Genomic DNA, 278,644 nt, shown 5'->3' with positions numbered 1-278,644 from the left:
TGTTGAGCACACCGCTGGGCACCCACAAACTGGGGCCCAAGTTGGCGCCTCTGCCTCAGAGATATTGTGGGTTCAGTTCCAGAGCACCACAACAAAGTGAGTGCTGTAATAAAGATAGTCACACTTTTTTTTGTTTCCCAGTGCATCCAAAAGTCATGTTTACACTATATATACAGTGGTACCTCTGATTAAGAATTTAATTTGTTCCGGAGGTCTGTTCTTAACCTGAAACTGTTCTTAACCTGAGGTACCACTTTAGCTAATGGGGCCTCTCACTGCCGCCGCACGATTTCTGTTCTCCAGCACCAACCCACTCCTCTCCTGTGGCCAAAAAAGGGGCAATGGTGGTGCAGAGTGGGGGGGGGGATTTCCTTACCTTGGACATGGCTGGGCTGCCTGCAGTTGCTCCCCCATCCTCGTAAGGAGCAATATCTGTGACGTGCAATACAACGAGGCATGCCTGTACTTTGGCAACCACTTAATTACCTGAGAAAAATTCATTTAAAGATGTTCAGAATAGATAAACTGAACTATGCATCTATGAAAATACCAGAAAACCTTTAAATGTATGGATATTTCATTGCAAAACGAGACAAGCAGGCTAGCAGGCGGCATTTTTTGTTTTTAAGGGTCTTGTCCCCCCACACTCATATTGCAACATTGGAGAAAGAGAAGAGCAAAGTGTTTTTCTGGTTCTGCTTAGATGGTGCTGGGGAGAGTGAAAACACAGCTATGTACCCCCCAAGATGAAGAAAGGTGCACATGGTTTTTAAAGTGAAACAGGACTTTAACATTGTACTCATCATCCCATACGATCAGCACCCCATGCTTCTCCCACCATTTCTTTAAGGTAGAGAGGTTCCTTTACAGCCTGATTCAGGGCACGTCCCTATATTCCAAAGCTCTCAGCAGCAGGTGGAGGGAGACTGACAGATCGCACAAGGTCCCAGAAACTCCACACAAGGCTTACACACATGGCAAAATGGAGCTTAGCCTGACTCAGAATGGAGACCTTGAAGATGCATTCCTATTGGTTAAGTGCCTTGTGGTGATCTCGTAGAGGGGTCATACCATGCGGCCGTAGAGGGTCCATGTGGCCTTTAAACTCTTCCCAGCGACAAAAGAACAGCTGTTTCTGGAGAGGATGGTTGGGATTAGAGAAATGGCTGAAGGGAGGCTTTGAAGAAACACACCCACAGTCCCCAAATTGGGATGGTCTAGACATGAGCTAGACAAACAGTTGATATGGAACAGCATGTTTTTGCCCTGGGTGACTGATGACAGGTTTCTCAACTTGCTTTTATCCAGCCCTTCATATTTACTGAATATAGTACAAAGCTGTTAAAATATAAGAATTTCCCAGATTCAGCAGAATGGATAATTTAGTTTCCGTGTTTAAAACAGTTTTTCCATTTCTATCATATGTAAAAGAAACTAAAAAAAACACACCAATGCCTGAGAAAATAAAATGCATATTAACATGGTACCTACAAAATAACAGTGCAGAAGGCCCCAGATAAACTTCCCTGGAGATGGAATTCTAGAAACAATATTGACTACAAATCAATAGGAAAAAATATACATGCAAATCTTTTAATAACCTACATGATTTAGAAGCAGCATTTGTGTTAGCAATTCTAGCCCTGTATAGTGGTACCTCAGGTTACATACGCTTCAGGTTACAGACTCCGCTAACCCAGAAATAGTGCTTCAGGTTAAGAACTTTGCTTCAGGATGAGAACAGAAATCGTGCTCCAGCGGCACGGCAGCAGGAGGCCCCATTAGCTAAATGGTGCTTCAGGTTAAAAACAGTTTCAGGTTAAGTACGGCCCTCCGGAACAAATTAAGTACTTAACCCGAGGTACCACTGTATTCAGAAACTCTATAAAACCCTAAACTATACTGATTATTTGGATACAGGGCAAATTAACTGTGTTGTGGAATAACCTGCCTCTTTCCATCCCATTCCCCTACCTGCATGTGCTCTTTGTAACATTGAAAAACTTAACAGCCATTGATCTGCAGAGTTTGCAGTTCTGTTGTGCAGCTCCTAACACAAACACTGCCTGATCCAGCAATATTGTCAACATCACTCATTCAACTTCAAAATTACACATACAGTGGTACTTCAGGTTACATACGCTTCAGGTTACATACGCTTCAGGTTACAGACTCTGCTAACCCAGAAATAGTACCTCGGGTTAAGAACTTTGCTTCAGGATGAGAACAGAAATCGCGCGGCGGCAGCGCGGCGGCAGCAGGAGGCCCCATTAGCTAAAGTGGTGCCTCAGGTTAAGAACAGTTTCAGGTTAAGAACGGACCTCCAGAACGAATTAAGTACTTAACCCGAGGTACCACTGTATTGAGATGCATTGTCTTCAGATTTCATTTGTATATGCAAATAATGAAGTACACATATAGAACGTTACTACACTTAAAGAGAATTATGGAGGGGAAACTAATCAAAGACACCAAAGTGCAGATCTAAGGGCATCTGAATCAGGTTCCTCAGCTGCACAGAATGCACATTAAATTTGACTTGCGAAAGTGACATATTTCATTTCATTCTTTACCTGCACATTTTCTCCTTCCACCAAGAAATACACAGTTAACATTCCAGCCTCCTAAACCAGGCAGGCAGGCTATGCAAAGAGAGAGTTGTTTTCTCAGGACTATCCAGTGAATAAATGGCCACGTAGGCATAGCCAAAGAAGAGAAAATGCACCAGAAGGTCAAAATAAGACACACAAAATTTGCACATGCTCATTTATATATATAGATATGCATTTAGAAATAAATGCAATTATTTAATGGGAAATATAATGCATTCCGAGGGACGCGGGTGGCGTTGTGGGTAAAACCTCAGTGCCTAGGACTTGCCGATTGTATGGTCGGCGGTTCGAATCCCCACGGCGGGGTGAGCTCCCGTCGTTCGGTCCCAGCTCCTGCCCACCTAGCAGTTCGAAAGCACCCCTAAGTGCAAGTAAATAAATAGGTACCACTTTATAGTGGGAAGGTAAACGGCGTTTCTGTGTGCGGCGCTGGTGCTGGCTCGCCAGCTGCAGCTTCGTCACGCTGGCCACATGACCCGGAAGTGTCTTCGGACAGCGCTGGCTCCCGGCCTCCTAAGTGAGATGAGCGCACAACCCTAGAGTCGGACACGACTGGCCCGTACGGGCAGGGGTACCTTTACCTTTACCTTATAATGCATTCCACCCTAGGGGTTAGACACTAACCAGGTGTTTGGTGTGCTTGCTCTACAAGTGCTGTGTGCTCGCAGTGTGCTCTAGTGGTTAAATTGTTGGACTAGGACCTGGGGGAGCTGGGTCAAAAAACCCCACTGAGCTATAAAGATCACTGTGTGATCTTGGGCCAGTCACTGTTTCTCAGCTTAACCTACCTCACAGGGTTGTTGTGAGAATAAATGCAGATGGGGAGAAACATGTGTGCTGTCTTGAGTTCCTTGGAGGAAAAAGGGGCTTTCCCAGCTGGATAAATGGCTCCTTACCATAATGTATTTTCTTTTGTGCTTTTAACTGGGTTTTTTAATGTGTAAATTGCCTTGAGATGGTGGTCTAGAAGGTGATTCATAAATTTATTGTAACAGCAGCAGCAGCAGCAGCAGCAGCAACAGCATAAAATAAATGGATAAGTAACTGTTGACAGGTGCTTCAAAACCCCTGCTTTCTCTTCTATGGCTTCCGTGGGTTTTATCTTTAAGCTGGGAAACCCTTCAAACAGCAGACTGTCCTCTGGCAGTCTTTCAAATAGAAGAATGGCAGTGCTACCAGAGAGTTCCATATGTCAGCAGGGATTTTCCACATTCAGATTAAACACTTCATAACACCATTTTTGCCCTCTTGCATTTTAAAACCCCATTTATATTCTGCACCTGAGTCCACAGGGAGATGCACTTGCCTTGGGTTGGGGGGGGGAGGGAAATCTGTCCTTATTTTGCAAGGAAATGCCTTACAGGGCATGCCACGGTGACCTACACATTATCTATTAATTTTACAATGTTTGAATTTCATTCCCTCCCCTCCCTCAAGAGACATCAGACCTCCCATCTTTTCTCTCCCTCAGGAAATAAGAAGAACAAGGTGAATAAGGTCATGTTTCCTCATTTGTCATTTTGTGGGCGGAGCAGGTCTTGCTACCAGGTGTGTGTGTGTGTACATATATATACCCGAGCTGTGCAGTCCAGGATCCCAAACAGCTTGCTGCTTATTGTAACCCATATTCAGAGCGTTCTTTGCCACCATGAAGCCAGTGCTTGTCCTTCTGCTCATCACCCTGGCATGTTGCTGTTCCTCTGGTAAGCATTACTAATGGCCTTCATTTCCTCAACAAACTGAAGGAGCAAAAATAGAACAATTCAGTGTAGTGTCTTCAGAAGCAACATTTGTAAACAAAGTGCCAGAGAGCCTCAGTGAAATGAACTCCAAAACCAGGACCCTTCAGGCATCGGGCTCTTCAGGCAAACGGTACCACCTGCCCAAAGGTAGGTACACAGGTGGCCAAATGCAAAGAGTTGTATTCAGCTGAGTTCTACACAGACCCACCGAAATTCAGGAACCTAAATTCATCCTATCCATTAACTTCAATGGTTCTACTTTGAGTAGAGCTAGTGCTGAAAACCACCTGATATGTGGAAAGGGGTCAATTATGGATACTGCTAGGAGCAAGTTTATGAGCCTGGATGGTTAGAGCGTGGGACAGCTGCATATTCCTGTATTGCAGGGGGTTGGACTAGATGATCCTCAGGTTCCCTTCCAATTCCTTGATTCTATGAAATTACTCGCTCTGACTGTGTTGATGCGGATTAGCAAGGATTGCTTGTGCATCTGGGAGAACAGTTGGGTTCAGAGGAGCTGTGACAGTGGAAGGACCGTGAAGGAAAGAAGTGTGTGGGTTCAGGGAGAAGAAAGAATAGTTTTTGAAAAAGGCTGGTTGTAGTATTCTAGCACTATGACCCACCTACTTACTTCAGGAAAATGGGGTGGTCCTCTCAGTGCCCAGAACAAGGAGACAAGGAGTTCACCTGGACTAACTGTTGAGAGGGCCCTGCACTCAAGCACAACCCAACCCAACCCAAGTTCTCTCAGGAGCAGATCCCACTGTGCTTCATGAGGCTTACTCCCTAGTAATTGTGTTTACTAATTGTGTTTAGTTGCTTTTATGTTACTGCCTGGCAGCTCACAGGACAGAGCTCAGAAAGATCTGTGCAGGTGACAGTCAGTGAGTTACATGAGGCACCGCCAGTTTATGTTGGCTCTAGTAGTAACATCTGCATTCTGTGGTGAGCTCCAGTGTCGTACTCAGTGGGATCCAGTTTAGAAGTTACTCAGCTCACAGGAAAGCTGGGCCAAAGTGTTTTTTGTGTTTTCTGGGGGGAGGCAGTGCTATGTAGAGGAAGCTTAATGTTTGACTGGTCCTTCCTGAATACACCACTTCCAGTGAGTGTGCCACCCTTTCATCATGGCTTCATGTCTCTGGCATGCAATCATAGCAATGAGCGAGTAAGCATTACACTCTTCCCTCATGTAGTGTCAGCAGAAGAAGTGTTTCTCCCACCACAAGTCTACAGAGTTATAATTGGTATCCAAATCATATCAGAGGTAGTGCATTCTCAGGTGAGCCACCACAAAGGGTTTAAATAAAGCATGCATTTTAAAAAAAATCTGTTTGGTTTTTATTTTATTTTTTTCTTCCTAGCTTCTTTTTATCAGTGTGCAGTTGTTCAAGATATTATGTCTCTAATGCTTCATGGATCAGAGTCCGATGTGAAGAGTGCTCTTGAAAAATACTCCGCTTCAAAGCTTGCAATAACTGCTGTAACCACGTTGAAACAGACCGTCGACAAATTGTCACAGGAGGAAAAAAATGGCTACAAGACACTGGTGGTAATTCTATCATTTTTTTCTTGCTTGTTTTTTCCCCAGTTGAAGATTACAAAAAAGGTTCAAAATTTTCAAACTTTATGTACAGTCTGTTTGTAATAAACATTATGGTAGAGATCAAAAGTCAAACAGCCCTCTCTATACACAAATTCCTATGCATAATCTCTCAATTTACACAGTATGCCTATAAAATTATGAGGAAAACCCACATCTGCCCACACTAAAGCTGGCCAGCTGTTCCAATAGTTCAGGCAGGTGTCCCAAGTCACAAAGAGAAGGCAAAGATATTAATTATTTCCACTTATCTGCCATGATGCAATCTCATACATTTGGGGAAGATTATTAATACTTTTGTTCATCAAAAAGTACTCTGTGCTTTTGCCTCCTGCTTCTTTTACACTTCAGCACCCTGTACTGACCTACATTTCATTTCAGGAAAAAGTGCTGGAAAAATGCTAAGCCTTCTAGGAATTATGATCTTTGCATGAGGCCCAGATAATTCTACATCCTGACTGCCAGCATCAGTTGCGGAGAAATACTCCTCATCAATCTATTCTTTTCTTCCTCCTCTCTTGTTTTGTCATTGATGAAGAAGTTTCATTTCCCCTGTGAGGCAATAATCATTATGCTACAGAAAACCTTGAGAATTTTTATGCCATGTTCTTGAATCTTTCATGCTCAAATCACTGCCTTGCATTCCTGTGCTCAGGATTCATTTATAAATTTGTATGATGAATGCATTTTGTCACAGACAGTGCTGGATTTATGTATAAGCTAAACAAGCTATGGCTTAAGAAGCTATACTTCTTCTTAATTGTATTTCACTATTAATATACTTCTTAATTGTATTTCAGTTCAACAATTACTTTGATAAAATACATATTTTGTTATGTGCAAATGGCTTTAGGTACCTATGAGGTCCATAAATTTCCATATAGCATATATTCAACACACAAAAAAAGCGACAATTTGTTGTTGACAAAGGACAGCTGGACATATAAAGGGCCCCATTACCTTCAGTAGCTTAGGGCCTCATCAAACCTTACATCAAACCCTGATTATGCTACAGAAAACCTTGAGAATTTTTATGCCATGTTCTTGAATCTTTCATGCGCGAATCACTGCCTTGCATTCCTGTGCTCAGGATTCATTTCTAAGTTTGTATGATGAATGCATTTTGTCACAGAGGCTACTTTTGGGGATCTGGAGAACAAATCTAGAAGGGCAACATTCCCTCCGTCCCTTAATAGTAAGTGACGATGGGTTCACATTGATATACTAAAGGACACAAGCCCAGCTCCAGAGTATTGGGTGCCCAGAGCAGACTGCCCTTGATAGATCCCACAGCAGCAATTGCTTCCTCAGTTCCCACCAGCATTTGGTGCTGTTGTGGGTGCAGCCACCAGCCTCTGCCTCCCCCTTGCATGCAAGCAGACACATGCACAGTGACAGTGTTGCTGTTATGTGCTGGGCAGCCCTGTAGCTCCCCCAGCCTCTGGAGGCAGCACAGCTCAAGCCAGGTAAACCCATTCCGGTGCTTTATGCATTTGCATGACAAAGACATGTGATGCAGCCCTGGTGGGAGGGTGCTATTCCTGCTTGGAGTTGGGCAGGAAAGTAGGAACATTAAAGCATTTTGCTTCCTCTGGTCAAGCAAAGGTTCTTCTTACAACGGTCTCCACAAGGTTTGGGTGATATCTACTCTAAGTGCAATACCTGAAGTTGCTACAGGATCCAGATGGTCACTAGGGAGCAAATAATAACTCCTCAAGTAACAATGACCATCTTCAATGATTCTTAGAGCTCCATCTCGTGGCTTGCCAAAGAGATGCACAAAAGAAAATAAGGGAATTAGGGAATAAGCCCCACGGAACACAACAGAACTCATAGCTGGGCAAATCTCCATCAGATTGTACTGTGCTTGAGTGCAGCTGCACACACACACTCTTATGGCAGGCATGTAAAAAGTCCGTTTCGGGCGCCTAATCTGGCCCGACGGTTGGTTTAATGAGGCCCCAGCGGCAGTTAATTTCCCAGGATAAAATCATAAAAAAAGCTCAACAACTCAATCCTAAAAAAAGGTTAACAACTTTGGTTGGCCCCTCATGACCCTTCACAAATCTGGCCCTCTTTGAAAAAAGGTTTGGACACCACTGCCTTATGGGGTATCCAAGAGCACTATTTCAGACAAGTGGCTCATATACTTAGGTATGTGTTTACCATGTACATTTATGAATGGAAAATCTCATTCACATATGGACTTCACCAGCAGGTTTGGGGCAAAAAAAATTACTCTTTATTTGCATAGCCTACTTCACAAGGTTATTGAGAAGCTGAGATGTGCCAGTTTTATGCAAATCAATGTTCTCTTTTGTCCTCATTTTTGGTAATGCATTTCCTCTAAGCAGTGATTTAATAAGGGCTGGATGTCAGGGTCAAAGTCCAGGTTCCTGCATCCCTAGGTAAAGGTAAAGGACCCCTGACAGTTAACTCCAGTCATGAACGACTCTGGGGTTGCAGCGCTCACTTTACTGGCCAAGAGAGCCCACTTTTGTCCGCAGACAGTTTTTCCGGGTCATGTGGCCAGCATGACTAAGCTGCTTCTGGCAAAACCAGAGCAGCGCACGGAAACGCCGTTTACCTTCTTGCCAGAGCAGTACCTATTTATCTACTTGCACTTTGATGTGCTTTCGAACTGCTAGGTTGGCAGGAGCAGGGACCGAGCAACAGGAACTCACCCCATTGCAGGGATTCAAACCGCCGACCTCCCAATTGGCAAGCCCTAGGCTCTGTGGTTTACACCACAGCGACAGTTCAGATGATACAAGGAGAGGCAATACAGGCCCTGCATCAGCACTTGGGTCAGCATGGACATGTTGGAGCCCACCAAGGCTAACATCTTTTCCTTCTTATTTTTAAATACATTCTATAGTTAGGGGACAGCCAGCCAACCAGGCATGTGCATGGCTACAGATGTTCATTTTTAACACCCGCCCCATAATCACGTTTTATTCTCTTTTTTTTTTTTTAGAACAAAATAGTGTTTATTCCCATTTATGTGTATTTAGCAGCAGGGCAACAGACTCCATTTCATTCTTGTAGGCATGGTAGTGCTATGATTTTAAAGTGTGAAATTTCAGGTGCTCATAGTTGTTTTTTCTTTTAAATCAGGGTTGACAAACAGTTTTTGTTTGTTTTTTCGCTTGCTTAAGTTTATCATGAATGTAGAAACAGTTTTAAATTGTGGAATTGGTGGTGGTGGAGGAGGAGATGGAAGAAATAAATGTTAACTGTGTGCTTCACAACTGAAGTAGTTCATGTGCTCATCGAAAGGGGGTGCTATCGGACCACTAAGTCCAAAGCCTAACATTACTTAACTGTACCACTTTGCCACTCAGAGAAAACAACCCTGCCTTTGCATAATCTACTTCATAGGGTTATGGTGAGGATGGAATGCTTAGAAACTCCTGCAAGTTTCTTAATGTATAAACCAAGCTATAACTGTCAGAAAAGCGACAATATGTCTACCTGAAATGTTTTTCATGTACATGGTTTGCAAGTGCTGAATCAGTTTCACATGCGCTCAGGCTTGCACGCCATGTCTCTGATTTCCTCCAAAACTCTGTTTAAAGAAAATAACTATCTGAATTTGTATTTGGTGGTATACAAACAAAATATGAGGACAATAGAAAATTAGGAATGAATGAACTTAAGTTAGTGTTGCTGGAAAGGTAGTGAGATCAGGGAGAGTTAGTGCTCATTAAGAACTGCAGAATAGGATGTATTGAAAAAAAAAATGTCCTGTAGCACCTTATAGACCAACTAAGTTTGTTCTGGTGCATGCACACGAAAGCTCATACCAAGAACAAACTTAGTTGGTCTCTAAGGTGCTACTGGACAATTTTTTATTTTTTTAATATATATTTCGACTGCGTCAGAATGCAGAATAGGATGGTAGATTTTGCAAAGATCAATAGCCATAAGGTTTTCATGGTTATGATGTGGCAGTGGTGATGATGATGATGATGATGATGATGGGGAACAGAAAAGAACAGGGGGCAGACAAGCCAGAGCCTACTAGTTTCCTTCTCCTGTGTTGGAGGTGACCACGCGTGAGTGGGAAAAAAACAAGCTTGAAGCCTAAGGTGGATAGGCTCAGAGGAAGGGCTTATCTGGACCCTCCAATATTTTATTCAAGTTGGCACCCCTGCCAAGATAACTAATGGGTATAAATAGCAAGGAAGCATTTGTGTTAAGAACTGGTGAACAGGGTCATGAGGTTTGCAAAGATCAGTGGCTGTAAGATTTTCACAGTTACAAGGAGCAAATGGTTGGAGACTGGGTAGGGGAAGAGGCAAAGGCAGATTATTCCATAGCAAGGTAAATAAAAAACGATCAACATAATCCTAGGCATTGTAAACCGTCACAAATGTCTTGACTTTGGCAAGAACTGATAGCACAACTGCTGCTTCTAAATTATTCAGGTCATTAAGCGATTACCTAAATTAAAGGATTAGTTTGTATACATGGACTTTTCTTCTTTGGGAATTGGTTTGGATGGAGGCATGTGTGCTTTCACTCATTTCTGCTTTATGGCCTTCACGGAAAATTAAACTGGTACTAGCTGCCTCCATTTTGTTCACTGTGTGTGTGTGTGTGTGTGTGTGTGTGTGTGAGAGAGAGAGAGAGAGAGAGAGGGAGGGAGAGAGAGGGAGGGAGGGAGGGAGAGATATTAAGGGCTTCAGACTGGGCACTTCAATGATGGAGTAGCATTTGAAGGAGGAGGGGAATTAAGAGGCAAATCTTCTCCATCAGTCATCTACCAATAGGACAGATGCAAACATTCTCGCCCCCCCCAACTAGGTGATCCTTCTGATGGGTGAGTCCAGCAACACTCTACACATCTTTTACTGTAGCAGGCAGGTAGCCAACAAGGTGGAGATGGAAAGAAATTTCTTTCCATGTTGGTGGAAATGCTGGAGAGAACAGCTCTCTCTCTCCTCTCTCTCTCTCTCTCTCTCTCTCTCTCTGTGTGTGTGTTAGTTACAGGCCATAAGAACACAATTACACCTATTTGCATATAGGATGTTGTTCACCTTTGTATCTCCCAATGCAAACTTTTATTTGAAATACTTAGAAATAAAAGCATTTGCAATGGTTGGAAAGCACTTACCTTAAAACACACCCCAAGCACCTAGGGTGAACAGCACAGGGCTCCTTTGCAGGAAGGGTGGAATACAATAGTAAATAACTAACTAACTAACTAACTAGTGGTGCGGTAGTTTGGCACAATTAGCAACTGAATTTCAAAACCAGGAATAAAAGTAAAGCATGCCTGTGGCCAAATTAACTGCTCCTTCAGAAAAGAAACCGCATGCCAATATCAAGAGAAGAAATGTCAATAGCTAAGGAAATCCCTTAATGATAGAAACAAATCCAAAACAAAATCTGTATTAGGGGGTCTTTCCATAAGCGTATTTTATTCCCTTAAGAACATTGATAACATCTTAGGTGGCAGTGGGGTCTGCTGGAGTCGTGGAACCGTTCTCCTGACACTGCTCAGAACCTGGATGGGGCAGCAGCAGGGCCATGGCAGCCCAATCACCTGCTGGGACCAGTGCCATCAACGTGTGTCCTGGATTTCAGACAGAAAGCTTTTGTTTAAAGGCACACTAATGTTTAAAAGCCTTGAGAGTGTTTTCTCTGTTCAGATTAGACAAGCTGCTTACTGTGATTGTATTTTATAGCACAAATTGTCACCAAAAAAGCCCAGGTCTGAAAAATAATAGGAGACCCCTGCAAAAAATATAAGAATGCAACGATCTGGCAACCGCTTTGTATGAATCCCCATAGAAAGTGAGTAAACAAATGATGGCAGTTCCAGGAAAAAGAACACAGAGGTGACAACTGTAGTGTCTGTCACAACAAATTTCCCATTGCATACAGATTAGGGGTGTAAAAACAAATTACTCGGTTCAGAACCCACTTTGGAGCCTCGGGCTGAAGCCTAGTAATGTCCTCAAACTTAATTTAAGATCTGAAGAGGAGCCTTGCTTCGGTGAGTTTTCCAAAGCTTCAGCTGTCTCCCCATCAACTATAATGGAGAGATCAGCAAATGGGTTTAATGTGTTAAAACTGGATGAAATTTGCAGGCATAGTAGTCTTCTGAGTGGATGAAGCCTACTAAGTGTCAGAGGAATGTGTGTTAGGTTTGGTATTGTCCTAGATGCCTTAAAGATGATTGGGTAAGAGAACTGATTTCTTCACCTCTGCCATTGCTTTCCCAATAAATTTTTTGAAATAAAACATTATCCTTTCTATGCTCCTGCTTTATTGTTGATAGAGTTAGTGAATGACATTTTATTGAAATATATCAGATACAAGGATTCTAGAGAAAACCCAACTCAGCAGATCTTGGTGTTATTTCTCTTGGGGGTCTTTGAAACAGCTCTTGTTGTTAAAATGGGCTTAGAAAAATTCCAACGCGTTCTATGCTGTGTGCAACTACGTCTGGTCATGGCTGTTGCCAGTGCAGATGGCAGTCCTTGTGGCTGATTGGTTTCCTCAAACTCTTCAATGTGTCATAGCTTCGGAGAACAGAACAGAGGCTTGCATATCTGAAACTGGCTGGAGGGCATATTTGCCTGTGCGTCCTTGCTAAGGAAATGTGCAAGGAAGACAAGAGCGAAGGAAATCTGGTGACCTGGCATGCTCTGTTGAGGGAGGAGTCAGTCTTGTAGCCTCTTATATATCTCCTTCTTTCTCGGCTGTGCGCCTTAGGTTCCAAAGGAAGTCACAAAGCATTTCGAATATTCCTAGGAAGCGGTCCTTGCTGCTATGAAGCCAACCCTTCTCTTTCTGCTCCTCATCCTGGCATGTAGCTGCAACTCTGGTAAGCGTTCGTAATGCCATGCACGACTCTCTGCCTGAAAACACTGTAGAACAGGGTTTCTCAGGCCTTCTACCCCTCAAGTCCCACCTGACATGGCTGAAAATTACTGTCACAAAGTGGTGGTGCAGGGACAGAACCAGTCGCAAAACGGTGGCAGGGAGACGCAGAGCTTAGCATAACCAACTGGCAATCATGGACACCATTCTCTACTGATATCTAATGGATGTTTGGACCTTGCTGCATTTGCATTACATGCTGAAGGTCTCAGTTTCAGTCTCCAGCACCTCTAAGGCAGGGCTGGCAAAGACTCCTAGCCTGAAATTCTGCGGAGCTACAGCCAGTCAGTGTAGACCGTGCTAAGTTAGTTAGTGGCTTGATTTGGTGTAACGCAGCTGTCTGTGTTCCTGCTGAGATATTGCAACTCAGCCTCTGCATTTTAGGCAGAATTTGCTTATTAGGAAGCTATAAGCGGAAAAGGTTTTTTCTTTTATATTTCTCTCTTCTCATTCCCCGTTCCTGATAATATTCTACAGCCTTTAAAATGTGTTTGTGGGAGGTTTTGTTGTTTCTGTGTTAACTATTTATTTGTGCTTTTATCTAGTGTTTTCATCTTGTGAACTGCCCTGAGATCTTTTGAAGGACGGTATATAAATCTAACAAGGAATAAATAAAAATAATCAAGCCATACACTCTTCCCAGCTACTATTGTCATTATACATTTAAAACTCCAAAGATCTGAAATAAAATGTATGTGAAAAGTTATTTCTTAAATCGCCAGCTATTTAGTGTTTTTGTTTTGTTTGTTTGTTTTGCTTTAATGCAGCTTTCTCCATCTGTGAGCCTGTCAAGTCTTTCGTAAAAACGGTGCTTTTTAAATCAGATGATGAAGTTGAGAAAGAAGTTTCTAAGCACACAGAGGACAGTGATGCCAAGAATGCTGTATTTAAACTGAAAGAATGTGTCGGCGAATTAAGCCTTATGCAAAAAGCAACTCTGCTTCCTGTGGTGGTAATTATATTTTGCTACAACTATCTAGAAAATTAAGCTAAGTCATTTGTGGAGAGTTGGGGAGAAGGAGAAATAGTTTTGTTCCCACTCTCTACCATGGGAAGCTGAGGTGGGGAGGGAGGCAGACGGACATATGAAGGAGGACGAGGAGTAGGAGAAAGGGAGGCACAGCAGACACACCCTAACCTTGATGTTCATGGGGGAAGTCAGCGGTGGGGGGTGAAAGGCAACAAAAAGCAAACCTTTTGAGTTCGTGGTTCATTTTCTCTCCTGGCTTCAGAGGCGCTGATGCATCTCCTTGCCAAAGGTGGAAGGGATTTGGTGGTGGGGATGGGGAGTCACCTATATAGCTCCTTGCCAAGGGTGCATGGGAGCCTAGGTACGCCTTTGCACGCATGCATGCAATCCGTTCACTTTTAAATTCACATTTCAACCTTCATATTTCAGGTGGTGGACTACTTGTACAGCATAATTGTGTATTTATGAGATAACTGGCTAAGTCAGAGGTTCCACTGTTGAATTAATTCAACTAAATAGTTTTAACTGGATTTTAATAATAATAATAATAATAATAATAATAATAATAATAATAATAATAATTTTAATTTATATCCTACTCATCTGGCTGTGTTTCCCCAGCCACTCTGGGTGGCTTGCAACATATAAAACACAACAAAATATCAAATGTTAAAAAACAACTAAACATTTAACCAACACCAACCCAACAAAAATGAAGCAGAGCAACCAAAATTAGAACCATTTAAAACATTTTAGCCAGTTGCCCCAACCCAAGAGTTGTTCCAGCAGTGTCCCAGTGGCCTCCTGGGAGCCTCTTTCAGCTGTTCAGGCTGAGTGTGGGCCCTGCCCCCTAGGCCAGGTGGAAATGGGCCTTTCAGCAGGGAGCAGTCTATTTTGAATAATTGTGCAATTAATTGTCACTGTCACTGTTTTGAATTTTATTGCATTCTTATCTTCCTTAGTGGGTTGTGCAAAGCAGTGTTCGGAATGATGCTTTTTATAGGGGATGCTGGGAATGAGTTCATGGGACCTGGGTGTGTGTGTGACCCAAAAGTTTGATAACCACTGAGCTAAACAAAGATACCAATATTGAATTAATTATGACTGAAGGTCCTACCTTCGTCTAATTCAGCGGACAAAGTGGTGCTCATGAGGTGTAACTAGGGTGGCCACCAGGTGAAAAACAGGGGAGTGGCTCCTGCTCCTATAATAATTGTTTAGATGAAGGAATTCCAGCAGTTGTCACTTGCTACACCTGCAGAAATTCTACTACACAACTGTTAAAGGTACAGGAGTCCCGTCCTCTTTCCCAACTGACCAGCCTATTGACTCCCTTGTTTTGTATAATGCCAGTGAATACCCATGAGTCTTTGGGTTGTATCCAAGCTGCTGTTCAGCCCATCCAGAAGATTTCCACTTGTGCAACAAAACTTCCCCCTTCCCTCCTCTCCCCTGTAGTCCACCACGCACATGCCTTCAAAATCTTCTCCAGAGGATTGGAGGATCCTTCAGAAGAGATTTTGAGAGTGGGCTGGGAGGGGGAGGGGAAGCCCTGCTGCACAAACAGAATTCCATTGAAAAGTAACAGGTGGATATCAGTGTGAGTAGTATTCTGGTTTAAAGTATTCTGGTATAAAGAAGAGGCACGGTGCTCCTATACCACTCAGATCAAGGCTAGCACCAGTATAGTAAGGATGTAAAAACTTTTATAAAAACGTAATCATCTTTCCAGACAATATATAGCCCATATTGTTAGGTTGGAATGACACTGGCACTTTATCCTGACCTTTCCTCTGTTCTTTCAATTTCAGAGGAATGTGATGAAGAACTGCGACTCAATCCAGTAGCTTCAGTTTTCAAAGGAAATCTACAGCAACCTACAGGTCAACAGCCAGATAAAGCCTACTGCAAGTTGCATCCCTTCCTTCTTGCTGATCAAGGAGCCCCATCTTTCCTTTAGAGTGCATCCATCATGATCTACAAAACTTGAAGAAACCTCCTATAATATTTCTAAATCACTCAAACTTCCTGTTTCATTAAACTCATTGCCTTGCATTCAAACTCTGCTTTGTGCATTCTTGATGACAAGTGCTCTTTGCTCACCAGCTGAACTGCTGGGAAGAGCACAAACGTTTTGGTTTGAAAGCTGACTTCGTAGCAGTCACTTGGGTGTTTGTAATATGCCACACTACGTGGCTGGTGATATTTCTAAGAGTTTCATCTTCAATCTGAAATAATTCTGCAGATCATTGGCCCAATGCAACGGGTTATACTAACTAACCCAACACAAAGAAGTCAAAATAGAACAGAATAGTTGCTGAACTTCCCTAATTTCAGGGGCAAGATCAATTGTGAGCTAAGCCTTCCATTCACTTACCACTGATTTTGCAATATGTGAAACAGCTTCACTTCATGTGTTGTAAAATGTAGAAGTAATCAGAAACACATGGAGATTATAATTTGTGATATGCTATAGTACAGAGTCAGAGGTTTCCGGTAAGAACAGACAGTATTGCTAATGGAACTTGTTATGTACTGAAGTTCTCACCCTTGGCCAGCAGGGGGAATACTGTAGATAGTTTTCACTCAGGTCCATATATGCAAATAAGGGATTGAAAGTGACATTCAGTGATTGGATAGTTACAGAAAGTGGTTACTGTTGCGTTCTAGTGGAGCTCTATATAAGCAGGCTGGCTGAACCCTGCAGTTCAGTTCTGTTCTGGCCTGTGAATAAACAAGAGCTGTTTGAAGAATCGCTGTGTTGTCTGATATGTTCACCCACAACTTAACAGAACTTAGCCACCTTAGATATAAAATACTGTTACACGCCACCCCAATCTCCACAGATTCCGGGATTCCAGGCACTTACCCAGGGTTGTGTTTGCATTGGGCAGATGAAGGCACAGAGGAGGCTAGTGTCTTTAACAAACATGGTTTAATAACACATATTTACAACCTGAGCCTAGGATGGAGGAGTACACAGCATTACATCTCCAGGGTGTCTCTCCTTGCTTCTCTCATAGCTTCAGCCATCTTGAGTCCAGAGCAGCCAGCCATCTTCCTCAGCCTCTGGGATGCAGCCTCTCCAGCCAGCAGCCAAGATAGTTCTGCCTTTCAGCTCCTACATGAAGTTCTGACCCCTCCTTTCTCACCCCCCCCCAGTCCCTGGAAACGCAGCCCCTCCCCTTCTGCCTCAGGCATTCCAAGGCCAGTTTTTAAAACCTGCCAATTCTCCTGTCTCTGTCCACTTCTCAGAGCCACGTGCTTCCCCAGGTGATTCCTGGCCAGGAAGCTGGTTTAGCCTGCATTTTTACACTGCATTTATACTATTATTAAAAACCTTAAAATAAATCAGAAAGTAAAAAAGCCAAATAAAAAAATAACTAACTTCAGCATAGAACACAACAACTAAAACAATTAAACCCGGCATAAAACTTGGCGAATCCAATAGGTCAGGAGTCGCCAGCATGGTGCCCTCCAGATGTGCCCTCCGAGACAATTTGCTGCCTGAGGTGAAGCAGAAAATGGCAGCTCCCTGGGAACTGTATTCTGTTAAGGGTGCTGGGTTATAGCACAGAGAGGGAATATTGGGCTCTGGGGACCAGATACAGCCATCCAAGCCTCTCTGTCGGGGCTCAGATCCCCCACCTCCAGAGTTGCTTTGCAGCCTCCTTGAGGTTTTTGGTTTTTTTACTGACTGAATGTGTCTTTGGATGGTGTCTTTGGATGGTGAGAAGGCAGGGTGATGGTGGGAGATGGTGTGCATCTTCCCTCTTTCCTCCCCCCCCCCAAACATGCTTCATCTTTCCGTTCCACAGAGTGGGCTGGACTAAGTTGTTTGCTATGCTCCCACTTGCTGTGCCAACCATGAACTGCACTGTAGAGGGTGCTGTTGCTTATGTAAGCAAACCAGAATGAATGCTTGATAAGCAGGTCATTTGCAAGATGCGTAAGTCTGAATATGGTTATAAACTGTATTAGAGTTGTGTACCACATTCAGACAGAATCCTTTGATACGGCAATGCTGGCCCTTTCCCATTTATTGTTTTTATTGTATTTTATCCTGTGAGGTCTCAGGAAAAGCCACAGAGGCCTGTTCTTGTCCTGTTTTTTGGTTAGCCTAACTGATGCCATTTTGCTTCTGTAAAGAAATTGTCTGCTTTAGAATTTCGGAGGGTGAGCCACAAATATAATAAAGACCAGATAATGTTGCTAGGTGATTTTCCGGAAAACACCCCCTCTGCCAGGAAGCTCTTCCCTTCAAGGTCTCCAGGCAGGGTGTCCCGTTTTGATCAGCACTAGGAACCTCGAAAGGGGGAAAGGCAGGGGGGATGCCTATAAAAAGTATGAACAAAGGCTATTTAGGCATGGCTTCACCATCACACTGGTGAGTGTGGCTCGCCTGCTCTGTTTTACTCAGCTGAATAAACGAGTAATTATGGGACTCTGTCTATGGCATTTATTGGCCTTTCAGTGACCAAGGCAGCTTGGGCCTGATTAGCGGACCCCAACAATCCTTTAGTGTCCTTTTATCATCTGACCCATCTACTGCAATTATTAAGTTTGCAGATGACACCACCATAATGGGTTTAATAACAGGTGGAGACGAATCAGCGTATAGAGGGGAGGTCCAAAAAATATCTACATGGTGCCTAGGGAACAACTTGCACCTTAATATCAGCAAGACAAAGGAGATAGTGTTGGACTTTCGGAGGAAGAGAGGAGAACTAGCCTCGCTGTACATCGAGGAGGGCTGTGTGGAGAGAGTCTCTTCCTTTAAATTCCTAGGAGTTTATCTCAGTGAAGAGAAGACCTTACTTGGAAAATCAATACAACCCAGGTGGTTAAGAAAGCCCAACAGAGACTCCATCTCCTCAGACTATTGTGAAAGAACAATGTCAATCAACATTTGATGACCTCCTTCTACCGGTCCACAATAGAAAGTGTCCTTTCATACTGCATCACGGTGTGGTACGCTGGTTTGACATCAACTGATAGGAAGTGCCTACAGAGGGTGGTGAATACAGCACAAGACATTATGGGCTGTCCTGTGAATCCGCTGGATGAAACAGCGGAAGAACGTTGCCTCAGGAGAGTAAGGAAAATTCTCAGGGATGATTCACACCCTGGCCTGTACTTTCTTGATCTCCTGCCCTCGGGCAGAAGATATAGAAGCATGATTAGTCACACCAACAGGGTAAAGAACAGCTTCTATCCATGGGCTGTTAGGCTGCTGAATGAAAAGATAACAACAGGGCAACTGACTTTTGGGTTTGGTGGGTGTGCATCAGTAAACGAGGGGAATTAAGACTAAGAGAGCTGAGTGGGGGGTGCTCGTGTAATCTCACTGTATACAAGTTGTACAAGTGACAATAAACTATTTCATTTCATTTCATTTTATCTTTTGCTCTACCCTGCTTTGAGTTGGCGGTATATAAATATTTTTATAAATAAATATCAACAAAAATTAAATTCCCTTTCTAGAATTGTTCTCTAGATCCTTCAAGTAGTCTCTGGATTAACTGTGACATTTATCATACACACTGAAAAATGAATCTTCAGCACAGAAATGCAAATCATGGGTTTTAATAATGATTCAAGTAGGAATGATTGAAGAAACTGGCAGGAGATTTCTCTAGCTTTTCTGCAGCATATGATTATTGCTTCAAAGGGAGGCAGGAGCTCCGACGTCAATGACAGGATCAAAGAAATAGAAGAATGGATCAATATTTTCCAGCAACCAATATCAGTAGTCAGCATGTGGAATTTGATTGACTTCTTCCATAGATCAAAATTACTCGTCGCTGCTGCATTTGTCAACCATCTTTTTCTGAAATGAAATGAAACAAATTAAGTACAGGCAATAAAGGAAATGAGGAAGGTTGGGGCTGGCTGGTTCTTGGCAGGCATTACTCAACAGCCTGCTTCCTGAACAGCAGAAGATCATGCCATGGTGAAAATGACTGAAAGTCAATAAAAGGCAACTTTGCCTTCTATCTGTGCCTCAATTCACTTGGCTCAACCATCAGAACAATTGGGCAGCTTTAGGGTTGGAAAACATGGGTCTTCCATATGATGGCACAGGCCTGCTGCATGCATATTAAACTAAAGTTATTACTGTATGACCTGAATTGGTCTCTGACATATGGAGAAGGCTCTGGTAATATAGATGGCAGGACAAAGAATTTAGATCCTTTTTAGATCATCAGATATTAACTTGTGGCCTTTGATATGCATGCTAAAATAATGTTTTTAAATAGCAGACTGCAAATAAAGTTTGTCGGGATGAAAGACAAGGTATAATAAATACCCAAACACAGGCAAGAAAAAAATGGCAAAATAGATAATTACCACAAGATCATATAACCCCTCTTTTTCCTTTTCTGTAAATTCATCCTGGGTACAACTTTGCACCTTCTGTGCATTGTTTATCCCATACTTTGAACGAGGTACGTGTTTTTTAAGCTCCTCTTTTAAGTCATCCGCTGTTCCAGAAAGGAATGCAGTCACTGAATTCTCGACAGAAGGACATAGCTCAGAATAAACTGGGAGGGGGGGAGGGGGGAGGAAACAAAACAAAAACAAAAACTGAATTTATAATACTTTATACATGTTTTATTTAAACTCTTTATTGTCATCTTAGAAAAAAGAAATAATCACCTGATAACTGGATGGAAATAATATGATTCAGCTGAGCTCCAGCTCCAGCTTGGATGCCCATTTCTCTGCAAGAAAGCTCCACGGGAAAAGCACTTTCTTGTGCTGACACCACATGAGGATGGGTTAAATCTTCTTTCCTTACCATGTTTGTATGTCAGGGACACACAGTCCTGACCAGAGGGTTTCCTGGGGTCCATAGATGCAGGGGGGGGGGGAAATACTATACTTCCTCTGTGTAGCACTAACCAAAACTGGCCTTTTCACAGCCGAGTAATTTCTAAATTGGAGGCCATAAATATGGCATCTTAATTTACCATAAAATGCACATATCACTAGATCAAACTGAGTCCTGTTGTAGCCTACTTAAACTCACTGACTATCATCTTCAGTGATTTTTAGGGTGCCCAGGTTCAAAAAAGGGGCAGGGCTCTTGCACCTTTTAACAGCTGTGTAAAAGAGATTTCTGCAGATGCACCTCCCATGCCAGACTATACCTGTTGTCCTTTTTCTTTTCTTTTTTTTGCATCTGGTTGCCATAATGATTTTTTAGAGTTCAGTACTGTCACTGTAAGAAAGCACCGTTTCTGTCAGAAACTATGTTACTCATCTCACTGTCCGATATGACAAATTTTACATAATTATGTAAATTATGTAATTACATTGCCATTGCATTATTCCACCTCATTCATTTCTATGCAGTGGAAACACGGGGCAAATGCAGGGGGGGGGGGCGGGCTCATCAATCATGTAACATTTCCAGACTGAAAGTGACAACAGCTTATACCAATTGCGTTCAATCAACTGATTTTCATTCCAGACGTGGAATGAATAAGTGAACAGTGGTGATTTCTGCTTCCATTTCCATCAGAATTCTCCAGTATCCCTAACTGTGGCCTGTGCAATCTTACAGAAAGCATACTGGGGAGAAAGCCCCATTGGGCACAACAGGACTTACTTTTGAGTAAGCCTGCTTTGCATTGTGCTGCACTTGAGTGGAGGCCCTGCAGAGCTGGTCCAGGATGTCTCATTGCCTAAAATGTCCAGCTCTTGAAGTTCATTTCACTGAGATTCTACTGTATTTCATTTACAAATGGCATCTCTGGAAATGTTATGCCATACTACTAAATGTTTGCTTCTTGAGTCTATTGAAACCGGGAGCCAGAAGTCTCAGTAGTGATGCTTACCTGTAGAGCAGTAGCATGCTAGGGCAATGAGCAGGATGAGTGTCAGCTTCATGATGGAGAAAAATTCTCAGACGGGTTGCAGCCCACAGCAAAACTATCTGGGATCCTGAGCTGCGCAGCTCAGGCATCTATATATATAGCTCTATGTGCCCACGAGCTGCTCCACCTACAACACAACACATGCCCTTATTCACATTGCTCTCCTCCTCATTTCTGATCAAATCCAAAGGAGACGGAGAGCTGCTGTGTGCATTTAAAATTCAGCGTGCACTGGGTTGGTTACTGCGGTGTGCCCTATTAGAGCGTTCCTTGAGGGGACAAAATCAAATTTTTGACTATTTGTCTGCACTGCAGATGGGGGAAAGAGCCAGTCTGTCAGCAAACTGATACAGAATATCATCTACCTGAATTTTTGTGGCAGCTTTTAAAAGAAGAAAAGAAAAATGCCGTGGAAATGGGGTGAACTAAGCTTAAGGTTGGCAAGATGGAGAGACCAAGATCAATTCCTACAGCACAAGGAGGCTCAGGTGTGGCTTCCTGTTGACCTATATGCAGAGTGTACGTAGGATTTAAGAAGACAAGAGAGCCAAGAAAGAGTTATGGCTGTACTCTTGAGTTTCGATGCATCAAATCCCTGCTCACATATGAAGCTCACTGGGTAGCCCTGGGAAAATCACTCTTTCTTGGTATAGCGTACTTCAAAGGGGTATTGTGAGGCTCGAGTGCCACACTGAGTTTCTGGGGACGAGAACGTAACAAAACAAAATCTCTCTCTCTCTCAAGTGTTATACTTAATAAACCCTGTATGCAGTTGCTAAATCAATTACAAATACACTCAGGTTTTCATTCTGTGTCTTTGATTTGATTCCCGCACCCCAACCACTTTATAAATATATAAATGTGCATTCAATTATATGCAAAGGAAATTTCAGGACAAAAGATCAGTGGCTGTAAGATTTTCAAGGTTATAGAGAGCAAATGGTTGATGGAGGCAAAAATGGAAAGGGCAGGTTGTTCCAGGGTAAGGTAAATGCAAATGATCCGTATAGCCTGAGGTTTTATAAACAGTCCAAACTATCTTGACTTTGCCAAGTATTGCTAATATGAATGTTGCTTTTAAATTCTTTAGGTCATTATGGGATTACCTAAATTGAAGAATGTGTATATATTGACATTTCTCCTTTGCGTATTGATTTGTGCCCAGGCCTGTGTGTTTTCTCTTATTCATGTCCTAATGGAACGGATTTAGGGGAGTGGCAATGCTGGGGACACCACAACTATGATTTAGAATGGAGCACGAAAGGCAGAGGGTGCTGAATTTTGAAGTTGCGCAGGGCTCCACTGAAATTTGAGGCCCCAAGCTCCGCCACTGATGGAACGACTTCATTGGATACCACCTATTGTCTTTGGGCTAGGCTAACTATGAATTCTGCTTTGAATTCTATGCACTCCCCCCAATTTTCCAGATCATCTTCATTCATTCATTTCATAAGCAGACAGTATAGACAATATTATCTTTACTAACCAGTTAGGTTTCTTCTGATATCCTTCTCCTTTTCTTTCCTTGTTATCTTTTCCTTGTGTGGAGGAATGTACTATAACTTTCTGTGGGCGAAAGGTCTGACACGGGCAGAAAGATTCCTTAGCTAAAAACAAAGTGAAAAGGGCCAAAGATTTTAAAAAATAATAATCACGAGACTTACCATGAAAAGAAATCTGACCCATTTTAAAAATGCTGTATACTATTATGAGAGATCAAGAGCAGCTCACCTGGTTGGGTGGAGCTGCAACAACAACATTTGACAGAGGTAGCATCACTTCTATGTACTGGAAGGGGCAGGTGGTGGTGAGGTCAGGGCTGTGCAGAGCCAATCTAGTGCTTACACTAATACGTCTGTGTGGCCTAGATGGAAAATGATCTGAACCTGTGCAAAGCAGCTTTGTGTGTTTGGTATTAAGTGTCTGAGGCAAATTTTGCACCTTCGTGTGCTGTAGAAGAGGCGTGCTCACAAGCATACTATCAGGTAGATTAATGGATTGATCAACCCTTAAAACCTTTTCAGGAGATCTTGTCAAGGATAAGGAACTTATGGCTCTCCAGATGTTTCTGGAATACAACATTCCTATCTCCTGTCTGTTGGTCATGCTTACTGAGTAGATTGGTAATATACAAGGAGGCTACAGCCACTTTACCCCAATGCTGCTGCTTGGAGGGTATTATGCCTCTCTGGGGATAGGCACTGCCTTTTTTATGTACTCTTATGAGAGACAGGCAGGCTGTTTGTACATCATCAAGAAGCTTCTGCATGGACAAGCCCTTTCTGACGAAGCTATTAGATTTATTTTGGAGTGTCAACAAGCATATAGATAGAACTGATCCAATGATGCAGTGTACCTTGGCTTTCAAAAACCTTTAACAGGGTACCTCATAAAAGTTTAGTAAGGTTAGCAGTCATGGAATAAGAGGAGAAGTCTTCTTGTGGGTCAGATATTGGTTAAGAAAACAGAGAACAGGAATCAATGGACAGTCCTCCAAATGGAGACATGTGGAAAGTGGAATCCCACAAGGATTGGTATTGGGACTTGTGATCTTTGGCTTGTTTGAAAGTGATCTAGAGTTAGGGGTAAGCAGTGAGGTAGCCAAGTTTGTGGAAGATAATAGATTGTTCAGAGTCATTAGCATGAAAAGATTTTGCAAAGGGCTCCAAAAAGGCCTCTCCAAATTGAGGGAATGGGCAGTAAATGGCAAATGCAATTCAGGGTAAACAAGTGTAAAGTGATGCATAATGCGGTGAAAAATAATCTTAATTTCACATATACACTCATAGGGTCTGAACTGGCAGTGACTGATCAGGAATGAGACTTTGGGGTAGTAGCTGAAGGAATATTTGACCCAGGGTGTAGCAGCTGTGGAAAGACAAATCCCATGCTGAAGATGTAAGAAAAACACTAGGGCCTAATTTGAATAGTAGAGTGCTAGGTATCTGGTGGGAGGGGCTTATGTGTTCTGCTCCAGAATCAGCCCCTCCCTTCAGTGTGTTCCCTTAAGTTTCAGTTAGGAGGGACCAACTGTCTCTTCTTGTTTCTTGCCTCAAACTTGCCTCATGTCGTCGTATTTAGTTTCTTTCATTATGTTATTTTGTTACAGTTTTCTTCATTATTAAAGCTGAGTTTACATATACCTGAGCTTTATTTTTCTCAGTGAACAAGAAACTCTGCTGAGGAAAGGTATGGAATGTCCAAAAATGCGTGAGTGAGGGGATATTCCCAGATATTGCCAGGAGGATTGATTTTGTTAATCACCCCCCACCTCCACAACAGAAGATCCCTAGAAAAGGAATTACAAATAAAACTGCTGATATCATAAAAACACCATTATACAAATGTTAGGGGTAAGCAGTGAGGTAGCCAAGTTTGTGGAAGATAATAGATTGTTCAGAGTCATTAGCATGAAAAGATTTTGCAAAGGGCTCCAAAAAGGTGGAGTATCAAGAAGGTGGAGTAATTTCTCTGTGAGGAAACGCTGCAGAATTTTTGACTTTTTAGTTCAGAGAAAAAAGGTGATGTGACAGAAATTATGCATAACATGGAGAAAGTGTTTTTCTGCTTCTTTCATAACATTAGAACTCATGGGCATCCAATGAAGCGGAATGCTGGAAGATTCAGGGCAGATAGTTAAACTGCAGAACTTGATCCCTCAAGAGGCTGTGATGGCCACCAACTTGTATGGCTTTCCAAAAGGATTAGACAAATTCATGGGGGATAAGACCATCAGTGGCTACTAGCAATGATGGCCTTGTCCTGCCTTGGGAGCCAGCATACATCTGAATCCCAGTTGCTGGGAGTTTCAGGTGAGCAGAGTGCTGTTGTCCAGCTCAAGTCCAACTTGCAGGCTTCCCATAGGCACCTGGTTGACCCCTGTGAGAATAGCAAGCTGGACTAGATGGGCCATTGGTCTGATACAGCAGGATCATCTTATATTCTTACGTTATGTTAAGAGTCCTACCAGGTTCAGAGAAGTGCAAGATGCTGCCGTAAGACTTCTTAAACAAGAGTGCAAGCCTTGTGGGACTAAAATGAATCCATTTTTCTGCAATATCCAATTACAGTGGTTTGGCAAGAAAGAAGGTCTAGAGATGGGGGGGGCTGCTTGGAGGAAGGAGTGCCCAGCACCTTAATAAAGTATATTTCCCAGAATTCTTTGGGAGAAGCCACAACGGTTAAAGTGTTATGATAGTGCTATAATTGTATTGTGCAGATGAGGCCACTGACTAGAGTCACATGATGCATTTGGCAGTCTTTGTTCCTTATTGAAATGTTTTGTTCATCATCCCTGGGCTAATCATATTGCCTGCAGAAAGGTCTTGTCTATTTTGAAAAAGTGGACAAATGAATGGTTTCCTCTAGCTTATCTTTGCTGCCTTCCTTTAACCTTGTAATATAAGCTCCTGACTGTCTAGCCCATGTCAGTATCATGAGCGTGCGAGCGCATTTACTCACATTTGTGTGTGGGGGGGGGTGTAGACATTTATTCACAGGTGAGCATATCAACTCTATCAGCTGCATTCCTGTTCCTGGGATCAAAGTTGGGGCCCATAAACTCTACCACCTGCTTCCATGACTTTCTGGAATCAGTGTATCTGACTGATCATTATGGCACTTTGTCCCTAGTACTAGCCACTCTCCCCACCCCCCACAAAAATGGTTTGGAAGTTAGGGAAGCACAACTGCCTGTCTCTCAAACTAGCAACACAAGGGCCCTCTCTAAGTTGTAGAGAAGAGCTGGGCCAGCAACTTGCTGTTCAGAATATTTCTTTTTCTTCTCTAACATAGTCTCTGGCTGGCTCTAGCAAATCTCAAGAGATCAGTGCAAATGGCACACATTTAACAGCTTACAGGAATGAAACTTGAGCAAAGGAATGCAAGGCAGTAAGTTTAATAAGATTTGAATATGACTGATTGCAGAACAGCACATGAGATTTATCTAGGTTTTCTGTCGCATAATGATTATTGCCCCACAGGGAGTTTCTTTCAACAAGGACAGTACAAGCGAAATCGAAGAATGGATCAATCATATGATATTTCAGGAATTGGTAGTCAGCTTGTGAAATCAGTGTAGCATCATCCAAAGATCAGTTCTTCCAGTCTTTTTTGCATTTGTGCATTAAGTTTTTCTGAAATTAAATGAAATCCGGGTGAGTACAGAGTGCTGAATGACAATGAAGAAAGAAATCACAGCTATGCAATGTAGCTCCAGTGACTTTATGTACATATTTTCATATACTCTTGTTCACCACTTAGATATTTTTTATTATACAGGAGGGAAAGAAAGAAAGAAAGAAAGAAAGAAAGAAAGAAAGAAAGAAAGAAAGAAAAGAAAAGAAACGAAACGAAACGAAACGAAACGAAACGAAACGAAACGAAACGAAACGAAACGAAACGAAACTAAACGAAACTAAACGAAACGAAACTGTAGTAGGGTTAATCTGAAGGACCACCAAGGGCCGTACCACTGCCTTTCTCCTTGTCAGCAGGGCCTGCTGGTGAAGAATGGCTGGGAGATTAGAAAGGTAATGTAAAGCTGGGAGAGGCACAGCTATTGGCCATGAGGCTTCAGGGATCCTTATGAATGAGGAGAAAGGGAAGGGGTGAGGTAGACAGGGCTTGAGGGAGTTCTAGTTGAGCCAACTCAAGGGTGTTGGAAGAAAAAGTATTTGTGTCTTGGAATTAATCATCAGCCTGCTTCTCAAACAGTAGGAGATTGCCTCATGGGATGGTATATTTGCCTCCTCTCTGTACCTTGGTTCGCATGTATGGCATAGGCAACCTGCGTAATGACCGCTCTCCCATCAACCGGAAGGCGCCCTTTGCATGGCCGCACGCAGTACCCTGATCCCTGAGACAATGGCAGAAGTTCCTGGTCCACCTCCCCACGTCACAGCTCTTTGAGGTTCCCACCAAACCTCAGTTCTAATAAACCTATCTGTGGTGGGGGGAGGCAGAGCTCTTTGCGTAGTTAAAAGGGGTGGAGCTTACCTGACAGCACACAGTCAGCTCCAGAGCTTCACCTTCACCTTCCCTACCCTCCCTTTGTTTAATGCTCTTTTATTACAGGTTAACTTCTTTTACAGGTATTCAGGTGCTGCTAAGGTCTTAGGATGGTTGCTGTTAAGGGACCGGGAAGGAATTTCCCTGCATTGGCAAGTTTCGCCTTCCCCGTAGCAGATGTCACAACTTTGGAGGTTTTAGGCCTTGGGTGGAATCCTTTAGTCTATCTTCCCTATATGGGGGGGTGTAGCGGTGATGCTCCCCCTCTGCGGCGGCGATCCCAGGGTTCCCCGTTAAAGGGCCATAAGCTGAAAAGTTGTCAGTGCACTCCCCAGTGTTGCGGTGAAATGGTGGTGGACACTGCGTAAACAAATGTCTTCCAGAGCCAGCCCACTTCCCAGACAGATCTGATTACCCGGATGTGCTCCAGATCCCCAGCTGGGGACTGGGAGGGATACATGCCCAATGCCTAAGCTAAGGTCTTCCTACATCTGAAAGTTTAAATAAAGTTGTGGTCAATTTAATCCCATAACACATCATGAGTCATTCATGAGTCATTCATGGCTCTTGGGGTCAGGGGTATCTGCCTGGGCATGCAAACATTTATCTGGGATGAAAAGAGAATACAGATACGTGTGCTGTGGATGTAAATTAGTATGTGGAGAGTGCTGAGGTCAGGCAATGTATTTAAAACCATTTTAGAGCATCAGATTTTGTCATATGACTTTCAATCTGCAGGGTAAAACACTCTCTTAAAACCAAAAGACTGTAATTTGTGGGATAGGTGAGAACATATACATCCCTGAGACAGAAGCCATTTGTAAACTACCTAAAAAAACATTGTAAAAATGTTAGAACTTTAGTCGGTTTGGAGTAAGCTCAGCAGTTATAGTTTATACTGGGAAGTATTTGAATGTTTAAATAGTTAGAAAAAATAGAATATGCAGCAGGAAAGGGAAACTTTAGGGAACCATGGAAGGATGGATGGGAAGTCGATGAAATAGAATTATGGATTGATGTAATGTATCTCCCCCCCCCCTTTCCCCCTTTCTTTTCTTTCACTTTTTTCTTTTATTTTTCAATTCTGTATTTTGTACTCTTATAAATTCATAAATAAAAATGAAATAAAAAAAATAGATTTGGGGGTGAACATATATATCCTGGGTTGGATTCAATTAACCCAGTTTGCTAGCAGAAGTCAGTGCACAGGCTCCCACTAGTGCAATATGACTCCCCTTTTACCCCCCCCCAATCCCTTTTGGGGCATCAGGAGAACCCCCAGAACAGCCTGCGGCAGGAGGAGAGAGGAGATCATTCTGTTTGGCAATCACATTCCTCCCCCTGTCTCTTGTTATGAGTTAGAAGCACAAAAAGCCAGCAAGAAAAAGGACAATGCTTAAAATTACCAGAAGTTTCAAGTATTCCGAACGTTTCTCATCTGAAAATGTTTCAATCAGCTCTTTTACTTCCATTGCAGCTTGGATACCATCTTCATTGTCAGAATAACGTTCAAGTTCTTTCATATACTCAGAATCTGTTCCGGAAAACTTTGCACCTAGAAATTTCTCCATAGGTTTGCATGTTTTGTGGGAATCTAGGAAGAAGGAAAATAAAAACCCAAACAGGCTGTTAAAAACACTTTAAATCCTCACACACACACACACACACACACACACACACACACTTCTTTAGTATTATCTTTAAAAAGTAAATAAAAACTAAGTGATAACTGGGGATTTGAACTGCCGACCTTCTGATCGGCAAGCCCTAGGCTCTGTGGTTTAGACCACAGCACCACCCGCGTCCCTGGTATTGTGCTGATATTCCATTTACCCAAATATACTATGTTCACTACAGACAGCATTAGGGGAGGGGGCTGCATTGGTGGAGGGTCCCCAAAGACCGTCTTTTATCCTGGGCCCCTGGTTGCCACTGCAGCTACCTCAGGAGAGTATGCCTGAAGTGTCAGGTACGGGCATTCATGATTTTGCTCCTGCATCTCCTGCATCTCATTTGTAGGTGCCATATCTGAAGACATTAGACTGGATTATTTTTGCTTCTTGAGGCAAAGAGCCATTAAGTGTGATAGTTACCGGAGGAGTGATGCTTACCATGGTGATGCGCGTCCAAGGAGCAGCATGCCAGGGCGAGGAGCAGAAGGACAAGTGTCAGCTTCATGGTGGAGAAGAAATCCCAGTATGGTTCCAATACGCAGCAAAACTGTTTGGGATGTGTGTTTATTTATACACACAGCGGAGGTAGCAAGAACTACTCCACCCACAACATGACACAGGAGCACACATGACCTTATTTACATTTCTCCTAGTATTTACTTACTTAAAATATTTACTGACGGGGCAACCTAACCATGTCCTCTCATAAGTAAGTCCTACTGAATTCAGTGGTGCTTACTCCCAAGTCCCAGGTAAGTGGAGTTAGCATTGCAGCCATCCTTGCACATTTCTATGCATAGCTGTCAACGTTTCCCCTTTCTAAAGGGAAATTCCCATATTCCGAATAGGATTCCTCACAAGAAAAGGGAAAAGTTGACAGCTATGTTTCTATACTGCCCATTAACCAAAGTTCTCTGAGCATTTTACATTAAAAATTATCTTCTGTGGGAGAGAAAATATAGACGAGAGAGGAATTCTCTTACTGATTAGTGTCTCTTGGAACATTTCAGTCCTAGAATCAGATCTGAAGGAGATGGAGAGTGGCTTCACATATTGCAAAATTAGTGGCCAGAGTATGGGCTGCTGTGATGTGCTCTATAAGGGACTTCCTTGCAAGACAGATTTTGACCACTTCTGTGAACTGCAGGGGCCTAGCCCAGGTCAGCTCCTTGTAGGCATATAGGCACACTGTATACAGACCCTCCAAGTGTCCCTACTTTCCAGGGGTGTCCCTGATTTAGAGAAGCAGACCCCGTTTCTGATTTGATCCCATAATGTCCCACTTTTCCTTAGGATGTCCTTATTTTCATTGGAGAAATGTTGGGGGGTATGGAGTTATTTGACTCCCGAGTCATCTGAAAGCAATCCTGTATAGGGATTTAAAAAAAATGTTTAATGTTTTATTTTGTTTTTATATATGTTGGAAGCTGCCCAGAGTGGCTGGGGCAACCCAGTAAGATGTGTGGGGTATAAAAAGTAAAATTATCATGGAATGGGACATTCCTGTTTTCATCGTATAAACGTTGGAGGATATGCTGTACATAAGAATTTTGAAAAAGTAAGGCAGCTGGAATATTGAGATTGGATATGCAAAATTGCTATTGACATATGAAGCTCGCAGGACAGTCCTGGGGAAATCACCCTTTTGGCATAGCTAACCTATTGTGAAGCTAGAAAGTGGCTCTGAGTTACTTGGGTGAAGGACAGGAGGCAAATGTGAAAAAACGCCTCACAACAGATCCCTCTCGGAAGTAATTCTTACATACAAGGTGTGTAGCTGCTAGCTCTGTTTCAGATGCCCTGAGACTTGCACTCAGTGCCTTTAAAAATATGTATTTATTTAAGCGACAAAATATAACACATTTCATTTTACCAGGAACCATAAATTGTATAATTTAGTTATCAGGAATCATATTTATCCATTCCAAAGAGTTCCTTGTTGAAATATTACTTAAAAGAGAAGGATCTACCACATTTATAGTTCTCTATAGTTATCGTTGCCTCACATTTCTGCTTACATTCTCAACATGCATTACCAGTATTATTGGACTGAGTTCACTGTTCCAGTATGAAATAAATTTATACCAGATTTTCAGTTGATCATATTTACTGTACCTTCCCACAATTATTCACAGGATATTTTGTTCCCTAGTATCCTCTGCCAGATTTTATGTGTGTGTGTGTTCCCACCTCCCATCCCAGTGCTTTGCTATTTATAATTGGTAAACTTTCCACTATTTTATAGCATGTTGGTATTATTATTATTTATTAAATTTCTATACCACCCTTCATCCTAAGATCACAGGGCAGTTTACAATATAAAATCATAAAAATACATACCAGAACAACAACAACAAAATAATTACCCTCGCACACACAGATTGTTTAATTAGCCAAAGGCCTGGGAAAAGAGGAATGTTTTTGCCTGGTGCCTCAAGATATGTAACAAAGCTGCCAGTTGAGTCTCCCTGAGGAGAGCATTCCACAAACAGGGAGCCAACACAGAAAAGGCCTCTTCTTGTGTTGCCGCTTTCTGGGCCACTCATGGAGAAGGTATGCAAAGGGCCTCAGATAATGACTGCAGGGTCTGGTCATATGTGGAGAGGAGGTCCTTGAGGTGGTACTACTTCTATGAAATTTCCTTTAAAAATGGGATTCAGATTGAAATTGTGGTTTGAAATTTCATCAAGGTTTCTTTTAATATCAATCCAGAACACCCGTAATTTTTTTTTCACTCTCCCACCCTCTCTTGGATTAGATTTTCTCCAAAACTGTCTCTAAAGATAGCAATGTTCCAAATGTATAATGGGTGATTGGGTGATATTGAAAATGACAGTTGAAGGCAATGGACATGCCTGAAAATAAACAAGTGGTGCGAAAAATCCTGCTGGATCAGGGAGCATTTTTTGTTAAGAATTGCAGGACACAATCATGGAATCTGCAAATATTAGTGACCAAAATATTTTCAAGGCATCCAAACAGCAGATGGTTGTTGTGCGGCAAGGAGGGGTGTAGGAAGGAAAAAGCAGGCTATTCCATAGCAGGCTAAATTCCAAATGACCAGGATAGCCTTGGGCTTTATTAACGGTCAAAAATGTCTTTGGCAGGGATCACTAATATAAATGCTACTTCTAAATAATTTAGGTCATTAAGGGATTACCTACCATATAGGATCTCTTTGTATCTATTGACTTTCATGATTTTGGGATTGATTTGGATTCAGGCATGTTTTCCCTTCTTCATGCTTGGATGGCATCCTTTGAAAACTAGTTGGCGATATCTCTGTGTTATTAAGGTTGTCAGTCGAATGAAGGACCTGTATTAGGAGTGGGCGGGGCGGGGGGATAAAGGGTTATATCCAACGTGACATGCATGAAGTTCTACTAGGGCTGCCAAATGTCCGGATTTCCCTGGACATTACTGGGATTTCAAAGGCGGAATTGACATCCAAAAGGTGGCACTTGGTCCTGGAGCTTAGGCAAGACAATTGAAAATTCGCAATTTTTCAGTGTTTATGTAAAAAAAAAAAAAAGTTCCTGGTTTTTCCTTTTGAAATATGGCAACCCAGGTTCTATTCACAGAGCAGGACTTCCCTTTCATTAACCTGTGCACCTTCAATATCTGCTCTAAAGGATCTTCCAACCCTCTGGAGCAGCTTATGATGGCGGTGGGCTGCAGGGGAGAGGAGAGGAAAGCTCTGCTGTGCTAGTGGAACAGCAGCATTGGATAGGGACCAAAGCCCCTTCCTCAGCTATCTAACAATATGGCACCCTCAAGTGACCATCCAGCGCCCTTTCTGCTTCTGAGGAGGCCTGTTGCCCATAGATGGCATTTTTTACCAAGTGACACACCATTGTCCCCATGTCTGGCACCACATTGTGGCTTGCTTCTTTCTTTCTTTATTAAATTTCTATACTACCCTTCAGGTGCCAGTTTACTCATTTCACTTAAGAATTGCTACCCATGAAACATAGGTAGTGATTTAACAATCAAAACATATAAGCTGTGGAAATCCCTGACCACAGAAGGGCGTCTGGCATCTTTGCTATACACGCAAAGGTTCTGCTATCCAAACACTTGTTATACGAAAATTCACTTATTCAAACATGAGTTGTTATTACCCAAACCTCGCTATAACACCACAGATTCAGATATCCCAACAGCCAGACCCTTGCGTAGTATTGTAAACAAAAAGAATTCTTAAGTTTTTTTGTATGTTGCAACTGTTTTGCCATAAACCATGGGGCGAGGGGCAGAGATTGGACAAATAAGAGAGCATGCATTCTTTCCTTGTTTGTCCAGAGGGTTTTCTTGTTTTTTCCCATCATTTTGGGGTCAAAATTCCATAGTCACAAATTTCCCTGTAGGAATAATTGGAAATCATTGACTTTTTAAGTGAAAGCTCACATAACAAATGACTTCCTAAGAACACTTTGTGTTTGGATAGTGGGACCTGCATGTACAATTTTTGGTGAATGCTAACAACACATCTCTTTACCCTTTTGACATTTGATATGTATGTTTTCTGGGCTCACCCTATTCCTGAGACTGTGGTTTGATTTTAACTGTTTTTAATTATGAATTCTTAATTGTTGTGATTTTCTTCCTGCAGATATGTGCCTAACACCTTCGTTGTGTAGTTTCAGTCATATGCTGAAGACACATCAGTTTTCCTGACCTTTGATACTACACACACACAGCTGGTTTTTGGTTTTTTTTGGTACTCACTGATATGGAGTACTGTCACCAATTTTTTGCTGTTCATGGCAGCCATTTTGTACTGCTACCCACAGCATCTCATTTGTTACAACACAAACACACACACACAAATTTATTATTTCACATGATTTAAATACGACTTGATTGTCATAAAACCAGAAAGTGTTTTTGACCCACACTATTGAAGCGAGATGAGCACCGCACCCCATAGTCGCCTTTGACGGGACTTAATCATACAGGGGTCTTTTATTTTTACTTTTATTCTTGTGACTATTTTTAAAAAACTGTGTTTAACATTATGTTTTTAGATTGTATCCTGGGACATTGTGATGAAGGGCTGGTAAGAAATCAAATAAATATGAATAACTACTACTTACTACTACTACTACTACTACTACTAAAATTTCAAATCCAATACAGATACAGATTGGGATAAAAAAATCTACTTCAGAGATTTAGGCTGGAACTACACTGATTTGTAAAAATGCTTTAAAAAACCCTCATAATATAGCTCTCAATGCAATTTTACATTGACAAAGGATCAGTGCTCTATGGTGCCCTCTGATGTCTCATTTTTATAATGCATTTTTAATGTTTTAACTGACCAGTGTATATTGGTCCTTATTAGAAAAGGAGGATCTTCAATCATCGCCAAAAAGACAGTAACTTAAATCTAAATTGTGGTTTCTGTGTGTGTGTGTTTTGTAATATTGAATTTATTCTGTGTTTGTTAAAAGGTTGGCTTCTGCCATTTTTGAATTTATGGACAGCTTATACTTTAATGTCTGTGTGGCTTGCTGAAATGGCCTCATGGCTCAAATGGGGAGACCTGGTGGGTATGCAGAAGCATACTGCCTCTGGTACAGAAGGTTGTGTTCAGCCAACATTAGTCACTATTGATTGCCTGCTGTCTAAATTAGTAACCGTCTCTGCTTCATTTTCATCAATGAATTCCATTCTGTGAAGCAGTAGTTCTTGTCTTTTCTGAATCTTCTACCATTCTGCTTCATTGGATGACCCTAGTTCCGAAGGTGGGGGCTCTTCTTGCAAAAGACAAAGCCAGAGTTTGGAGTAGAGTTTTCAGGGCTGTGTTGTGAGCAATGCAGCAAGCAGAGAGAGAGCGCCATGCCAGATCTCTGCTTCGATCCAAGGTTGTCGCTATGGGAGAAACAAGTCCCTTTTGGGGTATTGATGCTGCGAATGCCTCCATCATAGGATCAGGCTGTATGTATGTGTAAATAAACCTTATAGCCTAAAGACACCGCAGTCTCCACTGTGCCTCATTCCAAAAGGAAACATGAACCCTGGGTAAGTGCTTGGAACCCCTGGAATCTCGTACCGCTCGGAGATTGGGGTGGTGTGCAACAATATTCTCCTTTAACTCCAGTTCCCTGAACTGGACGCAGTATTCCAGGCTGAGGTCTGACCGAAGCAAAATGCAGTGGTACCATGATTTATTGCAATTGGACACTACACTTCTGTTGATGCAGCCTAGAAATTTCATTGGCTTTTTTTAGCTGCCATATCACACAGCTGACTCTTGTGGTCTGTTAAAACCCCAAAGTCCTTTTTCATATGTGCCTGAATGTTGCAGCAGACCGACTATTCAGAGTCTGCTCTGAATATTCAGAGAGGTATAATACAACTCCCCCACCTCTAACCAACATGGTATTCTTTAATATAGCAATGTTGAATCTTTAGTGATCCTTTATTGACAAAAGTTATGTCACCCTTCTAGAATTCTAGATCCCCAATGAAGTCTCTGGATTAACTGTGACAAAAGTTAATACACACTCAAAAATTAATCCTGAGCACAGAAATGCAAGGCAGAGAGTTTATTGATTATGAATGATTCAAGAACAACAGATGAGATTTCTCTAGGTTCTCGATAGTATTTGTTGAATACTATCCAGATTGAGAGAGAAATCTCAGGATGGAATAGTGACAGTACAGAAGAAGTAGAAGAATGGATCAATGAGTGTTGCTTTGCGGCAACTGAGGCTAGTAGTCAGCCTGTGGAATCAGCTTGGATTCATCCATGGATCAGTCCTCCTTCCAGCTTTCTTTGCATTTGGCCATTACATTTTTCTGAAATGAAATGAAATCCAGGTCAATACAGAGTGTGGCGGGACAAAGAAGCAGGGGATTATGGGTACACAGTGCAGCTCTGGTTACTTTTGGGTGATTCAGGTGTACTGGGAGCAGATGGCCCAATGGCATGTAAGCAATTGAACGGGAGAAAACTGGCTCATAGTTGAATTTAGGTCAGCTGACCTGACCTGACTAGCTTGCTTGCTTCAAATTTTATTTATATTGTAACCATATTCAGGTACAACACCATAACAATTGAGATACAGTTCTCTGTGAGGAAGAAGGCAGGACAAGGTTTATGAGTGCTTTTTGGACCAGGATATTATATCTTATGACCTTTGATCTGTGTGTTAATATAACTTTTTTAAACAGAGAGGAAAACAAAGATTGATTGCAAATCCTGAATCTGCTTGTTGGCTTGTGCTGCAAAAAGCAAGAAAAGAAAATGGCAAAACTGATAATTACCGCCACTTTAAAGTAAGCAGGATTTTGCTCGCTTGACAGTTTATCTGCACACTTTTTTAACTTCATTGAGGCTTCTACCCCATGGTCGTCCTCGGCATACTTTTCAGCTATCTCCTTAAATTCTTCATCTGATTTATTCAGCATTGCTTGCAGAAATTCGTCAACAGGATCACACATAGCAGCAGAAACTAGAAAAAAGCAAAACAAAAAATCAAAATGGATTTTTCAATAAATTAAATGAATTTTTAAAAACTCTTTACATAAAAAACCTTGTGTGATAGCTGGCTAGAAGGAAAAGGACTCACCTGAGAATGCACTAGCTCTGATCTAAACTGGATGCCATTTACTCAGACTATATAATCCTAAATATTTACAAGGCACCAGGCCCCACTTCCCAGTTGTGTGGAACTACCACCACAGACTTGGTCTGTTGTTGTTCATAATTCAAAAATATTAATAGTAACAATGTTGAAAGTTCTTCCCTTGAGATATTGTTGCATTGTTGTTTTTTAACCTGAGCTGGAGTGGTAAATGATACCTTCACAGACTCAAGGGTGGATGTTGTTCAAGGTTTGTTACATTATTTTGACCCATGAAGCAGGAAATCCCACAAGCACCTCTCCAGTGCTTCCTTGGAGCCTAACTGTTCTTCCAAGCAGCTAGCAAATACTGAGCAACCTTCGCAAGCTGTTGGGCATCAGCACTTTGACTTACTGAGACTTAGTCAACGAAGTGGTGAGTTTGCATCTCTGGGGATCAGTTTTCACCAAACATTTCCTTCAATACAGAAGCAATCCCTCACATTGACACAGCAAGTGAAGCCTACCTGAGGCTGGCAGTGACGGAGCCAGGAATTTCCACAATCACAGATGCTGGAAAATGTTCCACTGAAGTCACATTAACATCTGCCAGCTGTATCCACAATTGCCCCCCCCCCATCCACAATTGCCCCCTTTCCACATTTTACATTCAGCAACACGAGTACACACCTAAGTCAGATGCCTAAAGCCCATATTTTTTAGTTCTTTCCCCCTACTGTACTTCATTTGCAAATGCCATCTCTGAAAACACTGTGCTGAATGAGGTCATTTGTGCTTCTTCAGTGTGTTGAGGGAAAAAAGAGCATAACTGTTTGGTGATTTGTTTAAAAGCATTTCATACCGCTTTTCATTTAAAAACAAATCCCAAAGCAGATTACAACAATAAAAGTGCAACAATAGCAATGCTAATCATGAGTGATGCTTACCAGAGGAGCAGCAACATGCCAGGGTGATGAAGAGAACGACAAGTGCCAACTTCATGATTACGGAGAACACTCTGTGTATGGATTACCTTACCAGGGAAATTGTCTGTGATGGTGAGCTGCACAGCGCAGGTGTGCATGTATATATACAGGAGGTAGCAAGAGCAACACCACCCACAACAGGACATAGGAGGACACTTGACCTTCGTCATATTTGTTCTCTTCATTATACCCCGAGGGAGGAATTAGATGGATGAGAGAGGAATTGTCCTGTTGGTTTGCTTATCTTCAAAAATTGAATCTGAGGGAGACAAAGAGATGCTTCAAACATTCTCAAATTAGTTGGCACCAGGAGGGTCACTTTGGTTAGCTCTGTTAGTGATAAGCTTGAGTGAAAAATGCACTTTTAAAATCAATTTTAGGGTGACCGGCTGATTAGAGCTGGTGAGGCAGAATAATGGAGACTTTGGTGGATGGGTGAGATTTCCTCCACCCCATCAGCCATTTCTGAGGGTGCAGACATTCTCCCCTCTTCCCCATGCAAGTTAATGCAGTCTGTCACTTTGCCCCACAAAGACAAAGAAGGCGGACAGAGCCCTGTTCTCTTCCCTTCCACTACCACCTTTGCCTGCAGTGTGACTTGGGCCCACGGCTGCTGCCATTGGTCACCCACCTCCACAGCATCCTCACCAGAGGTGATGGCCTTCCTCATGGTGCCTAACAGGCAGCAGGATTGGCACCCGCTACATAGCTACTCTAAGTGACGTGGGTGGCACTGTGGGTTAAGCCACAGAGCCTAGGACTTGCCGATCAGAAGGTCGGCGGTTCGAATCCCTGTGACAGGGTGAGCGCCCGTTGCTCAGTCCCTGCTCCTGCCAACCTAGCAGTTTGAAAGCACGTCAAAGAGCAAGTAGATAAATAGGTAGTGCTCTGGCGGGAAGGTAAACAGCGTTTCCGTGTCCTGCTCTGGTTCGCCAGAAGCGGCTTAGTCATGCTAGCCACATGACCCGGAAGCTGTACGCCAGCTCCCTCAGCCAATAAAGTGAGATGAGTGCCACAACCCCAGAGTCGGTCACGACTGGACCTAATGGTCAGGGATCCCTTTACCTCTACATAGCTACTTTACAAAATGTGAAAGTTTACAATTGCTCCTATAGAAGGAACCTATATTCTCAAATGCATGTAGCTGCGATCAATATAAATTAGCTGGCACGTTTGAGAGGATGTTTTTAATTTCTGCATTCTCTGTGGTTTCTGTTCCTCTCACTTGGTTTTGGTTTTTTGGTTTTGCATGGCAAGAAATCTTTATTTCTCCGTCTAAATCTATAACTGAGGACCTATCTCCTCAGCCTCAAAGCATCTTGTGCATTCACCCACAGAGTCCCATACTGGCTCCCACAGACTCCTCTAACTCATCTCCTGTAACCCCTTCTCTCACCAGATCAGACTAACATCATCCCCCCCCCCCAGCTGCCGCTCCCATGTGTGCATGTCACACCCTGTGCATGAAGAAGCTGCGGCTAGCAGAGTCACTGATTGTGTGCAACCTTACCCTTTGGTGCACAGGCAGAGGGGGTGCCAGCAGAAAGGTGCTACATCAGGATTACTTGGAGGGTGTCTAGGGATGGAAGGTTAGAATGTGCATTAAAATGCATATTGCAAAAATAACATTAAAAATGCTCCAAAAACCATTTTACTGGGGTAGATCTACACACAGGAAAAAACCATGCTATAAATAAGTCAGAAATTAAATCATTATAACAAAAGGGGCTATGTAAAAATCACATAGAATTTTTTCTTGCTCTCTGACGCCACCTGATGCTGCATATTTATAACGCATTCAAATCGTCATTTTTTGACTAGTGTAGCTGAGTCCCCTGGACACATATTTTAACCAATTCCAATGAAAAACAGGGAGAACCTGAGCGTTCACAAGAATACGCTCACTGGAGGCAATTTCTATATGATTCACCTGGTGTGTGTGTGGCTCTGAAGGAGGATGAGCCGCAAGAAATTGCAGCAGCCCTGTTCTGTGCTGGCCAGAACCCACCCAGGAAAAGCAGATGAAGTAAATGACTATGTATATAGGCTGGGGGGTTGTTGAGAGAGCAGGGCATAGCTGTGACAGTGTTTGGTTGTGGAAAACCCTGAGCTAGAATGAGTTTAGCACGCTCCCCTTGCACAAAGGAGTAAGGGTCTACCATTTGTGCACATTGCAGGGATTTAAGAACAAACCTGGTTCCCTGTGGGCTTGTATGGACAATGCATGTGGATTTTTGCTTAAAGGTAAGAGAACAGATGGAATGCCATGGCTTGAGGACTGAGTTTGGACATGTAGAATGAATCCCTGGTTCCGCCCATATTAAGCTCCCTAGGTATCTCTGGAGAAACTGCACTCAGCACAGACCATCTCACACGATTATTGTGAGGCTAGAGTGTCACTATCAGTTTCTTGGGGAAGTAAAAGACAGGATACAAAACGTACAAAAAATAATAATGAAATATATCCATGTCATATGTTGTACACAGTAGTTTTTTCTGGGGGGATGCAGGGGTACTTATACCCCTAAACCTTTTGTGAATCTTTGTACTTTTGTCTGTTTACTGTATTTATTTTTCCATATTTGTACTATAAAATGGTGATTTTCTTGAGTCAAAATGAGAGTGCCCCTAAACATTTTCTTAAAGGAAGAAAGCACTGGTTGTACTTAATGCACATGATTTGTAGTTGATAAATCTACTACAGAATTGTATTTGCAATGACCACTGGCCATAAGTTTTTCAAGGCTACAAAGAAGAAAGGGCAGGTAATTCTAGGACAGGCTGAATTGCCTTTGTATCCAAATGATCAGTATGGCCGCAGGTTTTCTAAACAGAAAAAAATATCTGGCAAGAATAACTAATATGAATTCTGTTTCTAAGCCATTGTGGTTATTAAGGAATTGCCTAAATTAGGGGACTTGTTTTGTATATATTGACTTTTCTACTTTGGGTACTGATTCAGGCTCTGGCATGATCATTATTTGATGGTGTGCTTTGAAAACTAGTTAGTAATGTTTTATGCACACACTGCATGTTATTAAGGGATCAAACTCCAGTGCTTTAAAACAAATATTTGCCTATGAGCACTTTGATGAAGGGCTTGCATCTGAAGTGGGGGAGTGAAAATAGAGCCACCTTCCTCAGGCATTCTCTAGGGGATTATCCTGCCAAGGCAAACTCTCTGTGCTCTTCTGAGGACCATTGCCCTGAGCTGCTATTTCCTATGAAGTGATGCCGTGATCAGTGAGTCCAGCAGCACTTTGCCATTGGCGTGGAGGTGTGCATGCTGTCCAATATAACATCTTCACATCTCAATGTATTGGTTTCTTCCAATCAATCTCCCATCAATACACTGAAAATTCCAAATCAAGTGCTTACTCGTTACTCTTTTGTTTCCCGAAGCCTAGCCTAGAACTACCTCTGCTGTAGCTAAGGTGAATATGCAATGGTTGGCTCACCCATTAAGGCATCAGTGCCTGCATTCATCGGGGAAGGACCACAGCTCATCTACATTGCATGAAGAAGGTGCCAGGTTCAATCCCTGGTGTCTCTGGGTACAGCTGGCAAAAGCTCCTGCCTGAAACCATGGAGAGCAGCTTCATATATTCATTGCCCCATCCCTCATGGTACCACCTGAGGCAGGTCATCTGGCTACGAGGCAAGGCCAGTTCTGGCCAACCTGCTTAGCTTCAGCCAGGCACTGTCTCTGATTTAAACCATAGCTAAAATGAAAAGTTTTCTGCCATTCCTATGGTTATATTTCTGCTTGCTTTTGCCGCTTGTCTCATAAAATATCACATATTTCATATATTTTAACTATATTTTTGAAGGAAAGTAGAAAGAAAGGTGCTACTATTTCACTTGTGCCATCAAGGGTAATCCTTTGGCTCTGTCACAGAAAGGAGCAAGTAAGCTGTTGGTCCAGGCAGTGTGGTGTTTTTGAACTATCTGCCCAAGTTTTACTCCATTTTTTCTGTTATCGTTTTGGCAGTTTCACTCTCGTGTCCCTTTTCCTCTCTGATAGCATTTTGGTGTTTTGTAACAATAAACCAATTCAGCAATGCATTGGTGACTGCCCCAGAAACTATAGCACAATGCAACATCCCTGTGGCATATCACAACCCTGGGCCCATGATCTTGAAAATAACATGCATCCATGGTAATGTGTATTCATAAAGATTTAATGTGCCTGTAAAGTTCAAGTGTGACTAATGCATGATCTGGGCCATGTGTCGCCTTGGTAGCAATGGCTTGCAAGGATTGGCTGCACTTGGAAAGCATGAGAGGGAAGGATGGGTAGACATGGCAGGTTGCTGAATGAAAGGAAGGTGGATGGGGAATGGGGTTGGCTAAAGACAAGTTGGGAAAAAATTCACAAAATGATTTTCAGGCAAGAAAGGCTTTGTCTATTGGAGGGGGGCAACACAAAGCACAACGTATGAACCTAAACCATAAATTAGAAAATCAAAGTTATTAAACTTAATGAATTGTTAGCGTGCACTATGGATACAGACTGGGGTGGAAACCCTGGAAGAGATGAGCTGTTATCAGTTGTTTCTTTTTTTAAAAAAACACACTCCAAACTACGCCACTGGTATGCTTTTTGTTTATTAAGGAAAGAAGTGACTAGAAAGAAGCCTGTGAAGATGCCTGATCTTGAAGAGCGGGATCATTTGAGAAAAGAACGGCTTTGAAGCAAATATACGTTTCAGCAGGATGAAGATCGGCGAAAGGGAAACACAATCAACAGCTAGCATGATCATCATGGGTTCCTGTCCTGGCTGGGGCTGGTGGACCGGGAGAATTCCTCAAAGCTTCAGTTTTGCAGCAGTTGCGGCTTTTCACATTCATGCAGGATATTTAACTGGAACAAAGATTGTCAATAGAAAGGTATGCTGTAATTCACATGGAGAATAGGATAAAACCTAATCATATAATCATATCTGTCTCTGATATGGTAGGTCATGTCTAGGCTGTCCTAATCCAGGGTTAGCCAACATGGTGCCTGAGGGCACCAGTACCTCCTGTGCTGCCTGCAAAAGGTCTTAGTAAATAGCCCCTCAAAAATCTACAATGCATGAGAGACTGTTTGCTTTTCCTGCACAGTTCCTGTTTGCACTTACTCAACCTCTCCAAGATGGACCATGTGTGCCCCTTTAAACATGCTACATTTCAGTGAATGCCAGGATTAGACACACACCCTCCCATCTGTGCTGAACAGGAGAGAGGTGCAAAGAGCTTCTCTCTGTGAGCGAGTGCAGTAGGGGCGAATGTAGGTGATTTTTCCTCCTTCACTGGTGGAGATGGCTGATGGGGAGGAGGTCTGCACCATTTTGTGTCCTGTCTCGTTTTCTGCTCTTCTACATGTGGCAGCCATTTTATAACTAGAACCCTGTGCTTTCTCAAAATTCTGAATGTGTCCTCTAGCCCAGAAAGGTTGACAACTCCTGCCCTAATCTCAGAGATTGAATGTGCTTCTTTAATGTGGGAGCTTTTGCCCTTCACCACCAATCCCCAGGGGCTGGAAACCTTCTTTGGCATAGCTGTCAACTTTTCCCTTTACTTGTGAGGAATCCTATTCGGAATAAGGGAATTTCCCTTTTAAAAGGGGAAACGTTCACAGCTATGCTCATTGGTTGTAAAATATTCTTTCCTAGCAGAGATACACTTTTGGTGCCAATTTTCTAATTTTTAGGCAACAGATGAAGACAGTTTGAATCTTCTGAACTTTGCTTTAATTCTTGGTGTTTCTCTGCTTTTATTACAACCTTTTTGCTATCTAATTAAACTTTCTCTGTGTGGTTCTTTTTTATTATCTGACGTTAGTATTTATTATTGAACAATACAGTTAACTCACATAGACACCCAGCCAGCTTATGCTGGAGTCATGATGTGATAAACAGCCATATCTGAACAAGGCCTCAGAGCCTACTTCCACTGAAACATATTGTGTCTGTGGTGACTTGAGGCAATCTGTCATAGCAGTTTTAGTCCTCAAATAATGAATGTGCATTTGTGAATTTGCCCCAAACTGTGATTTAAGTGTTGGGTATATGTGTGTGAAAATAATTACCAGCACTTGGCTTTTTGCTATTAGAACGGATTCCGGAAGCCCGACTGCACATTGTTTAAGCACAGAAGCAGCTTTCTTCATTTCTTCGGTGGTGGCAAAGCGATCAATTGCTTTCATGTAGTCATCATGCGAGGCAAAAAGGAAGTTTGTGAGGGTATCAACAAGAACGGGGCAAGTTTTCATAGCAGTAGCTGGAAAGGAATGGAAAATGCTTGAAAATTAGATTTTGAGTGAGGAAATCTGAATTGTGATAAAAGTTAGCAGGCTTTGAACCAGTTAAACGTCACATGGCAAAACGCAGGTAGTGTAGTTTTGACTAGGGTATTCAAGTTAAGCAGAAACTATGAGTGCATGATAAAAACCAAATATATAACAGATAAAAATATTTTTAATTAATCTGTTACTTTTGTGAATCTGTCAGCTTTCTACTTTCTCACCTGCTAACTAGCTCCCTAGGGTAGTAAATGAAACAGCATGCCAGATTCCATGACCCTGAATGACAAGGATTTTATTATTTCAGTCATGTCCATAAAATGGAACTTGGAGTGGGAGGCAGGGTGTCCAGGACACATTTGATCTTCTATTCCAGAAATAGATCCAGAAATAGATCCAGGCACCAGTCTTCTTAACCTCCTCACCATACCACCAAAATCCTCTTGAAACTCTCACACAGAATTCGCCTATTCTTTTTTGGGTGTGCAAACATGGCATGATTATGTACATTCAGTGCTGGATACAGGTGCCATGTCATCCCTGTCCTAAATTATTCGTTGATCTAAAACACATTCTGCTGGAACAGTTGTAATCCGTTCTGCACCGATAATGCACTTCTCAAGCGCTTGCTGCCTATGTGCGTACACAGAGAGCACTTTCTCAGGTCTCCTCCTCCTATTGGGGAAGCCCTATGGACATTGCAGGGCTGTGCCACTGGCCCTCGTCATATTTAACTTGTCTTTGAATGAAATAGGCAAAATAAGAAAAAGTGCAGTCATTTAGCCTCCTCTGTATACTAGAATATATCCACAGCATATCAACACACCGGTTTCCATCCCTTCTTTTGAAAGGCTATTATGTGTATATTGTATATACTCGAGTATAAGCCGACTTTTTCAGCACATTTTTTATGCTGAAAAAGCCCCCCTCAGCCTATACTCGAGTGAAGGTCCTTTCAGGCTGCTCCTTCCTCCTCCGCCCTTGCTGCTGTCAGCGGTGGTGGGGAGGAACAAGCAGACGGGGAGGAACAAGCAGTGTTCCAACACTGAGTGAAATAGAGAATGTCATTGCACACAAGTTTCAAAACAAGCCCACCTGTGGGTATAGACAACAGGGGTAGTAGCTGCAGCTTTGTATGATGTTATTGCATTAAGGTATGTACAATTGCAAACTGCTATGTACAAAAAAGCCAACCCCTGTGTGGTTTCAAAGACTACATGTGCGCGCATCCTTATTCTTTCCCAACCCTATCTTTTGGGGTCACCCTTGGGGTAGGCAACTTCTAGCTTTCTCTCTCTCTCAGGTAGATTCACTGTAATGATAACAAAAGACTGGAGCTATTTACAGCTCTGCAAGACACTCTCTCTGTTTTGACCAAGTTGTCTTCTAAATAACTAAGCAGCTGGTGCAGGTTAGCCTTTGCATATAAACATAACAGTCTTACCCAGAATACCTGCGGGGTGAAATACTTTCCCCCCACATATGTCCAAAGAAAACTGTACGAGCAAAAATGAGCACATAAGCCCAGATCCATTTACTCACAACACCGGATGCTAATAAGCAATTGTGAATTGTGAGTGGGCAGAGCCATCCTCCTAACACTGGTGTCACTGCATTCTAGCTGGGCAAGGCTAGGATCAGGTAGAGTAGGGAGCGGCAAGGTCAGAGCCGCATGGGTATGCCAATGGAAGCTCTGGATTGGCTCTGCTGGTGCACCCATCCTACCACAGAGCTATCAGGGTAAGCTGCAGCAAAGCTGACTTTGGAGGGTGGCTCCATCCAACCATACGGACATCAGAGAGAGAGAGAGAGAGAGAGAGAGAGAGAGAGAGAGAGAGAGACTGACCCATGAAATGCATTGAGGGTAGTGTCAGAGACTGGACTGAGGAGGAATGGTGGGGACCACCCCACCCTCTTCCTGAACCTTCCCGAGAAGAGGAGGACAGTATAGATTTAGAATAGTGGTTTGCAGAAGGTCATAGTTCAGAGGCTGGAGAGGGGAGAAGTTGGGAAATATTGGGAGAGCAGCAGGAAGAAGAAGCACCAGGGGAGAGACAGCTGACAGACTCAGTGTCTTTAGACAGCATTCCTGACCCCTCCTCTCCCAGGTCCCGGCGTGCATTGAGATTAGGATAACAGAAAGCACAGAGGCAGAAAGCACAGATCAGCCAGCACAGGGATGATGTATAATAGGAGAGACGGAAGGGGTGGGACTTTACTCGGAGCAACACCATTATCTGAGAGGCGGTATCCTCCGTCTCTCTCTGTGAATATTGAATAAAATACCATGGTAAGAACTTCTTGTTTTCCCATTTCTGATTGCCAGCCAGGAGGGTGGGGGATCGGATTCCCTGAAGCCTGGCAGCTAGGCAGCTTTATACTGCTACTGAAAACTCATTTGAGCAGCAGGATAACAATGACTTACAAATTTTAGGTATTTAAGGAAATCTGTTTAGTATGAAATTGTCCAGTATGAAACTCTTTCCTATGGAAGCATCCATACTTACCCCAAAAGGTCCGTTGAGACAAAAATGTCTTGTTATAATGGGCTAAGCAACTCACCTGAATAACAGCAAACCAACAGAGTGCCCAGGACAAATACAGTTGTCAGCTTCATGGTGGAGATGGTTGTCTATTGCGTACCAGAAGGCAAAAGGCAATGGACTTCCTTTGGAAAGTTAAGGACCAAGCTTAAATATATATAGGAGACTGCTGGTTTTCCACCCAGCTGAATTTGTGCCAAATTACAGAAATAAATTCTTCAGAAATGTAATTCAAGCCATCTTTGTTCATGAAGTAGGTTCCCAGAGCAGGGGCAGGGGGAAAGTACAACTATAGCTCTTTGATCTTGTTCCCATGAGAATGAAGTGGCCCATAGAAGCCACTTGTTCCTGCTATGCACAAATGCAAAACGATAATGAATATTTCGCAAACAGGAGAAGTGAAGCATGTTGTTTCAAGAAGAATGAATTATGTAGGATCACATTAAAATGTAAAAGGAACTGAAAAGCTTATTAGTGCCAAAGAAGTTGATGTCCAGTTCAGGTATGACCAATAACGCAGAAACAAGCCTTAATCTCTGTTTTAGATAAAATTTGCCAGTAGTGACAGCTGAAGAACCTATAAAACAACAAAACTGGTTTGGGCAATTTTGGAGAAGCAGGTGACTTTCTATTAAATATATAAAAACCTTTAATTGTGGGTTTATCCATTAAAAGAATGACCCAGGGACAGACTCCAGCAGTCACTTTTGAATCAGCCAAAATGGTGAGCATTCCAGGGTACAATAATCACAGCTGTTATTAAAAAATTAGGCTAAGTTGTTAAAGTACTGACAGTTACTAGCCAGAAACGTTATTACTATTGTTAGGTTAAGCGAATCTAGAAATAACCCTTTGGGGTTATAAATTGACATTTCTAGCTCTGTCAAACTCAAATTTCTTCATTTGAAAGGTTACATTGTTCTTAATAGGAATTTGACCAGTTCATTTCTAACCAATAACTCATGTTTTCAGTAATTATGAAATTATTAATACTGTTCTAGTGGACCACTGCCCACCATTAAAGGGAAACTAAGATGACTTTAAACAAATAATTTATTGGCACTTGTTCAGTGCTAATTCCTAACGGTATAAGAGCTTAGCACTTAGTGACGGTGTTGGCAGCAAAATGACCTGCCCTTTTAACATTTGGTTTTGACTTCCCGCCAAATCATAAACAGTCTTGGTTCAATAACTTTCTGCAACATTTATCTTCTTATTTTAGCAAATATTGACAGGGAAATCTACTGACATGAACAATGGAGTAAACCTTTCCCCCTATAATGCAACAGTATCCACCTGAGAATTTGGAAGTATGCAGAAAAGATTTTATGGTCTGGTTCATGTACTTACCCAACCCACTCTTCCCTCAAGCAAAGATAGGCTGAGTAAATATACGAACTGGCCTCAAATGAACTGACAAGAGTCACCCAGTGCTGTGCTCATGGATGCACCCACAAAAGCCTTCATTGGTGCCCCCAAGCAGGGGCCTCAGACTGAGAGCTTTCAGTAAAAGTGTGTGGGGCAGCTTTACTTTTGCTGATAAGGTACCAGAAGAGAACCAGCTGTTCTGGGCTGAAAATAACTGGCATGCCTTCTACAAGGCTTGCAATATTCCTCTGATTTCAGGCAAAACTGCAGGCATGACTGAATGGAAGAAGGATCCTGTTGAGCGGCTGTACTATTCTGCTGACTTCAGAGTTGTGAAACCTGAGAGGTCCCCTCTGCCCATTTTCTAGAAATCTCTTCTTTTGCTGTTATTTAGGAGAGGAAAAGGGGTCATCAGTGACTAACCCAGGATGCTGCCTTGCCTTGGGTTTGCTATCAACCTCCCATGTGTGTGGAGGAGCTGAAATCCAGACCTCCACACATGGAGAGCCAGACGGCCGTTTGGAGAAGAACATAAGCAGTAAAGGCAAGAGGCAGGCAGCAATTTGGGGAGAGGGATTTGGAAACACACTTCCCCCTTTCCTGCCTTGTAGCCCAACAAGGACCAATTTGAGTTCGAGTTTTAATACAGCTGTTTTGCGCAACATCAGTTTGAGCTGGTAGAAACAAGATGGCTTGGTTGTGCCATTAGGTCCAGTCGTGGCCGACTCTGGGGTTGCGGTGCTCATCTCGCTTTATTGGCCGAGGGAGCCGGCGTACAGCTTCCGGGTCATGTGGCCAGCATGACTAAGCTGCTTCTGGCGAACCAGAGCAGCGCATGGAACGCCATTTACCTTCCCGCCGGAGCAGTACCTATTTATCTACTTGCACTTTGATGTGCTTTCGAACTGCCAGGTTGGCAGGAGCAGGGACCAAGCAATGGGAGCTCACCCCATTGCGGGGATTCAAACCTCCGACCTTCTGATCGGCAAGCCCTAAGCTCTGTGGTTTAACCCACAGCGCCACCCACATCCCTGGTTGTGCTTAGGTGACTAGCAAATAGAAGCACAGGTGCCACCCAGCAAAATGCCACTACACACATTAAAACAACCACCCCCCACCCGCAGAATGCAGTTCTTTGTGTGCACACTTGAGTAGCATGTGGTTTTATGCTGTTCTTTTCCTCTTAGGGTGTACACACATGGCAGTCCAAAGTGGATTTGATGCGTTTTGTGTGTGCGTGTTTGACATGTTGTAAACACAACATCGAGGTGGAAGCCTGAAATTTCTGCCTAATTAATTTGAATTTCCCAAATCCATGGATTATTTGATGGGGGGATCCCTGTGCTGCACGCATGGAGAATGGAAAAAGCATCTCCCCGTTTCTTTAGCCCCCCCCCCGCTCCTTTTTTGCCTAGGAAAGCTCTCCTGTCACGAGCAGCAGGACTTGCCTGATGATGTAAACAGTGAAGCAGTTAACAGCAACATGGCCAGAAAAGAACAGAGCTGGAAGAATTTAGTGGCTCTTGAAACTTCATTTGAAAGGTTACATTGTTCTTAATAGGAATTTGACCAGTTCATTTCTAACCAATAACTCATGTTTTCAGTAATTATGAAATTATTAATACTGTTCTAGTGGACCACTGCCCACCATTAAAGGGAAACTAAGATGACTTTAAACAAATAATTTATTGGCACTTGTTCAGTGCTAATTCCTAACGGTATAAGAGCTTAGCACTTAGTGACGGTGTTGGCAGCAAAATGACCTGCCCTTTTAACATTTGGTTTTGACTTCCCGCCAAATCATAAACAGTCTTGGTTCAATAACTTTCTGCAACATTTATATTCTTATTTTAGCAAATATTGACAGGGAAATCTACTGACATGAACAATGGAGTAAACCTTTCCCCCTATAATGCAACAGTATCCACCTGAGAATTTGGAAGTATGCAGAAAAGATTGAAATGATGTTCACAGTACTATCCAGTCCTTTCTTATTGTTTTTCCACATCTCTTGCTGTTATTTTCATATATTTTTCCTTTCTCTTTGTGACCTCTGATAGTCTCCACAAGCTGGTTAGAACAGTTTGTAATCCTGCGTGTATATTATTATTTTTATCCAGTAGCCATATCCAGACGTTTTCCATATAACATCACTTCCATACATCAAAACAGTCTTAGCGTCATTAATCTTCACCAATCTGCCTCCTTTCTCAAAACCTCTGAGGAGATTCACCAGGAATGCAGTCTGAAAGCAAGTCCGTTCTTCCTCCCGGCTATAAATCCTTTGGCAAGATGGCAACTCCGAATTAATTGCTGCGCCATTCCCAAAAGCTCTTATTGCTTCTCGATCTCCATAAAGCATACTTTTGGTTAAAGTTTATCTCCACACAGACCTTAATCATCCTGCTTGGGTCAGTTCAACCGACGATTCTAATGAGGAGGAGTTCTTGTAAATCACATAGAAGGAAAGTAAAAAAGGTTCTCCCCTCCCCCATTCAGTCCCGTTGTCAACATACCCAGCCTTGGTGTATCTTCATCGTAAAATATTCCTGTTTCTCCAACCCGTCGTCTTCTTTCGCAGAGGTCACTTAAATTAGCAGACTTCACTCCCCTTCTTCACTTGAAATATGTGCATTTGCTTCTTTTATAATTAATTATTTCAAATTGCTGCAGCTAGTGCGCGATCAGAGACAGCGTCCAGGAGAGCCGAGGTCCACACGGGGGCATTCTGCCTAGGGCCCTCACCCCCTTCTTTCGAATTAGGGGGTGATTTATGGGCACAGCAGGCAAGGGCAGTGTTCCCCATTTCCTTGGGGCAACAAGGGAGGCTGCCTACTCCCATAACAGCCTCTTAATTACCCCGTGTGGGTCGGAGAGATGGTATTGTCGGCCATCTTCCAATGCGCCCCTAGTGGCCCCCTTTTGTGGGACATTTTTGAAAGGTTCGCTTTTGTAAGATGTATTGCTGTGCCATTTCACAGACAAAACACATGCATCTGTGTGCATGCCCACAAAGGACCTCAGGTTCCTGGAACTTTCAGAAGCCAAGAGAGTAATAATTGAGGAGAGGACTTCCGGGTTGGCGCCATTGTTTAATGGCGGATTCCCTCCGAACTCCGGAGGGAATCGGCTCCGTAGCGTCTGGGTCTGGCCGCTGCGGCGAAGCGGGGACCCTTAAAATCACAGGCGCAGATGCCTGTGAACACAGAGACTCGGCGGGCACCATTTGCGCCCCCCCAATCCGCAACGGAGCCTTTTTAAAGGCTTCGGAACGGAGGCAGGGTGAGGCGTGGTGCTGAGAGTACTCCCTCGTCTACAGAGTGAAGCCGCAAGCCATTGACAGAGAGCGCCAACTTCTTCTTTTGATCGATTGGACTACAAACATCAACCCGTGAGTAATACGGAGATTGGAACTTTAAAAAATTTTTTCTATTCTGGATCTGGAACGAGCGGGAAGGGGCTAAAAAGGAAGTCCACCCCCCCCTCTTTGTAAACAACTTAAAGCAAAGGACCGAGTAGCTAAGGTCGAGAGAATCTGTTTAAAAAAGATCTTGACTTCACGGTTTTAACATTATAAGAAGACTTACCGGAGGATTAAAAGAATTTTTGGGAAACTGAAGTTTTACCCCCCCCCCTAGACCCGGGAACGTCCTAGGAGAAAGCCTGCTGTATTGAAGAGTTTGACAGCTGTCAAGTTAGCTGTTAGTCAACTAGCTGTCAGCTGGAAAAAGAGAACATTGTTTTTGCTGTTTCTGCTGGCTCATTCGGTATAACTTGTTGAAAATAAGGAGGGCTGATACAAAATAACTGGACTTTTGGTTTTGAGCTGAAAGGAATATCAAGGAACTAAAATCCCCCTAGAGGGGTAATAGGGACATTACATTACAAAAATGGCTGGAGCATGTAAATTTCAAGCAGAATTGGATAGAGCATTTGTTCTCTTGGGAAAGTTACAAGAGGAGTACAGTGCTTTGTCTACAGAGGTCTCAGCACTACATTTAACAGTAAACAACTGTCTTGAGCCTGATAAGGATTTGAAACAGGGAGCCCATTCTATTGAACAAATAAATGAAACTGAAAGTGTAGACATGATGGAACAACATGTTGCTTTTGAAGAAAATGAAGGAGGAGCTGGAATTCTGCACGAGTCAAAGGAGAGTGGTAATAGGAGGCCTGACATGATGACAAAAAAGGACAATAAAAATTGGATGTGGAAAGCCCGGTCTGAATGGGAGTCTGAAAAATGGAGAGATCCCCTTTGGAGGAGATCTGAAGACCTGAGGATCACAGAATTGTTGAAGGCGAAAGTTGGAGCTTCGGGGACATATGGATTTGTAAGAAATTTGAAGCAAGAGCTAGAATACCCCGTAGGCTTCGCTTTTAAGTGTGGAGGACGGGCTGGAAGTAACATGGATCTTGTCGGGCCGGAGCCTCTCCGAGACTTGGGGTTCAACATCAAGGACTATCAAAGAGGCCGGCAGAAAGGAACTGAGAGAGATATAAGGGCCTCGGACGTGAGATCTCCAGGCTAAAAGAACATAAAGACTGATGGGTTGGCTGGGGACTGGAACCGGGAAAAGGGTGGGTGGAGGTTGGGAATCCAAAGGGTATATAAGTATTCTTCTTCAGACTTCCGGGTTGGTGCCACTGTTTAATGGCGGATTCCCTCCGAGCTCCGGAGGGAATCGGCTCCGTAGCGTCTGGGTCTGGCCGCTGCGGCGAAGCGGGGACCCTTAAAATCACAGGCGCGGATGCCTGTGAACACAGAGACTCGGCGGGCACCATTTGCGCCCCCCCAATCCGCGACGGAGCCTCTTTAAAGGCTTCGGAACGGAGGCAGGGTAAGGCGTGGTGCTGAGAGTACTCCCTCGCCTACGGAGTGAAGCCGCAAGCCATTGACAGAGAGCGCCAACTTCTTCTAAGAGTGATTGGATCCTAAAACATCAACCCGTGAGTAATACGGAGATTGGAACTTTAAAAAATTTCTTATTCTGGATTTGGAACGAGCGGGAAGGGGCTAAAAAGGAAGTCCACCCCCCCCTCTTTGTAAACAACTTAAAGCAAAGGACTGGGCAGCTAAGGTCGAGAGAATCTGTTTTTTGCTTTTCTTAACAAAGATCCGGACCTCACGGTTTGGACATTATAAGAAGATATTCTGGAGGATAAAAAGAATTTTGGGAGCTGAAACTACACCCCCCCCTAGACCCGGGAACGTCCGATGAGAAAGCCTGTTGCATGGAAGATTTTGACAGCTGTCAAGTGAGCTGCTAGTCAGCTAGTTGTCAGCTGGAAAAAGAGAACATTGTTTCTGCTGTTTTTGCTGGTTTATTCGGGATAACTTGTTGAAAATAAGGTTGATACAAAATAACTGGACTTTTGGTTTTTGAGCCGAAAGGAAGATTAAGGAATTAAATCCCCCTAGAGGGGTAACAAGGATACTACATTACAAAATGGCTGGAGTGTCTAAATTCCAAGCAGAATTGGACAGAGCACTGGTTCTCTTGGGAAACTTACAAGATGAGTACGATGCTTTGTCTACAGAGGTATCGCTATTACATTGGACAGTAAACAACAGCTTGGAGTCTGATAAGGATTTGAAACAGGAAGCCTATTCAACTGAGCAAATAAATGAAACCGAAAGCGTAGACACGATGGAGCAATATGTTCTTTTTGAAGAAAACGAAGGAGGAGATGGAGGTTTGCAGGAGTCAAAGGAGAGCTACAATATGAGGCCTGACATGATGATAAAAAAGGACAATAAAAACTGGATGCGGAAAGCCTGGTTTGATTGGGAATTTGGAAAATGGAGAGATCCTCTTTTGAGGAGATCTGAAGACCTGAGGATTATAAATTTGTTGAAGGTGGAAGCTGGAGCTGTGGGGACATTTGGATTTGAAAGAAATTTGAAACAAGAGTTGGAATACCCCATAGGCTTTGCTTTTGCTTTTAAGTATGGAGGACTGGCTAGAAGTAACACCGATTCTGTTGGGCCGGAGCCCCTCCGAGACCTGGGGCTTAACATCAAGGTCTATCAAAGAGACCGGCAGAAAGGAACTGAGAGAGACATAAGGGCCTCGGACCTGAGATCTCCAGGCTAAATAAATAATATAAAGACTGATGGATATTGGTTGGGGACTGGAACCGGGAGAAGGGTGGGTGGAGGTTGGGAATCCAAAGGGTACATAAGGATAATTTGCATTGCTTTATTTGTTTTATATTTTGTTAGTGGTAAGGAAATTGGGTAAACCGTGGAAGGGAAATTTTGGTCGACCTTAGGAAAAAGGTTTAAGAATAAATTAATGAGGTATAAGTATTGATGAGTAATTTCAATAAGGTGAAACTGGTTTTTTTTTTCTTTTTTTAAAATTAAGTGAAAATAAGGCTGTTAAAAATAAATGGAGGAAATGGAAAAAAGAAATAAAGTAAAATAACAGTATGTTAGAATAAATGTTTAAGTTAAGGTGAAGAAATAAGTTAAGGACTTGCTGAATTGACAATTTAAATTGGAATACAAGAAGGGGAGGTGTGAGGAGGTCTGAGAAACAAGGTTGAGGAAAATAAGTATCAGAAACTGTATGTGTTTTTTCTATTTTTCTGTTTAGTTTTGAATATGCTTTTTTGTGTTGTTTTTATTTTGTTTATTTTTTTGTTTTTGTTTGTTGTGTGTTTTTTGAAAATACCAATAAATATTTAATAATATAAGTATTCTTCTTCTCTTGCTATATTTTTTGTTAGTTGTATGGAAATTGGGGAAACCGTGGAAGGGAAATTTTGGTCGACCTTAGGGAAAAGGGTTAAGAATAAGTAAGGAGGTATAAGTATTGATGTGTAATCTTGATAAGGTAAAATTGGTTTTTCCTCTCCTTTTTTTTTAAAAAAATTAAAAGGTTGGTAAAAATAAATTGAGGAAATGGAAAAAAGAAGCAAAGTAAAATAATAGCATGTTAGAATAAATGTTTAAGTTAGGGTGAAGAAATAAGTTAAGGACTTGCTGAATTGACAATTTAAATTGGAATACAAGAAGGGGAGGTGTGAGGAGGTCTGAGAAATAAGGTTGAGGGAAATAAGTATTTGAAACTTTATGTGTTTTTTCTATTTTTCTGTTAAGTTTGGATTTTATTGTTGTTTTTAATTTGTTTATTTTTGTGTTTGTGTTTTTGTTTGATATATGTCTCTTGAAAATACCAATAAATATTTAATCAAAAAAAAAAAAAAGAGAGTAATAATTGAGGAGACAACAGGCACCGTGGGAACACACTCCATTAAGCAATTGCTAAGTCGAAGAAGTAAAATTCACAGAATAGAGAAGTATTTTCTTTTTACTGAAACTGAGCACACACTGAAACAATGCTAAACAAGACACACATTCCCTTTTATATCAGACGGCATTTAGGGCAGTTCAGAAAACAGGAAAGATTTGGGTTTGACTGTTTTGCAACAATCAAGTATGATGTAAATGTTTCCTAGTTCCTCTTCAGGGGGTCTAAGGTAGGAATCTCCTCTGAATGCTCAGAAAGTGGATCCAAGTGAATCCAAGGCATAGCCAGATTTCTTACTCTCAGCATTATCCTTGCTAACTAATGGTAAGTACATAATTTTCTTTATTATCTTCCAGTATTTGCCGGTTTTAATCATAGTGTTGATGAAAGGCCAACTGTGATCTATGAAGTTTGCTATTTGGAAACTTCTTCACAAGCGCCTTAAGAATGACCTGTACCTATAACTTAATTCCAATATATTTCAATGGGGCTTTGCATATGAAGTCCTAACTCTGGTGAAAAGTTTTGCTGTTGTTTTGTTTTTAAATGGAACAGCTACTTTGGCGAAATATCCTGAATAGGACTGAACACTGATAAATGCCTATAGATTTAGATTTACAGATGTTCAAGGTTAAGTATTAGAGTTAAGTATCAATAAATATTCTATTGCCTCACATTGTCATTAGTTTTTGTCTAGGTGAGACAGTTTCTGGAAAAGTAAAGAACACAGATATAGTAGGCATAATGGAAACTTTGTGGAAGGAAGAGAACCAGTGGGACATGGTTATCTCTCTAAAGACAAACTCCACAGGAGGGACCGGAAAGGGCATACTGGGAGTGGTTTCACACTGTAGGTCAAAGACAACATAGAATCCACCATGTTAGAAATCCCAAAAGGGACAGATTTCCCCATGGAATCCTTGTGGGTGTTGACATCAGGCCACAAGGGTAATTTAGGACTGGGGGTGTACTATTGTCTGCCTGTCCAAAATCCCCAGGGTGATTGTGAGATGGAGAATGAAATTAGGAAGGCATCTAAAGGAGGAAGTGCTGTAGGCAGTGCTTTTTTTCTGGGGGTACGCAGGGGTATGCATACCCCTAAACATTTTGTGAATCTAAGTTTGGCCTCATTGAGGGGCAGTATTTCAACACGAGTAGGAAAATAAGAGTACCCCTAAACATTTTTTTTTGGGGGGGGAGCACTGGCTGTAGGAATGGGTGACTTCAGTTACTCCCACACAGACTGGGTAGGTGTGAGTTCCAGTAATGACAAAGATATAACATTTCTAGATATCAGAAATGACTGTGCCTTAGACCAGTGGTTCCCAATTAGCTAAGTACTGTGCCCCCCCATTTTTCAAAAGCCAAGCCATGGACCCCTTTTGAAAATTTTGATAACTCTATGGTAGTTTTTGCTATGTGGATGGTGCCACAGACCCCTTGGGTGGGTTACGCAATTGGGAACCGCTGCCCTAGACAATTGGTCATGAAACTGGCCAGAGGGGCAATGACTCTGGGCCCCAGTGGGGTAGCACCCAGGGCCTGATGCAAGACGTAAGTGTAACTGAACCAATTACTGGACAATTGATGAGGAAGTTGAAAGGCAAAGTGGGTCAAATCTCTCCAGAATACTTGGGAGCAGTGCTTTTCTTCTAGAAGAAAAGTTGCAGGCACTCATCATGTACAGTGGTACTTCAGGTTAAGAACTTAATTCGTTCTGGAGGTCCGTTCTTAACCTGAAACTGTTCTTAACCTGAGGTACCACTTTAGCTAATGGGACCTCCTGCTGCTGCCGCACGATTTCTGTTCTCATCCTGAAGCAAAATTCTTAACCTGAGGTACTATTTCTGGGTTAGCGGAGTCTGTAACCTGAAGCATCTGTAACCTGAAGCGTCTGTAACCTGAGGTACCACTGTAGCTGTTATAGTAAGTGCCACACTTTTAAACAGGCCCTGGACCTCTGTGCTGCCCTGAAAATACCACTGTCAGATGCCCCATCTTGAGTGAGTGAGGGCGCAGCTCAGATATGGCGAAAGTAGGCACTGAGCACATCAGTCATCTTAATGTTGTTTATAGTACCTAGCTCACCTTCCCATTGAGTTATGAGCCGCCCTACAGTGTTCTACAATGTTCTCATTATGTTTCATATACTTAACAGTCATGGCTCTTTATTTTTATGTTTCCATTGTTTAATTATACTTTGCTTTCAGCAGGGGGTTGTTGCTTGTCTCATTTTGTCTCTGCGTTGCGGACTCGTGTGCAGCAGGTTGGAGGCCACTGGGGAGTGAGGAGGGGGGTGGGAAGTATAAATGCAGTAAAGAAAGACACTGAATTAGGATTGAAATTGGCGGGCCAGGAGCGCCTCTTGATTAATGCCAGTTGTCCTAATTATAGAGGAACCAACCACAAGCCATGCCGAAGACGGAGGTTCATCCATGGCAGGGACACACTGCCAGGTCACACCTGCTCTGCCTTTCAAGTTGGCAGGAATGGGCTTACAGTGGGATGCAGTAAACTCCCCAGACCGCACTGGGGAACATTGCCAGCAGGGCTTATACCTCATAAATCCTGGTTTTCCCCTGCCTGAACCTCCTCGCAGCCCATGGAGGGCCACGAGGAGTGATCACCATTGACTCGTGATGTGAACTGAAACCTCTAACACCATTACTGACGTCAGCCAGCTGTGCAGCTGATCCTCAGCGCTGTGGCTCTCTGGTGGCCACAACTACCGCTACTGCTTGAAGACTGTAAGCAGTTTTTCTTGCATCACTGTCCTGCTGATGTTCTTAGTTAAAACATCTTCCTTTAAATTTCCTGTTTCTATCCTATTTTTAAACATTTTTAAAAACTACATTGTGTCAGAGTTGGGTAGAGCCTTCATAGTAGCCCCTTTCACTTCCTTGCAGTGTTTAACGCATTTTCAAACACCATAATCCTCAGTAGTTGTAGTATATATATAGATTTTATTGCATTAGCCGTGTGGCCATAGCATGATATACATAGAAATAATAACTATCGGTCATTCGATGTTTTAAATCCCCTGTTGTTTCTGTTATCTCCTTCCCCCCCCCTTTAAGTATTTGCCCAGGACGATATCTACCTTTACCTCCCCACCCCCATTTTATGTTATGCTGTAGTTGTAGTAGTAGCAGCGTTCAAGGCATAGGTATGCAATTTTGGAGCAGTTTGTGAGCACTGCATTTTATAAACTGATTCATATTAAAATAAACATTCCAAAAAATAACTCTGATGTCTCAAAACTAACAGAGACAGTGCACACATAGACAAGTATACATGCACACATTAGTATAGAGTGAGTTTCCCCAGTCTGAGAGTGTAGCACTGGATATGCAGCCATAGTTTGGGTTTAACACCTTAGCAAATCTGATTCACTTGAAAGTGTTTTGAGAGAGCTGCTGAATGCACATGATTTTGGGTGTTGGATCTGGGTGGTTGCTATTCCATTAAAGTGGTGAACATGGTCTTGCACAATATATATATACAGGGCAGCAGCACTCCTTTCTATGGAAATGATCTAGAGTCCTGTTTGCATATGGAGGGTAGAGTGCTGAGGCCTTCTTCCCTGTGTACAAGCAGCCCATAGAAATATAAGGGCAGGGCAGGCCTTCTCTGAACCAAAGCAAAAGCCCACCTAGTCCGGCAGTCCATTTCAATAATGGGTCACACCCTTGCCACACCTACATGCAGCCTCTCAGGACTTGCTTGCCTGCCACTGCAATCCAGGTAAACAAGGCATCTAACCCCACCTTCTAGGCCTGTACAGAGATTCCAGCCACAATAAGGTATTGGGGTTGGAGTGGAGAATCTGTAGCCCTCCAGATAATGGATCACAATTCCCATCATCCCTGACAATTAACTGTGCTGGCAACAGCATCAGGAAGGTAATATGTTGGCAATTCCTTTGTTAAGGCTTGAGCACTCAAGCGTCTTGGATCTGAGTCCAGTATCTAGCCCAGCATCCACGGGCCTCAGTAGGGTCCCAATTTGTTTTCTACCTGCCCCACACCTGAAATCATATGTGATGCCAGGTGTGGGACAGGCACAGATGAATAAACAAGAACTTAATATTCCTGAGTTGCTTCATTCCTGAGTAGCTGATCAGTGATTACAGGGAAGCTCTTCGAAATTGTTTTAATTCAAACCACTTCATCCAAATGGAGCATTTTACCTCTGTGGATGTCTGTGTCTGCGGGGGGGGGGGGAGTCCATTTGCGGGAAGCCCAAACCAAGATCAAAAGTCTGCTCCTGGGAACTATATCATTAAACGTTTCGTTTGCATTGTTTCATGTACTCTCCCCCAGTGCTTTCTTTCTTGTTATTAGATTACAGGATTAAATACAGGGAATATGTATGGGAAGAATATCAAGTAATTCAAGACAAAAATGCCCTTCTTGGTCAATGGGTGAACCTAAACAGAAGATACACCCAACTCTTGATCATTCAGAAACATTGCCTGCTGGAAGAGAAACAGCATGAAATTATGTCCACAGGAAGGAAACATGCCAACATGATGGGCAAGCAAGCCAGTCCAGGTAGTATTGCAGCTTTATTTGATCCCGACGATAACAGAGTGAACCCTAGAACTGTCGTGCTCCAAGGACCTGCTGGGATTGGAAAAACAATGACCGCGAGGAAGATTATGTTGGACTGGGCAGTTGGCAAACTCTACGAAGGCAAGTTTGATTATGCATTCTACATAAACTGCAGAGAAATTAACTTGATGACTGAACAGCAGAGTCTGATTGATTTAATCTTTTGGAACTGTCCTGAGAGAAATGCTCCCCTGGAAGATATTTTTGCAAACCCAGAGAGGCTCCTGTTCATAATCGATGGTCTTGATGAACTGAAATTTTTCTTAGAATCCGATGGGGAACATCTGTGTTTCGATCCTAGTCAAAAGAAGCCGGTGAAAGTTGTACTGAGAAGTTTAGTCGGGAAAAGCATTCTTCCCAAATCATATTTAATCATCACTACAAGGCCAATTGCTCTGGAGCAACTGCAGAAGTGTCTGAAGTATCCCCGCTACATAGAGATCCTGGGGTTTTCTGAGAAGGACAGGGAAGAGTATTTCCACAAGTATTTTGGGAATGAGAGGCAAGCGGTACAAGCTTTTGGGGTTGTGAAAGCAAATGAGATGCTCTTCACCATGTGCTTTGTCCCCATTGTGTGTTGGATCATCTGCACTGTGTTGAAGCAACAGATGGATAGAGGAGAAGATCTCGTGCAGACTTCAAAAACAACTACTTGTGTATACATGTTTTATTTAACTAGCTTACTCAGAGATCACAGTCCAGCATTGGAAAGAGGTAAACAGAAACATTTCCAAAACCTTTGTCTCTTAGCCAGAGAAGGAGTCTTGACAAGGAAAATACTCTTTGAAGATGATGACCTCCAAAAACATGGCTTAAATGAGGCTGACATCCGGTCACTCTTCCTTCACAAGAAACTTTTCCAGCAAGATATTGATTGCCAATCTGCCTACAGCTTCATCCACTTAAGTTTCCAAGAGTTTTTTGCAGCCTTGTCCTACGTGCTAGAGGAAATACCAGAAATGGCCGACAAATCAGATAGCTGTTATGACGACGTGAGAAAGTTGCTAAAAGATTTTGGAGAGGGTGGAAATGAGTACTTAGTGTTGACAGTCCGCTTTCTGTTTGGTCTTTTAAATGAGAAAAGTAGGAAAACCATAGAGAAAAGTTTAGGTTGCAAAATTTGTTCAGAAACAAAACAAGTGCTTTTGGACTGGATCGAAGCTGAGGTGGCATCAAAGAGCTGTCAAAAGCAATCTGAGATATTCTGTTGCTTATATGAAATTCAAGAAGAAGAGTTTGTGGGAAGAGCAATGGATTGTATCCCTGAGATTAAGCTGTATGATAACTGCCTAGGGAATGCATTCAACTCTCTGGTTATTTCATTTTGCCTGAGACACTGTCGTAAAGAACAGTCCTTCCATCTTGGATATCTACTTTTTTTGTCAAGGTATGTGAACCCATCAGAAGACACTGTTCAGATCAGTTCAGGGTTGTTGTTGTTTTGTTTTTTTTTTAGCTAAAGTGCAAACCAAAACTTTGGTCCATTTAATTATGCCCTTTCCTGGGATATTATGACCACTATGGCCCATGCAATGGCAACCTCATAGTTAGATTACTATAATGTGCTTTATATGGGGGTACCTTTGGGCTTGGTTTTAAGGCTGCAACTAGTGCAGAAGGCAGTGGTTAGGGTACTGAGTGGGGTATCTATCTATACACACATAACACCTGTGTCAGAGGAGCTGCACTAGCTTCCTTTTAGGTGCTAAGCCATGTTCAAGGTTCTGTTATAAACAAATATAGCCCTGAACAACTTGAGACCAGGTTGTCATGTCATGTTTTTCCCACAGTTGCATATACTCCCCTGTGCAATCTCAGAGGCATCAACTGAGATGCGTTTTTAAGAGGCGTCTAAAACAAATGTGTTTTTTCAGGAATTTCTTGAGTGTTCATTTTTAGATTGCTGTGCTGAGTGTTTTGTGTTAGAATTTTGATTCTGGGTTTTTATTGACAATATGTATTTTAATTTTATTTATATTCTGTATCTTACAATTGGTTGGGTTTTGTTTTGTATACCAAGTGGTCTATAAAATGATTAAATATATAGGTGTTTAAAAAAAAACAATTAAGAAAAGGTGTAATTCTCTGAAAGCCAAATAATGTTCCAGATTTAAGATTCTATGTTGTATGTAGGTATGTTCAAGGGAACTAGAGCATGGGTAGCAGTGAATCTAGGGCACAGATTTTTCCAAAGAGCCCATTTTGTTAAGCCAGGGCACAAAAAATTTTAGTTGCTAAAGCTCAAACTGAATGCAACAAACAGGTATTTGCAAACATTTATATTGTACATGTTCATTCATGGCCATCTCTCCCTTTTGAGCATATACTTGGTGGCAAACCCAGCTTTGCTGGTGCATACTTCATGAAAGAGTCCTAGTTTTGGTTATCAAGGGAAAGTTTCGCTCAATGTGAATTTGACTTTTCATATTCTAAAATGTGCCTTTCTGTTGCTTACGACTATGCCAACCTCTTTCAGAAGTGATTTCACCCAGACTGAGCACATATGTCAACATTTATCCTTGAGGGCTAAAAATAGCTCTTGATCAACAATCTTGTCTCTGTGCCCTGGAGGAGTTGTGTAAAACACACCCTACAACTTCACAGGTCATGATGCAACGTTGTCTGCTGCAGCTGTATGATCCAATTGCATAGCATATCCAACACAGTTTTCTATTTTGTTTAGCTTATATTTTAATGGAAGAGTGGATGAAAACCTGCCTCTCCTATTTGAAGGACTGAAGGATCCAAGGTGCAATGTAAGAGAGATCTGGTAGGTAGCTGGCAATGATACTTTTGTTCTTTCATGTCCTGTGCAACTCTGCCTTAGTTCATCTCACCCAGGGCCCAGATGCCCTCATCCCTGTCGGGGGCTCAGCTAAATGCCCGAGGGCACAAACTGGGTAGGGAATGGGAGGGCTGTGCACACTACTCCCACCCCAGCATCTCTCCACATGACTGTATGGAGATTCTAAGCCTGTTCAGCTGGAAGCCTCCTCAGGATCTGGAAGCTTATATTACTAGGGTTCCCACTCCCAGGAAGGCCTTTCAGTATGTTCTGGTGAATGCTATTTTACACCATTTGTTTAAGTATTTTAAAATTGCAAACTGCCTAGGGTGCCTTGACAGAAAGGCAGAAAATAAATGTAATTTTAAAAATAATATATATGAGACCATATAGAAGTCTAGGGTTGCTGTAGGCAACTGTTACCTTGGATATAAATAGTTTTTCTTAGGTTTGCAGCTTTAGGTTATTTAAAGTAGCATCCATTGTAAAGGACTTTTTGTTTGGAGATAGCAGCAGCCAACTTTTTGGACAAATGTGCAGCAAGTCAAATCTAGAGCACTGGAAGGTGTGACATTCTGGTATATGAAGGCAGTGGGAAGTTGGAGTAGAATAGTCTTTTGAGGAGGGAGGGGGAAAGCCAGCTCCCTGCCGCTGTTCCATCTCTGGCTAATGGATAGGGCTATGCAGCCTGGCCTTTTCCCTTGATGTGCAAGGAGATTCTGTTGATGATCACATGAATAGTTAAAGTCACTACTGAAGTGAGTAGACTGCATTTCCAAAGCTGATTTTAAAAAGGAGAAGTCTGTTATCAGGGACTGCCAATCCATGTCAATCTAGTTACAAGTCAAAAGTATAGGCGTGGGCCTTAGTATGATTCACTTCCTGTTGGCACCCATCTGTCTCGGGAGACAATGGAGGAGTGTACTTTTGGGGGTGAGGTCAAGCTGTTGGATGGTTGCAGTGCCTGCTGTGGCGATAGAGACCAATGCAGAAGAGACGTGCTTTGTTGCAGCAGATGAAGGCATCTGGTTGCGCTGCTGCAGATGCACCATGGTGTTTCTTCTCTTTGGCTCCTACAGTCTAAAAGCTTATCCCAAAGAAGTTGCAAAGAGTTGGGAAAGGGAAGACTGACTCCCTATTTCTTCCTCAGTTTTAAGCGATGTAATCTCAGAGCTGCTTCCTTTGAGATTCTTACCTCTGTCCTCACCATGAATCAACACATCAGAGAATTCAACTTACAGCAAAGCGACCTAGGAGAAGTGGGAGTTATCAAACTCTGTCAAGCACTCAAGCATCCCAGCTGCAAACTGCAGACACTGAGGTGAGTGCTCATAGGTGCCTTTTATCAAAATCGTAAGGGCAGAACCTGGGTTACACTTGTCAGGGTTGCTATCCAAAATGGCTGCCTTGTGCCAAAGGATACCCAGCCTGGTTGGAAGACATAATTGAAGTCTGTGATGCTCTGCCCCGAGTCCTGACACTGCAAATCTCCATGCCACTGAACTATATTTCTGAGTCACTGGAGGGTAAGTGGATAGTCAATGTGATGGCAAACTCAGTGGCTGGAATAAGAAATAAATTAAAACACATTAGTAAATATGTATACTGTTATATAAGTATTTGGCATAGCAACCACATCTAGAATATTGTTCACTGTGCTAGTCAGCCCATCTCTAATGCACTTTCTGAGGACAAAGGAAACAAAGCACTACGGATAAGGAAAATGCCAAAGATAATGGGACTTCTACTTTGTGTTTTTTTTAAAAAATGTGACCTACTTTTGAAACACAGTCAACTTACGGAATACATTGTCATCATTAATTCCTCTTGAACACTTAAACCTTTCAGATTACGTTGCTGTAACCTCAGCCCCAAGTCATGTGAGAAACTAGCCTCTATTGTTCCTAAAAACCAGAACCTGAGAATGCTTTATTTGGACTTTAACAATATAGGGGATGCTGGACTAATAGAGCTCTGCCAAATGTTGATGCATCCAGACTGCCAACTGCAGGTACTCAGGTAAGTGACCAATGGCTTATTGCAAGCATAGGCAAATTGTGGCTCTCCATGTACTGTTGGGCTTCAACTCCCATCAACACTGGCTAGCATGGCCAATGCCCAGGGATGTGGGAGTTGTAGTCCAACAGCTTCTGGAGGCCACAGCCCCCCACTGGCTTTTTTTTTTAACTTAGCACCATCTGAATTGCTTGGTTGGATATAGCTTTTTCTAAGCACAGTACACACTGCCCCTACTCAGTCTCTTGTCGTCTTCTTTAACATGAACTTCCTGTGGTGCATATACTCTATCAGTGAACTACGTAGTCTTTGCTTCCAACACTCTTTCTGCTCCATTCCACTTGGGGATTAAGCAAAAATCATTTGTCTTGCCTTGCCGATCCGAGCAAGGAAGAGTAATGCACTCAAGGCTACTGAGAGAAAACTAAAATGGATTCTGAGGATACTAAATTAAATGCCCAGCACAAATATCAGAGCTTATGTGGTCCAGTTGTGGCATATAAACTGATCAGCTATGACATGATTCCAAAAATAGCAAAAATTACTAAAGAAACTATTGTTTGTTGCCCGAAATTAATGCTACTGAAGATTCTTGATGATACACTGTAAATGTATTGTCAAAAGAATTGGTCTTATATATGATGGCAGCACGAAATAGTAATTGCAACTCAATGGAAAACAGCCCAACTCTTACACTGGACACTTGGTACTGCTCACTCTGGAATATAGCTGTAATAGAGAAAATCACACATCATTTGAGATTTTGTCAAAGACTAGGACCTCCAGACACTTGATTTGGCATTCCTAGGACATAATACAGCAGAACCATATAGAGACTATCTTGGCTGTCTCTTAGTGAAGACCCAAGTCAGCAAGCCTGAGCTTCCACAGCCACCACCTGCCCTCGCAGGATTGGCAGCAACAGGTATGTTCAATGCTTGAGATTTCATTCTCGTTAATTATGCTGTTTTAAATGTGCATTTTGTATTTGACTTCCTTTAGTTATGTTTTCTTTTGAAATGTTTAAGTTTTTGTTGGTTGTTTGTTACGTTAAATATGCATCCTTTTGTTGACCTTTGTAATGCTTTATTTTGACTTCTTTAGGTAATATTTTAGTATCCTGTTAATTATGTTGCTTTGAATGTATACTTTATATTTGACTTTCTCCAGTAATGCTTTATCTGATGTTTTAATGTGTTGCAAACCAGATTGTTTTCTTTCAAATATAAAGTGGTATAGAAATAAAATGAATAATTAACTGTCAGAGACAATACACCTCATCAGCAGGCTCAAATTTCTAAGCAGACTTGCTTTGCAGATGGCATAAATGCCATATTCCTTTATAACAAAGAGACAGCACATTGGGGGCAAGATTCTGCTACATTTCTTCTTCCTAACAGGCTAGTTGAGAAGGTGCAGGAGTAGTAGTTCTGTCACATGGGACCATTTAATCACGTAGCCTAGCGTAATCATGACTGTGGCAAAACCAGGGAGAGGTGCACATCTTGCAAGCAGAGACATTTCCATCATAAGCCACCACTGATAGGGAACGTCAGCCAAACTAGTCAGATTGGGAAATGGTTTGCAAAGTTTCAAATCTTGGGTGGGGGGTGTCCTCAATGAGTACATAAAGTGACTTTTCTTCTACAGGACTCATTTTATTTTCGTTGCAATAAGTTATAGACCCTGCAAAGGTAGATATTGTAAAAATATTCTGCCGCTGGACTTAAAGCCTGTTAAAGCTACTTCCATGTAAATAACTTTGTAATGGATTTTTCATCTCTTTGAACAGCTTGCTTGGTTGCAATCTCACTGCTGCTTGCTGTGTGAATCTTGCTTCCGTTCTCTGTAAAAACCAGTCCCTGCTAGAGCTGTCTCTAGGCCATAATGAAGAAATGGGAGAGGCTGGCGTGCAGCTCTTATGCAAAGGCCTTCAACATCCAAACTGCAAAATAGTTTCGCTAAGGTACTTGTTTCAAAGTATTTGAAATATCATAGGGATGTTAAAAGCAAATTGAACAGTGATGGGAACCTTTGACAAAGTGGTTCATAACTACCGTATTTTTCGCCCTATTGGACGCACCGGCCCATAGGACGTACCTAGTTTTCAGGGGGGGAAATCAAGGGGAAAAAAATGATTTCCCCCCCGCAGCTCTGGGAGCAGCGGACAGGCTGCACGCAGCCTGTGCGCTACTCCAAGACCTTCTCCCTGCTTTTGCGGGAGGTGGCGGAATTCCCCCACCTCCCGCAAAAGCCCACAGGAGCCGTGTGCGACTCCTACGGGCTTTTCGACCAGGAGGGAGAAGGGACTGAAACAGCCAGTCAGTCCCTTCTCCCTCCTCGGGGAAAAGCCCCCAAGAGCGGTGCGCTCTTCAAAGGGTGCTCTTCAAAGAATTCCCCCACCTCCTAGAAAAGCCAGCAGAAGCCGCGGAGACCCTTTAAAGAGCGCGCGGCTTTTGCGGGAGGTGGGGGAATTCCCCCATCTCCCGCAAAAGCCCACAGGAGGGAGAAGGGACGGACTCGGCCAGTCAGTCCCTTCTCCCTCCTCGGGGAAAAGCCCCCAAGAGCGGCGCCCTCTTTAAAGGCTGCGCGGCTCCTACGGGCTTTTCTACGAGGTGGGGAGCCAGCAGAAGCCGCGGAGCCCCTTTAAAGAGTGTGCGGCTTTTGCCTGCTTTTGCGGGAGGTGGGGGAATTCCCCCATCTCCCGCAAAAGCCCACAGGAGGGTTGGAGAGTAGCGGGAAGGCGTCGCTCGCCTTCCCGCTGCCCCCCAATCTCTGGGGCAGGCGATGGGGGAAGCGCTGCTTTCCCCACCGCCAGCCTCCAACCTGGGTTGGAGAGTAGCGGGAAGGCGTCGCTCGCCTTCCCGCTGCCCCCCAATCTCTGGGGCTGGCGATGGGGGAAGCGCTGCTTTCCCCACCGCCAGCCTCAAACCCGGATTGGAGAGTAGCGGGAAGGCGTCGCTCGCCTTCCCGCTGCCCCCCAATCTCTGGGGCAGGCGATGGGGGAAGCGCTGCTTTCCCCACCGCCAGCCTCAAAGCAGGGTCGGAGAGTAGCGGGAAGGCGTCGCGCGCCTTCCCGCTGCCCCCCATCCTCTGGGGCTGGCGATGGAGGAGCCGCTGCTTTCCCCCACCGCCAGCCTCAAAGAGCAGACTCTCCTGGCTTCAGCGGAAGCAATGCAAAGCCTCCGGAGCGCAGGCTTCGGAGGCTTCGCGTTGCTATCGCTGAAGCCAAGGAGCCTGCATTCGCCCCATAAGACGCACACACATTTTCCCTTCATTTTTGGAGGGGAAAAAGTGCGTCTTATAGGGCGAAAAATACGGTACATTGGGAATAAGATACTAATTATCAGCTGTACACAGAGTTTGGATAAGAATTGCTTCCAACAGATTTTAGGAGATTTGGGGCATGGTGCCATCAGTATGCTAAAGCACCCAGCTGTATTTGTCCATAGTATCAGGAGAACAATGCAGATCCTGGCCATACCTGGACACTGTGGTGGTCTGAATGGGAGAAAAGAAACCAAGCTTGAATGGAGGGGCTGTGGGTGAATGTCTGAAAACGTAGACCAATTGCCTTAGACAAAGCTGCACTCTCCATAAACGAGCAGATATAATCTGGTGTACTTCTGGATCAACATTTTTCATCAAACTGCAGTTAGCAATCATGCTATTATGCTTTTATATGTGTTGGCAACCTCCCAGGATGGCTGGGGCAACCCAGCCAGATGGGCAGGGTATAAATAATAAAATTACTACTACTACTGCATTCTGCACTAACGAGATTGACACCCTGTCATCATATTACATTTCTGTTTGGAGAGCTGCACTGGCTGCTACTTTATTACTGGGGCAGATTGTAAGTATATGAAGCCCTCAAGAACTCGGAACCATTTTCTTGAAGGATTTTAACATGTATTTTTATTGTTATTCCTTAACTGATTCTGTTATTGCATTTTATGTTCATTTGTTTTTAACACTTGATTTTTAAGTTTTCAAGGAAACCATTACAGTGGGAAGAGCGATCATCTTGGATATCTTTGCATTTTTTTGGGGGGGGGGAGGGTCTCACATTTAGATAGCAAAGGTGGACTAAAAACAATAGGCCAATAGCTTATGAGAAGCTTCCTTACAATAGAAGCAAATCAGTCAAAATTTCAGTTAGAAGAATGCAAAGTCATCTAGGACAACTGTCCTTCTGAGAGTTATTTGCAATAGATTTTGACCTTGGAGGTTTTCATTTACAGCAACCATTTCCTTATGAACTTTTATCTAGGTTGGATTCATGTGGACTGACAGAGGCATGTTGGGAAGCCTTTTTGGCAGCTCTCAAAACAAACCAGTCTCTGCGAGAGCTTGATCTACAAAATAACGATGATTTGAAGAGGTACCTGGAAGCTGATAAACGAAGCAGGATTAGAAAATTGAAGCAGCATAACTTTAGAATACAAATAAGGTTATAGGCCTACAACATGGGGAAGGTGGGTTTGCTTTTTTCTAATAACGTTAATTAGTGGTTGTCTAATCTGTTAAAATGGTAGTTTGATTATCTGTATTTGATTTAAATTTTGTTTAGAGATTTATGATTAGTATATGTGCACATGTTCACATTTCTTCAACCTTGTTTCCTAAAAGAAAAAAGCAGCTTTTTCATTGCTGCTGGTGACAAACAGAATTCTCCTTTCCAGTCTGTTGTCTTCTCCATCTTTAGCCTCATGCAGCAAGAAAATCTCAATTATCATTAAATACACAAGTGTGATCATATTTACAAAAAGGTGTAATTAAATTGTGACACAGGAAAGCTAAAAAGGAGTACGTCTAGAATTTACGTCAATTCCACATCAGTTTCTTCTGATAAGATAACCTGTTCTTCATTCCACCTTTTCAATTTTTTACTTTTTCAGGTTCTTTTAAAATAGTAACAAGGCCTTGCACAGAATGCAATAATGACTGTCAAAATTTGTCAAGTGGAACTTATGTAGATAATAATCTCCTTTGGGAAATGCCTCAGAGCATCATCTATCATGGTATCAGCAGCTTGATTCTATCTAGCTTGGGCCATTAGACTTAGGAGTTTCCTTAAAATTATAAACTGGCATTCAGAGATCTGAACCTATAATTCCTCACTCTCAGCATGACATATTAACTACTATACCACGTAGACTCTTCCTAGCAGTTCAGTAAGTTAAATATAGGCCAAATGATTTTCACTCATCCTTGCCAATTTCAGCTGGCAATCTGTACTCTCTTCTCCCCATCAGAGACAAAAACTGCCTTAGAAGTGCAACATTTATTAATATAAACAAGAAAAAAGGGACTCAACATTTAAAACAGAAATACATTTCTTGAACAAAAATACCACACATCCATGAGATCTAGAAAACATCATATCTTTAAAGCATATGGTACATTTCTGCCACCTGGGAATGGTGGAGAGTTCCACACTGCAGAACTGGTGCGTTTGAAGTAACGTGGCTTGCTCTTCTTGAATATTTCTTCTAGTTTAGGGCTCTTCACAACTCCAAAGAGGACAGTGGTGTCAACTGGTTTGTAATACTGATGTATAATTGCCTGGCTTAGTAGATTTCCTAAGGGAAAGAAGAGCAGCGTACAGTCAGTTGAAGCCAATTAACCAAGTTTTATGTGCCATTAATAATGCTCATGAAGAACTCAACTCAAAGATAGTAGGTTGCATCCAATGAACCTAAGAGCCTGCTGGATCAGGCTAATGGCCCATCTAGTCCAACATTTTGTTCTCACAGTGAACAGATGCCTATGGGAAACCAGCAAATAGGATTCAAGCACTATGGTTTCTCGCAACTGGGGACGTTCCACTGCTCTTGTGAAAGACTTTCCATTAGCACAGTCCATTTTTTAAAAAAAGGCCAGCATGGACTGAATAGTCTTTTTTAAAAAAAGAAAGGTGCCCTTTCATTATATCCCAGACTCAGCTTTACAGAACAGAAATACTGGGCATCAATACAGGGATGTAATTTTTATAATGTGTTCTACTTTTCTATACAGTAAGCCCACAACTTATGCAAGGGTTACATCCCTAAAGCCAAAATTGCATCTAGTCAAAACACATTGGGTTAAATGCCGGGTGGGATTGCCAATTTCATTTCCCTAGAACCCTGCCCCCTTTCTAATTTTTTTAAATTGTGATGTGTATAAAGCTGAATGCACTTAAGTTAAATGTGCATAAATAGTGAGCTTATTGTATTAATAAAAAGGTAGATAAATAAATAGATAGATAGATAGATAGATAAATAAATAAATAAATAAGATGATGATGTACTATATATTCTCAAACGACTTGGAAGTACCAACACCTGATTCCTAGCACTTTCCTAAGTTGCAGGCTGGAAGTTTGAAAAAAGTTATCCCCCCCCCCGAGAACAAAGAAGATATTAATAAACACTCAAGTACTTGAGCATAAACATTAAGTAGACAGCATTGCAAGCTTGGTCAGACTAAAGGTTCGTCTATCCCAGCATCCAGTGGCCAGCTAAATGCCTCTTCCTCCTTTAAACCTAGTATTCAGGGGCATGCTGCTTCTGAACACACAAGTTCCATTCAGCTATCATGACTAATAGCAGCAGATAGACAAATTCATGGAGGAAAAGCTAGTGGTCTTCGCACCTTCACCATCACACCTTGAAGCAGCCCATTCCATACAGTAATATAAGGAAAGATCAGCTATAAAGGATTCAAACTAACCAGTAGCCCAAGCAGGTATGGGTTTGCGGGGTTGACTCTCATCATCTGTTGAATCATCACTGTTCAAATCCATTCCGTAATTATTCACATCAATCTTGGGCTGTTTAGGGCCTTGTGGTGTCATCGGGTAGGAATTACAGCTAGTAGAGTTCTGGAAAGAAGATGAGGAGAGAACTAAGTCACTGGGTATAGAACCAGATTTTGCTGGCAAAGTTACAATCACGGAATTGTAGAGTTGGAAGGACCCACAAGGGTCATCTAGTCCAAACCCCTGCAATGCAGGAATCTTTTGCCCAACATGAAGCTTGAACCCACAACCTTGAGATTAAGAGTCTCATGCTTAGTGCTGTTGCACTGCGCTAGAATCTCAATACAGCCTTTTAGGAAAGAACTTATTCTATCAGAAGAGCATGATGAATCACCACCACCTGACAAACTACAAGTCAATATGGCTAGCTTCACCCAGCAGCATGCCCCCTCAATCAAAACACACTGCAACCAATCATGCCCTAGGCCCTCTGATCTCTCGCTCCACCAGCAACAAATCTCTTTTCAAAGTTAAAGAAGCACAACTTTTCTGACGATGGCCACATCATTATTCTTTAAAGGCCCCTTCTTTTATACAGTACAGCTTTCTCCGTTGAGATAACCAGCTGTCAACCAGCAAGAAGCTGACGCAAAAATTCCAAATTCCAGTTAGCGTTAACAGTTTATTTTCACACCAACTATAGCAAACCCCACTTGCCAACAGATCTGTACGTATTCTCGAATGTGTAACATGTGTCTAAATATTCTTCCTCATTCACAACTTTCTCCTTTTATTGGAGTGTGTGTTTTAAATTCTGCCACTGCACTTTCATGTTATGTCTCTGCCTACGAAATCCAAGGGGGTGAGGGAGAAGAGATGGTAAGATTCTCAAAATTATCACATGTATGCAGTAAGTTTACCAAGAAGGGGAAATAGGGTCAGCAACAAAAGAACCCCCCCACACACACAAAGTGGGGAGCAGCACCTCAATATTTTGCAATAAAATTTTACAGAAAAGTATATGATTTTGGCCTGCTGCCCTTTTCAGGGTTTAAGATATATTGCTCCATTTAATGTAGCTGTTCACATAAGAGCAGCCTTCCCCAATCTTGTGCCCTCCAGGTGTCTGGACTACAACTCCTATCATGGGAGCTGCAGTCAATCTAGTGCTCCAGGTTGCAGAAGGCAGATTTGGAAATAACTGGGTCAGAAAAACATATGTGGGACTTTACGTTCAAAGCCTTTATTAAGTGGCCTCAAGGCACACTGAAGGTAATGTACTTCTGTGGGTAGGCCTGTGCATTGCAGCACATGCTCTCTTATAGAGCAAGTGAACAGGGCCATCATTACTCCTTTCAATGCCTGATCTGTGGTTTGTAGCTCACCTCGATAACCACTGTTGTATTCAGTTGTTTGCTGGAAGCCTTGGCCTCAGCCTCAGAAGCTGCTTTCTCTCGCTTCTCTTCTTGTTGCCGCTGTTCCTGCTAAAACACAAAAAGGCCACACAGTGCTGTTGATAGGTCACTGCTCCCACCCTACACTTGATGACACAGTGCGCTCCAGGAAGAAGCATACAGGGTCTGCCAATTTAAATTTCCCCTAAAGCAACCGGACCCAGACTTGGGGAGCTGAAAACATACCTTTTAGTATAAGGAATATATTCATGTGAGAAACATGAGAACCACTTACCAATTTCCTCTCCTTTTCCTCTAACTCTTTTCTGAGTCGCTCCTTCTCTTTGGCTGCTGCTAAAACCTCTTTATGCAGCCGAGCAGCCTTCTCCTTCTCTTTCTGTTCATGCTCCCTTGCAGACAAAAGACACTTCATTACCATCCAAAGAAAGAAGGGGATCATGACCTGTACACCCAGCATTATCTTGGGCAGCACTCCCAACAGCCTGTGGCATACACCTTGGGGCTCAAATCATTCCCCCCTCACAGCTTCATCCATAGCCATATTTTTTAGATTGGTGAAAAGAACACCTACCCTTTCATGGGGTGGGCGACTGTTGCGGCCTGGCCCAGCTCCCTGGGGGTGGGAGAGCAGCCCCATCCTCCCTTTGGTGCTAGCTGCTGGCTTCAGCTATGACTGGCAGTGGGGGATGATGGGATCGTCTGCCATTTTTTAAAATTTAAACTGGCCAGTATTAGCCTTTGAAGGGGGCAGGGCATCAGCGGCAGACCGGGAGGAGCAAGTCTTCACTCTGCCCTATATGGACTGGCTGTGCTGAGTGACTGGAAGCCTTCTCAAGTGGGTTGCTCAGTCATTCTGTTCTTACCGCTGTGCTTGGAGCCTCTCCTGTTCTCGCCTCTTCTCTAGTTCTCTCTCAGCAAACAGCTTTTTCTCCCTTTCTAGTTCCAACTGATGCTGCTCTGCAATCTTTCTAGCCTTTTCTTGTTCCTCTTCTTCCCTTTTTTTCTGCATTTGCTCCTTGTGCCTTCGCTCTTCCTCCTGAAAAGATAAGCACAGCAGGCTAGTGCTATTGCACTCATGCCCTGCTTTGGGACTAATAATAATAATAATAATTAAAAAAAAAAAATATTTATACCCCGCCCATCTGGCTGGCCACTGGGATGAAAGGATACTGGATTAGACAGGCCTTTGATCTGACCCAGCAGGGCCCTCCTTATAAAACAAAAAACTTTTCCAACTCCTCTTAGTATAATGACCTAAAGAGCTGTAGTGAAGTCATATAGATTATGCATAAACATCTGCATGGCATGAATCAAATCCTCAACTCCACCTGGGACAACCACCCTGAAGTATTCAGTTGCTATTCACCTATGTTTCATAGGTGAATAGCAACTGTGAATACTTCAGGCAAGACAAACTTATGAACTAGACTTAGATTTCTAGTAAAGTTTCCCCTTCAAGTTGTCAACCTCTGAAGCTTGATGAAGAGGCAGACATTTGTTTATTTTTTTAAGATCCTTAACTGGAGCTATATACTATGCTAAAGTAGCAGTTACCTTAAAAATCACTACAGATTTGGTGACCATGAAAGACATAGAAATACTTGAAAGAGTAGCCTCTTCAAGTCCTGCAGCTACATGGCTTTGAATTTAGCCTCAACAGGGGTGTGCCTACTGTCCTACATGGCCAGCCATCCCCACACCCTGCCCTTACCAGCTGCAGAGCTCTTTTTTTACGGGCATCTTCTTCTTGTTTCCGCCGGGCTTCAAGTTCTTCCAACTTCTTGGCAGCTACCTTCTTCTTAACTTTGTCCTCTGCCAGTTTTTCCTCACGCACCTACAATAGGTTGTGTATATCATGTCATTATACAGGTCATGTTTCTTTTAAAAACAAGATAAGCCTAACACAGTAATGTAAGAGATATGTCCTTTATAACGTACCAAACACTCTAAGCCCTTCACTGTTTTCACAAGACAAACACACGGAGGTAGGGACTTGTTGGGTTGATAAGACTATCAGCACAATCCTAACCAGGTCTACTCAGAAACTAAGTCGTACTGAATACAATGGGGCATATTCCCCTGATGAGAGTGGTTAGGATTTCAAAATAGATAATTAAACTCTGAAGAACACACGTTTCCAAAATGCTCTCTGGCCATATTCATGTTCACCTTCTCATTTTTCTCCTCATGCTGAGCAAGCTTTTGCTCAAGCCGCCTTCTCTTCTCTTCTTCCATCTGCTCTACCCGTTCCCGAGCCTGCAACACCTTGCGAAGGCGATCTTCGCGCTTCCTGATGGCACACAGGAGTTCAGTTAGAAAAAGCTCCAAGGCAGAACTAGGAAAGGAGTAACTGGAAGGATGTCTATGGATGCATACCGCTTTATCTCCTCCAGCCGCTGCTTTTTCCCCTCCTCCAGTTTCTGCCTCCTTAGTTGTTCTGCTTCCTCCCTCTTTCTTTGAGACTCTAACCGTTCTCTTTCCTTTTGCTAGGTAGGAACGGAAGTTCATTAGCACACATGAATAGAATGATGTGTCTGTTAACAGTTACTGTAATATGGAAACCCACCCCCAGTAGAAGACAGGCAACAGAACTGGAAGGAACTATTCTCTCCACTGTGGCAAATGTTCCTAACAGTGAAAACATCCTTTGTAGTGAAAGTGTAGCAGCTACAAAAAGAGAGCACAAATTTAGCCACCAATTTTTCCAAAGAGCAAGATAGGCAAGAACTGCTCAATCCCTCACAATGCCTGTTCTACACTTCTTCCCTCACCCCCCCCAGCTAAATCACAGCAAACAGTTAGTGATTAGACAACACTCTCTATAGTACTTGAATGCATTGTTAGACCTAGAGCATGCATCTTTTACTTATTTCAGAAAGGCTTTGATGCACCTTATGGTGGATTGGGTAGGAAGAATCACATAGCAACAACACACTGGTAATTTCTGTCTACCTTCTTGAAGTATTGCACCCTACACTTCCTAATACACATGCAGTCTAGAAATGCCCAGACCTCAGACAAGCCATCAAGTGATTTGACAGGTAGATCCAGCACAAGACAGGGCTCCTTTGCCTTCAGTTACATAGAAGCAGATGCTATTTCCACTATCACCATCACACAATATTGACAGAAGCAACACACCTGCAAAAATTCTTTCATTTTGGGCACTTCTGTCAATATCCATGCATTAATAGAACTTGTAAGGAATATAAAAATGCAGCAGCCAATATGATTGGGCTAGCTCATGATTAAAAAAAAAAAAGTTTGATCTACTGCCTTAGATGAAAAAAACGAAGCTGATAGCTAACCTTAGCCTTTTAATCTGCCCAAATTAAGCTATGTAGTTACTTTCTAACAAACGTAAGGAAGGAGGAAAATAGGCATCCCTGTTTAGAAGGAAGTCTTCCTGAATTCAATGATCATACCATGTAAGTGTGCATAATGGAAGTGAAAAAGCTCTGGACCACCAGAGCCAAGGCCAAGTCCACCAATGAAAACTGAACCAAGATCTCAAGAATGCATCTAGTTTCTTTTTTGCACTTTATTCTAAACTTAAAATAATTAAACAGAAAAAATGTTAAGACATTCAAGAGAAGAAATGGCAGTTATTGATTATCGTGTTTTGAAATGGTTGTGGCTTTCTTACTACAGGGAACAAAATAGCACAGTGCTACTACCCATTATCTACTTTTTAGTAAGATTACCCTAATAAGCACTAAATAAAATGCTAGAATTCCACCTTAAAAAGAGGAAGCAATGTTAAGTCACTATGCAGGTTAAGAATGCCATTAGATAACACACCATGTTAATGATATACAAATACAGCTACTGTGAGACCAAATGTTGTTACTTACAACAAACCCCCGCTGTACGAAGAGAAGATTGAGAAATAATTAATGCCTTTGGAAGTTAGCACCCAAATTATCAGTATTTCATTGCCAACAATACAAAAGGACTAGACCACTAGTTGATATAGGATTTGCCCTATTCAACTCTCTTCACCAAATGACAGCAATCTGCCATGCTTCACCAGTCAAGCCCTGTTTAACCCAAGAAGAAGTAATGGATTTAACCAAATGGCATACAATAAACTTATGCTAAAAGATCACTGAAAAGCTAAGCTATGGAGTGGGGATGGAGTAATTCACAACCTGCAGTCAAAGACATAAGCTGGTTAGCTCAACGCAAAGGAGAAATGTTGCTCTCATCCAATCCAATGCCAGTCCTTTCAGTCTCTTAAGCCCTCTTACTCTTACAGCTCCTCCTTCCCTTAAGCCCATGTGAAGCTTTTGTACAATTTATTTCTTACATTTACATCCATCCTTTCATCCTAGGAACTCAAGGTGGTATACATGGATTTAAAAACAAAACAAAACAGGACTTCACTCTACCTGGGGAGTGGCCTGGATAGGAGTGTTTTGTTTGATGAATGATTTCATGGTTGCACTTCGACTCAAAGAGCCAGGGGTCATCATGAGCACTCGGTTCTTATGCACTGTATGCAAGAATGTCTTGAAAGGACGGACAACCTGAAAAATACAGGAAGTGATCAGTCCTTGGAAGGCAAATGATGGGACCTGGTTTACTCCCAAAGATGGAATTCTCGACTTACTTTGCTGGCAGGGCACTGAGGAGATACAGCCCTTTTCCTTGCAGGGGAGAAGTCCTCCTCTGAGTGCTGTCCTTCATCTTGCTCATAAACTGCTCTTTTATAGCTTGGCTTCCTCCTGTAAATATTAAATATTAATACAGGGCTCATTTCATAGGATGCACCAGCAGAGAAATCAACCACCTCCTTGTCTCAAAATTACCATGGGAAGTACAGGACTCTGGCTCCATTCTCTGTTGCTTAGGGTCCTTTGAGGCCAGAAGAAATATAGCTGCTCAGTTAAGTATTTTAATTAACTATCCTCTCACATAGGAGCTACCCATCAACCAGCCAATGGACCTGCTCTCCTATTCTCATGATGCTTACAGTCTTCTCTGAAAATCCTCTCTCTCCTCACAGGAGAAAAAAACTGTAAGAATACCCATCTTGTATCTTCCCTTCACTTCCTCTCCTTCCATTCTTCCACTGTTTTTAGATCCTAGCACCTTCAACCTGCATACAGGTGTCAACCAAACAGAACAATTAAGCACTTAATCCTCAGATATCATCATCTTGTTTTGCTCCATGGAGGTTTTGTCCGAATAAAACATACCTAGCACTCTGGGGCTGCTTTTGCACCTCATCAGTCCTTTCAGAACTTCCCCCTGCATACAGAGAAAGAGAGCTACAATTAGTGATGGTGAAAGTGTTTCATGTAGCAAAGGCCTGAAGCCAAAGTTGTTTAGTCAACAAATGGATGAATACTTATAATTGTCAGGGCAGAGTTATTATTAATTATTATGATTATTAGACCTATACCACAGATCTCAGGGCAGTTCACACCATAAAGTTACAATATAAAAAAGGCAAAATACATAATAAAAATAAGAACAGAAACAAACCAATAACCCCCCCTTTCCACAAAACATTTAAAAGGGAATCGGTGGTAATCAGCCAAAGGCCAGGTTAAGGAGAAACATTTTCGCCTGGCACCTAAAGGTGTATAATAAAGGTGCCAACTGTACCTCCTTGAGGAGAACATTTCACAAATGGGGAGTACAGTACTGTAGAAAAGGACCATTCTCATGTTGTAACCCTCTGGACCTCTTGTGGAGGCACATAAAGAAGGGCCTCAGAGGATGATCTCAGGGTCTAGGTAGGTTCATATGGAGACAGGCAGTCCTTGAGGTATTGCTGTTCTGAGCTGCTGAAGGCTTTATAGGTCAAAACCAGCACTTTGAATGGGGCCCAGAAACTAAATGGCAGCCAATGCCATTGAATTCTGCATTAGCTGAAGTTTCCGAACCATCTTCAGAGACAGTCCAGCACTGCAATAATCTAACCTAGAGGTTTACCAGAGCATAGACAACAGTAGTTAGGCAGTCCCTGTCCAGATAGGGGCACAGCTGGGCCACCAGCAGAAGCTTATGGAAGGCACTCCGCACAACTAAGGCTAACTGAGTCTCAAGAGATAGGAATGGATCCAGAAGCACCCTCAAGCTCCATACCCACTCCTTCAAAGGAAGTGTAACCCCATCAAGAGCAGGCAACATCCTAGTCATTTGGTCTAGGGAACTGCCCACTAACAGTGTCTCAGTCTTATTTGGATTGAGCTTCAGTTTGTTGCCTCTCATCTAGTCCATTACTAAGGCAAGACAACAGTCCAGCACATCCACTACCTCTCCTCCAGATGTAAAGGAGAAGTAGAGCTGTGTGTCACCAGGATATTGCTGACAATGTACTCCAACCCTCTGGATAACTCCACTCAGTGGTTTCATGTAGATGTTGAACAGCACAGGGGATAAAATCAAACCTTGAGAAGGCTCCCACACATTGAAGGCTCCATGGAACTGATGAACACTCCCAAAGCAACGCCCTCTGGGAACAACCATCCAAGTAGGACCAAAACCTCTGCAAAGTGGTGCCACCCACCCGTAGCTTGGGCAGCTGCACCAAAATGATACCATGGTTGATAGCATTGAAAGCCACTGAGAAGTCAAAGAAAATTAACAGGGACAACATTTCTCCTGACAGTGGTCCTCACACAGGGCAACCAAAGCAGTTTCTGTGCCAAAATTGGGCCTAAACCCCCAATAGATATAGAAAATCAGTTTCCTGCATAAGTGCCTGGATCTGATCCAGGAAAGAGACACAAACAACTGGTTGGTAGTTACTTAGATTTTCCAAATCCAGGGAGGATTTGTTAAGGAGTGGTTTCATCACTGCCTCCTTCAAGTAGGCAGGGACTAGCCCCCTCTCGCAAGGAGGCATTAATCACCTCCCTGGCCCAGCCAGCTTTCCCCTCCCTGCTAGTTTTTAACCAGTCAAGAGGGGCAAGGGTAAGAGCCCTAATGTCACCCTGACCAATCCAAGCACCTTGTCCACATCCTCAAGCTTTACCAACTGAAACTCATACAACATAATAGGACTAGCCAGTGCTCTGGACACCCCATGAGATTCATCTGCTGTAACAGCAGTCAAGATTTTCTCCCCAAAATGCTTTGCAAACAGGTCACTGTCAGCTACTGTTGGTTCCACCACCTCCTTTGGGCCAGAATGTAAAAGGTCCTGCACTAGCCAGAAGAGGATGCAATGGAGGCAGCAAATTATGTTGTCTTTGCTGCCTTCACTGTCACTAGGTAGGCTTGACGATGAACCCTCAGCACTGTTTGGTTGCATTCAGCTGGATCTTTCCTCCACTTACGTTTGAGTTGTCCCCCAGCTTGTTTCCTTGCCCTAAGCTCTGGAGTATACTATTTACTTCCCTTATAGACATAATTCTGATTTCTAGAATTTCAATATGTAGCAAATCAAGCTTGTGTAGACTCAGTACATTGGGCTGTGTATTAATGAAATGTTTCTTTTAAAACAGAATACTAGTAATTGGATTTTGCAGAAGTGACTTGGTGGAGCACTTCCTGAGTATGCCTGTCTTATGCTTATTAATGGAAGCCCAGATGGGTTTCTTCACTTGCTTTCCAAGTTTATACTGAACAGCAAGAGGTGAAACCTACTTTAGACTAAGCATATTGCCAATACATGATGAGATTTCATCCTTATTCAGCAAATATGCAGGAATACATTCTGTGAGTCTCTTGGGACCTGGCACCTGCCTAGCAGGCAGGCATCTTCCAACATACGCAAGACCCTTTTTCAGTTGGGCAGGAAGAGGTTGATCTGAAAGTTGGGCATATTGACATTAGTCCCTTGTCATGGTCAGATCACTTCTGGTTGAGATTTATGAGGATGGTTTGGCCTTGGAAGCTGATGGATCCAGTAGGTTTCCAGGTTGCTCCAAGGGATTTTCTGGCTGATATGACGTGTGCTCCTGTCAAAGCTCTGGCTGACCTCTGGAAATCTGAATGGCTCAGGCTCTTAACATGATCACCCCTGAGCGCCACTTCATGGAGCTCGTTTGGCTCCTTAGTATACTCCAGAGCTTAGGGCAAGGAAACAAGCTGGGGGACAACTCAAACGTAAGTGGAAGAAAGATCCAGCTGAATGCCTGTGTATGTGACATAACCAAGTTTGCTATGAATTTTTATAGGACCCTTCCTTTCCAAAACCTCATGGCAGCATACAGTGCTTCCTCACATTTTTTCAATGTAGATTAGTTCAAGAGAAAACTGGCTGAAGCTCACCTCATTAACTTCATGGCCAAACTAGGATTTGAACCTGGACTTCTCAGTCAAACACTAATACACCATCTACTATACCACATTGGCCAGTCAAGTCATTATTTTTGCTTGAGCAACTGAGCATCTTGCAAATAATAGGCTTGTAAACTTGCCTTTCCTCAAAATACATTCTATCCAACTCACCGTTGACCTCTGCTACTTAGCCAAGGAGTATACTGACCTTTGTCATCTCCATCTTGTTCCACAGGTTTGATAACTGCTTGCATACTGGCCTTGTGAGAACGAAGGGACATGCGAGGGTTCTCATCAACCTGCAGCAAAGGCAAATTCCTTCTCAGTACAAGCCCCTCCCATAGATGTGTAATCACTAGACAACTAAGTGGGCCCTTTAACGATTTAGCACAAATAATGTTAGGCAGACTAAGCCCCTTCGAGTATCTCTAAAAATGATGTTGGCACTTCAGTGAGAGCCATAGGAAAGAAGGCATTCTAGGACAGCACTCAGGTTCACTAATGTGGAATCCAACATGCGCAGGCTCAAATGATGCAATCATGAACTTCAAAGGATTGACTGCAGATTAAGTCTGAACGTGCAGTTTCTGTCAAAACATCTCATCCAGCATGTCAGTGTTGAGCAGGTCTGGAGGCAGGACAGATGTACCCTGAAGATGCACCATGGAATGCCATCCAACTCTTCCATGCACATTACACTCACCCTTGCTTGAGTCTGGATGGTTGCTAACCACACAGTTCTACCCAAAAATGAGTCACATAGAGTTGAGTCGGGCTTACTGCTGGGTAAATGGGTATTGGATTGTGGCCTTAAACTTCTTTTAGTCTTCTTTAGAACTTACCTTCTGAGATGATGGCTCTATCATCAATCTAAGAGAGAAAAGGTATGCATATTTTTAAAAGTAAAAACTTTGCAAATTCCTTTCATGCTTCTATCTTGCAGCATGAATTTTAATTGGTCTTATCATTTCATTGTATCTTTAAATGCATTGAAGTAATGAAATGAAGTTATCAACCTATCAGCTGAACTCTAGCCTCAGCTCATACTAGACTACAGAAAGCCCATACAACACCTCACTGCTGCCATGCTTTCAAAAATAGATTCACCATTTCCTTTCTCTTCTGTCTGGGTACAAGTCTAGTTATTTAATACAATTTCTGCAAAAAATACATTGTGTATGTGGTGTCACTGACAACTTGAAACCTGGGCAGAGGAGGGTGGCCAAGATGATAAATGGTCTGGAAACCAAGCCTTATGAGGAACAGTTAAGGGAGATGGGTATGTTGTATTGAAGGCCTTAAAGGCATCCAGGGAAAGTAACAATACTGGCATTTCTTTAGGTTGCAATTCATAAATTATATCAAGAAACCTTCTTACCGATCCTGCAATGCTTCAAAATGGCATGAAGCATGGCCGGTCAGGGGAGATGTAGGAGGTTATAAAAACATTCAAGTACTTCACTATAATGGCAGCGAAAAGCTTAGCGTCCACATTTATAAGTGCTATTGGTCTGTACAAGTCCACTTTTGTGGAATCTTTACCCAGCTTCAGAGTTTCTTAAAGCATAATGTCCGTTCCTTCCTTTTGCAAGATAGAGTCTACCTCTGCTCTTTTAACAGCAGCACCTGAACCTTTTACATTAAGCGATTGCACTTTCACCAATCTATAAGGTTCTACCATAATGTGGAGGGAAGTTCAGTAGGGCAGAAAAGAAAAGAAAAGAAAAGGAAGGAAAAGACAGAACTACCATGAGGGGCTATTAATAGGGTCGAGAATAGTAAGACTTCTACTGTCAGAATAAGTACCTAGACTTTGACAAGATCTATAAATAAAATAGTGAACTCTGTAAACATAATTTGCCAAGAATACAGGCTTGGAGTCTCTTGGAGTTTCACTTGCTCAGGAGTCTATGAGCCCACTCTAAATCCACTGGAGACAGTGAGATTCATGGTCCTGTTGATTATAAATGCATCCATACCTCCCCCTCCCTCTTTTTTCAGGTAAATAATGAATGTTAAGGTTTTTCCACCTATTCTTCTAGCCTAAGTGATAGATAATCAGTTGTCATTTGGAGCAATTGAATTTCAGACTGGTTTTCAAGGGCTGTATTCACAGCTTCATTAGTTGTTTTGGAAATTTCTTTAAGGTTCCTGATAGCGTGTCAAACCATCTTTCAAAGGGGGCTAGAGTAGTTCCCCAGTCTGAAGCTAGCACTTGCTGGATTTAGGTTATATAAGCATATGACACTCTATCATCCCACATTTAGAAAGCTGAGCTCCTGCCTTTTTGTTGATGTGCCATTTGAGAGCCTGAGGCCTTGTCCAAGCCCTCAGAACAAATGCTTCCTCCCTTAAATCAAGTTTTAGCATTTTGCTTTTTGGACTTTATAGTCCCCGGAGCATTACCTTATTGGAGCTGTAAACTGCTGTATGTTAAATCACTTTTTAAAAGCCCACTTGATGTGTTTATCTTCTTGTGGTAGTTATGCTACCATTTAGCTCCTCAGTTAGCCACGTCTCCTAAATTCATCACTTTAAAAAATAATAATCTAAGTTTCTAATTCCAACTCACCCAGATTCAGTAATTTCTTCAGCCACAGCAACATGACCTGAATGAGAAGAGACATGAGGTTACATCTCCAACAAAGTCAAACATCCGCAGAAGCATCCTGGCTCTTACACTGCACCTCACAATATATAACAGCATCCTGGACCTCCTTAAGCACCACTGGGATCTACCATGGGCTAAGGGACAAGTGCTCAAATTTTAAAATCTTCAGTACTGGAAAAATCATTTGCTGTGACTGGAAAAGTTTTCGCTAATTCCGCCTGGTAAGGAGTCTGAAACACATTCTCAGACAGACACCTGACAATGGTTAATTTATACTCCAGGACTACTTTCTGTAGCATATACAGAATGCATTAGCTTCCCTACATCACAAAATTGTCAGCAAGCAATAAGCAGAATGCAGGTGCTCCTTTTGTAGCTGGAGGATGAGAGTAGGATGTTGTGATGTGCTTTGTGAGGCAGTGTATACAGATCTCCTGGTGGCCACTATTTTTCTTTTATTTAAAATGTTTATTGCCCATTATTCACTGCACATGCTAATTCCAAAGCAGGTTACAAATTAACACAAATCTACACACATCACTGGCAGGCATCCCAAACATTTTATGACCATGCCTCTTCTCATTGGAGAGCCAGTGTGGTGTAGTGGTTAGGAGCGGTAGTCTCGTAATCTGGGGAACCGGGTTCACGTCTCCGCTCCTCCACATGCAGCTGCTGAGTGACCTTGGGCTAGTCACACTTCTCTGAAGTCTCTCAGCCCCACTCACCTTACAGAGTGTTTGTTGTGGGGGAGGAAGGGAAAGGAGAATGTTAGCCGCTTTGAGACTCTTTAAAGGGAGTGAAAGGCGGGATATCAAATCCAAACTCTTCTTCTTCTTCCTCCTCCTCATTGGAGCCTCTGGCTATGCACACATTTATGTAAGCACCTGGCAGTGATTGTTCCACAGCAGCTTCATGTCTCTGGATCACTTTCCTCTGAGATACAAAGTTGATGCATCGCCCCAAACTGGCAGAAGACCTACCTTCTCAGCTGGCAACTGATGGGCAGCAAGTATGGGACGTTTTGGCAGCATCCACCTATCCCAAGAACCAACTATTGCTAAGTGCCCCCAAACCTAAATGATAGCAGTAGGTTTCCCCTAGATGTACTTAAGGCCTGCACCACATGACTTAGGATAGGTTTAAAAAATAGGAAGCAGGTGTTTCAAGACAAAGTCTCACTGAGTATAGAGTAAAATTATTCCAATACATCACCTTCAATTTTAAACCTTACTTTTGCCTTGAGTTATTGGAAACTACAAAGGAAGTTATCAAGAGAGTGGAAAGAAGCCTAACCAAAATAATAAAGAAATAAATCTTAAATATTGGAAGCATTTTGCAGTTCATATCAAGCTAGCCTGCTACAAGGTAAAAACAGCAACACTTTTTTTTGTACTCTTATCTCACATTATTGAAACTTACAACTTTCGTGCCTAGCAGATAATGACCGCTGGGATGTTTTCCGCTTTGACAAAGACTTCCGACTAGATCTCCGGATCATTCTTTCCCTTTTAGTACTGAGTGAGTATCTCTCAGCCATAGAAGCTCTGGAGGACTTGGAGGTCCTGCTTAGGCGGACTGAGCGACGGTTTGCTTTTGAAGTGGTGGGTGCTTGTGAGTTCTGGTTTAACTTCTGAGCAGCCTCTGATTCAGAAGCCCAGCTGTCCTCTTGGTTCTGGGCACTTGGTTCTTGGTTCTGAGTGCTGGATTCTTTGTTTTCAGCGGCACCGGGTACTACTGCTATTTTCATCTTGCATATTCCCCGTCCCTCTTTTATTTCGGCTTCAGGAGTTTCTTTCACCACAAGGCAAGTTTTGGTCAAAGGTGATCTCTTTATAGGAGACCCCTCCTCAGATAATTTAAGAGTCAAATCAACTGTATCTGTCTGAGGTAGCACTTTTTTTGCCTGCAGTTCTGCACTACGCCTCTCATTAGCACTGATTACTACTAGTGGTAACCGATCTTTGGCTAAATTGAAAGATAGTTTCTTAAGAGGAGCATCTGAGACGCTGGCAGATGAGGCAGCCCGAGATCTAGTAACACGATGACAAGGGGAGGCATTCTCTACATTAATTTCCAAGTTTTTCCGACTTCGGGTAATCCGTTTGGAAAATAACCGAGTACTCTCTCTTCTTGACAACCTGATAAAAGAAACACATTGTAAGGAAAGCAATGGGGACTAAGCTCACTGCATGCCAAAGCTGGCAGAAATGGAGTCATAAAACCAATTTGGTGTTGCAAGGGACAATAGCGTAGCTGAACTGAAAAATCCTAGACAAACTGAGTGAGAAATGTTACATCAACAATTTACCACTCTCGCTCTCCAGGCTTCAGGAAGCTATCTGCAAGCCTTGCAAGCCCAGTGGGATTTCCCGTGGGCTCGCAAGGTTTGCGAGCAGTAGGCTGCAGACCGAAGCCCGGGGCGCGCCCCGGGCTTTGGTTCCCCGACCTGGTTTGGAGGCTGGCGGCGGGGAGAAGTGCTTCTCCCGCCACCAGCCCCACAAGCTCCGGGGACAGCAGGGAGGCACAGCGCGCCTTCCTGCTGTCCCCCGACTTGGTCTGAAGGCTGGCGGCGGCGGGAAGAGCGCTTCTCCCCACTGCCAGCCCCACAGGCTCCGGGGACAGCGGGGAGGCGCAGCGCGCCTTCCTGCTGTCCCTGGACCTGGTCTGAAGGCTGGCGGCGGGGAGAAGAACGCTTCTCCCCGCCGCCAGCCCCACAAGCTCGTGGAACAGCGGGGAGGCGGAGCGCCACCAACCGACCTGGTTTGGGCTTCAGGCAGATATCAGCAAGCCGTGGGAGCCCGGTGGGAAGTCTAGGTGCGTCCTATGGGGCGAAAAATACGGTATATATCATTCAAACCTTGGGCTGATGAAATTACTGTGAATCAATATTTATTTTAAAGATTTATACCTTGTCTTTTGATTCAGGATAACTATGTTGCTTACAACAGACTAAGAGACTGGGTGATGGACAGGGATAGAGAGGGGGATTCCTTTCAGATTTGCAGTCCTGGGACACCTGATAGATGGAATTAGGAAAGGCCTATCTTTGTTGTGATGTGCTTTGTGAGGTACTGTGTGGAGATCTCCTGGCGGTAATTATTTTTAATTTTAAAAAACATTTACAATCCATCCCTCATTACAAAAGCACAAAAGGACACATTTTAAAATCTTCAAAACATATTTAGCTAATCAAATAAACATTGCAACCCAATCTAGACATTTTCCTGAAGTAACAACTAGGAATTTTAAACATTATCTTCCAGATTATTCCCTGCTACTTAGCCCACAAATACATTCCCTACCTCTTTGTAGCAAAGTGATCATTCTTAACAGAAGAAAAACGCTTCTTTTTCCTATGACTCTTCTGTGATGGTGTTTTTGGCATCAGCTCAGGTTCATCACTGGAGCCACTATTTTGAGATAAGAGCAGCAGTTTAAATTCTGGTCTGCCAAGTGCCTTTACCTAGGAATATTGCCAACTACTCACTGAATGGCAATTTCTTATTTCAGACCAATTCACACAATTCATGCTGTAGGATTGGAACAATCAAGGTATCGATTCCTACAGAGGTCAAGCTATTGGAGACCGAGAATGTCAACATTTTCCTCAGAAGCAATGGCTTGATGACAGGTTAAAATTGCAGGTATCCCACTTTTATTCAAAGTTCATCTTTCAAGTTCTCATTTTGGTAAAGAATAGGAAAAAACATTGTTTGAAGTTCAGGATATTGTTTGCAGCTTGGGATTCTTTTACCAAAGCCAGTCTGGTTTCTGACCCTGGCACAGCATCAAACTTCCTGAAACCCAGAGACTAATGACACTGAATAAGATGGTAGCCTGATACAATAAAATTCTGTACTGTACTACATCTGACGGAGTAATCACTTTGTTGTATACTCCCACATGAGAAAACACATTAATACTGTAACATATTCTCTAATAATATAGCATATGAGAATTATATGCCCTACAATTGTAGCTTTAGCTTCCAAGTATGTAATCTTGCTTTGGGGTAAAACCAAAAAGCTCAACAACTTCAATCCTAAAAAAACTTTGTTCGGCCCTCACGGCCCTTCACTTCATCAAATCTTTTTGAAAAAAGTTTGGACACCACTGACTTATGGCAACCAGCTAACATCCAACCAGAAGCATTCTCTGCAGACTGTCTTGCCAGAGTAGTGCAGGCTCTGGTTATCTCCCGCTTGGACTACTGCAATGTGCTCTATGTTGGGCTACCTTTGAAGGTGACTTGGAAACTACAACCAATCCAGAATGCGGCAGCTAGAATGGTGACTGGGAGTGGCTGCCGGGACCATATAACACTGGTCCTAAAGGATCTTCACTGGCTCCCAGTACGTTTCCAAGCACAATTCAAAGTGTTGGTGCTGACCTTTAAAACCCTAAATGGCCTTGTCCCAGTATTAATAATAATTAATAATTAATAATAATAATAATAATAATTTGAATTTATATACCGCCCTATACCCAAGGGTCTCAGGGTGGTTCAGTATACCTGGAGCATTTCTACCCCCATTGCTCAGCCCAGACACCAAAGTCCTCCTCCGAGGGTCTGCTGCTGGTTCCTTCACTGCGAGAAGCGAAGTTACAGGGAAACAGGCAGAGGGCCTGCTCAGTAGTGGCACCGTCCCTGTGAAATGCCCTCCCTTCAGATGTAAAGATAAAAAACTACACAACTTTTAGAAGACATCTGAAGGCAGCCCTGTATTGGGAAGTTTTTAATATGTGATGTTTTATTATGTTTTTAGATATGCTGTAAGACACCCAGATGGGTGGGCTGTAAAATAAATAAATAAAGTAAATATATTTTCCTTGCACATTTACCGTTGCCTTTATTTAAAATTAATCTAGCATGGGTGACAAACCTAGTCTTAACCTATGATATATACACAGTTTATGGGCTGTTGTGATTTCAATGGATTCATAGAACAAAAAACTCATGCTTTGGGGCACCATTTCTAGATCTCTTGCTCATACCTCATAAACATCTTTTTAGCCTCTTCAATAATCTCATCCATCCACACACAGTCATTGTTGTCAATATTTTGTAGAAATTCAGCAAGTTTCTTCCTTGCACGTTCTTCCGGCATCACTGGGTTCCCCATCTTCCACATGGCTTGGCCTGCAAAAATGAAAGAGACTTCTTGCTCGAGACACAAAAAACAAAAAACAAAAATCCATTGATCTCCCCACAAAATGTTAGGAAGTATATTGCAACAATGTAAAACAGCATCATGTTGCAAAACTCAAATGGTTTTCTCAACCTTCTGCCTGCCTCCTGTACCTCAAGGCCACTCTACATCTTAAAAACAGAAGTGAGCAAAAGGCAGCAGGGTCTGTGGCTTTCACTACACATCTCTTGCAAAAAATATATTCAGACAGCCAGTGTCTCAACTGCTGCAACCTCTCACATGTTCCCATTAAATATTGTTATAGTGGTGGTGGGGAACTATACCCTAGAAATTATTAAATGGTTGGATTTTGATTACTGGAATGTGAAGGGAGAAATATAAGCTGCAGAGAAATTCCTGAGCTAGCCTATGCAAAATGACCTGGCCAAGCTAGGGCTACTAAAAAAAACACCTGTCCAGAGCTGCGAACAGAGAAAGGTATTTGGAAGGTTGCCATGGTAACTGTGTTTGAGGCAACAGGAAAAGGGAACCTGGTAGCAATGGGTACTGGGAAGAAGCAGGAAGAGGGCTGGGATCTATCTTTGGGTGGGCTATCTGCAGAGTTGGGTTGGAGAGATGCCTTGGACTCCAGGGCTGCAGTGCTGTGGGCTACAAGTTCCTTTTGAAATGACCATGCTGTAACGTCTGGAATCCCTCCATGCAGACTAAAAGTGTAAATAGGTGAATAAACCATATTTCTTAAAGCTACAACAGCCTCTGCCGTGTCTCAATTTTCCAAAGGAACACAGACACTGGGTGAGTGCCTGGAGCCCCATGGACTCTTGCCACCATTCGGCAGAGAGAAGGGTAGGCACCCAACTATACATCATTTTTAATTTTTTTAAAATACATGTTGTCACATATGCATTGGGACAGGAGGAACGCATACTTCTGTAATGTGTGACACAGCCCTGAGGCTGCAATCCCATGTCCCTAAATGCCACAAAATAAAATTGGTCTTGCTCCAAGTTAGACACAAATTTACAGTGTTCAAAATTAGTCAAGCGCCGAGCATTTTGCACCTATCGGCCACTTGCGACCAAGTGAAGATGCCTAGATGCCAGGATGGCACCTGACACCGCCACCATCTGGAGGTGCATGTCTGGAGATCTTTGGATCTTGACTGTTTCCACACACTAATACCACATCCTGTAGAATTCTATCAGTTATATTTTACCTGTACAATCAGAATGAATTTCAGGAACCAAAATGCTTTTGCTGTGCAGCCTGAGCAGGAGTGGTGAACTATGCTATACAGTGGTGCCCCGCAAGACGAATGCCTCGCAAGACGGAAAACTCGCTAGACGAAAGAGTTTTCCGTTTTGGAGGTGCTTCGCAAAACGAATCTCCTATGGGCTTGCTTCGCAAGACGAAAATGTCTTGCGAGTTCCTGCGGTTCCCCCCCCCCTTTTCTAAGCCGCTAAGCCGCTTATCCGCTAAAAGCCGCTAATAGCGCTAATCCGTCAATGGGCTTGCTTCGCAAGACGAAAAAACCACTAGACGAAGAGACTCGCAGAACGGATTCTTTTCGTCTTGCGAGGCACCACTGTAGTTAACTGCTGTAGCTTGCCTCCACTTACCCCACCACACTGCCCTGCTCACAGATGTGAAAAATATGTTATGAATGGTCTGTGTCACTGTTAAGAAAAATAGGCCAATATATATGTGGACTATCCCTGGATAAAGTGACTTTTCTTCTTTAGGTTCTCAAAGTTCTGAACCTAGCTCAAGTTTGTCATCTGAACTAGCCAGATGTTTCACTGATAATCACAGCCAGCCAATCCTTTGAAAGACTTTAGAGCTGTCTTACCCAAAATGGTAGTTGGGCATTCCATTTTGGTGCCTGTAACCTTGGTTTAAGGAACCATTTGGTGCCTAGTATATATTTTTGAGTTTCTAGCACTGTCTAAATGCACTTGCTTGAGTATTAAGGCCCTCACTAAACACAGAACTACTTCTGAATAAGGACACACACAATTGTAGTGCAAAGCTGTAAACTTACATACAAGATACATGCAGTAATAATCTCAGTTTTTACCTAGCATTGGTTTGTGCAAATGTCTTTTTCATAAATGCTCCTCCTGATGTTAATATCCAGTGGATATTAAGCAAGCACTCAACCTATTTTTTGCACTACACTTTTCACTTTTACACCTCCTTCAACGCTAGCTTTTCCTCCCCTCCCTATGGCCATTTTGCATGCTTCTCCTCCACCCACCTCCTTACTGCCATTTCCGCTTTCCCAGAAATTCAAAAACATCACACACATACCCACAAATTTATATTTTAAATAGATAAAACCTATTCCACAGTTGAAATGGGAGCAGTTAATAGTAATCAAAGGAGAAATTCAGGTGCTACCATATTGAACTGGGGAACAGGTACCTCCCAATAAAAAAGCAGTCAATCAGAAAAGACAGGAGTCCCCATTCTTCCTAGTCTGAATCTTATTTAATATGCAAACTTTTTAAAAGAACAGTTTTTGAAAAGCACAATCACTCTGTATGCAAATCAAAGGAATGCTAGCCTTGGCATGAAGCTGAGTGCTGGAAATGACTTGAGAGACGTTTTCTTAACAGAAAGTATGTTAATCTTCACCAAGCCATAGAAAAATGCTACAGAATTGTTGTAAAACTACCTTACAACTTAGCTTTCTCTATTTCTATGGATGATTCCAATTTCCCCAGGAAAGGGAGACTTAATGATGGTTTATACGGAAGCTACTTTTTCTAACTTCAAATTCACTCTGCCTTTTTGATATCTCCATTTTTCTCCTCCCATTCCTCCTGTTCGGGCTTGCCCTGCTAAATTCAAACGGTACCTGGCAGCCAAATACGGAAACTAAGGGACTCTCTTGCTACTGAGAACGAGCTGATGGAGAGTAAATACCCCTGAACTTGCGTATGCTTACAATACCTCCCCGCAGCCTGGTCTGACCCTCAGCCCACCAGCTCCCGAAGGAGTCGCCAAGCAGCCTGGCATCCCCTCCGAGTAGTTCCCAGGCTGCAACCCTATAAAAGACCCGCTTACCCATGAGAAAGTTCCGCTGCACTGGGTGGAGCTTACTTCTGAGTAGACATATTTATTATTATTATATATCGATACCACTTTATATTTTAAAAAAATAAAATCTCAACGCGGATAACCACTTGATGCTTCTGCCTTTGCAGCCCCCTCTGGGGAAACACCACGGGCGCGTAGAAGTGAATGGTGGGGTGGGGGTGGGGAAACCTACTGAAGCCCAAGGAGAGCATCCTGCAGCGACCAGAGGAAAAAGGAGGCGGAGCACCAGCAGCAGCTACGACCTCTTCGCGCACCAATTTGCATTCGAGCCATGCAAAAATAACAGGTTTTTGTAAGCTCCTGTCCATTCCCAAACACAAGCCCTGGTCAGTAGCACACTGGTGTTACGCAGAAAGGCCATGGACGAGAGTCAGTGAGAGGGGCGGAATGGATGACGCCTCGAGGGCCGGGTAGAGATGCCTGGAGGGCCGCATTTGAACCCCGCCCCACGCGCGCAGAGCTCTGTAAGGCTCCTCAGGCGCCCCTCCGCTCCAGACTCCCACCACGCCCGCCAAGACGCCACCTACACCCTCTCCCCGGCTCTCTGCCGCAGCCGGCCGAGCAACGGCCGGTGTCCCCAGCAGACCGACCTCCGAAAGCCTCCCCTCGCGCCCCCTTTCTCCCCCTCAACGGCTTGTAAACTCACTTGGGCTGGGCCCCCGTCGCTCCGCCGCAGGTCCCGTTTGTCCGGCCGCCGCACGAGCCGGAGAGCGCCTCACGCCAAGCGAGAAAAACCGCCCAGGGTTCGGTACGTCAGGCACGCCGCCCGCTCCTATTTTCAAAGAGCGTCACCGCCGCCGCGCTCCAATGGGAAGCGCGGTTTTTCAGAGCGGCGCCTGCTATTGGCTCAGACGCGACTGGGCGAGCCAGGAGGGGAAGGGCTCGGAAGTCTTTCCACCGGCTCACTGCCTGACTTTGAGTTTCCGCTTCGTGCTGCAGGGAGGGACGGAGGGAGGGAGAGGGCGGGCGCGTGGAGGTGAATGGTGCGTTCAAACGGGGGTTTTAAACATCAGCGCGGGTAAACCGGAGGTAGCCGTTCGTGCTTGCTGCAACCTGAGGCTGTTGGCTTTTGGGGAGTTTTCAGCAGAAAATAAAAAATGGGGCAGGTCTGGGAAGAAAACCACCGCTGCACTTTAAAAGGGCTTTAACAGCCCCGACATATTTACGTTTGCATTGGTAGGACAACGTTCTCGTTTCCTTTCCATCGCGCACGGACACAAATGTGAGCTTACAAGAGCCCGACCTCCTTTCTTTGCTGGTCCAGCTGCCCAGTCCCAGCTCCCATAAAGTCCCAGACTTCTCCTTTGGCTCCAATAAGTAGCTGTGCCCTCATTCCTCCCCCGCCCCCCGCATCAAAAATCAAAAATAAGCAAATAGTCCCGTCATCGAAGAAAGGAATGGTCAGTCTGTACTATTTTAAAAAATCTGAGTTCGGGGCTTGACAGACTAGGAAAGAGTCCGTCTCCCTGTTCATCTCGGTCCGGCTGATGTTCAAAGGGGTGGGGATGCAACGTCCTCTTTAAGATTTAACTTACAAAGGCTGCAGCCAATAGGCGTCGTCTATCCGTATAACCCGCCCTCTCTGCGCGTGAGCCGCGATGTAGCTGCGCGGCAGAAGGGGTGAGAAAGCGCGCGAGGGGGCGGGCGCTCGCTTCGAACGCTGAGGCGGGCGGGGGGCGTTCTGCTGTGTTGTTTTTAAGAATTCAGGCACTTACCGTGCAAGTTTTAGGTGTGCTCCCTGCAGGGTGCAGGGTTTGCAGTTTGCCTCTTTCTGGGCAGCCGACGGAGAACTTAAGTTAAGGGAGAACTTAAGTTTGTTTCCTTGGATTTGCTATTAACTAGCAGGTTTTGAGCATTTTCCTCTAGCTTTGCTCGACTCCTTTATCTTGGTAGGGAGGGAGCGGCTTGCGCTCATCCTCTTTTCCCTTTCTTATATTAGCCTGGAAGCTCTCTCCCCATTCAGCCCCTGGCAAGCAGCAAAGGAGTTAAACAATTTGCAAACGTAATGGCGCTTAATCTAACTCTTCTAAAAGCAAAATCTAATCAGGCTAGTTGAAAAGTAACCGTTCCTAACCGTATTGAAAACCCGGGCAGCGTTGGTTTCCTAGTTTCTCCCTATTACTGATTTTGCATGATGTAATTTGTTTAACATTACATATGTATAAGTTGATGGTTACTCTTCATTTGTCTTGCTGGTGTGTTAGCGTGCTCGCTCAGCTTCAGTTTCCATAGTAGACTCAGACAAGCACGTTTGTAAGAAAATTGGTTGGCTGTCAATATTATCTGCTGCTAGGAGGAAATCACTATGTAATCAAATGCAGAATGCAATGATTAATGTATTTTTCTCCTGTTTTAACCAGTGCCATGGCTGAGGCAGGAGGCCCCACTCATCTTCTAGATGTCTGTAGTCGGAAGTTCACAGAATTCTTGTTCAATGCTGAACATAAATGCTTGGTGTGGTTGCGGGAAATCGAGGACGAAGCCCTGAAGATGTTTGATAGGTGGGCTTAGGCTTTGACCCTTGAATCCCAAGCATCTTATAAAAGGGGAGTATGACTTTTTCCACCAGTGCCATAAGCTCTGCACTATTCTTAAGAGATTTAAAAAATGCAGAGTACCAGTCTGTTGGAAACCAAAGCTGTCTCTCTGGCATGTGGGTTTTGTTTTTGTTTTTGCTTTATTCTGCTCCTGGCGTAAGCTGGGTATTTGCATCAGAAGTTTAGGACTGACTGTTTGAGGGGCTTTTCTGCATGTGGATTCAGTGGCTTTCACTGTGATAAATACATATGAATATATTATTCTTTTACTATCAACTGGCTGGTATTGCAACATGTTCTGGCCTGCTAGAATGGCAGTATAATATTTAAGATTTTATTCTGAAACAGGGACCAGCGTATAGTATTGAATCCAACTAAACTTTGCTGAGGCTAGACTAGACCTATTGGGAGCAATGGATTAGTAATGTCCATTAATTTCAGTGGGTTTCCTCTTGAGTATGCCAAACGTTGAATGCAACTTGCAATCTTTATTTTTGATTTTGGTTCAGTTCAATTATTCAGTAGATTGTTTTTAATAGCAACTTCAGTGCTGAGCCTGAGCTGATGCCCAGAACGCCTTCTCAAAAGAAGTATCGGAAGAAGAAACGATCTTCATGTTTTAAGGATGAATATAAAGAAATAACTAGAAAAAGGTATTGCAGTCAGAGGTCACAGAGATATAATATTTTTAGATGTTCATCTATGTGTATTTAAAAGAGCTATATCAATTCTGTACTTGCCTAGGACTGAATTATAACTTGCTAAAGTGGTTGTCCCCAGGTTTTGCTAATATCATGTTCCTCTCTCTGTTTCAAGATTATACTCATCAGCCAGCACCATACAGTGCTTAAATCAAGCCTTAGTTTTACCCTTTGCTCGGCACCTAATAAGGACAATGACTATTCAATGGAGTAACCTACTGTATTGTTACAAAAGCCCAGTGCCTGCCCCTCTCTCTGCCAAGCAGTGGCAAGAGTGCATGGGGCCACAGGCACACATGCAAGGTCTGTGTCCCTTTGGAGAATGGAAGACACGGCAGACACTGTCATGCTTTAAGAAATAGGGTTTATTTGCCTATTTACACCTTCAGCCTGCATAGAGGGAGTCTAGATTGTACAGCATGGCCCACGGCATTGCAGGCGACCTTTCGTCCCCTTCTCTAAGGTGGATCTCAGCCTTACTTCCTCCTCCTTCTGCCCAGAAGCCCCTGTTTCAAAACTCCCCTTTCCTGGCCCCTCACAGTTACCCTGGCAACCATTGTGACATCTGACACCCCAGGCCAAAGGATCCTTCTGTGGCCCCTCAACACCTTTTTGTAATGCTAGCAAGTCTCCTCTTCTCACAGCCAAGCTGGTTTGCATAAGCCAGCCCAGGAATTCCTTTGCAGCTTGCATTCTCCCTTCATACCACAAATAACCAAAATCCTAGCATTCATTAATTTCTAGGTTTATCCTGTCTATAACACTACAAAGAAAATGGAGGGATTTGGTGTGGTCACAATCAATTCTAGTGGAGAAAAGCTCTGTGGAATGTCTGAAATTTGTATCCCAGTATCTGGTGCCACCCTGTGGCTTAACATAGAATAAACTCTTTTTTTAGATTTTAATTTTTTTTAACAATAAGTTTATTTGCTTGTTTCTCTTTTAAGACTGTCTAGAAGACGAAGCAGTGTAAAGATAGTACCTTCTCAGTGTCTGTCACCATGTGAAGAGAAACTGAAAAAAATTGATGTGGGGATGGCAAGATCCATGTCTGGTTTTGCGGCCTGCTCTGTTGCTAAACCAACTTCAGAAGTGCAGTGTGACAAGTTGACTATGTATCCAGCAGGTGGTGGAGCACTTGGTACTGACTGTAGCCAAAATAGTGAATTATCAGGAAAACTGAATGAGGAGATGAATGGAGACCCTGAAATCATCACTGTGGGTTCTAGTGGCTGTTCAGTTGCTAGGCCTGGGGCTACAGAGGCTGTAGGTGCAGCAAATAGCTCTGCGCTGGTGCTGACAGACACAACTGATCCGGGAAACACAGAAAAAGATGCTGTCAGATCAATGCGTACATCCACTCCAAACACTTCTTTGAATGAAAAAGCAATGTGTGAAATTGAAGACTTTCCTGCCCAAGAACTAGTCACTAATATGGTGCCTGAGGGAGAGTTTTCCCGAGGGTTAAAGAACAACACTGGAACTTCTGCAGACTCTCAGTCAAGCCACCCCCCTCCAAATAGACCTCGCAAGAGCAGGCGGGTGTCACTCGCAGAGAAATACTCACTAGCCAACAAAAGGAAAAGCATGATTCGGAAATCCATCCACAAGAGCGTTGCTCAGAAGAAAGCAGTTTGGGACTCCTCATCTACCTCTAGCCAAGTAAGCTGTAAGTAAAGACAATTCAGTTCACTTCTGGGATGTAAGGCTCTGCAAGCTGTCAATATGTAGCCTTAAGTTTGTGACATATGGGAAAGAAATTGGCATCTCCAATATGCTGCTTATATAGAAAGTGTGGGGTCACTTCCTAATTGGAGGGCCTTCAAAACTTGATATCTAACCCTGGTACACACAGTGTATTTGCCTTCTTTTTTCAGGCTAGGAACTACACTGAAAAGTACACTGGTATTCCTTAATAGTTCACGCTTCACATCTCCCCTTAACTAACACTGATTTAATAAAACCTGTGGCATACTATGCTCTTTGTCATGCACAGTGAAAGTGCTGAAGGAAGACAAGTAGCAAATGGGCTGGTATGTTAATTCTGTCCATGTGTATGTGCATACCCCAGAGAGAATACACACACATACACCATTCACTGTAGCAGAACTTGTTGATATGTTTAAAGTTCTGCCTCTTAGACTGACAGAGTTGCTAATGGGAGGAATAGAAGCAAACCACACATTTACCCTTCAAGCATTTGTTCAACTAATGGTTTTCTTTAACTTTTTTATTCTCCAGGCCACAATTCCATTGATATATTCATAGATGATGAAACCAGCAAACATAGGTGAGCAAGCTTTAGCAAACAGACAGAAATCAAAGCCCTTTGGAAGATTCTACTATAGCTTTAACTTTAAATAATAATAAAAAGTTTTAAAAAACAAATTTCTGACCATTGCCATGATAAAGGTTGCTAAAATGGAAATCACGGAAATATGTTTTTCTTTTGATTGATTTTAAATGTTAACAGTATAGCATACTGATGTGTTAGCACTATATCTCTTTCATTACAAAAAATACCAAACCCAAAATCACCCCTACCTGGAAAATTTTCTTAGTGGCAGTTAAAACAAAACAAACAAACAGGGTCATAAAATGGCACCTATCACAAGTGTTTTGCTAATGTGTGTTGAGCATCAAACACCCTACCCACAGCATCTATGTCATGCCCTCTAGTGTGCATGGATCCTAGTGGAATGTACACTGAAGAAAAATACTCATAATGTGGAAAATGAGTTGCGGTTCTGTCTGTAGTTTACAGTGGAAGAGCAAAGACTGGGAGTAGCCTCAGTCTCAAGACTCTGTTGCACTTTGGTTCTTGACTAAGGTCACAAGTGGCAGAGGGAGCTTTTGGTCCTAATTGACAAGAAAGCCCTAGTTGTCTGGCCTATACTCCTCGCCTTCCCAGATTTATGTGGCGATCTGCTCCTCAGCTCAGGAATCTACTGGTAAAATGTTCCCAGGGTATAAAGAGGTTCATTGCATACATATGTGTTGTGATATATGCTTGAATGGTGCTTATTTAACACTTTGGATGTGTTTCTGGCACACTTGACCAAAGGATTGGTCATTGTTCCCTTGGCAACTATGAGGCTCCTAATAAACGTATAGCTTAAAGTCATTTTACGCCAGGACTGGGGAACCTGTGGGCCTCCTAATGTCATTGCAACATCAATTGCAACCAGCATTGCCCAGTGGTCAGAGATGATGGGAGCCAGAGTCCAGCAACATGTGGAGGTCTACATGCTCTCCATTCCTGTTTTCTACTGTCCACTTTAAGACCAGTGGCTCTGCAAAAAGTCTTTACCTTTCCTTGGAGCCTTATGTTCAGTTTAAACTTCTGAAGTTGCACCCTGAAGGGCATAAAAAAGTAGATTGCTAGACCTGGGGACACAATATGCTGTTCTTTCAGCTTTGTTCTATCAGAAAATTCAACTTCTGTTCAAGTAGCCTGTCAGTTGTTCTTTGGAAGTGCCTTAAGGTTTTAATCTGCTCATTCAGCCATTGTTTTGATCTCTGTTGGGATGGGTAACGCTTTGTCAAATGCCTCTCCTTAGGCCTTTTTTCGCACAGAATGCTGAAACCGGTGAGGTAAGGTATTGATAAGCTATCCACTGGGTTACACCTGGTGAATTGCCTGCTCTTTCCTTGCACCTGCTTTAGTTCAGATCACTTTCCCTCATAATCTTGTACGAATCTGTCGGTTGGATCATAGGACCGGCCAGTTAGTTCTGTCAGAATGGCTAGTGATAGATGCTCCATGTTAAAAGGCATCCAAACGAAACTTGGAGACTTGTGCAAAATGCAGAGGAAAACTAAGTGTTGTATCTGTTGGGTAGAGAAGTAAATTAGGGCCTTAGACATGAGCCTCTTGGAGGTTCCGAGTCTTAACACTTGTGTGTGGTCTTGGGAAGAAGTTTTTATTTGCCACCCCTGTTTTCTGTTTTGGGTGTCAGATTAGACTTGTAAAAGTATCTCATTGCAGGGACATAGTTTCTTGTGTCAAGATAGAACTATCACCCCTTGTGCAACTGAACAGACATTATCCATCTTAACTAATGCAAGTAATTAAGTCTGTACTGCCGGCTGCTACTGTGTTGGGATATTTTTCACCTTTGCCAAAACAAGACACCACCCCTGCTATGTCAGTAGAGCATGAGACTCTGAATCTCAGGGTTTTGGGTTAGAACCCCGTGTTGGGTGAAAGATTCCTGCATTACAGGGGGTTAGACTAGATGACCCTTGTGGTCCCTTTCAACTTTACATATCTCTGACTGTGTCTTTTCTAAGCCAGGTAGGCCCAACCTACATGACCACACTGAAGCCTTTGCCCAGATATTGGAGGAAGGCTTTGTTTAGGAGAGCAATTGAATAAGCAAGCCTTCTCTTCTTAGTCCCCCATGACACCACTGCCTGTAGTGCTAGTCTAAGAAAGTTTTATTTGATCTTCTAATAGTATAAACTGATCCCAAGACTCCTGCTTCTGGTGTTTGAATATTTCCTTGACTTCAGTTGGGTTCCCTCACTGGGTGCTATATAGTTGCTTTCTTGGAAATAGCCTTTTAATATTTCTCTCTCTTTCATCTTTCTACGTAAAAAATGGCATGTGCTTATTTTACTGTTTGTGTGAGTTGCTCTGGTTTCAGTGTTCCATTGCGCCAGAAGCGGCTTAGTCATGCTGGCCACAGGACCTGGAAAAAACTGTCTGCGGACAAATGCCAGCTTCCTTGGCCTGTAAAGCGAGATGAGCACCACAACCCAGAGTCATTCGCGACTGGACTTAACTGTCAGGGGTCCTTTACCTTTTAATAAAAGTTATGCATGTGCTTCATCTAGGATTCAGCTTGCTCAACCTTGTGGAAAGACTGTCACTGTGTGTTAAAACATTGTTTTTTCCTATAGGCTTTGAACACACTACGAAATATGACTTGTGCTCTGGGTGCACCTAGTCTGAATATTTGTTGCACTCTGCAAAGTCCAGTTCCGCTTGAGATGCAGCAAGGGGAATCATTCAGTAAAGGTAAACAGCTTCATGCAATCAAAGCTGCCTGCGCAGCATAGGACTTTGTGAAACAAATGAAAGTAGAAGTTGCCATCAACCCACTATAGCATTGTTTGAATCATTTTCTTTTTATTTTAAAAATCTATTTTTGTTTCTTTAGAATTTTAATTATATGGCTTGTGTTTCCAAGTTTAGAATAAAGGGGAACTGTCATATAAGTTAACCTGCATAAATGCTTAGCATCTTGTCTTTCCAATGGAAAGGATTGAGGCACAAGAGACCTGAATCTTGGCGTACTGTTACTATGCCTAGGTTAGCATTGTCTAGAGTACACGTTGTGCCCATGGTATGATTTCCACCTAACCTTAGCTGCCATCAGTTGAGGGTGGCTTTTGTGATACTGTTTCAGGAAAATATCCTTCATTGAACTAATTGTGCCTTCTCCACAGAAACAGCTGAAACTAAAATTACTGACACCCAGGTCTGTGGAGCTGACTATTCAGCCCAGAACTGTCCCCATGAGCAATTGCAGAATATACGGTATGTTTTCTTTTGGGAGCATAATCTGGTGTGGCCTCTCTTTTTTCCTTTCAGCTTTGATTTAATCCACCTTGGTTTCCAGTCAATACAGTTACCAAAAGTTTGTTTCAGGTAGAAAGAGTTCTCCTGGAAGGTATTATGATGCCTTGTGTTAGGGATTGGTTACACAAGTATATCTGATGAAAGCTTACCTTTGTTCTGGGAGATGAGTTCTTCCAGGATGGGTCCAGCCAGTTAGCCATATTCTTCTCTCTTTTCTTATCCCCCCACTCGATGGGTCACCGTTGGCAGGTGGGTGGACTTAGAAATAGTATGCAGTCCATTATCTTTACTGGTAAAAGCTCCATAATGAACATCTCCTAGTATAACAGATCAGAGGAAATTTGGATAGCTGGGTAAGCTTAACACGTGTTATGTACATTGACACAAAATTGGAAGTGTCATGCAAAATTGGCTATCATGAAACCATGTGGCATAACAGTATACAGTCGTACCTTGAATCCCGAATGCCTTGGTACTCAGATGTTTTGGCTTCCGAACGCCACAAACCCAGAAGTGAGTGTTCCGGTTTGCGAACCGACGGGGCTTCCGCAGCTTCTAATTTGCTGCAGGAGCTTCCTGCAGCCAATCAGAAGCCATGCTTTGGTTTCCGAACGTTTTGGAAGTTGGAACGGATTCCGTTCTACTTCCAAGGACAACTGTATATTCTTGAACATGTTACTATATCAAGGTGTTTATTTACTCTAATCTGAAGAGCCCGAAATTTTGGATTAAAAAATATATAGAAGGTTTTTTGTTTCTTGTGCTTGCTAGGTTTTTGTTTGTTTTTTGTGGTTTCCTCTGTAATCCCTCTCCCCCTCCCTAGTTTTCTTTGAGCTTCACTGGATTGCTTATAGGGCACCTTGACCTCTAAAAGGACATTGAGTAAGAGGCCCAAAACCTTTTGATCCTGCTGAATCGTTGGGAGTCTTCAAATCTCTGACAGCAAGGATAATTTATGTAATTGGGATTGCTATGTATATACTTCATGCTCTTTTCAGGAGCCAGAGTTATAAACAAGCAATGGATGAACTGCCTGCTGGCCATCACACACAGGATGGAGGCGCTTCTCTTCCTAGTCACAAACCCACATCTCCTGCAAACAAGCCCTTATCTGGCCCAGGCAAGGTAAGTAAATGCCAAGGGCAACATAATGGCCCTTTTCTGATGCCACATCACTGGCCAGCCACTAAGAACATCCATACTCTTCCGACAGATCGCACGGCCTTTCAAAAACTTCTTCCAGACAATACAGAAGAGCCAGCTACTCAAATCCCCAGGGTCTGCAGGCCACAATAGTGTCATGAAAAATCTCATCAAACGTGGCACCCCCAGTAAGCCTACCTCCAAGGTAAGTGTCAAGGATGCTGCTCAAGTTAAAAGTCTGCTACACACTGAGCTCCTGGCAGCTGCAGTTACCTTGTGTAGCAGGGCCAAGGGACCTCTGCATGAGACCTTGCAGAACTGCTGCCAGCTGGATTGGGCTTGGTGAACTAACAGTGTGGGCTTATGCATCCTTTTATCACACTGAGAGATGTGAGGTTGGGGCTAGGACTGTCATTTTGTAAGTGGCCTCGTGGGAAATTTCCAGCGCATACCAGCAAGAGAAGTTTCTTCCTCCACTTGTGCATGTGGGTTCGATCGGTCTGCCTTACTCTTGGGGAAACCAATTTGGGAGGTCACCGGTCAGACCAAGCCATCATCTTCTGCCCTTTGTCCTATCTGAAGCATGGCTGAAGTCTCTTCAAAATTAAGCTTGTTGGACTTCCCAGCTTTGGTTTGGTTTAATTTAATTCCCATTCCTGCTGTGGAACTTGGGATCTTTGATAGCTTTAAAGCAGCAAATTGGGATTTGCCTCATCTCTCCTCTGTTATTACTGATAAGGTAAAGAGGTTATTTGCTGGGCCCCAGGGCCATTTTGCATCTTCTCACAAGCCTTTCCTTTACTAAGGCAGAAGGAACTGCTATTGAATCACTCTAATGAACTGGTTAGTTAGCATTTAGACTTGGAAACTAAGTAACTTGTCTTTCCTTTCCTTTTCATATTCATCCTACCAAAGGGAGAGTTTGTTGTAAGTAACTATTTTTCTCATTTTGTGGCCTGGGAATTTTTTTTTTTTAAAAAAGACTTAACTGCCCTAAATGCGCTACCCATTTTAGCTGCATATGGATCTTTTCGGAAGGTTTTGGTGTTTCACGTACCTATGTACTGCTACATGTACTGATCTGGCTTTAACTCGTGGTAGTGAGGTTGGAGAAAACATTGCTTTTGTTGGCTAGTGGGTCAATAATAAATAATAATAGTAAATAATAATAGTAATAAATGGTTGCCACAACCGGAAGTAGGCTAAACTTTCTACACATCATAGGCAAAAGAGCGACAGCGTCTTGAGAGTTTGCGGAAAAAGCAAGAAGCTGAGCAGCAGAGGAAGCAGAAAGTTGAGGAAGAAAAAAAGCGGCGACTAGAAGAGATAAGGCTGTAGGTAGCTGTTCACCCTCAGTCCCGTTTGGATAACTGGGGGCCATTCACCTAGATAAGTCCAGCCTGCAGTCTAAACTAGGCATGGCAGGCCATTTATACAAATTACACCACCTTTCCCAAGCCTGGCATATGATGTCCATCTTGAGGAAGTTCATGTTGCAGCTAAAAGGAAGGAGGCGACTCAGGAGTGCACTCTCAGCGAGGACCTGATTCTTCCTTTGCATCGCCAGCTTGAATGCAAGCTAGGGAAGAATCAGCAGCCTGGTGGCATCAGGTGATGGGCAGGCGGACCATAGGTGGCCTGTGGGGGGAGGTCATGCCAAAGGAAGAGAGAACTCTCTTCAAATATGGCAGGACGTACGGGTGTAAACTCTTCATAGCACTGAAAATATATTTCATCTATATTTATTGGGGTGGGGGAAACTGTCAATCGCCTGAGATCACTATGATGTCACATGAACCATTTTTCCTTGGTGGTACAGCATGCTAACAAAGGAAAATTGAAGTCAAGCAAGGCTTGCTGCGTTTTTGTATTATGTTGGAAACTGCCCAGAGTGGCTGGGGCAATCCAGTCAGATGGGCAGGATATAAGTAAATAATAATAAAAGTAATAGTAATAATAATAATAATAAAATTACCACTGATCAACTGGTTCAAGCCCTGCTTTCTACAAGGCTTGGCAGCACTACCAAGTTCCCCATGGGGAGCTCTGTACTGCAGCCACTTCCAGTGGGCTGATTGGCCATGATAGCAAGCCTTCCTTGCTAATGAACAATTGGGAGTGCGTGTTAAGGTTCCCTGTGGCGCATTACCTGCCTGCCCCATACCTGATACCACATATCAGGTATGGGCCTGGTGGACGTGGTTTGGGGAAGCAGCATTGCTTGCCAAATTGGGGCTTTGTGCCAGGCCTGAGGTTCCCCAGCCTCTACTATAAACACACCTGTTTCTCTACATCTCACAGAAAGCGGGAAGAACGTCTAAGAAAGACCCTGCAAGCTCGAGAACGGGTAGAGCAGATGGGGGAAGAAAAGAGAAGGAGAATGGAGCAGAAGTTATCTCAACATGAAGAAAGGAGCGAGAAGGTGGGAGATGGTCCCATTTTCTTCCTAGCCTTTTAATGACAGTGGTCAGAGCATGTAAGCGGATTCCTATTGGTATGTTGTGTCATCCATTCTGAGAGATGTGGTTTTATGTTTTATTAAATAAACTACCAATCCCAACGTTAATACTTTGTATATATGTAATCCAGGGGTCACTAATGTGGTAGCCTCCAGATGTTGCTGGAAAATAGCTCCCATATCCCTGACTATTGGCCATGCTGACTGAGGCTGATGGGAGTTGTAGTCCAACAATATCCGGAAAGCACCACATTGGCTACTTTTGGTTTGGCCTCTTAACAAGAGCTGAAGAACTTTCGCCCAGATGTTTCTGGACTCTGACTCACATCAGCCCCAGCCTGTGTGACCCAAGGTAACGATGATGGGAGTTGCAGTCCAAGAACATATGGAGGGCACTTGGTTCCTGAGCCTTGCTCCTGGCAATCCTGTGAGGCCAGGGAGGCTGAGAGACTACAGCTAGCTCAAGGTCACCTCATGAGCTGCACCCAGTGGGGATTTGAACCTGGGTCTCTTCAGTTCTGGTCTGGCACTGACTACAGGATCGCACTTGGTACTTGGCACTGAGATCATAAACTCAAATCGGTACTTCACAGGCATGTAGGGTTGACAATTCTTAACTGGAGGATACATTAACAGGGTTTTAAGATTACTTGTAATTTTATTATGAACAGATAATAAGTGATTTAAATATGTTACAAATTTAACAATGGACATGCAGTATCTTGATAAATAATAGAATAATAATAATAATAATAATAATAATAATAATAATAATAATAGAACCAAGGAAGGGATTAGAGGGAAGTCAATTTGTTTTGTTTTTGCATTGTTGTTGTTTATTTTTGTTAGTTTTGGAAAATCAATAAAATGTTATTTTTTAAAAAAGACAATTCTTAACTGGAGGAGATGTCAAATATATTCTTTTAACATTCTGCGGTTCAAAGTAGTTGGGTGTGTGTGTGTGTGTGTGTGTGTCTGTATATGTGTGTGTGTGCGCGCGTACACACACACACACACATATATATATATATATATATATATATATATATATATATATACTGTTCTCCCCCCTCCCCCCTCCCCAGATACTATATGAATTGTTATTCAGTATGGTCTTGAGGTCTGAAATATGAAAACTAAAATACGAAAGGATCTTTCACACAGGTGCGGGAAGAGAAAGTAGCAGAGGAAAAGACCAAGAAGAGAATATCTACTAAGAAAATGGGGGAAGCAGAAGCGCGAAAACAGAAGGTGCTTCAGATGGTGAGCACTGTATTGAATGTCAAGTGAAGGGGTGTACAGAAGAGAATGAAACTGAGGCGGAGGATTAAGCCCTGCATGCTGGAGACTGAAATAGTCAAACTCCTGAGCAATGTCTTATTGTAATCCTGAAAAGTGCATTTGCTGTTGTCTGAAGTATCAAACCCTAGAGGTCTCCTTGGAAAGAGGAAGATGCATTTAAATCTCCGCTGACCTGTTGGTTCCTATTAACAAAGCCAGGCCATAAGGAGTTGTCAGAAGGGGTGAGGAGTGAGCAAAATGTGGAAGGACTCTTGGTGGTGAGAATATGTAGGTTTTTAAAACCTACCCCAATGTCTTTGCATCTAGCTTCCTAGCATTCATGTGGGTAAGAGGTAAGACCATTGCCACACGCCCTCAGATATATTAAATGCAAAATCCTCTAGCTCAGTCATTACCTTCTGTATCTCCTGGGGAGCCATGAAGAAAGCACCCAAGTCCCACTGTGGTTTTCGCTGCACCTGTGGGTGAGAATTGAGAAGTATTGTCTGAACTGCTTGGTTTGTTTCTAAAGCATTCTGCTTGGCTATTTAGTTTTTTAATAAACCTTGTTACAATAAAACCTCTCTTAATACAATTCCTGTTGTGTACATAAGCAGCAGTTAAATATAATGGGGCAGAGTTCTCTTCGTTGCACTACAGGGACTTGGCATTTCCCCGCCTGCACTTCATGTTTGTGGTGGGTGCTGATTCTGTACTCCTTGTTTCAGGAAGAAGGGCACAAAAATCGAGAGTGGAAGACCGTTGGAGAAATTAAGAAAATGCTGGAGCACAATTGCACAAAACAGGGGAAAGGGTGAGGACTTTGCTTCCTCCATTACAAGGTTGGATGACCCTAGGACACTTGATGGAATGGTGTACATGCAATTCTGATGACTTCCCAAAATTGTGTGTAAAAGGGCCAGTTCTAAAACCATATGGCTTTCTTTGGGGTAATATATGCATTTTGTAATTAAGGGAAACTGCTTAAAGCTGCAGTCCTAACACACACTTGCTAGTAATCTAGTCACAAGTAAACATGTTTATGTATGCTCTCCTTTCACTTTTTAGACACCATGGACAGCATGATAAAGAGAAATTGGTGAGACCCCAGGAGCTAGCAGTAGTTACAGAAGAGGAAGAAAATCTGAAGGTACGCCAAGGAATTGGAAAGCCAGGATTTGAAGTGGGGGTGTGCATAAAGCCCCACTTGCCAGCAGCTATGTAAACAAAGCCCTCTAATTTTAGCAGATGCATTTTCAAAATGCAGGACATCAACTTGACCCTTGTACTGCTGATGGGAACTGCTTGAATTGAGTATTTGCTTGTCTGACACCATTTAAATTCTGTAAAGTGTTGGGTTAATCTTGTGCAGCTATGTTCCCACCATACTGAACCAGATTGTAAGTTTGTGCACATTTTTTGCACGATATGCTCTACAAGAGAACTGAGTTTACACTTATATTTGTTCTTCAGGGAATGGGATGGGTGTCTGGGGAGTCACCCAGGGGAAAGGTAACAATCATAATTATGCTTCACTGATGATGGGGGAGCAGGTGGGAAGAGTTAATGGACATTAGTGGAGCATCTTAATGGATTTTTCTGAAAAGAAACTTGTTTTTCGAAGACCCTCTGCATCTTTACAAAAAATAGCTGCTATTGCCTTCTATTGAAGAGGCTACCCTACTAAATTTCAATGCAATTTAAATTTCAATGCAATTTAAACCCTACTAAATTTCAATGCAACTGGGTGAAGTGGATGGAATCAAAGACCATTGTAGAATGGTCAGCTAATAAATCTGATCTTGCCAATAGGATGAACAGAATTCTACCCGCCTAGATGAGCTGCAGCAAGAAAAGAAAGCTGTGCAGGTGGACACAGTTCCTGCTGCTAATAAATGGTTGAATATAACTGCCCAGGTAAGCGATAGATCGTTGAGGCCTGTGGTCAGATACCTGGACTTTGAATTGGAAAGTGACTTGGATGTCCATTAGTATCTCACAAACTTGTGACACCTTTTCAGTAACTGAAATTAAAAGCAGTCCTCCGTTTTATGCTCGGAGATATATTCACTCTGCCTATGCCCTGAGCAGTGGGCAGACGCAGTCCGAAATTGCCTTCTGTTGCCCCTCCCTTCCCTTTGCCTCTTAAGTAAGCACTTGGGGATGGGGCAGTGTCTGTTTCTGCAGTTCCCCTCACTTGTTGGCTATAGAGCAAGCAGTTGTCCTGCAGTGTATCCTTGTTGTGTAGTGTACCTCAAAGCATCAGTAGGGCCTACACTGTGATTAAAGCAGATCAAGAACAGCCAGGTGGTATACTGCTGAATGTTAAATGCCTCCAACTTGGGGACCTTTTATTTCTCTTCTCCCCTCACCCTACCAACACCTTCTAGCACAGCAGCTTAGCTGTCACTGGCATAGGGTTTTGTGACCCAGATGCTGCATTAAGCATTTCCTGAGGCTGTACACTTCCTTCCTCTTTGAAGGAGACAAGGCATCGAAAATAACACTCTTTTGAATACATATTGGAAGAAACCTACAGCTGTTTATGCTGCAATAGGCGGACATGAATTCTAAAGGTGCTGCAGTTCTGACAAATGAGCACAAGGGGGCATGAGAATATGAAGAACTAAGCTGTTTCATTGCTGTTATCAAAGAAGACTGGGAATATTTGTTAAAGGCAGCCTTCCATGGCTGTTGTCAGTCCTTTTTTCTGGGGGGACGCATACCCCTAAATATTTTGTGAATCTTTGTACTTTTGTCCATTTACTGTACTTATTTTTCCCAATTTGAACTATAAAATGGTGATTTTCTTGAGTCAAAATGAGAGAACCCATAAACATTTTTTAAGGAAAAAAAGTACTGGCTGTAGCACCACCATAGGAAGGACTTAGAAGCAGTGCTTCCTAATACTGAGGGGGTTACTTTGGAGCAATGGTGTCTCGCACCCTACACACACACTTACCAGTATGCTATTCCATTTAGCCTGGCAGCAACCTGAATGAGGGAGGTGAAGCTTCATAATCCCCCCATGTTGCCTTGTGAGTATCTGGTGTGCAGCTCCAATAACTCACAAAAGCGCAGGAGAAGGATTGATTACTAGAAGCCAGCAAAAATGCAGTTCAGCATTGTTCTGGTTAGACCTGGAGTTATTTTCTTTCAGCCAGTTAAGGAGGAAGCTGTGAGTGCTATATATAGTAATGCCCTTGTGTGTCTATGAAGTCCTAGACTTCATGGTGTTTCAAAGTGTCAGCATGTTGGAACAAGCTCAGTTCCGATGTATAATGTAACTGGCTGCTTTTGCATTATGTATATTCGTGTATTCATTCTTGAAGTAGCCATTCCCTGGTGGCATATTCTGATACACAAACTGGAACTACCAATCTCAGGCCTTAATTTTTAGGAACTTACATAGCTGGTGCCTTTTAGTACTGTGGTGCAGTCACCAGCATCTCCCTAGCTATTTATCTTTTGGTGTGTACCACCAATGGCTCAGGCCCGCAATATCTGAAGGACTGCCTCTTCCATTATAAACCAACCTGGCCTCTGCAATCATCATCTGAGGCCCAGTGTGGTGTAGTGGTTAAGAGCAGTGGACTTGTAATCTGGTGAACCGGGTTCACGTCTCCGCTCCTCCACATGCAGCTGCTGGGTGACCTTGGGCCAGTCACACTTCTCTGAAGTCTCTCAGCCCCACTCACCTCACAGAGTGTTTGTTGTAGGGGAGGAAGGGAAAGGAGATTGTTAGCCGCTTTGAGACTCCTTCGGGTAGTGATAAAGCAGGATAGCAAATCCCAAACTACTCTTCTCTTCTCTTTTTCGTGTGCCTCCTCTGCAAGAGGTCTGGAGGGTGGCAACACAAGAACAGGCCTTTTCTGTAGTGGCTCCCTGCTTTTGGAATGCTTCCCCCAGGGAAGCTCACCTGGCACTGTCATTATATATCTTTAGGTTCCAGACAAAAATGTTTCTCTTCAACCAGGTCTTGGGCTGATTAATATTCTATGGCCTTTTAAATGTATTTGGGATGAGTGTTTTTGTTTTGCTTTGCTTTGTTTCTAACTATTTATTTGTGATTGTATTCTGTTTTTTTATCTTGTGAACCACCCTGAGATCTTTGGATGAAGGGCAGTATATAAATTTAATAAACAATAATAATATACACACATTACAGAAAATAAAATAAAAAACTTCAAGCTCATTAGAGCATCCATCTTCCATATTAAATATTCTAGGTATGGTAATCATAAGCTTTCCATAGTGATTAATGATCCCAGAGGACATATCCACAGTGTCATTTGAGATGGTTGCATAATAAGAAACTTTGAAAGGCACAGGTCGAAACATTGGAACTGGAAGATGTATAGCCAAAGAGCCCTGTTGGCAAATTGCTGCACCTGTAACATTAAACAATCCATTCAGGTCTCGTCTTTATTACAGAAATCTCCTGCTGGCCGCTCTAGTCAAATGAGCCCCCAAGGTCTGAAAGGTACCAAGTCCCTCAAAGTCAACCACAATGACTATGGAATGGACTTGAATAGCGATGACTCCACGGATGACGAAAGCGAGCCCAGGAAACCCATCCCTGCATGGGCCACTGGTAAGAGTGAGTTTTCAGTGGCCGCAAAATGGTATCACTGAAATTACAGGGTTCTTGCTTCAGATTCTGACGGTCCTCTCGGTTTTTGCTGGATCTGTCCTAATACATAAATACATAAACAAATCTCTCAGAGCTCAGTTCTGCTACAAGACCCTGATGGTAACACAAGAGCCTTTTCCACAACCTTACGGAGAGAGCAAAGTCAATGTAGGCTTCATTGCTCTCTATGAGATGCTCTTTCTGGATGGTGGATGGTTGGTCGAAGGACCCTGATTGAGATCCAAGGAAGGGAAGATCTCCTGGGGTGAGAGACTGGGAGAAGAAAGGCAAACCCCCAGGTGAGAGCTGGGAGGGTCCCCCGCTTTCTGTGAGTGGCAAGGGTTAAGAACTACCTTTGAGAGAAGACTCTGCACTTTCTTCTTTCTTCCTCTGTTTTTTTTTTATTTAGTTTCTTGTATTGTGAAAAAGCTTTAATAAAATCTTACGGGGGGGGGGGGATTCATCGTGTAGCCAACTTGCCCAGTTTGAAATATAATTTCTGTTCTACAGGCCTGCCTCTATTTGGTCATCTGACAAACTTGCTTTTTAATTCCTTTGGGTTTTTTTGAATCAAAATGATAAGTCTGCTTGTGTGGTGGAGACTATTGGATAATTACAGTGAGGTATTCCGTATGTAGGCCGAGCCATACCTAGATCCGTTGAGTGCTGCAGCTGAATTGAGCTGCTGGCTAGAGTCCACTCATAGATTGGGTTTCACATTTTTTTCCCTACGTAGAAGTGCTTCAAGTGGAGATGTGTTGCTACTTGAAGGATTACTCACAGAATAACTGCTTGTTTCCTCAGGTCTTCAGCTTAATGAAGCTGTTACATACCAATACTACAACCCTCCAGACATCAACAAGTTCTTTGGAGTAATCTTAAGTCCTAAACTAGAAGCTATCTTCTACAAAAGTAAGCCGAGGTATTTCAAGCGCACAAGTTCAGCTGTTTGGCAGTCTCCACCTCTTCCAGGTACCAAAGCAGCATTGCGTGCCTCTAACAGTATGAAGAAGCACTGAAGCTGTGTAGAACCACTTATGGCGCTCAGCTGTTTTTTGTCTGTCATGTCTATGTATAATGCATCTGTAAGGTATTTTATTGTTTTATATCTTGTGCAATAAAGGTTTAAATGCTGAAACTGTCAAGAATGTTTTTTTAAAAAAACCAAATAACCAGGGCAATTTTGCTTTGCTTATTTTGGATATAATAATAATAATAATAATAATAATAATAATAATAATAATAATAATAAAAAATTTATTATTTGTACCCCACCCATCTGGCTGGGTTTCCCCAGCCACTCTGGGCGGCTTCCACAAAGACCAAAAATACACAAAGATGTCACACATTAAAAACTTCCCTGAACAGGGCTGCCTTAAGATGTCTTCTGAATGTCAGGTAGTTGTTTATCTCTTTGACATCTGATGGGAGGGCGTTCCACAGGGCGGGCACCACTACCAAGAAGGCCCTCTGCGTGGTTCCCTGTAGGTGCAGGTGTTTACCGAATCTTCCAACTAAGATGAAGAAAGAGGTTGTAGTAGACTTCAATACTGCTAGGTTTATCTCTTCCCATTGTGCCTTCAGGTCCTAATAGACTGTTTATAACTGTTTCTTACTTCACACCAGCACAAATGGTTCTTCGAAGCTAATGGTGAGAGAGAAAGAGGGCAGTTGAAAAAACAAACTGACAGTAGTTGGAATAACTGAACAAGTAAACAAATGGGCAAGAATGATGTGAACTAAATTCTTGCTCAGTATGAACCAAAGGGATCACTGCCAGACTAAACTATATTAATACTTTATGGGACTTCCTCTTCCTTTCTAAAAAAAAAAGTGGGTTTGGTCTTATGTAACTACTACCATCCTTTAGTTTTAGCACACAGTTCCCAAATGTTATCCTCTCAAATTTTCGGTAGTTTGGGGACAAGCCTTTTTTACCTGCCCAGATCAGAATGCAGATTCACTTCTTCAGAAAATTAGATTTCAGTGTGACATAAAAAGGTTACATGCATTTGCAGTCAAGTAAATAAAAGACAGATATTTTGATGACTTTCCTAGAAAGGCAGTAAAACCAAGGGATGTTACAGCTCACACGGTTATTTCTGAAATTTTGAGGAGGATGAAATCTGTCATCTTGACAAAGGCAGTACATAAACTCACTTTTCATGGCTCCATCTAATGGGAGTATTGCAGTGACCTTGGCTTTATTTACATGAAGGTAGCTAGCTTTAGGGTTTTAAAGTGATAATTGCAACAAATGTGTTTTTTCTTATTTGAAACTGCCTCTGGGGACTGCTGTATTAAAGGACAAGAAGTAATGCCCTTGTCTTGGTAGCAAAGATTATCCGACATGAGGATGCCAAGGCCGTTTCCTTGGAAGAGACAAGCCCAGAGCTGTCCTAGCAGGCGTGTTCGGTTTCAATGTCCAAAACAGCAATTAGGCACAGAAGGTAGCTAAACATGATTTGTGTTGCTAGGCAAACCTTGATGAAAAGTTGTGAATCCAGACTAATATTATATTACTGGTCATGCTATAAAAGTGAGCCTTGAGATTAATCAATCAGTTGGTAGCTACTGTATTTTTCGCTCCATAAGATGCACCTGACCATAAGATGCACTTAGTTTTTAGAGGGGGGATGCAAGAAAAAAAAATTCTTTAAAGGGAGCTCTGAGCAGAGCTGTCCTTCTTCCTCCTCGGGGAAAAGCCCCCAAAAGCCGCACACACGCTCCACACGGCTCTTTAAAGGGAGCGCTGAGCAGAGCCTCCCGCCTGCATTCGCTCCATAGGACGCACACACATTTCCCCTTACTTTTTAGGAGGGAAAAAGTGTGTCTTATGGAGCAAAAAATACGGTAATTTTCATTGATTTATTTGTTTTGGAAGTAGGGGACTCTATTGGAATTGTAAGTTCTCCAGCATTCTCTATTATGCATTCATCACCTCTGCCTAAAAAACCAGTAGCCTACTGTGCAGATTGTGGTTGCTGCTTGTCACAGACTCCTCTTGCACTAGCAACTGTGTGATACTAGTAGGCAAAAGGAGCCAGGTGGTTCTTGTGTTGCATTGGCAAACATACTTCTATCCCCCTCCGGGGCAAATGCTTGCAAGCCACCCTATGCTACTAGGGATATCTGCTGGCATAGGGAAATGTACACATGTACACCCCTGTCCTGGAACAGATTTTTGGTGTTTTGAAGAGCAGGTGGTCTCAACCCAAAGAAGAGATCTTCCTTTTTAACTCCTCAATTTGCTACATTCTGTATCTGCGTGTGGACTTAGAAAATTGAAGGTATGGCTATCATATTGGCCTTGGAGCAACAACCCACTCATTCATAACAATTCCTTGTTTGTCAAAGTAATGTTCATGTCTTGTGTCAGAGGAATCTTGTCCCGTCAGCTGAAATCTGAATTGGCATAATGACATAGCCAGAAGAGGAGGAAGGAAAAAGTTGAATCAGTCGCTATGGATTGTGAAAGAGCGGCCTTTTGTCAGATGACTGGAAACATATTTTTTGTACAATGTGGTTTTTTTAATCCCATGAATCTCCTTTAACATCAACAAAACAAAAATCTTTCATTCCTTTTGTCTGCATAAATTGGACCACAGAGGCTCCCATGTAATTTGTACTTAATCTGCATTAAGACTGCAGGTGTTGAGTCAAGGCTGTTGATGGAATGTGTTTCCTTATTCTCTGCTACTTACACAATTTTGGGTGAATAACAAGTGCTCAGTTGTAATGCAACTGAAATACTGGCTCTTTTGGAAGTCATTGGTAATGGCACAGGATTGAAGGTGCTTTGCTTTTTCCCCTAGAGCTGCTTTGAAAGGATGTGCACAGCAATTCTCTACAGGAGCACTGCTTCCTGGGCACTGAGTGTCCTTTTGCCAACCTTTGCATTTCCAAAGAACTCTGTAATGATTCTACCATTTACTCCCTAGACTGGTGTATGTGTGTGTGTATGTGTGCCTTGCACCAACCCAGTCATGAAGGATCTGCCGCTCACACAAACGAGTTTCTGAAGAGTGAGATGTAGCTCTTTCCATCAGCAACCGCTTGCTAAACTGTGATGACTGAATTTGCAGCTCTTGTTCTCCCAAACTGTGCTCCTCTGTGATTCTGTCTCCTAGTGATAATTACAGAGGGTTAGTATTGCTTCTGTGCACATGACTTGAGGAAGTGCTACAGCATGAATGCCTGCCAGCCTAAGAGGGCCTTGGCAAGATGGTAATTACCGTACGTCTGCCGGCTCCATAATACGATGAATGACTAATATCACCTGATAAAAAATGATTTTATACCTAGCTAAAGTTTGTAATATATGCTGACATGTTCAGAAATGCGTATGAAGATGCACACAGATGGAACAGTCAGTCCCTAAGGGGCCTAGTGCAACTACTCAGAAGCACTCTCATTACAAACTGGCCAAGTGTGCAATAAGTCAGATTTGAATTCCCTACTGTATCCTCCTATGAAAGCTAGTAAAACTACACATTTATTCGGAATATACCTAAGAGTGGAATAATGATTTTTGGTGAAAGATAGAGAGTAGTGGCTTTCTAACTCTATTCCTAGGTCCCCTGACATTTTTCTGAAGCTTATTGCTTTTGCTTGAAATCGTTTTATTTGGTTTTTATAATATTATATAAACTGTTTTACTTGTTTGCATGAATGTACTGCTGTTACCCACCCTGGAACCATACAGTGAAGAGCAAATAAGAAACCTAATTTAAAAAAACTTTTTTGGGGGGGATCTCTGACCATCAGCTGATTTGTGGGGCTTGTATAGCTCTATGTGCAAAACACTCAAACCCAAGTATCAGCTGATCCTTGGGGCTTGCATTGTGCTGTGAATGGAGGTTCCCCATCACTGGTGTTGGTAGTCCTTCAGCAAACCTGGTCCCACACCATTCAGGGCTTTAGAGGCCAGTACCAGTCCTTTCAGTTGAGCCTGGGAATGAGTAACTAAAGTGTCTGATGCAAAATTGGTGTAATATGATCAAACTGCGAGGCACCGGTTGAAGTTCCATGCTATAGTTCCACTCTGTTGAACCCTCTATAACTGGGGTCTTCAATCCTTCCAGTTATTTATGAACAGCGTTGTGTCTGCTTTTGTTTGGGGAAGTTACATGTTTGTTGGGGGGTTGTCTCTTCCTCTTTTGTCTCTTACTTGCTTTGGATGTGTAGGTGTTTTGTCTGCTACATAGGAGTTCTGAACATCACCAGTTTTTCTTCTGCAAAATGGGTATCTTCTTGTGTCCTCAACAGTTTATTAGATTTCCAAATTGCCCCCCGACTCCAAAAGTTAGGGGACTCGACAATATGTAAGGGGTTTAAGGACAAGGCACCCAAGTCTCTCAGCGGATAGACTGAGGAAGAAAGGGTGCTGCAAATGCAGTAGATTGCCTGCCGTAAGTCTAGTAATTTTTGTTCTTGTTGTTCTACTCATCTCCCACCCCTGCCTTTGTGTATCATCTAGCTTAACAAAGTGTTCCAAGCTAGGGGACTTGAAAGCTTGTTCAAGCCTCAGCCCTGTATACCTGAAGGAGCGTCTCCATCCTCATCATTCAGCCAGGACACTGATGTCCAGTTCCAAGGGCCTTCTGGCAATTGTATATGGTATTGGGTATATTATGTGGAACAATGTTTCCAAAATGGTGAAACAAGATTCATCAATAGATTCTATTCTGACACAGTTAGTGTTATGAGGAGATAATCCAGCGCAAGAGCCCTACCACCAGGGGAGTTCTAAAATGTTGTAGCGTAAAGGCTTTTCATGAGAGTAAAACTTTGTTTTGTTAAGTATGTCAAACCTAGAGCAAACTGAATAAATAGGTCTAGCTAGAATGTCCTGTAGTCTGGGCCCTTATCAATCAGCTACTAAAGAAATGTCCTTTAATTCCTTACTAGAAATCTGAGATTAGTTGTCTTTAGTCAGTACACCAAAAATTAACTTGGATTTAGCACACAACTTTACATTTCAGTGAGGAGTGATGATGTCCCTTTTCTCCCCCTCACTTTGCCTCACCCCTTCCCAAAGAGGACTGCTGGCAATCTTCCCATAAACATTAGCCAAAGCAAAACAAAAATGGCTCCTGCTCTCCAGATGTTGCTGAACTCACAACTCTCCTTATCCCTGAGCATTGTCCACACGGTTGAGAGCTGTGGCTCAGCAACATCTGAAGGGCACACCGTTGGCGATTCCCACATGACAGCTTATGCCAAAATAAAGGGACAAAGAACTCTGTTACTTTTTTGCATGTGAGACCCAGACTTTTTTTTATAGATTTCAGCTCTTAACCAAATTGTGCTCTTTGGTGTGACGAAGCTATCTAGACTCTGCCTTGTGAAGAGTGTGTAATAATAAATGTTCATAAATGTACCAACCAAGCACTTACATAGATCAGCACAGGAAGACTGACCTGAAACCATTTTGACTCCCAAACTGACCAAATGTTTTCTCTGCAAGAAGGGAGGGGGGTCAGGGAGCCTTCCCATTGTCTCAGGAATTGGGAAATCACCATCTCAAAGGAATGGGCAGACTACCAGGAAAGGCAATCAGATAAGGCATTATCAGATAACCTGACAGACAGGAAAAACAACAACATTCAAATTTCTGTTGTAGACCACCTTTTCTGTGATGTAGGTATGATGTTTGTGGGGGGTGCAGTGGCGTAGCGTGGGTTGTCAGCACCCGGGGCAAGGCAAGTAATTTGCGCCCCCTAACCCGTGGATTTGCGCCCCCTAACCCATGGATTTGCCCTAACCCCAGATGTTGCGCCCGGTGCGGCCGGCCCCCCCTGCACCCCCCACGCTACGCCACTGGGGGGGTGGTCTTGGGTTACACCCCTTCTGTGATGCATGTATGATGTATGGAGAGGTGGTCTTGAGCTCCAGGGCAGGGAATTTAAAATGTCTATATAAGGGCAGGCACACTTTGATTCTGGGTCCTCCTCCTTTCCTGCATGTGAGGGGAGCAGCCTGTTGCAACAGATCAATAAAGATCAGGCTTACTAGCTGCTTTGCTTCTCAATATTCTCTGGTTGGCCTCTGTTATTTTCTCCTACCAATAGGGAACCCACGTAAGAACTCTATACAGGCTCTTGGATACCCCATAAGGGAAAAAGGGCAGATTTTGTTTCCAAGAAGTGTGTTTCTCTTTTCTCCTGATATGTGGGGGCTTTTTCTGCTCAGCTGCTGCTGGTTCCCCCCACCCCCTTGCATATTCTACAGCTGTTTCGGTCACATTTGTTTAACTATTTTTTATTTTTTAAAAATCCCACATGCCCAAGTTGCAGCATGCTGGCTTTCCCCTCATCACATGAAGAGCAGTGTGTGGATTCCTGAATGAGCAGAATGTGGAATGGCCACTGTGAGCTCAGCTTTTGGGCATGGTTATAGGACAAAATAGGGACTGACAGCACACATGAGGGATTGGGGGCAGGAGAAGGGACATGGATGGGGATTAGGAAACGACTGAGTAGCTGATATTTAACTAGACCTGAGGTTAAATGCCCCTGGTTCTGGCACCAAAGGAGGGGTTTTTCCCCCCTCCCTATGCAAATAGCTTCAAAGGACTTCAGCAAGGGAGGGGAAAAGCTCCCTACTTCTGCCTTCTGCAATCTGGACAATTCCCCAGCCCTGCTGCAGCTTACATTTAAAAATCATAATAAATTACACAGGAAGGGCAGAGACATACGGTATTTAATGACCCTGCCTAGTTCGGCCCCTGTTTAAAAACAAGCAGCACTCTCTCACTAACTTGCAGCAAAGGGCAGGGCTAGATTTCCACAGTCATCAGACCTACCAGTCAGCCTCATTGTTTACCAGTTGTGTTTGCACAGTAGCTGGAAGGGGGCTGAAGTGGTTATAGCGAGTGGAAAGTCTCCGTAATGGCATTTCAACAGAGATATCTTTCCCCCTCATTTGCCTTCTTGTGTTTAGCTTCTGGAATTTTTTCCTCTGACACCTCAGCTCAGTGCCTGAGGGACATCTGCTTCTCGTCTTGGGACTGAACCCTCAACAATGTTCTCTCTGTTGTGTAGGGTGGTCTGGTCCTTGTGAGGTGGTGCCTACATACGTCGAAATACTTTTGAGGCAGCAAATCAGCACCAAGGTGACTGCTTTCCAATATCCCTGCCTGCAGACAGCCCAGGAGGCTAAGGGAACTGGTAGAAGAACAACAAAAGGAGGCAGTGGCTCAAGCTGGCTGGTGTGAGAACAGCATTCTGGACTAGATGGGCCTTAGGCCTGAGCCAGCAAGGCTCTTGCATTCTGGCAAATAAGCGTGTCAGCATTTCCAGCGGCATCTGTGGCCTGGAGAACAAAAATTGGATCGGCAAATCAATACAGGTTTTGGACATTATAGACACTTCCAACGAGTGGCCCAATACTTCTCAACAGTACAGTACCTTGACCACTGTATACAGCAACTTATGTATTAGGGTTTATGGAGTAGCAGCAATAGCTCCTCATTCACAGTACAGGGCAGTGGCAGGCATTACCTTTCCTAATTCTGACCTATGTCAAAGGGACTGGTGCAAGGAAATGTACAAATTATTACCAGCACCCCTGTGAGTCATGTAAGATGAGTAATTGACCAACGCTACTTGGTTCATCTTCCAGTGGGCTTCTGTGGCACTTCCCACTGTGGTTTTAATTCTGCATTGTGTAGCTCTGCTTTCTTAATATTTAATACTCTGATTGGCTTTAACATGACATAGCATTTTACTGTGATTTGGTTTTCTTAAAGGCATTTTCAAAACCCAGGTTATGCTCTCCTAATCTCTTAAGTACTTTGTAGACTCACCACAAGGTGATATTTCTGTAGTTTGTTTTTCCTCATTGTTGCACAAAGTTCCTTACAGGGCATTGCATAGTTTGCCTGACGTAATTGGGTTTCTACAAGTAATAGCCCGGGTAGTTACCCAATGGAACTTTTACACTCATTTCCTGTCTGGGTGACATGTCAGATTCAAAACAAACAGCTAAACAAACTAAAAAAAAGTTACTCTGCCTAAAAGCTTCTTCTCAAAACACACTGTACGGTCAGATCCATAAAGTGCTCTGCTGGATCAAAGCTATTCTGTGAGAACTGCAGACAAACATATGCCTGGCTAATTCAAACAATTTCTCCGGCATCTCTTACCACAGCCCCTTAGCATCCAAAGCTCCTTTGCTTACTTATCCCTTCCTGCCATCCATTGGCCTCTCCTTTTAGAAGAATTCTTACAAACAGCGTTCCCACATGTTGAGCAGGAGACCAGGGTGTCACCAGGTAAGCAGGGCCATCTGCTGCTGACAGATGTGTGGACTGCATCCCTTGCCAGCTGTGCATTTGGTGCATATAAGGAGAGCTCCTACAAGCGTACCAAATGTCTAGAACTCCCACATGTCAGGAGGGCAGACAAAGTGATGTACTAGTGAATTGTATGGATGGCAGATACTACAGCAGGGGGGCATGGCTTTAAAGTTGTTGTTGTTGTTATATTTATACCTCACCTTTTCCCCTAATGCAACTCAAAGTGGCTTACAATTAAAACTAATAAAGGCTAAAAACACAGAAAAAACAAAACTATATACATATATAAAATCCATTAAAAACATACAGATAATTACAATAAAAACAGCATAGCACCAGCCCTTTCATTAAAAGCAATCGATTCCTCAAAGCCTGTTGGAACAAGAACTTCTTCACCTGCCTGCGGAAGGGCAACAAGGAGAGAGAGCCAGTGTAGCTTCTCTAGGGAGGGAGTTCCAAAATCTGGGGGCAGCCACCGAAAAGGCTCTGTCCACAAGTGATCCTGTGAGGGTGGCGAGATCAATAGAAGGGCCTTCCCTGAAGATCTCAAACATTGGGGAGCTTCGTATGAGGGAATAAGACTTTCAAATAGGTGGCACTGTGGGTTAAGCCACAGAGCCTACGGCTTGCCGATCAGAAGGTCGGTGGTTCGAATCCCCGCAACGGGATGAGCTCCCGTTGCTCGGTCCCTGCTCCTGCCAACCCAGCAATTCCAAAGCATGATGTGCTAGTAGATAAATAGCTACTGCTCCGGCGGGAAGGTAAACAGCGTTTCCGTGCGCTGCTCTGGTTTGTCAGAAGCGGCTTAGTCATGCCGGCCACATAACCCGGAAGCTGTACGCTGGCTCCCTTGGCCAGTAAAGCAAGATGAGCGCCGCCACCCCAGAGTCGTCTGCGACTGGACCTAATGGTCAGGGGCCCCTTTACCTTTACCCTTTTAAACCGTGTAGGGCTTTATAGGTCATAACCAGCACTTTGAATTGAGCCTGGAAATAGCTAGCCAGTAGAGCTGTTGTAGAAGGGGGTCCCATGTGGGACTAGTCTGTGTCACATGTTCAAAAGGCATAAGAGGACCATGCGGCTGCACAGACTAGCTTGTCCCATTTGCCATGCCTGTAGCCGCTCCTCCCCATATGTGAGGAGCCCTTCGTGCAAACTGATAAATACATATAGAGCTTCTCAGTGAATGGAAGCCCATGAGGGGTTTTGTCTCTTATTTGCTTTTCTTTGAGGTCTCTGCCTCCTTTACCTACCGGTAATCTCTCCATTGTTGTTGCTTTTTTGTCTCTTAACCCACTACCGACACTGTCCACTATCTCCCCTCCTTTCCTGGCTCTCTTAGCTTGGCTGCCTATTGGTTCTACTTCTTCTTTTGATGCGCTATCTTTGAGGATGGAGGAATCTCCTGTGACATATTATTTGACCATATTTATATATTACTTAATTAACAAAAACCTCTGAGCAGTTTACAATGTAAAATAATTGATTTAGAATCAAGTGCTAAACACAAATATAAAATTTATCAAGATACAAATAAAACCAGCAGCTATAAACCAAATATACATAATAGTATTGCATGTTGAAAGTGCATGCTAATTATTGCCCCCAAGGAAGAGCTGTAGCTTGAAACAGGTTAGATGCCATGACATTTCTAAACAATCAATCAATATTTAACTGCCCTGTGATCTTCAGATGGTGGTATACAAATTTTAATCATCATCATCATTTGTACTCAGCATGTTGCGAGTTGCTTTCCTTTTTTGAATATCAAATCGCATCACCCTGACCAAGCTGCTATTGAAATCCTTTAGTTATCCTGTTACTCTCTTTGACAAGAATAAACCTTTTAAATTTGTAGCAGTTTGAAGTCTGCTGCTTCTTTCCGACTTTCAGTCTACAAGTTATGGGCTGAAACAATAAGCCTTTGACAATGCTCCCTGCTAATACAAGAGTTTAAAGAGAATCCACAGCCACTAAGGGCATCTATTTTATAATCACTGCACAGTGTTTTTCTACTCTCCGAATCGTCTCTGAATCCATACCTGATTCTGCAGCTTCCCTTCCCACTAGTACGTTACTGGGGCTGATTCAGGACTTTCTCACTTGGGAACTAAATTTCACAATTCTGCCAGTGTTTTGAAATTCTGAAAATGTGAAGGATGCTGAAGATGACGCGATGATAAAAAAGAAGAAGTACAGTTATATAGTGCATCATTGTGAAAAGGTGTTTCCTGGCACATTCAAGAAAATGTATACTTGGAGGTTTGTTTGTTAAAAAATCATTTGGCAGAACATATCACCAGACCTCACAGAAGAGCCTTATTGATTTTGGCTTGACGCCTATTTTATGTACAATGAGCACTGTGTATGTACACAGCTATATTTTCTCCTGTCAAGGAGTGAAGTATGTGTGCAATGTATACAGTGCTATAAAGCAGTTTTTTCCAACTCTCTTTTTGATTGAGGAACCCCTAAAAAGCACTGCTGTAAAAGAAGGTGCTACATTTAGAGGAACTGTGAACGCACATTAAAACAGAAGAATAAGTGTTTTCTCTCTCTGGAAGCTGCGACCTGGCCATCAGCTGCTCTGAGAGACCAGTTGTCTCTGGGTTCTCTCTGAACAGCATCCTAGCCTTGCCTGTTCCATCAGGTTACAGTAGTGAGAAAGAAAAGGCAACAGGGCTATTTCAGCTGCTCTGCTGGGAGACCAGCTACTAGTCTTCTCCCTCATTGGTCAACCTAGCAATAGCCATTCCTTCAGGCTACCAGACTTGTTATAACTGACCTGTTAAAAGAACTGTAACTTTAAGAACTGGTATCTTGAGTTTCCTTTTCCCCCTTCTCCCACTCTTCTTCTTCTGAAGAGTAGGATTAAAAACAGTTTAAATAAATTTAAAAAAATTAATTGCAAAAAGGCAGTTGCCCCTCTACCTCCCCTTGCATTAAAATAACGCACTGATTCAACAGCTAGTTGCTTGGGTACTCTGCTTTCAAGCTGGTAAGATGCCCACCACCCAGAGAAGGCTGGAGATGATCTTTGCACTGCCAACACTGGCTTGCAACCCACTTTTAGAACCATTGCACTACATCACAATGATTCTTCTCTCAGAAGAGATGTTTTTGTGTCACTACTTTTCCAGTCTCTGGGTAGCAGTTCATCACTTGATGTTATGGGGATGCCAGGCACTTGGAATAAAATATTGGGTGGGGGGCAGATAAACCCCGCCATTCATAATCGATCACACGATGCGGCGCACGCACACTTATTTGAATGGTCCCCTCAAAATTTTTGTTGGGGGGTGTGGGTGTGTTGGGGGGTGTGGGCTCCTATGGATGTTACACTACCCGAAGTATATGTGCGCGCGCTCACGTTCACACTGTTTTGGGTTATGCGTTAACTGGCTTCCTTCTCTATAGGGTACCACTGCCTTCGGGTCTTTCATTCCCATATTTCAGCATGCAACTTTTATTTGAATTTCGAATAACACCACGACTCAGCGATTTCTCCCTGGAGCTAGAGTCCTCGTCTCGCTCCCGCCGGAGAAACTGCTGCGTCACGGTTACTCCTCAGGCGCGAGATCGGAGCGCAGCTCCCCTTCCTTCCCTCCGCCCCCCTCCTCGCGCGGCGGTGGGCGTGGCTTTCCCCGCCTCGGATTGTGACGCAGCCTCGGGGTCCGGGTATATACGGCAGCTACGTAAGGCGCAGGGCTTTAGAACGTTCCACCAGACCCGGCCGAGGAGGTTCCTGCTTCAACAGTGATTGGACGGAACCCACCCCTGCTCGGGCCCACCCGACCTCCGCGCCTCCGCCTGCCCGACCCAGCTGCACCACCTACAGCCGCGCTGCCATGGCTTCGTCTCCCTCCCAGGTGCGCCAGAACTACCACCAGGACTGCGAAGCCGCCATCAACCGGCAGATCAACCTGGAGCTCTACGCCTCCTACGTGTATCTCAGCATGGTGAGCTCCGACCTGGGCAGGCGGGCGGGCGGGCGGGGGGGGGGGTCCTGAACTGGAGCAGGGAACGGTGCCCTGCTGGAGGCGGGGGCGAAGGAAATGGAAGCGGCGGCGGCGGCGGCGGCGGCTGGAGCTCCCTCCCCTCCCCTCCCCGGGGGCGCCGCCTCCGTCTCTGTTTACTAGCCGTGCATTGGCTTGTCCTTGGAGGGCGAGCGAGGCCTGCGTGCTCCTGCAGGCGGATCCCTTCGGGATTCCTCCCTGTAAACAACCGAGCGGTTTCCTTTCCCGAGGAGATCGCTGCGCCCTTCGAGCCGCTCCGCTGCCCTTCTGCAGACGGTGCAGAGAGGCTTGCCCTCTGCCCGTTGGAGCATAAAACGACAACGTCTTGTGACGCCTTAAAAGGCCCAACAGGTTTTTTTCAGCCGCGGGCTACTTCGCTACTCATGTCGTAATAAATCTGGTGGTTTGTTTTTTTCCGAGGAGCCGCAAGGCGCTCCGTTCCTCCTCCTTTTTTCCTCCCCTTGGAGCGGCCAGCCTCTTGCGCAACGCGTTCCTAGCGTGAATCGGCTCGGGAGTCGAAGAACCGCCATAAAAAAAATCCTTGAAGCTTGCATTTCTATGCTGCTTGTTTGGCCGCTGCTGGGAACCCAGTTCTGAGACGGGAGGCTTGATCCGCTCCCGCTGAGCTGTAGCGGTTTTCTTGGTTCTCCGTTCCTGCCGAGCGGCAGTTTTGCTGCGCGCACCTGCGGCGGGAACGAGAAGCGCATCGCGGTGCGCCCTGCCTCGCGCCCAGCGGGGCCTTCCGTGATGCTCCGTGCTCGGCTTAAAGGTCAATGCAGCTTCTGCGCCACTGGCTGGGGGGGGGGCAGGCCGGGCCCGCTGGGGTTTGGCAAACATTTGGGCACTGCGCTGCCGGGACCGGCGAGGAGGGCAGAAAGCGGCTTTGGGGGGCACCTTTTGACACAGCCCTGGTAGGAGGCAACATGGGGTGGACTCACAAATAAGTAGTTGGTTGTATGCTTGCCTCTGAATAAAAGGGGATTGCATTTTAAAAGTTAATCTTTAACCAGTCCTTCCACATACGCGCTTGGTATAAACAGGCTTCCACTGTAATGTTTGTACTAGCCTGTGTGAACGTGGAGAACAGTAGGACTTCAAGATGGCTATCTTAAACTTGCCAGGAGGAGGGCCGGTGGGTGGGACTCATGGGCTTGTTAACGCCAAGAATCTTCAATGAACCTTAAAACAGTATGTCATTTTGGGTGTAGGTGTAGTTACAAGCCATTTCTCCGACCCTACCTTGAAAATGTTTGCCTTTCACTTGATGCCCGCTGTTTTGAGTGCTAGAATGTACTGTAATGTGCTGTGAACTTTGATAAGTGGACCACGTGTGAGCAATCTACTGCTTGTTGCTTGGTATAGTAAAACAAGCTTTATTATTTGTCTGGCAGCATCTAATAAGCAAATAACAGATTGGCCTGCCTATTTCAACTTGCATTAACGGTTCAATTTGCATTAATTAAAGCAGGCTGCCATATTACAAACTCCACTAAAGGACTAGGATGACTTCTTCAACCCTAGAGCTTTTATCAGCGTTAGTTGGAAAGTAGAACGGAACATACAACTAGCTTGTAAGCAAATGAATAGTAGTGCTTTAAACAACTAAATTACACAATTGAGCAAGTTAGAACCTATAAAGTTGCTGTTGGAGCTTCCGCAGTCCTGTTAAAACTAATTTATTCACCTGGACTATGTTTTACAAGTGTATTAGAGGGATTAGACTTGGACTGTCAAAACTGACTATACAGGGCTGGATTCTTGAGACAACATGGTCTCAAAAAAGCCACAGGTTTCTGATCCTGCTTTGGAGTGTCATGATTTATTTCATAACTAGCCTTATCAATAATTGTCACTTTGATAGTTATTTTCCTACTCCTAGACCACGTTAATCATTTTAAGTGTTCAGTAAGCACCATTGTGCTGTTAAGGGCCAGTTTTTCACCACTACTGCTAAATAATAAAGTCAACTAGATTTTCCACATTGAGGTCACTTTAGTTTGTTGTGGCTTGACTGAGGCTGGAGCTCCAGTGCTTCTAGACCCTTGAGCCTATGTGTGGTATACCAGAAACAAGTAATACAGTAATGGAAACCTTTAATGTGGCCAAGTTTGATAGATTTGTTGATCAGTAGTTTCAAGAACTGCCATGTAGGAAAATAAATTTGCCAACCAGTAGCAGCAAGTTCCCACCTGCATATGTCAAGTGATATGAACACTGATGGTTGAAATACATGGTTCCCTGATTCTAATTAATGAATCTGAACTTTATTTTCAGTCCTACTATTTTGACCGTGATGATGTGGCCCTGAAGAACTTTGCCAAGTACTTCCTTCACCAGTCCCACGAGGAGCGTGAGCATGCAGAGAAACTTATGAAGTTGCAGAACCAGAGAGGCGGCCGCATCTTCTTGCAGGACATCAAAGTGAGTTGTAAAAGTGTGGTAAATACAGCACTGTTGCTTCCTGGACTGGGATCAAGGTTAAAATTATGAAAAGAACTAAAATGTACTTTCCAAAGTCTGAATGTATCATTAGATGCAAAATCTACATCTAGTTTAGAGGATACAGAAGCTAAATCTGCTTAAGAAGAGTTCATGAATAACGGACCTCATAGGATGTAGCATTGCTAGATTATACCTGTACACCAGGGTGGGGTTGAGGAAGGGGAAATATCCCTTTGTGTAAACAAACTCCTTGCTGCCTGTACAAAACTACTTGGGGGTAATTTGAAACTAGAACACCCACACCAACATTCACATTTTAATTATGCATGGAGTTATGAGGGTGATTCAAAACTGGATTCCCTCCCCATGACCAATCTGAAGTGGTACAGTCTGGCAGTAGATAAACTGCAGCACTACGTGTAGTTGCTGATCACGTCTTGCTTTGAAGTATTGGTTTTCAGACTGTGTGACAAGGAGCCATAGGGGGGTTATTGTGGTGGCTTCTCTGATAAATTCTAACTGTAGGGCCAGCTTTTCTGAAATACAGCTTTACCACCTCTGCATGAAAAAGGAAAGTTAAGGTCAGTTCACACAGGCCAAAAGTGGGTCCCATCAGGCCTAGCCTGAACACTATGAAGTGTTAGCTACCTAGGATTTCCTACAGTCCTTTGCAACTTGCAGGTGGTCTTGCTGGCCAAGCTGATGAGGAAAGAGTTCCTTCAAGCTTAAAGTGGCTTGAGGTGTCTTGAGTTACTAGTGCTTGGCTGAAAGATATGTGCAAAATGGAACATGCCCTTCGTTCTGCAGTGAAAATGCAGCTTGAGAATGTAGTTGCCATGGAAACTGCAACATCAACCAATCTTCTGGTGATTATGTAATAAACAGGGAACAGCTCTAATCTGCAGATAAATATGTGGCGTTCCATATAACTTCAGTATTCAGTGATGAAGCAAGTGGCTTGTGTCAAAGGAAAAAATATTGACCGGGGGGCAGGGGAAGTAAGGGGAAAGTCTGATCACAAGTAACTTGAAGTGTGATCAAGAGCAGTTTAAATCGGCACTTGGCTCTTTCAGAGCATTTGGGTGTTTATGGGCGTGCTTAGCTAGCTGCTGTAGTTTTTGTTGCTCTTTCCTTGCTATTAGGGATGAGAGGAGAGGTAGATGGAACCTGGCAGTGCCTGGAGCCAGGTTAGAAGCAGCCAGTTACAGTTTCAGGAGCTGGAGGACATTGTAATAGACACATTTTGCACTGGAACATGCCCTGTAATGAAGTATTTAATCTAAAGTGTATTCATAGATAAAGGGCCCTAAATTTGTCCTGTAAATACCTGCCAGTTATTCTGATAGGTGTATGCTGTACTAATAATCCTTGTTATTCCAGTGGTTCAGCTTTGAGAGTGGTTTCCTTTGCTTTTATTAGAAACCAGATCGTGATGACTGGGAGAGTGGATTGACAGCAATGGAGTGTGCTTTGCACTTGGAAAAGAATGTGAACCAGTCACTTTTGGAACTGCACAAGCTGGCAACTGACAAAAATGACCCCCATGTAAGTTGGAAATTAATGGAAATAGCATGTTTGTCTTTGTAAATGATATGCTCAAATACTTGCTGCGATTGAAAAAAAGCAAGAAGTAAATGAAATTTGAAACAGTAAAAGAAGTGGGCTGAATTGGAATTCCACGCTGGTAGGTGGAACTGTGCGTTCAGAGAAGCTGTGGGACTACAGAATGTGTTCGTGTGGGTAGAGAACTCGACACCATGAGATTTTTTTGCCATTTTTATTTAAAGAGACCATTTCTAGCCTTTATGCCTGCCCACACACTTCCAGGTATATGTTTGCACTGCATACTAATATTGCAGAAGTGAGAAGCTTTCAGATAGTTTTCTTTTGTTTTAGACGCTTGGGTGGGGCTTAGAGTCCTTACTTCTTTAGTAGCTAGCAAAAACTGCAGGACAGATTGCAAAATCTGCATAGTCTATACATGCAACAGAATTTGGTCTTCATTGATACAGATTTTTCATTTTTAGCATGGAGTACATCCCTGCCTGGATCAAGTAGTAGATCGTGCTCTAATTCTTGAGCTGCTCTCCTTTAATGGGAGTTTGTAAAAACAAAAACCCCACACGCTACTTGTGTGCTACATCTGTTCAAAGAGAATCTGAAGGCAGAGCTGCATTTTAAGGTCAAACCAGGCTTTAACTACTGGCAGTACCTTGACTGCTGACTTTGCTCATGGTTTCATCAGGAAACCTTGACTTCTTGATAGTTTTGAAGACTGTTTTGCTTTGCTGGCAGGATCGATAGTGTGGTGTGCCTAATACATTGTTTTATTTTCCAGTTATGCGACTTCATTGAGACCCACTACTTGGATGAGCAAGTCAAATCCATCAAAGAACTGGGTGACCATGTGACCAACTTGCGCAAGATGGGGGCACCAAAATCTGGAATGGCAGAGTATCTCTTTGACAAGCACACCCTGGGAGAAAGTGACAGTGAAAACTAAACCTCCCGTGAATGCTTCAGCAGGGACTCTTACCTTCTTACTCAGCTGTGCATGTTTGTTTGTTTTTTGTTTATCCATACTATTGTCCATAACTGTATAAAACCATCTATTGTTCTTTTTGTGTTGCAACTCAAATGCCCAATAAAAGTGATTTGGTTCCACTAAATTTCAGTTGTCCTATAGTATGTATATAGATCAAGTGTTGGCAAAGTTGTGAGAGCAGGGTTTCTTCCAAACTTAATAAATCTTTTATACCTTCCTTTTTAGGAATACCACCCAGTTCTCGCCCCCAAGCTCCACCACAAGGCCTTCACATTTATCCCACTGGCCTTTTAAGTGAGGCGGAGGGGCTTAAACTTCTAAACATCGCTCCATTGCCCACACTGGGACTTGTTCAACCCTGCAATCCTATATGCTCTCATAAAATTGTAAAGTTTGAAAACCCCAAGGGTCATCTAGCCCAACCCCTTGAGATACAGGAATGGGATACAGAAATATGTGAAGAGTATGCTCCATTTAACTCAGTGGTACTTCTGAGTAGACATGCTGTGCATGTTTTCAGACTTCTTGAACGTTCTGTTCTCTGTGCTGGACTCTCATCCTGTGTCTTCCATATAAAAGCACTTAAATGTGACCTCTACATCAGAGAAATTAAATTATACATGTAGCTTAAATCTTTCAAAGTCATGCCATTGTGGAAATGAGCTACATTTTCACAAGGGGGGGGGCAGGGGCAGTTTTAACAAGTGGGATGTTTGTTTGTTTTTAAAGTTCATGGAGGAGTGTTGAACTATGAACCTGGCGACATGTCTGGGTAAATTATTTTCTAAAAATTGATTCTTCAGTGAGGCTTGGCAAGTTAATCACTACATGAAATGCTACTCTGCCACCTTATAATGAAGATGGTTGGGAATGCTAAGGAAGGGTGGGATAAGACCCCACTGCGGATATTGTTAGTATGGTACTTCTGGGCCTTAGCACTCAGAATATGCATATGCATAGATACATGAATGTCTCTGGTACAGAATTGCCACACAACTCCATTTGGATGTGAGCTGCTGCTGTCAGCCATTTTCAAGCCCATTCCTTTTCCAGTAAGTTCAGTGAAGGATGTGAACTCATGCTTTAGGATCTATAAACTGTTTAAGGCACTCCAATAAACTTATATAGAGATACACAAGATCTGCTCTAGCCACTGTCCTAAGATCCTTTGAAATCATGTCACAGCTAATGAATTAGTTTGGATCTTAACTTTCTCTTTGGAGCAGTTCTGGGTAAAGGATTGATAGCTGCCATGAAATGTACCTTTCCACAATGAATTTTTGAAACAATGGTTCATTCCAGAGTAATTTTCCCATTTGTTTCATGCGCTTCATACCTCTGAGGGGCAGCTCTGAGTTGTTAAATTCTAGACTCATGTCAAAGGTTAAGAGTGATTCAGGTGTAGTTAAACATATCTGGAGGGAAACAGTTAACAACCATTGGATTTGTGCTAGTTATGGGGGGAAGTTTGAGGAACTTGATTCATGTCCACGACAGAACCCAGCTTTGGATTTTCTGTCTTAATCTTGTGTCCTCAGTACAATATTTGGGAGAGGTTCCTATCCAAAAGGTTTAGAAACTTGGTTTTCCCCCTCTTTCCTTTAATGATAGCTGATGTCAGGTTATGTTGAAATTTTTCTTGTGTGGAATGTAGGCAGCCTTGCTTATACCTAAAGCATGCCTGAAGCCTCTCCGCCCTTAATGGAAAGAAATTACACTCTTTGGAAGTCTGTTGCTTTACTAATAACTGCTTTTACAGCTGGTATGTTTCTGACCCATCTTAATTCCTCCTGTAAACTGGAAAAAAGGTTAATCTTCCTCAGAGAACAGATTAAATCAGGGATGAGGAACCTGGGGCCCTCCAGATGTTGGGCTGCAGTCATGTCTGACCACTGGCCATCTTGGCTGTGACTCATGAGCAGTGGGTACAGCGTGAGACTCTTAATCTGGAAAACCACAGCTTCCCTATCTGGATTAGATTGTGTGTCTACGAGAGGATGAATGACTGCTGGGAGAAGTGCAGAAAGAAACCCCATGGTGCACCTGTAAGTAACTAAACGATGCCTTCATGTGCCCCAGCTGCAACAAAACATGTCCCTTCCATTATCAGTCTCTGCAACCACAGCAGGTGTTGCAACTCCAACCATTTGACTTCACCCTCGAAGGCGCACTCTCCTACTGTCTACCACGACAGACAGATGCCAAAACCAATGGATTAGATCGAATGAAGGGATTTCTTCCTTGGAACTTTCAATAATGGCCCCAAATGGGTTTCCCGTGCTTTGTGGTGCGCTAGGCCAAAACGGCAGAGCAATAGCAGAAAATAAAAAGTGGAGGTGGTTCTCATTTGATACCCTGAGAAGTGTAGATGCTTTTCAAGGTTTCCAGTTTAGTGAGCATGAGATTCTGCAAATGCTGACACCCAAAATTGTAAGTGATTCTCTTCCTGCCCCCGTGAATGTTGCTACAGCAATTGCTATATCCTGACAGGAGCCGTTTATTGGACCTGTAAATGGCTCAAGATCCTGTGTTAAAACATAGCCAGATCAAAACATCCAACTCTCTGTAATTTAACAGGGGCCTTGTCTAGCTGTGCTTTCTGTTCGTGCTATTTAAAGCTACAAGGAACTGAAACTTTTTCTTCAATTGACTTGTCACCTGCTTTTTAGAAATAGATTGTAGGCAAATAAAAGCTGTGATGCTGTCTATTGCTAATGTGTGTTTAGTAAAGGGATACAGCGCAAAAGACAGTGCCCGGTATATAGTATAATCAAGCTATGGCCACTCAGCAAAACTGCTTCTTCATTATCTGTCCTACAGTTGACTTAGGCAGCCAGCAAAAAACTCTTAATGCTTATCAAGCAAATGGTTTTTAACCACAGCCTTAATCTTTCTGTCCATAAGTGCTGTTGTGTGTGTGCTCCCCAAATTTTTGAGACCTGACACCTTTTTTTCCTGCAGTGTCAGAAGTGGAAGCAAACTTCACTCTCATTCTCAAAAAGATTATATCACTCTATATTGTCTCAGAACATTGGGCGGGCCTCTTCTTTGCAATGGTGGGACTGACCAATTAGTACTGCTTTCTGATGCTTGTTGATCCTCCGCTCAGGGATGGGATTGTGCTTTGGGAGCAACTGGGATATTTCTGGGACTCCCACACTCTCCTTGGCTTGCTGGAATGAGAACTGGTTTCATAATCGTGTGGTGCTCAAGCACCCTGAATGACTCTTAACCAGCATGTAAGCAAAAGCCTATGCATTGTCTATGGTGTGATCTGTTCAACCCAATGTTTTTGCCTTCTCAACTGTTCTGTAGCTCATTGTATGTGATTCCGGTGTCTCTTAAGAGGCTGCGCACCCATGAAGCTTCATTTTTTAAAAAACCATGCCATCCTAGATGAAACGCATCTGTGAGCCCATTTCATTTAGTTATCTCTGCCTCCTTCCCTTCATCAGCTGTGCTCTCGCTGGTTTCCATGATCACTTCCATTAGCCCGACAAAGTCTCCTTCTGCTAGGGAGATGCCCGAGTCATTGGGAGAAGAGCTGGCTGCCTTTCTCTGATCCTTGGTATGATAAGTGTTGGTGACTCCACTTCCTGCATCTCTGGCAGCCCCCGGCACTGTTGGCGAATCCTGCTCCATGCCTCCAGGAGAAGCCTCCGAGGCAGAGCCAACAGCAGCGTTTGCTTTGCCCAGACGGGATCTCTCAAGCACTGGGGATGTCAAGGGTGTGAAGGGAAAGCAGGTGGGAGGGCCATTGCTGCTAGGGGTCTTGATACCATAGGAGTGGAGGTAGGTGGGGTAGTCTGGGTTTGGAGTTGCTGAGCGGTCTGGTGTAAACCAGGGCTGCCGGTGGCCTTTCAGACCCTTGACGTTTGCCTGCATCTCAGGATCTGGGGACTCCGCAAAGAAAGGAAACTTGGGACTTGCTGAGCTCGCTGAGGACAGAGGCCCTCCTGGGCTTCCCAAAGGGGCAATCTCCTTCGATCCATTGGTCAAGTTTTTTGCCACCTCTTCAATGGTCACTGCCAAGGAGTCTGCAGCCTGGCCTTTCTCCGTTGGCCAAACAAAAGTTTCTCTAGTTCCCGATCCAAGAGAGTTCTCACTTCTGTCCATGTCGCTGGCTCTGCCAGGGGATTGGCTGGTGGAGTTGTCCCTCAAAGAAGAGGAGCAGGCAGCGATGCTGGAGAGAGCAGGCGGCTTCTTGCGGCCTTGACGTCTGGATGGGAAGATCATGGGGATGGAGCTGATGGGCGTCTGTGGGGCGCTGTAGAAGCCAGGCCTCTCGTAGAACGGAGTGGACATGAAGGCATCAAATTCTCTCAGCTTGCTGGCCGCCTTGTCCCATTGGTCCTGGGAGGTGAAGCTTGCCGGGGAGCAGTCTCCCCTTTGCTGGTTGATACTGGTTGGGCTGCCGGGTTTGCCCACATCTGGGTATGCGTAATAAGGGGAAGAAGGCACACTGTCATTCCTACGGCGCATCAGGTTCATTCTGGACGACCTGGGGAAGGTGGGGGACTGGACGTTCAGGAAGCGGCTGATGTGGCCCAGCAATGGGGTGGAGTGGTTTGCTTCCTCGTTCTCTTTAATCTGTTCCAGGGGTTGGAATTCCATCTCTTCTTTCTGCATGCTGGAGAAGGGAAACAGGCAGTTGCAGACAGTGACTGGAGAGATTAGAACATGTAGGGTGGCTCTAAACTCCTATGTTGGGTGCACTCTGAACAGTGCCATCTCCATGTTCTGGAGAGCCCTTGGAGAGAAAACAGCCTCAGTGCCCCTTTACCACCTCTCTCCAACTTATGTCAGGGGTCCCACTTCTAGCCCCTGTTGCTGCTGCTTCCCCTGACTATTGCTGTCACCTGTTCTGTGTTCACCAGGCAGAGAAGAACCAGTGAGCAAGCAAATGTGGCACAGATTGCTGCTCCTCACTAACATGGCTCTTCACTTGCTCACCCCCTTTGTGGGCCAGAGAGAGAGAGAGAGAGAGAGAGAGAGAGAGAGAGAGAGAGAAGAGGTGAGCAAGTGGGCAGCAGCAGCAAGGAAGAGGAGAAGGGGTGGGACCAGGGGGCTCTCAACTATTGATGTATGGGACTTGGTAGGTGCTTGACCATGCCAGTCAATGATTCTTGTGCCCAGTAGGAATACTTCTGTGTTTGTACTAGCATGTCTACTCATGCTTGTTTGTTACTTCCAGGTTTGGCCCAAGACATTTTGCTGCAAAATTCCTCCTCGTCAAGGGGTGCAATATCCAAAGCTGATCAAGTTAGTTTGGCACCTGAGGCAAAAAAAAAAAAATTCCACAAGCAGCTCTCCCCACTCCTTGGCAGTAAAAAAAAACCCACAATAATAAATCACTAACAATTTGCTGCCTTCTTATGATATCTAAAATCAGCTGCCTGGGGTGGCTGCCTCACTCTGCCCAATGATAGGGCCGGCTCTTTGTGTGCTTACAAAACAAAAATATGAAAATCCTGCACCAGGAGAAGCTGACCTATGAGGCAAGTTGCTCAGACATGACATATAGCACAGTCCTATTTATTCAAACACCTCAGAGGATGAAGATGTTCATAAACAGCTTATTTGGCAGTCTGCGCCTTGATTACTTTGGCCGGTGGTATTCACTTGATTACCTGCAGGCCACAAGGTGAGGTGTGGCAGAGCTAAAGAGGTGAGTCTTGGCAACATATCACAAAGAATTTGGCTATTTGTGGTTTGGATGACTGAGGTTCTGCTTGGAGCCATAGCAACAGCAAAAACAAGCTCCACAGCACCTCAAAACAGCCAAATGACACGTTCTGGTAGAAGCTGATGTAAAAAGAGTGGTGTGAGCATTGGAGGAATGTCAAATTATATGCTAACTGCAAACTCATTCTCCTTACGTAGCCCAAATGGCATCATCCATGCACAAGAGCAGGCTTGCGGAAGTACAAAATGTTTTAAGCTTTTTTTTAATACGTTCTGTTGAACACTGTCCTCTTCTGGTTTATTACTTTGTGTGCAGGAAGAGGGCATGGCGGGCTGCCTGGAACCCTGAACAGGAGCACTCCCCACTGCAACATGTTATTTTATCTCCTCCTTGGGTTTTCTGCTAGTAATTCTCAAAACTCTTGTGGAACTATAACGACAAACACATGTATAATGCCATGAGCTTCCATAGGCAAACACCTACTTCATCTCCTGGGTCAGGAAAGGGTTGCTTTAGGTAGCTTCACTTGCCTGATGTCAAAGGTCGAGCCCAGGAAAGATGTCCGCTTATAATCCGCAGTTGCTGCTGTGTAGGGTGGCTGTGGGTCTGGTTCGTTCCAATATGGGTCCTTCTGCAGAGTGGGCAGGTCCTGGTGCATTTCATCCACTGCCATAAGGGAGACCTGCGTAGACAAGACATATGTGTCAGGCACAATGGGGTCAAAACTCAATGGCACTGTGAATGTGTTTGCTCTTATTCTTCCATTTCTGAGAAAACATCCATTTCTAATAATTTGGGGTGGTTGCAATTTAAGAATGGCTGAGGCGATGACTGTGTTCAGTTGAGAGTGCTGGAGAGCTTATGATAATAGAGCAGCTCACTAAGATAACTATGTTATTGTGGCTTGCTGGAGTCTTGATAACCCTCTCCTTTTCTGATTCGGCGAGTCCCAGGCAGACAAAAAAAAAGGTGGAGGTTTATGGCGTCTGTAGTAGGCTCAGCACATGGCTGAGTGGGGCTATGCTCAGCTTGGTGGACCACAAGTTGTGCAGGCCTGCCTAGGAGGAAAGGTTGATTATGAGCTGCCTTTGATGTACAGGAAGCAGCATGAGATCATGAGTAGCAGGCAAATGATCAAAGTGCAGTAAAGAGTGAAAGCTCAAGGAGGGGGCGAGTATGGGAAGCCTCCTTCCAAATTTTGATATAGAAACATCTTGAAATGTCATACGTTAACTTAGAAGCACACTAGGTCTTCTGATAACAAAGCCACACACCAAGAAAGTCATGCTTGGCTCAGAGACCTGCTAATGCTATATGAAGCTTTTTCTCAGAGCCATGATTTCATCTTATTGAATGCTGGATGTCTAATGAATCGCTGAGAAGGAGTGTTGAGCCTCAAAGGGGAAAGAGCTGCCCTGTGGGAAGTGTAAGAAAGGCCTTCTCTGAGTGCTGTAATAGCCAGGCCTCAAACTCACCTGGAGATTCCTATCAATGAGCCAGTTGGTTTCAAAGTCGTCGTCATCCTCCCCAAATGGATTAATGAGCTGTTCAGCTACCTGTGAAATGTGTGCAATGAAAGCATTGCTGATCAGCACTGGACATGGAATTTCATCCATCAGTTGGTTCAGATGTCTTGTAAAAACATAGATTGGTAGTTAACGAAGTTTTACTCAGAGTACACCCACTGAAATTAATGGACATGACTAAGTCAAGTAAAACTTAGTTGAATACCATCCATACCTGTTAGCCTAGGCTTTCCTTGACTCAGAAGGTTGGTCTGTTATTGCTGAAATCCTGTTTATGTTTTCATAATGCTGTTTTACTGGTTTATATGTTGTATTTTTAGCTTTACGATAATGTTTCATTGCTTTTGTTTTGCACTCTTACATACTGGTTAGAGATTGTTACATATTATGCTGTTTAGAACTGCTTTTAAATGAAATGACTTGAAATGAAAATAGCTCCTTAGTTGTGGAACTTAGGATGGTCCAGATTGTTTTAAAAAATGGGCTTCACTATTATATTTAAGACAATATTATCTTGTCCAGTCAGCAGGATTAAAAGGCAAGGTTAACAGACCAAAAGGATCTGTCACTTTGTAAAAAAATGACAAAAAGAAAGTCAGATGTTGATGTATTTGCTTGCTATGCACTGCCTTACCAATACAATTTGCATTTGAAGAAGACCTTGCCAGCTCCAGCAGCTTAATAATATATTTTTTCAGCTAGCTCACTAGAAAGAAAACCTCTTGATGGGATGGACTGCAGAGGTAAGGGTGGTGGCTGGAACAGAAGGCACAGCACCTCGCACTTGCATGCCCCTTTGGTCCTTTAAATCACCCACCATCTTCCAGTTACCCATGAATGGGCAGACCTATGTTTGAAGATCTAGGTCTGCTGCCATCACGTGGACTTTTGGCCACTCTATAAAGCCTGGATTTGCCTCTGTCTAAAGTGGCCTCAGGGTGTATCTCGGCTACTCAAAAAAGAACTTCAGAAGTTCTATCCTGATGGGCAGAAGTTTCTGGGGGAATTCACACTCTCTCCTTTGAACTGACCTTTAGCCAGCCAGCATAGAAGAAAAACTGCAGGAAGGTGAAGATGGGCACAAAGAGATCCATCTCGTGGCCAGGATACTCCTTTGCAGGGTCCAGGAACTGTCGACCAATTAAACAAGCCAGGAAAAAGCTGTAAACAGCCACTGTGACCACCTTGGAGAAAGAGACACAGTGTGTTAGGGCCTTTTAAGACGCTGTGACTTATTGGGGTGGGAGTTGCACAGCCATTGCTAAGCTATGGTTCACAAAAGGAAGTGCTTCTGCAGGGGTAGTATCATTATGACCCAGACTAAAGTCATTAACCCAAGAAAACAAGCTTCTCACCCTCAACAAGCACAACTGTGTTCTGTCTCTTTTGCTGTGGTTTCACTGATGCCACATGTACCCATGGGGTCTGAAATGCCTATGAGACTGCTGCAAGACACATCACCTGCCCCTCACCCACCTGCCTACCACATGGGTAAGCACCACCGTTCTAAACCCCTTCCACTGGTTCTTTTCATTCCTTTTTTTCTTCTTCCACATCTTCCAGTACTTGAGTGAATCCCTCGTACAGTTTCAATACAAAAAAAACAACAACCCATGTTATCTTCTTGCATCAAGTTCAGGCCCATTTGCTTCCACACTGGGAAGATCTATGGGGATTTTTAAAATGTGGCTAGTATTAGAAAAAGCACTAGGTGAAAGCATGGTTATATTTCCATGAAAAAGGACCTTTGTCTGGAAAGCCCCAAAGATTTTGAAGAACTCAGTTATTGTCTCACTTCCTCATCCCTTTTGCCTCAAAAGCAGTGGCATAGCGTGGGTTGTCAGCACCCGGGGCAAGGCAAGTAATTTGCGCCCCCTAACCCGTGGATTTGCGCCCCCTAACCCTAACCCCCAGATGTTGCGCCTGGTGCGGCCGGCACCCCCTGCACCCCCCACGCCACGCCACTGCTCAAAAGAACTACTCTGGCTCTAAATTCTCTACTAATTCTTCAGCTTTTTTTAGTTTTACAATTCTCTATTTGATCTTTCCAATATATGGGGCCTCTAAAGGCACCATGTTTAATGTCCCATATCATTTCTACATCATTTGCAATCCAAAATCTGGCTCAGAATGCCACCTGTCATTATTTAAGTTCCTATGGCTATGCAGAAAACAACTAATTCATGGAAATAGACTGTCCATGTACAGCCTTGACCTTTATCTGCCTTTCATCCTGGCTTGCAGGGTTCGATATATACCTTCCATTAACCTGAAATCCTTTTTCTCGGCACAACAGAGTCTGGCAGAGTGCGCTATTTAAGCAACAGGGTTGCATAAGACATGCGAGGAAGCTGGCACCATAACGTCTACCCCGAGGCTGCAGTTTGGGCGGTGGTGAGCAGTTAACATGCCTGGTGTCTAATGTAGATAACAGCCTTCCTTTTGCACAGAGGGCAGGAACAGCATGCCAAGAGCTGTGAAGCTGTGTTTGTAGGGCTCAGGCAAAAACATGATTCAGTGGATGGGAGTGAGCTAGTAGGGCAAGTTTTGATATGCTCAAGGAGAAAAAGAGCATGTACTCAGAGAAAATAAGGACCCAAACTCATTGGTCTTGAAAATTCCCTGTCATTGTATGGGGAGTTATTATGTGCTATGTGTTTGACTGCAACCGCATAAGACGTTGTGACTTGAACATACAACGTCTGGCACACTAGAGTTGTGTGTATGGGATTCATAAACAAAAGTTATGTGAGAAGGTGATGCAAGGATTGGGTGTGAAGGCTACAGAAGATCATGCATGCAGTATGCATATCTGTGGTTGTGGTGGGGAAAACTAACAATTTTATTTATTTCTTAAATTTGTATACCCCCTTTCATCTGTAGATTCCAGGGCGGTTCACAACATAAAGAATACAAGATAAAAACACAAAATACACAATAAAAATGACAGCAAAGGAAACAGTCACAAACCAGTAACCTCCCTCCCACTTGGAGATTCAAGTGGAAGGGGTTTAAGGGCAGGTACATATTTGTACATGAGGACTTTGGATGTATTCCGAGGCTAATAATAGAAGAGCCCTGTTGGGTCAGACCAAAGGCTGATCTAGCCCAGCTTTCCATTTCTCACAGTGGTGAACCAGATGCCTATGCTCACAAGCAGGGCATGTGGAAACAGCCTTCTACTGCGGCCATTGCCAAGTGACTGGTATTGTGAAGCATGCTGTCTCTGCTCCTGGAAGTAGCAACAGCCACCATGACTACCAGCAGCCACTGACAGCCTTATCCTACATGAATTTTTCATATCCCACTTCAAAGCTGCCTTACATCGGTGGCCTTCATCACATCTGGTGGGAGCAAATTCCATAGTGCACTCTGTGAAGAAATACATCCTTTTGTCTGCTCTGAAACTTCAATCATCTAGCTTTTTTGCATAACCCCAGATATTCTAATATTAGGAGAAAGAAAGTGTGTGTGGGGGGGGACGGGACCCACTCTATTCATGTCCCCTCTCCCACTGGCGGAGGAAGAAGAGTGTGGGGGGAGCGCACCACCCCCGGCAGCGCAACCTCAGTGGGGTGCCATCGCAGCTGGCCCCCCCACCCGCGCTGGGCGCCATGCCCCCGCAGGCAACGTGCCACACCTCCAGGACACGTGCCACACCCCTGTGCCACACCGGGGACATGCACCAGCCCCGTCCCTGCCTGCTCTCCGCCCCCCCCCCGGTGCCAGAGCATGAAGCTCTGCCACTGCCCTCTCCTCAACTCACCCCCTTTTTCCTAAACTAAAAAGCCCCAAATGTTGTTACGCTTCCTTGTACAGGAGTTGCTCCAGCTTGCTTTGCATTTTGATAGCAATTCTGATTATTTTAAATCCCATTGAAATAAATGAGTGTTAAGTGAGCTAGCTTGATTTTAAGTGGGACCAAGACGCATTTAATTTTGTCTGGAGAATATATACCAGTTCTCACCTGTGTGTAGACTAATGGAATGCTGATCCAATCATACCCATAGAGTCTCCCACACTGACTGCGCAAAGTGTTCATTTCCTGTTGGAGGGAAGGACAAGTACTGATAAAGGTACAGATGATCCACCACAGAGTCCCGTCCCACCCATTTTGCCTTTATTATTTCTTTCTTTGCAAATATTTGTATACTGCCAAACATTTAAAAAATATTGAGGCGGTGAACAACATGAAATAATAAATAAAATCAAATTACAAATAATGCATCAATGAATCAGATTAATAACTCAGCTTAACCGGATTGCCTCTCAAGGAAAGCCTGGATGAACAAATGCATTTTGAGGAGATGCTTAAATGCTAGTACTATATGCACCTGTCTGATGATTACTGGGAGCACATTCCAGAGGGCAGATGCCGCAACACGAAAAGTCCTGTTTTTGTAGACATAAGAGGAAACTTGGGAGAATGCAAAAATATTAAGAGTGTTTCTCTCACAATGTCCTCATCAAATTGCCATCCCACTGTATTTTCCCATTTAATCAGGATTTATTGTTTCTATGGAAAACCCATTAAGTTAAAAAGAAATAAATCCAGAACTGGTAAATCCAGATTAAATGGGGAGGCAGGGGTGGTGTTTTAACGAGGATGAAATTGTGTGGACACTGTGAAAACTTGCGTTCATGAGCAGCACTGAGTCAAAATCGGCTGCTGTGTGGAAGCACCCAGTGAAACAGTTCTCCCTCCTTTTCTCATCCTTCCGCTCTTTGCGAGAGGTTCCTCCTTGTGGTCCTTGAAGCACATCACAGACTCACATGACCCTGCTTTATCCTTTCTATTGACTTGCCATTTCTGAGCCCAAAGTGAGCACTGCCAATTGCAATATTGTTTTGTTATTTTGTCAGTAGGGACACAGAAGGTTTTGGGTCCGCAGCTCCCCGCATACCACTGTCCTGTCTGGTCTTAAGCTGCCTATCATCATATCCCATCCTTGATGGCCTGCAGCAATTATTCTGCCTCTGCTCCTTCCTGGAGAGAGACCTGATGTTCTCTGTTCAGGAGACTACAGCATGGTTGGCTGACACCCACTTGCATATCATGAACTCACATTCAAGATGCCTTGCAGGAGCACACTGTCACGGATCCTTCCATCATTACGTGCCTTCACTGCCAGGTTCGAGAACCACACGCAGGGGATCCAGAACTTGTTATGGGGTGAATTTAAACTGTCAAACTTCTTGTGTTCTTCTGGAGTCATCAGGCCTATGCAGACAAGAAGATGGGGGAGAGGAGGAGGACAGTTTACAGGAATCCTGTCACGCAGGTTGTATTTTGGAGAGGAAATAAACCTGTTGATCTCAAAAACAATTTTTGGGACCTCAAAATATTGAAGCGCCTTAAAAATAAACAGAAAAAATTAATAACACAATAGACAGCACAAATTCAAATATATATTTGTAAATAAACACAGATATTACCATATTGGCCCAAATATAAGCCGTACCCGAATATAAGCAGCACCTTTAAAATTCAAGGGGAAAAAGAAAAAAAAGACAATACTGTACTCGAATATAAGTTGCTCACTTAAAATTCCACAGGCACTCACACCTGTTCCATTTTACCTTATGTCTGTTTCAGCAGCGATATCGCAAAACCCAATTTTTGTAAGGTCACAAATTTAAGCTGCAGTTTAACTTTTCATGGTCGGAATTTGGAAAAAAAGTGTGGCATATATTCGGGCCAATACCGTACAAAACACCAAAAGCTTCCAATGACCACCTTCCAAAGGAAACCAAACCTGGATATGTGCTGTACTCCTAGAACTGCTAACCACTTGGAGAAGTGGGAAGAGCTTAACGGTAGCTTCAGAGTGGGTCCCATAACAATTATAACTTGCCCAGTTGTTCTGAACCCTTAGATTTGATAGGCTGAAGGCATCAAAGATTGAGGGCCAGTGTAGTGCGGGAGATTAAATCTCAGGCTAGAAAAGGGGAGACCCAAGTTCAAATCAATGCTCAGTCCTAAAGCTCACTGAGTCACCGTGGGCCAGTCACTGTCTCTCAATCCAACCTATCTCACACGACTGTTGTAGGCATAAAAAGCAATGTAGATAACCCTGTACGCTGCCTATTAGTTTCCTTGGAGGAAAAAAAAGCAGGATATAAATGTAATTAACAAGAAAGATTGCCTTCCTCCCTCCTCTAACCAACTCTTGGCATCTCACAAAGTGTCCCCCTGGACGTCTTCATTTGTGGCACGGAGGGTGGGAATCACTTTAAGCACATTTTGTCTTAGTTGGTCATCACTGTGATGGATAGTACCTGCTGTCACAATATGTTCAATGCTGGGAAATCGCTTGAAGACAGCAGTGCTGACCGAGCGCAAGATCAGCACACCCAGCAGATTGATGTAGCGCATGAGCGTGCGCCGAAGGAGGCGGCCGTACTCGTCCTTCCCATCCACGCTACTTGAGACCAGGTTCATAATGCGGTCAGGCCATGGGATGCTCTCATACTGTCCCCACCATCGAGACACCACTAAGGTGACATAAAAACCTAGCGTGAAAACAAAGAGATGGTTAGTGAGGATGATAGGAACGAAAAGGAAAGGGCTGCAGGAACAGATCCAATTTGAGCAAAATTGGGACACACACACAAGCTCTGAGCCACAAACCTTTTCCATTTTGAGCTTTCACAAGACATCACTTGTGCATGTTCAATTTTTTGTCTCACAAAACTGAAGAAAGCTGAAAATCTTTGGAATCCAAATTATGTTTGCTTCATTATATGCTCATTATATGCTCAGCACCCTGGCTGTAGTACCTGAGCTTGCGAGATCTTTGTCTGCAGTATATGCAGTTGATCCTGTGAGAAAGATCCCTCAGCCCTGCTCTTCTCTCATTTAGCAATACCCTGTCAGAATGGGCACTACCACACTGCTCCTCATAGTCTTATGAGCCCAGAGTAGGGAGAATGCTTTGTCAAAGCCTGACATGAAACTGTCAGTAAGAATGGCTTGGCAGAGCGCCATCTTGCCTCTCAGAGAAGACATATTTATGCAAACTTCTGTCTGGTGTTTCTTAAGGGGTGTGAGAAATTCTCCAGCAGCCTTCAGATTTCATGCCAGGCAGGAACAGCTGTCATAGCCCAATTATGTCCTCCTTTGTGAAGAAGTACTTTATTTTGTGTGTTCCAAATTTTCCAACATTCAGCTTCAAAAGGATGTTATGAGAGAGGGAGAAAAATATTTCCCTATTGTTATAATTGAGAAACAACAGAGTCTGTGATTCTCAGCTGAAGTGCTTTGCTACTGATCATTCTAGGTACAGATAGAGAGATATTAGGGATGGGTGGGGCACCATTTTGGATTTTCTGCCTCAAGCACCAAAATGTTTTTGCTGGCCCTGGCTATACATGTTACAAATAAGCAAATAAATAATGTAAGGGTTTCACACTATTCTTTCCCCATTTTTACATGCCTTACCTAGTACAAAGGACACCGGGATCAGTTCGGCATAGCTATTGCAATACATAGCCAATTTCTCAAACATCAGCCTTTGGCTCTCATTCAGAACCAGCCTGTAATGGAAGCACAGGGGAATATTTCCAGTTTCAAAACTACAAAGGGGATTTCTCAGTAATGGGTACTGAGAAAAGCAAAAAGGAAGAAAAAGAGCTTCCTGCAGAATCATGGGCTCTGGTTGCTATTTGGACAATACCGTACAACAAATTCACTTTTGTTTTCATTTGTTGTGTGCAGTTAAGATCTTGTCCCTCAATGTAGCAATGTAATGCTTTGCTTATATAACCTCACATTTCTCTGAGCATTCAAACACTCAAATCTAGGGGAAATATAATCTTTAGAATAATTTTTTCTTTATGGTTCTATGTTTCCTCCATTGCACAGCTCTAGTACAAGATTGAACACAATCCCCTCACCGTTGGGTCTGTTTTTATAAGTGTTCAGATTTTATAAATAAAAAAATATTTTATTTTTCGCTGACTTCTGAGGGTGCTGCCTCCTTGGTTGAGTCAGGCAACTGTGGCCGGCCTCAGGCCTCCTCTTCTGGAGAGCTGCCTCCTTCCTACAGCTCAACAGACTCCTGTTTGTTGGTTTGGGAGTTTGGGGAGAGGAGGAGGGAAACATTCTTTCCTTAAAAGCACCCACTGCCTTTCCAAAGAATGAGCTCAAAACGAAGGCCAAAATCTACTGTTGTTTTGTGTTGTTTTTTTCAATTAGTTTGCTGTGGTTCATATTAAGCTGTGTTGTTTTTCTGTCTCTACTTATGTGGGAACAGAAAGCATAGCGGGAAGCATTTTTGATGGGACACCCACTATCCCCTTTCTTACCCTCTGGAGTTATTCCTGGATGGAATGCAGATTAAAAGGAGGAGGAGGAGGCAGACCCTGAAGTACAGGCTCCTCCTTCCCTGTCTCTCAAAAGGAAGACTGATCGGCTACAAGTGAATGAGATATTTGAGCCGTCCTCTACCAATTGTTCCCCTGCAGAAGTCTTGTGCCAAATCTAAAACATGCTTGCATGATGCGTGCAGAAAGATCCTAAAGAAACCAACAGGCTTAAAAGAAATGCCGGTGCTCACCTGTAGATGAGGCTGATGCCGAAGTAGAAAGAGATGAAGATTAAGAACTCGCAATAGAGGAGTTTGTAGATGCTCCCTTTCCATCGGAGCAGGAGCTGTGAGAAGGTGCCCAGGCGTGCATCAGCTACACGGTATGTGTATGTCACTGTCATCACAAGGCCTGCTAAGAAAGAAACAACGACATGATGGGGGTTGAGGCCCATTGCGGGAGAGCGGGTCCTGTAGAAAGACAAAACCAGCTTTGGCAGGTTGGGGAATTGGATAACCTGGATAAAATCAGTGCTTTTTGTGGGTGAAGGTTCTTACCAGGGCAGGGAACCATCACTTGTTTTTTTTTTGCTGCCCGTGGCAGCCATTTTGTGCTGACACCCACAGCACTTTTATTGAGAGGAATACTGGCACCTCTTTTTTACACACCAACACCCACGGAAGCAAGGAAGCACTGGGCAAAACTATATGCAATTTCATTGTGTTTGTGTGAGAGAGGGGGAAAGGTAGCCTTGCAGTAACTCGGAGCAGAGCTTTTTGAGTGACTGCCCCTGTTCCGTGCAATACAGTGGTACCTCTGGTTACGTACTTAATTTGTCCTGGAGGTCCGTTCTTAACCTGAAACTGTTCTTAACCTGAAGACCACTTTAGCTAATTCCTATCGAGATATGACAGGCATCCACTTTTAGGAAACAAATGAAGACATTTTTGTTCTGACAGGCTTTCCCAGCCGGATAAATGGGCCCTTCTGTTTGGTTTTGGTTTTGTTTGGAATGTATTGGCTTTTTTGTATTTTTAACTGTTTTTAATGTACACGGTCTTGAGACTATTGTGTAGAAACCTATTAGTAAATTGATGATAATTATTAGAATAATAGCCCCAATGAATCAATCTCAATTTGACAACAAATGCTGATGGAAATATACTGTGAAAACCATATATAGATTGCTATGGCTAGTGGCTAATGCAAATAAAGTTTCTATCTATCTAACCATATATCAATGATCGCATATACAGGTCAGCAGAATAAATGTCCATCATCGTACATGATAAGCTGCATTTGTTGCATGCTTTTTTCTTGCATGGACATATTTTCCATGTTGGAAAAAAGTATGTGATAGGATCTCAGTGGGTGGATCCTTGATGTCACAAACACGATTTGTTCCAGAAAGTAAGGATGTCAGATTATATTGGATACACATATACAAGGCATTTTAAGACAACCACAGCCAAACACTTTAAATAGTGTCCCGAGGCTCCCCCAACCATCATGCACAGATATTGAGGGTGCACAGGGGCCTACAGGGGAGAGGAGAGAAGCAGGAAGTTCCATTGTGCAATTTGGAAAGAAACAGAATGCATCTTCCCATGATGGAGAAGGCTGGGGCCAGATGTCCTCTGTGCCTGCTCTGTCTGCTGCCCATGTGCTAAGGTGGGCAACTTCAAGACCCCTGCTCTCTCTTCTTAAGATTATTTGTCTTTACATCAGACTTGGATTGGATGGTTCGTTGAATAAAGGATGCCTTGAAACAGAAGACTTTCCTCTATGATAGTCCTTCAAATAAAAAACTTTTCCTCCTGAGGCAAGAAGTGAGCAGGAATAAAGAAGCAACACTGAAAAATAAGGAGAAGGAAATTGGGGAACATCTAAAGGAACCGAAAGTTGGAGTATGGGAAAAGAAAAGGCGAGATGTAAGAAAAAGTTTATTCAGTAGTACTAACAACTCAGGTTTGGACTGCTGCCCAGGAGATAGTTTACACATTAAAGAGAGCACCAAAGTATGTTGCTTCTCAGAAGAGCCTTCCCCACAAACCATCAATAACAACATTTGGTTTGGTCTGTTGTGTTTGGATAGGGGTGAGCAGGAGGGATGATTGTATAGTATGGTGCAGAAATAATGCACAGTAAAAGGTGGGAGAGACTTTCTGCACGTACTATGCATGTTTCACAGAAATGCACAAACTTATCCTCTAGACGAGTTTGTCCAAGCAGGCAGAAACACAACAAAATGTTTTCTATGGAATATTTCCCCCCCTGACCATGTATGTTTAACAGTATCTTGATGATGTGGATTTCCTGGCTCAGTCATGTCATCGCCTGGAGTTGCTCAATGTGATGGATGAACCTTTCACAAGGTCCCAGTGTTTATATTATTGTGTTCCTAGCCACGTGTTTGCCAGAGGCAGCTTGAAGATTATTCCTATATGTAATGCCAAATACATAACACAGAAATGTTGTATGGTAGCCAGTCTATCTGTAAGAATAGCTCAGCCCCCAAATAAGCATATTGTCTGCTGCATTGTCCGTCTTGCTGTGCCTCTTTCTCTCTCTCAAACCCTCCCCTCCCCCAAGATGATTATGCACCTGACTGCACTGGTAGCAAGAAAATGCCAGGGCTTATCCACACTTACCTTTCCTCAACGCTTTCCAGGCATGGTCTGTGCCTTAAAACTCCATGTCCAAACGCCTTTTTCCCCCATTGCTCCAGAGTTTCTCTGTGTAGACCCACTCTTTATAGTTCAGTTGGAGCAAACAGCAATCTGTGGGAAACCCAAATTGATGTTTGCTCCAACTGAGTCTTAAAGAGCAGGTTCTCATGGGGAAAGCCCAGCCCCCCCAAAAAAACCCCACACTCAACAAAAAGTGAGTGTAGATAAACCCCCAGTCTAGTCTGGGGCTGCTATTTGGTAATTTTACAGCTAGATACTTTTGTTTTAAAAATTGTCATCAATGCTAGCAACGCTGCTGAAGACCTTTTAAAATTGTGTATATTAGAATAACCACATAAACAATGCCCCCTTCACCTCGTTCCTAGATTGGTGGTAAACATGCCAGTCAGATAATGTTCACCAATGCTAATTTCATTTTCTAATCTACAGTCATCTGCATTCTCCCATAACCACATTAGATTCCAGCAGAAATCAAGCATGGCTGTGTCCAGGCAGCTGTCCAGCCTGCTTCTAGCCTCTAGCTCACACACAACTTTGTCCTTCACACTAACAGCCTGCTGGGGGTGGGGGCCCCATCCCTTTCCTGTCTGGCACAGAGCCGCTTCCTTCATTACCCTAAGGACCCATACTTAGTTGCCATTACCAAGAAACTTGCCTGGCTATTCCAGCATTTGAATATTCATTGGACCCTGGAATTAGAAGGGATTTAGGCATACAGCTTACCCCCACCCCCACCTCACCCTCCAAAACTCACAACACAACAAATCCACAAATGTGGAAAAGATAAAGGAAATGACCACACACACACACATACTTGAACCACTTGAAGATATTCCTTGATTGTGTGTGTGTGTTTTGTTATGGCAACTTCCTTTGCGCCTCCACCGCACCCAGGTAGAATTTTTCTCATGCAATTCAAATGCGGAGTGCATTTTTACCAAAGATGGAAAACTCCAAGCCTTGCCTGTGTAAATAATGCCCGTGAATTCTTCAGCAGTATATAGGAAAGTCCTGTGCCTTTCCCTTTCCCTCCTAGTCTAGAATGCCCCCCTGCCCTGCTATATTGCTTACTGTGGGAGGAAACTGGAAGGTTATCCATGCCAAATCAAATTTCTAGAAGCAGAGGAGAGAATGCACTGATTGCCAAAGAAGAAGAGAAGAAAAGAAAGTTGTAATGCTTCCTCTTGTGGGATTCGGTGAAGCGAAAGAGCATATTCTATATTATATGATGCCAGGGTGCTTTGAATTAGGTGTTGGGTGGGCTCTTCTTCGCTAGAGATATTAAAAAAGAGCCTGGATGGCTGCTTTTCAGAGATGCTATAGCACCAGGTTTTCTGCCTCAGCAGTGGGGTTGGAAAAATTGGTGTATACTATGATTCGATATATCCTTGTACTGCACCTGGAATACCTATGGAGAAACAAAAACACTAATTCCTCCTTATTCTCAATCTGAGAATAAGCAAATACATCTTCTGATATCCTACGGTTAGAGGTATCTTCATTGTTTTCCCCAGTCAAACTTCTCCCTGGTACTCACCGGTTAAGGCTCCCTTGGCTCAGGAGCTGGTAGAGTTACAGACACTAAACAGTCCTATAAACTCTATATGTGCAGACAGGCGTACACTGTTAAAATAAGGAAGGATCCATATCCAAAGTCACATAACATGGAGGAACTACCTTGTAACACACTTGAAACAGCTTTCGTCCTTACTGTTAGACTGGCTGAGGCTAACATCCTATGTAAACCTACTAGGGAGAGTTAAGTCCCATTGAAGACAGTGGGACCTACAGCAGAGCAAACATGCACAGGCTTGGAAAACACAGCTGATGGTGGCATTTCCTACTATTTTACAGTTCACGGATTCCTCTGCATGGAACGAGACTTGTGAGTATGGTAGTTGCTATTTCAGGTGAATTGTTCTAAAATACAAAGCTGTGACACCCACCCACCCACCGGGGGGCCTTTATAATGCAAATACTCTGCGGATCTCATAGAACAGTAGATCACTGGATTTTGTACATTGAGGAAAAAAGAGTTTGCCAATGTGCTTTTTTTAGGGGAGGAAGGGGAACAGCTTTCAAAAATTAAATCATTTTAAACGTCAACATTGGAATGCCCAACGTGAGAATGCCATTTTTTTGCATGTTAAAGTGCATCCTTAGACCCCATGGCCAACCGCAAAGGAGAACAAGACCTAGTTTATGCAAGAGGAAATTGTGGCAAGAGTTGCTTGACCTTCAGGAACAAGAGAGGCTGCACCTGCTGCACCACCCTCCTCTCCTGTGAAAGATACAAGAACCCCAGGTGGTTCCTCCTTTGCATCTGTATACACAGTATTCTCGTGATGGCCAAATGTACAGAACTGGCAGCCTCCCTCTGCCCCAAATAAACTAAATAAGGTGCCTTGTTTTAAAAAAGTGGAAACACATATATCCCTAAGCAAAAAGAAAATCTGTCCCATTCTAGGACAGCGCCACAGCAGCCCTCGGGGAGCTACTTACCAAAGCAGGCTCCGGCCCTGCAGCTGGGACTGGAGACGTTTGGCCTCGCATGTGTCCTGGCGAGGTTCTTTGTCGGCACACGCCACACTCCACCTCTTCCCACCTCTGTGGCTTGTGGGTGATTGAACCTGACAGTGACACGGTGCTCTAAGAAGCCTGAAACCCACTTGGGAGTTGCAACCGGTCACTTGATTCCTTAATCCCACCCCCATTACAAAAGGAACTCTGTTGTCTTTTGCTGTGTTCTCTCCTAATCTTCCAAGTAAGCTCTGCGTGTTTAGAGAGAGGCAGGCCAGGGGGGGGAGCGGGGGGTGGCCCCTCAGCTGCCGCCCGCCCGCTCCTGCTTGCACTCACTCCTGGCACAGCCGTGGCAGCCGCAAGAAGAAAGGCATTTCTCCTGCTAATTCTTTCCTGTTTGGATCTTTTCTGAATGTCACCGTTTTTCAGAAGCCCCGGGGATTAAGTGGGGCTGGAATTTTCCACACAGTTTATAAGGGTTTTGTCATGCTGCGCTGAGCGCAACCCACCCACAGGCCTTCTTCTGGGGCTCCAAACGATGGCTTCCTGTGAGCTGGGATGCTCTCTGGCCTCCAGGCACCTGAACTCGGGCCCAGTTCACACATTCAAGGCTCATCACTCCATGGGTTCTTTCCTCACTTGACGGCTCAGTATTTGGTGGCTTGAAATTGAACATGTGGGCTTCTCCACTTAGGAAGCATAGGTGGAGATATGGAGACTCTCTCTTGTGGGACTTGATCTGCAATGGCTCTTCTTGTATATGGTTGCCACCATCAACTTAGACCTGCCAAGTGACCTGAGGGGCAGGGGGGAATTCACACTGCTTTGTTCTTGCGGCTGCTACTCCATGTCCTTGGAGATGGAGGTGGAGTCTTGATGTCAGATTTATCCCCAAGTGCTTCCTTAGGAGAGGATGGATCTGCGCTGATAGGGAGACGCCTGAGTCTTCTCAACTGGCAGTGATGTTGCATGCGGAAGTGAGCCATTCACATGACTTACCCGCTCAGCCCTTCCCCTAGATCCATGTGCCTCTGGGATCAGACTCCTCCTGGAATCTGGAGGTCGCCAACCCATTAGGACCTTCCCCTTGGTTAGACTCCTCCAGTTCCCCAATCACCTCCCATTCCTTGTCATTTGACTGCCCTCTCCATGATGTCTCCACAAGACTCATGACAATTTCTCATATTCTAACCCTCAAATCTTGTCCTTGCTTTGCAGCCATTCTCCTTTCTCCCACCAATTCATCCACATAAAATCAGCCTTGCTCAACCTGGTGCCCTCCATATGTTGTCAGACTACAGCTCCCATCATCATTGGCCACACTGGATGGGGCTCCTGTGAGCTGGAGTCCAACAACATCTGGAGGGCACCAGGTTGGGGAAGACCTGCATAAACTCACTCTCGCTCTGATGATGAGGAGAACTATTTCCTAATGGTTTGATTCCATTTCATCTCGTAGGACAGGGGGAGGGGGCAGAAGGCGGGGTTTCTAGTTAAAAGCGCAGCATATAAAAGCTATAATGACCTTGTCAGCAACCTTCATCCCTTCCTCCCAAAACTTGTTGAGCCTGCTGAACTAAGCACCCAAATCTTGGTTTTTCACTGGGGTCAGCTCCCCCTGCTCCTCAGTAGGTTTTTAAATATTGCCAGTGGGACTAACCAAAGAGCTCAGTCATCTGCTTGTGTTGCCCACAAAGTGCCTCTCTTGGTCAGTCACACTTAATTCTTTAAACTATAGTTGGCAGGTGCTTTATCTGAGGGAGGATTCTTGTCCCTGCCTTCAAACATACCCTTCTTTCACATCCAGTCAATGTGGCCAGGAATGGTCCATTCCCAACTTCTCCTTCTTGGGTATCACTGCCTCAAACTTTCAGAGGGAGTTTCATTTTTTTGTCTTCACCTCAGGAGCTTAACCTCAGGGAGTCAAAATACTTTTGCCCCATTTCCTTCAGGGGGCAACTGAGTAAACTTTGCAACTGCCTTCTGCTGGGCAATCCAAGTTAGGCAGAAGTTCCTGTCCATCATTTCATCCTCAGACCCTATGTCAACCTCTTACCACTTGGTGCCGTCCAGATATTTTGAGCTGGCTGGGGCTGATGGGAGCTGGAGTCGAAAGCAGGACACCAGGTTGACATTTATGGGGTCAGGGAGGGCCCCTTGAGGAGGTGGTACACCACAACCGCCTCCTTCAAGGCAGGTGGCACCCCCTCCCCTACAACAAGGCACTGGTGATTCCTTGGACCCACCTAGTGATTCCCTCTCAGCTAGACTGAATAAGCCAAGATGGGCAAGAGTTGAGAGGACAAGTCCCTTCAAGCAGTGTGTCCACAACCTCCTGCCATTAATAACTGAAACCAGGACAGCTGGACCTGATGGTGTGCTGAACAGCTCCTCTGGACTTCCTCTGTGTCGTCTAAATTTGTCTGGATAGGTGTGTTAGTCTCTTGCAGCAGAAATAGAAAAGATTATTCTGGCACCTTAAAGACTAACACATTTATTACAGCATAAGCTCTCCTAGACCACAGTCCAATGAATGTCCATCTGATGAAGTGGACAGTAGTCCATGAAACCTTATGCCATAATAAATCTGTTGAGGCTGGATTCAACTAAGTTGCGCTAGCAGAAGCCAGTCCAAAAAGACATGCCTGTGCAATGGGGTTCCCCCCTCTTTTCCACCTGCGTGCCCCCAATGGCCTCCACAGATCTGCTCAGGAGGGTCAGAAGAAACCCCAGAAGAGCATGCATGTCCAGAAATGCTTGTGCTCATGACAATCTTGTGGAATGATGTTGGATTCCGTTCTCCATCTTTAAGGTGCCAAAGTCTCCTTGTCGTTTTCATATTTGAACTAACTAGCAGGTAGGTACAGCTGAATCGGTCAGTTTTGGTTTATCTCAGTTTCTCATCCTTCCACTCTTCAACTCAGTGCTCCACATTTCCACAGCAACCTGCAATTCTTTATACTTTTCTTTTTTAACCCTCATGAAAATTCATTAGCATTTTAGTGTGAATTTCTCCTAATAAACACATTTCTGTATGAAGTTTTAACTGACATACACATTTTTGAAAGCCATTCCCCCCTCCTGATGTAAAGCATTTTTGCATCTTGTTTCCATGCCTTTGTGTACACACTTTAATATAGTGCATTTTTGTACACATTATTTGGTTGCATCGCAAAATTCAGAGATGTACGAATTTCAAAAGATAGCTGTGTTTCAGTTCTCATATTAGTTCAAAAAGTGTTTCTTATTAAAATGCAAACAAAATTGAATTTCTTCCCCATCCCTGCCAGCAGGCTATGTTCTAGAAACATGACTTAGCACCATCTAGTGGTATCAAGTGGAATCGGCTTCTTTATCACCCCAATAACAGAGGTGCCTCTGGTCTATCACTATTTTGCTGGAGGGATTCAAGCGCATGTTGGGAATGTAGGTTTGTTCAATAAAAATGCATTAAAAGGCATTGTCGACCTAGTGCAACAATTTTTTATGGTCAGGAAAGTGAAAGCGAAATGCACTGAAAAGTGTGGGATGGACGAATGACTAACAGGAAGACACATAAACACTGCTAATCAGGACAAATGTTCATCGTCATATAACCACCACACAAACAAATGAGAATGAAAACCAAATAAAGACCGGATATAAGCTGACCTCCATGTAAGCTTTGGACAAGCAAATCAGGATGGATGCTCAATGATCTCCATACAGTGGTACCTCGTGTTACAGATGCTTCAGGTTGCAGACGCTTCAGGTTACAGACTCTGCTAACCCGGAAGTAGTACCTCAGGTTAAGAACTTTACCTCAGGATGAGAACAGAAATCGTGCTCCGGCGGCACGGCAGCAGCAGGAGGCCCCATTAGCTAAAGTGGTACATCAGGTTAAGAACAGTTTCAGGTTAAGAACGGAGCTCCAGAACGAATTAAGTTCTTAACCCAAGGTACCACTGTATAGGGAAAAATTAATATGAAATAACTTTCCTTTAAAGTTTTCATTTTTAAAGAGGAGGGGATGGAGAGAGAATATTTCTAATCTACACAACTGGAAAAGAAGCGAATTCAAGTGTGGAAAGCTGGTCTCAGAAACATTTTGCTTTGAAGAGGTTTTGTAGATAAAAACCTGGGAATTTGTAAATAAAAGATAAATAAACCATAATGGGTATTGATGCAGTATTGATCTATGACAGGGACTTTTTTGGTCTTCTGGTGTGAGTGCAAATATGAAGAACTGATCCTGTTTACCCATGCTCCAAGTTATAAGCCAAATCTAGCCCCCGGAAGTTCCCACATGTCCAACATTGGTGGAGTGTAATGTTGTTGTTATTTTTTGTTGAGTGTGGCTTTCCTGGGCATATAACCCTGAAGCAGTTTTGGAACATTTTGATTTTTAAAATTATTTCTTATTTTCTGTTGTTACGTGAAATGAGGGGTGTGTGACACCATATCTCCACTGTGGGGCAGGGAGGGGGGAAGTAAAGCTTTCTTTATGAATAAAATTGACTGGATAAAAAAAGAGGCTTGTAAAAAAGAGAATTCTATGCATATTAATTTGTATAAGGCTGGTCCGCAACTAAAGATTAAAAGAAAACAGAATAAGCAGCATCTCCCCATCCCTTCAATGAGCCTTCTTCATCTCCATTACATATACATGGCATTTGATCTTCTTAGCTGTAGCAGTGCCAAAGTGGCAGAAAAGGGGAATTTCTCCCATTGCTTTATTGAAACTGTTGCCTGAGCTCAGCCCAAGTACCACACACTTCCACATAGGTTGCATGCACGAGATCCGCCACTAGGAGGCTCCAGAGCATGGCCCATGATGGCTGTGACATTTCATTGCCACTCCTCATTGCAGCACTAGCCTCTGAAGAAGCTGGAAATTTCTTGCGCTGCTCCCTTCCTTTCGCTCCAACACCAGCGCCCCACTGGGAAAGAAGCTGGAAATTGTAATCTAGAATTATTCTGGCTCCGTGTGAATTCAGACTCACACCTCAGCCTGCGTTCCCAAGGTGCCAGAGTAAAACTACAGTTACTACATTACAGCTTGCAACCTCTCAGTCCTCCTTTCCCACATGGGACATTTCTGGAGTTAGAGCAAGAAGGAAAGAGGGAAGCAATGTCCACACCTCTGTGCCTTGCCTTCCCACTCTACTGAATTTTCAACTGCACAGCTTCTGAATTATCAACTAGTGGCCACCCTCTGGACTGGTTGCACATAGGAAGGCAGGCAGGGGGCAATACGCTGAGAGCAGGCTAGGCTAGGTGGGGCACTGCCCCATTTGCTCCCATGGGTCAGCCTCCATAGAATATCTTCCTATGTTCCTAATGCAGTTTCTGAAAATCTGGCTGCCATACGTGGTATCCATAGGGGAAGTGTGCTTTGTGGATGCAGTTCCTGTGATGTGCAAATAGCATATTGCCGTGCGAGGAAAAAGTGTGATATATACCACACACTTATTATGTTTTCTTTTCTCACCGTTCCAAAGCTTCTTGGCATAAGTGGCATGGCTCCATACATACCAGTTTTGCCTTTATGTCCCTGAAAGACTGGCAGCATTTTGCAGGAGGGATTCAATCATATACTGGGAAATTTAGGTTTTGCACAATTAAATTTAGGTTTGCACAATTAAAGTGGATCAAAGCATTCTGTTGCCCTAGAACAACAAACCCACTTTTAAAAAGAAACACACCTTTTCGTAGTTAGGAAATTGATGGGGAAATGAATTGAACTGGGGAATGAACAACTGATTAATGCAAAGCTGTATAAACATGCAGTCCAGAGGCATGCAGGATGAATACTCATTGTCGGATAATCTTCCTGCAAACAAATCAGAACAAATGTTCAGTCAAGACTGGCTATAATCTAACCTCTGTATAAGCTTAGTGCAAACAAATCAGGGTGAATGATCAATAAATAGGTTCATCTGGAAGAGCCCACAATTGGGCTTTAACCAACGCTTTGGAAGACTGTTTTCTACTTCGGGCTCTCCTCTTGTTCCCACTGGGATGGTTTCCTCTTCTATCTCTGCTTTCTGCATGACCAGACGGGGCCATATCCCATCTGTTTTCACCTCTCTCCACTCCTTGGTTCTAGCATGTCTCTTTCCCCTGCCACAGTTGTTTTGTAGCAAAAAGCGAATTCTTTAATGCTGACTGGGACATAATGTTGTCTTCCTTCCCTTGAACTGGAGATCTTTGAAACCGGAGATCTTAGATTCAATGGATCCCAGGGGGATCTTCTGTGCAAACATTCCATCCAGTTGTGCAAACATTCCACACAGCTGGATGAGGGGGACATGTGGGCGGTCGGAGCCTGTGTTTCCAAAGCCCTTGTTTTTCTTTTCTTAATTTTTAGGCAATCACACCATCTCCTAAAAAACAACCACAACAACTTCCAGGATGCATGTCACTTCATTTTTTCATTCCTTTGCACCTGACTTTCCTGCAAACCTCAGTTTGGAAGCAAAGAAGGAAAAAAATGCTGCAGGTTCTGGAGGCCACACTCTCTCACTGGCTTCAGATCAGCAGCTGGTATTCAGCAGTTTGTCTCCTGGCACAGGCAGCTGCTCTCTGTCCTGCTAGAATGAAAAGCAAGGATCTCAGATGATTGTCTCCTGCAGCAAGTCATAGAACTTGACTCGCCGTCTGTCCCCTCAGAGGGTGGGGTGCTGGAAACCTCACACTGTACTATGGAGGAATTAGAGTAAGCACATTTTTATAAACACAGGCTGCAGACTTTGGCTCGGGGTGTTTAAAAGAGCTGAAATATGGAAAGCGAGAAGCAACAACGAAGGAGGCGCCAAGGCTCTGTTTTACATCAGCCATTTCTCGGCCTTGCTAGGGTACGTGTGTGCTTGTACAGGCACTCAAGGTCAGAATTCCATATTATGAGGCTGGGCATAGGTTCTGTATTGGGAGGGGGGCAAAAATGGTGGATGGGAGGGCTATTTAACCCTTTCCCTGTCTGATTATTCCCTCCTGCAAATGACACCAGACCTTTTTTCTGCCTTTTCTCCTCCCAAATGAAAGCAGCCTCACATGTCCTGGCCACCAAATACCCATCAGCCTTGCATTTGTGTTGCCTCAAGTTTGGGAACACGTGGCAAAGTGCAATTCCACTCTAGGATAAAGAAGACTTTACCATATGTGTGGGCTTGTGTCCAAGAGTGTCTCTTAGCTTCCAACAGCAGGATGGGGGTGGGGGACATTTTTCAGAAATTCTCCCTTCCCCTGGAACTGCCTGCCCCCCCAGCAGTGCTCTAAACTAGGATTTTCCAGGCCTCTAGACTACATTCAGGGGGCGTGGAGGGCTGCAAGGAGGAAGGAATGGCCAGGCATTGCTTCCCTCCCCTGTTCCACTGACAATACTCTTCCCATCAACTGATGGACACTGTTGAAGTCAACCCCTGGTGTATTCCACAGTACAAGAGGGTAGATGGCATATCTCTGATACTGCAGGTAGTACACAGCCACTATGACTAAGAGCCATTGATAACATCCTCTGCAAATTGATCCAATCCCTAGGTGAACTCATCCAAGTTGATGCCCATCACTACAACTTATGATCACTACATCACTATAGGAAGCTGCTTGATATTAAGTCAGACCGTTGGGCCATAAAGCTCAGTATTGTCTACACTGGCTAATAGTGACTCCCCAGGGTTTCAAACAAGGGAGATGCTGGGGATTGAACCTGGGACCTCCTGCATGCAACACAGATGCTCTCCCAATGAGCTACAGCTATGATTGTGTGCGTGCGCGCACACACACACACACACACACACACACACACAGTTCATCCACACTTTGCTTTGCTCCCCTGCTTTTTCCCAGGAAAACCAACCCCCCATTTAGTGCTGAATCAGAACAAACAGCAACTGGGTTTTCTGTGGATTGCTATTTGATTGCTGTTAGTGCCAAAGAGTGGGTTTTCTGGGGGAAGCAGCAGGACAAAGGCGAAACTGCTTGGACCCATGCTTTCTAAGCATGGGACAAGCAGAAATGTAGCCCAGCCCTTAGGCTCATTTTCTTTCACTGGCTGTTGAAGACTTTTTGATTCTAGCAGACTTTTGTTCTGTGAGGCAGATAGTGTTTGAGGATAGTGAATTTGGTTTTAAATGTTATGGTAGCAAATCCCATAATTTATGCACTGTGGGGAGGACTTCATTTTCTCTGTCCTGAATCTTCCAACATACAGTGGTACCTTGGTTTAAGAACAGCTTAGTTTATGAACAACTTGGATTAAGAGCGCTGCAAACCCGGAAGTAGGTGTTTTGGTTTGTGAACTTTGCCTTGGAAGCAGAACATGTTCTGCTGCCTGTGGAGTGTGTTCCAGTTGTAAATTGAGTCCCCTGCTGCTATGGGAAAGCATGCCTTGGTTTAAGAACACTTTGGTTTAAGAACGGGCTTCCAGAATGGATTAAGTTCGTAAACCAAGGTACCGCTGTATAACTCTATTGAATACCCCAGGTTATAGAATGAGAAAGGGGGAAAAAAAGATGTCACTGTCCACTTTCTCTGCACCAGACCTAATTTGATACACTTCTGATATGGCCCTCCTTATGCATCTTGAATGCTGGTTCTCTCCCACAGATTCTCCATCAGATCTTCAAATAATTCACCTGGATGTTTTCATTTCTACACTTCCATAGTTTCCATCCTCAATGAAGAATTTGTGAGATCCCAGTTGTCACCAGCATTTCTGTGAAAGCAGAACAACCTGAGCATTCTGCAGAGCTTTCACTCTTTCGGTTCTCACTTTGCTAATTTTTAATTTTCTGCACTTCTGAACTTGTGGATCTTCTACTCTGATGGCTTAAGATCTGGGAGTTAATTATTACATGGACTAATAAGTTACCAGAGCACCCTCTGTGCTGATGATTCATTTCCTTTCTTCTGGTCCTTGGAGGTAGCAAAGACTGGAGTTATATGTTCTTCTGAGCCAGCAAGGGAGATATGTGGGGAAGCAAGGTCACACGCGTGCCCCTAATAAGAACTCTGTATTTTGATCTGCATCATGATGTTCCCCTAGCCCTGTTAAACCTGGAGGTTCCTCCTCATTCATTGCTGCTAGCTTTGTTCTCCACTCTCGAAACAGGGCAGTGTTCTGAGCCAGAACCAACTAGAGGCATGGTGTGTGTATGGAGACAAGGATTAAGGAAAGCAAAAGGCAACACGGAGAAAGGAGGGGTGGGCAGGATTATAGCTAGAACTTCAAAGGAGGCAAAATGGTATGAGAGGGAAATAAAGTGCTCTTTCCAAGTGTCTTTGTGTGTGAATCTTGGCTGGGGCACTGGTGGAGAGACCATGCCTTTCTTTATTCATCCGTTCATGTTTATTTAAAATATTTATTACCTGCTCTTTATCGCAATAGCAATCCCAGAGTGGCTTGCATAAAGAATTTAAAATACAAGCCGTACAGGAGAACATCATAAATAAATTTACCTCATCACTTTCAGCAACCAGAAGACTAAAATAGGAGGGACAATCAGGCACAGGTATACATCAAACAGCTGTGGTCCTGGCAGTTTGACTCTGGAGGATGATGCACTGGCATGATGCCTTTGCCAAGCTGGTTCCCATCACACATTTCGGACTATGACTCCCATCAGCCCCAGCCAAAATGGCCAAGCTGGCTGAGGCTGATGGGAGGGCACTAGCCGGGCAAAAGATAGACTAGCCTATCTTCATCATCAGCTCATGAAAGTCCTAGCAGTCTATCTGCTAGGGAAGTTTTTAATGTTTGAAGTTTTATTCAGTTTTTAATATTCTGTTGAAAGCTGCCCACAGCCAGATGGGCGGGGTAGAAATCATCATCATCATCATCATCATCATCATCATCTTCACACTTTACAATTTCTCGTTGCCTTACAAACCTTGCCGCCATTTAAGATGGTTGCCGTGGGAGTAATCAAGTGATAAGCTTATCACATCCTAGCTTGCCTTTCATCAGTGGCTATTGTGTTTAACAAATACGGAGCCTCTATCTGCCATAGTTGCTGTTTGACAGACAGTTTCGCATAACTAAGCTGCCAGAGATAATCTGGTTGCTGACAAGTTGTTATTGCTTCCCAGCCATTATTTTAAATATTAGCTTCAACAGTGTCCATCAATGGATGCTTACATGCAAAGGCAGCAATATCTGCAAACCACAAAACAACGGGGTGCCAAACTTATATGATGTGTAAGAAACATGGAAACTCTCCTTGTCTGTTTCCACTGGCAGATTTCTGGGCACCAAATAAGTTCCTGAATCGCTCCGGATTCATGCAGATGCTAGCTTAGAACTGAGGTGATGACCTTTAGGGGTTGTCAACCAAAGACAAAGTATGCAGCATTTTTTTTTAACCCCATAATAAAACAGGTGAGGAGAGAGAGAATTTCAGTAGGGCAGTGATGGGATGGTGACTTGTGCATAGCTGTTAACTGCTTGTCAAAACACTCTAGCAGAGTTGGATAATCTGTGTCCTGGGGGCTGTATCCACCCCCCTGGAGGTTGTTTTTTTGTGGTTCACCAAAAACCCCTAAAATCTGCCATTTTAACTTTAAAAATGTGTTTTAGTTTAGTGGCTGGGAGCAAGAGTGGAGATCAGTGAGCTGGGTTAGACCTCCTTTCTCTCCCCCAGGCTGCAGAGAAGACCAATATAATACAAACGTCTTTCAAGGAGCTCAAAGAGACCTCCGCAAGTAGCCTCTCATACAGACACCATGCAGGGCTACACAGATAGCTTGAGCACGTGACCCTTATCATGTGCCTACAGGCCACGAGGGCACAGTTCAGGCCCCTCTGCCACATGAGGATAAACTTCCCAGTGGTAAGAGCTCTCTGATGGTGGAAGAAGAGACTCTCTCAGAAGGAGGTAGCTTCTCCTTCAGCTGGAATTACTTAAGTGCAGGCTAGATGGCCATCTGCCCAGGGGTGGAACATAAAAATACATAGCAAGCTGCCTTGTGCCAAGTCAGACCACGGATCCATTTGCCTCAGTCTTGTCTGCACTGACTGGCTCTCCAGGATTTCAGACGGCGGCATCTGCTTCCAGCCCTACCTTGAGATGTCAGGGGTAGAACATGAAACCTTCTATATGCCAAAGAGATGCTCTGCTACTGAGCCACAGCCCTTCCTAGGATGCTGCCTTGGCCTGGATCGCCTTCCCGCTCTATGACCTGTTAGCCACCCCTGATCTATATAAAAAAAAGGAAAAGCCACCCTGAGCATCGGGGCCACATACGCAATTTGGCTTCACCTACCAATTTCTCGACCTCATGCTTGCAGGCTTTCCAGCTTTCTTTAAAGCTCATGTGTCACAAAGGCTTCAAATCACAACCATCTAACCTTCCATCTAACCTCCATTTGAAACCCCTCTCCCCACACCCCCCGGCTGCTGTCCATGTTTATTTCCTGTGCGGTATTATTTCTCTAAACTCCAGTCTTTCCTGCTGAGCCAATTAAAGCTGTCTCAGCACTCGTCTGAGGGGATCCTGCATTCCAGACCGTTATGTATTTCAGAAGGGAAGGAGCCACAGTCAGGATCTGGTGCCAATTTAAATCCCCAGCCATATGTTATTGCAATCGATTGGCTCCTCCAGCTGCACAGCTGAAACTGCTCTGGAGTTGCTTTTGGCAAAATGGCCTGCACAGTGAAGGGACTTTTCCTTTTTCCTCCTGATACAGTCAACTGAGAAGTATTTTTTTCCATTAGTGCTTGATGAAGTGGATTCTAGTACATTAATGCTATATATCTGAGTCTTAAGTTGCTGTTTGATTCATGTTTAAATTATATAGGCGATGCCTTAGTTTCTATGCTGACATTTTAACATTGTTTGGACCTCCTTGCATTTCACATCTTTCATTATGTTGTTGTTCTCTAAACTGCCTTGTTAGGGCCATGACTGAAAAGGTAGTGAAGAAATACGTAAATAAATAAAATGCTTGTAATAGATGTGCTGGAAGATGCTTTGTGGTTTTTGCTAGAGCAGACTCACCCAGCTATCCCTCTGGAACTTCTTTCATTAGCACATTCCTTCTCCCTCAGCTATCATTTCCTTGCTTTCGTTTTGAAGCCAATTTGTGTGGGGGGGTGTGTGTGTTGCTATTCCTAAGGTTTCAGTTTAAATAATATTGTTGTTGTTGTTGTTGATAAAGTGATTTGTAGACTATTAGGTGCTGGCTAAGGATGCATGGCACATACTAAAATGAGGCTGCATTTTAAGCTGTATTTTAATTAACTGTTTGTTTGTTTGTTTGTTGTTTTTCTATTACGTTTTATTGTAATTCATATTTGGTGTTAGCCGCCCTGAGCCCAGTCCTGGCCAGGGAGGGTGGGGTATAAATAAAAATTTATTACTATTATTATTATTTTGCTTCCATGAACTGGGTCTGTAACGCAACCAGCTATTGGCTAGATTGCTCTGTCTGTTTGTCTGTCTCTGAATTCTTTCCATCCTTCATTAGCAACATTCTTTTCTTTTTAACCTGAGGACATATGGCTTGTCTTTGATAGCCAGACTCACCCTGCTGTCACCATTTTAAAACATTAATATATGCATGCATACAAATAAAGTTAGATGAACTCTTGTCAGGTGTTTCCCACTTTTGACAGTTTGTACTGGGTTAAACCACAGAGCCTAGGGCTTGCCGATCAGAAGGTCAGCGGTTCGAATCCCCGCGGCGGGGTGAGGTCCCGTTGCTCGGTCCCTGCTCCTGCCAACCTAGCAATTCGAAAGCACGAAGTGCACGTAGATAAATAGGTACCGCTCCGGCGGGAAGGTAAACGGCGTTTCCGTGCGCTGCTCTGGTTCGCCAGAAGTGGCTTAGTCATGCTGGCCACATGACCCGGAAGCTGTACGCTGGCTCCCTCGGCCAATAAAGCGAGATGAGCGCCACAACCCCAGAGTCGGCCACAACTGGACCTAATGGTCAGGGGTCCCTTTACCTTTTACTGGGTCACTAGCAAGACTGTAGTCTGTACTTTCCCATTTTAAAACATGGCTCCCAGTGGCCGTTTCACATAAAGCTGACAGTTCATTATATGGAGTGGAGCAAAACTATGTACTCGTGACTGCCACTCTGCACAGCAAGTAGGGATGCTACCAAATTTTGTACATACTGGAATTAGTTAGCAGATTCCCCATCTTGGACAGATTCCTCAACAAATTGGCTATGGAATCCGGTGGTGGTTCCAGAAAATCCTCTGGAAGGGGAAGAAGCACACATTCTTTTGGGCTTTCTTTGTATAAGAGACTTTGTGCATATGGAAAGATCTCTTGTGATGATTCAGGTTAAGGATACCAGCCAGTCCTAAGCTAAGCATGAGACTTCCGTACATTAGAAAAAAGGCCAGCAGCTGTTCTGAGCTGCAGTTTTGTTCTGGAATCTGAAATGATTATTTGTCAGACTCTGGATGGAAAAATTCCCATTGTCCTAGTGAACTAACTTGTGTGGAACAGAACAGTTCCACTCACATTTAGTTGAACTGATTTGAGGACATATGGGCACACTTATACAATGTCCAAATTTCCGTAACTCTTTCACCTCAACATGGGTAATGGAAAATGGGCTTATATTTGTGTAAATGCCGGATTTGCATGTCAGTTCCTACATAGAGCAGTAATTTCATGTGTGGATCTCACTGAACGTATTGGAATTGCTAGATTTGCCAACCTGTGAACTGGCTGCAACACACTCTACATTTGTTCCTTTTCCCCAAGCTAGTTAAACAATGCATTTTTACTTGGCTCAAGTTGCCATTGCACAACATCGAAGAACCTCATACGCTCACAGTGGAAAGACCTTATCTGGAGGATGATGTTCAGTTCCAGGAATTACAATTTAAGAAGGATGTTGACAAACTGGAAAGGATTCTGGGCAGAGTTACGAGGATAATAAAAGGACTTAGAGACAAACCATAAGAGCAAACATTACACAAACTTGGTATGTTTTGCCTACCGAAAAGGACTTTGGGGAGAAACCAGTTTATAGCTTTCAAAATGTTTATAAGGGTGTCAGAAAGATGGAGAAACAGTTGTTTGTCATGCCTGCTTATCATTAGTGACTAATGGTACGATAAGAAGCAGGGCCCCGAATCTGGAGAACACCCATATAATCAGCAAGAGATTTTTTTACCCCCATGTAACACTGTGAATGGCTTTGTAAATTCCTCTTGTGGAATTTGTTTGGGAAATAAAGGGAAACACACCACTCACATACTGTACACCCATGTAACAGGCATAAAAGGGTTTGCGGAATTACGGTCATCATCCTGGATTAAAATGCTACCAAGAGGATCCTATGCATACTTGTTGGGCCAAGGAGTAATATTAGGTAGCTGGAACTTCTGGGCTTTATAATAATGAGTTCACATGCATGAGACAAGAAGCAAGAAACATAGAAATCTGCCACTTTCTTCAGACCTGTTAACAGCTTTGGACATCTTTTTCTTCTTTTGTCCTAAAATGTAGAAAGTTAGTGGAGGTTGGGGCAGGAAAATTGGAGCCCCCATGCTGCTAAAAGCTGCTTTCTAAAATTACCGTTCAAGATGGGACTGGATGGCCCAGTAAGTCTGGTCTTACTTTAAAAGTTAAATGAACTTGCATTTGAGTGTAGCAGGTGTTGCTGACCCTCTGAAGTACTATATAGTTTTGATGCATTAGAATGAAATGGGATTTTGATATTAATATATGAACACGAGAGCTTCAGAACCCTCCTGGATCAGGCCAAAGGTGTATCTAGTCCAGAATCCTGATGGTTCATTTTATTGTTTAATTTTTACCAGGTCCTCTCTTCCACTTTTGCCATGGATGGGCTGCTGCTGTTTCACCTGATATTTATGCAACAGCAATTGGAACCTTGTTTTTGAAGAGCATGGGATTAAGGGGGCAGCATGTCTTTTTTTATCAATAACTCTGAATTTGTCCAATGGGAGTGACATGCTGCAGGAAGAAGGTATGACAATCAGCTATGAGTTAAATGCAAGAGGGAGAAACACAGTCCCTTGCATAAAAAACCTGACATTTTCATTTGCTTCTGGCTTTCCATGAACCTACATCTGGACAAGACATCAGCATTACCCAGCCTCAAGGACATCTTGATATGCCAAAGACAGTCTGTTGCTTACATAGCATTTCTCTCTCTTCTTCCCTCTTTACTTGCTTCTCTTTATTACCACAATATTCAAGGGCAACAGAGGGAACACTTAAAAAAATTATTATACACCATTAGTGTGTGTGGTGTTTACATAGGGGAAACAAATGTCATTTTTGCTAGTAAGGAGGCCAGGAAAATAATGTGCCTTTACATTAAAGTCCTGTGGAAATGCATGAAAAATATATGGTTCTGATTCAACGCATTATTACAGCCACTCTTTTCCTGAATTCTAGTATGTTTCAGCAGCGCTATGCCACCGTAAAAGACTTTTCAAATGTACTTTCGGCAAGAGCTTTTATAGGTAACGTCCTCTTTAAATACTTGTGAAGGATAATTCCAGGGAAACAAACCCTTCCCTCTATTAGGTCTGGTGAAGAAGGGGAAGAAGCTGCTCTATAACATCAATTTCTTGTCACATTTCAGTAGGGCTTTAATATAAAGGTGTGTTATTTCTCTAACAGCAACGTATCTTGCCTACGTAAATCTGAAAATCCATGCATAGCGATGGTGGATCACAATAACAGTGTGTTCCTTTGAGTGCTTCCCCTCACCTGAGACCTTGAACATTTTGAATCAGGTATAGCAAGCCTGTCATGCTTTGCTGACACGCTGTTGAACTGCCTCCCCACTGAAGCAGGGGCTGGAAGACTGCCTGTCACATTGCACGTTTCCTTGAAAGCTGTTCCCAAGGAACTCAAGCTGACTTCCAAGTCAAAATGTGAGGGATGGGCCCCTGACCTTCAGAGTCTTGAAATCCAATTACATAGATGGATTTGTTAAGATTGCTTTAATGCACACTTGAGCAAATGCTCTCGATGTCAGGGGGAGCTTTCTTCCGAGTAAACAGGCACAGCCCAAGATTGGTAAGCCACGCTGCCCTTAAAGGCTCAGGGTTTGGCAACATTTAAAAGCAATTTGTCATCATATAAAAACTGCTCAAATTATGTCAGTGGAGAGAGACTGGCCCCTTTCCTTTGGTGATCCCCCTCCCACTGTTTTTATAAGGCTGTGAGAGGGCAGTTTGCCTAAAATTGGGGAGAGGAGGGAGTGGGGTGGGTCCATGAATTATTTCTACCCATAATTCCAGCCATGGGCCTAGGCAGGGTTTTTGTTAGTGGGGCAGGCTTTTGTTGGGGGGGGGAGAACCTCAGATTTGTCTTGATTTTGATTGATTTAGGGTGGGCTGCTGCAGCCCCTTGGCTATGCCCCTGTTTCCAGCCAGGGGTGCCAACTTGAATAAAATATTGGGGAAGGGGCGGTTAAGCCCCACCTTGAATAACTGATCACAAGACGTGGCACATGCATGCCATTTGAATGGCAATGCCCATCAACTCCGGCACCAGGCTAGTAAGTAGGAGCTGCCTTATAAGGAGTCACCACTGGTCCTTCTAGGGTCTCCACTGACTGGCAGATCTGAAGGCAGGGGTCTCTCCCAGCCCCACCAGGGTGCCTGAGACTGGACCCGGGACCTTCGTTACGCAAAGCAGGCACTCTACCACTGAGCCACACAGCCTCTCCCAAGTGTCCGGGCAGTTTTTATAAGGACTTCGGTTGCGCCTGGTTATCTCTGTCTCAACAGCCATCCTGTAGAGCTGCGCGGATAGCGTTATGCGATCCACGTCTCCTCCCTCCGTCGCTCTGGTCCGGCATCCAGGCGAGACGCTTGAAGAGCGGAGGCGGCGGGGGGCGCATCTTGGCGAGAATGCCTTAATCCGGGAAGAAAGCCCAAGCTGGCAGCTGGCAGGGCTGGCGTGGAAGGAAGGAATTGGGGGTTGAGAGGAGAGTCACGCCGGCCCCGTCACTCGAATGAAACGCAGAGGAGGCGCACGCGAAGGGAGGGGCAGCCCGCGCTCGGGCGCCGCGCAAAACCCGAGTGAATGGATGGGGGGGTGTTGTGGGGGGGGGGCGGTCACGTGACTCGCCGGCGAGCTGGATGTGCACGTGCATCTTGGCGCTGTGGAAGTGGGGGGGGGGCGAGGAGGAGAGCCTCCCGAGAGGTCACGTGACCCCTCCCGCCGGCTGACTCGGCCCCCCCCCCGCCCCGCGCTGCAGAGACGCGCCGGCGAGCAGCTGCCTGGAAGGGCTTCTCCGCCACTGCAGCAGCGGAGCTGGCAGGGAAGGAGCGCAGGCAGAGGCGGATCGATCGCCGTCTCCCCGAGACTTCCATGGCTGCGCCCGCCTCCCCTTCCTCCTCCTCCTCCTCCTCGTGAGCCTCTTTCTCTCTCTCTCCGGGCCACGTCCTTGGAAGCGCAGCGGAGGCAGCATGTGGAGAGGGTAGGTGGGGAGCCCTCCCGCGGGGACCCGTTTCCAACCGGGATGCGGAGGCAGGGAGAGGCGGCCCTGGCACTTTCCCTGGCCTTTTGTCCTCTGTTTCATCTGCACCTCGGGGAGGGAATGCGCCGCTTGCTTTTGCAGCCGGGTCTTGCTTCTCCTGGGAAGGGAAGGAGCGGCGGGAGGCAGCGGGGGAAAGTGGCGGGATCCGGGAGGGAGGGAGGGAGAGAGAGACGGGGTCCCGAGCGCTGGCGCCGCCGCCTGAGGGAAGACGCGTCTGTCTGGGCGGGCGGCGAGGTGACTCCCTGGACCTTCCGGGTGCCGTCGAGGCTCTGCGCGGCCTCCCTCCCGCTCGCCTTCCCCCGTTGCCGGTCGCAAACTTTCTCCCGGACGCTTGGGATGTCGCTGCCCGAAACGAGGCAATGCCGTCGGGTGAGGGTTGCCGTCTAGTTTCCGCAACGTCGGAGAGCGTTAATAACCCTGTCTCCAGACGTTTTAGCGTCCAAACTCCGTTTTAAAAACCCAGCCTCCTTCAGCTTCCCGCCAACCCTGCAAGGTAGGCTACTGTCACCCCCATTTTACAGACAGAGGCTCTCGTTTACTTTGCATGCAATGCGGTCCCACAGCTAGTTTGGAAAGCGGTGTAGGCAGGACACAAGCCGCAAATCATTTCGGTTCCTAATACTACATGCCCCACCCCATAAAAAAACAAAACAATCCAGTTTCAAACCGAATTGAGAAAAACAAACGACCTGGCCGCATTTTAAGCAGGTAGTGTGTACACAGCCAAGGGAGAAAGGACTGTCCCAGCTGGAACCTTGACTCACCTGTACTTGGAATAACTTCATGTTTTGCCACTAAGGGCAGATATACAGGACAGAGGATGGGTTTAAGATGCAGGGCAGCACAGGTAGCCTGAACATTAGGGAAATGTTTCTTATGAGCCTCCAGTTTGATGAAATTCCTAGTTAGATGTGCTGCCTATTTTCCCCTGAGGGCATTTCTACTCATTTAAGCATTAAAACCAATCCACACTGTGAATAGAAAGCCTAAATTGGCTGGGATATACGTTGGATTCCTCTTTTGTGTTTTCTCATAAATTCACAAAGTTGGAAAGCAGAACAACTGGAGCATCTCAGAGGGTCAAAATCACTTTTTAAGTGCCAGTGTGTAGCAATAGACTCAGTCCCCAGGATTTTATGGGAATTCTTAGGGGCTCTGTTCAAGAGCAGTTTGGTACTCTCTTGGTGTTTGGCTTGAGAGGAGGACCATGAGTTTTACAGTACACAGTAAGCTGTTTGCTCCTGGGAAGAAACGGCTTTGGCACTCTCATGCCCTCATGCTCAGGATTGCAAAGGGAGGCTTAAAGTAAGTGATTTTGCTTCTAGGAAGGAAATGGAAATTCTGAAAATCCAGTTCTTCATCTTTGGATGCCAGTGGCTTGTCTGATCATTGCTAATGAACAGGGGACAGTGACCTCAGGTTTGCTGCAGAAATATTAGCCACAGAGAAGGGAATTGCATCCCCAACCCCCATGCTGAAAAGTTTTCTGGCTGGCAAAACGATATAAATGAGGCACATCAAAACCCTGCAGTGACCTTGGTTTAATTGTTGACATGCTGTCAAAGTCTCTAGGACATCAGAGATGCTGCCTGCATCACGTGACAACCAGATACTGTGGGCTCTCGTGGCAAGGCTTATTTGAGGAATTCTGTGCAAGGGGATCCAGTCTGAAGCAGTAGCTATTAAGAAGCATGGTAATTTCAAACTTATGGGTACATTTGTTGCAAAGTGTGCACATTTTACCTGTGCCTGGAAAAAATTATGCGGGTCTACATCAAAATTTGTCTAGGCATCCATCCATTCATTCTTGCACCACATGCTAGCTTTAGTTAAGGATGTCAAAGGAGACTAGAGAAACTCTGGCCTGTGCCTTTCCTTCTTGCAACCTCCCCTGCACAACAATTATGCTTAAAAAGCAGGTTCCATAGTTGTCAATGGGAGCTGACTTTTAAGCCTATTTGCTGCAGGGGGTGATTTTCGATGTATGTCTCATAGGTGAGGAGGGAAAAGTTAACCTTTTGTTCCTGCATGTTGTGGACCCCCCCCCCCATTTTTTTCCACCCCTGCTGCACAGCAATTAGGCTAGGGAAAAAACAGCTTTGCACTGGTGCAGAAGATTCATATTTTTGTTCTAAGTTTTAGAATCAAATTGGGGGGTGTATATGACATCTGCGCAAGACAGGCTCTTGATCTGTAAAAGCAGAAGTTTGAGGAATAACATGATTTGCTAATTAAAGTACAGCAGTGAGCCCCCAAAAACAAACCTGTCAGCATTGTTCCCGTACTAAGAGTTGGTGCTACTATAATACAATCCTGTATTCAGAAGGCGGCAGTGAAACTTTGTCAGTTTGTATAGCAAACCTTATGATGCTGTAGTTTTCCAGCTACTAACTACCTCTCCACATTAGTAAAAGAAGGCAAGACTTTGTACAGTACAGTGAAACATAGATGGCATCTATTCTGGAGTGCAAGGATTAGTAGAATGACAAAGAGCAGGCTTATCCTTGCATCGGCAAGGGACTATTTTTGTTCTCTTGGTGACAGAGCATATTCCTAGCAGATTTGGGAGTGGGGTGGGGATGATGAGAATCATTGGGACATGCTCTGATGTCTGTGCTCCCTGCAGATTTGTGCTGAAAGTGTCCCACAGGCTTTTCGTACAGGAAACAGCCCTGTCTGATCAGTTCTGCAGGAAACCGCCAGGGCCTCCTGTTAAAAATGCAGATCTTGCACGTTTACACCCACCCTGCTTCATTTTGGCAGAATCTGACTTAATACTTCCCATTGTGAAGACACTTGATGATATGCATTGGGCTCCTGAACTAGATTTGCAGGATGAAGTCCACATCCAGCTTAGGGTTGCTACCTGAAGGGCTCCCAAACAGAGACTGCATTTGTGAAACAATTAAGAGAACAAAGTTATTACTTGTGTTGGAACATTGACAGCACTTCTGTCCTTTTAAACAATGTGGCAGATGTAATACACTTAGGGAGAATCATCTTCAAAGGGAAGATGTACTGTATCTTAAAACTTAATCAGGGACAGTTCATTGAGATAAGCAGAAGGGGGCAATTCTAATCCAGTCTAACAGTAGCCACAGCACAGTGTGTGTGAATCTGTGTCCTCGTCTTGATATCCATAGCTTCCAATTGGTCATCCAATTCAAACAATGTGTGATAAATGAGCGGGGCAGAAATAGGAATAAAATGACAAGCTGCCATCCATGGGCATTTATCTGGAGATATGACACATGTTGCATGGTGGGTTTGCAGCTGAGAGGCAGCACAGCAGGATGGAAGAGAGATATAACAACAACAACAACAACAACAACAACAACAACAACAACAGTTTATTTGTATCCCACCCTCCCTGGCCGAGGCCAGGCTCAGAGCGGCTAACATCATAAAAACAACACAAAAGATGGGGATGGGCTTGAAGAAAGATGGGGGGAATCATCAGAAAGGGAAGAGAAGAAGCAAAAACTTGTTCCCAAAAGAATAAGAACACTGCTTGAAAGTATTGCCGGGGCTGCTCCTTTTTTATATAAAGAACCATTTACTCGCATGTGCAGTGGTGAGCTGGGAAAGCTGCTCATAAAGTTTGCACTGCGTTCTCGTACATATGTTACAGGATAAAATCATCTTCAGCTTTCCACCTTAACCTGAAAGAGAGTCCACAACTTTGGGTTTTATGAGCACCTGAGGAAAATCAGTCTTTAGAAGAAGCTTGCAATGAGGGAAATGCTTTCTTGCTCCCCACCCGCCTTTCTTGAGTTTGTTAGAAAGTGTTCCTTCCAAAATAAAAACTCATCATTTGCACGTTTTGTGAAGCAGCGCCTGAATTCTATTTGAGAGAACAGACATGTTGCTGCCAACAACTCTTGGAGGGGGACAGGAGGAGAAGGAGAGAGCAGCCGCTTTCTGCCATTTAAAAGCAACTCTTAAGTATTCTCAGAGAGCTGGCAGTGGACTTCCATGTGGGGTGAGAAGAAGGGCTTTTGATATGCAGTACCCCTTTCCTAGCTTTGCTGTAGGAAATGATTTGGACCTTAGCTATTTTGTTCAGCTGGCAGTTTCCTTCACTGGAAAACTGTTGGTGACTGAAGCCCTTTCAAACTAGGCTAGCCCAATTATGTTGTGCTTCGCCTTGCTTCTTTTTGTGAATAATGTTTTTGTACTTTTGTATCTTTAAAGGGTGTATGTCAAACGTGAATCAAGTTTAAAAGTGCTTTGCATTTGGCAAAAAGGCCCTTTAAAATAGCCCCTGGGTTCACAATAAAATGACGTATGGAAGGAAAGCAGTAGTCATTCTTGGCAGTTTGAGCCAGGAATTAGGAATCTACTCCATAGAGCAGGGGTGAGGAACTTCTGGGCTGTGGATAGACTCTGACTGCCCATCAGCCCCCAGCCAGTGTGGTTAATGGTCAGGGGATGGTGGGAATTGTAGTCTAGCAAGAAGATCAAACCTATCCATTCTTAAGGAGCCCTGAGTGCTCACTGGAAGGACAGATCCTGAAGCTGAGGCTCCAATACTTTGGCCACCTCATGAGAAGAGAAGACTCCCTGGAAAAGACCCCGATGTTGGACAAGATTGAGGGCACAAGAAGAAGGGGACGACAGAGGACGAGATGGTTGGACAGTGTTCTCGAAGCTACGAACGTGAGTTTGACCAAACTACGGGAGGCAGTGGAAGACAGGAGTGCCTGGCGTGCTCTGGTCCATGGGGTCACGAAGAGTCAGACACGACTAAACAACAAAACATTAGGAGAGCCATGGGCTCCCCATCCCTGGAGTAGGGAATTGCTGCTGCATGAGACACAAGGCTGAAACATAGGTGTACCCAACCTACAACACTGGTAGGAGAAACAGAAATAAGGCAGAATGCCCTATAGGGCATTTGAACTTGAACCTGGGATTCCTAGGCTTATCACCCAACCTTACTGTGGACTAGCTGCATGATTTTGGCCGTGCTTCATTTCAAACTCTGTTGTTCCATCCTAAAACTGGAATAATGATTACCTCAAGGGTGTTTACAAAAGGGATAATGCTTTTCTTTATTTTAGCATTGGGTTTGCTGACTGAGCATGTCTGGTATCTGGGAGCCACGCTTTTCTGCTGGTTCTTCTCTAGTTGTCCAGACGGCAAGACAGGGGTGTAACAGAATCATGTGGCATCATCCAAAGTGGTGACTATTGTAGGAAGCAACCATTGCAATGCCTTTCCCCTCACTTCTGTTTCTGTTTGCCTTTAACGCAGCAGCATTAGACTTTGCATGGGGAAACCTGCCTGGATGAAGGCAATGTTGCAGGGATTTTAGAACAAAGGATAATTAGGTGCCTGACCCAATTTATCAGCATTGCCTCCTTCCTCCTCAGCCCCCACAACTCAGCATGCTCCATTCAGGAGGATCCTCAGAAGGGCTGGCAGAGGAGGAAGGAGCATAAAAATAACATTTTGCTGAGCACTCTGCTTCTTCCGGAACTTCTTTGGAATCCAAGTCATCAAGTTTACTGAAAGATGTTTTAAAGTTTTTATTGTTCTATCTCTTGCTGTTTGCTGCCCTGGGCTCCTTTGGGGGGGGAAGTGTGGGATGAAAATGAATTAATTAATAACCCCATAAGGGAAGTTTGGGGGGCAACAGTTGGCAAGCTACCTTTGCTGTTTGGCACCATCATGCCTTGTTTCCACAGAGTTATACTCTTGCCAATTTTGTCATACACGTTTTAAATTTCCCATTGGAATAATCTCGGTTCTTTTAGTTTTCAGTTAAGATAGCATTCTGTGAAACCATAAGTAAAGGTACCCCTGCCCTTACGGGCCAGTCGTGACAGACTCTGGGGTTGCGTGCTCATCTCGCTTAAGAGGCCGGGAGCCAGCGCTGTCCAGAGACACTTCCGGGTCACGTGGCCAGCGTGACGAAGCTGCTCTGGCGAGCCAGCACCAGCGCAGCGCACGGAAATGCCGTTACCTTCCCGCATAAAGCGGTACCTATTTATCTACTTGCACTTAAGGGTGCTTTCGAACTGCTAGGTGGGCAGGAGCTGGGACCAAACAACGGGAGCTCACCCCGCCGTGGGGATTCGAACCGCCGACCATACGATCGACAAGTCCTAGGCACTGATGTTTTACCCACAGCGCCACCCGCGTCCCTTATAAAAAGTTGTGTGTTACATCTATATTTTGAAAATATCCCAATTGTTGATCAGGGTTAAACCTAGCATGGGGGTAAGACTGGCCTAGTTTTCACTAAACTGGTAAACCAGAGTTTAGTCTATACCATTTCAGATTAGTAAAGGTAAAAGTAAAGGTACCCCTGCCCGTACGGGCCAGTCGTGACCTACTCTAGGGTTGCGCGCTCATCTCGCTCTATAGGCCGTGAGCCGGCGCCGTCCGAGGACACTTCCGGGTCACGTGGCCAGTGTGACGAAGCTGCAGCTGGCGAGCCAGCACCAGCGCAGCACACAGAAATGCCGTTTACCTTCCCGCTATAAAACGGTCCCTATTTATCTACTTGCACTTAAGAGTGCTTTCGAACTGCTAGGTGGGCAGGAGCTGGGACCGAAAGACGGGAGCTCACCCCGCCGCGGGGATTCGAACCGCCGACCATACGATCAGCAAGTCCTAGGCACTGAGGTTTTACCCACAGCGCCACCTGCGTCCCCTTTCCATTTCAGATTACAGTTAGGTAATTGCACGATCAAGTGCTCCTTCATACAAAAAAGTCCCCAGAATATAGAAAACTAGATGTAAGGGAGAAGGTTGGACTAGAATCTCTATTTTCAACATACGGTTTTCTACATGCAAGCAATTTGAACCCCCATCTGCAGGTTGGTTCAAGATGGTTCAGAGCAGGTTTATTTGTTCACTAAGAGTTAGATATTTGCACCCTAATTCTGCTGCTGTGTAAACAGTTAGTGCCTCATTGGTAGTTTCCAGATGACTTGTTTGTTGAGCATCTGCCCTGATTTATTTGCAGAGTTTTCAGGGAGGTTAGATGAACTTAGCTATTTATTAAACATCGATTCTGATTTGTTTGCAGGGCGGTTAGATGACATTGTGTCAAACAGGTGTTATCCCACACTTTCCAGTGCATTTCACGGTCAATAAGCTTATCGCAAAAGGCCCAGATTTTTAAGGAAATGGTTTTGTTGTGCAAGAGCACCAAATGCACTTTTAAGTGTGCAACCTATATTTGCTGGTATGTGATTGAATCCCACCTAAAGATAGTAACTGTCTCAATGTGCCCCATGAATATTCCCCTTGTGCCTGATCCAAAGTATACTTTCCAAATATTTGGCTTCTCTCTGCGTCAGCATTCATCCTTCACTGTTTCTAACAGACTGCACTTTTTTAAACCATTCTCCCCACATACTTCCCCTTTTTTAACCTGATGTTTTCAGCAGTTCCTGGTTTATTTGATTTGCAGGGTGAGAGAGAGAAAAGAAGAGAACAAATGGACTTGTTGTCACTGCTCAGTTATTATCCCCACTCCCTCATTTTTAGCTCTGCTTTGCAGATGCATGCCAAAGCAGAATTGTCCAAATGTGAACTTAAGATGGAAGACTTAGAACAGGGGTCAGCAAACTTTGCTACAAGCAGGCTGGCTCACTGTCCCTCAAATCTTCTGGCGGGCCGGACCACACACAAACATGCACACACACATGCATGCATGCTCGCATGCACACACATACTGGCGGAGGGGGGCTTTTCTCTCCCCCCTAGCCTCTCCCCCTCCCCCTGCTTTCTTAACTCCTCTGGTGTTGGCTGGGAGCTTGCGGCAGCTGAGAGCCGGCGGTGGTGGTGGCACCTCTCATTTCTGGTCCATGGCCGCAACACTGGCCAATCCGAAGCCTCGCCGCCCGCATGCTGAAGAAACCTGGCGCGGCTTCAGATTGGCTAGCGTTGCCGCCTGCCCAGAGGCACCCCTGGCTTCAGATTGGCTGTGGGAGCTTCTTGGAGCCAATCTGAAGCCGCCTGCTCACCCATCGTGGAAGTCAGTCCCCACGCAGCAAGGCGCCGCCACGGCAGTTTAACATGGGGACTGGACGGGCGGGTGGCAGGGTCCTCAGGCCGGATTAAAGAGCCCCTTGGGCCTTATCCGGCCCGTGGACCTTAGTTTGCCGACCCCTGACTTAGAAAGTGCATGAGATGAGACACAGGTTGAAGCAGGAAACAAAGCCTGTTAGGATTGGGGGAGGGTGCAGAGAGACCTTACCTGCTTTTTGAAAGCTGCAGTTTGAAAGTGTTATTTTTTGTAATATGAAGATCTGCAATTCTGCTTCATAATTTATCAACTTGGCTGTAAATAAGAGAGATGGGCTAGGCTAGCTGCTCAAGACTTCTGCCTTCTTCACGCAGACCACGGTTTCCCATTTCTGCAAAGGAAATGGGGCCAGCCTGAATGAATCGTGACTTTCCTCATATGCTTAAGGAATTGAATGAGTTATCTTTATCCTAAACTTTCATTCTTAAAACTTTTATTACAGTACTTTGTTTTCTTGTAGATTCCTATTCATGACTTGTTCCCAGTGCAGATCTTGTTCCTGATGTAGATCTTCACTCACCCTTTTTCCTGATATAAATCTTTATTCCCCACCCCTCCCATTCTGATGTAGATCTTTAACCCCCCCCCCCCCCGCTTGGGTCCTGCTGTAGATCTTCACTCACCCCTTCTTCCCTGGCAGGGCCCCTTTACAGATATTCTGTTCCAAACTCTAGTTACAAATCCTTGTTATCTTGGGTTAAAATTTGTGCCAATGTACCCTTTAAGAGCCTTTAAGGTGGAGAGACGGATTTGCTTCAGGAAACAGAGGAAGCACTGGATCTTTTACAGAGGGAGCTCCTGGTCTTTTAACCACAATTGATTGGCACTGTTAAGAGTGTGCCAAGATATTGATACGTGGGGCTAATATCCATCTGTGTTCCTTGTATCTTTTTGTTTTTGTAATGGCTCATAAGTGTTGAGCCTAAATTTCTGGATGCCTTCCATCGCTTCTCCTACTCATGCTGCTTGGCTGCCCAGTGTGCTATTTTACTTGGAGTCAAAATTGGAATTGTAAGGGGAAGAGCTGCCAGATTAAATATCATATTCCTTTCTGCAGAACTGGTTCCCTGTTGATTGTTTTTTCTGCTAATCTTAAAATACAGTTGCCATTGCTCAGCCTCTCTCTTTGGTGCATCTCAGCTCACCCAGATCCATCTCTTGTCTTCTAAGGTGCCTGTTTCTTTACTTCTTTCTAAAAAAGCAACACCTGCTTTGATATGTCAGAGTTGATGCACCAGCACCTGTTAAAAATGTAGGTCGCATGACTCTGAATTGGCAAATTTAGAGATTTCTCTGATCTGGGTATGAGATACTTTGAGATCATGTAGTTGGTTATATCAATTGCACGTCCTTTCCCCCTCTAGACCTCTTTTTCAGGATCTGATCTAATAAGATATTGACTATAATTCAACAAAAGCACAGCCTGCATTTTCTTATCATTGGTTTTTGAATGATTTCTATCCCATTGTTAACCCACATGGCTCTCTGAATAGCAGCCGTGACCATGATATTCTCTTCTACTCTCCAAACTCTTCCCTGGAGAGTTTTCTTCCTAGTCGAAAGGCTTTGCAATAAGTGTATTGCTCTTAATTATTTATGCTTGGGGAATTCCTTTTTTAAAAGAAACCTTCAAATGGCTTTGCAAAATCTCTGGTGTTTGCCTCTGTAGTCATCCTGTGAAATATACTATTATTATTTCCATTTTGTTGGTGGAAATTTAAAGCAGAGAGAGAGGTTTGGTATCCAGGGCCAAGGTAGAATTTCATTTCAGGCCTCTCTGGCCAAATCCAACATTCCACCCCTGTAGCCATCTTGCTGTCTCTGGGATCAAATTTTGGCTTCTTCCACATATGCACAAAAGATCTTTCTTGCTACGTGAGATTAGCGCGCGCACACACACACACTGAGATTAGCACCTCTGTTTGCAAGCTGATAGCAGCAAGAGTTCTTCTAAGACTCTAAGACTGAACTCCCATGCAGGATGCCAGTACCATTGCAGGAAGGGACACTTTATTCTGAGTGAATATGCACATTTACTTGGCTGCCTTTATCTAGTCCTTGCAAACCTGGCAAAGGCCATGTCTTCATTATCTGCTTCTGCACCCCCTCTCCTATACAGCACATATATTGTTGTTGTTTTTTCAAACTAGGATCCAACTCCTAGACTTTACCAAGCTATTTGTGTCTCTTCCCCATATGCCATTTCTACCTACTTACGGTGATTTTTGTTTGTGTGTGTCTTATTTTTTCCTCCTTCAACTCATTTCCCCCCCAAAGCCCAAGGACATACCTTCTAAATTTAGTATAGCATCGTTCTCACAATCAGCAGATGGGATGACAAATGTTTGCATGAACTGTACCACTTCAAATTACAATTGGGAGTTCATAGGACTGAATACTCCTCCACATATATTCCCCGTAGTAATAAGAGCTCCTGCTTTCATTGCGAAGTGGTTAAAGCTCAGGCACAGACTTCTTAGCCCATCTGGTGTTGTCTCCCCCCCACCTGAGGATTAGCTCCAAAGGACTAAGAATTACTTTTAGAGAATTGACTATACCAACAATTCAGAAGTATCTACCTTCAGTATCTTCCTTCCACAGACTGCCTCTGGCTTTTGTGTGCCTTCCCATTGAGATAACCAGGACTGTCCTACCCACTGGAGAAAATAGGGGCATTTCTCCCAGGCAGGGATTGGGAATCTGTGGCCCTTCAGATAACATTGGACAGCAACTCCCATCATTTCTGACCATTGGCCATGCTGGCTGGGGCTGATGAGAGCTGGAGTCTAGCCATATTTTGGGGGAGCCACAGGCATTGGACTAAGCAAACCTGAATGTTGTCCCTTAGTTCACTTGCAGCTTGATTGCTTGCCCGTTGTTTCTTCTTTTCTCCCCAACAAAAACAATGTTAGAAAGCTATCTTTTATTCCCTAGAAAGGCGGAGTAGATGCAACATGTTGGATGGACCTTCCAAGATTTATTCGTAAACTTTTGGCACTCGTTTAGAACTGCAAACTCTTCAGAATTTGGATCATTTCCAGCTTTAAAGAGAGTATTGGAAACTCTTAGGGAAACACCCATCCTGTCTTGTATGTGTGTTTGTGTGCTCTGCTTCTCTCCCTTTCTCTGCCCCACTCCCCACCATGCACACATCCACTTTTATGGAACATAGGAATCTTCCTTACATCAAGCCAGAAGATTGGTCCCTCTTGCTCAGTCTACCCAGGCTGACAGCAGAATTCCAGGGTTTCAGGCAGAGATCTTTCCTAGCCCTGTCTACATATGCCAGGGATTGATCCTGGGATCTTCTGAAACGTGTTCATGTACTCTGCCATTGCACCCTGACCTTTCCTTGGAAGTTCTCTGCACTATTCTGAACTGGGCAACAGAGCGGGAAGGAAGCAGTGTTCTGTGATGTCGTAAGGCTCAAAAGCTTGTTAACAGACACTGGCTCGCCAGTAGTTCACAGGGTGAGGAAATAATGCAGCATTCTGACCTAGAGGCCCCTCTGTGGCCAGGTGTGCAGGCATTCGGAGCATGCAGGCTCCTGCAGAACAACATCTGGAATCCCTAATGGAATTTGGCTCCTGAATAGCTTTTGCAGATGTTCACCTTTTTGATGCAATGAGCATGACTTCCTCCCATAGAGCTGTAGTGGTGCTAGTTTTTATTCTTGCCAGTGTAGTGTGGTAACTACAAAATCTAATGTGTGCATTGCTGCTGTGACGATAACCTTGGACAAGGGAAAGATGGTGGTGGAACCTATTTGTTTCTGTCGGAAGTAGAAAGGAGATTTATACGCTTAATATAGGAAACTAGGTTATACCAGATGGTGCTTATTTGCCCATTGAGCCTCTTTTTAAACTACGCACTTTGTACCTTTCAAAAACAAGTGCAAAAATACAATTCAATTGGAGTTCAAAGCAATAATGCATTCATTGTGGACTCCCCTAGAACTGATGAGAAAAACATAACCCTCCCTCTCCACTTACCTGCAATCCATGAGAAATTGACTTTGATGAAAGTAATAAGCATATTACAAACCTACACCAAAAAGGTACAAAATCAAGAGCTGGTAAAAACAGGGAAAATGGCAATTAGGGAAAATTGTCAGAAATTAAAAAAACCAAAAACAAATTCTCAATCAAATATAAGTCAGTATAGAGTAGACAGGCAAAGCCAAAGGTTCACACATTCCAAATTCTAACATAATGGGATGCTGGATTTTGATTGTCTTATATCAACGTAAGCCAATACCAAGTCGGAATCAATATGTTGGATTTTGAGGTACCCCAAAGTGTTGTCAACTTAGGTGTCAACTTCTTATTAAATGTTAAGTGCCACACCTTGTGAAACTGGTAGCCCCGCATTGCACCCAGTAAGTCCTTCCTGCGTTTTGCCGGGGTCCTTTGTTGTTGACACTTGACAGCAGCATCTCTCCAGAGTATAAGGCCCTCTCATCGGCTAACCTGATCCATTTATTTGGAAGTAGCAGGGATTGAACCTGCATGAAGAAGTGGTGCTCTATTACACAGCTATGGTCCCTCCTCCAGGGCTGGTAGCGGGTGTGTGCATAGACCTCCTTATGCACAGTAGGAGCACATTCATGAAATGCTAGGTTAGTGGCTACTGGCAAACATAATCATTACAAACATAAGCATTTTGAAAAAGAAAGAAAGAACCATGTGCGACAAATGGAAGACAAGCGCATTTCCATATCTCTGAAAACTGCCTGCATGAAGCGCACTTCCTCTCTGTGTATGTGCATCTGTGTGTGTGCATGGAGGAAGGCGAAAGCAAGTGCTCCTAGCCTGCTTTATAGCAGAGAAAAATGTCTGAATGCAAGAAGTGTGTCTGCAGAAATCTCAGGGATGCAAGAGGGTGCTCATCGAGGGAAGTGCTTCTTTGACCTACACCACTTTCCATTTTTAGTGGACCTTTTGCCCTGTCTGTGCCTATATAGTCACTTGCAATCCGCTTTTTTCAACAACACAATAATAACTACCTAACTCTCCCCTGATTTTGGGTTGTGTGCATGTGTCAGATTTTGTTGTGAGTGAGAAAATCCGTACAAGTTCAGTTCAACTTTGATGCAACATTAAGACTCCTTGGGCGGAGGGTTTGCATTCTTTTCTTTTTCTTTTGCAGGGGGGTGGGGGAGTGCTCTGTCCAGGCTTATTATCAGCCTGCTTTGTGTCCTAGATAAGATGAGAAGAGACAGCTTCCTTGAGGAACATCAGTAAAATGGACTCTCCTTCTGATGAGAGGACCGTTTCCACTTGGCACAAGACACTGGTAGAAAAGGGACACCTTAGGAGAAAAGGGAATCTTTCCCTTGGATCTTGACCTGCTTAGTACCTGTTTTGTCATCTCTTGAGCACATTTCTCTCTCTCTCTCTCTCTCTCTCTCTCTCTCTCTCTCTCGGCAGGGGGCCACTCCTGTGTTTCCCATTTCCCAGTCTTTGTGTCTTGTGGTGGGGGAATGGCAGCATATCTTCCATGTGCTGAGAGCCCTTTTTAGCCACCCAAAGCTCACTGGTCTCTTTCCAACAGCCAGGCCCAGTTTGAGGAGACCCGGCAGCATCTCCAAAAGCAGCCAGTGGTGGGACAATGGAAGCCCCTTGCACCAAGCAACAGGGGCCAGGAGCTGCAGCAGCCAGAGCCTTCTGCCAAGGACTCGGCAGGTGGGGAGGAGAACCAGTCCGTGGCGCAACTCAACGTCTCCCGCTTGCGCAGCTCCTCTGTGGAGATCCGTGAGAAGGGATCTGAATTCCTGAAAGAAGAGCTCCATAGAGCTCAGAAGGTAAGAGGTTTGGTCAAGATGGGAGAACAGGAAGGCCACATCCAAATGCCATGGTAAGCTCTAAACAGATATTGGTGAGCACAAGCCACAGACACAGGGCAGTGCCTTCTGAGTCAGCGCTTGGGTCCATGTAGCTCAGTGTAGTTCATTCACACTGACCGGCAGCAGCTCCTGGGGCTTCTGCCTTTCCCAGAGATGCAAGGGGTTGAACCAGGGACCTTTTTGGTGCAGAGCAGATGCTCTGCAATTGAGCTGTGGCCCATCCCCACATATCTGTGACTATGTGAAGCTTCTTCTGCATTGCTCACTAAGGGGCATTCTGGATCTCTTATTAGCATGCAGTGGGAAGCTGCTCCAAGGAACAATTGACATTTTGGGTTGTATCCAGTGGTGTCTGTGCATGAGTGGAATAAATGCTGATGCAACGGGACTTCACCTTCACCTCCTCCCCACTGCACCATGCAGGGAGTGTAGGGGGCTGGGGGTGGGGAGGAAATGAAGGAGAAATCTTGTTGAGTGAGTGGAACGCGGCTTGCACAGTGTTGGGTTCACTCCACAGTAAGGCTTACCTGCTTGCCTTCTGTATTGATTCTGTTCTGTCGAAAGCGGGCTCATGCTGCCTTGTGAGTAAGACAGATGCTGAGTGGGCAAAACACCAGAATCCAATTGCAGAAAAAGAGTGTCTGCCTTTATCTCTCAGTCTCAATTAAAGAGGCCACTGCATACTGTGTGGTTTGCATTATAAATGCATGTGTGCACCTTCAAGCATTATAGGAATACATTTTATATTTCTGGTCATTCATGGTGATACCTTGGACTTGTGCACACTGCTTATCCTTTTTCATGCTGTTCTTCCAGTTACAATTGCACTTTTTAATTAAAGAAGTGTGATTTGCTTTAAAGGAGATTGGAGAAATCAATTGATATTATTCTTTCAATATCTGTTGGGCAATGGACAGCTTGTATGTCCTTAGGTTGCAGAGCAGGCATTCGACAGCACTGGTAGTTTTCTCATAACAAAACATCCAAACTGGTGTTGAGGGTGTGACAGACCTTCCTAAGGAGATGCAAGACGTGCTGGCCTAAGGGAGACATAGATTCCAACCTAACTCCCCTTTCCCACCCACCAAATTATCTGCCTGTAGGCCAGAGATAAGAGTTAATGCTGACAGTTAAGTATCTTTGTTCAATCTTTTGTGACATATATGGAAGCCCAAGGTAGGAAAACATGCTGTTTTTCATGATGGTGTCTTAGAAACCCTCGATCAGTAGCTGTGGGGATGAGGGGTGATGCCTTAGTTTCACCAGCATGAGAAGGTCTTTTCTTAGCATGCCCATGGAGAGGCTTTTGGCTAAGCCTTGGAAAGCCACTGTTCATGAGGTGCGACTTGGTGCCTGCCGACTCCTTATATCTGTGACTGTGCCAAGGAGCCTTTGCCCCAGGTGTGCCATTTTGCTTACTTGCATGTTCTGCTCTGCAGGAGTTGAAGTTGAAGGATGAAGAATGCGAGAGACTTTCAAAAGTCAGAGAGCAGCTGGAGCAGGAACTGGAAGAGTTAACCGCAAGCTTGTTTGAGGTACCTGAAATGAATCCTAGAGCCTCCAAGATGGTGCTGTTCACCTTTAGGAACCACTTTCAAGGCCTTCCTTATGTAATCGGAACAGGCATGTGGTGTGGGTCTGTATGAGTGCGCATATTTAAAGCCTTATCACCTTCACATCCTCTTCTGAGGCGCTTTTGAGCAGTCACAGTGCATGGGATGGGATTCTGCCCTCTCAGTTGTGACTGTGCTTCTGTTTGCGAAGATCTGGAGCAGTCGGGGTAGTGGCAAGGGCGGGAGAAACACTTGGTTGTGGTGACGGGACGGTTGGCTGTGCTTGGGCCTGCTGCCAGCCCAGTGCTTCCCCTGCCCTCACTGCTGCCCTGCTCCCTCCAGATCTTCGCAAACAGAAGCACTGCCAGAAGGGTGGCACAGTAGCACTACCCCATCAAACATGCCACAGCTGCTTTTGAGAAACAAGTTTACACAAAGCAGTAGAATTATCAGGCGTGGCTACATGTGTGCCCGCTCACAGAAAACTAGCATGTCAATGAGACGCTTGTAACCTAGATGTCTTCCTGCATCACAGTTGTCTCTATCCAGGGCACTTAATATGCAGGAACATTAAAAGGTTATCCTCTCTTGTCCCCCACCCCCTTCAACCATCACCAGAAGTGAAGAACTGCATCATGTTGTTTTCATGATCATGTGCCTCAGCTCTGACAGGAACCTCCTTTCTTTAAAAAAGAAAGGTTCTATGTAATTTTCTGTAGTACCCTCCCCAGGCCTAGGAGGAAACTTATATATTACAGTACCATTTGGCGAATGCTGCTGCTTTGTATACAGGTGTGTTTTCCATTGTTTCTTGTTCTCTCTGCTATAGGAAGCCCATAAGATGGTGCGGGAGGCAAACACCAAGCAAGCAGCATCCGAGAAGCAGCTGAGGGAAGCCCGAGGGAAGGTGAGCCCTGCTCTGCCACAGAGAGCCATGTCCCCCTTACATATACTCATGTCATGGGATGAAGGGCAACCATGCCTGCTGGCTCTGCCCCAGAAGTCCACATAATGTCCAGTAAAGAAAACCTTCATGCATTGGCTCTTCATGAGATTGGGTTTCCTGATTACATGGGGAACTTAACATACATCTAAGTGTTGGGGGGTGCCAGCTCCCCTTTTCAGAGATTTTGCACTGAATGTGCAGAAGTTGGCAGCCAGCAGAATGTGGGGGCATTTTGAAAGAAGGGCTTATATGCGGCAAGGAGCAGGTAAAGGTGACTTTCTCATTGGTCCAACTCACGTTCCATGAAAAGAGAAACAAAACAAGTTTGGGACCCACTGCTCTAGACCTTTTTGAGTTTGGAAAAGACATACAGCAGGATGGGAAACCTCAGGCCCAGGCAGCAAACCCAGCTCCCTAAGTCTTTCTTCCCTGTCTAGGCCTCAAACCTTCTGCAGCTCATACCTGTTCAGCCCAAGCCTCGCCTCTCCCTGGCCCTGCTCCTCATGCTCCGCATGTGCTTTTGCCTGGCTGGATCATGTCCTTGAGCTGTGGTAACCCCTCTTAACTTGCCTGTAAAGGAGAGATTTTGGGGTGTTTGTGTGTGTGGAAACCTCTGCATTCTTGGCTGGAATATGACCTACGGTTGCTCCACCCTCTCTTGCCTCTGACCCTGCTCACCTCTGAAGTTTGGCCTCCTTGAAAGCTTCCCAGAAGGGAATGTCTGAAAAAAGGGTTTCCCACCCTGATACACAGTGTCTTAACTTGGGTCCTCTACCATGAGAAAATTTCTTCAGATGACTCTGCACTCCTCTGTTTTTGGCCCAGGATTCTGTGCCTGCTCTTTATCCGAAGACTTCTGGCATTACTTGGCAGTAGCTGCTCATGTTGTGACTGTTTTGGATGAATGCTCAATTCAGTCACAGTTCCAAGTGGCTTTTTGGGAACAAGGATGCAAGGCATTTAATAAATATGCAAGCAAGGTCAAGGACAGAGGTGCGTCTTTGTGCCTCAGTTCCAGCCGGGACACAGGGAACACTTGTGAGGCTAAGAGCAGATATGGCCAAACATTCTGTTGTTAGCTGAAAGGGCAAGAGATTTGCAGAGCGCACTGGGTGGAGAGGACAGATAATTAATGCCTAGAGCAGTGCAGTTCCACTCCAGCAAGCCTGCAAGGTTCCTGTCTCAAATTTCGCCTGCCCATATAACTGCTCCCAGCGAAAAGCAAGGGAATGCAGTGGTAGGGGGCCCCACCTAACCAGTCCGTCTGCCAAGGAGGCCCTTGAAGGTTAGTTGTTCCTAGCTAATGCAGTGGTCCCTGTAATCCCTTTCTTGATAAACTTAGTAGAACCAGCTTCTCTAGAACTACTTGAAAGTCCAAAACTCTGAGACAATGCCTGAGGGTTTCTGAAAAGGATCTGTAGCCAGCAGTCCAGAATGTAGTCATAAAAAAAATCTCATTACCATATGGCTGCAGTGCCACCTGTTGACAGGTCCTAGGCAAAGCATACAAATGCTTTCTGTCTCTTCACACAAGCTGGATTCTTGGGTGTATTTTTTTATTAGATTCCTGAGAAGTGCTGAGTTTCAAGTCCAAATATTTTGACATTTTAACCTTCCCATTTTAGAAGTGGGGGTGGGGTGGGGTAGGAAACTGTGGCTAGGACTGTACCAGCTTGCATATGTTCAACACAGAAGTGCACTCCTGACAGACAGCCAAGGCTGGTGAGGGGCAGGTGACAATACTCACAGCACAGCATCCCAGATATAAGTGTGGGGGGGATGACATTAGCATACTGTGCAAATGAAAATTCTGAATCAGTGAGAGCTGAATTTGGCAACCCGTATCCATAATAAAATACGCTTAGTTTTTCATATTTCATGATTCTGTTAAGTTGTGGTGTTCCTCCTCATAGATGTGCACCAGGCATCTTCATTGTGCAGCTTTCAGCAAATGCAGAAATTGCACCTCTTTATCCTTGCCCTGATGGAACGATCACATTAGCATGACATGAGGGTGAATAACTTTGTGGAGTACTGCGGCCCATGCCTCCTGACCTCTGGGCATCTGACCCACCTCTGGCTTCTGAGATTTCACCAGGCATTACTCATGCACTTTCAGTCTTACCTTTGTGCTCTTAAGCACTAGATATTTTTTAATATTTTAGATAGGTTTCTGCACCTGCACGGAACAAGGAGCACATGCAGCTTCAGCTGCACAGCTTGATGCTCTAGACTTCATCAGACTTCCTTTTCCTTTTTAGAGAACAGAACTGAGTGGGTTTGGGTGAGCCATTACATGTTCTGCAGGAAACAGGCAGGCAGGTCCCTGGATCACATTCAGAGCACCTGCTTCCTGCGTGGAACTGTGATGAATGGAGAACATGGCACCGGTGATCCCTTTTTGTCTCCTTCCACCCAGATTGACATGCTGCAGGCGGAGGTGACCGCCTTGAAGACTCTGGTAATCACGTCTACGCCTTCTTCCCCCAACCGGGAGTTGCACCCCCAGCTCCAAAGCCCCTCCAAGGCAGTCTTCAGAAAAGGGCACGGGCGGAATAAGAGCACCAGCAGTGCGGGTGCTGCCACTGCCGCCAGCCAAGGCCTGCCAGTGGAGCCAGTCAGCAGTGAGTTCAAAGAGGTGGGTCAAGTTTATGGGTCAGCATTCTCGCTTGAGGTTTTGGGAGGAGGGGCTACTTAGCATCCGTCACATTGGGGGGTGGACACATGAGTGGGGTGTGTGGTGAGGTTAGGGTTCAGAGGGGAAAGGTCCTTTTTATCTTGAAACTTGCAGACCCTTCTCTGCTCCACTACAGAAAGCAATTGAATAGCCTTAAATTGACCTCTTTTCATTGCATAAGCCTGGCCAGGTTCTTTAGCTGCCCCAGGCCAGAGCCAACAATTGCACTAGGAATGTGGTTGAGGGGGACCTTAAAAGCAGGTGTAGGCAAGGACCTGAAAAATTCCTTGAGCTGCTTTGACTACCACCTTTATTCAGCTTCCTGGGGCTTTGTGCTTTCATATGAACGGAGTCTTCCTCTTCCAAATCTTCTCTCCCTCTCACACCGTTTTGCTTTCTCTCCTTGTCTTTCTGTCTCTTCTTCCTTCCTGACCCTGCTACCTTGTCTGCCTATCTGTCTGACCCTCCCATTCCTCAAAGTCTGGGGTGCCCACCCTCCTCTCCCTCCTTCTCTGTATCGTCCCTGCGAAGGCTATCCACATCACCTATGAGCCAGGCTGGCAGTCCCTGGCATCAGACTCTTCCTTCTCCTCTTCTCTCTCATGGCAGGTAATCTCTCTCTCCATTTGGGGTGGCAGCAGGGTGACCCGATGGGGAGGAGGAGGACGGGGCTCACCCGCCTTTCTAGTCTCTCTGGCAAAGAGATGGTTTTGACAGGCAAAGCCTTTTAAGCAAGTTTGAGGTGAAATCTCTTCTACAAAACCACTCAAGGGCACAAGAGCCTCGTTCTCCTTGACATCGGTTTGTCCTGCTTGGGGAAAGCAGGAAGGCTTGGATGCAGTAGCCTCTTACAGCTCCCCACCGCTTTCCGTTCTTTCTTTAATACTAACACCCATTTTTGTTCTGTTTTTAATTGTTTCCTCCCTTCCCTCACCCCATATTGTGGCTCTGAAGTTGCCTCCCGGTATCAGGTGAGCAGTCTCTGTAACATAGCACTTGTATGCTGTTGGTTGAGACCTTTCCCGGGGGGGCCAGGAGGAACTTTTTTCATGGTTATATCATGCCTGTGTTGTAGCTGTTTATTCTCTTCAGCGTGGCGTGGGCAGGCGAGGGAACAAATTCTTCTTAAATATTCAGCTTGAGAAGCAGCTAACTCATTTAAAGATGCGACTGGACACAGCTTAGTACAGTTGTTTCTGCTCAGGGCATTTTTTCAGGTGGGCACCATTGCCATTATAAGAGAACAAGGGAGGCTTTCATTGTGAGTTCTGGCACCTCCTCCTCTAGAAAAATAGTGCCGCTTTTGCTGATAGGCCTTGAATCCTAAACTCTGGTATATGTCTTTTAGAGCAAGGCATGCTGGGAGTGGTTGGGGAATCCCGTCAGTGACTTTCTGGCTGAAGAGGGAGAATCTGGAGTCACTTCTGGATTTTAAAACTGAGTGTTAGAAAAAGCAGAAGTATTCTTGCCTTTGGATATGATTGATTGATTGATTGATTGACTGAATTTATATACCGCCCTATACCCAGTGGTCTCAGAGCGGTTCACAGAATAAAATCAAGATATAAAACCACAAAATACCTAATAAAAATAAAAACAACAACCCAATAGTGCCCCCATCCCACAAAAAAACACAATTTGGAAGGGCGTAGGATGTAATATGTGACAGTGCCACAGGGTGGAAACCCAAGAGCTCAGAAACCAGAAAGTAATTGCGGAGAAAGAGGTGACCAGAATCTTCAAGGAATCAGGGCTTACCTGTCCTCTTGCAAGTTTAAGCTATGGGTGTCTTTTGTCTTGTGAGCCTGCTCCCTGGAGTATTTTTGCCTTTCTGCAGTGTCCCATAAAAGGCCTTCAATGGTGGGCTCCTTATGCTGATTTCCCCTCCCAACATGCTTGTTTCTGGGTTCTGGAATTGGGCCCAAGATCAGCACAATAAAATTTGCCTGTTCCCGCCCCCCCTGGACTTTGGGTGACCCATGTTTGCTTGGATGGGAAGTTAGTTCTCTCCAGCAAAGCAAGGTGGCAGCTAAGCTCACAGCAGACAGGCACCACATGGGATGGCAGTGGAATAAACGTGCTTAGTGGCTGCTGTTCTTCTATCTCCCATTGGCACAGGGCTGGGGAACCTGTGGCCTTCCAGATGTCAATGGCCTCCAACTCCCTGGCCATTGGCCATGCTGACTGATGGGAGTCGGGAATCCAAAACATCTGGGTGGCGACAGTAAGCATTCATCCTGAAGAAGAAATTAACCTTCCACAGCTCCTGCAGTGGGTGTGTGGACACATACTGGCTTGGGCATTTTGCAGCTAAAGGTAAACGCTCCCATTGCTTAAATTTATCTGGTATTAGGATGGATTAAAAAGTATGCTGTCTCCTAATGCTATTTCCCTTGGCATGGCCCTCTTTTTCTTCTTGTAGACATTGCTTCGTGTCTGGAGTCTTACAGATTCCAAGGCAATGAAGTCTGCTGTTTTGACCCACAGGCCACACTTACTCTGCTTGTTTGCCTCACAGGTTGCACACCAAATACTGCTTAGTCTGAGGTAACCTCTTGGTTCTTGTACGCTAAACCCTGCTGACTTCTTTGTCTCTCCCCTCACCCCATTGCCTGCTCTTCTGTGTTTCTTTGTCGCCGTAGGTGGATTCCATCTTGTTTGCCGAATTTCAGGCTTGGAAAGAGTCTCCAACTTTAGATAAATCATCTTCTTTCCTCGAAAGGATTTACCAGGAAGATGTAGGCCCATGTCTGGACTTTACTAAGCATGAGGTGAGATTAAAAAAGGTTTGGACCGAGGTTTTGAGAGAGCTGACATGCTGGGATTTGTTCCAGCAACTGCTCCCTCCTTGGAACCTTGCCTTGATTTCCCTGCCTTTGTTTTATTTGTTGCAGCTCTCAGAGCTGATTCAGGCAGCTGTGGAGCAGAACACGCTCACCATTGAACCCGTGGCTACCCAGGCGCTGCCTGTGGTGAAGGTGTCGGCCATTGAATGCGGCGGACCAAAGTAAGGAAACATTGGCCGCCTCTGCTGCCTCCCCTCCCTCCTCACACAGATACACATCTGGCCTCCTTCACTGCTCCAGGAGCAGTTGCCTAGCAGAGGGAAATGCTGGCTAGCTGTTCATGGAGTGCAACTGGTTTATTCCTTCCTTTTATGTCCCACTTTTCAGCATGCCCCATGTGACTCACAAGATAGGAAGGAGAAATCAAAGCAGGGAAGGAATCAATGACAGCAAAAGTGGGGAGGGGAATGAAATCTTGAACGGCACAAAAATAAAGCTGCATTGCAATGAATTTTGCAATCAAATAGGCAAACCAGAAGGGAGTTGTAAAGCAGAGGAGGGGAGCCTCCCATTATTGCTATTGGCCATTCTGACTGGGACTGATGGGAGCTGGAATTCCACAGCCTCTGGAGGGCCACAGATTCCCCATAAGGGTTTGCAGATATTTTTGTTTTTAGAATTTTTGTTTCTTGTATTATTACTTAATATTTATCTTGGACACTGCTTTCATAGCCTCAGGTGATGAAGTCGTTTATAAATATGTAAAACAATAATAGCCAATACTAATAAATATGGTGTCACCATCAGGAAATCCCTGTGTTTAATAACTGCTGCCCCAGAAGGTTGTTGTGGGGAGTGGGGGGCATTTTGGTACATTTGGAACAGTGTGGTTATAAATTCACCTAAGTATGCAGGGATGGTTTTTGAGTGCAAAGAGCCTTCTGTGAAAGGAGGAACGACAAAGGACACACCTCATAGAATAAAGCTAGAAGCTAAATAAAGCTAAAAAGGCAGCAAGCCATAAAAACAAGAGAATATTGACCATTAGAAACTTGTTCAAATGAAAAGCTCTTTATTGCATACTTAAAAGCAGAAAGCAAGGGAGCGCGGAGGCATTCCAGGCTTTGTGCCATCACTAAAATGGTCCTGACTTATGTCCCCATTTGTCTGGTCTCAACAGGATGGAGAGCAGGGCCTCTGATGGGCAGGTTAACCTCAAGGTTCTCCTACAGCTCATGTAGGTGAAGACTTACCTTCCATAGTATCAGAAGCCAAGGGCATGACTGAAATCACATGGATTTTCTCTCTCCCCTCTTTAAAAAAAGTCTTTCTCCAGCATCAACCATGTTTTCTGGGGCATGCCAAACAGAACGCCTTCTGTATTTTCATCCTGATTTTGGTTTCCTCCTCTTGTTTCTTCTCACAGTGGCTTCCGGTCCCAAATTGTAACGTAAGTTACTTATTTTAAGGCAACGATGAAAGGATGCCTTGCTCCACTAATACGTTACTAACTTGCCTACTTACTAATGGCCTTGAAGTTGGAACTAGAAAGTAACTCTTAAAAATTCCTGGTGGTTAACCCACTGAACGCATATCAGTCATCCTTGCTTGGAATTCTCTTTGAAGCTGATGGCCTGACTTTCTGTGGTGCTGGGTATGAAAGTCTAAAGAGACCTCTGGCCAATAATTTTCAATGTTATTCTGGAATATTAAACCCACTTGGCTTTCAGAACTGCCAAAAATGTACCTAATGCTTCACTAACGTTTTCCACTTTCAAACACAGATGCAAGAAAGTTTGCCTGCCTGCAAGTAGCCTGGGAAGCCTCCATTTCACACATGACCCAACCCTAAGCATGCTTACTCATAAGCAGTGCTTTTTTTTCTTAAAAAAATGTTTAGAGGTACTCTCATTTTCCTACTCATATTGAAATACTTTGCCTCAATGAGGCCAAATTTAGATTCACAAAATGTTTAGGGGTATGCATCCCCCCCCAGAAAAAAAGCACTGCTTATAAGTAAGCCCTACTGAGTTCAGTGGGGCTTCTTCCCTAAGAAATATGCTTAGGAGTGCAGCCTTCATCACTGCAAATAACTGAAAGTGATGAAACAAGAATATGGTGTACAGTATCTTGAAGACTATGTCTCTAAAATTCCATATCCCAACATTCTCAATAACATCATGCATTAAACTGTTTGGTGCTCTTGGTTTGGCTTTCACTAATCACCAGCATAGTTTGGCTTCTCTTTTTCTTCTTCATTCCTTTGATGATCTGTCTTTTGAGGACAACCTGCTTTTTCTTTCTCCCCTTTTGCAGGAAATGTGCTCTAAGTGGCCTGTCTCGGGCCTGTAGGCATCGCATCAAGCTGGGAGACTCTGGGAATTACTACTACATCTCCCCTTCCTGCAGGGCCAGGGTAAGTCTCCCAAGAAGCCCTGAGATTATTTGCATAGGGGCGGGGCAACAACCATCACATGGGACTGTCTGGTCCTCAGCATTATCCTGTGGAAGTTAACACTTGCACTACAAATGTGTGCAGTCTTTTGTTTTGCTGAGAACACGATGTCCTTCTGCCATTTCTGAAGCACCCAGTGCTCTTGTACATACTGCTCATGTACAAAACAAACTGTGTTTTTAAGTCTAACATGTATTTTTCAGGCTCAACCAGAGCTGAATTCATCAGATGCATTAAGTAAGCTGTGAAGTGGTGGATATTACACAAGTGGGACCTGTTCTCAGCTGAGGTTCTCCTCTTCATGGACCCAGCCAGTCATCTGATCCTCCAAGATGCTAAAGGGTTCTAGCAAGGCATTTGCTTCTTGCTACCCCCCTCACCCAAAATAAAAACCTGGTTCCATTTTGCTTTCCCAACTGACACACAGCATTCTTTTGCTGTTGGTTAGGCTCAGTCTGCATTGGGCTGTTTTTTGTGGGTTTTTCCTCAGTAGGTTTTTTAAATATATTGCACTTCTATAAACTTTGGGGTTTGGCTCCAATCTATCAGCACTCACCAACAGAGTTTGCTGTTAAACTGAAGATATCCACATAACACTGTTCCATTTTTCATTTAAGGAATTCATTATGGGTTCCAAGTAATCAAATAAAATGCTTCCTTACTTTTTCCGTGGAAGTCTGCGAATGGTTCTGAGGAGTTACCTCTCTTCATTCTATTCCCCCATATAGTAATCATAGTAGTACCACCAAATACATATTCAAATCTCTCACTGGAATATTTGATATTCTATAAGCCATGTGTTTGCATAAAACACAATCATTAGAACACATTATTGCTCACAGTGTGCAGAAAAGCCCTGAAACACACACACACAAATGTTCTTTGCCATATCTGCTATGCTTATCCTTATAAACATACCTGAGCCTCTTTTTTCCATTTTTTAAAAACTTCATGAAACTCTCTTAGTCATATTGGATTTGCCTCTCCTTCTCTAGTGTGGCTTCTGTTCCTTTGTAGGATACCAAAATAATCCTGTAGTAAATCCAAAGACCCATTGTTTCCTTCTGTTGAGACATGTTTTCCCTCTTCTGTTGAGCCCATTCTTTGCAAAGGCTGCATAAATATGTAACTTATAAATGTATATCAATATATTGTAAATATTTTAGTTATCAGTATGTCAATTGCTGTTGTTACTAATAATATTTTATTATATTTATATCCCACTTTTCCTCCATGAAGCCCACGGTGGTATACATGGTCTGTCCCCCCTTTTCATTTTATCCTCACAACAACCTTGTGGGGTAGGTTAGGCTTAAGAGGCAGTGCCTGGCCCAAAATCATCCAGTGAGCCTCATGGCTGAGTGTGGATTTGAACCCTGGTCTCCCTGGTCTTAGTCCAACATTCTAACCAGTACTCCCTTCCCTCTTTATTTTTCCAGATTACAGCAGTATGCAACTTCTTCACCTATATCCGTTACATCCAGCAGGGACTGGTGAGGCAGGATGGTAAGTGATGTGTAGGCCTTTCCCATTTTGGATGTGAAGTCTTGGCTTGTTGCTTACTGGCTAGCTCCTAAGACTGTGCAACCACTTCCTAGCATGGAGGAACTGCTGACTCAGAGCTCAGCTTTTCCTTCAGAGACTTGGCAAGGAGCTCCCAAGAGGGAGGGATCGATTCTTCTGCACAGCTTGTCATTTTTACCCAAGGCAGGCTGAAGATGAATGACATTTCCACACTAGCCAAATGAAGTGTGAGGCAGAATGCAAAGCGAGGGGCAGGGAAACCAGATAAAACGAGATGAGCAAGGTGAAGGAGAAGTTTGGTTGGCTGCAAGTCCAGGTTTGATCCTGGTAGAATTTGGCCCCTTTGAAACCAAGCTCTGGTCCACAGATACTTGCCAGATCAGTGCATGGGGAAAGATGCGGTGTCAGAAATGTCAAAGCATATGCTTAAAAAGAGTATCCTAACACCATGCCTCTAACCCACAAGGGAAGTAGCTTTGCCAATCCTTAGCCTTCATTAGTGACATTCAGAAGGTGCTGCTTCTAATGTTAATGGATGATGGGTGGTATGCACATTTAATCAATGCATTTTTTAAAAAAGACAAGCTGAACATCAGCCTGCTGTATTGCTCTCCTAGACACTAGATGGGTTGGCTTTTCCAAAAGGAGGATGTAGAATCTATTGGATACCAGCTCCCATTAGCCCTAGCCAGCACAATCAATGGTTCGGGCTAATGGAAGTTGTCATCCAACAACATCTGGAGGGCCACAGGTTCTCCACCCCGGTGTAGAGCAAAGAGGCGTACTTGTCTTCTACTTTATGGCTCTCTCTGGTGCTTCACTCTCCCCTCTCTCTCTCTCCCCTTGCAGTGGAATTGATGTACTGGGAAATCATGCGTCTCAGAAAGGAAATGTCCATAGCTAAGCTGGGGTTCTTTCCCAGTGAGATGTAGCTGAGGACTGGAAAGGCATCACCTTACCACTACTCCGCCAGGCAGCTATAGGGCTTGACCCAGCACATCTCCTGGTGCTGGCAGGATATAAACTGAAGCTGCCTGATGTAAACGGAAGAGATAAGAAGCACAGATTTCCCCATTGCATTATCTGCAGAGCTTCCTGACAGTGCTTAGCCTGATGCGAAGTGGCCAAGGGACCAGCCCTTCTGTGGCTCAACTGAATGAAGTTGTCTCTGGACTCCTCCCTTCCCCTGTCTCTATGCATTCCACAGCCATTATATATCAAGTCTTCTTCAAAGATCTGCTTCTGCAGGTTCTGAGGCCATGGCTGGCCCTTGGGCTCGTTATCTGCTTGCTGCTCTGCAATGCAAATGTAGCTGGGCATTCCCGCACAACAGAAAGAGAGAGAGATTTGGACTCTTCCACGCAGCTGCCAACTCCAATCGCGACTGGGCACAGGGGTGTCAGTGCTGTACGGTGGCCTTGTTTGATGGCCTCTACGTGTGTGTTCTTCCAGTTGTTTCCCAGGCAGCTCTCCTCCTGAGGAGCCCGCAAGAGTCAGCCGGGGGCTGATTTCTATTTATAGCTCAGAGTTTGCCGTTTGGTTGTGTGACAGATCCGATACCTTGCTCTGTGTAGGCAGGCATCTGTTCTAGGCCAAAACTCTGGCTGGAGCCTCACTTGTGATGTAAAAGTGGGGAAATTGCATAACAGGCAGTGCCCACAACCACATTGAGGTCAGCTGCGCGAGACCGCAGATGCTTTTGCTCCCACTCTACAGGCCAGACAGTTGGCTGCTGCCACATTAGTTTTCTAGGGAGCAGCTGTCCTCAGCTGACACCCTCCTCCCCACAGGCTCCTTCACTGTGCTTTGTTGCAGTCCAAACGACACTCTTGTGGTATTTTGTGCAACACATTTCAGCTCCGCTCCAGCTTCCCATTTGGTGCTTGCGTCTGCCTTGACAGTATTATAGACTCTTGCGTGAAACATTCTCTCTTTTGCTTCATTCACGTTGGAGCTTAAGAAGGACATCTTGAATATTCTGGCACAATTTTGGGGTTTGTACAGCTCAGCCTTCCCCAACCTAGCACTCGCCAGAGGTTTTGGGCTGCACCTCTCATCATCCCTAGGAAACACAGCCTATGGTGAAGGATGATGGGAGTTGAAGTCCGACCACAGACTGGGGGACACCATGTTCACCACCCCTTGTGTGCATGCTGCATTTATATTTTTTTAAAGGGGATGGGGGATGGGGATAATATTCGGATTCAAGTGATACAAATAAATTTTGGCCCCTAAATTGTTTTGGTACTGTAAAAAAAAAGAACCACACTTGATTCTGAATTTGTAAATCAGAGTTGGAAGACCTGTTGAATGTTGACAGAAGTGAAAAGTCTTCCTCACTTAGCTTTTGATACGATTTTTTTTAATGGGAAGGGGAGAATGAGGCTTATCTTTTGGATGCTGTGCCTGATTTCTAAAATGGGAGCGGCTAGGGTTGTGCTCTAGCTGGAAGAAGCATCCTCTGCCCGGAGAGCCATTTCCTCCTATTCCCAGGCAAATGGGAGGCTGGTTGGTGGCTGCTCAGTAGTGAAGGGGAGGTGCTCTGCCCATGCTGGAAAACGCTCACTATGCTATATTCCACAGATGAGCTCTGGCACTGAGAACGGGGCTTCAGCGGTGAACCCTGGTATCTGTGAAGCCCTGACAGCATCCATGGCCAGAGCATCTCACTATAAATACAATGAAGTACATTTAAATCATCTTGGCCATAGCGAGTGGTTGCATCATCACCTCTAGTTCCATTAGGTTGAAGCTACTGGCTGGTGCTAAAACGTCTTCAACACCCCAGTGCTGCTGGTTGCCCCATGATGCCTGCACTGTACGCCTGGCTTTGTGTGATCTTGTGACTGGCAATCCCAATTCCACTCCCTGGAGGAGGAGCACCATATCTGCTTTCATAGGAAAGAATCGCCTGCCTTTTGGGATTGTGTGCAATGGAGAGCACTTTTTGGTATCATTGAAGTAAATGCCTTTTCTTTCTTTCCTTTCCTTTTGAGCGCAGTATCTCCTTAGTATTACAGGTAAGTGGCTGTCCTATTAGACCTCGATGGCTGGAGGAGAATTGTGGGTTCCCTTCCACTTGGCTGCTCAGTAGCCCAGGGCTTGGTTTCATCTTGATCATATGTAGTAGCACTTGCATGCTAAGGATTATAGTAAATATATATATATATATATAAATATATATATGTAACTTAAAAAGCTATTCTCCCCAAAGATGTATCTGGGAGAAAATATTATTGGAATTTATGCTTACAGGAGAAAATGTTGCAACAACACTTGCCTCTTCCTGCTTTAGACAAGGCTTTAGACAAGGCTTGCCATAAGTGAAAGGACAGCTTCTCGAAGGATCCTCTTGACCTTGTTCTCAGCCTTCTGCTCCTCACCTCTGCAGGGATGGTGAACTGCCAAGCAGGTTTACATCCAGCAAATCTTGAAATGGCAGAATTCCTAGTACCATGGTCTGCTTCCCATTTCCTTGCCTGCGTTTGTGTTTGTGGAGGGGTTTAGCCCTTATTTCCTACAGCTAATTTCACTGTGAACATTAAATCCTTGATTCAGTAAGAGAGGATTCCCATACTATGCTCCACAGGGCAAGCTGTGACCCTCCAGATATTGCTGGACTACAGCACCCATCATCCTTGCCTATTGGCCATGCTGGCTGGAGCTAATGGGAGTTGGAGTCTTCTACAAATGATCAAACCAGGCCAGCTCCCGGTTAATGACAGTCTACATGCTGCTTTGCACATTATGGCAAGCCACAGACTGACTTACCATGACCACTTGAACGTGATGGCTCCCTGAGAAGAGCTCGCACCTGCTTTGCTCCTCCCTAGACTGCTTAGGTCAACATGTGACAGCAGTTAAGCCAAGGTTTGGCCTTCGTGGGATCCTGAGTAAGGTCTCATTCCCTTAACTGCAATCTGTAATTGTAGGACAAAACTTGGCTTCTGATTGTAGCTAGGTGAAGAGCCCAGGATCTGATGACATGCTAAGCCAGACTCTGCAAAAGTGACCTAAAAAACCCCCCAGGAAGGAGCAAAGCCTAAGCACCAGCATGTTCATGTTAAGTCATGGTTTTGCTTAGTGTGATGGGCAAGCTCTCAGTGCCTCTCCAAGAAAGAGTTCTGCTCCAGGAGAAGCATTCAGTCACGCATCATCTCCACACCTTGAAAAGCATAATTATTAGTTGCCATATTTCTTCTATCATAGAAAGACTTCCCATACTATCTCCCTGGTTTTTGCTGCAGCAAATAAGGAGTGCTGTCTGGAAATTCCTTACAATAAACAGACACTGCTCTACTGGAAGCAGGTAATGACATTGGAAGCTGCCTACTATTGAGTTTGGCCTGTGCTCCACCTAGCTCAAAGTTGTCTGCATGTGGCTCTCCTTGGTCTCCGTTTAATGGGTCAGATGCTGTAAGTGGGAGTCCCGTCAATTCTAACAATGATGATAAATTTATTGAAGAGCCTGGCTTTCTGAATTCATCCACCACTCACAGCCACTCTCTCCAAACTGCTGGAGGAAGCACCTGTTTTGCTTCCTGTCTCTTACGGGAAGGGGCAACTGCTGAGCTGTTCTCTTGGCTGCTTTATTATCTCCTTACTCACATTTTCATATTTTAATAAAATATACTGATCTCTATTTAATAAATAGACTGCAGTACTGACAGTGAGGCTGGTTCTTATTGCCTTTGGGCTGTTTTATTCCTTTTGAAGCCTGCATGTATTCCAGCTGCAAAATAAACAGCACATTTTCAAAGCAGAGTTCATTGTATTTCTCTCCCCACCCCCTACGAAGATTAATTCTTAAAACTTGTATGAGACGATTTTAGCTTCCTGTAGGGAAGAGGTGTGCCCAGAATTAACTCTAGCACACACTAAGCTTGGATCACCATCGGTTTGTGTCAGGATTACCTGCCACCTGGGCCTTGAATAGATTAAGCGGTAATTAACCAAGGATAGGAACTGCCAAGCTCAGGCTGAGATTTCAAAGGCCTGTTGGGTCCAGCTGGCAAACAAACACAGATACTTCTTTCCTGCCTTGTTCGTGGCTAGACAAGCAGCCAAGGAGCAAAGTAGACGAATGGACATTTGTAATGCAACATTGACAGTATAAAAATAAGTAGTCTCAGGTGTTTGCTTTTGGAACTGAGGAATGACACCAACAGATGTGGCACTGCTTAACTCTTGAGATGGGACATGTGGTTCTCCAGATGGCTTTGGACTTCACCCCCCATCAGCCCCAACCAGTATGGCCAACTGTTAGGGATGATGGGAGTTGTAGTCCAACAGCTTCGGGAATGTCACAAGTTCCCCACCAACCATTTCTTCTGCTTCAAGTTTCCTCGTGGACATACTCTACTGCACGTGCATTGGAACCCTGATGCGGATAAGCAAACTCGTGTCTGGGTGAGAGGAAATTGCTTCCTTTCATAAAAAAAACCCCTCCTGATATGACCCCAATCTATTTGCAGATATTTTCTAACCAAGTGTTGCCAGTATATGCTTCTCCCTAGGGCCAGTCCTAGAGGGCTACCTGCCTCGTCCTCCTCCAATCATGCCATGGTCTGTGCCCAGAGCATCCAGCGAAGCCCCTAAGTTCGACCAATCTTCAGTGGTCAAATCTTCTTTGCAACCCTCCAGAAAGATGGGGAGGAAGGGCATTCTCTAGAAATTATTTGGCAAGAATGATTTGAGAAATCTTTAAACTTGAAAATAATACTAATTCAGAGCCACAGTGGTTTGGGTTCCTGAGATGCAAGGCCTGGAAGAGAACTTGGGGAGAGCTAACTGGAGTCAGGATTCTGGCCTTCTTTGGAACAATCCTGGGGACAGCGACTCTCTCTAGAAAGGGAGACCTCCTCCTTGCTCCTGAAGCACCTAGGAAGCAAAGAGCAAAACAAATGGTCACGAGTGCTGAAGGGGCAGGGCAGGCTCTTCAAGCAGCATGGGGCTGGAGACTAGAGAACAGGGGCCATCTTCAGTTCTTGAATCAGCTACACATTTGGAGCAGCTCAGTCTGCAGGAAGTTGTTGTGAAAGAAGAGATCTTTACCAAAGGAGGAAAGACACACTTGTGAGTCAGAGGTGCAGACTCTGTTGCCCTTGGGATGCTGCTAGAGTCCAGCTCCCATCATTCCAGGTTGCTGGCTAGGGCTGCTGGGAGTTGGACCACAGCTTCCCCACCCCTGCTGGAAGTGCTGGCATGGAGAGATAATAGATGTGGGTGTCACTAATGCACACAGAGGTGAAGGCATGGGACAGCACACTCTGGGCTGAAGGTGGTATAAGCTGTTGGGCTTGGCCCTTAACGTTCCAAAGGGGAAACTAAGAATCATAACACAGTATGTTACATAGTTGTGCTATTAAGGCAGGGCACTAGGTGTTGGATTTCCAACCCACAGCAGCCCCAACCAGCAGAACTAATGGTCAGGGGTGATGGGAGTTGCAGCTTGGCAATGTTGGGAGAGCCACAGGGGCCCCACCACTGACTTGGTGGGGCAAACAAGCCTATAGCTGCAGTGCAACCCTGCATTTCAGAAGAGAACACTTGCAGTTAATCCAAAATGTACAGAACTGTAAAACATTTTGCAGTGGTAAAGCTCTTTGCAAATAGTAAAAAAAAAAACCCAAATAAACAGCAAATGTCAAGAGGAGTCCCCACCTCCGGATAGCTGTAGTTGTATAGTGAGCCACTCTGCATTTCACAACTTAAATGAGTGAAGAATGAGCTGTGATGTGTCTTAATACTTGTTTTATGCATAGCCTTCTCTTTTTGGAGGATTAGAAATTTAGTAAATAATAGCAAAAAATGCCTTTTAAACTGTGTTTAGGGGGTGTTGTCTTCCATTGTGATTATGATATTATGGATGAAAAGCGGTATAGAAAAAAGAAAGAAAGAAAGCTCCATTGTATTAGAAGTAGAGCCATCACTGTATCAGGGCAATAAAACTTTCTGAGGTTCCATTCAAAGGATTTCTACACACAGGTGCTTTACTCCACTCCTGCTCTTAGGAGCGAACACCTTCGTATTAGGAGAAACATACAGGTGTTGTTCCACACAGAAGTCAGCCTATATCTCCATGTGTCTCTCCACATGATGGAGGACACATGATGTGGATTATATTGTGCTCTGGTTCCCTACCTCTTTGCAGGAGACAGCCAATGAGATGCAGCAGGGATTTTTAAAACCCTCCTCTTTAAGTAAAAGTGACCAAAGTGTGTGTGGGGAGGAGAGATGTGGCAATCAGGTGGCAACCAGACATATAGCTTTGTACCTCAGGTTGCACTATATAAACACACTTCTGTAACTAGGAATTTAGTTCTACTGACATGCATGTGACTTGGGAGAAAAACAAGAATAATATTGGATGTAAGTACATGCAAGCTGCAGCAATATTCAATGACTTTCCCATCCTCTTCCCTGGCCTTCAAGGATTCATCTAAACTAGGGAGAATGTATCCCCAACACATGGAGTGGGGAAGCACAAACCCCTCGTGCTTTCCTGAAACAGCAGAAGAGGCCAGAGGTCCATTTGTGCACTTGGAAAAGTTACGTGAGCAGAGAATTGAAAAGAGAAGAAACCCAAAGGCCACAAGAAACCTTCACAGGGCCAACCAAAATATTACAAAGTTGGTCCTACTGAATCTATTACTTCACTTTGGATTTTTCCCTCTAAGTGGGCCAATGCGACTACATACATTTTTTTAAAGGAAGAAAACATTTCCAGAGCTTTAATTCAGCCATACCTTCTATGCAGTGCCACAGCTACAGCGATGAGAGAAATAGCTCCAGCCACAATAGCTGCAGCTGCAGCCAATGAAGTAACAGTGACTCCTTGGCCCCCTAGGACAGAAAACAGCAGCGCTTTTAGGGCAGATCTCACGTGTCTTGCAGAACCTGTGGTGCGACTGCCTTTGGAAAACTGTACGGTCTGGTCACCTCACCTCAAAAAGGATATTATAGCATTGAAAGAGGTTCAGAAAAGGGCAATCAAAATGACCAAGGGGATGGGGCGACTCCCCTGTCAGGAAAGGTTGCAGCGTTTGGGACTTTTTAGTTTAGAGGAAAGGTGAGTAAGAGGCGACATGACGGAAGTTTATAGAATTATGCATGCCATGAATAGAATGGATAGAGAAAAGGTCTTCTCTCATAACACTAGATCTCATGGGCATCCAATGAGGCTGAAGGTTGGAAGATTTGAGAAAGATAGTAAGGTAAAGGTAAAGGGACCCCTGACCATTAGGTCCAGTCATGGCCAATTTGGGTTGCGGCGCTCATCTCACTTTATTGACTGAGGGAGCCGGCGAACCAGCATGACTAAGCCGCTTCTGGCGAACCAGAGCAGTGCACGGAAACGCCGTTTACTTTCCCCCTGGAACGGTACCTATTTATCTACTTGCACTTTGACATGCTTTTGAACTGCTAGGTTGGCAGGAGCTGGGACTGAGCAACGGGAGCTCACCCCGTCACAGGGATTCAAACCGCCGACCTTCTGATCAGCAAGTCCTAGGTTCTGTGGTTTAACCCACAGCGCCACATGCGTCTTGAGAAAGATAAAAGTACTTAATTCATGCAGCACATAGTTAAACTACTTCCCACAGGAGGCAATGATAGTCACCAACCTAAATGGATTTAAAAGAAGATTAGACAAATTCATGGAAGAGAGAGGGCTATTGGCGCCATGATGGCTCTGCTGGGCCTCCGCAGTTGGAGGCAGTAATGCTTCTGAATGCCAGTTCTGGAAACCGCAGGAGGGGTAAGGGCTCAGGTCCTGCTTGTGGGTTTCCCAAAGGCATCTGGTTGGCCACTGTGAGAACAGGATGCTGGACTAGATGGGACATTGGTCTAATCCAGCAGCTTCATCTAACCTTAAAAGTGGGCAGAGCAACAAAAGTAAAAATCCCCTGTTTCTGTGCACACTAACGCATATCTTTCTATCCTTCAGACAAGCAAAAGGCATCATCCGTGTTCAAGGGGAGACGTGTGGTGTGGGGGGAGTCTTGAGGGCTAGAAAGAGAAGCTGGGGGGCCCCCAGGCCTACAGTTTACCACCCCTATGATGGAGGAAGACTCCAGGAATGACTCTTTTAGTTCCAAGTATAAGATTGAGCGATCAAAGCAATGAGATAAGGGAGAAACGCAGCTTGAATAAGGATGCTGACATCTCCCAAACCCTTCCAATTGGCTTCTCCCAGTGAGGAAATGAGGTCAAGGGCTTTGCTAGACCTTCTGGCTTCCTCACAGCCTGGTCCCTCGACCCAACCTACCAATGCAGGTGGTGCCATCCTGAGACGGAATCAGGGAGCCCCGACAGGCACATTTGAAGCTCCCAGGTATGTTCACACAAATCTGCAGAGAGGGGCAGGGATTCTCTTGGCTGTGCTCGCATTCATTGATGTCTAAAATGACAAGAAGGGGGTGGGGGGGCAAAGAGAAAGGAAATGCTTAGAGCAGCCCCTGCAGCATGAATGAAAAAAATGAAACTCACGGAAAGAAAATGTCCAAAATTCCTGATTTCCTGACATAGGACTAGCATCTCTAGAGCCTCCTTATTTGAGCCTCTCATCAAAGATAGACTTCTGTACTTAATAATAATAATAATAATAATTTATTGTGTGGCTCCCAACAGAATATTAAAAATGCGATAAAACATCAAACACTAAAAACTTCCCTAAACAGGGTTGCTTTCAGATGTCTAAAGTCAGATAGTTCTTTATTTCCTTGACATCTGGTGGGAGGGCGTTCCACAGGCTGGGCGCCACTACCGAGAAGGCTCTCTGCCTGGTTCCCTGTAACCTCATTTCTCGCAGTGAGGGAACTGCCAGAAGGCCCTCGGAGCTGGACCTCAGTGTCCAGGCTGAATAATGGGGGTGGAGACGCTCCTTTTCTCAGTTGCAGTGCTGGATTGACACACAAACTAAGTAAGCCACTGTTTAGGGCCTCGGATTACTAGGGGGCCTCTAAGCACACACAAAATACTAAATTTCAAGTTTCACATAATTGGCTAATAATAATAGAACAATAATTATTACAACGCTTATTAAAAGCATTGCTATAGGGCCTCTTAAATGCAACAAGGCGTTGATCTGGGCGTGATTAGCAGTGTGACCTGGAGGAGTTGGACAACGGTTTCTGTGACCACCACCGCAACACACAAGTGTCAGAGGTGCAAGCCAAGCATGTGTATGGATACACTTGTAAGGCCAAGTCTTACATACAGATTTGACAAGAAATCTGCCTGCAGTGTATGTCACACATCTATGTGGGAAGGGGATAGCAAAGCTGTAAATAAAGGTGGGAAATGGGCATGAGATAAAAAGTGGCAAGGAGTGAGGCTGAAGAGGGGTGGCGTCATTGTGGTTGTTTTTTTAAAAAAGCATGACATTCTTTATACATGAGTCCCCAAGGCTCTTCCTGTGGTAGGTCTTACCTCTGCAAACAGGCAACACAGTGCTCCACTCTCTGTCCTCAACATTGCAGGTTATAGAGGAAGGACCCTCCCGAATGTAGCCAGGCCAACACTCAAAGAACACCGAGGCTTTGCACTGGACATAGTGGGCGCCTTCAACCAGAGGGACCGGCCCACAAGGTGTGTCTGTGGAGAGAGAAGAAGAACAGAGCAGAAGGACTTCCTAGGAAATGCACCAGTTTGAAAGCTGCACAATTCCCAGATGCAGGCCTCTTAATGTTCCATGTTCCCAAATGGGAATGAGTGAATATTGCAGGAGGGGAGGAGAAGGGAAAAACAAAGAGAGGACTTCTTCTGGATAGGGCAGGGCAGTGTGTGCATAGTTGGTTGTGAACACACAGAACACAACAGATAATGACTGCCTATGTGTGAAATTAACAATTTTTCAAAACGCAGCTTTCCCAAGTTACTGTTTACACAGGCACAGTGACAAACGTCCGGGCTGTGGTAGGTGTATTAGGAATTTATTACTAGCTTTATTATAAAGGCACTAACTGTAATAAATTTACATTTATTATCAGTGCTTTTTTCTGGGAGTACTCAAGTGTATGCAGTACTGGCACATTTTATTTTTTCAAATGTTAAAAAGTGTGGCACTTACTGTAACAACATGGTGAGTACCACCTTTCCGTAAAAAAATCCTACAGCAGTTTACATAAAGGAAAGCATGCAATATATATATAAAAGTTATACACCCGCCTCCCATCCCTGAGACTCCTGAAGGTGGCTGAGAACAGGCTTTCAAACCCTCTGTGAACTGTGTTCTGTGTTGTGGGCACTCCAGGTTCTACCTGCCGAATCTTCCCTCCATGCGGTCAGGTCCACCCTTGGAATCTGGGAGCTCTTGCAAGACACAAAGTCACTGGGGAAGTGACTGGTTGAGAAGACGTCCGCAGGGAGGTGGTGGAGGTGGGTGTTGTCGCAGAGGATCTGGAACAAAGTCACCTTTGCTAGCTCTTCCCTCTGGCGAGGGGTGAACACTCCTTCATTCTCCCACCAGAACCTGCAAAAGAAAAGAGGGCAGGGGGAGCAAAAGCCTGTTCATGAATACCTTATCTGGCTGAATTCATTTATTTCCTGCAGTGCTTCCTGCTATTGAATGTAGCCAGAAGATAAGGAAATGTATAGGAAGGAAGGAATCTTTCCCTCACCCTGCACCCTGCCCCAAGTTTGAAATCGAGAAGTCAGTCATGTGGATTGTGTAGATGGCGTTAATGCCACAGTGAACAGTGAACCCTATTTGTGAACCCTATTTGTGGAATGGTCTGCCAGGATCAGGCAGCAAACCAGTCCAGCAAAAAACCCATTAACTCTAAGCATATATCCCACACCTTTCACGATCTCCAGTCTAGTTTTGTATTTCTCACAGAGGGGGCTAAAGAGCTGTGTTTCGGGCTTGGCTGTACCATTTCAGACTGCGGGGGTGTTCATACAGCTGAATAATCATCCCACTACACTTAGTATAGTTAAAGCCATGGTTTTCCCAGTAGTGATGTATGGAAGTGAGAGCTGGACCATAAAGAAGGCTGATCGCCGAAGAATTGATGCATTTGAATTATGGTGCTGGAGGAGACTCTTGAGAGTCCCATGGACTGCAAGAAGATAAATGCATCCATTCTTAAGGAAATTAGCCCTGAGTGCTCACTGGAAGGACAGATCATGAACCTGAGGCTCCAATACTTTGGCCACCTCATGAGAAGAGAAGACTCCCTGGAAAGGACCCTGATGTTGGGAAAGATGGAGGGCACAAGGAGAAGGGGACGACAGAGGCCGAGATGGCTGGACAGTGTTCTCAAAGCTACGAACATGAGTCTGACCAAACTGCAGGAGGCAGTGGAAGACTGAAGTGCCTGGCGTGCTCTGGTCCATGGGGTCACAAAGAGTCGGACACGACTAAACGACTAAACAACAACACTTAGAAAACTAGGTGCCAGGAATAAGGAAAAGGTAGAAAAACACTGCTAACAACAAGGCCAATGGAAGTGATGATATTCCAGCTGAACTTTTTAAAATTTTAAAAGATGATGCTGTTAAGGTGCTACACTCAATATGCCAGCAATTTTGGAAAACTCAGCAGTGGCCAGAGGATTGGAAAAGATCAGTCTACATCCCAATCCCAAAGAAGGGCAGTGCCAAAGAATGCTCCAACTACCGCACAATTGCGCTCATTTCACACGCTAGCAAGGTTATGCTTAAAATCCTACAAGGCAGGCTTAAGCAGTATGTGGACTGAGAACTCCCAGAAGTGCAAGCTGGATTTCAAAGGGGCAGAGGAACCAGAGACCAAATTGCAAACATGCACTGGATTATGGAGAAAGCTAGAGAGTTCCAGAAAAATGTCTACTTCTGCTTCACTGACTACACAAAAGCATTTGACTGTCGACCACAACACACTATGGCAAGTTCTTAAAGAAATGGGAGTGCCTGATCACCTCATCTGTCTCCTGAGAAATCTCTATGTGGGACAAGAAGCTACAGTTAGAACTGGATATGGAACAACTGACTGGTTCAAAATTGGGAAAGGAGTACGACAAGGCTGTATATTGTCTCCCTGCTTATTTAACTTATATGCAGAATTCATCATGCGAAAGGCTGGACTGGATGAATCCCAAACTGGAATTAAGATTGCCGGAAGAAATATCAACAACCTCAGATATGCAGATGACACAACCTTGATGGCAGAAAGTGAGGCGGAATTAAAGAACCTTTTAATGAGGGTGAAAGAGGAGAGCGCAAAATATGGTCTGAAGCTCAACATCAAAAAAACGAAGATCATGGCCACTGGTCCCATCACCTCCTGGCAAATAGAAGGGGAAGAAATGGAGGCAGTAAGAGATTTTACTTTCTTGGGCTCCATGATCACTGCAGATGGTGACAGCAGTCACGAAATTAAAAGACGCCTGCTCCTTGGGAGAAAAGCAAGGCAAACCTAGACAGCATCTTAAAAAGCAGAGACATCACCTTGCCAACAAAGGCCCATATAGTTAAAGCTATGGTTTTCCCAGTAAAGAAGGCTGATCACTGAAGAATTGATGCTTTTGAATTATGGTGCTGGAGGAGACTCTTGAGAGTCCCATGGACTGCAAGAAGATCAAACCTATCCATTCTTAAGGAAATCAGCCCTGAGTGCTCACTGGAAGGACATATTGTGAAGCTAAGGCTCCAATACTTTGGCCACCTCATGAGAAGAGAAGACTCCCTGGAAAAGACCCTGATGTTGGGAAAGATGGAGGGCACAAGGAGAAGGGGACGACAGAGGACAAGATGGATGGACAGTGTTCTCGAAGCTACCAGCATGAGTTTGACCAATCTGCGGGAGGTAGTGGAAGACAGGAGTGCCTGTTGTGCTCTGGTCCATGGGGTCACGAAGAGTCGGACACGACTAAATGACTAAACAACAAAGAACCCTTCATCCTTCTGCAGATTTTAAATTGTAAGCTCATTGAGGGTAAGGATCTATTTATTTTCTGTTTATGTAGGCTGAACTTTAACCCTGTACTACCTGCTGTGGTCCTGATATGGTTGGCTACCGCCCTCCCCGTGCTTGTTAATTTGCACTGAACATGTGGGGTGGGGGTGCATTATTCAGTGATTGCATCTTTCGTTTTCATTTGCTAGGAATAACTGAATCAGTCTGTTTCTGATCCATGTCACTTCCACATGTGTTCACCCAAAAATCCTTTCTATTCCATTTCCTCATTATTCTGTGGCTTTTTGTAAACGAAAGCCCACTCCAAATTTGCAGTTAAATACACACTTGAGCATGCATTTCTAACTTATTTTGACTCTTATAGCTGACAATGGTGTCAAAACAACTGAGAAGTGTCACAGTAAGCAGATAACAAAGTTCTGACCTGCACAGTAGTCTGGGAGGTACAGATCAGGCAAGTTTCTATCTTGGAATTTGCAAAGACTACATTCCTCAAAGATTCCCTACCTGTCACCATCTCGCAGGGCCTGGAACTGCCTTCCCAGCAAGCAGGCAAGCAGTTCCCCCACTCGGGCACTAGGCAGGAGAGGTTCTGCGATGGCCCCAATCCAGACATCAATGTTCTCAGGCGTCCCATACAGCTTGAGTAGTTTGTGAGCCAGGTAGCTGCTGTTAAGGATATGCTGCAAGTCAGAGAAAGTGTGGGCCTCTGGGAGACCGCAGAACCTCCTCCAAGAGTTGTAACCTGCAGGGAACACCAGAAAATGGCATTTGAAGAGAACATCAAGTGTTAGTTCTAGAGGGAGGTGCCCTCTGCTTCTGATGACCTCTCTCTCTTTTTTTCTCTCTCTCTCCTGCCTCTACCCCTGCAGCAGTGTTACACACCTAGCAGTCCATGGTCCCGGCCTCTTTGCAGGTTCAGAGCTGCCAGGTCAAGGGACAGGGCCTTCTTGGGATGAAACAGCTTTTCTGTCAGCTCCTCTGGCATCATCTGAGTGGCTGTCTGGAGCTTTGCAAGGGTGAAGATCTCTCCACGTAGGATAGGATCGATCCCTCCTAAAGTTTGTGACAGAACTTCAAAGCCAGCGAAAGCAAACCAGCATTCAGTCTTTATGGCAAAGCTCTAGGGCAACCCCTCACACAATATTTGGCATTCTGAAGCAGATGATTCAGTAGAAAACACTGTTATTAATAATCCATGTGCACAGCCTTCTCAGCACCAGACACAACATGCAGATGTTCTGTGGGCAAGGCATTCATGACGATCAGCTTAGCAGGGGCCCTTTTCATGTGTTACACCCTGAAGCTCCTCCCCTTCTCTGTGTTACATTTGCCCCAGTTTCTAGGACAAGCAATGGCAATATGGGGTGGTGCCACAGGATGGCTGAAAGATGGCCTCCTCCCACAAGGCCCAGGGAGGCACAGAAACAAGCTGCACTCAACTGACAAGACAAAGCACCATAGGTTGAACCCTGCGGCTGACTATATTCACATAACTCAGAGGTGGAATGGCTATAAGCAGAAACCCTGGGGATTTTTAAGCCTAACAGAAATGGCACACATTTCCTTCCAGCATCTCTGAATGTTGTAACCCTGCAAGCAATTCTCTCTCGCTGCTCTCCACAGGACCATTCCTGGCCATATGTAAAGGATGCCACTCAGTCTCACATTCCCTCAAATTCCTCAACAACAGCAGAGGCTTAAAAAGAAAAAGAAAAAGTACAGACACTTTATTTAAATAACGTATTGTTTCAGGCTGTTTTTAGAATGAATAAAGGTGGTAACCCTATGACAGCCCTGTCACTCCCTTACAAGATTCCTGTCACCAGGAGGATCTCAAGGCCCCCCAAATGCACTGTGACAGGCTTCCCTAGGCCTGTTTTATCGCAAACATTCAATGAAGTCGGCTCAAGCCTGAATAAAAAATATTAAGGTCCTACTGCAGGAACTTCTAGTTGATTTTGCTGCAACGGATTAATAAGGCAGCCACACTTCTGGAATTCAGACACTCAAAAACATGATTTACTCAGCACAATCTGAGTACAATAGTTCTTAGATAAGGAATGGGGAACCATTGGTCCTCCAGATGTTGCTGGACTTCATCTCCCATCATCCCTGACCACTGGTCATGCTGGCTGTGGCTGATGAGAGTTGGGAAAACATCTGGAGGGCCACAGGTTTCCCACCCTTGCCCTAAACAATGCTGGTCTCTGGGGCAGATCTGGGTTCAATGGGACTAACACTGTGTAACTTGATAAATGATGTCACCAAAGACAACATGCCCTTTCCACCCACTCCCATCTCATGTGTTGCCAGTTCTGTACCTTCCTCGATGATCCTCCATGGGGAGAAGAATGACTGATGAAGAGATATGCTGGGGTGATTGGCATTCTCCTCAAAGTTTTCATCCAGACGGGAGAGGAAAGGATTGATGGTGACGTGGGCAAAGCGAAATGCAGCTGTGGCAAAGACATTGGAGATACGGGGGTCAACAGACTCGTCGTAACCAGAGTATGGAGGAAGGTAGGCCTCAGTGGCTTCTGGGCCAAGGATCTTTGGGACATAATCCCTCCAGTTTATAATCTACATCAAGTGAACAAACATAAAAAGGAGAAATATACTTGAGTTCAATGGGCTTTGAGCATCTAGTGAAACCAATGGATGCTATTTCTATCTGCTTTGTACCAGGCTAAGTCCAGAAGCTATGAACACTGAAAAACAAGGGGAGAGCACACCACATGGAGAAGGTAAGAGGAAAAGAGCCTTGCTCTTCCATTAGAGATGGCCATTTATTAACGGCTAATTTCCTAATTTACATATATGTAACCTATAGCATACATGGTAACTGGCTGGCTGCATTATCCTGCCGAGTAGTAAAGAGAATTTCACCACACAACAAGTGCATTCTGAGGTAAAATGGTTGTGTGCCTCCATTTTGAGTCCCTTCCTGAGCAGTGCCACTGCTACTCACTGGATGCATGGTTGCCAGAGGAAGAATCTCAGTCAAGCGGGGAACCATGGAGATGTGCAACAGGAGCAACAAACGAAAAGCATTATTTCATTTGTGCTCAGGCTAAAGTGGAGAGAAGCAGTCAAAATGGCAGCTCAGTTACAGAATTGTACCATGGAAGATACAGATTTGTTGGGAAGAAATTGCTCATTGGGCCTCAACCACTGCAGTGCAATAGATAAAAGTGTTGGGATGCATGCAAGAGGCTCAGCAATGAAGCTCACTGGTGGCTTATTCCCAGGCAATAGCTTTCGTGTTCATCCATCTCACAGGTTGGCTGTGAGGATAAACATGCTAAAATAACATTCCCTTTCCTCTGAGACTGCAAAAATATTCTGTGAGTTCTGTTCTCTAAACAATTGGGATGTCTCTGAATATTCTGTGCCACCACACTGGGTCAGCCAAACTGGTGTCAGGTGCTTCATTGCTTATTAGGATAGCATAATATTGATGACCTTTTAAAAATCATCTGGATTTATGAGAACAAAATTTCCAATAATGTTAGTGTTTCTTCTTAGGGACTTTCATATCTGGTGAAACTGAACCATGCCTCAGAGAAAACACTTGAATGGGATTTCCCCCCTTTTCCATCCCTTGCAGATGCTCTAGAAGGGAGCTTGAGTCCCAGGAGGGAGATCAGTGTCCTGCAAGTTAAAGAGTTTTTCTATTTCACTGCCAGCTGCACTTTGACCCTGGTGTTAGTTTTGCGGTTCTTGCATTTCTTCACAAGAGGCCTGGTAAGATTAGAGCGCCTCTTGTGCAAACATATCCGCCTGCATTAACATGGCTTGTTGAGTGTTTTCAGAATTACCAGCTCTTATCTGACATAAGAGCAGGTTCTGCAAAGCAAGCAAGGTGGAGCAGCGTGTGAGTGATTGGCAATAGCAGCGTATTCGGAGCCAAACTGTGACACAGAATGCAAAGCGGCTGTAGAAAACACCAGCTGCATGTTTAGATCCCCTCCATCTTCCCCATAATATCTAGTAAAATTTAGTCATGTCCTGACATCACAGCAACCGTGGTGCATTACATTGTAGAACCCTAGAGTTGGAGGGAGGGGGCCTCATTCTAGCCCAACCCTCCTAGTCCCCAAACACGACTGCCATTTTCCACGGCAGATCTACACATACTTTTCAAGTAGTTCGAAGGATTTTGTTCCAAGTAAACAAATAGGAGCATAGCCTAAAATCATTGAACTCAGTGGGAATTGATCACTGATTCAGCATACGCATTGAAAATCAATCATCTTGCGTTTACTTACCAATTATTTATCTGCATGCATAAAAATTGTAATTTTGGATAGAAACTGGGACATAATTATTTTTAAAAATCAAGTGCACATGCTAGCCTGTGTTGCAAAACACAGATACAAAATTGTTATGCTGTGTGATTTTATGACTGTTTACCCAGAAACATTCTACTTGGCAAATGTGCTTAGGATGACTGTGGACCACTTGTGATGCCATAGAAGCTGTTGGCAGCTGAATGGATATAAATGAGGACCAAGGGAAAGGCCCTATTAACCAGAAAATCTTTTCTGTGAACGGCCCTGAGACCTTCGGGTATAGGGCGGTATATAAATTCAAATAATAATAATAATAATAATAATAATAATAATAATAATAATACATACATACATACATACAATCTGGATGTTATGTATAATCTGCCCCCCAATGGGAATTGTATCCAGCCCTCTGTTGAAGGAACTAAGCAACGACATGCCTGAGGCCCTCACCTGGAGGTAGGCCCCAATGACTTTGCGAGTCTCCTGATACAGAATTTCCCCACTCCACTGGGGGTTGAGCTGGTGGAGGGTGGTAGCGATCCTGTTGCTCTCCCTCAGGAACACTGTGTGCAGGACTTGAATGCCTAAATGTTCATTGGACCGCGAGTCTCCTGGCAAGGAAGAGACCAATGCACACAGTTAATGAGACAGACGCTACACAGCCTTTGGCAGGCTTTAAGCAGCCTGCAAAAGGGGGGGGGGAGAGATGTTACATACATGTTTTGGGTGGCGGTAGCCCTGTTTTAGTATTTTCACCATTCACTTCCATCAGTGGAGGTCCCACTGATGGAATTTTGGCTCCAGATGTTTTCCCCTGATACCTTGAGGTAGAAGCCACCCATCTCCCCAGTCCCTTTTCACCTTGTTCCCAGCATCCAACAGGACTGGTATCCCTCTGAAAACTCACCCACGAAGCTCCCATATATGGACCAAGCAAACAAGTCAGTTAGGGAGGGGGCGAACCCTACAGCCTATAGGTGGTGCTATTGGACTTGTTAAACCACAAGTCAGAGAAAGCAGATCTCATTAATCCTGAAAGGCCATGCACACATTCAAGGGACTCCTGTACAAAGCTAGGAGACCCACTGCAAAGGAGAACGGGGCTCTAATTACTTTAACAGCTGCACAGAAGAGGGCATTTTGGCATCTTGTCTTGCAGGGCTGAGCAGGGGCTGCCCGTGATAAAAAATCACCTCCGTTAAAGAAGCCACACTGTTCAGCAGAGATGGGAGCCTGCGCATTCCAGATGTTGTTGGACTCCAGCTCCCATGAGTCCCCAGTCAGCATGGCCAACAGACAAATATGCTAGGAGCTGGAGTCCGTCCATGCCTGCAGGGCCACAGGTCCCCCATCCCAGCTGTATTCTCAATAACAGAGAAGCCTTCCTCTTACCTGCCACAAAGCAGGGCACGTCAGACGCATTGGCAAGGCAGGAGTCCCGCGTCAAGGCACAAGGGTTTGGGGATTTCTTCTCAGCAAAGGGCAGGAGCGGAAGGCCACCGTCGGAGAACTCCTGGTTGACAGCTAGAAGCCCCAGTGCCTGGGTGAAGTTGCGGAGCTTCCTGGCCAGCGAAACCGTGCTGCCATAGATCATGCTGCCGTCCACAAAGGAGGTGAGGCTGTTCAGCTGCTCCCGGGGCTGCAGCTGCCCCTGAAGGAAGCTGGATTGTCCACTGCCACAAGCTGGCGAAGAGCGGATGAAAGGCATGCACTTCATTGTCCCCCCACGCAGACGGAGGTCGCCAGCAGGGATCTGGCACAGGAGAAGCAGAGTGGTCAAGAAGCCCTGGGTCTGATTGACAGGCGGCCAGGAAGAATGGAGAGCTCACATTCTTTACTGAGTTTCCACAGCTTCCCACACAGAATCAGAGTCTAAAGACAGAAGTGGTTCTCCCCATGCCACACTGCACCCCGAGACAGGGACATAGCTACAGAGTGACCCAGGGGAATCTGAGCCCCCAAAATCTACTTCCCCTTCCCAGCCTTTAAAAACTATTCCTTCATTATTTATTTCCTAAACTTTGCCTTCTTGCTGAAAGACAGCAAGCTGAAATTGGCATCTCTGCATATGTATTAGCATATATAGATGATCTTAATTGGTGTGTACTCTGAGCTTTTTTAAAAAAGGACCTAGCAATGGATGGATTAATTTCAAAATGGTAGGCCTCATTATTTTTGCTTTCATGCTCAACGTGGCTGTAAAGTCACCTCATGGAATGAATTATGTTGTATAGATTTCACTTCTGGTTTTGTATTTTGCTCTGTAAGGAAGCCCTGTGGACCTGTCTGGATATGACAGTGGGGGAAAGTATTTGTGAATCCATGTACTTCTGAAACACTCTCATGGGGGTTGTGACATATATAAACCAGCTCTACTTCACATTTTGGTAAAAGGTAAAGGTGATGGTCCTTACTATTAGGAGGACTACGGTGAGTTTTCTTCTTCCTAAGTTTTTTGTTGTTCATCGGTGTCTTTACCTGGATGGGGAAGCACGGATTCCGGTTGATGCAACCATGGGAGCAGTCTGCTCCGTCCATGAAAGAAACGGTGCTGGCACTCTGGGGGGTGAGATCCATGTCGTGATCAATCCACTGGCCCCACTCCACCAGCATGTGGGTGTAGGAGCTGTCCAGGGAGATGTTCTCATTCCGTGTATGCAGGATTTCATGGGACACCTGGCGCACCTGGGAGAACAATTCATTTCAAATATGAACACTGTTGGTCTTTGTGAATAACGCAGTATATTTTTCTACTTTCTGTGGAAACGCAGTCCAAACTAGTTATGCTTTTCGTGGAAATTCTAAAAAGTTACATTTTGAGTGCGTATTTTTTGACAGTATTATGAGACATGGAATTTGCAATTGCCATGGAGTGTCTAACTTGTCAATGGGAAACTATGAAAATGTCACGTGCTCCTCACTCTTTCATGCCTTCACAGATACACTTTCCAACATTTCTGTGTAAAGACCCAGTCATGTTGGCATGTCATGCAAATCAAAGGGTGCTTTTTTAACATCTTAGTATTTATTTTAAAGCAAGCTAAGAAGGAAAGCTTTGGAGTTGTCTTATAAATCCTGTGTGAACTCTGCTATCTCCATTCATAAGAGATTCCAAGTCTTGCCTGCTGCCACATACCAAAGGCAATGAGAAGCCGTTATAGGTCTTGGATTGATTCCATCCTTTGGGTGCAGAGAAGCCATCCTCATAGTCTGCGGGCAACCAGCGGGCGTAGGCTGTGTTTGCTGCTCCCCAAAGTGGGTTCTTCCTGCAAGGGAGAATAAAATCTCATAAACTGCAGAAAATGGGCAGGTGGCATTGGGCTCACATAAGTAGAAGGGGGAGAGGGAAAATGGCTCCTGAATTATACTACTTGAGAGTGCAGATGAGGAAATCAGGGGACTGTATGGTCTTCCATATCCAAGACACTGGCTCATCGAAAGCAATAGATGTTAGGGAGAAAAAGATGTCAGCCTTTCCCTGGGTATGCCCATTCTGTATCTGCAAGTTTTTGTTTCAGTGGGAAAACTTCAGCCAAGATATCCCCTACTCACCAGAGGATTTACCAAGTGGAAACATTTTACTACCTCATCTGTGCAAACTAAAGAAGCATGGGGGACGCTTTATTTGATACAGAGGATTTCCTAAATAACAGCAAACAGGCAGCTTTCTGTGGTGTATTGATGCATAGCCTAGGACAACCATGGGAGTCGTTTGTACTGTGTGTTGGGGAGGTTTGTGAGCAGATTTTTGTGTGGTTTTAAAACTTTGTTTATTATTAAAAAAAAACATTCAGTATTGGTTTAGCACTGTATATAACCTTTATTTCAATATACTGCTATTTAGTTTTATGGAGGTATGATTGATGTTTATGTTATGTTATGATGTTTATGGAGGTATGATTCCTCACGAGTACGTGACTAAATATATATAAAAGATTACTAGCCATGTTCAAAATAAAGATGAAATTTTATGGAGGGTTGAAATTGTTAAAGGACAACTTTAAAAGGAAGGGCTGGGCTGAGATTGGGTAGTTAGATAAAGATGGTAAAATATACAGATATTTTTTGCTTCTATTTGGCAAAGGGACAATTCCCCACAGTTGGTGTTTTACATTGTTATGAAACAAAAATAGATATGTTAAGGGTTCTGCTGGCGATATCATTGTTTTCTCTGCCTTTCCCCATTCTTCCTCCTCTACCTTTCTTGATTGTTTTATAGCGTATGGCAGTATTTAGCTGATTCCAGCCTGGCTACCGTTTGCTCTGTGTATGCTAGATGTGGGGCCTATGGATCAAAAACAAAATGATTCCTTTGGAGGTCTTCTGTGGATTGTGTGTTCAACTGCTGTATCCCATGTCTTACAGCAGTATTCGCACAGAGATGTTTAACTTCCCAGCAAACGTCATGCAAGCACGTCAGAATGAAAAAAAGTTTTCTGGAATCGCTCTCTCTGTATTTGCATACAAACAAGAATTACAAAAATAAAAATCAGGAATCCCCAGTATTCTGTTTTCAAAAGAAAAGGTGACTCTGTAAAAATGCCCTGGGGGAACATCCTACTATCAGCAGAAAGTGGGGAGTGTGAAATCATCTCTATGATTTTCTCCACTACCTGCAAGACCTGTTGCAAAAAGGCGCAGCTAAATATAGCTGACTTTCTTCACAGTTTATGTTATTTAGAAAAAAAAATTATAGACTGCCCTGTCATATAAATCATTAGTAACAAAATACAGCAACATTTACAAGTACAATAAAACATAAAATGCCATAAAAAAAACCACAAAAGGATCATAAAAAAGACAGGCTTGTCCTGAAAAAAATGAAGCAACTGAAGAGGCCTCCTGGCTTAAAAAGGTCTTCAGGAGTTACTTGAAGTTAGTAGCGGGTCAAAGGGTATTTTGAAAAGTGCAATTTTGCATTTAATAATATGGCCAGTGCTTTTGCAGATTGCAGGCCTAAGGACTGGGCCAGCAGAATTACCTGTTGTTGCATCTCCCATCTATGGATCTGTACTTTTCAGTCAAACAGGTATCTGAGCACTTGATGGGCCGCAGCTGAGCAGCACAGCCAGTTACTTCTGCCAAGGTGGAGAGATCATGGCCACTTAAGACTCCTTGCAGAAGAAAAGGGAGAAAGAAGATTCTCAAGAAGGTCAGGAGGTGAAGACTGGTACTTCGCGGGCTGGGTAGTGGATGCAAGACACACCTGACATGTTGGCATAACGCTTCTCCCGCGTGTACACAAGCTGCCGAATGAGCTCCACTGTTGTGTCCATCAGCTCAGCCGCATGAACCGCCGCGTTGGTCTCTGCCTCGGGGTGCTTGAACAGGCTCAGCAGGTCGCTGGCACTGAGGGATCCCTTGGTCAGCACTGCTTTCCCTCTAGGATTTCACAGAATGAGGCATGGCTGAACGAAGAAGACCAGAAACCCCCACAAGGCCTGGGGTGTAGGCACAGCGGGGGGGGGGGGGGCAGGAGCAGAGAGCATGACAAGTAGGGAAAGAAAGATGCTCTCTCCCACCTGCATCACCTGGAAATTCATACAGTACCTGCTTCTAGAGCGATGATACGCCAAGGAGACTAGCTGCTTTGCCTGTGCCAGGGCCTCTTTCACCAATGGCCTTTCAGGTTTGCTGTCATTTTCTGAGTGAGGGAAAATAGTAGTCCCAGAATGAAAAGAAGTACAAGGGTCTGCATTGGTTTCCATGGCCCAATACAAACCTATTTGTTTTTAGGCCCAAATCAAGGTGCTTATGATTACGTTTTAAGTCCTTAATGGCCAGGGGTCAGGATACCTGAAGAGCTGCTTTCTTCCTTATGCCTCTGCCCTGCTTAGGAGATCATCTCATGAGCCTCTGCTTTGTATCCCATCCCAAACTGAAGTGCGACTGGTGAGTTTGCAGACTGCTTCTTCTCTCACCATTTTCAGATGACTACTGAAAATAACTTTATTATTCCACTGAGCTTTTAACAATTACTTGAGCCTCTCAATCCCAATGGATTTTAACCATCTGCATTTGACCTTTTGTTTACATCTGAGCTCTGGGAGCGTTTGACTGGTGCCCCTTCCTGATTTCTGCTTTTTAGGACTGGTCTTAAAAAATGGAAAGGATTTTATTTGCCAGTTTTGTAATTTTGCTTCTGACGGCTTTACAGTAAACTGAAAACTATAACCAATTAGAGCTGAAAGTGCACAGTATAAGTTACCTGCATGGGCCAGATTGGCATGAGTGCTGAATAGGGATATGACCACAATTGGCACAAGTCCAGGGAGCATCACTTGGGTTGGAAAAGCCGCCACAGAGTGCTGAGGATTGAACACATACACGGATTAATAATGGCTACAGTGCTGTGAATAAATTATCAGCAACCGCCTTTCAGATAAAATTGGTGTTTATGTAGATGATTTAAAACTTAAACATTATGCATAGATGGAAATAAGTAAGTAAAAATCAATATATGTCATCGAAAGATCCACATGCAGGTGTATGCCCTCCAGTGTGCTCTCATTGCTGTGTACAAAAAACATGAGCCACAATCCATACATGTCTACCCTACTTTTTCTTATGAAATACTTCATTTTGATGCATTTCTCTCCCAAACTAGCTTCGATCTGAACTGCAAAAAATAGTTTTAAGCCAGTAATGTGCTCACACAGCCTAAGGACAGAAACTGATCAGTAGGCTTTCTGCCTAAGAGCACTCTGGGAAAAAGTTTGTTAGCAGCTGGCAAGTGATATGCCTTATCCTCAGCAGGGGATCAGAGAAAAGATGAGCAGCCTGACTCTCCTTCTGCCTCCCAGCTCCACCCTCCAGAGAGGAAGAAGGGATCCGATTAGAGAAAGGAAATATGGCGACATCCCTGCCTGCTGCTTTAAATGTATGGTTGTGTGCGCAGCCTTCCTGAACTGCGTGTGCCCCTGCTTTTCTCTCCCTGTAACCTTTCCATATCCATTTGTGGTCCTGGTTTCACTCCCTGTAACAGTTTTCTTATCTGTTCTCTCCTGTGTAATTTGCTAGGTCAGATTGCGTTAAGGAGAGTGGATTCAGAGATCCGCACACATCACTCTTTGAAGTGCAAGGCCATCTGATTTTGATGGAATAGATTTCATTGCATCACCCTTACAAAGTTGCCCAAATATCCAGCCCTTTATCAGTGACGGTCCCTGTCATCACCTGCTTTCAGTTGAAAAAGAAGAGATTAGCAGGTAAGCTGAGGAAGCAAAATCAGCTGTTGGGGCAAAGGCAACAGGAGGGCTATGTGTCCATTACCCACTATCAGAAAGGGTTCCTATTTGCTTGAGAGATATGATAATCTTTACATAACATTCATCGCAGACAGGTTTTCCAAAGAACAGGCAGTAAATGGCAGTCAGTCAACCTATTTATTCTCCTAGAAGCCTGGTTTATTAGTGGGAATTAAGGTTGCCAAGTGACCCAACAAAAAAAAAAAAACCCCAGTTAGGCCTCCTGCACTTGTGCCTTTAGAGAGGAATGTCAGCTCCAGAAATCAGCAGCTGAACACAGCACAGAGAAGCATTATTCACCCGCCAGTGTGTGCAGATCAAACCACTGTTGAAAGCACAGGAGCAGTTTAAAAAGTTAGCAGCACTAGTAGGAATAATTAATTAAGCACATATGGAAATTAGGGTACTGCATTTTATTTTATTTTATATTTTAAATGACCTGGTCTTGAAACTTGCAATTTAATAAGCAGCACCCAAGAGATGTTATACCTTCCATAAAGGCGGGATACAGATTGCACACGCAGACGCTCTGCATGAGCTAAGAAAAGAAAGGGAATAATATTTTTTTTAAAGCGCACCCACAATTCCAGCAGGAGAGGAGGAAGAAACAGAAATACCAGGATACAGAGAAAGCAGGAACAGAAGGCAGAATGAGAAACTTTAGCTATATAAAGACTGAGATAGTGCACAGATAATGAGGTGTCCACATCCACCCCACACATTTAAAGCACATAGCTTAGCTGCAATTCCCAGCATCCTTTAACAAACTACAGTTCCCAGGATTCCTTTGCGGAGAAGCCATGCGTATTAAATGTAACAAAGAGGACGGGGCTCTTGCACCCTTCCCACTTGTGCAGCAGAAGGCATTTCAGCATGGCAAAGCTACACCTGCTACTATTCCCGCTTCTGCACAACTATTAAAGTCATACTCGCTCTAGACACTTTACTTTGGGTGACCTTACCCAAAGGAAACAAACAGCAGACATGCAGGAAGGCTGCGAGGGGCTGAAGGTGAAAGATCAGGGGCAGAAAAATACAAATGAATGTCCTCAACCAAGAAGCAATATAATCTATACCAAAAGAACAAATAAAAGGACAATGAACTGAGTAATCTGGGCTGGATCGGTATGCAATGCTGACAAAATACAGATCAGGCTGGTAGGGAAGGGAGGTTACAATAAAATGCAGCCTTCAAAGAACGGCACAGGCAGAAATTCAAAAGGTACAGCTTTCCCCAACACACAGAACAGATCCACCCAATTATTTCCACCTCTGCCCCTGTCCAGCTGGCCCATGTGTGGAGAGGTGTACAGCAGTGTGTATAGAATTTTGTGGCACACACTGATCATAACCTCGGCACAGAAGCAGACCCAGGGGCACCTCCACATGCATTGACATCTGTATCTTCCGTTTTTGCAGCACACGGACTGCCCACACTTAGGAGCCTATGTGAGCTGAAATGTACACATGTGCAGCTTTCTTTGCAGAAGTCCCAACCAAACTGTACCCTGCAAAAACTGAGAGTACAAATGGTTGGTTGAGAGTGTTTAGTCCCTTGAAGTAAGGATCAATGCACAGAGGTCAGAGATGAAGCCAGCAGATGCCACCCCAATTTTCCCTCCAAGCATAAATATTAAGATTCCTAGCACACACTATTGTGTCCATGGAAAGGAGGCATAATTTCTGCACATAACAAATGTGGGTGCTCTCACCCTATAGTTAGTCAGGCTTCTGGGGGGGCCACCCCAATGAAGCCCCTGGACTTACCACTGCTTGGTGTCCTATCGTCCATATGTCCCCCAAAGCCCCCCAAAGGCCTTGCAAGGTTTGAGTCTTTTCTCCAGCCACCTTCCTTTTATTTGCTGGCTTCTAAGGAGGCATTTCCAGAATGTTATTATCACCTTGCCAGAACAAAGCCCTTTCAAGGTAACTTCAAAGAAACCTAATTAGTTTTACAGAGCATGAGGATATTTTATCTTCTTGATATGGTCTTCTCTCTCTCTCTCTCTCTCTCTCTCTCTCTCTCTCTGGAAAACAAAGATCATCTCTTTGGAGATTGGATAAAACAATTCAAGTTAAAACAGGAGGTCCAGAAAACAGCTTCATATTTGGAAAATGCAGAACACTTTTTAACACAGTTGCTGTGATCAAATGGAAGAGGACCTCTGTGCATCCAATGCTATTTTTGCAGTGCCCTTAGTCAGCCAGCAGGGGGAGCTTTAGCCAACACAAAGGCAAACAATTACAGTGGTACCTCGGGTTAAGAACTTAATTCGTTCTGGAGGTCCGTTCTTAACCTGAGGTACCACTTTAGCTAATGGGGCCTCGCGCTGCCGCCGTGCGATTTCTGTTCTCATTCTGAAGCCAAGTTCTTAACCCGAGGTACTATTTCTGTGTTAGCGGAGCTTGTAACCTGAAGCGTCTGTAACCCGAGGTACCACCGTATTGTTTCCTAAACACATTAGGTCTCATCCTTAAGTATGGATGACAACAGAGGATTGCACACACTCAGGTTCTGCTTCCAAATTTCCCATGGGCATCCAGATGGCCACTGTGAGAACAGGATGCTGGCTTTTGGTCTTATCCAAAAAGAGCTCTCCTGGATAAGACCAAAAGCCAGCATCCTGTTCTCACAGTGGCCATCTGGATGCCCATGGGAAAGGATGCTGGCTTTTGGTCTTATCCCGGAGAGCTCTTTTTAATGTTCTTATATAGCTTAGTGCCCCCAGCATAACTCCCCCCAGCTGCCCAGGCCATACAGTGACACCCCGGAGGGCTCAAAAGTTGGCACTAGGCAGTTCTTGCACTTAATAATGCTAACCAGAAATTGGTTTTTATGCTACAAGAATCTGAGGTGCAGCCTGGCTAGGAGTGGAGATCAGCAAAATGCCAGCTGGGGTGCTGGAAAATTCAGAAACGGGAATAATGTTTGCAATACAGTGCTCAGTTCGAGAAGATACCTCAGAGGAAAGCCTTGAAGCCAAAAGATTGGGTGATTATTTACAAGTGTGGACAGCTCAGTGAGTAACGGCATGTTTGAAAGATAAAGCAAGCCCAAAATATGTGGACTGGATCCAGATTAAAGGGTAAAGGCCCATTGGCACATCTTTCTCAATCAGGAAGCCAAACATAGGTATTATGCTCAGATGAATTGCTCCACTCTTTCCCCAAACTGATTTTTTTTCCTTGCAAAAGTATTCAGCAGGCATCTTCATCTGCTCCTGTTCCTGATGCTGCAGTGATATTAGTGGGCAGGGTGGTTTTGCAGCCAGCCTTAGCTCAAGGCAAGGCACTGGGGGCTAGTGTGGGAACTAAAATGGTCTCATGCAAAAGAAGGCATGGTTTCTGTACCCTACAGCCTCTAAGATCAGCACAGGGGGCTCTCTTGGTAGCTCCACTATCCTCAGACGTGGGGTTTTTTTTGGGGGGGGGTGGCCCAAACTCTGGAGCTGTGGAATTTCCTTCCCACAGAAGTACATCGGGCACATACTTACCTGGCAGGGGAGACACCCAGAAGTACATCGGGCACTTTCATTATTTACCAGGCATGTTCAAAGTCAGGCCCGGGGGCCTAATCAGGAACACTGGTTGGTTTAATGTGGCCCCTGCGGCAGTTTATTTTCTGGGGGGAAATCCTAAAAAAATGTTCAACAACTTTGGGGTAAAATCCTTTTAAAAAAAAGCTAAGCAACTTCAATCCTAAAAAAAAAGGTCAACAACTTTGATCAGCCATATGCTGAAGAGGGTGAACCTGAGCATTCATTCCAAAAAGATAATCAATGCTTGTAACAATTGAAACCATTTTCATTTACCAAATTTGAGAAGTTTAAGCCATCTAGAGTTTTAAGCATGAAAATTCAAGTTTGGCAGTTGAAGTTTCTGCATGTAAGGATGCTGTTAAAGACACAAGAGCAGGGACCATTAACGTTCGGTGACCCTCACTTGGTAATGATAACAGGCTCCCCTAGATGACGTAGTTCAGGGTTCGGCAACATGGGCCAGATGCGGCCCACAAAGACCGTTTTATCGGCCCACAAGCTGCCCTTGAACCAAGCTGCGTGCTCAGCAAGTCCCCCACGCGCTGTGCTAAACTGGGCATGTGCAGAAGCAATTTCCGGCGTCGCGCTGCCCCAGTCCGGCCCATGGACCATCTCCATGGGAGTGATCCAGCCCATGGTCGGTAAACCTTGCCAACCCCTGACGTAGTTAGATTGCATAAAGCTTACATGCAGGTTAGACTACGCCCAGTCTTTACTAAGCATTTGTTCTGAGTGATTTGTGAGGTGGTTATACAACAATGAACATCCATTCTGATTTGCTTGTGGGGTATTCACCATTGGTTCAATACATTGTTTAAAACGCATTGAAACTGCTGCTGTCCTCAGAACTAGTTTGGTGCTTTAAAAAAGCCAAACCTCCTGCAATGTAAGAGTGAAACATGCCTCTAACTGTACAGTGGTACTGTTATGTACTGAAGTTCTCACCCTGGGCCAGCAGGGGGATACTGTAGATAGTTATGCAAGTGAAGGATCAAAAGGGACGTTCAGTGATTGGATAGTTTGTATGCAAATGAAGGATCGAAAGTGACGTTCAGTGATTGGATAGTTTTAGAAAGTTGTTACAGTAACGAGGTACTTGAGCTCTATATAAGCAGGCTGACAGCCCTTCAGTTCAGTTCTGTTTCAGCTTACAAATAAAGAGCCGCTTTGGAAGAATCGCTGTGTCGTCTGATATGTTCGCCCACAACTTAACAGGTACCTCAGGTTACAGACGCTTCAGGTTACAGACTCCGCTAACCCAGAAATATTACCTCGGGTTAAGAACTTTGCTTCAGGATGAGAACAGAAATCATGCTTCGGCAGCGCGGCAGCAGCAGGAGGCCCCATTAGCTAAAGTGGTGCTTCAGGTTAAGAACATTTTCAGGTTAAGTACAGACCTCCAGAACGAATTAAGTAATTAATCCAAGGTACCACTGTATTTGAGAACCAAAGTGTGCCAGGAGTTGGAGAAACAGGGTTCTATCTCCATAAAAGAGTTTATTTACTTTACTCAATGTCTAGCAAGCAAAACAGGCAAAAGCAACTGCTTTGTTTTCTCCACTCTCACAGACTAATCTTCTTTGCCTGTCATGAAGAACATTCTTATCAAGATTTACCATTAAGATTTGAGTTGTTATTGCATGTTATAAACACATTTTATGCCACCTAGCCTGCTCAGCACTGAGCCTCTTGATAAGAAGAAAGGTGATGGCAGGTGTTTTTTTCTTCTTTTTCAATATCGCATCTTCATCTTTGTCATCAATGTACTGTGCTTAAAACGTGGACTCTATAAACCAAGGTTTGTGTGTTCGTCACTAAGTTTGTATTTCTGTTGACAAAGTTCAATTAAAACAATTTATTTGTTGTTTTTTAATGCAGCAAAGCAAGTGCATGCAACCTGAGGTAACTAACCTTTCCCTCCTGGTAGAAATTTTCACATTTATTTTTAAAAACATTTTTAGCCTGCCCTTGCCCCAGGAAGCAGTTTAGAGAGAAACGGGGGCAGTTTAGAAAGCAATGACAACAGGCAGAAATTCAGTAAGTGAAGTCCTTCTATTGCTGCTTCTCCCCCACCTATTAAGTGTCTTTCTTTCACACAGATGCTAAAAAGTGCATCTGAGTATGAGTAGCAACCTTAGTTCAACATCCCCAACCTATTAAGGTTATATTCCCTAGAAAGGAAGAGACAGCCTTATACACGCTGAGGTGGAGACTTAGAAAAGTGATTCCAGCAGCTGATATGTACATTTAGTTTTGGGTGGCTGTGGTGGAACTGCACCTGATTTGCATGTTGGAAGCCCCAGGTTTAAGGCCTGGTAAGGTAAAGGTAAAGGTACCCCCGACCATTAGGTCCAGTCGTGGCCAACTCTGGGGTTGCGGCGCTCATCTCGCTTTATTGGCTGAGGGAGCCGGCATACAGCTTCCGGGTCATGTGGCTGGCATGACGAAGCCACTTCTGGTGAACCAGAGCAGCGCATGGAAACACCGTTTACCTTCTCACCGGAGCGGTACCTATTTATCTACTTGCACTTTGACGTGCTTTCGAACTGCTAGGTGGGCAGGAGCTGGGACTGAGCAACGGGAGCTCACCCTGTCACGGGGATTCGAACCGCTGACCTTCTGATTGGCAAGTCCTAGGCTCTGTGGTTTAACCCACAGCGCCACATGCGTCCCCTTAAGGCCTGGTATCTCCAGCTAAAAAGGAGTTCAGAAGAAGAAGGAGTGACTTGCCCTCAGAATGAGACTCCTGGGTCAGATGGTCTCTGACTGTGTATATGGCTGACTGTATTGTGAGAATAGTCACTCCTTTATTTTGAAATTAGCAAGATGCAGACTTCATCTTAGAACATTTACCTTTGAATGACCCTTGTAGGCTGCCAGCTTCATAAAACCGTCTACTGCTTGTTTTTATTGCCTGATTTACTTGATAATTGTGGTGAAACCCGGGAGAGTCACTGCTAGTCAATGTAGATAATACTCAATTGGGTCAATCAATAGTCTGACGCTACAGACTGCAGGCAGCTTCCTATGTTCCTTCTAATTAGTACCTGAGCCTGGAAGCACTGATCTCACCTGCCTCGGCTTTTTGCCTCCTCTGGTGATCTGGCTTGCAACCAGGGAGATGATCCCCTTTCTTGTGAAATCAAGCAGCTGAACAAAATGAGTGAAACACAAAGGCAGCATTTTCAGTCTCAAGGCAGTAATTTATTTCCCAAAGGCAACAAAAATAGCAATTCTGGATGTGAAGGAGGTTTTACTAGTTTAAAATAAGGCTTTCTCTGCATCCTGTTTTTGGGTGCTATTTAAATATGCTACAGTGATTGATTTATGAAACTGAAAAAAATAAAAGCAAATTTCTGCTGATTAAGTTGCAGCTAAATATTAAATTGTGAGGGATGCTGAGGCCTGGATTCAGAGAGCAACTGAGGTTACAATCTCCTTCTTTTTACAGTCCCAGGATGTTCTTGCTGAACATATATTAGCAGGTGCAAATGCTTATCTCCCAGATTGTGAAAACTTCACCTGCTGTTTTATGTCAAACTATCTGGAGTTCAAGGTAAAAGGTTGCTGTGTTTGTTTGTTTTTTATTATTGTTGTTGTTGGCAATCCTTGGTGAGTCATTCTTAAATCCCATGGATTAGTCCCTCTGGATTGGGCATCCTACTATTTTCTGTTTATTTGGGAAATCTACTATTCTAACAGAATTATCTGAAACAGGTGGCATTTACATTTAGGCAATGGAACTCATGGGATGTGATTTGTGTTGCATTTGAAAAAATTAGACTCATTCATGGACAACAAAATGGCCTCTCAGTCAGCAATCATATAGCCACTTTTCTGAGGACTAAGCCCTAATGTAATTCAACATTATTTATTTATTTTACTAAATATATATCCCACCCTTTCACCCAAAAAAGCTTAATATGCAAGTAAAAAGGTAAAGGGACCCCTGACTGTAAAGTCCAGTCACGGATGACTCTGGGTTGTGGTGCTCATCTCGCTTTACAGGCCAAGGGAGCCGGCGTTTGTCCACAGACAGTTTTTCTGGGTCATGTGGCCAGCATGACTAAGCCACTTCTGGCAAACCAGAGCAGATAAACGAATAGGAGTATCCATCCAAATTTATTTGCACAAAGTTTGTGGGGAGGTTAGACGATGCTGGCTATTTAATAAGCATTCATTCTGATTTGTCTGAGGGGAGGTTAGATGATGTTGCTGACTTTTAAGCTCAATAACATGGATTTTTTAAAAAACAAAATCCCACAATGCATACAAACACACATTCTTTTTTTGCCATGAAATAAAATAGTTCTCAAATTGCAAAGAAAGCTTAAGTAACTGGACACAGAAGATGAAGTAGTATCAGGGTTAAATTTATATATGCTTTTCTTGCCGTTCCTATTTCATACCTGTAGATTCAGTTTGGGAGGGTCTTTCCCCCCCAGCGTCATCTCTGTTATGCCAATGTTGGGCTTCTTCACCTTTGGCTGTGGTTGCAGGGGAGCAGCAGGAAAAGTGTACCGGTAGGTCACAGCCACAGGGTCAAATTCACCTGTGCTTATTCGTGCAGGCAGAGAAGAGATGCTGTTGATTTGTTTTTGACCTATGTGTGATAATATTGTATCTGAAGAGATTTGCTTTGTATTGTGAGAACATAATATATATTTGTGTCTGTGTGTGTATTCACACATGCGTACTTAATGTCAGTTCTAAGTGGGATTTCGGGTCTGGATGTAATCACTGACAGTAATCTTCCAGAACTGCCTGGTGCGACCCGGGCCTCCCTGTCTCAGTGACGTGGAAGACTTGAATAGATTCGAAAGAAGGCAAGCTTTGTAAAAATAGGTCAGGTTGCCCCTGGAGACGCAGACCAGAGATTTGCATTACAAGGAAGTAACAGGGAAGTAAAGCTTGAAGTTTAATATATGGTGACGGGTGGGAGGGGTCTGAGGAAGGAAAGAGAACTCTGAAGTGTTTGGTTCAGCAGTAGCTACTGCTAAAAAATTAAGTCCAGCTCCAGGATTGCTTCTGCATTTGGAAAAATCTGTAAGTGTAGCATTTCCTAGCTCAGTCTAGAGCAGACTTCTCCAGCCTTTGCTACTGGCTGGGACGGATGGGAGTTGTAGTCCACAACATCTAGGAGGCTCCAGGCTGGCAAAAACTGATCGAGGAGAAATTCAGTTTGGTTTGCATTTTAATGAAAACGTATGTAATTGTTACTTCCTGAAACAATATGGGAACTGAAACAGAGTTATCCTTTGAAATTCGCACTTCTCCAAAATTCGCAGAGCTGTTTTCCAACATTGTGTGCAAAAATGTGTATTTTAGGAGAAATTGTGCTTGAAATGCATACATTAGTGAGAAAAGCATACACAAATGGATTTTATTAGGGGGAAGGGCTGGCAAAAAAAAGTGTAGAGTAGGCAGTCACTGATGAAGTTTCATAATTTATTTGTTGATGTTTTTGTTGAAAAATTCAGCAAACTGATGCAGCAATGTGAAGAACTGAACTTAAACTTGGGAAAAATGAGGAACTGAGAGAAACAAAAATTGTTTCCCCGAAGACTCCCCGATGGCCATCTTTGATACAGAGGCATGGGTGCTGTATTTAGGGTGAACTGAAGGCCAAGACAGGTGTACATGTTAAAAAAGACCGAACCTTGAATGTGTGTTTTAGTTCTCTTTTGGATATACGTGCACCAGTAGCGTATCAGAGCAAATTGACACAGGTACATTCATGAAGGAACAATGAGTGTTCAAAACCTGTGAGTCTTTTTTTATGTATGCCTTGTCTTGGCCCTCAACTAAGATTCTGTTTGCAGAAAAGAACATTCATTTATGAATGGAGATGGCACAAAGTGTGGCATTTTATTCCAAAGCTGAGCAAAACCCAGTTTTCAGTCCAGAACAAAAGGTGATTGGCCCTTTTGAATGATTTATCTTTTCCTTGAACATAACACCGAGCACTTTGACCCACTCCCCACAAGAGGCCCAAAAGCAATGCAATCCACACCTTTGGCAGCTGTGGCTGCTCTTGAGGGAAATGCAACCTCTTGAGGGAAATGGCATAATAAATAACGAACTGCTTGAAAACAAAGACAAAGAACAATTAAATGAGATCCGTTGTTCAGTCTCTCATAGGAAAAGAATGGAAGTAAATGAGTTTCCTTTTCCAGGGCCGGCCCTGCCACTGGGCAGAGTGAGGTAGCCACCTCAGGCAGCTGATATTGAGTGCTATGAAAGGAGAATAATAGATTCAGAATTGTAGAGTTGGAAGGGGAAATTGTTAGTCAGTTTATTACTATTGTGCAAGGGGGAAATAATATGGATGCAGCTGTGCAGCACAGGAAGTAATTGAAATGTGCCTGTGAAGCCAATCTACCTCTTGTGCCTCTTCACAGTGCACAGGGAGGATGCCGAGCTATTGACTCAGAGACGGCACCTTTGGCTTTAACACTAGACCCAGGGCATGGCCCTGCAGCAGCGTCTCCCATCCTATGGCCTTAGTAGTTCACTGTAACCATCCTCCTTTCTCCTACCTGCAAACAGCATTCTAGTTTTGTTCCTCATGAGGTCAGCCTGGCAAATGCTGCATTGTCTCTAGTGGTGCCATAGAATGTGAGTGCTGCCCCCAGGGTCAACAGCAGGGTACCTTATGTCCTCCAAGCTGAAGAATTCTGGTAGATGGGACAGCGCAATGTTAATTACAATGGTAAGGGAAAGAGGAAGCAAGTTTCCACGTGGATGGAAGATTCTGTATTAGGAGAAGAAATAAGCTCCATGTTCTGCCATGTTCAGTGGTGCAGTTGTGGGGACATATGACAGGGCTTTTTCGGTTCTGGCACCCAGGTTGTGGAACTCCAGCTCTAGGGAGATTCCTTTTCTTACAGCTTTTAGATGTTCTGTGGAAACCATTCTATGTTGCCATGTGTTTTGTGCCTATTTTCTCCCTGCTGAGCTTCTAATTGTTTTCAATGTGCTGTTTTCATGCTCTTGGATTTTTAAATATTCTCTAAATTGCTTGCTTTGTTTGTAAGTGGAAGCCACCTCAGACCCTTTTAAGGGCTGAAAGGTGCTATCTAAAAACAGCTTTAGAAGGAAGTAAATAATTCAAAACATGTGTGAGCTTGGAGGCTGGGAAGATACAACCAGGCCAACGCTTGAGATGCTCAAGGATCTGCTGCTGCTGGTTCCAGTGGCACTGTCCCTTGTACCATCATTATCTGTTGGAGCAGGAGATCAATTTTCCTTGACTGTGCCTGGGCATGATTTCAGTTGTTAGGTGTTTAAACAGGCCTATTGGGTTATTTATCTGGCTGATAAAGAGCAGATAATAACCACTGAAATGGAGCGGTCACCCCAGCTGTCAAGGCAGCTGGACTTTGTGCTGTCACATAACTGTTTCTCCAAACAACAGGAGGGTTAAAGTCAACCCCTGTGAACTGGGACTTATGCAAATGTGCAGTCACCCCACCAAAGCCAGCCAATAGCTGCACCCACCGGGTTGCAGCTGATTCCCAAGAAGCCATGGGATTCAGGTTTGGAAAATTTCTTTGCCTTGTCCGATTTTCTTCTGCCTTTTTCTCTCACATGAAAGCTCAAGGTGGGTTACATTAGTAAAATAAATGCAACAACACCAATAAAGCCACAATGACAATTCCAATCATCATTCAAACCACTGTTCACCATAATTCAAACGCATTTAGCAGCTGCACCATCCCATGCATGCCTACTCTGGAGTAAGCCCCACTGGGTTTACTTCTAGATAAGTGTGTATCGGGTTGCAGCCATATGTGAATCTATCAGTTGTCTGAAACTGGAATTGAAATTAAATTAATAAAAGTGTTTTGAACTAAAAAAGGTTTTGCCCATTTCCTGGAGTTTGACAGTTTGACAGCCTGATCATTTTCACTTGGAACTTCCACTTAAATCAGTAGGTCTTTACTTCTTGGCAAGTGTGCATGGGACTGTAGTCTTCTTAGAGTCCATTTTGAGCAGCTTTGCTCAGAAGAGAGTTCTATTTAAAAGAGAGGGGAACCTGTAGCCCTGGACCTGAACCTGTGTGGTTGGACTCTAACTCCCATCACTACCTGCCAGCATGACCAATGATCAGGCATGATGGGACTTGTAGTCTAACAACCTCTGGGTTGCCACAGATCACCTTTCCTGCAATATACTACCCTAGCTGAAATGTCTTCACTCCTCAAGAACTCACGTAGGATCTTACAAACTATGAGGGATTTTTAAAGAGAAACCCTACTTTTGTGCTAACAATAGGATGACAGATGCAATCTTTTCAAAGTGTATATGCCTAAGGCTGGGTACACATCTTGCCTCTAAAGCACTTTTAAAGAAGATTACTTCGCCCAATGAATCTGAACTGTAGCTTGTTAAGGGTGCTGGGAATGTAGCTCTGTGGTGGGTAAACTACATCTCCCAGGGTTCTTTGGGGGAAGCCACGTGCTTTAAATGTATGGTGTTTATGCAGACTTGGGATAATATATCCTACACATAGCCTGTAACATTGTCCATGAAAGAGCATAATGTAGTCCAGGAACAACCTTCCTCTGTCCCCTTGTTACAATGAGATAAGCTTTCTAACTTAATCGTATTAGAGAGTTAACCTTAGGATTTTTCTTCAAGTGAAATGTCAGTTAGGATTTAACCAAACTTCTTATCCGTCTTCATTCCATCGGCAAGAGAAATATGTCTCGTTGGATAGATCCAGGCATACAATGCAATCCTAACAATGTCTAGTCTATTGAATTCAATGGGACTTACTCCCAGGCAAGGATGGACAAAATCTGTCCACTTGGTTTCTCATTTTTCCAGTTACTCCCCTTTCCTTAGCAATCTGCATTTTTTAAAAATTCCCTCATGAAAATTTGTCAGCATTTTAGTGCAAATTTCTCCTAATAAGCACATTTTGCACATATACCCTAACAAGCAGATTCCTCTCATACAATGCATTTTTGTATGCTATTTCCAAGAATATAAGCACTTGTATGCACACCCTTGCCCAGCGGCTGATGACAGGGATGGTGGCAGGGAGAGTGGGACAGGCAGGTGGCATTGTGCACCTGAGCTTCACTGTCACTTACTGAGAGGCACAAGGCATGGGAAGCTTAGTGCTTGGTGGCACAGCCAGTTCAATGGTCCTGCCACTGTGATTACACCACAATGAGGTCACTGGGTCTTTTTTAAAAAGTGTGATTTCAATGTCACAGATTTCCTGCTTAGGAGAGTTGCAATACAGTTCCTCATCAGAGACACAGCATGTTCAACAGGAAAATCCTTCCTTAATTTTCTGAAGTTCTGGAAGAAGGCTTCACTACATTTGCAAACGTTGCTGCTTCTGAAGTTTGCAGTATGTTGTTGCCTTTAGTATTTGAGCACTTCACAAAGGGCCCCAATTCAAGCACCTTGCCCCTACATCGTCTTACAAGAAGCAGCCCATCAGAGAACTATTAATACTTCCCCATTGTTGGCTGAAAGTTCTCTCGTCTACCAAACAGGAGGCAGAAGCTACCAGCACCAATGGAAACTCCTGAAATGGGACATTTAGGGGCAGACACAGGACCTGCTGGATCCTGTGCAGACTGTGTTATCATCGCATGATGACAATGGGCCCAATCAGGCCTAGGAGCTGCTGCAGTATGGGGAGTTGCATTTTCTCCTTGCTCTCTCCTCCTCCCGCCCTGCTGGGGCTGTGGATGCAGCAATCTATCAAATCCCAGTTCTGCTCACCAAAGATTACATATTGTCCAACTTTTCCAGAGCCAAAACCAGGACACGCATCATCCAGGTGAGTCACGTGTCCTGCACTATGCTCTGAACCCCCCAAAATGCTTTTTCAGGGCCGTGATTGCATGCGATGCCCCAAAACATGTTTTGCAGATATTGAGGGGGGGTAGGCTGCCATGATCTTGCATGGAAAAACAGGATGTCCCATTTTTCCCGGGGCACTTGGGAGATATAAGATCAGGGTTACAGCCTAAGCTAGTAATGCTTTAGTCCTATTGAGATCAATGGGGCTTAAGTTAGTGATACTGGATCCAACAAAATATTATCAAATCCACTGCTGGCTCAAAATCAATCTGTTCATTATTATTTTTTTAAGGAGCTGCAAAGGTTTTTCTTCTTCTGAATATGGCAGGATCACACCATGTACCGAAGGCATCACACTCAGCCTTGGTACAATTTTAGTAACATGGGAAGCCCTTCTTAGGTTCGTTAGGTGGAGCCAATTATGGTAAGTGCTTCCTAACATTCCTGGTTGTGTTTGGAGAAATCATAATGTGTTTGGATGTCTACACTAGATATTTTAAGACACAATAATTAAGACACAAACCATTTATGTATTCAACAGCTATGATTTTATTGAGCTTAACAGCAGACATTTAAAAAATAGGTAAATTGATTTCCTAACAACAAAATTTGAATTAGGGACCGATACACATTGGAGCTTTTGTGTGTAAAGAAAGCCTTCTTTGACTACCACTAGACCACACTGTAGGTTTACGGGTTTTGTTAGAATAGCTCATTATTATTTTTTTAAAAAAGCCTGCAAAGTACAAGATTGAATGGGATGGGGGAAAAGCTGCTGAAAATAGAGCTTTTGCTTTTGAGGTTAAACATTTGGCGACTTAACCATTAAAACCCATGATTGTGTGGATATTTCATTACTAATATCTAGTGCCCAAATTCTGCTCTGTTAATCCAATATTTAATGTGATACGTTTGCAGCCTAGCCGTTTTCAACTGCTTTTGTATCACTGATAGCCACATGAGATCCAAGTAGCTACACAATCAATGTAAATGCTAAGGCGATTGTTCCATCAAGCCTTTTGCCTTTCCAAGTGGCACAATCTAGCTTCTCCTCCCCTGCTGCACTGTTCTGGGGGTTCTTCCAACCCCCCCCCCCCAGAGCCAATTTCGCAGTGTGCCCTGGGAAGCAAGCCCCATTGTGGAAGCCCTTAGGGCTTCCATTGACAGGACTCACTTGCTGAATCTAGATTTTACATTTTATTATATGCTCAGATGTTATGACTGAAAGGAAGAAATAACCACCTCACTGCATGGAACAAAGTTTATCCTCGGCGTGCTTAGCTTTCCATGTGCATTAATGTGTTTGACATGGGTGAGCATGAAAACATGGAATAGTACAGTTTCATTTGAGGTGGGTAAGTCCTGGGAGGACTGTACCACATACATTACATGATCTTTAGAGCTGGCTTTCAGACACATGGGCTTATTGGTCAGTGTTGATGGTGATTGTATTCCAGCAATATCAGGAGGTCTTGGGTCCCTACCCGTCACAATTCATTACGTATAGTGCTGTACGGCTGACTCTGCTTATCACCAATTTGTGAAGTAGGGGAGTGAATCTGCGGCCCACTCCTGCATAAGATGATCTCCAAATCTAGACCAGAGAGGCTGCAACTGACTTTCTTTAAGAATGTATTTGCTCTTTGCCCCTGGTGCATCCTTCTACCACTGTTTACACCCTAAAGAGTGAAGAAGACTGGCTTGTTTTATTTAATTTTACTATCTCCCCCTCTCACACATTACATCCAATACTTCCCTGCTCTCACATGCCTTTACTTTTCCTACTTAGCCCAACTTTCCTCCCCTCCTTCTTTCACCCCCTTTCCCAAGGGTTCTAGAATGGAATGCTTGCTTCCATTTCACCTCTGAACCCTCCAACTGCTACAGAAGCAACAATTCCCAGAACATGTGCTGCTTTCCGCTAAGTAGACATCACTCGAGACATGCCATAGCCTAGCAAAATGGCTGAAATGCAGCAAGAACATATCCCATTCTTCACTCATTTAATCATTATTCCTCATGAACAAAAACCATCAAAATATTCAATATACCATTACATTATTACTTGACTGGAGAAGGAGAAAGAGAAAAGACGGATTTTTTTCCTAGCATGTGTTCTGTTTCCATGAAAGCACACTTAATTTTGCCTTGCTAATGGCCAAACCATGTGAAAGCTTTGATTTTCTACATTGCTTAAAACAAGCCGAGGGCTATATTTGTCCAATAGCATTGGTGAATCTCAGTGAATATCCTGGGTTAGAAATACAATCTCAATGTGGAAATTGTATATGCTTTTGTCTAGCTCAGATATCACCCAGGAATGGATTTTAGTCCATGCTAACATCATGCATTATACAGACGGCTAAGCAGCTCTGAGTCTGGTCAGTGCCTGGGTGGGTGACTGCCTGGGAACTGCATAGCACCACCTTGGCCTGTGATCAGAATAAATAAATATTGTCCCAATTTTATTTTTCCTTACAAACAACTTTCCTTGAGTGGGGGATTTTGATGTTAGATTAGGCAGGGACTGATATGTCATTGGAAAAAGAGAGCATTTAAGCACTTGTCCCAAGTAAACGTAGTTTTTACGCATCTTTTGCAAGTATGGACGAATATACTTTGTGCTAATGTTTTGTAAGACCCCTCTAAGACAAGAAGGAACACAGCTTTCAGAAAATAATTGACTCAGGACTAGTTTGATAAGAGAACCTGACAAAAAAATGTGAACACAGGACTGCTAGTATTTACAATTGTCACAACTTACCTATTGACACACATGCACATTAGTTAAGAATCAAGTGCTTTAATGTCTGGGGAGCAGTGGAACATTGTCTTTCAGCAAAAGCAATGAAACACAACACACAAAGTATCTCCCAAATGCAAATGCTAATGTTTATTTCAATCACTCAATTCTGTGCTTTTCTCATGAACAAGCTCAGTCAATAGAGCATGAAACTTGGGTGAAAAATTCCTGCATTGCAGGGGGTTGGACTAGAACTCTGTGATTCTAAGGTCTGAATAAAGACAGCCATTGGGGCTTGTTTTAGTCAAGAGAGAAAAAAATGTCTATTTTAGGCTCCTTACTGTACCTATATTCTTCAGCACTTGCTACATTTTCACTAAAGGAATTGCTCTGTATAAGTTGCATACTGACCCCTACTTGTGTGGATTGTCCCAGCAACATTGTTCTTTATTCTAAATAACACCTACTTATCACTATCAGAGGATGCAACTGCCATTTCCCGCAGTCATTGGCAGTACTGGTTCTCCTGCCTAAATGTTTAATAATCCACTAACCGCACAATCCTATACATGTCTACTCAGAAGTCCCACTGAATTCAGGCTTTGTCCCAGATAAGTGTGTGTATAGGATTGCAGCCTGCATTTCCCCCTAAGCCAGGTGTGGGGAACCTTTTGCCCTCCAGATGTTGTCCCATCATCTCTACCCAGTGGCTGTGCTTGTTGAGGCTAATTGTAGCTGAGTAACATCTGGAGGGCAAAATGTTGCCCGCACTTGCCCTCAGCTGAAGAGAAGAAGGCTATTGAGTTGAAATGTTGAATCCCCAGATTTCTGTGGCTAAGCAAAGAGAAATCATCTGAGCAGGATGGAATACAAGATTAGAAGGTGCTGGGGTGGAGCGAAACAAGGTAGAAAGCTGCTACAGGTATGATAGAATTTGTTCTGGAACCAAAGGTTGGGCAAACAGAACCACAAGAAAATCAGAAGACTTCAGACCAAATGAGCTTTCATCTTGGAAGACTGCATAGGAGATGCTACAGTACATTTTTGGGTGGTTATTCCTGCTGGAGCAGAGAAATTGAAATACATTCATGCAGGGCTTTTTGTGACAGTACTGACTGGTTTGGAGCACCAGCACCTCTCTTTTCTTTGCTGCCCATGGCAGCCATTTTGTGCTGGCACCCACGGCACTTTTATCAATTTATGAATACTGGCACATCGTTTTTTTAATAAAAAAAAAAAAAAGCACTGCATTCATGGAACCAGAAAGAGGCAGAGGGCATGAATCAGCCAAACCTAAGCACTTATGTAATGATTCAATACTTAATTACATGCTTAAACTGCTCAGTTGTGTTTTTTGTTTAATACTCAAGTTTGGCTTGATTATGTCCAGGTAGATTAAGGCAATATGTAGTTGTGCTATTAACACTCTGGTGTTTACTTCCTATATTATGTATCAAGGTTATAAAATATGGAATGTTCCTTTTAGTTCTGGAACCAGGGGTTTCCAGATCCTCAGTAGAAATGCTATTGAATAAAGTATGGTAGCTACACATACTTGGCGGCAAGTAAGATGTATATTACCTGCCAAATAGTCAAGAGGCACTGAATAGGCATTAGAAGCGGAAATAATTGCAATCTCATTAACTTTTAGTTAGTAAGGACTAACCCAAAATTTCACTGGGTGTGGGCAGCAAGGTGTCTTTCTACTAATGGCCCACTGGCATTTAAATGTGGTCATTAGTAGAAAAAGTGGATGAACAGTGTACTTTATTTACAGTGCTAGAATTGTCGGCAGAAAGTATAAGATCCATGAACTGTGGGGAAAGTCCCAGAAACCATCTTTGAAGATACATGCCTCATTCACATATCTCATGGTTCTGGCCCATTGAGCTGGCTCACTGAATAAACTGGTTGCCCATGAGAGCACTCCCAGAAACCCCTGGAAGCATGTTCTCATGGGTGTATTTATTTTATTTATATCCTGCCATTCCTCCAAGGAGCTCAGGGTAGTATATGTGGGCTTATTCCATTTTCTTCCTCACGTTCCTGTGGTGCAAATTAGGGTGAGAGAAAATGACCGGCCTCAAGTCACCCTGCAAACTTCATTGCTGAGTGAACCTAGGCCTCCTCCACTGTCCCAACACACTTAATTGCTGCCCCAAGAGTGACCTGGGTATTTCCACATATGACCAACAGACTTTTGCATGGATGGCAAGAGGCATGTTTCCTAAATATCTGAGCTAGTTTAACTGAGATCATGAGCTAGACAAGACTGCAAAGAAGAAGGAAAATCACCTAAGGTGGTTGAACTATATAGCAACACTGTACATGAGTTACCTGGGATCTTGTCACTGTTAAAGGATCCAGAAACAAATCTTGATCTTTAAAGTAAGTCGCTACCGGCTGTAGAGAGTACCTTGTTTCATGACAGACCCTCAGATATTACATCTGAGACTAGAGGCAGAATGCTCCTGTGGGCCCAGAACGCAGTGGCCCAATTAAAGCCCACGCACACGTGCAGCTCTGAATAAAGCTAGTCAGCTGCCCAGGCTGGAAAAAGTGGGGGAAGACTAAACAGATGGCGCCTGCTTCTCATCCCGAAGCCTGGTCTGCTTTTGCCCTGGAACTGCATATGCGCAGACCTGATTGGTGAATCATGCATGCAGCAGCCATTTAAGTGCACCATCCCCTATCTGGTGAGGAGCACACCTTGGAAAGCCTGCTTCCTTGCACACGTGGTCCCTAGTTGGATCAGGCTAGCTGACCCAGGGCGAATGGGAACTACACCCCATTGCAGAGAATGGGAAGTGGCTTGCAGAAACGTCAAGGCAAAACAAGTACGGTATATGGAATTTTGTTCAAACAGTGTGGCAACTGGAGAGAAAGGTCTGCATACATGGAAAGGACCAGCTCTGAGCAAAGGAGACAGACCTGGCCTAGCTGCTTGGACCTGGGCTTTAGAGTTCTCCTTTTGAAAAAGCCGAGAGCAGAGAATCCCCCAATGTAATTCTCCATTAGATTGGTGACAATATTTTGTTACTGGGTGGTTGTTGTTGTTTTTCAGAAACATGCTCCTGGCATTTATTGTCTCAGCTGGAGGCTAACAAGAGTCAAATGTCCCTTTCAACGCTAAGATTCTATGTAAGCCTATGATGCAAGGCCTGTATTTTATCTGAGTTTTGCATTCAGAGGCACTTCACAAATAATGAATATTATCACGATGATTAACTTATCTTGCCTTCCCTCCTCTTGTTTCAGCATCATTAAGGGGAAATGGGACCCAAGTCTGTTAAAAAGAGCCAGGCATGATTGTTTTGCAATTCAAACATCTGCAGAAGCTTGACTGCTTTGAAAAATAAAATCTGTGTAGATGAATCAAGTACCTGAGAGTCTGGGACAGTAATAATAGTAAGTAGTAAGTCTCAGGAAGAGGAACAGGAGAGTATCTCTGCCTATTTGCTTCTTCACTCACCCTCCCTTCTCAAAATACCCCCCCCCAACCTACTGGGCCAATTCTCAGCCATCATGTGTTCAGATCAGCATTTTCCATTCAGATTCTATGGACATTAACTGACCTGTCTGAAATCCTCTCTGATTTTAAATAGGTCCCCTGAACCCACCCCAGCATCAATGTTAAAATACAGGAAATTCCCTTCAAGCTGTGTACACACAGATACACACTGAAATTGGACGATAAGAATACATATGTGAACACCCCCAGCCCCCAGTCCCCCCCCCCCTTTGCCTAACACCTTCCCCTTTGTTGAAACCCAGCTTCATTTATGGAGGTAGGCATCCAACCAGAGTGCTCCAGATTTCTTTAGGGACCTGTGGAGGAAGAAGAAGAGAGGCATGGCATTCCAGTGTTGGCATGGTCTCTAGAGCCATGTTCCTGCATTTACTTGTGCATAGGATACTCGCGTGTAGCAACGGGGTGGGGTCATGCTTCTCAGTCCTGTCTCAGGTGTTGCATTCCTGTCGCTGCACCCCCCAACCTTTTCAGAGGACTAGAAAGCAAACTCTTCACACAAAGCAGGGCACACAATTGTGTGAGCGTCCTCTTCACATGCAGCCCCTCTGCAGGAGCAGCTGCTTGCATGAAGAGTCTCGCTTTCAGACCTCCACAATCAACATAGAAAGGTCAAGGGTGGATGCAATGTCAACGGCAGTCCTGCTCCTCTTGCTATATATGTGTGCCCTAGGTAAAGGTAAAGGGACCCCTGACCATTAGGTCCAGTCGTGGCCGACTCTAGGGTTGCGGTGCTCATCTCGCTTTATTGGCCGAGGGAGCCGGCGTACAGCTTGCAGGTCATGTGGCCAGCATGACTAAGCCGCTTCTGGCGAACCAGAGCAGCGCACGGAAACGCCGTTTACCTTCCCACCGGAGCGGTACCTATTTATCTACTTGCACTTTGACGTGCTTTCGAACTGCTAGGTGGGCAGGAGCTGGGACTGAGCAACGGGAGCTCACTCTGTCGCGGGGATTCAAACCGCCAACCTTCTGATTGGCAAGTCCTAGGCTCTGTGGTTTAACCCACAGCGCCACCCACGTCCCTCCTTGCATGTTACTTGCATGGGTGCCCTAAATGCAAGTAAAAACATGAATAGGGCTACACTCATCTTCCCAAATCTGGATTTATAGAGCATGTTGATAACAACCTATACTTAAATTGTGAATTCCAATAGTTATTTAATGACCAAGACACATTGTCTTCCTGGACTGTTCTTCCAATGGATTGCACAGGAGCATTTAAATGCCTGTTAAGGTGCCTGGCATTCCAGTGCTGCCTCCTTTTCTCCTTCCATTACCAGGTTCCAGCATATCATTTGTTTCATAAACGCTATATTTGTCAATTTCATCTCGCTCTGCCTTTTCTCTTTCACAACAACCTAGCAAAGCTGGCTGGCTTGAGCAATGGCAACTACTGTGGTTTAAAAGGAATAGGCAAGGTAATGTCCACAGGCCAAGCTCACTTGCAGAGAATTCCCAGCTCTAAACATGTCTGCGGCACAGCAGTTGAGTTGGTTGAAGGTTCTGCCAAGGATATGGGCTACAGGCCTTGCGATGTCTTGCCAGATTTTCTAGATGCGCTAGGTGAACACACTGAAAACCCCCGCCCGTTCTCTTACCCAACAATGTCTGAGAATGCTTTCATGATAGGCTTTTCTTCATAAGGGACATTGTACTTGGCACAGAGGGACCTCACCAACGGTGCTATCTTGTGGTAGTTGTGGCGTGGCATCGTGGGAAACAGGCTATGGTAAAACAGAAAGGAGAAAGCTTGAGGAAGGCCTCCATAGACTCCGTCCTTGGGGAAATGCAATGCACTGCCTTGCACGTTTGCTTACAGGAATAAGCAGCAAAATGTAGTAGTGGAAGAAGGGACTGTACTCACTTCAGACTACAAGTGTATGGTCTCTGCTGGTAGAAAACTAGCATTGTATGGAGGAGGCTGGGTTAGAACCCTAGACCCTGATGCTGGGTTTTACTTGCAGTAATTTTTTAAACATGGGAAGGCATTCAAAAGTAGCCGCCTCATCTAGTAGCTTGAAGGTGAACATCCCTGTATATCCCTCAAGGCTCCGCCAACCCACTCTGCTGCCTGAGTGCATGGCTGGTGCTGGTGCTGGTGCTGGTGTGTGTGTGTGTGTGTGTGTGTGTGTGTGTGTGTGTGTGGTCAGTGCAGACAGTCCAGCACTGAAACATTAGCAGAAGTCATCCAAACATCATGAGCAATTGTTTTCTGCTTGTTGTATCTAACACCGGGGTTTTATTTCAATCATATTGTAATGTTATGTTCTTTTGTTGTTAGGCACTGTAGCCACTTAGTGTGCAAGTGTGGGATAGAAATAATGATTTCAAAAATAACAACAAGGTAATAATTACCCTGCTTTTCACCCTTCCTTTTCTATGGGTTTCCAGTTCCCCCAGGGGGATTCTATTGTATCTTATGGGGTCTATTCTTTCTAGCAAAGTTCCTTCAGGCCCAAACATTGCATACTTACTGGTGCTCTATTTGAAAGTTCAGGTGTCCACTGAACCAGTCATTGAAAAAGGATTGTTCAATGTTGCAGGTAGCTGCCAACTGCAGAATTCAAGGAGACAAAACAGTGAATCTTAATGAAGCCCAGACTTGGAAGCAGATCAAGTGGATTTCATAACAAGCTCTGCTCTTCTGTCACTGTCTGTGGTTCTAATGCCACACTCTGCCATCTTCTATTCTAAAGCCACAATCCAAGGAAGTCTCAGATTGCACCTGTTTACACAGGAATTCCCTTGATCTCTCTACCAATCTCCGGTTTTAATTGCTGTGTTGTTTTAAAGGGATTGCTTTATTCCCTCTTTTAATTATGAATGTTTATATTTTAAAGTTCGTGTCACTGGTTTTTATATTTTCAAAATTGCCAAGAAGCCCATTTTGGCACATAGAGGTTTAATAAATTAAGAAATAATAGTAATTGTGCAAGGGCTTCCATGTGGCCCTCTTGTTTAAATGAGGGCCATCTAATTTAAGCAAATGTTCTTCCCATGGCCACTGCACTGCTTAAATAGGCCCATCAGTTTTGGAAGCCTGAACCAAGAAATCTAATGTTGGAAATAGTTATAACATGTGGTCTGGAGCCACTTCAAATATACCTTGTATAGATGGCAGCAAAGAACTTCATGGAAGTCTGTAGTGCAGTTGTCAGAAATATGACATTCATCCATGTATCAATGGGGAACAGGCTATCTACCACCAAAAATGTAATTTTAAGGGTTAGTTATGGCAGAGGTCAGGAGCAATTGGAGGGTTGCTGCTGCTCTGCACATGGCATACCAGCAGCAATCACTGCTCCTTATTGGGAGGGAGAGAAGGGAAGCTGCTGGGTGCAGTGTGGGTGCATCAACAGAGACCATCTGCCACTCCCACTGATCTGCCTGCACAGCACTAAACTTCCTCAGTTAGCTTTATTTTTAGAAGAATCCCATGACACGGACACAAAGGCTTAAGTTTTCCCCAGATTGCACCCCACAGTGCAATCCCAGAAATCCCACCAAGTTCAGCGGCGCTTGCTGTCTCATTAAGGCTGTGCAAGATTTCAATAGTTCAGAATTTAGCGACCCAGTTTACCTGAGCACTGAGCCAATCTCTGTGCTTGTCATTGTCGATTTCCATTGGGATGTGATTCATCTGTGTGACCCATACAAACCAGTGACTTTCCATGAACCTTAAAAAAAGACAAAACCCACACAATTCAGCCTTGTATATCTGGATAGATTAATCCTTGGACAAAACTATGCTCCGTTAGTGCAGGGGAAATGGAAATCTTGCCTGAATAATCAAAGGAGAGCCTCCCCCATTCTGTACAGACAAACATCTTAGTGGTTGCTAGGTTTTCCAGTGGAAAGGGTAATTGGCATTTTGCTCTGCCTTTCTATATTGTGAGACACTTTCCATTTACTTATTTAATAATTTGCATATTCATTTTCTATCTTAAGCAGAGACAAGACAGCTGTTCATAAGATAAAAGAATGTTGTTGGACTTCAGCTCCCATCATCCCTAGCCACTGCCCATGCTGGCTGTGACTAGTGGGAGTCCAACTACATCTATTGGCCATCAGTTCCCTGCCCCTGCTGTAGCCAGGTAGCCTGTATTTTAAGCAGCTCAAAGAAGAAGCTATAAAACCCCCCAAATAATAGACACCCCAGCTTCATAGCAGACTGTGTTTCTCATATTTACTCCTGGCAACAGTACTGGGGAAGGAGGTGAAGCTGGGATTTTCCACTGGACTGCTTGACATTTTTTTGTGTCTTCTCCAAGGGATTTCGTCAGTGACAATTATAGTAGCAGAAAGGACTGGTTTGTACATGATTATTTTTTCACTTGATAATGGGAGCTTATCTGAACAGCCTAACACAGATACACTGCCAGATTCCCCTCAAGCAAAGAGCTGCTAAATGGAGGGAGTTGACCAGATTCATAGGACTGTCATTTATCCAATGAGTCTGAAGATCTATTTTTTAATATACCCTGCATACTGTTACCTTAATAATATTACTATTTGTCCTAGGATCAATTCAGAAATGCATAAATGAAGACAAACGAATGGGTTTTTTTGGAATGAATGTGAGCTGTTTGCAAAGATTATCAGAGGAACAGCTGCTGACGGCTATCTGAAATAAACAGGATTTAAAATACCGGAGAATGGGATGGCAACACAACATTCCTTGGAAGAGGAATGTCACATTTCAGGAAAGTTGTACTCATATGCCTAGAGGTACCCCAGTGGGGGCATGAAAATCCATGCAGAAGAACTTGCATTCTTAAGAAGAAGAAGCAGCATGGTGAGGGTGGCAATGAAAAGACCTTGGAATCCTGAGGCCTGCCATGCAATCCCAAAGCCTTCTAGTTCAAAGAACAGATCCAAACATGCTTTGCAACCATCTCTGGTAACTAAATCCCTGCAGAACATGTGTGAATGTGTTGAATGCTTGAGAACTCTTGAATAAATAAAACCAATGAAGCACTTTTGAAAACTGTGCTCTCCTGCTCCTCCTCTGGTCTCGTGTTGCATTCACGGCACAGCATTTGGTGTACAGTAAACAAGCACAGGGAAACTTGCCCTCAGAAAAAGAGAGCTAAAAGGGAGGAATAAGCTGGGAAGAGATGGGATGCAGCAAAGCCTGAGGCAGAACAAGTCAGCAAAGATAATACAGCATAGTAGACCAAAGATGGATGACTGAAAGAGGTAGAAACAGTGTGATTAGGCTACTCGGAAGACACTCCTTAGTTCCACTGTTGGAAAGGGGAGGTTCAGCAAGAGGGAAACTTTACCTGACGAAGGTGAGGAGACACAAGGATCCCAGAACTCCATAGAAGGGGATATATAGGGCAAAATAGCGTAGGTAGTAACTGAAGGCCCAGGCCAGGTCCTAAGGAGAAAAGGAAGAGGTTACGTGTTGCAAGGGATGCTGCTGCCTCCCTCCTTCCACCAGTGCTCACTTCCACAGAATATGCAGAGAGATGCCTCTTCATTTCCCCCAGGAAGATCTCCTTGGAGTGGCCCAGGCCATTCAACTCCAATGGAATGAATGGGTTTTAATGAAGGCAATGCAGGGTATGGAGGATCTTTCACTTACCGCCCAGAATTTGTGTCTGAACATGGTCATGAAGATTTGCATTTGGAAGTAAACTGGAATGAGGAGAGGTGGAAAAACTGAAAGGAAAACCAGAAGGCATTAGAGGAGGCAGGCAGGCATGAAACATAAAATGGCACCCTGCAGCTGGACAATGACCTTAACATGAAAGTTAGGGTCTGGAGGGAAGTGCTATCACTCTGGGAAAACATGGCAAGAGATTCTGTTTTGGTCTGTGTTCTATCCAACATCTCAAGATGTTAAAGAGACTAGGATACCTCTGTACCATTCCAGAAAGGCCCAGGGCTTCTACTTACAACCAGTTCAGCTATTTAGAAAACAGCAACCACCCATTTTAACTAGCATTCTGAACCACTTCAAAGTGCAGGTGGGTAATGCCAAGTTTCAATTCTCCACTAGGACAAATGATTCCCCGTATGTAGGAACCAGCACCTCAGTTTTAGAATAGCTAGCTCTCTGGATACAGAGAATTTACGACATGAGGAAATACTTAAAAATTACACTCTAAAATGCTGTAATCCCAGGAGGGATCTCTTGATGCTTGTTCCTAGTTTAACTAGAGTTTATAGACCAATAACATTTATTCTTCACATTGCAAGATCCTGGAAAAAATATATGATGGAGCTCCATGTTTTCTTTAATAGAGTTGTGTGGAGTTGCATCATTGATGCCACAACAGCTAGTGTGGTGTAGTAGTTAGCAAGTTGGACTAGCTCTTCCAAGACCTGAGTTCAAATCCCTACTCAGCAGTGAAGATCACTGGATGTAGTCAGTCACAACTTCTCAGCCTAACCTACATTGCAGGATTGTTGTGAGGATAAAATGGAGTACGTGGGGAGAAGAACCATGTATACTGCTTTGAGTTTCTCGTTGGAGGGGTGGGATAAAAATGAAACAATGGCAGAAAGGATAGAGTCAAGAGAGAAAATATGTGGCATGGTTCTGACTGGATTCTATGAGTTTCCAAATATGGAATACAATGAACGCTCAGAAGTGAATGAAAGGAGATCTACCCTATTGCTGCTCATCAGAAATGTAGCAGGAGGGATCTTAATTCCTACACAGGGAGGGGCTTGTTAGGAAATAAAGAATAACTGTTTAATCACAAAGGAATTACAAGCAGGCTCCTGCCTGCACCTACATGTAGGAAAGTGAAAGAAGGAAATGGAGATACTCACCAAAAAAGAAGTATTCGTGCTGATGGTTATATGGGAAGTATTTCAGCTTCTTCTTTCCATACTGAGGAAAAAAGGGGAAAAAACGGCCTTCTGAGTGGTAGCTCCACAGTTGTGGAACTCACTTTCCAGGGAGATTTACCAAGCTCCCTTTCATTTTAGGTCTTTTAGGTGTACTTCAAAGCCTTCCTGTTTCAGAAAGCCTGTTATGGTTACAATCCTAGGTACATTGCCTAGGAGCAAGTCTGATTATACCGTAATTGCCTTTGTTTTAGTGGACTCCTATTTAAATTGTCATTGTGCTTCTTGTATTGTTGTTATATTGATTTTTTATTGTTTGAAATTGTATTTGTATCAGATTAATATTGTAAGCTTTTTTTCTGACGATAGAGGATTATATTCACTCACTTAAGCCCACTTGTTATTACATTTCATTTCTGCTATAATTCCCCCACCCCACCCCCCGCAAGAACCCCTAATACCGTATTTACATGAGCCATCAAATCTAATGTCAATCTAATCAATTTTCAAAACCTTGAAACAAAACAAAAAAAAGTATATGCTGTCAAATGTAAAAGCGCACCTTAATTTTTGCAATGTAATTTGGCCCAAAAAGGTGCACATTAGATTCAAGTAAATACGGTATTTACAGTCAGGTTTTTAAATATCCACTTTTCTTGTCAGCTGTGGTAAGTAAGAATTGCCATCAGACAACAAGTCATCATCATCTTCACCTTCTTCATAATTTTATTATTTATACTCCGCCCAGCGTATGGGAGGGGGAAATGGAAGGGGGACTGAGGGAGGAGAATGTGTCCCCAACAATCATTCTGGGTTTTCTAAAACCATGGTTTTAGCAAGATGGGATCTTTACACCTACGCTCTATGCATAGTGGGGATGGCAGAACTCCTTTACCATTCTCCACAGTTCACAGTATGGTGGCTCTTTCCTCAATTTTTTGAAAAACTGAAATGGCACCACTTTCTTTTAAAGGTTCGTTGTTGGAAAACAGCACACATATTTCTTGAGTCTGCTGGCTCAAACCGATTGCTTCGCCTTTGCAAAGGTCAGATAAATGCCAATTTTCTGCTTAGATGGACTTTAGACAAGTGCCAACTGGATGATATGTTGACACTTATGTCCATGAAAGAAAGGAAAACCAACCTCTTTCTTTTCACAACTTTCTATGTTTTGCTAAATCATTTTTCAGTTTTTACTGCTGTTATTATGATCATAATCACCATTTATAAATAATGATATTATTTTTAAATGTTGCATGTTGTACGGTCTGTGCCAGCAGGCTCACAATCTGATAGGCACAATGTTAAGAAGAGCGCAAGCAAATTCAGGCACCTGTTGATAAGGTTACAATTATCAGCTTCGAAATGGCCCAGTGTTGAAGGTTGGCATAGCTCCATTGTTAATTTTGTTTGAACATAATGAATCAGGCCAAATCAAGCGGTGTTCCTCGAGGGCACGCAGCGCTCTAGACACCATGATCAAACAGCATTCCTCTGCGACACAAGGTACAACCTGTACACAACCATGCCCAGTTTGTCCCATCCCTGTTTACTTTGAAAATATTGAGTGCTCTCCTCCTGGCTGAGGCTTTGGATTTAACGGCAAGCATCTTCTTAGTATGTGATGCAACAGCACACAGAGAGTTGCCGATTCAGGGTTGCTGTGGCAACCATTTTGCAGAGCTCCACTGAAAACTGCATTTATTTCTGGTTATTATTGGCTGAAGATCATTCTTTGCACTTTTGAACCAGAACAAACTTGTGTTCCAAGAAAACAACCCATCACAAGGACAACATACAGCTGCAGCGCCCCAACATTATCCAAAAAAATGTATCAAATAATAACATCTTACTGCCCCCTTTTCTTTCCCACTTTTTTTTAGAGGTGGTTCTCATATTAAAGGGGCAGGTGTGCTCTTGCAAGTCACATCTTTAGCTGAAGATAAGTGCACATCTAAGAGCGGGAGAGCATCTGGCCTTGAATGCAGGAGGTCCCTGTTTCAAACCCCAGCATCTCCAGGCATAGCTGGGAATGTCCCCCATCTGAAATCCTGAACAGCTACTGCCAGTCAGTGTAGACAATATTGGCAAGATCCAGTCCTCAAAGCAGGCAGTGAGCTTTCCCTGTTTAGGGAAGTTTTTAATGTTTGATGTTTTATCGCATTATTATTATTATTATTATTAATCTGTTGGAAGCTGCCCAGAGTGGCTGGGGAAACCCAGCCAGATGGGTGGGATATGTATGTATGTATGTATGTATGTATGTATGTATGTATAAATAAATAAATTTATTATTATTATTATTATTATTAGTGCAGCTTCATTCTAGGTGAGTCTTCTGCAAACCAGCCACGCAGAGTAGCCAGCTTTGCTATCACATGGAAGTATGATAGTAGCAAGGATGGCCTCACTATTTAACAGTAGCACCAAATGGCCAGTTCCATACATGAATGAAACTGCCTTCAACGTGAGATGTGACTGGTTTTTAGGAGAACTCTAAAGACTCCCCCCCCCCCGGTCAGCTTTTTGATGAAGATAGGTCGGTTCTATTCTGGTGATGCTGTGCCAAACATCATGTTTTCAGATGTGCTGTGCTGTAGATTATGATTTTATGGTTTTAATCATTTGTGTTTTAATGTGTTGTGATCTGCCTTGGGCGCGCTAGCCCTGAAAAGCAGCCTATAACTAATATAATAATAAAACCATGTTGTTGTTATCGTTGTTTGCGGATAGTCTCCGAGTCATTGACTCTGTCATCCAAATCCAAGGTTGTGCCTAATGAAGTCATCCCATTATTAGCACAAGGGGTTCTGCTATGCAACAGGACTTCCTTCCCCTCCTCTCTCCTTGCATGTCCCCAATCCTCCAGAGCCGATGGGGGCGGGCAAGAGACTTACAAGGAGAGGAAAGGGAGAGGAAGTCCCATTGCATAGGTGGAAGTCTTCGCACTAATGAGACAGCTTTGTTTGATACAACCCATAGCATTTAATTCATATCCAACTGGTATGAAATTCAGAGTCCTAAAACTGGTAGGGTCAGTATTAAGCCATGGATTAGACAGTTTTCCCCTACAAAACTTGACCAGTCACAAAGTCTAGATAAACTGGCCTGCGAAAGAGTTTTGCCCCTCTTGTTTGCTAGTCATTGAGGTGCCACATAACTGTGCTGGGTTCCCGTCCCCCCACAAACATGCGAAGCGGGTTCCCAACTCTTGGAAACAAAGAGCTTCAGTGTAAATGCAACTTGATTTCACACACCCTCTTCTTACCTCAACAGGCTGCGTGTCTCCCAGGACAAAGAGGTGCACCATGTTCACGTCCGGATCCTTCTTGAAGATGTTTGGCTTCGCATGGTGCTGGAAGTGACGGTGATTCCACCAGTTTGCTGAGGCGCCCTGCAGGAAGAAAAGATTTGCACGGTACATGGGGAACTCTGCTTTTTCAATGCATTCGTGTACACAAAAAGATGCCCTGCAATATTATAATAATGAAAGGGGCTGGGAACTAGGTACAATAGTCAGTTTGGCTCCCTCGAACTCTTAGCTCCTTTTACCTCTTGAGGTTTGAGTACCAATTTAAAGCGGCGGACCAGAAGGCCAGCTTGCTGCTCATCACTGGCCTGGTAGGCAAGCTGGCTGTTGGGGCTGCTCCAGATCGTTTCCAAAAACTCAGGACAGACAGAAAGCCTTTGCTCACAAAGAAGCTTTCAATTCCAGCCCCAGGCCATGTTTATGGAAAGCAAGTACAACACCCTATTCATAGACCCTGGAGGTCTCCAGAGGAAAGCAAGGAAGCCTACAGCTTGGGGCAAACAATGTGGGCATTATCGAGAAATTAGCTAGCCAGTCCCTAAAGCCTTATCTGGGTTTTATGTGGCAAGGATAAACTGCTCCAGCCAGCATTCCTTACTGCTCCATGGTTTGTGATCTTGAATGATAATCTGAAAGGAGGCACTTAAAAGAATGGCCATGAATGTCCATTCCAGGTGATGCTAGTCTTGCTGCTCTGTGTCTTTAACAGTTGCCTGGTAACTGCAGCAACAAAGCTCTTCCTGACACTTTATCTCCACACCAGGAAAAGCTTAATCTGCTTTCCATCTGTGTGTCAGGTTGCTGCTAAAGGCACAGGAGCTGGGGGGGGGGGAGGAGTTGACAGTCCTAGGTGACATACTGCTATACTGCTAATTCTCCTGGAGTATTTCAAGTTGGTGGTTCTTAGCTGTGATTGGCTGGCTAGATCTGTTGGATTTCTGCCTTTCAGGCGCAGGCCCTCTATTGGTTAAAAAGGTGGTAATTATTATTGGCTCGATCCTTATCTTCTGCCATAGCTCTTCAGCCTATTAATGGATTCTTGCAAGAAGTGATTTCCTCATCCTGAGCTCTTGAGCCTCTAAACTCATTGTATTTATTGTGAAATCTCTTGGATTCAGATCTTCCAGCTTCTGAGTTCTGAATTTATAAAATCCCTCACTTTGGGGTAAAACAGGTGAGACATGCTTTGATCCTGAATGTCCACACACTGATTCCATTATTCTTTTCAATTTTATACATTTAAATTATTTTACAATCATTTTAATATTTCAAAACATGACTTCCTTCCCCCTCTTTCTGCAGTTCCTTAGATTTATTTTTAATATTTTCTGCATATCCAAATTAACTTAATTTGCTCATTTATCCATCTACTTTATATGTATGCTCTTATAAAACTGCAGGTTATTACAATAATCCTGCCAGTGTTCTTATCTGCTTACAGTTTATTTGTAAAAAGTTTGGTTTTATCTTTATTAATCTTAAAACCTGCTACCTCACCAATTTTTTAAAAATCTCTTGTAATACTTTCGGGATTGGATCTTCTACAGATATTACCACGTCGTCTGCAAATGCTTTTAATTTATATTGTCTCTGTCCCACTCTTATACCTTTAATATCTTGATTACATCTTATTCTTTACACCAATACTTCCAAAACTATTATAAACAACAGAGGTGACAACAGGCAGCCTTGTCTTGTTCCTTTAGCTTTTTTACAATTCTCTGTCAGGATTCCTTAACAAACTTAAAGGGAATAATATAGTCATACAAGTTTGACTGTGGCTAATGGTTCAGATTTTGAAGGGATTTTTTTTATATATACCGGTATATTGCTTGAGACACATTTATGGCAGTTCACAAGCTATATCCCTCTGTGGGCACAACAACCTGTTCATCTAGAATAGATTCATTTCAGTTTATTCCTTGCTAAAGCAATCAGACACAAGAGCTAGAATTTACTGTTTTTTATCACTTGGAAGAGTGAAGTAAGCTGGCCTCCAGCTAAGATTGTGCTCTTTTTGTTCTGCTCCCTTAAAAGCTGGATGACAGGCAGAAATCCAACAGGCACAGCACTTCCCAGTGATGGGGAATGCATGATCCTTGGAATCTTTGTCAGTTCTGCAGTTTTTAAAGAAACATTCCTACCAGGAGAAAGATGGCAACCTTAACCCCATCATTTCTTACTGCAGTTATTTCCTTAATGGGAAATGACCTTACCTTCAAGTGGCCAATCACAAACTTATGAACTAAGTGGTTCCATGTAGACTTCTTAAACACAGAGAGGTGTCCAAAGTCATGCTGTAGCCATCCAGCCTGGGCCTTGGGAGGAAAGAGAATGATCATGAGAGAGAGGAAAGGCACCCCTAAGAGAAACTTTATATCAAAACCTAAATAAGTGCTTTCTCTTCAGTTTCCTTTACATCAATGGTTCCCAGACTTCTCCCCACCCTGGACCACTTGCAAATTGTTGCAGGGCTTTGTGGACCACTTAACAATTTCCCTGCCTGTTCTAGCAATTGTAATGTGCTGTGTTAGATGCTGTATGGTTTTTTAAATTGTTCTTTTATTTCTTATTTTATTTCTTACATACTGTGTTTCATTACAATACAAATTGTAGTTTTATTTTTTGAGGGCATTTGATTCAGTTGTATTATAATATTGTAATAGGGAATGAAACACAACACAGTATTAAAGATGGCCCACCCTTCTGGTAACAATTGGCAATTATTAAGTTACAAGTTGTTTCATGCTATCTTCAGTGCCTTTTTGAAGCAGTGACAGTATGCAACTTTCAAGGCATGGATGAACTAGGAGGCAGATGACTGCCCATTCAATATCCATAGAACAAAGTTTCACCTGGGAAACTGCAAGGATGATGGCAAGGAGGAAGGTTGTAATCCAATTAGTACCACAGTATGAAACCATAAGCCAAGCCAGAGCCTCCATCACAAGGATATGACCCAAGTAAAGAGAAAAAAACACAGGATCCGCTTGGAATAAGTTCATGTCTTCTGCTGTCTTCCTCAGGGCACGGAAATCTTCCACCAATTGAGACTGCAAAGTAGAAAAAAAGGATATTAAAAGAGGTCCTCTAGATACCAAAGGGACTTAGGCACACTAATTTTTTTCTGGATTGCAAATTGTGTAAAAGAAAATTATATGCCAGCATTTTTGGCAACAGCAAGATGGCTCTCCCTCTCTGTACAAATGCATCTCTCTCGATGAGAAAGAACACAAAACAGACCCTCCCACACACAAACATCCAGAAAAGCCCATCCAGGAGTGAAGGAAGTGCCTGCCATTTCCACACACACACAACAATTTATTTTGTCTATTTCCCCCCTCCTTTAAAAAACAATAATAACCAAACAAGACAGGGCCATTATAACCTTGGCAAGGGACAATGCTGAAGTTTCCTAAGGAAACTGGGGTGACACGGAGGGGGGGAGGAGTCTGTAGACAGTTATGCAAACACAGTTCTGCAAAACTGTGGCACTACTGCAGCATAAAACTCAACCGTTTTCCAACTGCCCCTGCCTGCAGCCCCAATTTGTTTTCCAAAATACCCCTTACTGCGGCAATAGATTTTGGAACAGCGCAGCCTCTGTTTCCAGCAAAAAGCATCCAAGACTCTCAGGGTTTGTCACTGCACCCCACCGACTGTGAATGCACCCTAGAGTAAGGTTACCAGACGTCCCCATTTCCCGGGGACGGTCCCCAGATTTACAAATCAGTCTCCTGGCAAAATCCATTGAAGTTGAAAAGTGTCCCCGGATTCATTGAATAAAATCTGGTAACCTTACCCTAGAGCAGCTTTGCACCTTGCTAGGGGAGGTCAGCAACAGGGGGGACACTAGTCAAGATTTCTTTCAGAAAATCTGGTCTGCCATTACAGTATTGAACTCCTCATGGAAGAGTCTCTGATAAGCTTTCTAGGAAACGCTGCTGCCTGCTGAAATGTAGTCTGAACCGCTATTCCCTTTGGCATAGGAAGCCCTGAGCTCTGCAGAGTGGTGTTCCTGAGGGAAAGCAGCTCACGAGGCACCTGCAGGTTAATGTTTAGACACCGGCTGGCTGTCATCAATGCAGTCATCCAAGAACGAGAGGCGGCAGAAAGGGCTTCTTTTTGCAATCAGCCAAGTGGGACGAAGTGCCTGAATAATTGATAGCCAGACCGTTTGGGATTTGAGGGATCCTGAGTGACATGGCGACGTGGGGCCCGATGGGAAAGGCATCTGTGGATCTTGTTTGCAAAGCTGCCCTCCAGGCCAGAGCTCAAAATTTCAGATTATGAGAGATCTACGCATGGCTGGTTTCCTATCTGTTTGGAATATATATATGGACGACTGGTTTGGTATGTGGCCAGTTGTACCGGGAACAGACTCCTGACAGGCCCATGAAAATTCTCTGGACGTTTTATGTTACTTGGTTAATTTACATTCAGGACTCTTCATTTCTTTGCAGCACTCCCCCTGCTCCTCCCTGCCTCCTCTTCTATACCTAGGCCTTGTGTGCGGTTTTTCTTCAGAATATTGATTCTGTGAAATAATAGCAACTCGACTAATCTCTCTCTCAAGCTCTCTCGCTCTCTCTGTGCATGTGTGTGTAAAAGTCACAGGTTTATTTCCAGCGGGCTCCTTTTCCTGTCTCTCGTCTTCGTATGTCGTCTCCCTCCAGCCTTCCTATATTCTGGCGTTTCCCTTTTTATTTTCTAATAGTGTCCCCGCCCCTCCCGCTTCTCTCTCCCTGCTTGTTTCTTGCAGCCTGCTTTCTTCAGGACTACATTTATCTTTATCACAACCCCCCCAAATTGTATGGCATTTGCATATATTTTTGTTTAATGTTAAGTCGCTTGGAGACCTTAGGGTGACTAGCGACTAATAAGCTTAATAAATAAATAATAAATTATCTGCACATTAAAGGCAGTCAGAAGCAGTCCTGAAGCCACATGTCTCTGGAGATGTGTCCCTCCCCGTTCCTCATTAAGGCATCTAACAAAACAGCTCATCTAATAGCTAGGGATGGCTTTCAAATGGAAAGTTAATTGCAAACTTGTTTCCGCCTCATGCTTTATTCTTTACAATTCCTTTTCTTTTTTTTTCTTTTTTCCCCCAGCCTGTGTGACCTTGGGTGGTGGTGGAATTATCGTCACAATTTTCCATCAAATCATTGTTCTAGTTCTTTTTGGAGGATTCTAAGATATAGTATTTATTAAGCAAAGTCAATGTTGGTAGGTTGGACTTACATTGTCCTAAGCCCATTTGAGAAAAGGGAAACCTCTAAACCTGAAGTTTACTAAATATTCCACCTTCCCTAAAACCTTTTTTTCACATACAGCAAAAGGAGACAGCAGTAGACTCCAGGGACATGGTACCTCAGTTCAAATAAAGCAAAGGCAAGCTGAAACCCAAGAAGTCTTGCAGTATCAGTTCTTCCTATTGGTCTACAGTGTCAAATATCCACTGTATTACAACCCTTGATACGGTTCTGGATGGTAATATTTAATCCTCAGATGAATCAATGTTCTATGCTTTCTTTGACACCTCAGTCCTATAATGTATTTTATGACCCTATAGAAATGTCTACATAGAAACCCTGAATCTGGCGTTACGGCATAATCATTGTGCTGATATTTTATGTGTTTTCTACTGCTATCCTGTTTTCTTTCTTGGGTATCCACAGACTAGTTTAAACTCTGATCAGTATATCTGTGCAGTCTTAAGGTAGATTACTTTGCAGGAAAATATTGAATTTGTGCCTGCAGCCTCCAAGTGCATGCCACTGTCACTGGTTCATGCCTATCCACATACAAAGAACTCCCAGAGCTTGTGAGGTAGGACTGCACTTTGCAGAAGCCAGGCTATGTTTACCATATTTCAAAAAGTAAATGGCAGCCCTACTAATTCATCTTCACCAAGTTTCTCCCATGGGATAAATAATTTCAGCTTTTAAACAGATTTGCCTGTGATAGGCTGGATTGTCTGTAAGATACTCCCCTTCCGACACTCAGTGCAATTCTTCAGTCTCCAATGAACATTTGTCCTCCAAAGCACCACTTCAAATATTGTGACACACTTTACAGAACAAGCTCATGAGAGATACTAATGTAGAGTAAAACACAAAAAGGAAAACTCTCTAGATCAGGGCTGCAGACCCTCTGGCCCGTGGGCCAAACTTAGCTTGATGGCATCCCTATTTGGGTCGCAAGGTTGTTTTGGCCAAGCCATATCCACTCACCCTGCACTTGACATCATATATGACATTAGGTGTGAGGCAAGTAAGGACAGAGCCTTAAAGGAACAATGGGCACTTTAAGTGGAACTCCTGTTCGCTCCTTTGCTGGAGCTAGACACACTTTCATCGTCCATCAGTTGATGGGTGGCGGGAACATGCCTTGTTCCAAGAGGGGAAAGTGGTTTCCATTGAAACTGTGGTTATGGAAATCACTTCTCCCTCCCAGCACTGCTCCTTGAACCTTTGAAAACCAGAGGGCTGTTTGAAAGCCCTTCTGCAAACAGCCCAGTGCCATCCTTCAAATATTCACTGAACATATAGGAAAAATTGCTCTTACTTACGTTCTGGCCTCTGTCTTGGCTGGGTTCTCCTGGGGCAAGTTCTCCAATCAATAATGGCTTAAGAAACTTTCTCACAAACACAGGATCAGGGTGAAAGGCCTTAAATGCATCCTAGAATGAAGAAATACACAATTGCTGTTCAAAGAGCTGTTACCCACTCTTCCTTATCTCTCGTAATCATTTTCCCCTTAGAATCCAGAAACTTCTTTCTACATGCAATAATCCTTACAGATGAGCCAGTGCAGAGCAAATTCCCAGAGTGGTTTGATAACCAATCCCTCTTCTCTGGGAATTGTAGCTATGTGAGGGGAATTCGGGTCTCCCAACAAGTCTCAGCACCCTTAACAAAATACACTTTAGGGCAGGCATCCCCAAACTCGGCCCTCCAGATGTTTTTGGGACTACAACTCCCATCACCCCTAGCTAACAGGAGCAGTGATCAGGGATGATAGGAATTGTAGTTCCAAAACATTTAGAAGGCCAAGTTTGGAGATGCCTGCTTTAGGGGAAGCCATGACTGTTTAAGGTGGTGATACCAGTTTATATGTTTTGTGCAGACGGGCCTTACTGTAGGAATCAAACAATATTCCTTCTGATTACAGATTCCCAAAACACACACACGTATAAAATAGTATATAACATTGAAAATCTCCATCTCCCAGCATAATTATTAGTAGATAAGCAAACAGAAAGCAACATATTTTCACAGCCAAAGCGTGAGTGGGTGGCAGAACTAGGAATCCTAATCTTGCGGTGCTTTCTTCCTAGGGACTGGTCTGACTCAAGTCATTGTCTCTAATGAGTCCTTTGTTGTCCTTGCTTATGGAAAAAAAGGAAACCTTAATTAGTAAGATTAGCTTCAGCAGCTTAATTCACTTGGGAAAAGCACTGGAACAGGGGACAAGGAGAAAATAAATTAGAAAATGCTGGAAAGGAGAAAACAAGATAGGAAATAATATACAGATAAGGATAGCTATTAAAGCATAAATGTGAGGCACCATGGAAATTTTATCACCAAATGTGATCTCTGTGTGCAAGCTGCTACCTGAATCTGCAGTCATCAAGAAACGAACAAGCATGTGCATAAGCCTAAAGGATTTGTAACTGAGGGAAATTTCCAACTCCTTATCTTCCCCTAGAGCCATATAAAATCCCTAACTCCTTCCTAATTCCCAGCAGACAACACTCTTGCTTAAAGTTGTGCATTGCTAATTCACCTTGCGGCAACATAATCTAAGGCTGGGCACACCCAGACGATGAACATTTAGGTGTGCTCATTAACTTCCAGAGTCTACATGAAATGAAGGCTTCACCTTTAATTGGTACCAAATTTTTCCATGTGGTGAACAGGCGTTGTTGGGGGTACTGGAGCACAATTTTCAGCCTGCAGCACAAAACTCCTACTGTCACTGCAAGAGGATCAGATGTGAGAGAGCTATCTGCACTGTATAATATAAAGCCAAACAAGGGGAGTGTAGACAACCATTATGTGGGCAGGCCCTTTGTGCCACTCCCTGTCAAAACACTGGATGCAGCATCACTGGACTTCTTCCTCCTCCTTTTGAAACGAGTATAAACCTGAAAAAAGCGAAGGGAAGAAACCCTTCCCACATACTTCAGCCCCCTCTGATACCCAAAACAAATGGTACAGTGGCTTGGAAGGAAAATGAAAGGTTGTGGGATGGGGGGGTAAGCCAGGGAAGCTTGCTGCTGAGTCACACAATGCCCACCAAAGAAACAGCTAAGTGTTTAGGGAGATGACAATTGGCCTTACAAAAGATACTGGATAAGCACTGTTTAATGTTAGGGAAAATTTGAGCCTCCTGGGAACCGACTAATGGTCTTCATTACAACCCAGTAACCGTACCTTGCTAGCACTGGATTAAAGGACCTGGCAAGCCCTCTACTGGGATCATATTCTGGGGTCACAGGCCTTTCTGATGTATATGTCAGACTCATATACTGCATGCACACCACATTTTCTTTGCAAAGCAGCCATGCTATTTTGTTGAACAGATATCCATCTCTTTCTAGGTTCTTGAACACATTGCTAGCAGATGGCAAGCAACAGTGGCATCTCCTTGGGAAGCACTAAATGGCTTCAAAAATGCACTGTGAGTGAAGTCACACTTGCAGTAAGGGTTTATGCAGTCTGAACCTGGCCAAACAGGAGACAGTCCTATGGTCTTGGAATTGGCTGGCGGAAGCTTCAAGGGCTCAATGTGACTTTGGGGCTTGCACTATCAGCTTCCTTGCTACCTGCTCAAACTGTGTGTGTGTTTGTGTGTGTATATATACAAGGTACCGTAAGTCTCTATCATTGCCTCACCCAAAATGAAAAACTAGCTTGCAACATCCTAAAGAAGGTGATCAGGCCTGTCACCACACTCCTGAAGTTCAAACAGAATTATGGTGGCAAGCAAGCAAGCAATGGTCACCTTCAACAATACACTTGAAAGAACACGATGCTGCAGATTTGGCTCTGTGTGTCCCCCCACCCCCCATAAGTACAAACACTTCCACATGTGCTGGTTCATGAGCCAGATAGCTTTGTAGTGGATGTACAACATTTGGGAGAAAGAGCATTCATGAAATCCTAGAAGGGATGAAAAGGCAATGCAGCTAAACCAGTGACAAAAGCTGGGAGCCATCAAACTTGCTTCTGCAAGTTGGGAAACTGTCATATCTGGTAACCTCTAGGTTAGTTTACTGCAATGCATTTTACACTGGGCAGCCTTTGAAGACACTTTGGAAACTACAGCTAGTGTAGTATGCAGTCGCAAGATTACTGACTTGGTCCAGAAGGTCTGAGCACATTACACTGATTCTGGCCTGACTGCACTGGCTACTGATGAGTTTCCCAATTCAATTAAGTGCTAGTTTTAACCTATCAAGCCATATGCAGCTCAGGACCACAATACCGCAAAGGCTGCCTCTCCCAATATGAATCCGCTCAGAGCAAACAATCTTCATCAAAGACCCTTCTTTATGTGCCTTATCCAAGGGAGCTGTGGAAGGTGGTCACATGAGAACAGGCCTTTTTGGTAGTGGTTCTTCCTTGTGTGGAATGTTCTCCCCAGGGAAACATGCCTGGTGCCTTGGTTTTTATGGGCCAGGCCAAGACATTTTTATCTGCCTAAGCCTTTGGTAGTTATACCAGCTTCTACTGTGGTGCTTACCTTTTACTGATATGAGATAGGTTTTAACCTTATTGTGTTGGATGAGCATTTTAATTATTTTGTATTGTACACTGTGTTTAAATTTCCTGGTTTTTATTTGACTTCATATATATATTGTTACGTTGCTTTGAGACTAAGAAGCACAACAATACATAAAATAAAGGAGGTAATTTGTTTTTAAAACGTTGCTCCACAGAATCACACAATCCAGACATTTCAGCTCATTGTGTCTCTTCAGTCTTCTTTTTAAATGTTGCTTTGAAAAACCCCACTGTGATTTAAGACAACAAAGACAATAGAATCACTGTGTGTTTCAGTTTGGGAAGTTCAGAGATGAGTGGGAAATGAAAATTACAATGTAAATGATTTAACAATAAAACTTGCAGATTGGCAGGACATCTGGACCAATTGATTTTAATACATGATGGCTGTGTTTCGAAGAATGACAAGTTGAAAGCATGTAGTTCTTCCCAAGAACACAAAATGCAGCAAGTGCTTTATAGACAGTGGACAGAAGTAACCACAGCCAGAAACATGCAGCCAAGGTACCTGGCCAAAAACATCCGTTCTGGCTACAGTTCTTGTTCATCCCATATGACAGACACACACAACCAATGGAGAAGCACAAGAGAGACTTAATGGAGCCATGACTCGATACAGATTCGCATTTTCTCTATATGTGAAAGCCTGTGGCTGCTTTCGATTAACACAAATGTTTGCAAATACACTCCTAGAAGTTACTGGTACACATGCTGTCTGACATGCATGTAGAAGGGTGGAGAACAAAAGGCATACTCACCTGCCACCTCTGAAGGTGGACTTTGCTGCATTACATGAATGTGTGATTTCATCCTCACTTTTGAAGATCTGTTTTAGATACCGGGGCTTAGCCTGAGAATAAAGCTGGGAACCTGTAGCCCTCCAGGTATGCTGGACTCCCATCAACCCCAAGCAGTATGATCAATAGGGATGATGGAAAACAATAATGATGCTCTGAGTATTGCCAGGGTGCTTCACTTTCCCATGAGTGATCACAACCAGCTGTAACACATTTAGGATTTGTCCTCAGTGCCTCTCAGGTCCAGAATACTTCCCCTGCCCTCAGTTTCAAAAATAGGATGGAAGAAGAAAGTAGAAAACAGTGCCTCTGAGCACATGCAAAGAGGCTTTCCTTCATCATCAGGTAACTACAAACCACATTCACCTGAGGAAAGGTTTCCAGAGCAGAAAATGCAGCTGGAACACATTGCTGAGTCCCATCACCTTCTACGTCCCACCTGCTGGCACACAATCTCCCTGCATTTCCTGCTTCTTTTAATGGGCATATCCAGGTGGTTGAAATGATAAAAAGACCTCATACACCTAACAAAGGGCTACCTTTGAAGGTGACCCGGAAACTACAACTAATCCAGAATGCGGCAGCTAGACTGGTGACTGGGGGAGGCCGCCGAGACCATATAACACCGGTCTTGAAAGACCTACATTGGCTCCCAGTACGTTTCTGAGCACAATTCAAAGTGTTGGTGCTGGCCTTTAAGCCCTAAATGGCCTCGGTCCAGTATATCTGAAGGAGCGTCTCCACCCCCATCGTTCTACCCGGACACCGAGGTCCAGCACCGAGGGCCTTCTGGCGGTTCCCTCACTGGGAACCAGGCAGAGGGCCTTCTCGGTAGTGGCGCCCACCCTGTGGAATGCCCTCCCACCAAATGTCAAAGAGAACAACAACTACCAGACTTTTAGAAGACATCTGAAGGCAGCCCTGTTTAGGGAGGCTTTTAATGTTTGATGTATCACAGTATTTTAATATTTCTTGGAAGCCGCCCAGAGTGGCTGGGGAAGCCCAGCCAGATGGGTGGGGTATAAATAATAATAATAATAATAATAATAATAATAATAATAATAATAATTATTATTATTATACAAAAGGCCTATCTAGTTCAGTTTTCTGTTTCCCACTGTGGGTCCTCTTGAACATAAATGGACCTTGGTATCTAAAAGCTTGCAGGCTCCTGGGGGAAGGCCAGCAGAAGCTGGGGAAATATCCAGTTCAGAATGAAATACCCCCAAATGGAATGAGAGTAAAAAAAAAAGTTTCTGGTCATTCAGATAGGGCTGGGATACAGCAAGATGCTGAGCATCCAGTAGGCCGTGATAGCCCAAAGGGCCATGGGAGGGGGAATGAACATACCAAGCAAATCCACAGAGGATGCCATGTGCAGATATGGTCTCTAAGCTATGATAGAGGGAGTGGGGTGCTTGGTTTCAAAAGCAATCATAGAAAGGTGGGCATAAAGGAGGTCTGGTCAAATAGACGCAGCAGTATACAATTATCTTAATGGGATGCAGTTAGGGCAAACTTTTTGAAGCTGAGGTTCACATTCACTTGAGGGAAAGTGATGAGGGGCGCATGCAAGCAGTGGACAGGGCTAAAGTCAGAAGTGAGGAGCAGCACAGCTTCCCCTCCTCTCTGCTATGTCTTCCCTCTACCACTTCATTCATCTCTCTCTCTCTCTCACACACACACACACTTATACAACTTGTTTCCCGCAGGCATCTAGTTGGCCACTTTCCCCAAACCTTTCTTCTCCTGGGGTAATCCAGTAAACCAGAACCTGGGTAGACAAAAGTGCTTCTTCAAAGCTTGTATGGTTAAACTATGGAATACTATCACAACATGTGAGGAGGACCCCCAACTACGGTGGCTTAAAAAAAGAAAAGAGGAGAGACAAATTCATGGAGAATAAGGCCACCAACAGACAGACTCCCTCCAGGACCAGCGGGCCTCAGGAGTCCAGTCGCTAGGGAATAGCAGCTGGGGAGAGCTGCAACTCTTGTGCCCATGTCCAGCCTGTGGGCTCCTCAGAGACATGATCTGACTGGCCACTTTGGGAAGCAGGATGCTGGGCGAGACGGGCCTTTGCTTTGAGCCGCACAGTTCTTAACACGCGACTACCTTCCCCGCGCTGTGCGTCCTGCCCGGAGCTAAGCCTCCGCTGGCCGGCTGCTCCCCTGCAGCTTGCGCTTTCAGGAGCCGCAGCTACTAATCTTGCAGAGGCATCCTGGTTTTGCTCCTTCCCGCCGCCGCTATGCCTCCTCTGCTGCCGTTACTGAAACAGGAGCCCGGTTTGGGGTGGTGGTGGAATGAGGCTAGCCAACCACTAGCTGCAGAAGCAGAAGCAGCTGCCCGGGCGAGGGGAGGGCGCCACCAGCTCCTTTCCTTACGTGGGGGGGGGGGGTGGTGAGTCTCAGGGAAAAAACCCTTGCAGAAAGAGCCACCCGAGCGCAGCTTTGGCCGGCCTGCAGGCAAACCTCTCTCCTCCCCGCTCTTGCATTGCTACAATGCTCCTTCTGCAGCCTCCCAGCGGCCGGCAACCTTCCAGCTTGCAAGCACCCCATTCTCTTTTTGCATCCAGTCCCCGTTTCACGCCAAACGGCGGCTCCGCGCTGCGGATTTGCCAGCCCTGCGGCTGCCGCCGGTTTGCTCCCTTCTTCAAAGCAGCAGCAGCAGCAGCAGCAGGTGAGCGGCGGCGCAGGAGCCGGGCGGCAGCAGCCATCTGCGCCCTGCCAGCGGCACCGGCAGCCGGAGCCCCTTACCGTGGCATCTTCGCCGGCGTAGTGGCTGATCACGCGCAGCCCCCCCGGGTGTCGCTTGGCCCATTGGGTGATGTTGTACACTTTCCGCTCGATCACCAGCCACTTGTCGGTGTGCACGTTGTGCTTCTGGATCTCCTCCCAGGTGTACGAGGGGCTCGGCGCCTCCCGCTCGGCGCACATCCCGCCTTGCTCCTCGCCTTTCCCCATGCCCGGCTTCGGCGCGCTGCTTCGACGGCTCGGCTTCGCGCTTGCTGGCGATCCCGCGAGGCGAAAGGCTCCCCGCCTCTCCGCTCCGGTTTAACTCGCCGCCTCCCACTCCACGCCGCCCCCTCCGCGTGCTCTTTGTCTTCGCCTTGCCGCCTGCCAGCCCTTGTGCAATTTCTGCCGGCTCCGCCGCCTGCTCTGAAGTGCCCCCTAGGCTGCAGCGGCGGACTTTTCCCTCGCAAATAATCCCTGCGCCAGCCAGCCAGGGGGGAACCTCAGCCTCTCCATCCCATTCCATGAATCACCGACGAGGATTCCGGAGGGTAATCAGCAGAGCTCCTCCTCCAATCGCCGCTCTCCGCCGGCCAAGCGGGGCTCTGCCATTGGCTGGCGCTAATCTTTCGAAGGTGAAGGCCGGCTGACCTCAGCTTAAAACTTGGAGAAGCCTTGATATTGTGAAGCGGGCCGCCGCCGCAGTGCTTGCGCGGGGCTCGCCGCGCTGGCCCAGGTCTTCCCAGAGGCGGCCCCGAGGGCGCCACCGAGGCAGCATCAGGCACGAGGAGCAAGCGCGCGCGCGCCTCAAGGAAAGCTTCGCGCCTTCCGCCAACGCGCCTATCTTTGTCTCCAGATTGGCACAAGAAACGAAGCTGTCATAACTCGGGACAGCCGGCTTCCTGAAAAGATCCCCCCCCCACAAAACTTAGAAGAGTTTTTACAATTATGCAGATTTGTCTACCCGCTATCTTCAGCCTAAGAGAGTCCCAATCTGCTCCTCATGTCAGTGTCTTATCTCCCCAACTAGGAGATCTTGGCAGTTCTCCCAGGATTGTCTATCAAGAATACCAACTTGTAAAATATATCCTGCAGTGTGGCCTTTCTTTATTCAAACGCCACAATGTTAGGTAGGTAACTTAACTCAAGATTTAGGCAATTTCACTTCAGGATCCATAAATGTTTTTCTGTATGTTTGCATAACAAAATGAGCAGGGTTGGTTTTATAGACATTGTTTTCTGATTGCACTTACATGAGTGAAACAAAGGGTTCTTTTTTCCTAATTTTTTGAATGTCAAGTTGCTTATATCAAGTACAAAAAAGTGATAGGGTGATGTTTTTTTCTGTTAAAAACTCATGGCCACCAGAAGGCTGTCACAACCATACCCATTTCCATGTGACTGCAATGTTATGTATTTTGCCATAAATACATGTCACATTGCAGCACCTCATGCATGTCTTCCCTGGAGGCAGGGGAGACGTCATAAATTCGGACCTTTGCCACATTCCCAGGAAGGTAAAACAAATGTTTTCACCATGGATCACCTTTCATTTGTTGTCACTGAAAAACCTTTCCCTCCCTTATAAACAAGCTATGAGAGGTAAAAGTGTAGTTTTAAATTGTTGATTAGGCATTTTGATCCCCACAGGGTCTTTTTCACTTTGCAGCTCACAAGGACAGATTTGCTGGGTTTTAGGCAATGAAACTTTGCAGAGGAATCTCTGATGTTACAGATTGAAAGCTGAGGGTAAAAGAGAACCTTGCAGGCATGGAACATGCCACTCTTGTTCCACAGATCACACACAGTTCCACAGAGTCACAAAAACAAAACAAAAAAGCCACAAAAACGCAAAATAAATAGCTAAAACAGACAGACCTCAACATAACACTGAAAACGGAAGTGTGGCACTCAAATCAGAAACATAACAGTCAAAACGGAGTGCCTCTTTCCAGGTATCACTCTTTTGACAGTAATGGCTATACAGAGATCAAAGCAGCCTTACCATAGTGTCACATGCTCTGATGATGTCTTGCATAGACCACTGGAATGTACTCTAGGTTTGGCTACCATTGAAGATGATCCAAAAATTAAAACAAGGGCAGGATGTAGCAGCTAGAGTCTTAACTGACACCACTGTGCAATGTCACATCACACTTACTCTGCAGGATCTGCACTATATGCACTGTATGTTTCTAGGTGCAATTCAAGGTGTCAGCACGATGTAAAAATGACATGGGTTGTAAAAATGACATCCAGCACAAGCCCTGAAATCAGGGGAATCCTGCTTGTGGTCCTACCAGCAGGGATGACCCATTGCAAGGGAACCTGGAGTGGGGCCTTCTCTGTGGTGGTGCCCCTGTTATGGCACACTCTCTCCTTGGAGGCTACAACATGAATGAGCTTCCAATGAATGGTGAAGCCTCACAATTTTTCCTAAGCTTTTGGAGGCCACATTTAATTTTTTTTGTCTGTCTCTAATCTTCTTTGTATTTTATATAGATTGCAATTGGTTTGTTGGTTTTAGTTGTGTTTCAAATTTTGTTTTGTGATTAGAGCTTTAACATGTTTGGATAACACTGCAGCGGTTGTGTCGTGTTAACAGCATTTGGCATGAAGGGTTACTTCAGTTCTTAGGGTTGATTTCATATGGGAAAATTGGGAAAGGTCATGTTTTCTGGCAGTGTCCTATACAGCACCAGCAGTGTCATTATATAATCCAGCCCTCTGGCATGTTTGGGAAGTATTTGTACCTCTCTCTCCAATGTCAAAGCCTTGGGTTTGGCACTCATCCTCAGCCACAGAAAGGAAGACTAAGAAGGGGAATGAATTCACTGTATTTACTTTTGAGGATAGCGTTGGTAGCCAAATAGGCAAAAGGCTGCACATTGTAACTGCAGCTTGGGAAAAGAGTATGGAGTAGCTTTGATTAAACAAAAGATGCTGTGTATTAGAAAGCAGGAGAGGGGCACCGAGTTGGAGGATTATGTGTGGGATAATTAGGCTGAGAATTACAAACAGAGAGAGAAAACGAGAGGAAGAATGAACATACAAAGAGGAAAGAAAAATAAAATAGAGGAAATCAAATGCGGAGGTGGGGGCTGGGAGGAGTATGCTTAACAGATTTATTTGAGACAGGTACATTTAATCTCTAGTATTGAAGAATATGCCTCATACAGCCATGCTGCCTCACATTCAGATAGGCATCTCATTTTTTAAAAAATTAATTTTTGGTAGGCATCTCAGTCCAGCAACTAGTGTACTGATGTCAGAGGTTCTTATATGCAATCACCATGGGTATTTGCTGTGGCCTTCATGGCATAGTTGGCTACACTGAAACATTATTGTCCTGAAGGCAACAGCTGTAAAGCTAAAGGTTCTTTTTTTTAAAAAAAAAAAAAGTTTGTCTGTATGATACAAACTTTGCACATATAGAACAATTTCCCAGTCCACAATTATGGGAAATGTTTGCTAGATCCTGTTTACTAGATATTGTAGTGATGTATGTGCCACGGCCAATGATATATCTATGAAACCTCTCTGAGGGATAAGGAATGTCTGTCTGTCTTTGTTTACTATCTCTGTCACTTAAGAACGGAAGCAGATAGATAGCCAGGATATTATTTAGGTTAAAAACACAACCCCAGAATACTTTATAATAAATCTATGCTTGAGTGACAAAGGAGGTGGTTATTTAGCATAGAAAAGCTGGTTAGAGTAGAAGTTGTTTTTGTTTTGGACCAGGAAACCATTTCAAAGTGTAACATGGTTGCAGTGTAGCAGAAGTCAGTTAATGGTAATAAATTTTACAATGTAGTCAAAGAGCCAATGTTAGCGACTCATTGCATGTTGGAGAGAATACCAGTTCAGATGTATAGAAGTCGAGCTTTTTCACATCAGCTTCCAGAATTCCAAACAAGCAGAACTCTGGCTATCTGTATTCCTGTCTGCTTCTCCTCTTAATAGAAAACGGGGACAGTTTTCAGAGTTTCGAATGTTAGTAGTCTGAAAGTAGTCATTCTGCAGAGGGGAAAAAAAGGGAAAGAATATAGAGTGGCTGGCTTGATAAACCACATCTCTCTTTTGAGTCACAGTAGTTTATTCCTATCACCTACTTTTCTATTGTCCTAAAAATTAAATCAACAGTGAATTTACTCAGAAGTAAGCCTCAGAGAGTGCAGTTTACAATTGCAGTTTGAAGGGCTTTCTCCTCTCCAAAATAAGCCAGAAGCACATAAGCAATAATGAATGCACAAACAGGACATAAGCAAAGATAAACAATAATAAATCCAAGCCACTTAATTAATTGGTGGCAGGGTAGTCTGTTCCTTTGGATAAAAGATAGATGAATATATAAATCAATCAAAAATTTATATAATGTGCCACATGGGCATTTGATTGCATAAATTGCACAGCTAAGCTAAGAGTAGAAAACTGCTTGAGATAGTATGTTTCTACAGAATGAGTAAAATGTTTCATTTTTACAAGTTAATTGCCAATATGCAGAAGCACCACATGGGAAGGAGTTGTTCTGTGCAAGACATGACTAAATAGAAGACTACTATGTATTTAAGACTACACAGAAGTATCAGAATTAATTACCCTGCCCTTCAGATTTTTATTTTGCTCGTTTCTCTTATTTATCACGTGTCTCTTACCACAGAAGGAGACGCTTCCACTGAACCTAGGGCTTGCCGATCGGAAGGTTGGCGGTTCGAATCCCTGCAACAGGGTGAGCTCCCATTGTTCAGTCCCAGCTCCTGCCAACATAGCAGTTCGAAAGCACATCAAAGTGCAAGTAGATAAATAGGTACCTCTCCAAGCGGGAAGGTAAACGGCATTTCCGTGCGCTGCTCTGGTTCGCCAGAAGCGGCTTAGTCATGCTGGCCACATGTCCCGGAAAAACTGTCTGTGCACAAATGTTGGCTCCCTCGGCCAGTAAAGCGAGATGAGCACTGCAACCCCAGAGTCGTTTGCGACTGGACTTAACTGACAGGGGTCCTTTACCTTTACCTTTTTATTTATAATTTATTCCCCAGAGCTGCATTAACATTTGTTGAAAGGCAGTTTATGCATGATGAACCTTTTAGATGTTGGGCTTGTTTCCCCCCCTTTCCACCGCAAGTAAATTCTCTGACCTCCCACTTTCCTTTGCATCGTTCTTTCTCACCATATTTATTGGGTAACCTATACGTATTGGGTAGTTGTTCATCTCTGCCTCAAAGTTAAAATACGATGTTTTTGTACGATCTTTCCTAACATGTAAAACAGAGGTGGGTAACCTTTGGTCAGGACAGGAATGGGCGAATTCAGTTCGGATGACCATCATATCTACTACTGTGGGCAAGAAACCCGGAAAAGAAATGGAGTGGCCCTCATAGTCAACAAAAGAGTGGCGAAAGCAGTACTGGGATGCAATCTCAAAAATGATAGAATGATCTCGATACGAATCCAAGGCAGACCTTTTAACATAACAGTAATCCAAGTTTATGCACCAACTACTGGTGCTGAAGAAACTGAAATTGACCAATTCTATGAAGACTTACAACACCTTATAGAAGCGACACCAAAGAAGGATGTTCTTCTCATTATAGGGGATTGGAATGCTAAAGTAGGGAATCAAGAGATAAAAGGAACAACGGGCAAGTTTGGCCTTGGAGAGCAAAATGAAGCAGGGCAAAGGCTAATAGAGTTCTGTCAAGAGAACAAGCTGGTCATCACAAACACGCTTTTCCAACAACACAAGAGACGACTCTACACGTGGACATCACCAGATGGGCAGCATCGAAATCAGATTGATTATATTCTCTGCAGCCAAAGATGGAGAAGCTCAATACAGTCAGCAAAAACAAGACCTGGAGCTGACTGTGGCTCGGATCATCAGCTTCTTATAGCAAAATTCAAGCTTAAACTGAAGAAAGTAGGAAAAACCACTGGGCCAGTAAGATACAATCTAAATCAAATCCCTTATGAATACACAGTGGAAGTGAGGAACAGGTTTAAGGATTTAGATTTGCTAGACAGAGTGCCTGAAGAACTATGGATGGAGGCTCGCAACATTATACAGGAGGCAGCAACGAAAACCATCCCAATGAAAAGGAAATGCAAGAAAGCAAAGTGACTGTCCAATGAGGCCTTACAAATAGCGGGGGAGAGAAGGCAAGCAAAATGCGAGGGAGATAGAGAAAGATACAGGAAATTGAATGCAGATTTCCAAAAAATAGCAAGGAGAGATAAGAAGGCCTTCTTAAACGAGCAATGCAAAGAAATAGAGGAAAACAACAGAATGGGAAGAACCAGAGATCTGTTCAAGAAAATTGGAGATATGAAAGGAACATTTCGTTCAAAGATTGCCATAATAAAGGACAAAAGTGGTAAGGACCTAACAGAAGCAGAAGACATCAAGAAGAGGTGGCAAGAATACACAGAGGAATTATACCAGAAAGAAATGGATGCCTCGTACACCCCAGGTAGTGGGGTTGCTGACCTTGAGCCAGACATCCTGGAGAGTGAAGTCAAATGGGCCTTAGAAAGCACTGCAAATAACAAGGCCAGTGGAAGTGATGGTATTCCAGCTGAGCTATTTAAAATTTTAAAAGATGATGCTGTTAAGGTGCTACACTCAATATGCCAGCAAGTTTGGAAAACTCAGCAGTGGCCAGAGGATTGGAGAAGATCAGTCTACATCCCAATCCCAAAGAAGGGCAGTGCTAAAGAATGCTCCAACTACCGCACAATTGCACTCATTTCACACGCTAGCAAGGTTATGCTTAAAATTCTACAAGGAAGGCTCAAGCAGTATGTGGACCGAGAACTCCCAGAAGTGCAAGCTGGATTTAGAAGAGGCAGAGGAACCAGAGACCAAATTGCAAACATGCGCTGGATTATGGAGAAAGCCAGAGAGTTCCAGAAAGACATCTACTTCTGCTTCATTGACTATGCAAAAGCCTTTGACTGTGTCGACCACAGCAAACTATGGCAAGTTCTTAAAGAAATGGGAGTGCCTGATCACCTCATCTGTCTCCTGAGAAATCTCTATGTGGGACAAGAAGCTACTGTTAGAACTGGATATGGAACAACTGATTGGTTCAAAATTGGGAAAGGAGTACGACAAGGCTGTATATTGTCTCCCTGGTTATTTAACTTATATGCAGAATTCATCATGCGAAAGGCTGGGCTGGATGAATCCCTAGCCAGAATTAAGATTGCTGGAAGAAATATCAACAACCTCAGATATGCAGATGACACAACCTTGATGGCAGAAAGTGAGGAGGAATTAAAGAACCTTTTATTGAGGGTAAAAGAGGAGAGCGCAAAATATGGTCTGAAGCTCAACATCAAAAAAACGAAGATCATGGCCACTGGTCCCATCACCTCCTGGCAAATAGAAGGAGAAGAAATGGAGGCAGTGAGAGATTTTACTTTCTTGGGCTCCATGATCACTGCAGATGGTGACAGCAGCCACGAAATTAAGAGACGCCTGCTTCTTGGGAGGAAAGCAATGACCAACCTAGACAGCATCTTAAAAAGTAGAGACATCACCTTGCCAACAAAGGTCCGTATAGTAAAAGCTATGGTTTTCCCAGTAGTGATGTATGGAAGTGAGAGCTGGACCATAAAGAAGGCTGATCGTCGAAGAATTGATGCTTTTGAATTATGGTGCTGGAGGAGACTCTTGAGAGTCCCATGGACTGCAAGAAGATCAAACCTATCCATTCTTAAGGAAATCAGCCCTGAGTGCTCACTGGAAGGACAGATCGTGAAGCTGAGGCTCCAATACTTTGGCCACCTCATGAGAAGAGAAGACTCCCTGGAAAAGACCCTGATGTTGGGAAAGATGGAGGGCACAAGAAGAAGGGGACGACAGAGGACGAGATGGTTGGATAGTGTCTTCGAAGCTACAAACATGAGTCTGACCAAACTGCAGGAGGCAGTGGTAGACAGAAGTGCCTGGCGTGCTCTGGTCCATGGGGTCATGAAGAGTCGGACACGACTAAACGACTAAACAACAACAAACCTTTGGTCCTCCTGATGTTGTTTACCTCAAACTCCCACCAGCCCCAGTCAGTATGGCCAATGGTCAGGAATTGTAGATCAGCAATATATGAAGGGTCACAGTTTCCTCACTTCAACGTGCACATCATCCACATGGATAATTATTTCCTACATATCAAGGATGGGAACTATTTCTATGACACCCTGAAACCAGATTCTCAAAACATCTTACAACAAGAATAAAAGGAAATCTAAAATACATAGATTTTAAATAAAAGAGCTCAACAATAATACATATTTAAAATGTATACAAACTAATTCCAATTCCTTTCTTAGGCCAATCAAAATATAACAGAACAGTGTTGTGAGCTTTTGAGTTCTCCAGAACTCTTCATAGATAGTAAACAGAACAAGGGGAGGAGGAGGAAATATTTTTGTCTGATGTTGAAGCCTTAATGACATTGGAATTTTTCTAAAGCGCCAACACAACTACCTTTACATTTTATGCTACATGGAAAATAAATAAAAAATGGCAAAGATAAAATTGATTAGACCTGGAGCAGATTGAAATATATCAATCTGAAATGCTATGAACCAGGTGAGCCTGGTGAGCAAGGTCAGCCTCTACTGCTTTTAGCATTTTAATGTAAGCAGCCATGGGAGTCCCATGATGGGTCAACTTTTCCTAAGCGTAGAAAAAAATAAACGTTAAAAATAGTTTTAAAAACAACAACATTGCACAGTGTAGTAAATGTGTGGGCACTTATTCAGCTACAGTTTTGATTTTAATAGGAGAGATTTAACTCACATCTTTCTCAATGAAATAAATGGCGTTTGGGTTGGAAAGTGCGAAATGAAGGAATGAATGAATGAATGCAGTCAGGGAATTCAGTTGTTCAAATGAGATCAGGCAAATACAAACGAAGGCATGAACCCCAGGATTTGAAGCTGGAGATATGATAGTAATGGGAATCTGATGTTTTTCTGAGGCTTGTTCACACATCTTGCCAGATAGCTAATCATGGTATTGTGCTTGTTTTAATCAGAATGTGTCACAAGGCAAAACATATATGGTCTGTAGCAGCCATTCATCCTGATATTGCTCAAAAAATGTACTTTGCAGCTACATGCAACAGTTTATAGATTTTGTCACATCGATGAAGTTATTCACATAGAAACTGAAAAAGTGTGAGCAACAGACTAGATAACAAGGCAATCAGGCAATCAGACATTTTGTTGGAATAGCAGAGTTCACTGAGTAGTCTGTTCTACTATGTTTCTGTTAATTACCTTTCACCAGAGATGAACTCACTGTAAATGCAGATGGCCACAGCTGGATGCCAGTGAGCATATAGTAGCAGCTGCTTTTTCTTCTTATGTTGCTTTCATAACAATGACCTTATTCTTGGCTTTGGAGCTCTGTGTGTATTAAGTGTGAAAGAATTGTCTCTTTGGACCAGTCTTATGAGTCTCTTCAAAATCCATTACACCTTTGGGAAAGGCTGTTCTCCAATTGGAGCACTCGCAGGCCAGTGTTCCCCAATTGTCGGTGTTTATCCTACATTTAAAAAAAATTGCCTTGAGAGAGTCTTTAAACTTCTTTTGTTGACCACTAGCATTATGCTTTCCATTTTAAAGTTTGGAATAGAGTAGTTGCTTTGGAAGACGATAATCAGACAGCCAAACAACATGACCAGTCCAACGAAGTTGATGTTGAAGAATCATTGCTTCAACATTGTTGATCTTTGCTTCTTCCTGTACACTGGCATTAGTTCAGGAAGATATGTAATTTTTTCCGGACACACTGTTGATGGAATCTTTCAAGGAATTGGAGAAACGTGCTAAGAGGAAGGCAGATTTGGCAAACCTTCACCATGATCAACTATGTCCCCACTGTGGAAGGACTTGTGGGTCCAGAATTGGCCTCTAGTTACTTACGGACTCACTGTCCAAGACTGTGTTCAGGGAAGACAATCTTACTTGGCTATGAGTGATCGCCAAGAAGAAATAAAGAAAGAAAGAAAGCCTACTAATCAAGGCCACTGTGCAATTTTCTCCTCCAGCCACCAGTTTAAGCACTGTTTATTCTGGCTGACTACTAGACAACTAGCACCTGATATCTAGGCTGGGCACCCCTTCTATAAGGGGGTCTGGCAAGTCAACGAAGTGTAACATTTTCTCTCTGTGGGTGGTATATATTTTCTGTCTATGCAAGGCAGTGTTATTGGGCGTCATGCAGCAGATACCAGCTACTGGTTTATTGCAAGACAGAAAGAGATTGGCTGCTGCAAGGAAATGAGAAAGAAGTCTGAAGATTTTGCAAGTGTATAATAGTCTTTTTGAAAATCAGGTGATGCTTTAGAACCAGCAATGTCACTCTAAGGTCAGTGCTTGCTTGACTCCCTCCTGCTCAGTTTTGTCCTTCTGAAGTGTGACCCTTTCCTTACAGATTGATTGGCCCAGGCCGCAGGGATCAGGGTAGAGAAAGGCATTGCAGGGTAAACTTAATGGGCATCGATGGAGGTAAGATTTGGATCAGCTGCAGTGGGTGCACATTGGTTTGCCATCAGATCAACTGTGCTGGCATTTTTTATTCTGTGCTGCACATTGTATTGTTGCATGCCACCCCAGTCTCCGAGTGGTGCGAGATTTCAGGGTTTCCCAGGCGATATAAAACAGTCATTGAAGTTACTGAAGGACCATGGACTTTCATAGAAGCCACCCAGACAGCAACCGGTTCTCATTTGCGCGCGCACCATCCCCCCCCCCCCGCAGTCCTTTTTTATGTAACGTCTTGGCAAAGGCAAGGGCTTGCTAAATATCATCCGGAACGGGACCGGCACGAACAAAGGCCGTGGGATTACGCAGCCCGGCATCTGCCGGGGCACAGGCAGCGGCGAGAGGGAGGGGCGTCCAATGCGCGCGAGGGATTTCCTGCACAATAAAGCCGGAGCTCTCTTGCTCCCCGCGAGCTGGTAGAGGGGGCGGCCAATGGGCTCTCGCGAGCCGGGCGCGCAGGGCGCGGGGAGGCGTGTCCCGGGCGGAGCGCGCGGCCGGCGGGGCGCTCGGGGGTTGCGGCTGCTCGGCGCCGCTGGATGGGCAGAAGCGCTTCGGCCGCTCGGGGGTCACTGACTGTGGCATCGTGACAGCCGCTGGCGGAGATGGCGAAGGCCGAGATCCCCGCGGCAGCCCCGCGGCTCTTCACGTGGGACGAGATCCAGCTGCGATCGGGCAGGGCGCCGGAGCGGTGGCTGGTGATCGACAGGAAAGTCTACGACATCAGCCAGTTCCACAAGCGGCACCCGGGGGGCTCCCGCGTGATCAGCCACTATGCGGGGCAGGACGCCACGGTGAGGGGGCCGAAGGAGAGCGGGGGCGCCAGAGAGGGGATGCCCCACGCAGCGAAGCCGGGGAGCTCCTTTCCGGGCTAGCGGTGGGGGCGGAGATCATGTTTCAGGGGCCGGGCTGGAGGGCGAGAGATGCCTGGAGGAATAAGGTTACTGGATAGGGCGGCATGTGTGTGGTGTTTTGCGCGGGCTTTACTGGAGAAGTGATCGTTGTTGCGACCCGATCCTACACGTGTTTACTGGGAAGCAATCACCGGGACTTAGAATCGTAGAGTTGGAAGGGACCACGTGAATCATTAGCCCAAGCCCCTGCAATGCAGGAATCTTTTGCCCAACGTGGGGTTCCAACCCGAAACCCTGAGATTAAGAGTCCCAGGTGTACGAGGGGCTCGGCGCCTCCCGCTCGGCGCACATCCCGCCTTGCTCCTCGCCTTTCCCCATGACCGGCTTCGGCGCGCTGCTTCGACGGCTCGGCTTCGCGCTTGCTGGCGATCCCGCGAGGCGAAAGGCTCCCCGCCTCTCCGCTCCGGTTTAACTCGCCGCCTCCCACTCCACGCCGCCCCCTCCGCGTGCTCTTTGTCTTCGCCTTGCCGCCTGCCAGCCCTTGTGCAATTTCTGCCGGCTCCGCCGCCTGCTCTGAAGTGCCCCCTAGGCTGCAGCGGCGGACTTTTCCCTCGCAAATAATCCCTGCGCCAGCCAGCCAGGGGGGAACCTCAGCCTCTCCATCCCATTCCATGAATCACCGACGAGGATTCCGGAGGGTAATCAGCAGAGCTCCTCCTCCAATCGCCGCTCTCCGCCGGCCAAGCGGGGCTCTGCCATTGGCTGGCGCTAATCTTTCGAAGGTGAAGGCCGGCTGACCTCAGCTTAAAACTTGGAGAAGCCTTGATATTGTGAAGCGGGCCGCCGCCGCAGTGCTTGCGCGGGGCTCGCCGCGCTGGCCCAGGTCTTCCCAGAGGCGGCCCCGAGGGCGCCACCGAGGCAGCATCAGGCACGAGGAGCAAGCGCGCGCGCGCCTCAAGGAAAGCTTCGCGCCTTCCGCCAACGCGCCTATCTTTGTCTCCAGATTGGCACAAGAAACGAAGCTGTCATAACTCGGGACAGCCGGCTTCCTGAAAAGATCCCCCCCCCACAAAACTTAGAAGAGTTTTTACAATTATGCAGATTTGTCTACCCGCTATCTTCAGCCTAAGAGAGTCCCAATCTGCTCCTCATGTCAGTGTCTTATCTCCCCAACTAGGAGATCTTGGCAGTTCTCCCAGGATTGTCTATCAAGAATACCAACTTGTAAAATATATCCTGCAGTGTGGCCTTTCTTTATTCAAACGCCACAATGTTAGGTAGGTAACTTAACTCAAGATTTAGGCAATTTCACTTCAGGATCCATAAATGTTTTTCTGTATGTTTGCATAACAAAATGAGCAGGGTTGGTTTTATAGACATTGTTTTCTGATTGCACTTACATGAGTGAAACAAAGGGTTCTTTTTTCCTAATTTTTTGAATGTCAAGTTGCTTATATCAAGTACAAAAAAGTGATAGGGTGATGTTTTTTTCTGTTAAAAACTCATGGCCACCAGAAGGCTGTCACAACCATACCCATTTCCATGTGACTGCAATGTTATGTATTTTGCCATAAATACATGTCACATTGCAGCACCTCATGCATGTCTTCCCTGGAGGCAGGGGAGACGTCATAAATTCGGACCTTTGCCACATTCCCAGGAAGGTAAAACAAATGTTTTCACCATGGATCACCTTTCATTTGTTGTCACTGAAAAACCTTTCCCTCCCTTATAAACAAGCTATGAGAGGTAAAAGTGTAGTTTTAAATTGTTGATTAGGCATTTTGATCCCCACAGGGTCTTTTTCACTTTGCAGCTCACAAGGACAGATTTGCTGGGTTTTAGGCAATGAAACTTTGCAGAGGAATCTCTGATGTTACAGATTGAAAGCTGAGGGTAAAAGAGAACCTTGCAGGCATGGAACATGCCACTCTTGTTCCACAGATCACACACAGTTCCACAGAGTCACAAAAACAAAACAAAAAAGCCACAAAAACGCAAAATAAATAGCTAAAACAGACAGACCTCAACATAACACTGAAAACGGAAGTGTGGCACTCAAATCAGAAACATAACAGTCAAAACGGAGTGCCTCTTTCCAGGTATCACTCTTTTGACAGTAATGGCTATACAGAGATCAAAGCAGCCTTACCATAGTGTCACATGCTCTGATGATGTCTTGCATAGACCACTGGAATGTACTCTAGGTTTGGCTACCATTGAAGATGATCCAAAAATTAAAACAAGGGCAGGATGTAGCAGCTAGAGTCTTAACTGACACCACTGTGCAATGTCACATCACACTTACTCTGCAGGATCTGCACTATATGCACTGTATGTTTCTAGGTGCAATTCAAGGTGTCAGCACGATGTAAAAATGACATGGGTTGTAAAAATGACATCCAGCACAAGCCCTGAAATCAGGGGAATCCTGCTTGTGGTCCTACCAGCAGGGATGACCCATTGCAAGGGAACCTGGAGTGGGGCCTTCTCTGTGGTGGTGCCCCTGTTATGGCACACTCTCTCCTTGGAGGCTACAACATGAATGAGCTTCCAATGAATGGTGAAGCCTCACAATTTTTCCTAAGCTTTTGGAGGCCACATTTAATTTTTTTTGTCTGTCTCTAATCTTCTTTGTATTTTATATAGATTGCAATTGGTTTGTTGGTTTTAGTTGTGTTTCAAATTTTGTTTTGTGATTAGAGCTTTAACATGTTTGGATAACACTGCAGCGGTTGTGTCGTGTTAACAGCATTTGGCATGAAGGGTTACTTCAGTTCTTAGGGTTGATTTCATATGGGAAAATTGGGAAAGGTCATGTTTTCTGGCAGTGTCCTATACAGCACCAGCAGTGTCATTATATAATCCAGCCCTCTGGCATGTTTGGGAAGTATTTGTACCTCTCTCTCCAATGTCAAAGCCTTGGGTTTGGCACTCATCCTCAGCCACAGAAAGGAAGACTAAGAAGGGGAATGAATTCACTGTATTTACTTTTGAGGATAGCGTTGGTAGCCAAATAGGCAAAAGGCTGCACATTGTAACTGCAGCTTGGGAAAAGAGTATGGAGTAGCTTTGATTAAACAAAAGATGCTGTGTATTAGAAAGCAGGAGAGGGGCACCGAGTTGGAGGATTATGTGTGGGATAATTAGGCTGAGAATTACAAACAGAGAGAGAAAACGAGAGGAAGAATGAACATACAAAGAGGAAAGAAAAATAAAATAGAGGAAATCAAATGCGGAGGTGGGGGCTGGGAGGAGTATGCTTAACAGATTTATTTGAGACAGGTACATTTAATCTCTAGTATTGAAGAATATGCCTCATACAGCCATGCTGCCTCACATTCAGATAGGCATCTCATTTTTTAAAAAATTAATTTTTGGTAGGCATCTCAGTCCAGCAACTAGTGTACTGATGTCAGAGGTTCTTATATGCAATCACCATGGGTATTTGCTGTGGCCTTCATGGCATAGTTGGCTACACTGAAACATTATTGTCCTGAAGGCAACAGCTGTAAAGCTAAAGGTTCTTTTTTTTTAAAAAAAAAAAAGTTTGTCTGTATGATACAAACTTTGCACATATAGAACAATTTCCCAGTCCACAATTATGGGAAATGTTTGCTAGATCCTGTTTACTAGATATTGTAGTGATGTATGTGCCACGGCCAATGATATATCTATGAAACCTCTCTGAGGGATAAGGAATGTCTGTCTGTCTTTGTTTACTATCTCTGTCACTTAAGAACGGAAGCAGATAGATAGCCAGGATATTATTTAGGTTAAAAACACAACCCCAGAATACTTTATAATAAATCTATGCTTGAGTGACAAAGGAGGTGGTTATTTAGCATAGAAAAGCTGGTTAGAGTAGAAGTTGTTTTTGTTTTGGACCAGGAAACCATTTCAAAGTGTAACATGGTTGCAGTGTAGCAGAAGTCAGTTAATGGTAATAAATTTTACAATGTAGTCAAAGAGCCAATGTTAGCGACTCATTGCATGTTGGAGAGAATACCAGTTCAGATGTATAGAAGTCGAGCTTTTTCACATCAGCTTCCAGAATTCCAAACAAGCAGAACTCTGGCTATCTGTATTCCTGTCTGCTTCTCCTCTTAATAGAAAACGGGGACAGTTTTCAGAGTTTCGAATGTTAGTAGTCTGAAAGTAGTCATTCTGCAGAGGGGAAAAAAAGGGAAAGAATATAGAGTGGCTGGCTTGATAAACCACATCTCTCTTTTGAGTCACAGTAGTTTATTCCTATCACCTACTTTTCTATTGTCCTAAAAATTAAATCAACAGTGAATTTACTCAGAAGTAAGCCTCAGAGAGTGCAGTTTACAATTGCAGTTTGAAGGGCTTTCTCCTCTCCAAAATAAGCCAGAAGCACATAAGCAATAATGAATGCACAAACAGGACATAAGCAAAGATAAACAATAATAAATCCAAGCCACTTAATTAATTGGTGGCAGGGTAGTCTGTTCCTTTGGATAAAAGATAGATGAATATATAAATCAATCAAAAATTTATATAATGTGCCACATGGGCATTTGATTGCATAAATTGCACAGCTAAGCTAAGAGTAGAAAACTGCTTGAGATAGTATGTTTCTACAGAATGAGTAAAATGTTTCATTTTTACAAGTTAATTGCCAATATGCAGAAGCACCACATGGGAAGGAGTTGTTCTGTGCAAGACATGACTAAATAGAAGACTACTATGTATTTAAGACTACACAGAAGTATCAGAATTAATTACCCTGCCCTTCAGATTTTTATTTTGCTCGTTTCTCTTATTTATCACGTGTCTCTTACCACAGAAGGAGACGCTTCCACTGAACCTAGGGCTTGCCGATCGGAAGGTTGGCGGTTCGAATCCCTGCAACAGGGTGAGCTCCCATTGTTCAGTCCCAGCTCCTGCCAACATAGCAGTTCGAAAGCACATCAAAGTGCAAGTAGATAAATAGGTACCTCTCCAAGCGGGAAGGTAAACGGCATTTCCGTGCGCTGCTCTGGTTCGCCAGAAGCGGCTTAGTCATGCTGGCCACATGTCCCGGAAAAACTGTCTGTGCACAAATGTTGGCTCCCTCGGCCAGTAAAGCGAGATGAGCACTGCAACCCCAGAGTCGTTTGCGACTGGACTTAACTGACAGGGGTCCTTTACCTTTACCTTTTTATTTATAATTTATTCCCCAGAGCTGCATTAACATTTGTTGAAAGGCAGTTTATGCATGATGAACCTTTTAGATGTTGGGCTTGTTTCCCCCCCTTTCCACCGCAAGTAAATTCTCTGACCTCCCACTTTCCTTTGCATCGTTCTTTCTCACCATATTTATTGGGTAACCTATACGTATTGGGTAGTTGTTCATCTCTGCCTCAAAGTTAAAATACGATGTTTTTGTACGATCTTTCCTAACATGTAAAACAGAGGTGGGTAACCTTTGGTCAGGACAGGAATGGGCGAATTCAGTTCGGATGACCATCATATCTACTACTGTGGGCAAGAAACCCGGAAAAGAAATGGAGTGGCCCTCATAGTCAACAAAAGAGTGGCGAAAGCAGTACTGGGATGCAATCTCAAAAATGATAGAATGATCTCGATACGAATCCAAGGCAGACCTTTTAACATAACAGTAATCCAAGTTTATGCACCAACTACTGGTGCTGAAGAAACTGAAATTGACCAATTCTATGAAGACTTACAACACCTTATAGAAGCGACACCAAAGAAGGATGTTCTTCTCATTATAGGGGATTGGAATGCTAAAGTAGGGAATCAAGAGATAAAAGGAACAACGGGCAAGTTTGGCCTTGGAGAGCAAAATGAAGCAGGGCAAAGGCTAATAGAGTTCTGTCAAGAGAACAAGCTGGTCATCACAAACACGCTTTTCCAACAACACAAGAGACGACTCTACACGTGGACATCACCAGATGGGCAGCATCGAAATCAGATTGATTATATTCTCTGCAGCCAAAGA

General features: G+C 44.0%; 12 protein-coding genes and 2 long non-coding RNA genes across 31 annotated transcripts; 6 read left to right on the top strand and 8 right to left on the bottom strand.

Moving 5' to 3' along the window:
• Nucleotides 1-12,652: 12,652 nt before the first annotated feature.
• On the top strand, nt 12,653-15,879 carry SCGB1C1 (secretoglobin family 1C member 1). The gene is made up of 3 exons (XM_083581150.1): nt 12,653-12,792; nt 13,616-13,800; nt 15,630-15,879. Exons 1-3 carry the CDS (start codon nt 12,738-12,740, stop codon nt 15,663-15,665), a joined length of 276 nt encoding a protein of 91 aa, XP_083437276.1. The 5' UTR covers nt 12,653-12,737; the 3' UTR covers nt 15,666-15,879.
• Nucleotides 15,880-19,384: 3,505 nt separating this feature from the next.
• Nucleotides 19,385-21,802, bottom strand: LOC310747067 (uncharacterized protein). Its single transcript, XM_083581361.1, has 3 exons — nt 21,663-21,802; nt 20,170-20,363; nt 19,385-19,648 (listed from the first exon to the last, which is right to left on the bottom strand). The coding sequence occupies exons 1-3, from the start codon at nt 21,712-21,714 to the stop codon at nt 19,613-19,615; spliced, it is 282 nt and encodes a 93-aa protein (XP_083437487.1). The 5' UTR covers nt 21,715-21,802; the 3' UTR covers nt 19,385-19,612.
• Nucleotides 21,803-35,922: 14,120 nt separating this feature from the next.
• On the bottom strand, nt 35,923-38,040 carry LOC310749082 (uteroglobin-like). Its single transcript, XM_083585490.1, has 3 exons — nt 37,905-38,040; nt 36,659-36,846; nt 35,923-36,190 (listed from the first exon to the last, which is right to left on the bottom strand). Exons 1-3 carry the CDS (start codon nt 37,957-37,959, stop codon nt 36,146-36,148), a joined length of 288 nt encoding a protein of 95 aa, XP_083441616.1. The 5' UTR covers nt 37,960-38,040; the 3' UTR covers nt 35,923-36,145.
• Nucleotides 38,041-42,535: 4,495 nt separating this feature from the next.
• LOC310744805 (secretoglobin family 1D member 2-like) lies at nt 42,536-46,954 on the bottom strand. The gene is made up of 3 exons (XM_083576449.1): nt 46,792-46,954; nt 44,017-44,207; nt 42,536-42,807 (listed from the first exon to the last, which is right to left on the bottom strand). Exons 1-3 carry the CDS (start codon nt 46,844-46,846, stop codon nt 42,760-42,762), a joined length of 294 nt encoding a protein of 97 aa, XP_083432575.1. The 5' UTR covers nt 46,847-46,954; the 3' UTR covers nt 42,536-42,759.
• Nucleotides 46,955-59,746: 12,792 nt separating this feature from the next.
• NLRP6 (NLR family pyrin domain containing 6) lies at nt 59,747-69,619 on the top strand. Of its 4 annotated transcripts, none has more exons than XR_014539633.1 (6): nt 59,747-61,399; nt 62,696-62,782; nt 63,948-64,118; nt 64,750-64,816; nt 66,606-66,779; nt 69,087-69,226. XR_014539633.1 is itself a non-coding variant. In XM_083576143.1 (6 exons), exons 1-6 carry the CDS (start codon nt 59,901-59,903, stop codon nt 69,271-69,273), a joined length of 2,289 nt encoding a protein of 762 aa, XP_083432269.1. In that variant the 5' UTR covers nt 59,747-59,900; the 3' UTR covers nt 69,274-69,619. The 4 variants fall into 4 exon arrangements, 3 of the variants coding, with proteins under 3 accessions (XP_083432269.1, XP_083432270.1, XP_083432271.1); XM_083576143.1 differs by having other exon boundaries at nt 64,646-64,816; nt 69,087-69,619; XM_083576144.1 differs by lacking the exon at nt 64,750-64,816 and having other exon boundaries at nt 69,087-69,619.
• A 462-nt stretch (nt 69,620-70,081) lies between these two features.
• On the bottom strand, nt 70,082-93,602 carry INCENP (inner centromere protein). 2 transcript variants are annotated; one of them, XM_083575963.1, is made up of 18 exons: nt 92,721-93,602; nt 88,818-88,962; nt 87,125-87,232; nt 85,242-85,960; nt 83,784-83,820; nt 82,054-82,081; nt 81,420-81,510; nt 78,175-78,226; nt 77,586-77,700; nt 77,365-77,502; nt 75,350-75,459; nt 75,143-75,263; nt 74,685-74,807; nt 73,837-74,009; nt 73,248-73,362; nt 72,944-73,042; nt 71,531-71,681; nt 70,082-70,398 (listed from the first exon to the last, which is right to left on the bottom strand). In XM_083575963.1, the coding sequence occupies exons 2-18, from the start codon at nt 88,952-88,954 to the stop codon at nt 70,196-70,198; spliced, it is 2,520 nt and encodes an 839-aa protein (XP_083432089.1). In that variant the 5' UTR covers nt 88,955-88,962; nt 92,721-93,602; the 3' UTR covers nt 70,082-70,195. The 2 variants fall into 2 exon arrangements, with proteins under 2 accessions (XP_083432089.1, XP_083432088.1); XM_083575962.1 differs by lacking the exon at nt 92,721-93,602 and adding an exon at nt 92,247-92,397.
• Nucleotides 93,603-93,631: 29 nt separating this feature from the next.
• LOC310744534 (inner centromere protein B-like) lies at nt 93,632-111,552 on the top strand. Of its 3 annotated transcripts, XM_083575966.1 has the most exons (19): nt 93,632-94,210; nt 94,435-94,575; nt 95,151-95,264; nt 96,260-96,981; nt 97,554-97,602; nt 98,873-98,906; nt 100,218-100,335; nt 100,767-100,857; nt 101,898-102,024; nt 102,113-102,247; nt 102,958-102,969; nt 103,267-103,376; nt 104,344-104,464; nt 105,665-105,763; nt 106,510-106,595; nt 106,850-106,931; nt 107,594-107,698; nt 110,216-110,375; nt 111,219-111,552. In XM_083575966.1, the coding sequence occupies exons 1-19, from the start codon at nt 94,206-94,208 to the stop codon at nt 111,431-111,433; spliced, it is 2,526 nt and encodes an 841-aa protein (XP_083432092.1). In that variant the 5' UTR covers nt 93,632-94,205; the 3' UTR covers nt 111,434-111,552. The 3 variants fall into 3 exon arrangements, with proteins under 3 accessions (XP_083432092.1, XP_083432090.1, XP_083432091.1); XM_083575964.1 differs by lacking the exon at nt 93,632-94,210 and having other exon boundaries at nt 94,272-94,575; XM_083575965.1 differs by lacking the exons at nt 93,632-94,210; nt 102,958-102,969 and having other exon boundaries at nt 94,272-94,575.
• A 6,548-nt stretch (nt 111,553-118,100) lies between these two features.
• LOC310750824 lies at nt 118,101-122,424 on the bottom strand. Its single transcript, XR_014542312.1, has 2 exons — nt 121,758-122,424; nt 118,101-118,730 (listed from the first exon to the last, which is right to left on the bottom strand). It is a non-coding gene; the product is annotated as an uncharacterized lncRNA (long non-coding RNA).
• Nucleotides 122,425-123,366: 942 nt separating this feature from the next.
• On the top strand, nt 123,367-128,842 carry FTH1 (ferritin heavy chain 1). Its single transcript, XM_083589214.1, has 4 exons — nt 123,367-123,674; nt 126,006-126,152; nt 127,593-127,718; nt 128,512-128,842. The coding sequence occupies exons 1-4, from the start codon at nt 123,564-123,566 to the stop codon at nt 128,674-128,676; spliced, it is 549 nt and encodes a 182-aa protein (XP_083445340.1). The 5' UTR covers nt 123,367-123,563; the 3' UTR covers nt 128,677-128,842.
• A 2,360-nt stretch (nt 128,843-131,202) lies between these two features.
• On the bottom strand, nt 131,203-149,687 carry BEST1 (bestrophin 1). Of its 6 annotated transcripts, none has more exons than XM_083588642.1 (10): nt 149,430-149,687; nt 144,489-144,707; nt 143,372-143,466; nt 142,210-142,443; nt 140,997-141,151; nt 139,898-139,975; nt 136,962-137,114; nt 135,880-135,960; nt 134,935-135,086; nt 131,203-133,348 (listed from the first exon to the last, which is right to left on the bottom strand). In XM_083588642.1, the coding sequence occupies exons 1-10, from the start codon at nt 149,639-149,641 to the stop codon at nt 132,139-132,141; spliced, it is 2,589 nt and encodes an 862-aa protein (XP_083444768.1). In that variant the 5' UTR covers nt 149,642-149,687; the 3' UTR covers nt 131,203-132,138. The 6 variants fall into 6 exon arrangements, with proteins under 6 accessions (XP_083444768.1, XP_083444770.1, XP_083444771.1 ...); XM_083588644.1 differs by having other exon boundaries at nt 144,489-144,651; nt 149,430-149,681; XM_083588645.1 differs by having other exon boundaries at nt 144,489-144,648; nt 149,430-149,541.
• LOC310750895 lies at nt 144,540-146,709 on the top strand. Its single transcript, XR_014542351.1, has 2 exons — nt 144,540-144,619; nt 145,966-146,709. It is a non-coding gene; the product is annotated as an uncharacterized lncRNA (long non-coding RNA).
• Nucleotides 149,688-163,877: 14,190 nt separating the features above from the next.
• RAB3IL1 (RAB3A interacting protein like 1) lies at nt 163,878-197,506 on the top strand. Of its 5 annotated transcripts, none has more exons than XM_083624299.1 (12): nt 163,878-166,857; nt 180,515-180,764; nt 182,246-182,341; nt 183,189-183,266; nt 185,725-185,943; nt 186,514-186,591; nt 188,625-188,753; nt 188,877-188,989; nt 190,195-190,218; nt 191,085-191,184; nt 192,663-192,729; nt 193,597-197,506. In XM_083624299.1, exons 1-12 carry the CDS (start codon nt 166,847-166,849, stop codon nt 193,677-193,679), a joined length of 1,248 nt encoding a protein of 415 aa, XP_083480425.1. In that variant the 5' UTR covers nt 163,878-166,846; the 3' UTR covers nt 193,680-197,506. The 5 variants fall into 5 exon arrangements, with proteins under 5 accessions (XP_083480425.1, XP_083480423.1, XP_083480426.1 ...); XM_083624297.1 differs by having other exon boundaries at nt 186,463-186,591; XM_083624300.1 differs by lacking the exon at nt 186,514-186,591.
• Nucleotides 195,745-219,995, bottom strand: LOC310767399 (eosinophil peroxidase-like). 2 transcript variants are annotated; one of them, XM_083624271.1, is made up of 18 exons: nt 219,960-219,995; nt 217,154-217,253; nt 216,496-216,589; nt 216,152-216,327; nt 215,927-216,059; nt 214,082-214,211; nt 213,424-213,630; nt 212,338-212,698; nt 211,396-211,556; nt 208,972-209,230; nt 207,533-207,703; nt 207,155-207,392; nt 204,009-204,220; nt 203,179-203,343; nt 202,016-202,147; nt 200,496-200,592; nt 198,522-198,627; nt 195,745-198,478 (listed from the first exon to the last, which is right to left on the bottom strand). In XM_083624271.1, the coding sequence occupies exons 2-17, from the start codon at nt 217,221-217,223 to the stop codon at nt 198,534-198,536; spliced, it is 2,700 nt and encodes an 899-aa protein (XP_083480397.1). In that variant the 5' UTR covers nt 217,224-217,253; nt 219,960-219,995; the 3' UTR covers nt 195,745-198,478; nt 198,522-198,533. The 2 variants fall into 2 exon arrangements, with proteins under 2 accessions (XP_083480397.1, XP_083480396.1); XM_083624270.1 differs by having other exon boundaries at nt 195,745-198,627.
• A 14,435-nt stretch (nt 219,996-234,430) lies between these two features.
• On the bottom strand, nt 234,431-262,018 carry FADS2 (fatty acid desaturase 2). 2 transcript variants are annotated; one of them, XR_014540795.1, is made up of 13 exons: nt 261,296-262,018; nt 254,523-254,633; nt 250,804-251,001; nt 250,165-250,266; nt 247,907-248,032; nt 244,621-244,681; nt 243,425-243,501; nt 243,120-243,217; nt 241,415-241,511; nt 240,309-240,388; nt 239,433-239,558; nt 235,068-238,130; nt 234,431-234,978 (listed from the first exon to the last, which is right to left on the bottom strand). XR_014540795.1 is itself a non-coding variant. In XM_083580917.1 (12 exons), the coding sequence occupies exons 1-12, from the start codon at nt 261,500-261,502 to the stop codon at nt 238,079-238,081; spliced, it is 1,335 nt and encodes a 444-aa protein (XP_083437043.1). In that variant the 5' UTR covers nt 261,503-262,018; the 3' UTR covers nt 234,431-238,078. The 2 variants fall into 2 exon arrangements, 1 of the variants encoding a protein (XP_083437043.1); XM_083580917.1 differs by having other exon boundaries at nt 234,431-238,130.
• Between the last annotated feature and the right edge of the window lie 16,626 nt (nt 262,019-278,644).

The sequence above is a fragment of the Podarcis filfolensis genome, assembly GCF_964270895.1.
Source record: "Podarcis filfolensis genome assembly, chromosome: 1".
Lineage (NCBI taxonomy): Eukaryota > Metazoa > Chordata > Lepidosauria > Squamata > Lacertidae > Podarcis > Podarcis filfolensis.
This window is presented reverse-complemented; position numbering and strand designations above follow the sequence as displayed.

Coding starts and splice junctions, on each gene's coding strand:
- SCGB1C1 (XM_083581150.1), top strand. CDS start 12,738: ATGAAGCCAACCCTTCTCTTTCTGCTCCTCATCCTGGCATGTAGCTGC. Junction 12,793..13,615: donor GGCATGTAGCTGCAACTCTG/GTAAGCGTTCGT, acceptor GCTTTAATGCAG/CTTTCTCCATCTGTGAGCCT. Junction 13,801..15,629: donor CAACTCTGCTTCCTGTGGTG/GTAATTATATTT, acceptor TTTCAATTTCAG/AGGAATGTGATGAAGAACTG.
- LOC310747067 (XM_083581361.1), bottom strand. CDS start 21,714: ATGAAGCTGACACTCATCCTGCTCATTGCCCTAGCATGCTACTGCTCT. Junction 20,364..21,662: donor AGCATGCTACTGCTCTACAG/GTAAGCATCACT, acceptor CCCCCCTCCCAG/TTTATTCTGAGCTATGTCCT. Junction 19,649..20,169: donor AGGGGTTATATGATCTTGTG/GTAATTATCTAT, acceptor ATTTCATTTCAG/AAAAAGATGGTTGACAAATG.
- LOC310749082 (XM_083585490.1), bottom strand. CDS start 37,959: ATGAAGTTGGCACTTGTCGTTCTCTTCATCACCCTGGCATGTTGCTGC. Junction 36,847..37,904: donor GGCATGTTGCTGCTCCTCTG/GTAAGCATCACT, acceptor GCTTTTTTCTAG/TTTCTGCTGCTATGTGTGAT. Junction 36,191..36,658: donor CTGCTTACTTTAAAGTGGCG/GTAATTATCAGT, acceptor ATTTCATTTCAG/AAAAATGTAATGGCCAAATG.
- LOC310744805 (XM_083576449.1), bottom strand. CDS start 46,846: ATGAAGCTGACAACTGTATTTGTCCTGGGCACTCTGTTGGTTTGCTGT. Junction 44,208..46,791: donor GTTGGTTTGCTGTTATTCAG/GTGAGTTGCTTA, acceptor ATTCCTTTCCAG/CTACTGCTATGAAAACTTGC. Junction 42,808..44,016: donor TAGCAAAAAGCCAAGTGCTG/GTAATTATTTTC, acceptor TCTTTGTTCCAG/TTAAATATCCTGCATGAATG.
- NLRP6 (XM_083576143.1), top strand. CDS start 59,901: ATGTCCACAGGAAGGAAACATGCCAACATGATGGGCAAGCAAGCCAGT. Junction 61,400..62,695: donor TATCTACTTTTTTTGTCAAG/GTATGTGAACCC, acceptor TATTTTGTTTAG/CTTATATTTTAATGGAAGAG. Junction 64,119..64,645: donor TGCAAACTGCAGACACTGAG/GTGAGTGCTCAT, acceptor TAAACCTTTCAG/ATTACGTTGCTGTAACCTCA.
- INCENP (XM_083575962.1), bottom strand. CDS start 92,382: ATGGACAGGAGCTTACAAAAACCTGTTATTTTTGCATGGCTCGAATGC. Junction 82,082..83,783: donor GAAGAAATTACTGAATCTGG/GTGAGTTGGAAT, acceptor TTTCTCTCTTAG/ATTGATGATAGAGCCATCAT. Junction 70,399..71,530: donor CATACCTGCTTGGGCTACTG/GTTAGTTTGAAT, acceptor TCTTTCCCTTAG/GAAATCTACTAAGCCAGGCA.
- LOC310744534 (XM_083575964.1), top strand. CDS start 94,409: ATGTATTTTTCTCCTGTTTTAACCAGTGCCATGGCTGAGGCAGGAGGC. Junction 100,336..100,766: donor AGGGGAATCATTCAGTAAAG/GTAAACAGCTTC, acceptor CCTTCTCCACAG/AAACAGCTGAAACTAAAATT. Junction 100,858..101,897: donor GAGCAATTGCAGAATATACG/GTATGTTTTCTT, acceptor TGCTCTTTTCAG/GAGCCAGAGTTATAAACAAG.
- FTH1 (XM_083589214.1), top strand. CDS start 123,564: ATGGCTTCGTCTCCCTCCCAGGTGCGCCAGAACTACCACCAGGACTGC. Junction 123,675..126,005: donor CCTACGTGTATCTCAGCATG/GTGAGCTCCGAC, acceptor CTTTATTTTCAG/TCCTACTATTTTGACCGTGA. Junction 126,153..127,592: donor TCTTCTTGCAGGACATCAAA/GTGAGTTGTAAA, acceptor TGCTTTTATTAG/AAACCAGATCGTGATGACTG.
- BEST1 (XM_083588642.1), bottom strand. CDS start 149,641: ATGGGGGTGGGATTAAGGAATCAAGTGACCGGTTGCAACTCCCAAGTG. Junction 135,961..136,961: donor TCTATGCTGGCTGGCTAAAG/GTCAGTTCAAAG, acceptor CACATTTCACAG/GTAGCTGAACAGCTCATTAA. Junction 135,087..135,879: donor TCATTGATAGGAATCTCCAG/GTGAGTTTGAGG, acceptor TTGTCTACGCAG/GTCTCCCTTATGGCAGTGGA.
- RAB3IL1 (XM_083624297.1), top strand. Junction 182,342..183,188: donor TAACCGCAAGCTTGTTTGAG/GTACCTGAAATG, acceptor TCTCTGCTATAG/GAAGCCCATAAGATGGTGCG. Junction 185,944..186,462: donor TCAGCAGTGAGTTCAAAGAG/GTGGGTCAAGTT, acceptor CATTCCTCAAAG/TCTGGGGTGCCCACCCTCCT.
- LOC310767399 (XM_083624270.1), bottom strand. CDS start 217,223: ATGCTCCCTGGACTTGTGCCAATTGTGGTCATATCCCTATTCAGCACT. Junction 216,328..216,495: donor TATCATCGCTCTAGAAGCAG/GTACTGTATGAA, acceptor GTGAAATCCTAG/AGGGAAAGCAGTGCTGACCA. Junction 209,231..211,395: donor TCATTGGGGCCTACCTCCAG/GTGAGGGCCTCA, acceptor CACTTGATGTAG/ATTATAAACTGGAGGGATTA.
- FADS2 (XM_083580917.1), bottom strand. CDS start 261,502: ATGGGGAAAGGCGAGGAGCAAGGCGGGATGTGCGCCGAGCGGGAGGCG. Junction 241,512..243,119: donor TGTCTCCTCACCTTCGTCAG/GTAAAGTTTCCC, acceptor TCTTTTTTTAAG/GTTCATGGAAAGTCACTGGT. Junction 238,131..239,432: donor GCATTCTCAGACATTGTTGG/GTAAGAGAACGG, acceptor CTTCCTCCACAG/GTCCCTAAAGAAATCTGGAG.